This window comes from Mobula hypostoma, chromosome 3, assembly GCF_963921235.1.
Source record: "Mobula hypostoma chromosome 3, sMobHyp1.1, whole genome shotgun sequence".
NCBI classification, from domain to species: Eukaryota; Metazoa; Chordata; class Chondrichthyes; order Myliobatiformes; family Myliobatidae; genus Mobula; species Mobula hypostoma.
The window spans coordinates 62,714,391-62,992,451 of record NC_086099.1 but is presented as its reverse complement, the minus strand read 5'-3'; the positions used below and the strand labels follow the sequence as shown (position 1 = coordinate 62,992,451).

At 40.3% G+C, this 278,061-nt stretch overlaps 2 protein-coding genes across 6 annotated transcripts; both read right to left on the bottom strand.

Annotated features, from left to right (window-relative positions):
* Positions 1-12,535: 12,535 nt before the first annotated feature.
* On the bottom strand, positions 12,536-62,201 carry LOC134344044 (tyrosine-protein kinase TXK-like). Of its 2 annotated transcripts, XM_063043187.1 has the most exons (16): positions 62,108-62,193; positions 41,481-41,634; positions 41,017-41,068; positions 40,806-40,902; positions 39,339-39,544; positions 37,763-37,828; positions 35,458-35,512; positions 31,618-31,697; positions 29,828-29,961; positions 28,434-28,508; positions 25,715-25,886; positions 24,259-24,475; positions 21,404-21,468; positions 18,738-18,856; positions 17,621-17,778; positions 12,536-15,945 (listed from the first exon to the last, which is right to left on the bottom strand). In XM_063043187.1, exons 2-16 carry the CDS (start codon positions 41,494-41,496, stop codon positions 15,871-15,873), a joined length of 1,587 nt encoding a protein of 528 aa, XP_062899257.1. In that variant the 5' UTR covers positions 41,497-41,634; positions 62,108-62,193; the 3' UTR covers positions 12,536-15,870. The 2 variants fall into 2 exon arrangements, with proteins under 2 accessions (XP_062899257.1, XP_062899258.1); XM_063043188.1 differs by lacking the exon at positions 41,481-41,634 and having other exon boundaries at positions 62,108-62,201.
* Positions 62,202-73,896: 11,695 nt separating this feature from the next.
* Positions 73,897-247,650, bottom strand: tec (tec protein tyrosine kinase). 4 transcript variants are annotated; one of them, XM_063043186.1, is made up of 18 exons: positions 247,563-247,650; positions 219,338-219,526; positions 193,470-193,574; positions 151,311-151,392; positions 149,529-149,657; positions 147,100-147,137; positions 142,837-143,054; positions 126,049-126,114; positions 123,953-124,007; positions 120,266-120,345; positions 114,633-114,760; positions 105,351-105,425; positions 103,799-103,970; positions 91,813-92,029; positions 90,782-90,846; positions 88,435-88,553; positions 80,316-80,473; positions 73,898-76,235 (listed from the first exon to the last, which is right to left on the bottom strand). In XM_063043186.1, exons 2-18 carry the CDS (start codon positions 219,473-219,475, stop codon positions 76,164-76,166), a joined length of 1,917 nt encoding a protein of 638 aa, XP_062899256.1. In that variant the 5' UTR covers positions 219,476-219,526; positions 247,563-247,650; the 3' UTR covers positions 73,898-76,163. The 4 variants fall into 4 exon arrangements, with proteins under 4 accessions (XP_062899254.1, XP_062899256.1, XP_062899253.1 ...); XM_063043183.1 differs by lacking the exon at positions 247,563-247,650 and adding an exon at positions 247,262-247,357; XM_063043184.1 differs by lacking the exon at positions 247,563-247,650 and having other exon boundaries at positions 73,897-76,235; positions 151,311-151,351; positions 219,338-219,474.
* Positions 247,651-278,061: the final 30,411 nt, after the last annotated feature.

Below are 278,061 nucleotides of genomic sequence, written 5' to 3'. Positions count from 1 at the left end.
ATCTAAATATTACATGGGTACAATGCAAGAATGTAGAATACTTTCAGAATGTAAACAAGTCTTTAATTATACCAGTGTCTAAGAAGAGTAGTGTGAGCTACCTTAATGACTATTGCCCAGTAACACTCATATCTACAGTGATGAAATGCTTTGAGAGGTTGGTCATGGCTAGGACCTCTGCCTCAGCAAGGACCCAGACCCATTGCAGTTTGCCTTTTGCCACAAAAGGTCAACGGCAGGCGCAATCTCAATGGCTCTTCACATGGCCTTGGATCACCTGAACAATACAAACACCTGTCAGGATGCTGTTCATTGGCTATAGTTCAGCTTTTAGCACCATCATTCCTACAGCCTTGACTGATAAGCTACAGAACCTAAGCCTCTGTACCTCCCTCTCCAACTGGATCTGTGACTTCCTAAACAGAAGACCACAATCTGTACGGATTGATAATAATATCTCCTCCTCGCTGACAATCAACACTGGCGCACCTCAGGGGTGTGTGCTTAGCCCACTGCTCTACTCTCTCTATACCCATGACTGTGTGGCTAGGCATAGCTCAAATACCATCTGTAAATTTGCTGATGATACAACCATTGTTGGTAGAATCTCTGATGGAGATGAGAGGGTGTACAGGCGTGAGATACACCAGCTAGTTGAGGAGCGTCGCAGCAACAACCTGGCACTCAATATCACTAAAACAAAAAAGCTGATTGTGGACTTTGGGAAGGGTAAGTCAAGGGAACAGAAGCCAATCCTCAAAGAGGGATCAGAAGTGGAGAGAGTGAGCAGTTTCAAGTTCCTGGGTGTCAAGATCTGAGGATCTAACCTGGTCCCAGCACATCGATGCAGCTATAAAGAAGGCAAGACAGCCGCTAAATTTCATTAGGAGTTTGAAGAGATTTGGTTTGTCAACTAAAACATTCAAAAACTTCTATAGATATACCGTGGAGAGCATTCTGACAGACTGCATCATTGTCTGGTATGGGTGGGGGGGGGTGGGTTTGTTACTGCACAGGACCGAAAGAAGCTACAGAAAGTTGTAAAGTTAATCGGCTCTATCTTGGGTACTAGCCTCCATAGTATCCAAGACATCTTCAAGGAGCGGTGTTTCGGAAAGACAACATATATCATTAAGGACCGCCCCTGTCACCCAGGGCATACCCTCTTCTCATTGTTGCTGTCAGGAAGGAGATACAGAAGCCTGAAGGCACACACTTAGCAATTCAGGAACAGCTTCATCCCCTCTCCCATACAATTCCTAAATGGGCATTGAACCACTGAACACACCCTCACTTTTTTAAAGTACATATTAATTCTATTTTTGTACCACTTTAATCTATTATGTATATATAAATAATACTTTAATTGATTTACTATTTTTTCTGTATTATCATGTATTGCATTGTACTGCTAAGTTATCAAATTTCAGGACACATGCTGGTGATAATATATCTGATTCTGGGTGTTCCAAGCCAGGTTGTCACGTGGTTGCTGATATTTCAACATCAAATTTGATGAACAGTTGGCAGGTGAGACACTGCACTTACTCAGGACATGCAGGAACTATTTGAGTGAATATCATAAAACAATGTGAAATAACATTTCTAGTCTGTCCTGTTTATTTATGTCTAGTCATTTGGAACGGAGATGACACTCTCAATGGTTATGCCAATGGGTGCGATTCATTTTGCAACACATGTTCACATCATCTTCTGAATGTGGAATGTGTTGGGACATTTACCTGCTGTCCCAAGAAATACAGACTTGTCTTTCATATCTTGGTATAAGCCTTAAGGATGGTTCTCAAGCTGTTGTGATGATGTAACTGACTGTAAATGTTTGGTACTTTAAATATTTTCCATTTCCCTCAGCAAAAATGAACAAAAATAGCTTCAGGTTTTAGAAATAAGAAAAAAAAATTATCTTACAATTTTCTTCAAATGTACTTTTCTTAAAATATGCATGTGGTGTTTCAAAGGTTGGGCTGTGATACATCCGTAGTTTGGTTACAGTAAACCTTTGGCAGAATGGTTGCAGTTATTTTGAAACAGCAAAGTGTCAGTTAGACGATAAATGTACAGTATAACTGAGCATCAAGATTGTATCATTTTTATCAACGATTCCCCTAATTTACTCATCTGAAACAAAATAACAATGGAAATTATCTTTATTTTGTGTAATCTATATATGCCCTATTATCTAAATTGTGAATGTCTTAATATAAATATTCAAGTTTTTTTGATTATCCCTGAGCTATAAGGGGCTCTAAATCAGAGGTTCATGATTTATATTGACTGAAAGCAAAATTGTTATGCATTTCATTTAAAAATTAATTTGAAGACTTCTCTAATTAGATGCAGATAAATTTATTGATGTTAACTGCAATCTGTTAATATACTATGTTAATAGGCTATGTGAGATGCATAACAAATATGGAGTTTTGCTCTCCGTGAAATGAAGTTTTGAAATTTATGATTTATATTATTGGTGTACGTGGTTTTATCACAAACAATTTATAGGACATTGGAGCTGTAGATGGTCAGGAAGGTTGCTATAGGATATATCAGGATATACTGAAGATCGGTTAGAAATTTGGGCAGAGAAATGAAATTGCATACAATTGGGAGCTCAATTGCTATTGCAGACTGAAATTCAGTGGCAAAATTAATAAAATTGATGAGTTCCACATGGGTGCATGAAACAGCATGAATGCAGTAATTGATGTAACAGAGGAAGGGTTGAGGAGTGGTACTGAAGGTTTGGACCAAGGACTGTACACATCACCAATAAAAAGGCAGGCATATTTGGGACCCATGAGGGTGCCCGTGGACTGGACATTACGATGTTCAAGACTGGACATTATGATTGAAGATGTCAGTGGCGGTGGGGGGGTGGGGTGACAGGAAATTGGATGTTGTCAAAATGGTGGAGGGCATGTGAGATATTCCGGATGTGGGTGGGAAGAGACTGAACAAGGGAAGACAGGGTAGAGTTAAGGAATGATGAGCTAAGTTCAGTGGGGCAGTAAGCAGTGATTTTGTGTTTAGTTTTCCATGACATTTTGTATTTCTAGAAAATCAAAAACATCAAAACTCAATAGTAGGGAAAATATCAGACCATTAGCATTAATCATAAGTTCTCAGGCCAGTTTGGATTAGTGCACAAGCAGCAGATCTCTGGAAAGGCAGAGAGATGTTAATGTTGGCCATTCGCCATGGGACAGTCAGATGATTGCTGGCATAAAAATTTTTATCTTTTTAAAGATGATGATCCAGGTTCTCTGCTTCTGTATGAAGCTAAGCAAATGAGTCCCCAACTGTTTGCGACAGAGGATTGAGCAAAGTTAGTGGCTGTCGTTCATTAGATTGATATGGTTGAGGTTCCACTTCCATTCAACGTGGGCATCGAGAACATTTGGAGGACCATTGGGTCCACTATTCCCTACCCCACATCACCACACTGTGCTCATGCAGCTCTATCCATCCTTCTGCATTTTGAGTGTTGTGAATATTAATCAGTTGCCTAGCCTCAGGATATGAGTTGAGTCTAAATTCTTCCCACTAAGAGGCTTAATGTGATTCCAGGGGGATCCTGTTAAGTGTGAAATGGTGCATTTTGGAGCATGGGTGGGGTTGTCAAATAGGGAAAGGACATACAGTATACTGTGAGTCATCCTGGAAATTATTGTAGGAGGGGAGAAAAGGGGACCTTGCTGTATAAGCCCAAAGATTCCTGAAGGTGGCAGCACAGGTAGAAAGAGTGGTGAAGAAAGCATAAAGGAGGCTTGCCTTCATTAGCTGGAGTTCTGAGTACAAAAACAGTAATGATGGCATGGCTGGAATACTGCGTCTAGCTGATTCACTATAGGAATGGTGTGGTTGCACTGGAGAGTGTGTAGAAGAATTCACTGGAATGGCAATGCACACAAAATACTGGAGGAACTCAGCAAGCCAGGAAAGGAATAAACAGTCAATGTTTTGAGCCAAGTTCCTTCATCAGGACTTCTTTATTTATTTCCATGGATGCTGCCTGGCCTGCTGAGTTCCTCCAGCATTTTGTGTGTGTTGCCTTGCATTTCCAGCATCTGCAGATGTTCTCGTTGTTGAAATTCATTGGGGTGTTGTCTGGGATGGAGTGTTTCAGTTATGAGGAGAAAATGGATAGGCAGGGTTTCATTTTCTCGGAGCAGCCTAGGCTGAGGGGGAACCTAATAGAGGTGTACAATATTGTGAGAGGCATAGGCAGGATAAGACAGTAAGGCACTTTTCTCTATGGCAGAGGTGTTTAAGACAAAGCAAGGACTTTAAAGGCATAGTAGACTGCATATTAAGTGCTGGAAAATAGGATTAATTTAAATCATGTTATCCCCAGTTTATGAACAGCTTCCATTTTTATAGACATTTGTAAGTTAATTTTGATCATTGTTCAAAAAATGCAAGATCACTCAACATGGGAACCTCACCTCCACAGTATTGCAATGAAAGGCAGCAAAAACGTATTAGACAGATAATTACCAAAAGTGGATCAAGAGGGGAAATTAGTTCTACCTTTTGTAGGAATGTGCTCTATGTGTGAATGTTGGTCTTTTGAACTGAATAATATTATGGGAGCTCATTTGTATGTGTGGGTATCTATAGGTTGGGTGTCCATGAGCCTGTGGGTATTTTGGCATGTACATGTAGCTGAAAGGCCTCACTCTGTGATGTATAGCTCCATGACTCATTTTTTATCTCTTCCTCAAATTATGCTAACTGTTAATTAATTCCATTATTTTTTTGTTGGACAAAACTATGCAAGTGGGTGCAGTACGAATTTCACAGTAGGATTTCTTCCAGATCCCTTTACATGCAGTCCATTGTGATCAATAATTGTGTGTCCTGGGCCAGAATTTCCTCTTGTATTTAGCAGTGAATAAAACCCTGGCCATAGAGCAAGATAAACTGATAGCTCACAATACCGCCTCCTGAATTTTCAAACAATTTCAGTTGATTGATGGAAACGCAGATACATTCCACTCCATCTGTCTGACCCTCCTGGCCTAGTCAGAATCAGAATTAGGTTTAATATCACTGGCATGAAATCTGTTCTTTTGCAGCAGCAATATGTGATAATAAAAAACTATAAATTACAATAAGATATATATTTTTAAAATTAAATAAGATAAGGAGTTCAAAAAGAGAGCAGAAGACCTGTAGTGTACATGGATTCATTGTCCATTCTGAGATCTGATGGCAGAGGGGAAGATGCTGTTCCTAAAGCATTGAGTGTGTGTCTTCAGACTCCTGTACCTCCTCCTTGATCATAGCACTGAGAAGAGGGCATTTCCTGGGTGACGGGGGTCCTTATTGATGGATGCTGTCTTTTTGAGGCATTGCCTTTTGAAGGTGTCGTCGATGCTGGGGAGGCCAGTGCCCGTGATGGAGCTGGCCGAGTTCGCGTAGCAGATAGTGATGCAACCAGTCTTTTCCTGCTTCACCCAGTCTATTATTTGTGCTGGATAACAGGATGATTAAACCCTGACAAAAAAAAAATTCCTGGATGCCATTAATTTCAGAGAAAACCCCATTTTAATCAATTAATAACTAATTGATTATAAAGAAGTAAAATATTCATTTGACTTTTAAGGATATACTTGTAATCCATTTGTTGCTATTATCCTTGTTCCCTTTCTTCACCTTTGCTCAGCTTCCTCTATTACCTCTCTCCCTTCCCCCTCAGTTTACACATTAACAGGCAGGAAGTATACTTTTTGACCTGAATTGTCGGTGGAAATATGATGTACGTCTATGCAGGAAACCAGAGGTTTACACCCACATGTTTCTCACAGAAGCATAAAGCTGTCTAATATATACATCACATATTTTTCAGTTGCACCACCAAATTTTGCCAATTAACAAATATTGTGGGTTAATTGAAATATTTTATTTCCCTAGATCCAATGACATGGATTATTATATGACCAATGATCTTAATTTATGAAGGTTCATGTTGCTGTGGATATATTTGGGGTTTCTACAAGGATGTTGCCTGGATTGGGGAGCATGCCTTATGAGAATAGGTAGAGTGAGCTCGGCCTTTTCTCCTTGGAGTGATGGAGGATGAGAGGTGACCTGATAGAGGTGTACAAGATAATGAGAGGCATTGATCGTCTGGATAGTCAGAGGTTTTTCCCCAGGGCTGAAATGGCTAGCACAAGAGGGCACAGTTTTAAGGTGCTTGGAAGTAGGTACAGAGGAGATGTCAGGGGTAAGTTTTATACACAGAGAGTGGTGAGTGCACGGAATGGGCTGCTGGTGGCGGTGGTGGAGGCAGAAACAACAGGGTCTTTTAAGAGACTCCTGGATGGCTACATGGAGCTTGGAAATATAGAGGGCTATGGGTAAACCCTAGGTAGTTCTAAGGTAGGGACATGTTCGGCACAGCTTTGTGGGCCAAAGGGCCTATGTCGTGCTGTAGGTTTTCTATGTTTCTTCAGATATTCCTTTTATCAGCTCACTTAGACTGTAAAATTTGATCATCTAAACTAGAAATGTAGGTCGACCTGATTCATAGAGGTGTCTCCAGTCTTTGGTAATTATTTTATTTTCTCTTTCACTATCAAAATATACTAGAACCAGATAAAGAAAAGTGAAATATAGAATATTTTAAATGTACTGTGTGATCCCACTCACTGATCCGATGAACTTCCAATCAGATGCCTATTTAAAGATGTCCATTTTTTTTTGGTGACGATATCTTATTCCCTCCAAAAGGATGATGGTCACCAGACTGTCGAATACAATCTTACTTCATGTCAGCCTTTCGTCGTAGCAGAAAGGAACATTGACATGAACGTAGATTAACTTATGATAATGAAAAGGGTGCCCGCTTTTCCTCAAAAACACTGAACATTCTCAATGATGCTAACTTTTGCATTCCTAGGTTGCACAAAAACTTTATTTTAAAGAATTTTGTTGAACTTTTGTATGTTGAAACTCTATGTTGTTGTTAATTTAATGCTAAATGTTTAATGTGTATTTGTCTAAAGCCTGAAAAAGAGTATATTCAGTGTAGAATTGCTGTTTGTGTGATTTGAAAGGAATGTAAATTGTCAGATGAAGGTCTGAGCTACATTGTTGCAATTCCATACCTTTTGCCCAATTGCCCATCGTATCACCAGCACCAGCCTACCTGCGACCAAGTAACATATATACAGAAAGGTGCCAGAAAAAGGCCTATAATATCACGAAGGATCCCAGCCACCTTACTTACGGACTCCCATCAAGGAAGTAGGGGTACATATTGATACCAATGGCATAGGTAGAAAAAGGGAGGAGGTCCTGAAAAAAGAATAGAGGGAGTTAGGAAGGAAGCTGAGAAGCAGGACCTCAAGGGTGGTAATCTTGAGATTGCTACCTGTGTCACGCGACAGTGAGGATAGAAATACAATGAAGTGGCGGATAAATATATGGCTGTAAAGCCAGTAGCTTTATACTGTTTGCTTTTTAAATTGTTACATAAATGCACCTTATTATTTATTAATTTATTTGTGGTAATATTACTTTGTGATTTGTGTAAATTACATGTACAACATTGTGCTCTTTGATCCAAAGGAACATTATTTTGTTTGGCAGAGTACATGTATACGGTTGAAGTGACAATAAACTTGAATGTGCACTTCTGATGCCTTTGGTAGAACAGCAATCCAAAAACCCAGAACACCAGACAGAAAAACTTCCATTTTATTCCTGTCTTGTATAGGGGATCCTTTGCTATTCTAAATTTCTATCATGATCCCACTCGCTCTTTTAAAATTCAGTCTATGAAGTTGCCCAAACTTTCTTCACAAGACAACCCATCCATTCCAGGTACTAACCTAATAAACTTTCTCTAAATTATTTCCAACATATTATCATCCATAAATGGTACAACTCCTGGACAATGTAGTCCAAAATCGGTCTCACTAAGCAAAAAGTTGATGGCCTATGCTCACTCCTGAGTTTAAAAGGCAATTTCCTTATTTTTTAGACTAACCTCAGTGGTTGGGAAAGTATTGGAGTCTATTATTAAGGATGAGGTTTCGGTGTACTTGGAGACTAATGATAAAATAAGTCAAAATCAGTGTGGTTTCCGTAAAGCTAAATCTTGCCTGACAAATCTGTTACGAGTTCTTTGAGGAAGTAACAAGCAGGGTGGACAAAGAAGAGGCAGTGGATGCCATTTACTTAGATTCTTAGAAGGCGTTTGATAAAGAGCCACACATAAGGCTGCTTAACAAGATAAAATCCTTTGGCATTACAGGAAGGATACTGTCATGGATAGATGAATGGCTGACAGGCAGAAGGCAGTGAATGGGAATTAAAGGGGCCTTTTCTGGTTGGCTGCCAGTGACTGATGGTGTTCCTTGGGTCAGTATTGGGATCATTGTTTTTTTACATTGTTTGTCAATGATTTATATAATAGAATTGATGGCTTTGTGATGATATGAAGATAGGTGTTGGGGTAGATAGTGCTGAGGAAGCAATGTGATTGCAGCAGGACTTAGATAAATTGAAAGAATGGGCAAAAAAGTGGCAGATGGAATACAGTGTTGGGAAATGTATGATAACACAGTTTTGGTAAAAGGAACGATAGTGCAGACCATTATCTAAATGAAGAGAAGGTTCAAACATCAGAGGTGCAAAGGGGCTTGGGTGTCCTTGTGCAAGACTCCCAGAAAGTTAATTCACAGGTTGAGTCTGTGGTAAAGAAGGCAAATGAAATATTGGCATTTATTTCAAGAGGAATAGAATATAAAGGCAAGAAGATGATGCTGAGCCTTTATAAGACACGAGTCAGGTCACACTTGGAGTATTGTCAACAGTTTTGGGCCCCATATCTCAGCAAGAATGTGTTGTCATTGGAGGGAGTTCAGAGGAGGTTCACAAGGATGATCCCAGGATTGAAGGGGTTAACATATCAGGACCGTTTAGCAGCTTTGGGCCTGTACTGACTGGAATTTAGAAGAATGCGTGGGGATCTCATTAGAACCTAGCAAATGTTGAAAGGACTAAATAGGGTGGGTGTGGAGAGGAGTTTCCTATGGTGGGGTTATCCAGAACTAGAGGGCACAGTCTCACCGTTGAGGTGCTACCCTTTGGAACAGAGTTAAGGAGGAACCTTTTTAGCCAGAAAGTAGTAAATGTTCTGCCACAGACAGCGGTGAAGGCCAAGTCCATGTGTATGTTTAAGGCAGTAGTTGATAGTTTCCTGATTGGTCAGGACATCACAGGATATGGCCAGAAGGCAGGTGTATGGGGTTGAGTGGGATCTGGGATCAGCCATGATGGAATGGTGGAGCAGACTCGATGGGCTGAATGGCCTAAATCTGCTCCTATGTCTTATGGTCTTCCACTGTACTGTAAATGAGGCTTATCCAGTGATTTACAAAGTGCTGGCATTGTCAAAAATTACAGGCAATATATTTTTATACATATTATTAAAGAATTAGACTTACAAATTTTGTTTATACCATGTTATTTGAAAAATATTTGCCTTGATAGATTTGGCAGGTAAATACCTGTAAATATGTAACTCATTTTACAACAAAGGATTACTCTTACATTGATTAAGTGAATGAAACCATAGAAAACCATAGAAACTACAGCACAGAAACAGGCCTTTTGGCCCTTCTTGGCTGTGCCGAACCATTTTCTGCCTAGTCCCACTGACCTGCACACGGACCATATCCCTCCATACACCTCCCATCCATGTATCTGTCCAATTTATTCTTAAATGTTACAAAAGAACCCGCATTTACCACCTCATCTGGCAGCTCATTCCATACTCCCACCACTCTCTGTGTGAAGAAGCCCCCCCTAATGTTCCCTTTAAACTTTTCCTCCCTCACTCTTAACCCATGTCCTCTGGTTTTTTTCTCCCCTTGCCTCAGTGGAAAAAGCCTGCTTGCATTCACTCTATCTATAACCATCATAATTTTATATACCTCCATCAAATCTCCCGTCATGCTTCTACGCTCCAGGGAATAAAGTCCTAACCTATTCAACCTTTCTCTGTAACTGAGTTTCTCAAGTCCCAGCAACATCCTTGTAAACCTTCTCTGTACTCTTTCAACCTTATTTATATCCTTCCTGTAATTTGGTGACCAAAACTGAACACAATACTCCAGATTCGGCTTCACCAATTCCTTATACAACCTCATCATAACATTCCAGCTCTTATACTCAATACTTCGATTAATAAAGGCCAATGTACCAAAAGCTCTCTTTACGACCCTATCTACCTGTGACGACACTTTTAGGGAATTTTGTATCTGTATTCCCAGATCCCTCTGTTCCACTGCACTCCTCAGTGCCTTACCATTAACCCTGTATGTTCTACCTTGGTTTGTCCTTCCAACGTGCAATACCTCACACTTGTCAGTATTAAACTCCATCTGCCATTTTTCAGCCTATTTTTCCAGCTGGTCCAAGTCCCTCTGCAGGCTCTGAAAACCTTCCTCACTGTCTACTACACCTCCAATCTTTGTATCATCAGCAAACTTGCTGATCCAATTTACCACATTATCATCCAGATCATTGATATAGATGACAAATAACAATGGACCCAGCACTGATCCCTGTGGCACACCTCTAGTCACAGGCCTCCACTCAGAGAAGCAATTCTCTACCACCACTCTCTGGCTTCTTCCATCGAGCCAATGTCTAATCCAATTTACCACCGCTCCATGTATGCCTAGCGACTGAATTTTCCTAACTAACCTCCCATGCGGGACCTTGTCAAAGGCCTTACTGAAGTCTATGTAGACAATATCCACTGCCTTCCCTTCATCCACTTTCCTGGTAACCTCCTCGAAAAACTCCAACGGATTGGTCAAACATGACCTACCATGCACAAAGCCATGTTGACTCTCCCTAATAAGCCCCTGTCTATTGTAGATTCTGTCTCTTAGTACTCCCTCCAATAATTTACCTACTACTGACGTTAAACTCACCGGCCTATAATTTCCCGGATTACGTTTCGATCCTATTTTAAACAACGGAACAACATGAGCCACTCTCCAATCCTCCGGCACTTCACCCGTAGACAGCGACATTTTAAATATTTCTGCCAGGGCCCCCGCAATTTCAACACCAGAATGACAGCACTGTTGCACGCTAATATTAATTGGAATGACATTTTATATTCCATGTTTTCCTAATCTCCAAAAATACAGAGAAAATATTTGTTTCATCAGCAAATTTATTTGAACAAATAGGAATTTTAGGACCAGCCTTCATTACCTATGCAATTAATTGAACAGAATAAACAACTTCAGAGAAATTTTTGCAGTTTTGCTGTTTTCACCACTACAAAAAAAACTTAGAAATATTTCACTGGAAGCATGCTTCAGGCAATGTTTTATATACAGAAGTACTAAAACTTTATAACATTATAAAATGACCATGATCGAACATTGGTAACGTTATTTCACTGTTTTAGGAGACAAAATTTAAACTGCATAGCCTTCAGACAATGTTATAAAACAGATGGACATGATGCCACCTCAGATCTGTGGTCAGCAGCAAGTGCCTGCAATCACCCTGATTTGCAGGAAAAGATTGCATTGACCTTGTCCAGTTACCTAGCAGAATTTACTGCAAAATGCTGCATCAAAAGTCAGCTGCAAGGCCTTGTGTTGCCTCAGGGCTTCCATTCATAAACCCTGTCACATGGAGATCACAATCAGCCCTGCTTGCAAAACTGCTGGAAAAACTTAGTCACTAACCAACTCACACACTCTGGTTTTAGCTTCTTGTTAAAGTTATCAAGTCTAGAAATTCTGGAGCATTGGGATCACTGTGATTTCGAGTGGAGAAGTAGACGCTGAAGTCAAGCATTTGGGAGTAAACAAAGGCATCTGGACTTGATGCATTGTCTGGAAGACATTTCACTACTCATTCAAGAGTCATCTTCAGTTGTAATCCACAGTGGGTATACTTCAGTTTATAAACTCTTTGAGTTGTTTAACGCTATAGCAATCACATGATGGTTGTTAAGAGTCACAGAGGTAATAAGAGAGTCATTTGTCTTATCCTTGCATGAATGGAGGTGTGAACTGTTGTGGAGATGCTGGGGTAGAGATGTTAGGACTACGTTGTAAATAGCTGATAGGTGGTGTCGTACCTCACCCCCTCTGTTCAGGGATGGGTTTTCCATATAACAACGATGGCTTCTTTAACACCACTTTCAAACCACCTGTCCTCGTTGTCCAAAATGTGCTCACTGGAACCATCAATGCCCTTCAGGTGTAGATATACAGCCGACTCTTGACCTGAGGAGTCAGGCCTCCAATGTTGATCATCGCTGAACAGAGAGGGTGGTGTATGACATCACCTATCAGCTACTACCCGGTATCTCCACAACAGTTCACACCTTCATTCATGCAAAGATGAGACTAGTGATACTCTCATTATCTCTACGACTCTTAATGACTATCATGTGATGGCTATACCTTTAAACAACTCACAGAGTTTATAAATGGGAAAACTACCCACCATGGATCAGAACTGAAGAAGTCTCTCGGATGAGTGGTGAAATGTTTTCTAGACAACACAGCAAGTCCAATTGCCTTGATTTACTACTGCTTTATATACAGTGACCTGGATGACTATGAGCCTTCATAGACATACAAGCATTTGGTAGTGTGTGCCTCAAGATGGGGCTGGCTAGCATTGTTTAAGGAAGTAGAATCTTACTCTGAATGATTGATATTCAAAGTGATCTGGGTGCTCTTCTGCAAAAGTCCCTGAAAATTTAGTAAGCAATCAGGAGGGCAAATGTTGTCCTGATCAGTCCTGATGAAGGGTTTTGGCCCAAACTGTTCACTGTTCACTCTTTTCCATAGATGCTGTATGGCCTGCTGGGATCCCCAGCATTTTGTGTGTGTTGCCTGGGCAAATGTTGTGTTACTTTTCATTGCAAGACAACTTGAATACAAACAGCCTTACAGAAGTTAGATTGGGTCCAAATGAGACCACATTGTGTCTAGTTTGGTTCTCTCACACAAAAGACGATAGATTTGCCATAAAGGGATTATGGTGAAACCTCACAGGCCTGGTTCCAGTGATAGTGGGTCACCATACAAAGAGGGATTGAATAGACCAGGCCTGTATTCGGTAGAATATTTCCAGAATAAGCGGTAATCTCAGTGAACACTACAGAAGGGCTCAACAGGCTCGGAAGCAAGAAGGATGTTTAGCATCATAGATCGCAGTCTCAGTATAGATGATGGTCAATTAGGACCAATTTGGAGTTTCTCCACTTAGAAAGTGGTGAATTGTTTGAGTTGTAGAAGGGCTGTGGAGTCTCAGTTATGGAATTGTTCAAACCAGGGATCTATACAATTCTGGATGTTAAGGGGATCAAGGGAACTGGGAAAAGTAGTATTTGATCAGATATGAAATTGACAAGTGGTAGACTGGGTTTAAAGGGCTGAATGTCTCATATCTGCTGTTGTTTCTAACGCTGCTATAATGCACCCTTATCAGGAATGGCATCAGAAAGGAAATGAAGACTAGGGAAGTTCACATTTTGGTCTGCATTTTGTGAGGAAATGCAAGGCAGGTTGGAGATCAGGAGTGTCGAAATCAGGATGGGTGTGGGATTAAGTGTGGCCCCCAGTATAAGGGAAGAGGGCAATAGGAGAGGCAACAAAGATTCGGGTGTCAAAAAGCATACAGGAAATTCGAGGATGCCGTTCAGATGAGAAGGCATGATGCTTTAGGGAAGGAGTAGGTCACCTGTCTCACCATTCAATATGATAATTGCTGGTCTATACTGGCCTCAACTCCTCTTTTGTGCTAGTTCCTCATTGCCCTCAATCCTCTGAACTATATTTACTCTCTTTAAATACTTTGAATGATCTAATCTCCCCAGCTCAATGGGGTAGTGAATTCTAGAGATTCCAGCACCCTCTGTAAGAGTGGAGGAATATGCTCATGCCCTGCTGGGGATGCCCTGTGACAGACACCTTAAGATAACATGGTCGACAGTAACCTCTGCCTTATGAGTGTCCCTGACATGGAAGACCCTTGTACCACCTCCCCTCCCCCATCTTAGTCTGCTTCTGCCCCCTTCCTTTCCAGTCCTGTTGAAGGGTCTTGACCAAAAAGATTGATTGTTTATTCCCCTCTGTAGATGCTGCCTGACTTGTTGAGTTCCTCCAGAACCTTGTATGTTTTGCTCAAGATTTCCAGCATCTGCAAACTCTCTTGTGCCTAAGAAGTGCTTGGATGCCATCAAGCCCAGAAATGGTTACAACTACCAGACTGGTGATTTCAATCATACTGCCCAGTAGCTAACATTGCTATGTGCATTGGATTTAAAAGGATATAAATGTTTCTGAATAATTCTGAAAATGAGAAAATATTCATCAAGCTATTAAATGTAACTGTCATAAACATTCTAAAAGGACCGAATGCTTGGAAGTGTCTTTAAAAATATAATTGAAACTTATCAAAATTTTACCACCTCAGCCTCTCTGGCCTCCATTTCTTCAAGTGGATTTCTTAGTAATAGTGCTGGGGAATTGCTGCAAGTTCAAGCTGCCTTGCTGGATATTGCTGCAAGTCCAGTTTCAGATCATTGTTGGGGAGGTGATAGCATTTGTCTTGTAGCAAACTTCAGTCATCTGGATTTATGAACACATGTGGAAAACCTAAGCTTACTGGCATTTATACAGATAAATGCCACCATTTCCTTGTAAGGTCCAGACCATAAGTTTACGACTTGAGAGACATTAGATGCTGGAATCAGGAGCAACAAGCAAACTACTGGAGAAACTCAGTGGGCCATGCAGCAAACATATATGGAAAGGCCAGAAATGTTAATGCTTTGGGTTGAAGTACTACATCAGGATCCAAAATGTCAACAATTCCTTTTCCCCCACAGATGCTGCTCGACCCATTGAGTTCCTTCAGCAGATGGTTTGTTGCTTCATAAACTTATGCTACAGTTATGACCCTATCAGTGAAACAAGTTCATTTCAGTCCTAAAATGCTCACTAATCACCAAAAGGATATCAAAATCATTGTGCACAGACCCAAATTAATCTATCTTAATATAACCATGTTTTTATTTGTTTTATCTGAAAAATTTCCCTTTTAACTAATGAATGTTTTAAAGCTTTTCTTTGATTGGATGCGGTGAACATATTTCGGTTGTTCCTTATTAATATTAATGATTACACCACTTTACTGGTGTTAGCTGGAAGGAACAGCGCAAACTCGAATTTTTCCAAATGAGGCTTCCTGCACTATTAATTTTCATGTACCTTCCTCATGTCTGTTTCTTCATGATTTTAAGTTATCACGGTAATTATATCTAAAAATAATTTTATTAAATTCAGTAAAGTCCAGCTTTATCTACATAAACTCTTTGGCAACTATGTGACCCCAATAGTAACTGAGTTATTTTTAAAAAGTCACTCTGGTGCGCATTTCAAAACTTAGTTAAGTAAACATAACAGCACAACATAATATAACCATGCAAATGTGAACATAAATATAACTTACAAAGAGCATTTATACCATATGTCTGATGCATCCCTTAGGCATACTGTATGTTTCTAAAAAAATATAGTATTATAAACAAAAATAACACACTTAATACAGTTCAACTTGGGATTTTCTTGTAACTTATTCTGAAACTTTTGTTAATATTGCACTTGAATGCTGGTTGATCTGACAGGAAAATCAAAAATAATCTTCTGAGATTCAAAGCACTTGATTTTTGTTGCAGAATGTTGCCGATAAAACACCAACAGATGCAGCACTTGCTTGGACAATTTCCTGAGGATTTTCAGTATCTTATCATTCAAATCCAGCATTTTGAGCATGTGCGAAGGCTATTTACTTATGATCGTTCAATGCAACTTCTTTGATTAAGTCCAATAACTCATGAAAGCTTGGTCGCCCATCTGGTTTCTGAAAAATAGTTTGAAAAAATTTTAGAGTTATCATCTGTGCAGAGACCTCTCACCAGTTTTTAAAATCGATGCGGACTCCATTTAAAACCCAATTTCCATTTTTAGTTCTTGAATGACTCTGCCATTTTGTTTTACAAACGGGAAGGCAACAAATGTACTGGAGAAGCAGGATACTGGGGAAGAATTTAGTCTCTGAGAAATGCACATCCTAATCTTTGCAGACCCTGTGCTGGTTGTGTTGTTAATACTCACACGAAGTTAAAGGAGACATGAATACAGAAAGAATTCTTCTTAAGTAACTGCTACAGATAGAGTGTTTCAAATATAGTAAAACCTAATGTTAAGAATCCTACAGTTGTACAAATTTTCATAAGAAATATGGCTTAAGTATGGGTGAAAACTAAAATCATTATTCCCTAATAATTTTTCAATACACTTGTCTATTGTATCAAAACACTTTCCTTAAGTAGATTGAACATTTTCATTGTGTATCATAATTTAAATTAAGCAAATAGTTAAGACTAGCATTGGACTCTCAGTAGATTTCTCATTGTTTGAAGTATAAGCATGCTTTATATTTCAAATTCATAAAATCATTTAATATAGCAAATACTTAAACCCCAAATTCTAAGGCCCCAAAATCCATTAGCATAAATTCAGAACTTCTAAAAGTTCCCCCACCTTCAAGCTGTGAAGAAAAGGCTGGGGTAGTGGAATTATTCTGCAAGGTTACTTCTTCAATGCCACTACATTAACCGCACACCTAACCCCACTCTTTATCAAATGGTCTTCCAGAGCAGCACCATGCATTACCAGAAGGAAACTTTAGAAGGCCTGACAATTTGTTTTGCTTTTCAATCTTAATGGAAAACTTTAGGCTTCCTCTAGAAAACAGTAGGTGATCTTTTGGATTGATAAACTTTTTTTGTTCCCCCCCCCCACACACACACTTTTCTTTCTCCCTAGGCCTCCTGTCCCATGATCCTCTCATATCCCTTTTGCCAATCACCTGTCCAGCTCTTGGCTCCATCCCTCCCCCTCCTGTCTTCTCCTATCATTTCGGATCTCCCCCTCCTCCTCCCACTTTTAAATCTCTTACTAGCTCTTCTTCCGGTTAGTCCTGATGAAGGGTCTTGGCCCAAAACGTCGACTGTACCTCTTCCTAGAGATGCTGCCTGGCCTGCTGCGTTCACCAGCAACTTTGATGTGTGTTGCTTGAAATTCCAGCATCTGCAGAATTCCTCGTGTTTGAGCTTTTTTTGTTAATGTTTTGGTTTTACATACCGACACTGGGGAACTCATGAGCTCTTAACTGATCCCCCTAGGACACTTAAATATAGAATGAAAGGTTCCAGTATTCTCCAGAAATGTCCCATTAACAGTGACAACTGTTACCTGTTATCTACCTGTATTACTTTCAAGAGGATTTTGGTTTGAGTGAAGTTCAAGAGAAACTGAGTGGTCCCTTCAACTTCAAGATTTTTTTTTTGTGGAATTTCTTTATTCGCCTCATCTAAGCTCAAGAAGTTACTGAACGTTTATATATATATAATTAATTAATTACGATGTCACTGCTTAAAAGGAAAGCAGGTGAAACTATACTGATTCAAATGAAGACAGCTTGATGTTGCCAAGGTGAAAATAGTGCAGGTAGGGATGCAATTGGAACAAACCTCATGCCAGCAGCTGTACATGATCTGATACACAATAGTTGATGCAAGGGATGGCCGGTAAAGCCGTTGTCCTCGTGAAATCTCATTAACGACCTCAGTGTTTGATTTATTCTCAAAGGGTATTCTACCTTCAGTATAAACTTCCCACATAAAAACACCTAAAGAGAAAAGGAGCAAAAATAACACAGGGTTAACAGGGAAATATCCAAGAAGTCTCTTAAACTCATCCCAATAGAGGCAAGATAATGGAGAAGTGCACTTGTTTTGTCCTTTTGCCACATCCTAAGCAACAAGGCTGAGGCCAGTTCTGGAATAGAACCGGCAAAGAATGTTTCTCTCACATTAGTAGCAAATCAATCCTTGTTTACTGTAAGTAAATCCTGCTTCCTATTATTGGTTTTAATTAACTTGGAAAATTATTTTAGGTTCACATTTTCTTCTGTGTCATTTAACATAATCTAGATTTATCATATCCACCAAAGTTGCCTTTTTCTTGAGGTTAAGTAAAAAAAATCTCCAATCTGCCCTGTGATATTGACAAAGACAATGCATTATGAATACCTATGCAACATTTTTCAGATTCTGTCAATCATAAATGAAGACCTGGGCAACATTTTTCAGATACTGTCAACCTAAATACAAATAGAAAATGCAGGAAACCATCTCTGGACAGGTAACGCAATACCTGTCTAGAGAAAGAGAGTTGGCAGTCTAGTCTGCACAGTTGATTCCAGTCCCAGTGAGTATTTCTAGCATCATAAGAATAACTAAGCAGGCTCCAAGGATTAAATACTTGTTGTATCTTAATAATCAGAACTGCTCAGTGTGAAGACTTGCTACCTTAGAATGTTATAATGGATGCATAACATTGATCAGAAAATTTGGCCACTTAGATTAGAATTGTACTCTTTTTCTAATTGCCACACTACCCTGATATATTGAGTGCCACGTGCTATCACTACCAGCTTTCCTTCAACCTCACTCTCAGCTCTTTTGACGTCACTCAGGGAGAACATAACAAGTCACCCATTCTTTAGAGGTGTGATTTTTTTTTCCCTTTTATACATTTCAGTTTTCTTCAGCAGCTAGTTCATTGAATAAGAAGAAAACATCTTACCAAATGACCAGACATCTGATTTACTGCTGAATTTAGAAAAGTGGAAGACCTCAGGTGGTGACCATTTCACAGGAAACTTGCAGCCTGTGGAGCTGGTGTATTCATCATCAAGGACATACCTAGAAAATAATCATTGTGGATTTTAAACACTTTTAGTAGAACACTAATCACATCACAGTTCAGGTAATGAACTCAGAATTTTTTTCCAAATTGTATATTTATTTAATTGCAGCACCTTTAAGTTCACTGTACATAAATTAGCCAACGTTTAACAGTGATGTCATTAAAATGCTAAAAAAAAATCATTAATCTTTTTTTTAAACCCTGTTTTTTTATGCAATTGCTAAGGTTACACCAGACAAGAAAGAGAATTGGCAGGTAATTTTCTTTCCCCAAAGTGGCCTATTACATTTCTACTCAGAACAAGTAACAAACCAAATGGATTAAATAGATCTAAGAGACAATCCTGTGCCTTCTTAAGGAGAGAAGGTTAAAAGTACAGGCAGTTTCTGGATTTTGTAAAGGTTTCATTTCAGAGAACTGTCCATATGTTGATTCCTCCATAAGTCAGAAATAATTATTTGTTATAATGATCCATAATGTCTCACTCTACGTACATTTTCTATGGTTCTTTCACGTCATTGAATAATAACCCATAATTAAACTAATGGAATATATACTACATCTCGTTATTAATGAATACCATGAATCAATATATTGTCATTTTGATGTATTTGAAAAATGCTTCAAAAATATATGGAAGAATTTGCATAAAATCGATTTCCATCGTAACTTGGGGAACCTGGGGCAGTTCTGTATACTGGTGGGGTTATCTTGCTTACCAAAATGTATCTATTTCTGGCTTAAAATATTCAAACGTTGCTTTTACCACAATTTTAGGAAGAAAGCTCAAAAGATCTTATGAGAGCAAAAAAATATAGCCTCATCTCTGGACTAGTTTGCTCATCCTTTATTTTTAAACATTTACTGGGTTCTCCACATGCACCCTGTCATCATCAACATCTTCTGTTTCATTCAAGTTCCCTCTCATTTTTCCAAATACCAGAAGGTAAAAAATCATCTGTCCAATTTTTTCTCCCGAGATTACCCATCCATTCCAGGCATTCATCCAATAAATCTTCCCTGAACTGCTTCTAACAGATTAACACTTTTCCTTAGATCAATGCAATGGAGCACTCCAGATGTGGTCACCAATATCCTATGTCACTGAAGAATAATTTAGCTAATTTGGAATTCAATTTCCCTTGTGGGAAATTAGAACATTCTGTTCATTTTCCTAATTACATACTGTAGTTGCATATCAGCCTCATGTGCTATTGAATCTCAGAGCTCTGTGATCTCTGAACTTTTAGATTATATTTCTTTATTTTAACTTTCCTTTGAAAAATGGACTATTTCACATTTTTCCACAACACACTGCACATGTTAAATCTTTGCTCACTTACCTAACCCATCCACTGTATCTCCCTTTTCAGTCCTGTAACCTCTTTTGATATCTGGTACAGAAGTCCTTATTTTGCCAAAATTAGCAGTTACACATTCATTACTTTCTACTAATCTCTTGTGTATCTTTGTTGATCTGTTTTTTCTCCCTTAAAAGTGACATTATCTCCAAACTTAATAACTTTACTCTGTAGCAGTATATGGAATAGCAGTTTGCAGTTGACAGTGGTATTTAAAGTTCATAATAACTAACATTTACACAAAAATGAATAACTATTTCCTTTTAGTGTTGAGTGCTTCTTAGGAAATGATTTTTTTAAAATAACATCCGGCCTTTACTTTTCTGCATCTACATCTACATTTACAAACAGACACCACATCAGAGACATTATCAAGTTGTAAACTGGTGTTAAACTCTCCACATTGAGGAAATGTGCGTTACTGTGGATAAAGAGCTGCACCAGGGTCTGTTTATACAGCATCTTAAGAGTAGTGAATTATCCTAAAATACTTCACAGAAACACTTTTGAATAAAATAGACAAGTACCTAATGAACATCATGCTTGTGTCACTCTAATAAGCTTCCAGCACAAAAGACTTCCTGTGACCATGTAATTAAGCACATTCACATGTGCTCTGACCTCAAGACCGCACATTTTTGGTGTGCTTAAATTTCTGGGTAAATATTTTACCAAGTGCTTCCAACCAAAGTTTATTTAGTGATATCAATAGCTACAAAGCATTTGAGAGACCTAAAGGGTTACAAACTGATATGAAAGGCAAAGTACTTGATTTGCTTTCAATGGTGTACTTTTAATGTGTTGATAATTTCCTAAATCAAGAATTATTTCCAACCTTATTGCTAGATAAATATCTCATGGTTCTATCCCATTTGCCACATTTTTAAAGGATAAAATGGCCCATGGAAATTGTTGCTCAGAGACATTGGCAAGAAGGCAAAAACTAGTCTGTATCATATTTTGTTACTGGTATACTACACATTATTCATTAAATGACACATGAAAGATAACAATGACCACATCTTATATTTCTGATTACTTTAATGTCTACAATTTGTGGTAACCTTGTTACATTATTCCCTTCAAAGACTCCAGCAATGCCATCATTTAATAAGAGGTTTGTAAATAATTTGATGAAAATGTAGACTTAAGTTGACATTCCAGATGTGATAAATAACTTACCTGGCCATTCCAAAATCAGATACCTTGACCACATTCTTGTCACTGACCAAGCAGTTTCTGGCAGCCTAGTTAAAAGAAGAAATTAAAAGATGAATTTCATAGTTATTAACAGGTTTACTCTTGGTTATGAATTTTATTAATCTAATTTATTGGACTCACAAGGAGTATCCTGGAGGATGGCTTGAAGCTGAAACCTCCGGCAATTTTAAAGGGCATGAAAAGGGAAGTCTGATGTGCCAGAAATGAGGAGGCTGATGATAAGAGATGTTATGAAGAGTTGTGTAGTGACTGAAGAGAGTGAACTCTGACTAATTTCGGAGTTAGGAAGGGAAGATTATAAGACCTTAAAACATCTGAGCAGAATTAGGCCACTTTTGGCCCACTGACTCCACCATCTATTGCAGCTGATTTATTTTCACACCCAACCCTATTCTCCTGCCTTCTTCCCGTAACCTTTGACACCCTACTAATCAAGAATCTATCAACCTCCACTTTAAATATGCCCAATAATTTGGCCTCCACAGCAGAATGTGGCAATGAATGACACAGATTAACCACCTTCTGACTAAAGAAATTCCTCCTCATCTCTGTTCTAAAGGGACATCTATCTATTCTAAAATTATTCTCTGGTCCTAGACTCTTCTACTATTGGAAACATTCTCTCCACATTCAATCTATCTAGGTCTTTTAATATTCGGTAGGTTTCAATGAGATATCCCCTCATTCTTCTAAACACCAGTGAGCACAGGCCCAGAGCTATTAAATGCTCCTCATATGTTAATCTTTTCATTCCTGGAATCATTCTTGTCAACCTCTTCTGGACCCTCTCCATGCCAGTGCATCTTTTCTTAGATAAGTGCCCAACACTGTTCACAATACTCCAGGTGCAATCTGACCAATGCCTTATAAAGCCTCAGAATTACATCCTTACCTTTATATTCTAGTCTTCTCGAAATGAATGCTAACATTGCATTTGCCTTCCTTACCACCAGTGCAACCTGCCCTTTAGGGAATCCTGCACAAGGACAACCAAGTCCTTTGCACCTTTGATTTTTGAATTTTCTCCATGTTTAGAAAACAGTCTGCCTTTATTCCTTCTACCAAGCTGCATGATCATACACTTTCCAACACTATATTCTATCTGCCACTCTTTGCCTATTCTCTCAATCTGTCTAAGCTCTTCCTTATTCCTCAGCCCTATTTGCCCCGCTGCCTATCTTTGTACCATCCACAAACTTGGCCAGAAAGCCGACTATTTCATCATCTAAATCATTCACATTTAATGTGAACAGAAGCGGTCCCAAGACTAACCCCTGCAGAGCACCACAGGTCACTGGCAGGCAAACGGAATAGACCCCCTTTATTTCCAATCTTTGCTTCCTGCTGGTCAGCCAATCTTCTACCTTCAGACCTTTCATCTTCCCAAGCACTTTCTCCTTAGAAATAGCAACAACACTCACTTCTACCCCCTAACACTGTCAAAATTCTTGCACACCACCGATGTCTTCCATAGTGAAAACTGATGCAAAATACTTAAGTTCCTTCACCATTTCTTTATCCTACATTATTGCCGCCTCAGTAGTCCAATATCCACTTTTTTCCTCTTCATATATTTGATAAACATTTGGTATCCTCTTTTATATTATTCCCTTCATATTTAAACTTTTCTCTCCTTGTGACCTTTTGTTGCCTTCTGTTGATTTTTAAAAGCTTCCCAATCTTCTAACATCCCACTGATTTTGTTATATTATATCCCCTCCTCTTTGCTTTTAAGCTGTCTTTGACTTCCCTTGTCAGCCACGGTCATCTCATCCTCCCTTTAGAATACTTCTTCATCTTTGGAATACGGTATATCTATCTTCCGAATTGTCCCCAGAAACTCCAGCCATTATCATTCTGCCGTCATCCCTACTTGTGTCCCCTTCCAATCAACCCTGGCCAAATTTAAAGATCATCTTGGATAATCCCCTATGTACCATAAGGTTCTAGACAAAGGGAAGGAAATGGGACCATATTGGATAGACAGGTGGGGTTTGTGCAGACTGATCACCTTCCGTGCCAATATTTCCCTATGATTTTGTGATTTTAAAATCCAATATATTATATTGACTGCTGAAGGGTCTCAACCTGAAACGTTGACTGTACTCTCTTCCATAGATGCTGCCTGGCCTGCTGAGATCCTCCAACATTTTGTGTGCGTTGCTAACAGTTTTGAAGTGCAGGTTCTTTATTTACCCAAGAGTCACTCTTTTCTTTCTCGCAGGTAGACAGCTTTCCCAGTTCCTGTCAAGAACTTAATGCTACAAAATCTTAACAGAAAGCTGAGGCTTGTCTTTAGCCTAAAAGTAATGTCATTGCTGTATCCATATATATTCACTGGTAGCAGGATATTAAAGTGTTAATACCAAAAGAAATATTCCAGGTAATTTCAATCTGTTGTTGAATTATGTTGTGGCTCACTGCAGGGTGATAATGGGTGTCCAAAATGGAATGTGTATTCACTGAACAGAACTGGTTTTCCTCATATTCTTCCTTCCAACACATTGAGGTAAGGAATATAATATATATAAACATCAATTTCTAAAATGTAGATTTTTAATTAATGAAGGAAATACAGAATATATGCTTTACCATAAGCATTAACTACACGTGATCTTGATTATTTGTACTAACAGTTCTGATCCTGAATATATGTAACAATAGCTACATAGGTCAAACCTGGTCAAAACTAGAAATGGTAGAATTAATGAATGTACTCAAATTCTCCAACAAGCGTTTATACTTCTTCATATTATCCCAGACAACTACTAGTCTAAACCCTTATATCAAGTTTTCAAACTTCTGGGATAACTTACCAGGTCTCGGTGAATGAAATGGTTCCTCTCAAGATATGCCATCCCTTCACACACATCCTCACAAATACCTAGTAAGGCATCTTTGTTCAGCCGGCCTTGTCTCTGTCTCATATAATTGAGTAGGCAGCCATTTTCCATGAACTCAGTAACTATACAAATTGGCTTTTGTTGTGTGCAGACCCCATAAAGTTGAACCAGATTTGGGTGAGATAATCTCCTGTGGAAAGAAAAGAGTACATGAGCAGTATGATGACATTATTAGATTAGGACACCAAGATGTAGAATTCATATAATCCTTCTGACATGCGGAATTAAGTTTAATTCAAATATCCAAGAATTTTAACAAAGATTTCAGCAAACATTTAGTGAGTTAGGCAGCATCAGTAGAGACAGAAACAAAATTAATGTTCTGTATATATCCTACTGCTATTTAACTGCATAAAATACATCACCTTGATTTACAGAAATTAAATTTCATCTGCTAATACTGTCCTCAGCTTTCTTTCTGACCTATATCCTGCAGGCTTGGACAACAGTCCTTGTCATCCACAACAGTGCCAAATTTGGTGTAGTTTACAAACCTACTCTTCATAGCTTCTGCATTCACATTGAAGTCTTTAATATACATTCAAAAAGCAAAGATGCCATCATTAAGGGACTGGTCACATACACATATGTAATGTGTATACTTCAAAAATACTTGAGTATTGGATCATACTGGATGCAAACCAGCGATCTGCTCAAGGAGGTGGAGAGGGATCAAGCAGGACTCAGGCCTCCTAAAAGTCATCCAAACAAAATAAGTTATTGGTGCATATATGCACAATTATGACACACATATATGCCTCCTTCCCCAAAAAACAGCCAACCCCATCCGAATGGAAACCAAGTACATTCTCTACTGCTCACTATTAGCTTCACTCTTGTGTGCAGATTCTGCAACTCCTTCACAGTCCCCATAATTTCTCTTTTACCATTCTGCTTTAATGTGCACAGTACCGTTGCATTAATGGACAAGTATGATGGTGGATGTTCGACAGGACTGCCTTCCTAACAACTACCTCTGCTTCCAGATTTTCCCTTGGAAGTGACAACAAATATTGAGAATGCCAGTCACAGTATGATGGGTGGCGATGTGTATATGGGTGTATTTAAGATTAGTGGCAATGATGGAATATCACCTTATTGTTATAATCATTCCTCAAAAAGTAACCCAAATCGGCATACTCCTTGAAGGGCAGAAAATCAATCTCCTCTGCTTTGCTATTTTCATACATACAAGTGTTCCCCCTCCTCTAGAGACTTGAAGCAGCTAAATAATTTAAATGCAGCCTGTCACAACAGGGAATTACATTGGAAAGGAATGCCTGTCAATTAGGCAGATCTCAGGATGTTTTTCAGGGTCAGTTTCATTATGTAGGTCGGTCTCTATGTCTATATGAGCAGTGGCACTTACATCATAACCTTAGCTTCCTCAATGAAATCCTCTTCTGACATGGCACCTTCAAAAATGGTTTTGATTGCTACTTTATGCGTAGCTCTCCATTTTCCTAGACGCACCATCCCAAATTGTCCACTGCCCAGTTCCTTCATAAAAGTCAGCTCTGATGTGTTGATCTCCCATTTTTCTGTGGGAAAAAAAGTCATCCTTAAGTCATTAATTTCTTTACATCAACCTGCTCATTATATAGTTATCAGTATGAAAATATTATGCATCTTTCTCAGTCTTCTATTTAAAAATTCAGATTTTAAAGATTTATATATTTGTCACATACACATCGAATTATACTGTGAAATGGGATGTTTACATCAAATCAAATCAGCAAGGATTGTGTTGGCAAGAATTGCCTGCTTCCGGTGCCAACATAGCATGCCCACAACTCGCTAACCCTATCTGTACGTCTTTGGAATGTGGGAGGAAACCGGAGCACCCGGAGGAAATCACAGGCAGTCACAGGGAGAAAGTACAAACTCCTCAAAGATAGCGTTGGGAATCGAACTCTGATCTGTGATCACTGGTGCTAAAATAGCATTATGCTAACTGCTAGACTACCGTTCCACCCTCACCCGGGACTTCATCTATGACTCCTCCGCTAAAGCTACTGCAGATGTGCCAAAGAATCCAAATGGATTTTCATCCTGCAACATTTATTTGTTTATTTTCATTTGGAGATATGGTATGGAAACAAGCCCTACTGGTCTAATGAGCCCTTGCTGACCAATTACCACCCATTTGACCAATTAACCTGCCAAGCGGTACGTCTTTGGAATCTGGGAGGAAATTGGAGCACCTGGAGTAAACCCAAGAGGTCATGGCAAGAATGTACAAACTCCTTAGGACAGTGGCGGAAATTGAACCCGGGTCGCTGGCACTTTAAAGCATTATGCGAACCACTACACTACCATGCCACCCAAAGTCTTTAATATGTCTTCAAGAAAAACATTGAATGGTCTTCATGAGCATTGAAGGGGGAGATTGCATGGTAGGTCATCTCTAATCAATCTTATAAAGTTTTTTGAGCAGGTTACCAGGAAAGTTGATCGAAGAAAGGCAGTGGACATTGTCTACATGGACTTTAGCAAGCCCTTTGACAAAGTGCTGCATGGGAGGCTGGTCCAGAAGGTTGAGTTACTTGGCATTCAGGATGAAGTAGTAAATTGGATTCAGCACTGGCTTTGAAGGAGAAGCCAAAGAGTGGTAGTAAATGGTTGCTGCTCTGAATGGAGGACTGTAACTAATGGTATGCTGCAGGGATCGGTGCTGGGTCTGTTGTTGTTCTTTAATGTTAGTGACTTGGATGATTATGTGGTGAACTGGATCAGCAAATTTGAGGATGGCACAAAAATTGGGGTATAATAGACAGCAAGCCAGGCTATCAAAGCTTGCATCTAGACTACCTGGAAAAATGGGCTTAAAAATAGAAGATGGAACTTAATGCAGCTGAGTGAGGTGTTGCACTTCGGGGGGACAAACCAGTATAGGACATACACAGTGAAAGGCCAGGCACTGAGGGGTGCAGCAGAACAAAGGATCTGGAAATACATACTTGCTTGAAAGTGGCATCACAGGTCGATAGGGCTTTTGAAAAATTGGTCTTCAAAATCAAAGTATTATACAGGAGTGGGATGTTATGTTGAAGTTGTATAAGACAGTGGTGAGGCCAAATTTTGAGTATGTGTACAGTTCTAATCACCAACCTACAGGAATGATATCGATGAGACTGAAAGAACACAGAGAAAATTTACAAGCACGTTGCTGAGCCTTGAGGATATGAGTTATAGGGAAAAGTTGAATAGCAAGGACTTTATTCCCTGGAGCAATGAAGAATGAGAGGAGATTTGATAGAGCCATATAGTCTATATGAGCTGTATAGATGGGGTAAATGCAAGCAGCTTTTTCTGATCCTGTGCAGTGACAGCTCCATGTCAATGTGTTGGGCCCAGGATAGATCTCCAGCACATCATCATCCACATAGACCTTGATGAAGCCAGTGGCATATTCATTTAGTCTTGAAGATGAATCCCTGAATATTGTCCAATCCACTGACTCAAAGCAGTCCTATAAGCACTCTTCCACTTCTCTTGACATACCTTCTTGGTCCTCACCACTAGTGCTGCAGTCCTTCGTCTCTGCCTATACACTGGGAGTGGAAATACAGCCAGGTGATCGGACTTTCCAAAGTGCAGGAGTGAGTTGACACGGTACATGTTCTTGATGGTCCTGTAACAGTGGCCAAGTGTGTTGGCACCTCTGGTTCCACAAGTGATATATTGGTGACAGCTTCTTCAAGCTGGCCTGACTGAAATCCCCCGCAATAATAGGGAAGGCATCAGGGTATGCTGTTTCGTGAGTGCCAATCACGGTGCTCAGCTCCTCCAGTGCCTACTTAACGCTGGCCAAGGATCTCAGCAGAAAACTCACAGATAAAATGGACAACACTTGGACTGCTAGGTATTTCATTTCGGGTGAGCAGAACTGTGACAGACATCTCCTATCCCCATTCAAGCAAAGTCCAGACTATCTGAAAGTAGCATCACTGAAAGTGGTACATAGCTAACTCTTAATTACTCAAGTTTCACTTTTTGCATTTAGTGTTTTATTATCAAGAGGAATGAGCTGTTGGATATTGGTATATAGACTAGGATACAGAGGTATATAGAATAGAATATAGTACCATAGCTGAAGCCAGCTGTAGCAGGAATGCACATTCCCATTAATCCAACAGGATATCGGAATCTTGTGATGAGGCCTAAGCAAAGATATAAAGTGGAATATTATTGCCTTAAGAACATTTATTTCTGTTCATTATGATACTGACACTTAATAAATGAAGATAGTACATTTGTAAAAAGCAATTGAAAATAGTAAGTCTGTTTGTCCTAGTCAAAATGTCACAGCAAGTTCTTATCTTGATTTCAAATCCCTGGACATCACTGAATGGATATAGCACATTCTCTTCAATAAGAATGTGGCACCTGGTATGGGCAGATGAGAGGGCCAGTGGTCTTGTATAAACAGCCACAGAGCAGAAAGGTTGAATCAGGTGAGCGGATGAAGTGCAGGGAAGTGGTGAAAGATGTCCATTGGAGGCTAGGTTGAAATCTTTGAGAAATTAGGTTGGTTGGTAAATCTGTAAGTGTGGGGGGGGGGAGGAGCTGGGGCCTTGACTTATTTGGGGATCTCAGGGAGAGATCACACATGCGGAGATGGCACACATAGAAATGGTTCTATGTCAGGGGTGAGGACAATAGGAGTAAAGGCAAGAAAAGGACTTTGATTAGGGGTCCAGACCAGTGCTGTTGCAAGATGAACCCATAGTTGTCCTGGGAGTCACCAAAATTTCCCCTAAGTGCCAAAAGGAATGGCATATGCTGATACACAACTATCACAATTTATTCCGGGAGTTGTCCAATTTATGTCCACAGTGACATGAAACAAAGGTGGATGTCATGTTTTACCTGTTGCAGCCTTTCATTGCATAACAGATGTTCAATTGTGCATCAATGTGACATCTGAACTCTAAGAGAATCCTCTGTTAGTTCACTATGGAAAATTATGCAAAACCAGTGACATCCAATCCTTCAAGGGCCAAATGTCTTGGGATAGAAGTAGGAAAAAAGCTTGTGCCAACACTCTGCTAGTTGTGCTCAAAATGTTTCACACGTTAGTTACTTTGAATTGCAGAGATAGTTGGAATATAGAAAGATCAAATGATCATTCTGAATGTGTAAGTCACAGCAGACAATAATGAGCTAAACTGGCAGGAATGAGGTATCACTGGGTGAAAGAGGAATGTTGCCTAGAGAATTACTTCTTGTTCTTTATTGAACAGCCAAATTGTCTATAATATCCAGTGGACAAGTAAACCAAGTAAACATAGTCTAAATTTAGTGCTTCATGCAAAAAAGCACCTCCAGCATTGTTACAGCCTGCTCACATTCCTAGCACTGAGTTTCCAGTGTGAGCTGAACCAGAATTAGGTATGCTATCTAGGTGATGGATGAGAAAGTACATGGAGATCACATTAACTAAATGTTTAAATGGAATTATGTTTACACTTCACCATACCTGCTGCATTGTGTTCATGATATTCAATGAGCTCAGGAATTGTATCAAACAGGTGTTTCTCCGCCACATAGTACTGCCTATGTGATGTTTGTGTCTGTTTAATGTGGTAATGTCTGACTGATCCATTTTGATCTCTGTTGGAACATACGAAAATGATCAGTAAATTTTAGTCATTCAAGTACTCTTGATTCCATATTAGATCACATAGAACATTCTCAATGGAAGGATTGGATACAAAAGGAAAAGTCCACTTTAACTTACAATAATATCAGTACTATCCACTGATCTCACCATATCAACAATACTTTAATACCCAATAGAAAAGTCAATAAGATAATCTTTTAGAAAGAAATGCCCTGTGCTTTCAAAGGAGTTAATGATTTTGCAAATACTGCTTCAATACCAAGAGTCAAATCACCATTAAGGTTACAATGTTACTCAACTTTTGATAAGAATATGAAGCTGCCTTGGGCCCCTAGCTTCACAATGTCTGAGCTTTGCACAAATGACAATACAAATAACATGCCTGAAGTTGGAAAGTCTTCAGTACTTGAAGGGAAACTGAACATAAACTGACATGTAACTAGCTTATTAACATTACAGAAATAAAAGAGGAGTCAATATGTCATTGCAAATGGAAATATTAATGTAGACCATAAGATACAGGAGCAGAATTAGGCCATTCAGCCCATCAAGTCTGCTCCACCATTCCATCATGGGTTATCTATTATCCTCTGATATTAGGCTCCCACTTAATGTACAGTATATGGTTTTGCAGTCATACAAAACCACAAAGGAAACAGCGTCAGGTCAAACAGTAATGGAAATAGACAACTTGAGAGGGTGCAAATATGAGGTCTTCAAGTGAAAAAACTAGGGCTCTGATATTTCTGCATTGTCTTTGATCAGTAAATTCCAGGTGGAGATAGAACTTCAAGCATAAAGAAATAGAGAATTTTTTTTTTAATACAAGGGGGTAGCCATTGATATGGGTCAGTGAGGGGATGTCCAATTAAACTGTAAGTGCTGATGTGCAAGAATTAAACATTTGCTGGGCTGAGCTCTAATTGACTTGGAACAAGTAGCATGTGTGATTCCCACATGTACAGTACATTTTTGCAGCTTGAGATCTCCGAGCAGAGTGATCGGTGATTGAAAACTAGGCCATAAGCTATGTTCTGCGACCCCTCCCAGAGCACCTCAGTGAAGTCCCAAGGGTCTTCACAACTGATTCTAAATGTCTCTGATTATTCTGTGTAAAAACATATTTATCTGGCATAAATTAACGAGGAATAGCATTATTAGTTATGATAAATATAATAAAAGCAAATCAGTTACATTTACCAATCTCTTCTCTGCGGGTCAGCGGCAGCTTTGAAATGAGTGGGAACACTCAATATGCCAGCTCTGGCTACATCTAGCCCAATGTGTCTGACCCATCAGCTCAGTACAATGGAGCTCAGCCCCTAGACGTGATGCTAAATTCAGCAATGGACCACGATATCAAATGTGAATCATCTAAATGTACACATGTTCTGTGCTTCCAGGCCTCAACACATACTGTAGGTATGGAATTTCAGCGCTTTCAGGAATTTCAACAGTGACCCACTCCCTGTGGTTGACAGCAGTTCTCTATTGGACTGCCAGCTTTACAATAAATTCTGGGCTTTGCTTTTGAATGCACTTTGAAACCTAAGCAAGAACAGTGAGACTCCAGAAAATATTTCTTATTTTTATACTTCCATAACTGAATTGATAAGAGTACACTGTTTTGTCAAATCATTGCTTACCCTCCAGCTTTGGTGAAAACAGATACAGTATAAATTCCAGGCTGGCTGGAGTCTCTGACAATAAAGGCCCCTTCCTTACCCTGAAGAAAATATACATGAAAAGATAGTAAATTGCTTTAAAAACCTGTGAACAGAAGATTTGGGTGATAAAATTGGATTAAGCACACTTAGTGAAAAGAAACATGAAAAAAAAGGAGTGGACCATTCAGCCCTTTGAGACTTCACCTATCAATACATTCATCTGATCCTCTAACCCAATATCACGTTCCTTCCCACTCTCTCCTCATCAACACTTCATGACTTTTGTGTTTAGAAATCCATCTAGCTCCTTCTTAAATACATTCAGAAACTTGACCTCTAATTTCTGTGGTAATGAATGCCTTGGGTTAACTGCCCTTTGAGTGAAGAAATTCTAAATGACTCACTTTATTTCCTGAGACTATGACACTTATTTCAGACCACCCTTCCAAGGAAAACATTTCTCTTACCAAAGCCTCCAGCTTGTCAAGGCTTATCAGGGTTTTGTAAGATCCATGTGACTTTGTCTAATTTTTTGGAAGCCTGGGAGTGCAGGCCCTGAAGAACTCAATCCCTCCTCACCAACACAGGAATCATTCTGGTTAATTTCAATGGCCCTCCCTCCATTACAAGTGGTTGCCTTCCTAAATTAGCAGAGCAAAACTGCAGTTAACATTCTATGGGTGCTCTCACCTAGACTTGGTATAATTGTAGTAAGATTCCTTGTTCATGCAATCAAAATGTCTTCCAATGAACGCCGATGAATTGTTTGTCTACTTAACTGCTTGTTGTACTTGACTGTAACAGAACATCCATATCCCCTTGTACATAATATTTCCTAATAGTTCACCATTTAACCAACATTTCGCCTTGCCCTACCAAGGTGAATAACTTCCACCTTGAGGGATGGACTAGGTTCTGCTTTGATTCCACCACTTAAGTTATATTCTGTCTTCTCCTACCAAAGTGAATAACTTCCACACTACTTCCCCTACCAAGGTGGATAACTTCACATGTTTATCCATGTTATTCTGCTTAACATTTGCCTGCTCACTCAACTTGAGCAAACTGTTTTGACTCCTTTTTGCTTTCTCCTCAGAACTTACAATCCTGACCAAATTCATGTCATCGACAAATTTTAAAAATTTGAAATGTGGTTCTCTCATCCAATTATGGAATAGCAGGCCTGCAAACATTACTCCAGTGGTACCCCACTTATTCCTACTCTCACATTCCTATTAATCAATTTCAATCCATGCCAAGTCATTGTCCCAAATCCCATGAATTTTCATTGAGTGATTGTGTAGGACTTCATCAAAGGTCCCTGAAGCTTCAAAATCACACATAATCAGCACATCACACAAACCAATCTTCCATCCTTGGACTCACTTTACACCGCACGCTGTCGGAGCAGTGCTGCCGGGATATTCAAGGACACGACCCACCCAACCATCACACTTTTCATCCCTCTTCCCTCCGGGAGAAGGCTCAGGAGCTTGAAGACTCGTACGGCCAGATTTGGGAACAGCTTCTTTCCAACTGTGATAAGACTTCTGAACGGATCCTGACCCGGATCTCGGCCATACCCTCCAAATATTCGGACCTGCCTTTCGGTTTTTTTGCACTACCTTACTTTCCCTTTTCTATTTTCTATTTATGATTTATAATTTAAATTTTTAATATTTACTATCAATTTGTACTCCAGGGGAGCGTGAAGCGCAGAATCAAATATCGCTGTGATGATTGTACACTCTAGTATCAATTGTTTGGCGACAATAAAGTATAAAGTATCAATGCACCATATTGTTGTTCGCGTTTTAAAATGCACCATATTCTTCTTTATCTAATCTACCAGTTACATCCTGAAAAATACTTCACCATATTTGTCAAGCATGAGTTCCTCACATAATTTGTCTAATCTTGTTAATGTTTCCCAAGTACCCTTTGTAAGAGGTTCTAGCATTTTACCTGCTACTGTTGGTAGGCTAACCAGCCAATAGGTCAGTCTCTTGTCTCATTTTTAAAAGATGAGTTTGAATTTGCTCTTCCCCAATCTACACAAATCATGTCATAGTCCATGCAGTTTGGAAAACAATTCATCCACTATTTCATCTTTTAGCAGTCCAGAATGCAAATTACCAAGTGATGGGAATATATTGTATTTCTGTCCAAGTAATTTCTCCAGCATATTATTTATTTACTGTTACTAATTTTCTAATCACAGAATGTGATCATCTCTGCATTGGAGAAATAAAATGCAGATGGGGTGACCATGTTGCAGAACACCTATGTTGCGTTACAGGGGAGACCCTGAGCTTCCCATTACCTGCCACTTTAATTCCACGTCCCAGTCCTGCTCTGAACTATCATCTGTGGTCTCTTCTACTGTTACAACAAGTCCAACACAAGCTTGAGGAGCAACACTTTGTCTTCCATCTGGGCCAATTGCTGCATTTGGGACTCAATTTTGAATTCTACAACTTCCAGTAACTTTGTTTCTGTCTAACAGTCACCTATTTATGATATTGACTCAACTAGTTAATTTTTTCCACTTTTATTGTCTTTAGCCTCTGGCACTGGAGAATATGCTCAGCCTGACCTATCCAGCTGGTCCTCCTGCTCTGCATTGTGCAATCCCTACATTATTCTAGCCCTGTTCTCCCTCTCTAACTGCTCCCATTCACTCACTGACCGGATAGCTTTACTCACAGCTTAACCGCATGATCAACCTGGTTTCACCCATTCAGGGAATCCCCCTTTGCTATCCTCACTGCAGCTTAACAAGCTTCATTTCTCTCCTTCCCTTTTCCACTGAAGGGTCATTGACCTAAAACATTAACTCTATCTCTCTTCCCACAGATATGATCTGCTGAGTAGTTCAAGCATTTTCAGTTTTCGTTTTAGTTCTCCAGCACCTGCAGTTTTTTTGATTTTCACTAATATTTTAATTAATTGTATTTCCTGTATTAGTTTGATTGACTGATTTATTTACTTCCTATTGCAAATAAAGGGGCTACGTCTATATTCACTAATCCTTTTTCTCCTTACAGACTTGCAGAGGTTTTCACAATCCATTTTACATTCCTTGCCAGTTTCACTTCAAATTCCATTTTTAGTTGCTTATGATCAATCACTTGATCCCTTTTGTTCTGAATTCTAAATGTTTTTTCAGAGTAGCCATATAAAGGTAATATTTCTGGTGACTTTACATGGCTATTCTTTCAACCTAATCCCGACCTTAATCTCAAACACAAAATGCTGGAGGAATTCAGCAGGCCAGGCAGCATCAATGGAAAAAAGTACAGTCAACATTTTGGGCCAAGACCCTTTGGCAGGACACTTCTCCATGAATGCTGCCTGGCCTGCTGAGTTCCTCCAGCATTTTGTGTCTGTTGCTTGGATTTCCAGTGTCTGCAGAACCTCTCTTGTTCCTGACCTTAATCTCTTTTATGAGGCATGTTTGGGTCACTTTTCATCAACTTGCTTTCATTAAACAAAAAGAAAAAAATATGAGTGGCTGCTGATTCACTAAGAATATATATTGCGTGATTGATGGAAATCAATTTCTTTCACTTCCTCTTGAAATTATTAACAATGCTTAAAATATAAAATTAGTCTCATAAGTGATGAAGCACAAATATATTTGCTTTTAAAATTGTAGTCCTATGTAATACACCGCACAACTGTCATGCCTTTTGCTTAACTATTTAAATTCCAAATTGAAAATAGTAGTTAAAACAATACTTTTAAAAAAATGTAACATGTAATTTCAATTTAAATACGCATCCAACATGTAATAGTTGGAAGTTTTATATACTTTACCTCTTGCCGAAGAAGCTGCTCTGCTTTGCTTCTTGTGATATTTTTACAATACCACCTGGGAGAAAGAGAAAATGCTATCATCATTATTTATATGTGTGATGTTTGGCATAGCAATATTGCATTTATATTGAAAATGACCAATACTTCTTTATTCAGCAGTTCCTCAAGTTACGAAAGGATGAATCAAAAAAGCTGAGCGAAAAGTATCATAGGCATTTCAGTACAGTGTATTCCTATGCATGTAGAATGGCATACTATTTCTTATGGTATTCCTTATAGTGGAAATCTGTTGCTTAAAACTGACAAAGTATGGAAGTATTTAGCCACACAGATTGAAACAACACTTAAGAGTCAAGTCAAGTCACTTTTTATTGTCATTTGGACCATTACTGCTGGTACAGTACACACTAAAAACAAGACAACATTTTTCAGGACCATGGTGCTACATGAAACAATACAAAAAACTTATACTGAACTACGTAAAACAACACAAAACTACACTAGACTACAGACCTATCCAGGACTGCATAAAGTGCACAAAACAGTGCAGGCATTACAATAAATAATAAACAAGACAATAGGCACAGTGGAGGGCAGTAGGTTGGTGTCAGTCCAGGCTCTGGGTATTGAGGAGTCTGATGGCTTGGAGGAAGAAACTCTTACATAGTCTGATCGTGAGAGCCCGAATGCTTCAATGCCTTTTGCCAGATGGCAGGAGGGAAAAGGGTTTATATGAGGGGTGCATGGGGTCCTTTATAATGCTGTTTGCTTTGCAGATGCAACGTGTGGTGTAAATGTCTGTAACGGCGGGAAGAGAGACCCCAATGATCTTCTCAGCTGACCTTACTATCCACTGCAGGGTCTTGCGATCCGAGACGGTGCAATTTCCGAACCAGTCAGTGATGCAGCTGCTCAGGATGCTCTCGATACATCCTCAGTAGAATGTGGTGAGGATGGGGGTTGGGAGATAGACTTCTCCCAGCCTTCGCAGAAAGTAGAGACGCTGCTGGGCTTTCTTTGCTATGGAGCTGGTGTTGAGGGACCAGGTGAGATTCTCACCTAGAAGAAATTTGGTGCTTTTAACGATCTCTACGGAGGAGTTGTCAATGTTCAGCGGAGAGTGGTCGCTCCATGTCCTCCTGAAGTCAACAACCATCTCTTTTGTTTTGTTCACATTCAGAGACAGGTTGTTGGCTCTGCACCAGTCCATTAGCAGCAGCACCTCCTCTCTGTATGCTGACTCATCGTTCTTGCTGATGAGACCCACCATGGTCGTGTCATCGGCGAACTTGATGATATGGTTTCTGTGTGTTGCCACACAGTCGAGCCACTTTCAGTCAAAGCTATATGAATAAAAATGGGGTGATGTACTGAAGATGGATGCGTAATGGTTGGTATGGACTGGGTGGCCAAATATGTGTTTCCATGATGGGTGCTCCATACTAACCCTTTAAGGGCCAAGACGTCAGCCTTCTTAACATCATAAAATGCAGTGAACTATACCCCAGGCTCTATTTTAACTATTTCAGGCGAGGCTCTTCACACAGTGGTGAAGATAACTATGTCATAGAAAATCTTGAGGTGCTTCATGTGTAACTGAGTTGACAGAGATTGGGCTCCTTTTTTTAATGAAATATTGCCTTCATTGGTCGTGTGTACAGTGAAATGCATCATTTAGCATTTCTAACGAGGATTGTACTAGGCAGCCCACAGATGTTGCCGTGCTTTTGGCACCATAATAGTATGCCTACAACCCTACCCGTACACCTTTGGAATATGAGAGGAAACCAGAGCACCCAGAAGAAATCTATGGAGTAATGCGGAGCACGTACTGACTCCTTACAGACGACAATGGGAATTGAACTCTGATTAAACTACACTACCCCACTGCCCATTCAATTCTTTGTACCACTATGCAACCGCAGTTGCGAGTCTCATAGTACATTTCAGAAGTATTTCAGATGTCTTTGCCACCCTCTGCTTGACGGGACAACTTCCACACAGTTTTCCAATGTTGACGGATGACCTGCTCAACAATTGGTTCAGCATCATAAAATGCAATTAATTGAAGTTCACATTATTCCCTTATTGCAAATCACCACAGGAACTTCTGCACCACAAGGCAGTTTTTGTACCACATAAATGTATCATCGGATTGACTACCACAACAGTTTATACTGCACATGACAGCACAAGGATATTGTTTAATTAAAGGCACATACTGATTTTTAAAGTACTACATCTTAATAACACAACAATATTCTTCTTAATATTGAAACGGCAATTGGTTACAGGGTGAACTTACTCAAATGCCTCTATATTATTAGCTTTCTTCTCAGTCACATAGTTGCTTGGAATGAATCCTTCGTTTCTGAAATAACACATTAATTGTTCTCTGTTCAGATTCATGAAGCATTGTAAACATGATGTAAACAATCTGCAGCCTGATTTTAAAGTTTGGGAAATGTACTTATTCTTCTCAAAGTTAAACTGTGGCATTAAGCCAGCAAATTCACTCAATTTGTCCAATCTCAAGGTAGTATATGTCGATGTTTACACACTTTGATAATAAATTGACAGTAACTTTGAAAGGCAGAGATGAGATGGGGGAGAAGGTAATAAGATCCCTTCACAAGTGAGGGCAGGTTGAGGACACAATACCATATCAGTGCCATGTTACCTGGATGGTGAAGCCAAGGAGCCAGTTTATTCAAGCTGAAAGCTATATGAAGTGATAGAAATTATTAAATATTTAACTCATAGATTGTTTTAAATATTTATTTCCCTCAGAGAAAAAAAGTTCCTTCTTAAAATGTTAAAGTATACACTTCAAAGATGTTTTTTAATGCTTTATTTGTCAGGTGTACATTGAAACATACCATGAAGTGAGTTGTTTGTGTCCCTTTTCCCTTTCCTCCATTTTGGCCTGCAGGCGTTAGACCTGGATCATTTTAAGAGCATCTCGAGAAGTCTAGCAGGATACACCTTCAGGTAAGAATTTAAGCTAAAATATGCTATACCTATTCACCTGGATGATAATGATATCTTAATGATGTTTGAAGAAGCATAGAAGATATCTCTGCTTCCCAGTCTTACATAATAATCCCATAAAAATAAATCACATGACTACTTAAGTTGCTGCTGTTCATGAAACAATGTTGATAAAACTTGTTTGCCATATAATTCAAATCAGCATGATCAGAAATCTACAGGATGATAATGATGATGATGTTTCAATCATAGAGGTCTTTAGGTGTTTGTAATAGATCTGGTGTTCTGTAATGTAATTTAGAGATGAATGGATTCTCTCTGGACAAGGCGGAAGCGATTGTAAAAGTAAATGTCAGTTTGTCCCAAGTTCCCTGCTACTCTTATATATACATGTGAGGACAGGAGAAGTGAATAGGGGAACTGTCCGTGATGGATGTGTGAGCAGATTAACATTTTACTTCTAAGAATAGACCAGGGAAACACCAAAGGACTTCAGGGCAAATTCAATAATTAAAGAAACATAGAAGCATAGAAAACCTACAGCACAATGCAGGCCTTTCGGCCCACAAAGCTGTGCCAAACCTTAGAAATTACCTAGGGAATTATTATCATTCTTGAATGAAGCATAGGTGATAAGAACTTTCAGGGTGAATAGTTTACTCCCTTATTTAAGATTTTAACGAGAGCAAAGGTTTAATGGCAAAGGCATTCAGTTTCACATAGACATGAACAACGTATCTCACTGGACTGCAGCCTCACATGCTGTCCTACAGCTGTGATTTATGTTCGCTAGAGAAGCAACCTTGCCAAGTCCAATTGAGGTCTCCAATTTAACTCAAAAAATATATTTTTGTATGTTATCAAATGTGCAAAAAATAATTAATTCTTACCCATTCTTGTCTCTTGCCTTCCACCAATGAGGGTCATGTTTCTGAAGTATAGTGTATTCTTCGTACCTCCTGACACTCAGATCAGTGGGCTCCTGGGCACAGAAGTCATAGAGAGCGATCACAGTGGTCTCCCCGCCATCCTCATCATCAGCAGGAGGAGGTGGCGGTGGCTTCCTTCTTGATGGGACCCCTACCGTCCTGTTTACCTGAGCAGTGACACAGATCATAAAATTATAAGTAAAATTCACCCTACTAAAATACTGCCAATCAGTGCAAAATATATACCGTCAAAATAGTGACAGATACACGGATAGGAAACGTTTGGAAGGTTATGGGCCAAGCACTGGCAAATGGGAATAGATTGGATGGGCACCTTCGTTGGCATGGATCAGTTGGCCTGAAAGACCTTTCCACGCTGTATAACTTTATCTACAAGAAGTTGGGAGCTATGGTTGTAGAACAAAGAGAACCTCAGATGACTGAAATCTTTTGACAAAGTTATTGTGGAGGAGTGACATAGTCCTGAAAAATTCTCCACTATTTTTAGGTAAATAGCATCTAATATTTTGCCAGCACTACACAGCGTATAAAAAAAAATCATAGCCAACTGTTTTAAGAGGCCTTTGTAATCTTAAGAGGCTTTTGCAAACACTTCTTCATTAAAATATTCCCATAATATCATTGTATTTCCAAGGTGCTATCTGAACATAGAATTAGCATGAGAATGTTACTCTGCCTTCTAATATATTTATTAAAAAAACAATGATGACTCTGTGCCTGTGTCAGAAGACAATTCTCATAACGTTTTTAATCTCAGTACCTGCTGAGGTTCTGTGCAAAATACATTCTGATCTGCACCAGTGTTGCAATTAGTTAAGAGGAACCTCTAAAAGTAAATGAAGTGTTTCACCAACAAACCCATAATATTCAAAGAAAACCTTTGCTTTGTTAGCTGTGCAGGTGAAGTTATTTCCCCCACCAAGTATGTGGAGTCAACCATATCTGATGAAAACCGCATTTTTGACAGGCTAATCAGCTCAAATGTTATATGAAGGTTAAGTGCTTATCCTTAAATTCTAAGTTATATTTAATGGAAATAAATAAATGATAAATGGATGTAGCTAAGTATTTAAAATTAATTTACAGCACCCCATGATACATTTTAATGTTAATATTAGTAATGCCATTATCGGTAACGCTGCAACATCCTTTCACAGTGCGGATTCTCCCAGTGATCAGGACCCTCCAGCAACATTCATGGTTGCCACTTTCCTAAAAAATTTTCCTAACTGTCACCTCAAGTAAAGTTGTTCCTTGTTCTTTATCAGTGCAAAAAAAAAATCTTTAATGAGATGATCAACGTGAATTGAAAACTTCCTCTCCATGACATTGTGAAAAATTTTCTCTCAATGTACGTATAGACTCACATAACGTGTGGCATATGTCATGAAAACATGTTTCACCTACTCGGTAAACGTTTGAAGGATACGATGGCTGGCGATCATTCAGGGGATATTCATCCATGAGATCATTGTCCTCCAAGCTCATCTGAGTTGTGACTGCACTAAAATTCAATAGAAATAAAAGGTGACATTAATTATATCACTGCAGGCCATAGATGATCAATAAAAAGCATAGAAAGATGCCTTCAGCTGGAAGGTAAAAAAGCGCAGCTTACCGCTTTTGAACAGAACAGCAGCAGCAGCAAAACACAGATTGGATGGTATGGTCTGTGAAAACAGGAAATTTCAGCAACAACTCTACATTAACTGGGGAGACAAAAGCAAAACTGCAGCAAGTAACAGAAATCTGAAATTAAAGCTATCTTAAAATGGAGTGGAGGACGTATTAAACATACACAAATGCAATTATTTGGGGTGTTTTATTTTGGAATTTAACCATGAACTTGGTTAATATATACTTAACACTCCACATCCCTCAGCCCAAGAATTGAGCTGCCTTCATTAAATTCAGGTTTTAAAGTAATGAAATTGTAACCTCTGACTATATTATGAAAATAAATAGAATAAAAGATTGAAGCATTAAGTAAATTATTCCCACATTATTTTGCACCGAATTATCTGAGATCATGTTGATTTTACACTCTATTCACCAAATCAATATACCCAGAAAAATACCCACCCACAATATCATCCATGTCCCAGAATGGAATGGATCCGTTTGTCACATTGTGCCTTGTAATCTTGGGTGAACGGGCACTTGTGATCACATTAGTCCAAATTGTCAATGATCTGCGGGTGCAGTGACCGACAGTCTGTTGAAGCCTCACTCGCGTCTGTTTCACAATGAATGTTACAATTACTTTAAATACAGCTTTATTGAGTTAAAATTATATTAGTTGATCTGGATTTGGTTGCTAAACGCCATAGCTAGCACCAGTACGCTCTCATTTGCCTCTGCGTTCAGCTGCAGGAATTACATGCGTAAACTTTCTACTTAAATTCTGGCTTTTTGGGGTCCATATAGTTACGCAATGGGCATTAGTTGACTAAATTATGATCAATTAATGCTGATCAATTGGAGATTTTCTGTTTGAATGTATGCTAATGAACTTGCTGGGAAATTTGAGGAATATTGCACTCTGGCAAATCCACTTCAAGTTACAGAACATTGCCGGTGCAATTTCCCGGGTATGGAAACTTTTTACAGTGACTTCCATTCACCTTCAGCAAGTGCCATTAGATCTCCCATTCATATCATCCCCACCAGATCAGAGCTGAAGCAATTTTATGGGAGAGAGCACCCTGCTCAAGTCCTAGTTTCAAACATCCACACTCTCCACTGACAAAGATGGTAGGCATAGACTTACAGTACCTCAGGGATCCATTATTGTGGCCAGAACCTACCCTGATTTTCATCAGTGAATCTCCAAGCAATGCCAAAGCTTTACACAACAAATGCCAACACATTAGGTGAGGCAAGAATGGAGGCAGTTGTGGTGGCCAGCTAAAGCAAGTCCTACCCACAATATAATTGTGAAATACTTTGACAGCTTGTAAAACTACACCCCCAGACCGAGGCAAAAGCCAAACTATCTTAACGATTAAAAATTTAAAATAAATGTCAAAACACTATTAAATATTTCAAAACACATTCAAAAATTGATCAAAACAAATATATATGATATTCTTCCTCTGGAGCCTGGCAGCCATTCCTTTCCATTCAAGTGAATGGACTCACTCTCCCTGCACCTCATATGTTCAGAAGCAGATCGAAGAGCAGCTTCTCCAAGTGCAGCTCTGGGGATTTGCAACAGGGTCACAGATAAGAAATTTCTCCCTGAGCTCATCTAATAACTTCAGTACTACATGCTTGTGTGGGAAGCCGAACTCCTTGGCATTTTCATGCTGAAGGTGAAACGATCCCATCGCTGAGTTTTACTCTTGTACTGGTCGACCGGAGCATCAACATTTCAGCCACAAAAAGTTTATATCATTTAGCATAAGCAAGAAATTTTGATTTTCAGATTTACTTATAAGTCAGTATATTTCCTCTGAATGAAATAATACAATTAGTTTACGGAAGAATTGAGTACTAACTTCCTTCGAACAATGTGAATAGCATATAAACAAATGATATGAACACTATTCCTTATTCCTTTTACTTGTACCATTTATTTTTCTAATTTATTGTACTGCTGCTGCAAAACAACAAAATTCACATCATCTGTCAGTGATAATAAACGTGAGTCTGATTCTGATATTAAACTGGCCTCTAATTTTCGCTCTATTCCTAGTCAACTAACTCTCCCATGCTTACGTCTGATCACTCATGAGCATGCGTTCCTGGTTCGTAAACCTTCAAAATGATCCATCTGCTTTTGTCCCAGGTAAATTTTCAGCGATGTACTGAACAAGTTAGCAGCTGATCCTATCTGGTAACTGAGTTTAAGCTACAAGAATGATTATATTTCACCATCATTCTGTATCCAAGTCTTCTCTGTGTCAGGATTATTGTCACACAGATACCATTTTATTTATTTATTTATTTGTATATGTATTTATTTATTGAGATACACCAAGGAGTAGGCCCCTTGGCCCGCACCACCCAACAACCCCCGACTTAACTCCAGCCTAGTCACTGTACAGTTGACAATGACCAATTAACCTACCAGCCAGTACGTTTTTGGACTGTGGGAGGAAACCAGAGCACACAAAGGAAAGACACAGGGAGAACGTACAAGCTCTTTACGGGGAGTGAAAGGAAATCAACCCGGTTCACTGGTACTGTAAACCATTGCGCTAACCACTGCACTACTGTGCCGCCTCATGAATATCAGTCAAATTTTAGCCTTGCTACAGTTTTATACATTTATATCAGCTTTCTAACTGACATTTCAAATGAAGATTTGGGGTAGAACCTTTAACCTCTACAGAGATGCAAACAGACCACATGCCAATACATATGAACTAACCATCTAACAGAAAATGCTGGAAATATTCAACAAATGAGATAACATGTGTGGGAAGAGAAACAGTGTCAATATTTGTTTAAATGAACATTGGCCTGAAATGTTAACTCTTTTCCTTCCCAAGGATGCAACCTGACGTGTTGAGCATTTACAGAATTTAGATTTCCTGCATACTTTAGCGTTTTTGATTTTCAACCACCCATCTAATCTTCAGACGTAAAATATAACTGATCGACAAACATTACTTTCACACCGTAACAACATACACACACTTTTATCCACAGCTAAATTTATTTTATTTCAGGCATTCTCAATTACACCATAGGTTAAGTAGCTTCTATCATCCCCTACCTTCAACATTGTGATGTTTGTCAAAATCATTTCCTTTCCCTGGCTCACAATTGAACGTTCAGTGATAGATGGAACAGTTTGATATTCATTTCAAACTCAGAAGATGAAAATACTTTCCTACAATTCCTTTACTTCTAGCCCTTCCTTTCCTGCAGTTATTCTTTTCCTTGTCTACCTTATAAATGATGGAGTGAAATTTACTTAAGCAGTTCTAAAGAAAACTTACAAAATTTTTTTTTTAGGAATCTCCATTTTTCTTTTCACTTCTTTTGTTCAGCAATCCTCAGACTGGAACTATCAATTCAGACGCAGCCTATCTTTGTTATATCATTTCTTATCCTATATATTATCACCCTATATTATAAGTACCTGCAATATACATGAAGAACTGCAACTTGATCAAAATCATATTTTGCAGTTTCCCCAAAGTGCATTGAAAAGCTGGCATGTATCTTATCCTGACTCCCTGAGGTTCATGCATTACAGTGTGTGTGTATATATAGGGAATATATATATATAGAATGAACATGAGCTTTTTTAAAAGAAACCAAAATATTATCATAAAGTTCACCCAATAAACAATACAACCAAGCTCACAATACATTTCCAACAGAGGGTTACAGTTTTAGAGTGCAGAGGCAGTAGTTAAGTAACCCTTAATGACAGATTCTGATGAACTAATATAACAATCTGACAGCATGTTTAAATAATCAGTCACCCTTGTTTATAACTTATCTTTAATTAACTGGATAATTTAATACCGGTGAGACATCACTTAGAGTAGCGTGAGCAGTTTTGGGCTCCTTGTTTGAGAAAGGATGTGCTGACATTGGAGAGGGTTCAAAGGAGGTTCACGAAAAGGAACGTTTGATGGTTTTGGGCCTGTACTCACTGGAATTCAGAAGAATGAGGCGTGACCTCATAGAAAGCTACTGAATGTTGAAAGCCCGCTATAGAGTGGATATGGAGGATATGTTCCATATTGTGAGAGAGTCTCTAAGACCAAAGGACACAGCCTCAGAATAGAGGGGCTTCATTTTAGAACAGAGGTGAGAAGGAATTTCTTTAGGCGGAGAGTAGTGAACTGTGTAATTTATTGCCACAGGTGGTTGTGGAGGCCAAGTCATTGGGTATATTTAAGGAAGAGTTTGATAGATTGTTTTATTAGTCAGGGCATGAAGGAATATAGGGGAGAAGGCAGGAAATTGGAGCTGAGAGGGAAAATAGATCAGTCATAATGAAATGGCAGAGCAGACTCAATGGGCCAAATGGCCTAATTCTGCTCCTATATCTTATGATCTAGTAGTGATGATCACAATAATAAAGCAAACGGAATAGAGTCATAGATTTGCGCGTAATAGAAAAAGGATTTTCGGCCCATCATGTCTATACTGACCATCATGTCTATCCATTCCAAACCTACTTATCTCAATTAATACCATATCCCTCTATGTCTTGCTCATTCAAGTATCTGTCTTGATGCCTCTTAAATGTTGTTGATGTTCCTGCCTCCTCCACATGCTTCTGGCACCTTATTCCAGACATCAACTACAGGCTACAAAAGACTAACTAACACACACATTGAGAATTGATTGAGCTCCCAACATAATATTAAATATAAATGTCTGCCGTGTGTACTGTAAATATGTTCCTTCCTATGAGTTGCAGGACAAACTTTTTTCCCTCTCTCCACTTATTTTCATTGTTCTTTTTATCAGGCTTTGATGCCACTCATTACAATACTGTGGAGGTATGGTTACCATGAGTGAAATTTCTGCTTTTTCCAACTTGCTGACAAAATTGACTGAAGGACATCTATAAAAACAGAAGCAATTTCCTATTACCTGGAATTGACCTTTTACTCATTGTGTGAAAATTTTTCCCTGAGCATGTAGTGTTGGAAAAACAGAAAAGAGCTGGAGAGAGAAGATGGGAACAAAAATAATATTTTGTGAATATTTCTGAAAGCAATGAAGTGAACAGAAGTGGTAGGGGGAGAGACAGAAGTAAAATAAAATTTCCCATTTCACAGTAAAATCAGTTAAAATTTCTTAGATTAGAAAATGGTAAGTTTTAGAATATCTGCTATTTTAAGCAAAGAGTGAATATTCACCATAAACAAGGCTTACAAATAGTTTCAGAATGTCTATGCTGTGAGAACATATACAGGACGTGATAAATTTCACACTGTTAGAAATTACTTTCAAGTGTGCGATGCTTTTGATGGATTGGGCAGTGATTTTGGAGAAACTTTGCAAATAAAGGAAGTACTAGCAGCACCGAGAAGGCTCCTTATCTCAACTTCCTGTCAATAACCAGGCAGATGGCATTGATCAGACAGTCATTTCACTTGCTGGCCCATTCACCTGTCAATAACCAGGCAGATGGCATTGATCAGACAGTCACTTCGCTTGCTGGCCCATTCACCTGTCAATAACCAGGCAGATGGCGTTGATCAGACAGTCACTTCGCTTGCTGGCCCATTCACCTGCAGCGTATGCCAGATGTTACTATGTTGGAAGCAGGAGACGTGTTTGTCCCTCCTGCACACCAATGGGGAAATGCACACCTCAAAAAAAATTATGTCTGCAGATAATAGACAATATTACAGGCTGATCATAAGCATTCTAATGAGGATTCGTAATTAGTTACGTCAGTCTTTATTGTTCATTCATAATTGTCATGCAAACTGAGGTGATAGTCAACAGTTAGTCACATGAGTCATATATCAACTAGATCAAACGTGGATGATACATTTCCTTTTGCATAAACAAATCAGTGGATCAAAGGGTTTATGGAGCAGCCAGCAGTACAGAAATTATTCTCTCCCTTCACACTCTTTACACATAACTGAATTCTCCAACTCTCCTGGTGTGACTCAGTAACCCACCATTGTAACATGAAGGGCACTTTCCAAAATAAACATTCACTTGCATTATAACGAAGACAAAATTGTTCATGTTATTTGATTTACAAATATAAAGCACAAATAAAAATGCTAATCTATAAAACTTTGCTGAATCCTGAACTGGCCTTCATATTAACATCACAGACTCTTCAGTTTCTAACTTTAAAATGTTTCCTTGCTTTAACTTCCCCATATAAAAATAATAAAAGATGAAAATAAAAATAAAACTTTTAATCATAGAATTACTTGAAAATGTGATATTTATTACTGAATGATGTAGTTCTCTCACTGCCAGCTTTTAACACTTATTAAAAGAGTTCAATGAATGTTCTAAGCTTTGTTAATAACATTGCCATTTCAATCATGTACATTAATTCACAAAACTAAAAACAAAATTATTCCATTATGTGAAGGAATATCATTAAGGACATGTAAGGAACTCTGGTTATCTCATCTACAGGCTGAATTTAAAATTTATATTGAACTACCATCACATTTTGAGATTACCTTTAGAAAGAGTCAATCTCTCAGGTTTTATTAAATTTGATACACACACAGTATATCATATAATACCACAGCTATATGAACTCTACTGCACAGCACATTTTAAATTGTCCCTTTCAGGCCTAAAGATTTAATCTTATGGATAATGTGTTTCCTGATCCTGTGGGTGGGGGTTACGATCACTCTGCTTTGCAATAGAGACTTGTGGCTATGAAATAATCTCAGGTTCTGGGACTGTGGTAAACCATATATATATATATATGTTGTAACTGGGTTAACTGTCTGGACACGCCCCTCTGCTGACTGCCCCTGTGGCTCCTCCCACAGAGTCCTGTATAAAGGTGTTTCGCCTTGCCCCTCCCCCTCAGTCCGGGGGCAGACACTCACCGTGGAGGCCGTATTGTACAGCAAATAAAAGCCTTTCAGTATTTTACCAAACCTCAGTCTTTTGGAGTTATTGAAGGTGCTTCAGGGACCTCCTCTGTGGTGGTTGTACAATAGGAATTGACTCTGGAACTGCAGGAAGTGGTTCTGACGGCTCAGAACACATTTCTTCTCTAACAATTGATTCTGCTCTCCTCATCTGATCAATGTGTCATCTCCAGATGACATCAGACACTGTCTCCACTGTGTCGGAGAGTGGTCCACTTCTGTCCTTAAACTTTTCGAGTATCTACTTTTGATCATCTCTGTGGTCCCTCACCAGGAGTGCTTGTCCAGGAGTGAGTGGAACATGAACCATCTTGTTTGAGGAGTGCTCAATCTCTGTTTGTCCTGCAAACTCCTTCTGAGATTACGTTTGAGCAGATCCAAATGTGAATGCAAGGGCTGACCCCGGAGCAGTACAGCTGGTGAGTTGTTGGTTGTGCACTGTGCTGCATTATAGTATACAAGGAGGAAGTGGGCAAGCTTCTTATTCAGTGTCAGTGTAGTGTATTTTGCTGACATCGCTCACAGTGCATTCTTTAGACTCTGAACAAACCTTTCAGCCAAGCCGTTTGTAGCTGAGTGCTTAAGTGCGAATCTAATGTCATTTAGAGGAATGACTGAAACTGTTCCAAATCAAACTGTGGTCCATTGTCACCGACAAGGTGTTCAGGAACACCAGTCCTTGAGAAGAGGCTTCTCGACACATGAGCAGTCTGTGAGGCTTTAGTAGAGGCTTTTGGAAACACTTCTGGTCACTTTGTAGCTGCATCCACTACTACCAGAAAATTTGTGCCCATGTTCAGTAAAATTCACATGAATCCTCTGCCAGGGTAATGCAGGCCATTCTCAGAGATGGAGAGGTGTTGTTCTTGGAAGCTTCTGGATGTATTGGCATCCCGAACTGTGCCTGGCAAGCTGTTTGCTCTGGTGATCTATCCCAGGCCTTCAGACAATGTTTCAAGCCAACATTTTCATTTTGACCATACCTAGATAACCAGCATGTAGTATTATGTCTTGTAACTCCAAAACATAAAAACTAAATGAAAGGAAAACAGTGCGGGGAAAAACTCGTGAACATTCCTAGTTTTACTATTAGCAAGGTGCACTTGTATGACGTGGTGGTGTAATGATGCATGCCACGCACATATGTTTACATATAACCTGAAATGAATTATTTAAACAACAAAGAATGCTGAATCAAACCATATATTTACAATAATACTCAAATATTACTGAAATATTAAAAACTATGTAGCTCCTCCAACACTTTGGATGGTGCAATTGCTCATAAGGCAACCTCTGTCAAGAGCAAGTTTATTCTGGCACTGGTAAAAATGGGGGAGCTGGGATTTCTGCAGCACATTCCAGCCATTTTGTGTGGCCATGTAGACCTGAGACATGTGTGGGGCTGATTCTGGTTTCTCTTTGAATCATCTTTGCTGTAATAGTGAGACATTCAATTTGCATTAGGGAGAGTGTGCCAAGATGAGTGTCCTCTTTTGTAAATGTTTTAGTTATTTCCTTTTCCAAGGGCAAACAGGACAATTCATTAGCATTTCCATGGTTTGTTCTCCCCTTGAATTCGACCTTGTCCTCCAGGAAACAGGGCCCACCTCTGCATTCGTGCTACTGCTGTTAGTGGGACACCCTTCTGTGGATTGAAATCGAACACCAGGAGTTGATGATCAGTAAGGAGGGTAAACTCTCTCACATACAAGTTGAAACGTTTTACACCCCAAACCAGACTCAAGGACTGTGTGTCAATCTCTGCATAATTTTTCTGTGAGGTGGTAAGGGAGCATGATATTTCCTTCCATCACTCATAGCATGAGACATGATTGCACCTATACAGTAAGGCAAAGTGTCGTAGACAAAGCTTCACAGGCAAGCTTCACTGGATGATCTAGACATTACGAATTCCCTTACCTTTTGGAAAGCACTTATTTGTCCATTGCCAATTCTTCCTGATCTGTAGTAATGAGTTCAAGGGGTGGAGCACAGTAGTAGGTTTGGCAGGAAATTGTTATTGTAATTGATAAATCCTAAAAAGTACAGCAAGTGTTCTTTGGCCCTGTGGCATCCACCACTGCTGGAATTTTCTCAGCACTGTTGTGCAATTCTTGTACTTCAATGATGTGACCACAGTAAGTGATGCTTGGTTTAAGAATTCACATTTGACATGTTGTGCTCTGGGACCACAGTCTTTTAATCTTTTTAAAAGAGTCTTGAGATTTTGGAGGTGTTTCTTCCCTTCCTTACTGTTAACAATGATGTCTCCAGGTAACTCTGTGTGCCTGGGCAGTCTTGTAGCACTTGGTCCATGGCTTTCTGCCAGAGTGCAGGTGCAGTTGCTGCTCCAAAAATAAGCCTGTTATAGTGATAAAGCCCTTTGTAAGTACTTATGGGGTGAGAAATACTTTGGACTCTTCCTCCATTTCCATCCGTAAGTAGGTCTCAGCTAAGTCTACTTGGCTGAAGTGACTCCTGCAGAAAGGTTTACACAAATATCCTCTATTCTGGACAGAGGGTATTGATCAACTTTCAGTACTGGGTTGATGGTAACCTTAAAATCACCACAGAGGCTGGAAAAATCATCCTTCTTGGTTACTGCGATGACTGGTGTTGTCCATGAGCTCCACTCAGCTTTGGAAGGAATTCCTTTAGCTTCCATGCAATCTCACTCAGTGGTCACTTTATCCCGATGGTATAATGAACTGGATGGGCTTTGTAAAACTTGGGTGTGACGTTTTCACTTACCATTATTATACTCTTGATATATTTGAGCTTTCCAATGTCATCCTTGAACACTGCTGTGGCATCATTCAGTACCATTCTTAATTTGCTTTTAGTTGATTCTATTGCAGGGATTTTGGCATGAAAATGGTAGATGGATCTCCAATCCAGTTGTAGTTGTCTCAGCTAATCATTGTCACACCAGTAACACAATTTGCTTGGCCAGGCAGATTTCAATTTAGACATTGCAATTTTATTCATGATCACTTTCATCTCTGGCTGCTCTTTCCATTAATACAATGATTTTAGCTGCTCTTTTAAATGTAAGTTGTGCTCCAGTTAGGAGCCATTTTTGGACTAAATGGTATCTCAGTGCATCATTTAGCCCATTACTGAACTGACAGCTGAAATGGAATCCCCTGCTTTTGGTACTGCTTATGAAACCTAAAGCATTCTGCAATCAACAGTGCTTTTGTTTTAAATGTTCCTGCATTATTTTCACAGTATGGGCAAAGCTCATTTCAGCTGGTTTGGTTGGAACATTTAAACATCAAATCAAATTGTGTGCTCTTCCACCTATTACACCCAACAAAACTGGCACTCGTTTCTCATTGGCTATTCCGTTTGCTTTAAAATGCTGCTTAACTCACTCAGTGTACATTAGCCAGTTATCTTTTGTGCAACTGAATACGTCTGTCTTTTCCATGTAGCCAGATATATCTGCTAAGCAATGCTAAGAAGTAAATGTTTTTATTTATGATTATTATCACATTGGTACTCTCTGTTTATGAACCTGTGATTTTCATCCATTTCCTGCCTTTTGTAAAAAACTGGATCATCTCTGTCTCCTCCCAAAGAAGCATGTGTTGCACTATTTTTTTAAAAACTTGAATGTCTCACAGTGCTTTTTTAAAAACTTGAACATCTTGCTATGCTTCAACAGGTAGGTAGTTATCTCAGGTTCATTCAATACTTCCATATTGACACTGCTATGCTTTTTAACTCCAAAACTAATTGAAGGAAGAACATGGGAATGGGGATAAACATGTTTTAACTTTCTGTGAGGCACGCACTTATGATGTGGTGGCATAATGACATATGCTATTCACATACTTTGTACGTATAACCCGTAATGATTTATGTAAACAACAAACAATGCTTAATCTTACAATTTAATCAAATGTTATTGAATATTAAAAACACAGCATTAGAGTGTGAGTAAGTAATCCTTGATCCCAAGGGAACTGCTTGTACGGAAATGTAACAAGATGTTTTTTTTTACCAGAATTTGCTGATGAATGCCCATCTCTCTTTTAAAATGCACACACTTCTACTACATCATACTCCAACAAAAGTTCCTGAGAATTATCAAGTTACTGAGTTAGAGTCATAGTCATAGAGCACAAAAATTCTGTCCCATGGCTTAAGATACAAAAGCCTGAAAGCATGTACCAGCTCAAGGACAGCTTCTGCCGTGCTCTTATTTGATGACTAAGTAGTTCCCTGGTGCAATAAGATGGACTCTTGATGTCTGAGTTTACCTCATTATGAGCCTGCACCTTATCATCTGCCCGGAGTTTACTTTCTCCAGAGAAGTTGCATTTTATTCTGCATTCTATTATTGTTTTAACTTGTACTAAATTGATCTGTATAAACAGAATGCAAGACAAGCTTTTCACTCTACCTCAGTAAATGTGACATGGATAAACCAATTCCACTTCCAATTCTAAATAGGCTTTTGGCCAACCAAGTCCATGCTAAACATCAATATACACCATCCTACACTAATCCCAATTTTCATTCCATCAGCTCGCCACACATTTTACCACTTACTAACACACACATGAGGCTATTTACTGTGGCCAATTATTCCAGTAGACTGGACAACTTTGGGATGGGGTCAGACCTAGACTGCCTGGAGAAATCTATGCTGTTATGGGGAGAATGTGCAGGCTTCACACGGTCAGTACCCAAGGTCAGGATTCAACCCAGGTCTCTGGCACTGTGAAGCAATGTCACAGCTGGTTTTGCTGCTGTGTCACTACAAATTTCAGCTTGATTTTTTTCCCTTATTCTCCAGTCTAATCTAATAAATGGTATTGCCCCTAAGAGGTATATGACACTGGACTCCAGTTTTTTAAAAATATATTTTACATATTATCAAACGTCAATACACCACTTAAGCCTTCTTATCCGTTCTTGAATGTGTTATATTGTAGCTTGTAAACTTAGTTTTAACAGCTTTATGAATGGTTATGCTAGTTTTTAACGAGGTATTCTGTAAAGTGGATGTTATGTTTTAAGAAACAAAACTGTAAAGATGCTATTCAGATTAATATGATACCTCAGCACTACCAGTCAGGACATGGATTGCTAAATTTAGCATAATTAGTCGGAGCTGTAGTTTTGTGCTCTTAATGTTCCACTGATTCATAAAGTGAGCAGAAAGAATCAGAGAAACTTCCAAAGGGCTGGCAGTTACATAATTTTGATAGATCATTTGATGGAAAACTTTGTTAATGTAGTTAAATGAAAACATTACTTATGATTATTTCTCCTTGATTAAATGTAATATTGTCTCGAAATCTCAAGAATTCCTTCCAATATATGTTTCCTTGGAAGAAGTTCCAGTAAGCTTATTATGAAACTAATCTAAAATTAGCTGTCAGTTTGACCAGTTTTATTTATTCACTTATTAAAATCAGAACATAGCAAGCAAGGCTCAAAATCAGATTTATTCTCACTGATATATGTCCATGAAATTTGTTGTTCTGGGCCAGCAGTACAGTGTAAGACATAGAAAATGACTATAAATTACAATAAAACATAAAAATAAACAAATAATGCAGAAGAGTAATAGTAAGGCAGCACTCATGGATTCATGGACAGTTTAGAAATTTGATGGCAGAGGAGATAAAGCTGTTCCTAAAATTTTGAGTATGCATCTTCAGACTCCTGTACCTCCTCAATGATGGTAACAATGAAAAGGGGGCATGTCCCGGACAGTGAGGGTCCTTAACGATGGATGCTACCTTCCTGATTCACTGTCATTTGAAGATGTCCTTTATGGCAGGGCAGGTTGTGACTGTCAAGGAACCCAAGTCTACAACCTTGGTGTGCAGCCTCCTTTGATCCTGTACAATGGAGTCTCCATACCAGATGGCGATGCAACCACTGAGATCTGCAAGAGTCTTTGGTGCCACACCAAATTCCCTCAGACTCCTAATGAAGTACAGTCAGCGGTGCGCCTTCTTCATGATTCCATCAATATGTTGGGCCAAGGAACCGTAGTCTGCTCGCCTTATCCACTGCTGAGCCCTTTAGAAGGTCTGGTGTGTGTTCTCTAAACTCCCCCTCCTTGAAGCCCACAATCAATTTCTTGGTCTTGCTGATAGAATACAGAACTTAGAATGAAGAACACTACAGCAAATACATGCCCTTCGGCCCATAATGTTGTGCTGTCCTTTTAGCCTACTCTAAGATCTAGCTAACCCTTCTGTCCTACGTAGACCTCCATTTTTTTATAATCCATGTGATTTTTTTTTAAATGCCCCTAATGCATCTATCTTTACCACCAACCTGACAGAGCATTCCACACACTCACAATTCTCTGAATAAAAAAATTACCTCAGGCATCTAGAAGCACCCAGAGGAAACCAATGTGATCACAGGGAGAACATACTGTAAAGCGTGACACTAACCACTACTCCATGTGCAGCCTTTCCTACAGAAATTTTCCCTTAGCTTGACTGTCCAGAACCATCGTTCACAATCTCAAAATGAAGGCCTGGCCATTCAAGATGGAGATGAGAAGAAGTTACATCATTCAGATGTAACTTCACCACGAGGACGGTGGTTGCTCAGTTACTGAGTATTGTAAATAGATATCAGTAGATTTTTAGATACTGACAGAATCATGGGGTTAAAGCAGGAATGTGGCACTGATGTACAAGTAAGTGATCATTATCATCTCATTGAAAGAAATAGATACCATCAATTGGCTTTTACTTGTTATATTCTTATAATAACAGACAGTGTGCCAGACTCCTCCATCATGAACTCTGATGACAGTCATAAGACATACAGTGGCCTCAGTGGCCCTGGAGAACATCAACATTATTGCAAGGTACTTGGCATCAGATCAGACCTGGACAAGGAGACCTGCTACATTAGCTATTTCATTACTGACTCTTTGTTCACTCGATGACCTGTAATTATGCTTTTCTTCTTGATTAAATTCCCCTTTTCATATTGTTAAAGTAGTTTAATCAGGGCCATTAGCATCAGAAACATTCAGAGCTGATTTTTTTGTTAATCCTGTAAATTTGAGAAGTGTAAGCCAGTGGGAGTGTCATTCTCAAATGCAGTACAACAATCCAAATCAGACTGGAAATGAGATCCTTTGGTCCCAATACTGTGTCGTCATTATAAGCAGAAACATAAGCAAAGACAGCAATTATTGGGAATTCTAAATGTTTTTTAAAGCTTAAGTGGACTATTTTCTTAAAGATTCTTCAGCTTTCAGAAGGACTTCCAGCGCTTTATTAAATTAACCTTTACCCTTTTCAAATAGTCTACTCTTGCTCTTTCATTCTATTCCTTTCCTGCTCTCAGCTGCTATAAATGTGACTATTAATATTAATAATATGCCATCAGTAGCTTGAGTTTTAAATAAAGAAACACAAAATCGGCCCTCTGTGAGGTGCAGAGAACTTGGCCGTGCAGAGGGGAAAGGCAACGCACAGGTGCAGGATAAAGAACACAGAAGTTTCTGCCTCTCCCAGGGCCCCAGCACCAACTTTAAAGTGTTTTCATTTTCTGCACGGCAGCAGGTGCACAGAGAAATTCATCTTATCACGCTGTCTGACTGTTATTTCCTGTGGAAGTGGTTTATCATCATTTGGCAACTCCTCCCATTGGCCAACTCTTGAGATTAGAAACTCACCGCTTAAGCGTATGACTCTGGGCCTTAACTTATAATTTACCAGACTGTTGCGCAAATGTATGTTTCACTCTGTTCTCCTTTTATGGCTTTTCTATGATTTTTTAAATATATTGGAATCAAAATTTTTCCCATTTCAGTTTAATTTAAATATGGGAGCTTGTTCGTAGGTTAACTACCCAAAAGAAAGTAATTTCAGAATATGTATAGTTTCTTCCTCTATAGACACAGACAAACCTATTTTATTTTGAAAATATTCCACCTCTTATTTGCAGCTTCTGTTTAATTTTTTCAGCTATTTCTTTGTCTGTCACTTTCCTCTACTTCCTTCTTTCCAGTTCTAAAAATGCAAGTTTAAAATAAGCATTCTTCCCTTGGGTATATTACTAATGTAACCATTACTCATGTGTGAGCCTTGTCAGTCTGGATAATGTAAGCTTTGATTCTCTAGAGATATTGTATTGAGTCTAGTTCTGTCCATACCTGATATTCACACGAGCACATTGTTGGCAGTATGTGCTGACAGCAACCAGGAGCTGAAGCAAGAGGTACACCTGACGTCTTATGCTTAACTAAACCTTTTGCATTTCAACGCATTTTCCAGGAGCAATTTCAAACAACGTTTGGTACTGACCTGAAGTATAGATCTTAGGAGGGGTGACTAAATGTTAGCTAAAGGGATAGATTTTAAAAAGAAATTTACAGAAGAGAAAGGTTCATATACAGATGGGGGAATTAGTAGCTGAAGTCTGGATGCACTTCTTTTTCCAGAGTGTGGAACATTAAGAGCAGTCAGCAAGAAAACCACACAGGGACTTTAACAGCGGGTGAACTAACATAAGGCAGAGACATGTGAAGTTGTTCGGGGTTTCATATGCAACACCTTATCCATATCCTTCAACCCATAGAATTCATCGGGGACAGGAAGCACAGTAACATTCCAGCCAATTAGGAATATATGGAACATTTCTCCATAGTTGTATCAGACAATGAAAATTAGTCCAACTTACTTCATGTTGTTTTGGGGTATTATTGAAAAGTGTAAAAGAAAGAAAAGGAAAATTGTAAAGTACTAACGGCAGATTTACAAGCTTTATATTAAACTGTAGTTCAGAAACAGCAGAGATCAAACCAGAGGGAAACGCAAGGCAAACAGAGAGGTTTGGATGACTTCTGGATAAATGCACGAACTGTGGTAAAGAAAGTTGATGAGCTGCAGATACAATTAAATGCTTGGGATTATAATTGATAGTCAATAAAAATATCTGATTCTAACAAGGAGAGGAATGGACACAAAATATGATAGTTACAATGTATTCAGGAAATATAGCATAGGAAAAAAAAAGTGAAACGGCATTATTGTTTGATAATGTTCCAGCACCAGAAAGCAATGGTGTACTTAGGATTATAAAGACAGAATCCACATGGATAGCGTGAAGAATCATTAGAGCTTTTTTATATATTAATTTGCCTTTGAGAAAGTCAAAAAACAAAGCAACAGCTGAAAATCCTAAACAAAACCTGAAAATACTGTACTCAATGTGAGAATAGAAAAATAGTTGAAGTATCAGAGACCCTGCATTGGAACTAAAAATGAGACAATAGAAGCTTGTAAAACTGCAGGTAAAGTGTAAGAGGAGATGTCTGTCATAAAGGTCCATGGAAATAAGCTGTAAACAAGATTGTATGGTCTGTAAAGTGACAATAAAGTGCTTCAGCCCTGAATTCTTCTCCCTTTGCGTAGGATTCCTCTGGACTTCAGATAAATGGATCCTTGACCACTCACTCCATTATCCACGCTTCTGCTCTTCGCCCACATCTTTTCTCCCTCAAACCAGGATAGCATTCCCTTGTCCTCATCTGTGGCCACTAGCCACAACATTCAACAAACCATCCTCTGCAATTTCTAAAATTTACGAACCAAGGCCATCACTGTGATGTCTTTCTCTTTCAGCATCCCCCTGGGAGCTTATGATCCCCTCACCCATCTTGAAATCTACTCAATCCTCATCCCACTTCAGCTTGCTGTGAAACAGCAGGGAATCCGTTAGCTATCATTTTCCTTCCTCCCATCTGCTACAGACTAAAATACAATCTCCAACTTTAACCCTACCTTTTTCTGCTTCTGTTGAGAGATCATCTGTCTGAACATTAAGTCCCTACCCCTTTTCACAGATGCTATCTGCCATCCTACATATTTCCAATATATTCTGTTTTCTGGCTGTTGGTAGATTAGTGATAATTTCAAAGCTTACGTATTTCACAAAACTTCAAAATATGAAGACCATTTCAGGAGGACAAAAATATGCCAGTGAAATGGCAGGTACATAGTGGATGACATTTGATGCAAAATTACTTATTGTTTTCGGAAGTGTGAAGAGGTGATGTGTAAAGTAAGTCATACATGATCACGCAGTGCCAGCTGCAGTGGCTGGGGCATGTGATAAGGATGCCCCCATGTCGGCTACCCCACAGAGTGTTATACGGCCAGCTACACTATGGTCAACGCTCAGCTGGAGGGTCGAAGAAGCGCTATAAGGATCAGATGAAGAATGCTTTAAGGAAGTGCAAGATTAGACCCGAAGACCTGGAGGACATTGCTGCTGACCGTACCACTTGGCGACAGCTGTGTAGGGACGGGGTTCGTATTCTGGAGATGGAAAGAACAACCAGAAGACAGCAGAAGAGAGCCAGGAGAAATGCAGCCATGGTTGCCACCACTACCACATATACATGTCTCACCTGCAACAGAGCTTGTGGGTCCAGGATAGGACTGTATAGTCATCAAAGATCTCACCGTTAAAGGAGTGGACATCGTCATCTGATTTCAATGGACAACCGAAGAAGTCATATGGATGATAATATGGTAAACTGGAGCAGCGAATTTGCGGATAACATCAAAATTGGGTGTGTGGTGGACAACGAAGAAGACTGTCAAAGCTTGGAGCAGGATATGGACCTGCTGGCAGAATGGGCTGAAAATTGGCAGATAGAATTTAATGCAGTAAAGTGAGAGGCGCTACAGTTTGGGAGGACAAATCAGGATAGGACTTACACAGTGAGAGGTAGGGCATCTGGGCATACAGTCCATAATTCCCAGAAAGGTCCACAAAGGTCGCCGTATACCAAGGGGTCTGTGTCACCACCCTCCTTTATAGCTGTGAAGCTTGGGTAACCTACATCCGTCATATCAAGTCCTCGGAGTGCCTCCACATAAGCTATCTCCAGCGCATCCTGGGAATTACCTGGCATGAGTGGGTGCCTCACACTGAAATATTTGTAAAGACCAACTGCAGAAGTATTGAGGCCATGGTCACTCAGCGTCAGCTGCAGTGGCTGGGGCATGTGATAAGGATGTCCCCATGTCAGCTACCACGCAGAGTGTTATACGGCCAGCTACACTATGGTCAACGTTCAGCTGGAGGGTCGAAGAAGCGCTGTAAGGATCAGATGAAGAATGCTTTAAGGAAGTGCAAGATTAGACCCGAGGACCTGGAGGAGGTTGCTGCTGACCGTACCACTTGGAGACAGCTGTGTAGGGACGGGGTTCGTATTCTGGAGATGGAAAGAACAACCAGAAGACAGCAGAAGAGAGCCAGGAGAAATGCAGCCATGGTTGCCACCACTACCACATATACATGTCCCACCTGCAACAGAGCTTGTGGGTCCAGGATAGGACTGTATAGTCATGAAAGATCTCACCGTTAAAGGAGTGGACATCGTCATCTGATTTCAATGGACAACCGAAGAAGATACAATGTTTGAGCAACACACACAAAATGCTGGAAGAACTCAACAGGCCAGGCAGCATCTATGGAAAAAAGTACAGTTGACATTTCGGGCCAAAACCCTTTGGCAGGACAGAAGGGTTTTGGCCCGAAACGTCAACTGTACTTTTTTCCATAGATGCTGCCTGACCTGCTGAGTTCCTCCAGCATTTTGTGTGTGTTACTCAGATTTCCCGCATTTGCAGATTTTGTCTTGCTTGTTTTTCATACAATGTTTGAGAAGGCGCAGGTACAATGAGAGAGGGATAGGATGTGCATGCATATACTTTTATACAGCAGTTAACTAGTATTAAGTTAGATTTGCACATGGTGCTATAAAGTACAAAAACAAGGAAATTAGATTAATCATAAAGCAATAGTTTGGCCTGTTACAGTACACGTGACCCAATTAGATGAAGGCATTAGTGAAGGTTTTAAATCTTGTGTATTTATTTAAACTAATGTTTATTATCCATCCTTATAATCCCTTTGTACAGGTAAAAGGATTTCAGCTTCCTTAACTACTGCAATCTACATGGTAATCAAGTCTGACACAACTTCTCATTAATGTTAGTAAAAGAATGTGCAAGATGTATAATTTTGAATGAAATTCAGACAAAAGATGTACCAGAGTTGAAATAAGACTATAAGATCAGAATACATCGGAGCAGAATTAGGCCACTCGGCCCATTGAGTCTGCTCTGCCCTTCATGGCTGATATATTATCCCTCTTAACATCTATTCTTCTGCCTTCTCCCTGATGAGCCAAGAACCTATCAACCTCCACTTTAAATACACTCAATGACTTGGCTTCCGCAGCCATCCATGGCAATAAATACCACAGATTCACCACCCTCTGGTTCAAGACATTCCTTCTTATCTCTGATCTAAACGGATGTCCCTCTGTTCTGAGGCTGTGCCCTCTGGTCCTAGATTCACCCACTATATGAAACATCCTCTCCACATCCACTTTGTTTAGGCCTTCCAATATTTAATAGATTTCAATGAGCTCCCCCCACCCCCCGCACCCTTCTTCTAAACTCCCGTGAGTCAAAGCCCAGAGCTATCAAATACTCCTCATACATTAACCCTTTCATTCCCGGAATAATTCTCGTGAACCTGCTTTGGACTCTGTCTGATGCCAGCACATCCTTCCTTAGATAAGTGACCCAAAACTGCTCAGAATACTCCAAATGTGGTCTAACCAATGCTTTATAATGCCTCAGCATCACATCCTTGCTTTTATATTCTAGTGCTCTCCAACTGAATACAATCTTGCATTTGCCCTCTTTACCAGCGACTTAACCTGCAAGTTAAACTTTATGGAATCCTGCACAAGGACTCCCAGGTCCCTTTGTGTCCCTGGTTTATGAACTTTTTCCCTGTTTAGAAAATAGTTTATGCCTTTATTCTTCCTACCAATGTGCGTGACCAGACACTTCCCTACAATATATTCCATCTGCTACTTCTTTACTGCTTCTCCCAGTCTGTCCATGTCCTTCTGCAGACTCCCTGTTTCCTCAACACTACCTGTGCTTCCACCTATCTTTGTATCGTCTGAAAACTTGGCCACAAAGCCATCACTTTCATCATGCAAATTGTTGACGTATAAAGTGAAAAGAAGCGGTCCCAATATTGGACCCTGCAGAACACCACTACTCACCCGCAGCCAACCAGAATAGGGCCTCTTTATTCCCATTCTTTGCATCCTGTCAGTCAACTAATCTTCTATCCATGCTAGAATCTTTCCTGTAATACCATGGACTCTTATTAAGCAGCCTCATGTGTGGCACCTTGTGAAAGGCCTTCTGAAAATCCAAGTAAACAACGTCCGCTAACTCTCCTTTCTTTATCCTGTCTGTTATTTCCAACAGATTTGACAGGCAATATTTCCCTTTAAATGAAACCATGCTGTCTTTGGCCTGCATTATTATGAGTCTCCAAGTAACTCGAAACCTCATCCTTAATAATGTACTCCAACATCTTCCCAGCCACTGAAGTCAAGCTTGCTGGCCTATAATTTCCTCCCACCCTTCCTAAAGAGTGGAGTGACATATGCAATTTTCTAGTCCTTTGTAACCGTTTAAGTCGGTACCATTTAATTTAGTTTTGCAAACTTTAAATTTGGTATTTACATTCATTTCCTAACATAAATAGATCTTATTATTCCAGCTTTGCTTTAATAAAAAAAATGTAAATCCAAAGCATTAGGGATAAGGTATGCAGAATAATGATTTTCACAATTGGACTTTTGCAGCTGAAATTCACCGTTTATCCTCTCAAAATAATTAAAGTAAAAGGCAAACTAATTTCCCTTGATGAAATGTCACTTTTTTTTCACTAGGGTGGAACTTAAACGGTGGAACTTAAACAGTGGAACTAACCACAGTACATACATTCAATTGTTGTAATACAAATTCATTTTTGTAATAATGCACGTATTTTAATTTTTTTGCTGAAATGTTATCTATAACTGCTTTTTCAAGATATGCTCTGACAATAAACGTTATCGAACACAGAACTTATAGCGTGTATTATAGCTATGTTTAAAAGCATTTTGCCAAATACAATTTATCATTTATAGAAATAGTAGAACTACCTCCAAAAATTGACTGATTCAAAAACATTTATTTATTCCCTTACCAAACATTTCCACTTTATTCTGTGCATTCATAAAACGTCTGCAATATGTAGGTTACTCACATGTGGAAAGAATCATTTTGTTGCCTTTACTGCAATTTAAACATCCCCTTGAACGGTGACTGTTTAAGCTTTTGAATTCTTGTCATCCTCAAAGTACTGCTTGAATCACGCACAGCCTTTGAGTTTCTAGCTGATAAAGGTTTCTATGTGGTACACCCAGGATGTGACATAAAGAATTAATTTAACAGGTTTCATTTATAATGCATTATGATTCATATCACATAAGATAGAGCATGTTAAATTAAACTCTACATTAAGTTACAATTAAATAAGAACTGTTTAAGCACACTTTGATGTACTTTAATTCAAGTGAAAATTATAATCAGTGTTGTGAAAACTCTGTTATAAATACCCCCTTTTTGATGCATCTCGCAAACCCCTGACTTCAACCAGAGAAGAGCAGGAAGTGCTTGGGAACATCTCCACCTGCAGGTTCTCCACCAAGTCACGCACCATTCTACTTGGAAATAAATCACTCTCTCTTCAGTGCTGCTGATCAGAATACTGGAACTCAAAACCCAGCAGCATTGGGAGAGCACTTCCACCAAGGGGCTGCCGCAGTTCAAGTAGATTCTCTTAAGGGAGACAGGGATGGAGATAAACCTTTGCTTCACAAACAACATCTGTGCTCAGGGAACACGGGTAACATTTTTTAATGATTATGAATTGAGTATTTGGATTTAAAAGGCAACATTTTAAGAACTGGGGGTGAACCGGCAAGTAGTTATATTGATGCTGGGTGAACATTAGGATCAATTCAGAATGTCAACAGACTCATGATGAGTCAAAAGAGCCTGTTTCCATACTCTACAACATAGTGATTCCCGAAAAGCCTCTGGCAGGTAAAGAACATGAAAAAAGGATAAGTTGAATACATTAATGGAAGACTTTTCAGCTGCGTACATATTGGCTGCTTCATGTTGTGCAGTATTGAGCCATACAACATGGAAACAGGGCCTTTGGCCCAACTAGTCCATTTCAACCAAGATGCCACCTAAGTTTGTTCCGTTTGTCTGCATTTGACCAATATCCCTCTAAACCATAAGACTATAGGACATAGGAGCAGAATTAGGCCATTTGGCCCATCGAGTCTGCTCTGCCATTCAGTCATGGCTGATCCTACTTTCGCCTCCTCAGCCCCTTTCCAAATGTCTTTTAAATGTTGGTAATGTATCAGCCTCACCCACTTCTTCTGGCAGCTTGTCCCATTTGGAAACAACTCACTGGGTGAAAAATCTGGCCCTTTGATCCTATTAAATCTTTCCACACTCACCATAAACCTATGACTTCTAATTCTTAATTCTCCAACCCTGGGAAAGAGACTGTGAGCATTCAACCTCTCAGTGCATCTCATCATTTTTACACACCTCCCATCATCCCTCATTTTCCTATGTTCCAATGAACAAAGTCCTAGCCTGGTCTTTCCTATAGCAGGATGACTAAAACTGCAACATACTAGTCTTTCAGTCTGTCTGTCTTCAACGTCCTGATGATGAAACCCAGCATGCCAAAAGCCTTCAACATTTTTCCTGTATCCCTAGGTCCCTCTGTTCTATAACACTCCTGAAGGCCCCATTATTCACTGTGAAAGTCCTATCCTGATTCCTCTTCCTAAAAAGCAAAACATGCACTTAAACTCAATTGAGTTGAATACCGTTCACCATTCCTCAGTCCACTTACCCAACTGATCAAGATACCTCTATAATTCTTGAAAACCATCTTCACTGTGCATGACACTACCAATTTTAGTGTCATTTTGCAAACTTACTAACCAGGCCTTGCATATATTCTCCTCCAAATTGCCGATATACAGCGGATAACTAATGATAATGAACCTAACAGTGATCCCTGAGCTATGCCGCTAGTCATGGTCTTTCAATCTGAAAAACAACTTTTCACCATCACACTCTGCTTCCTACTATCAAGCCAATTGTGCTTCTAATTAGTCAGCTTTTCCTATGTGATCTAACTCTGCAAAACAGCCTATCATGTGGAACCTTATTAGAAGCCTTACTGAACATAATTTAGACTACATCTACTGCCCTCCCCTCATTGACTTTCTTAGTTACATCTTCAAAAAACTCAAACTTGTGAGACAAGATCTTACTTGCAATCCTTAATCAACTTCTCTCTTTCCATATACCACGGATAGATTGTAATGGACAGCAATTGTTTTTTTTCAGAAAGTGTTGCTTCCTCAGAAATTATTTGTGGTGATGATAGATTGCTTGAGGCTGAACATATAATTTCAGACTACTTGTGTCACATAGGAATTTGGAGAAACAAGAAACTAACTTTTATTGAATATAATACAATAAAATAGCAAAAAATGAGGAAGGTGCAGGACCTGTGTACTCCAAAAATGAAGAAATACTCAAATGGTAAAATAATACAACCATGGCTGACAAGGGGAGACAAAGCCATTGTAAAAACAAAGGAAAGGGCATGCAACAAAACAAAAATTAGTGGGAAGATAGAGGATTGGGAAGTTTTAAAAAACCTAGAGAGCATCTAAATAAATCATTAGAAGCGAAAAGATGAAATATGGAAGCAAGCTATAAGCAAAGTGGATAGTAAAAGTTTTTTTCAAGTATGTTTAAAGTAAAAGAGAAATAAGTGTGGATATAGGACCACTAGAAAATGAGGAAGAATATGTAATAATAGGGGACAAGGAGATGGCTGATGAACTAAATGAGTATTTTGCATCAGTCTTCACCGTGGAGGACACTAGCAGTATGCCTGATATTGTAGTGTGTGGAGGAAGAGAAGTGGGTGCGGTTAGTATTACAAAAGAGAAGGTGCTCAAAAAGCTGAAAGACCTAAAGGTGCATAAGTCACCTGGACCAGATGAACTGCATCCTAGGGTTCTGAAGGAAGCAGCATTAGAGATTGTGGAGGCATTAGAAATGATTTTTCAGAAGTCATTGGACTCTGGCATGGTGCCAGATGACTAGAAAATTGCAAATGTCACTCCACTCTTTAAGAAAGGAAGTAGACAGCAGAAAGGAAATTATAGAGCAGTTAGCCTGACCTCCGTGGTTGGGAATATGTTAGAGTCAATTGTTAAAGATGAGGTGATGGAGTACTTGGTGACACAGGATAAGATAGTACAAAGTCAGCATGGTTTCCTTCAGGGACAATGCTGCCTAATGAACCTGTTGGAATTCTTTGAGGAGATTAAAAGTAGGATAGGTAAAGGGAATGTAGTGGATGTTGTATCTTTGGACATCCAGAAGGCCTTTGACAAGGTGCCACACATGAGGCTGCTTACCAAGTTAAGAGCCCATGGTATTACAGGAAAGTTACTAACATGGTTAGAGCATTGGCTGATTGGTAGGAGGCAGCAAGTGGGAATAAAAGGATCCTTTTCTGATTGGCTGCCAGGGACTAGTGGTGTTCCACAAGCATCGGTGATGGTACCACTTCTTTTTATGCTGTATATAAATGATTTAGATGATGGAATAGATGGCTTTGTTGCCAAGTTTGCAGATGATACGAAGATTGGTGGAGGGGCAGGTAGTATTGAGGAAACAGGTAGGATGCAGAAGGAGTTAGACAGATTAGGATGGGCAAGAAAGTGGCAAGTGAAATACAATGTTGGAAAATGCATGGCCATGCACTTTGGTAGTAGTCAAATCAAGTCACTTTTTATTGTCATTTCAACCATAACTGCTTGTACAGATCATAATAAAAATGAGACAACTTTTTCCAGGACCATGGTGCTACATAAAACAATACAAAAACTACACTGAACTACGTAAGAAAAAAACACAAAAACTACACTAGACTACAGACCTATCCAGGACTGCATAAAGGGCTCAAAACAGTGCAGGCACTACGATAACCATATAACCATATAATAATTACAGCACAGAAACAGGCCATCTCGGCCCTTCTAGTCCATGCCGAACTCTTACTCTCACCTAGTCCCACTGACCTGCACTCAACCCACAACCCTCCATTCCTTTCCTGTCCATATAGCTGTCCAGTTTAACTTTAAATGACAACATCGAAGCTGCCTGAACCACTTCTGTCGGAAGCTCGTTCCACACAGCCACCACTCTCTGAGTAAAGAAGTTCCCCCTCATGTTACCCCTAAACTTTTGCCCTTTAACTCTTAACTCATGTCCTCTTGTTTGAATCTCCCCCACTCTGAATGGAAAAAGCCTATCCACGTCAACTCTATCTATCCCTCTCATAATCTTAAATACCTCTATCAAATCCCCCCTCAACCTTCTACATTCCAAAGAATAAAGACCCAACTTGTTCAACCTTTCTCTGTAACTTAGGTGATGAAACCCAGGTAAAATTCTAGTAAACCTTCTCTGTACTCTCTCTATTTTGTCGACATCTTTCCTATAATTTGGTGACCAAAACTGTACACAATACTCCAAATTTGGCCTCACCAATGCCTTGTACAATTTCAACATTACATCCCAACACCTACACTTAATGCACTGATTTATAAAGGCCAGCATACCAAAAGCTTTCTTCACCACCCTATCCACATGAGATTCTACCTTCAGGGAATTATGCACCATTATTCCTAGATCCCTCTGTTCTACTGCATTCTTCAATGCCCTACCATTTACCATGTATGTCCTATTTTGATTAGTCCTACCAAAGTGTAGCACCTCACATTTATCAACATTGAACTCCATCTGCCATCTTTCAGCCCACTCTTCTAACTGGCCTAAATTCCTCTGCAAGCTTTGAAAACCTACTTCATTATCCACAACTCCACCTATCTTAGTATCATCTGCATACTTACTCAACCAATTTACCACCCCATCATCCAGATCATTAATGCATATGACAAATAACATTGGACCCAGTACAGATCTCTGAGGCACACCACTAGTCACCAGCCTCCAATCTGACAAACAGTTTTCCACCACCACTCTCTGGCGTCTCCCATCCAGCCACTGCTGAATCCATTTTACTAGTTCAATATTAATACCTAACGATTGAACCTTCCTAACCAACCTTTCATGTGGGACCTTGTCAAAGGTCTTACTGAAGTCCATATAGACAACATCCACCGCTTTACCCTTGTCAACATTCCTAGTAACGTCTTCAAAAAATTCAATAAGATTTGTCAAACATGACCTTCCACGCACAAATCCATGTTGACTGTTCCTAATCAAACTATGTCTATCCAGATAATTATATATACCATCTCTAAGAGTACTTTCCATCAATTTACCCACCACTGACGTCAAACTCACAGGCCAATAATTGCTAGGTTTACTCTTAGAACCCTTTTTAAACAATGGAACATCATGAGCAATATGCCAATCCTCTGGCACCATCCCTGTTTCTAATGACATTTGAAATAATTAATAATAAATAATAAACAAGGCAGTAGGTACAGTAGAGGGTAGAGTTGAGGAGTCTGATGGCTTGGGGGAAGAAATTGTAACATAGTCTGGTCGTGAGAGCCCGAATGCTTCGGTGCCTTTTTCCATATGGCAGGAGGGAGAAGAGTTTATATGAGCGGACTAAATGTGCGGACTATTTTCTAAACAGAGAGGAAATCCAGGAATCTGAGGTGCAGAGGGATTTGTAAGTCCTTGTGCAAGAACACCCTAAAGGTTAACTTGCAGGTTGAGTCAGTGGTGAGGAAGACAAATGCCATGTTAGCATTCATTTCAAGAGGTCTAGAATACAAGAGCAAGGATGTGATGCTGAGCTTTATAAGGCACTGGTGAGGCCTCACCTTGACTATTGTGAACAGCTTTGGGCCCCTCATCTTAGAAAAGATGTGCTGGCGTTGGAGAGGGTCCAGAGGAGGTTCACAAGGATGATTCCAGGAATGAAAGGGTTATCATACAAGAAACATTTGATGGCTCTGGGTCTGTACTTGCCGGAATTCAGAAGGATGAGAGGGAATCTCATTGAAACTTTTAGAATGTTGAAAGGCCTGGACAGAGTAGATGTGGAAAGGATGTTTCCCATGGTGGGAGAGTCTATGACAAGAGGGCACAGCCTCAGGATAGAGGGGCACCCTTTCAAACCAAAGGGTGGTGAACTTGTGGAATTTGTTGCCACATGCAGCTGTGGAGGCCAGGTGTATTTAAAGAAGAGGTTGATACGTTGCCACATGCAGCTGTGGAGACCAGGTTGTTGGGTGTATTTAAGGCAGAGATTGATAGGTTCTTGTTTGGACATGGCATCGAAGGTTACGGGGAGAAGGCCTAGAACTGGGGCTGAGGAAGAGAGAGAAAAGAATCAGCCATGATTTAATAATGGAGCAATCTTGATGGGTCAGATGGCCTAATTCTGCTCCTGTGTCTTTATGGTCTAATGTGCTTAATTGCATAATGGTGCTGATGCTTTGCAGTAGTTCAACTAAGCTAAAAATGTTTTTTTGATGGTTTTCGTTTGTATTCAGTGTCTGAGGCTTAAGTTTCCAACAATAATCAGCCAGCATTGATGGATTACAGTTGACTAATACTGTTTCTCCGTGACCACAATATTCTGGTGAAAGGTTTCACCATGCTCATCACTGACAGCACCCAGATTTGCAGGGATGAAGTCTAAATAGGAATACAAGAGTAACTTCAAGAAAATAGTAGGCCAGATTTTGCTGGGTGCTTTGAAGATGAAGAATGGCTGCAGAAACTAGCTTACTTATCAGACATTTTTCATCATATGAACCAGCTGAACACGTCTCTGCAAGGCCCTGTGAAAATGCTTTGACTTCAAGTGACAAGATTCTTGGATTTAAAAGGAAACTGAATCTTTGGAAAAATTATCTTACCAAAGGAAATCTTGAAAGCTTCCACTGCTGCTTGGGCTTGAGAGTGAGAAAGGATATCAGAAAGTCTTGAGTTTTATTGAAAATCACCTGGAAGAACTGCAGAACAAAATTGAACAGTATTTTTCCTCCTTTTCAACACATGTGTATGATTGGGTGAGGGACCCTTTTTTTGAATCTGCTGCTCAGCCTAAGAACTTGACTTTGAGAGAAGAGGAGAAACTTTGTGAGCTGCACTCTGATCATGCACTCAAGATGAGATTTACTGACCTGCCCCTGGACAAGTTGTGGATTTCTGTGAAAGAAGGACTTGCTGCCATTCAAAGGAAGTCAATGAACATGTTGCTGCAGTTTTCAACTTCTTACATGTGTGAGCAAGCATTTTCTTGTTTAACAGGCATCAAGAGCAAAGATAGAAATCATCTTGTTACAGTTGAAGATGAAATCTGTGTGTGCTTATCTCAAGTTCAACCCAGAATTGAGAAAGTTATTATCTTTGCCTTATGAGTTTTAAAAATTTATGTAAGGGAAAATAAGACATTAATTTCAAGAAAGGTAAGCTAAAAATTCATTCTCTAATCAACAGAGCATAGATAATTATTGTTGGATTATTATGTCTACAACTTACTGATCACGCTAATGTATGTGGGGATTCCCTGAGACCTGAAAATTATATCAAGAGTTCCTCCAGGGCAAAATGGTTTAGAAAGGCTGCACTAGAAGTTCTTCAAATTACCTGTCATTTGTGGATCTGTTTGATTTGTGGACCAACAAAAATGCCTTCCTTAATCTTGGCATCAGTTATTCTGGGAAATATTTTTTTCAAATACTGAAATCCTTCACCTTCCTTGTTCATCAATTCCACAAAATTTTTCAGAAGCCCAGTTTCATATGAAGCGGAGGCAAAAATATCTTTGCTGGGACTGCAAGAGACTTATGTGACACACTCTTCTGCTCTGGAGCCAACTGCTAATGAAGTGGCCAATCCTTCTTAATGCAATGAGGATCTTTTAGTACAGCTGTCCCATTCACAAATGAAACAACAGTACTCGGTGTATCCAAGCTGCAATCCTAGTAACAGCACTACTGCTTTCAGATCACCACAGGAGTTCCAGTTGTAGTTGCTGCACTGTGTGTGTTTCAACAGTTCTTTCATGTGTACTGCATAGCTGATTGGTATTGAAGGGTGGACATTGTCATTGCGTAGCAACACAGCTTTCAGGCATAACACTGAAGAATTAATAAGAAGACCCCATACTGGCAACCCAAAGCATGCCCAGGCATGCCTGGATGAGATAGAAAACTTTTAAGCTTACATTGTGTGCAACATTTTAACTGACTTGAATTATGAATAGAAGTAACAAGTATATACAATTCCAAAAAACGGTGCGTAATAGGGAAATATCACAGTGATTTTCATGATTAACAGCCCAAAATGCATAAGGTACACCCAAAAGTAATCAGGACACAAAATCTTTGATGTTCAGTGTAATCCCTCAGAATTCTCGTAGTAACGTACCTACCATAGATGTTAGGCTTACTGCTCTATAAGTCCCATGTTTTTTCTTTGCACTCCTTCTTCAGTAAGAGCACATTAGCCACCTGCAGCTTCTTATTTGTGATAACTGATAATATGATAAAGCATATATCTCAGCCAGGGCTCCTGTCATTTCTTCTCTAGCTTCCCACAGTATTCTTGGCCCTAGAGATTTACAGGGCATAGAATAGAGAACAGAACTGCACAGGAACAGACCCTTCAACTCACAATGCCATGCAAAACTAATTAAGCAAATGACACTTAATAAAACAACCACTTCTACCTGCATACTGTCAATATCCCTTTATTCCCAGCATATTCATGTACCTATCCAAACTTCTCTTAAACATTGAAATTGAGCTTGCATGCACAAATTGTACTGGCAGCTCATTCTAAAGAAAACAACACAAGTTTGTTCAGCCTCCCCTTATAGTATATGCCCCCTAATCCACGGAAATGTCTTCTGCACCCACTCCAAAGTCTCCACATCCTTCCCACAATATGGTAACCAGAAATGAATGCAGTTCTCCAGTTGCAGCCATGCCAGAATTTTATACAGCTACAACATAACCTTATGACTCTTGAACTCAATGCCTCGACTACTGAAGGCAAACATCCCACCTATCTTCTTCAATACTCTATCAATTTTATCATAATTTATCTGTTATTGAAAGGTAGTCAGCCAATATAATAGACCCACTGTCCTAAGTTTGGCAGAATGTCTCATGCTCATATCAGTTTATAAAAAATATCTTTTGAGCAGCCTCCTGCTATAGGCCACACTCTGCTACCAGAACTATTTACGTGAAAAGCTGTCTTCTTAATTCCAAATCTGATCGCTGCTTGTTGTTTACATTTGAACCATTTTTAACTGTTTCCTGTTTGTATTCATGCTTGCTATCCACATAACACCAGAGGAATGCCCTATGTCTAATAATCCTTAATGCAACTGAGATACTTGATTGAGTAACTATGTTGAGGTGCTTCCAGTGCACAATTGTTCTGCCGTCTTCAACAGCCTACAAAAAGGAATGGATATGGAGCAGTCCATTATAGGTAAGGTCCTCCCCACAAATAAGCACATCTACATGGTGCGTTGTCACAGGAAAGCAGCATTGCATGTACAACTGCATCTTCCTGCTCTTCCCCAACTTTTCCCTGTGTTCCAAAGGGATCATTCCCTTCATCCTTCTACCTTCACCAACTACTCTTCTCTCAGGGAGCTTTCCCATACAACAGAGGAGGTGCAACACCAACACATTTTGCCTGTATACAAATAGTCATTTCAGGGTGATGTAGTGACTGTCTTGCACCTCTTCCAACTGAGTGTATTGCATTCAGCTTTCTCAGTGTTAGAGAAACCAAATGCAGTTTGGGTTACTGCGTTGAAAAGCACCTCCATTCTGTCCAACTTAAAATGCCAGTCAAAGATCAAAGTGAATTTATTATCAAAGGATGCATATGTCATAATCCAATCCTGAGATTCATGTTCTTGCAGGCATACTCAATAAATGCAATAACTCTAATAGAATCAATGAAAGACCACACTAACAGGGAAGACGACCAGTGTGCAAAGGACAACAAAATGTGCAAATACAAAAAATAATAATAATAATAAATAAGCAGTTCTCTCTGGTTCATGAGACTGATGGTTGAGGGATAATAATTGTTCCTGAACCTGGTGGTGTGAGTCCTGAGGCTCCTGTACTTTCTTCTGATGGTAGCTGTAAAAAGAGATCATGACCTGGGTGGTGGGTTCTCTGATATGATGGACACTACCTTCCTGTGACAACGCACTGCACTGATGTGCTCATTTGTATGTGGGGGGGGGAGGGCTTTATTTGAATCCACTGCTTTTTGTAGGATTTTCCATTCAAGGGCATTGGTGTGCACATACCAGGAAGTGATGCAGTCAGTCAATATACTCTCCTCTACACATCTATAGAATTTGTCAAACCAACATTTTAGATATTAAGCTGAATCTTCACAAACTCCTAAGGAAGTGGATGTGCTGCTGTGCTTTCTTTGTAATTGCACTTACATGCTGGACCCAGGACAGGTCCACTGAAATGATAACAGTGAGGAATTCAAAATTGCTGCCCCTCTCCACCTCTGATCCCCTGTTGATGACTAGCTCATTGACCTCCCATTTCCTCCTCCTGAAGTAAATAATAAATAATCGGCTCCTTGGTCTTTCTGACATTGAGTAAGAGGTTGTTGTTGTGGCACCACTCAGCCAGATTTTTAGTCTCTCTCCTACATGCTGCTTCTTCACTACCTTTGATTCAGCCTACAACAGTGGTGTCATCAGCAAACTTAAATATAGAATTGGAACTGTGTTTAACCACACAGTCATAAGTGTAAAGTGAGTAGAGCAGGGGGACAAGCACACAGCCTTGTGGTGCATCTGTGTTGATGGAGATTGTGGAGGAGATATTGCTGCCAATTCAAAATGAGTGAGGTCTGCAAGTGAGGAAATCGAGGATCCAATGGATTATGCCACCTTAATTATTAGTCCCATTCCCACTCTGACCTCTCGTGGATCTACATTGCCAGAACAATATCCAATAGAAGCTGAAGAAATAAATCGGACTTATTCTTCTACCAGAGCATGGTACAGCCAGTTTGGACTTCATTGTGAATTTAACAGTTTCCAATTACTGTAGGTATGCCTGAAAAACACTTGTTACTTTGGTAAGGACTCTATTGCAGACATTTATTCTGTTCTCTTGATTTCTTCTCCTGTCTGAAATTTTAACTTTTTTTCACTTCAGCATGTTTGATGAAGAGGCCTTGATCTCGGCTTCTGATCTCCCCTTTCTCTCTATCAAACCTCTTCCAACTCTACAGTCCTCAGAACTTTTGAGTTCTTCATTCTCTGGCCTTTTGTAAATCCATACTCTTTCATCAGCTATTAAGGACTGAATATTTGTAATCCCCTGAGTAACCTCGTTTGGACACTTTCTCCATGGTCCTTTGTAAAACCCATATGTGAATGAAATGTTAGTTATCCTCTTGATAGCTGCCTTATCTTACAGAAGATTTTCCTTTGAAAATATTTTTGTGAAGCACTTTATCCTGCTTTATGTTTTAATGCATGTTGTTATTTCTATTTAAGCAAACATGCTGTGTTCTTATGTTCCTCAATGGAAGTTGCAATGCTCATAAATAGTAGGAATGAAGATGCAAGGAGAGACAAAAGGAGTTGGGTCATTTTTGTATATTCATATATCTTAAAGCATAAAGACTGAGAATTACAATTGCCATCAATAGTGGTTGGTGAAATTCCAGCTATTTGCTCTCAGTAGCTTCCTGCACTTGATGTGAAAATGACTGATATTTGCTCAAGTGGATTATAGGTAATTCCAACCAGAGTTCTGTTCTGAAATACATTTATTGACGCAATAAGTCTAAAATTGATTTAATAGCTTCATGCCTTGTTGAAGCATAGTCTGTAATGGATATTCAACACAATAGTTAGAAGATTTTATATTTTAAAAATTGACTGTACCTTTTATCCATTAGAGAAAATAGTAAACAATTGTCTATATAACATTTAAAATTAATTAATGCTGTGAAATACCTTGATGGACTAAGTAAAGCTGCATGATGTCAAAAACCTGTTGTGCTAGATGGCGATTTCAAAATCATGGTTTCATATTTAAAAGCATTTATTTGTCAATATACAGGAGCAAAGATGAAAAATCTTAGCAAGTTTTCTGTTTACAATTTGTTGTTAAATATTTGAGTGTCATTAGCAGCATTAACAGCAGAAAATTAAAGTCTTTCAATTATCATAAAATTTAAACCACTAATTAGGAAAGTAAAAAAAAAGATTGTTCATGACGCAGTAATTTTCTTAGCATGTAGACTTTCAATTACTGAAAAAGAAAGTTGAACTACATAAAAACAATTGTGTTACAAAATCACATCTCTGTAAGTGTTTAAGTTCTTAAAAGGATAAATCTTTATTACATTACAAAAATTATGATGTTTAAAACAGTATTAACACAATTCTGAACTGAAAAATCTAAACTGAAATCAATCTCCTGCAATAAGATATTTCTAGTGTTGGAAATGTGCACATTTACTCTTTATTAATCAACAAATAACTATTTAGTAAATATTATGGTAACAGTGCAATGTACATATGTATGTTGAAATATTGTAACTTTTCATATAGTTATTTCCCAAAATTGAAGGTTTGCAGCCTTCAGCCAATACAAATGATAGTTCTCAACTATGATGTCCAAGACAGTTTTGTAAGAACATGTCAGATGACTCACTTCCAACTTTTCCCTCATCAGGAGGAAATAGTTATTTGCTTGCCTTGGCTGAATACGTACCTTTTACAGAAAGACCAAGCACACAAATGTAACTTTTTATTCCAATATCAACTCGCTCCAGCTACCTAAGTGCCATTTTATGTTTTACAAATTGTTTTCTGAATCAGTGGAGCTATTTTATAGTAGATGTGCAAATTCTGCTGTAAAATGACATAAGTTCATGAAACTCATTTTACTGACCTAGAAAAAAATCTACTTGACTGCAACACATTCAACCTTGATATTCTTCTGCTTGCTTTGTGCAAAAGAACTGGAATCCCAAACTGCCCTTAATCTGAATTCCTGGTGTTGCTGGTATTTGTGACATCTAGGAGGAACTTGCCTTACTTAAATACATGTGAAGGATAGTCCGATCAGTAAAGATAATTAGATTAAAATGTGCTGATTCACGTCATGTATTAAAATATTCTCAAACACCACTGAACATTTGACTGATGTACTCAGGTTAAATACTCAATACTTTCAGGCAACTAAATTTTCCATCAAAAAGTCCATCACAACCAGTTATGCAAAAAAATTCCCAAGGTGTTGAGGAAAGTTGACATTTCTGAAACTAGATTAATTTTTTCATGCAAATAGATCAATATTACTCTTTTCCATAGATGCTGCCCGACCTGCTGAGTTCCTCCAGCATTTTGTGAGTGTTGCTTGGATTTCCAACATCTGCAGATTTTCTCTTGTTTGCAATATTATTTACTTTTAGATTATTTACTTGCAGATTTTCTCTTGTTTGCCATATTTCTTACAGTTATATTGCCACTTCTATGGAAAGATAAATATCAATTTTTCAATAATTACTTTCACATCAGTAATTGCAAGAGTACCACTTACATAGTATGAAAACACAAAACTTCAACATGAAAGGGAAAGATTATGTTAGTTTTCAGTAATTCAGCAGGATTGTGTGGCATAATGCTGTAGATTTATGCTATTGCACTCATAGAATATTTGACTCAGGCAGAGGCAGTAAAGGTTTAAAGTTGATCAAATTAGTTCAGCAATTATTTTTGATGTATAGTGTCAAGAACAGTAGGATGTGGTTAAAAGTTGCTCTTATGATTTGGAATTGTCAATAAAAGAAGTACTCAAAAAGTCAGAATTCAAGATCAGCTTCAACAAAAGGCGTCAGTATTGAGTTGTGTTCTCTAGGTGGGATCAGCTGAGATTTTATCACAGAAAATGGATCTATTACTCAATAAGTATGTACCCTTATGGCTGATATTACATATGCCTCATAATCATGCTTTAACAGATGGTTTCTTGTTCTTAATCGCCATAAGAAGTTTCAGATATACACAAAGAATTCAACTGATTGTTTGAACTTTTGACAAACATCAAAAATAACTTGTCATAATCCAATAAAGAATATGCAGATTTTTGACGTAATTCCAAAAGAGCAATCTGAAAGTCTCTTTAATAGTCAGGTTCCATCACTTCATTAATCATCAGAAGCAAATCTGAGAAACATGGTCTTCCCTCAGCTTTCTAGAAAGAAAAATAAAGACACATAAGCATTTTTATTGAAAATTAGTGAATTAAAATTATATTTATTCAGAAACTGCTCTAACAAAATTTATTTCCTCCATAGTCCATTTTAATAGAGCTTTTGCAAAATAGGATGTACAATAACACAATTTTAGTAGTATAAATACAATCAACCTTAGTTTGTATATTGACTTAATTATTAAATAAAGCCTTAGCCTTGATCTACCTTTTCAGTCTAAATCTTTGAGACTTTCAAAACCATACTCATTTACCCCAAATCTCATGACACATTCTCTGCAATTGCTATGTTCTTACCACATAAGTTACAAATTACACTGAGTTTTTAAAAGTATATATTTGCTTGTAGAAGTAGATGCCATTAGAAAAAGCAAAATTTAGTGTCCTTCACCAATAATCCCTACCTGACTGTCCATTTAATTGGGGAGGTAACAGTCAACTACATTGATGAGTTTAAATTTGTACAAGAGACCAGCGCGGCCAAATATGTCATATTTCCTTCCATGAGGATCAGTGCACAGATGAGTTTTAGTGACAGCTCAACAGTTTCAATACAGGTGCCAGCTTTTTTCTACAGGATTATATTTAAATCTGCAAACTACCTCATACTCCTGGCTCTCAACCAAATAATTTTAATGCCAGCTTCACACATCAAAGTTACTGGTGAATGCAGCAGGCCAGGCAGCATCTCTAGGAAGAGGTACAGTCGACATTTCAGGCCGAGACCCTTCGTCAGGACCAATGTGCCTGACGAAGGGTCTCGGCCTGAAACGTGAGTGTACCTCTTCCCAGAGTTGCTGCTTGGCCTGCTGCGTTCACCAGCAATTTTGATGTGTGTTGCTTGAATTTCCAGCATCTGCAGAATTCCTGTTGTTAATGCCAGCTTCATTGTGGTCAGATTCATTATTCTCCTCTAAAGCTTCTTCCCAGCTCTATCCCAATCATAGCCAGGGTATATTCAATAGTGGCTTATCTTTCCAACCTATTGCCTTCGATAATGGCTCTAAACAGGAAGAAGTGCAAGAGATCAGACTTTTAAAAATGGATCTAACTTTGGCTTTCCCTCAGCTACATGCTTCTCCTTGGTGACTATCACTGTTTTTGGAGTCAGTTTCTAATGCGGTTAGTGATGTGACCAGTGATGAACTGCCCCAACTTCACTGTTCTAGGACCATGCTCCCAAATTCTCCCACAAGCCACTCCAATATTTTGTTCTGCACGTATTCTTTTACATTAATCTTAAAACCTTTCACATCCAAGCTGTTAGTCGCCCTTCCTTATCCTCCCATTTGTCCAGATTAGTCTCATTAGACCTCTATGAAGCATCTTGGAACATTTTTTTCCACATTAAATATGTTATATAAATACAGCCATAGTTATTCGAAAGCAAAGGGCAAATCAAGTGAATCAGCAAAATCTGATAATTCCAACGTGACAGAACATGGACAGTTCTTCACCAAACTTGAAGTCACTAGCGTTTATATATTTTGAATGAAATTAACAAAGTCACTTTATAGACATACAGTATACACAATGTATATAGGCTATCTTATGTATTTATATTTATTGATTTTTTATTATTGTGTTCTTTATCTTATGTTTTTTGTGCTACATCAGATCCAGAATAATAATTATTTTGTTCTTTACACCTGTGTACTGGAAATGATATTAATTCAAGATTCAAGATGGTTTAATTTCCTTTGAAGTGCTGTGCTATATTTGATGTAATGTGGATTCCAGTAATTTGGGACACCACATCAGTACATTTTGGCCCAATTAAACAGCTGTCCCAATTAGCCAAATTTCATGGAAATAGTTTAAAAGTTATAAAAAAGACAAATCACAGTTTAACCAAGGAACAAATTATGTATTTAAATGAAATACAGAACAAACTACCAATACTACCACAGTACTACAAAACTGCGTATTAGTTATTAATAGTTGCTGGTGGAGGAATTTATCCAGTGCATACTGCTGTGTTCAATTGACTGTAAATGAACAAAATCAGCACAGACACCTAGTGCAAATAATGGACAGCCTTCATACAATGCTTTTGACAATTGAATCCACCAAATCCTCATTGTCATTGTAACATTCAAGATGATTGTTGATATCTTTAAGTTCTTTGTAGTCCCTAATTTGTTGAAGTGATGAAATAGTTTCATTTTCACTCCTGGCTGTTTATGGCATCTCTAAGTCTGGATGCTTGAAACCACAGTGAGCAAAGCAGTTCTGAATTGCCGTACTGCCTATTTCTCACCAACTGTCCATAATAAAAGTCACTGCTTTTTGAACACAAATGCATACAACTGACTATTTAAAAACTCTAAGCACAACGTAGTGTCCAACAGCCACACATGCAACTGACACTAGTTAGAAACTCTTTGGCAAGTCTCCTATCCTATTAAGCAGCATAGTGTCCCAAAAAAATGAAGCAAATCCCGGCTATTTTATTGATTAGTTTTTTTTTTAAAAGAGTTGTCCCAAATAAATGGCTGCTCTGATTAACCAATGGCCCTATTAATCTGAATCCACTGTTTCCTTGGAAGATAATAAGTTCTTCTCTTTGCAACAGGAGAACACACATCATAGTACAATAGCCTCAGTTTTATTATTTTGAACATTATTATTGTATATTATTGCACATTGGTAAATTATTGGTATATTATTATTCTGTATTTTAGTTAATATTATTATTACATTTATTATTATTGCTAAGTGTGTTTTTAAATGTGCTGCTGTAATGAAATAATTTCCCACTCAGGAACAATAAAGTAATTATTATTATTATTAATAAAAGCAATTTCAGATCAATCATGGAATTAACATGTTTGTCTCATTTTCGTAGTAGACTTTGGACATAGTGTGATCATCATTCTTTACACTGATCACTACATTCAGTGGCCTCTTTCTTAAGTACACCGGTACACCTGTTTATTAATACAAATATCTAATCAGTCAATCCTGTGCATCAGTCACTCATTGCATAAAAGTACGCAGACATGGTTAAGAGGTTCAGCTGTTGTTCAGACCAAACATCAGAAATGGGAAGAAATGTGATCTACTGACTTGGACTATGAAACGATTATTGGTGGTTTGTGTAATCTCAGAAAATGCTGATCTCCTGGGATTTTCACACACAGCAGTCTCTAGAGTTTACAGAGAATGGTATGAACAACAAAACAAAAAAAAATCCAGTGAGTGGCAGCTCTGTGGGTGAAAATGCCTTGTCAATATGAGAGGTCAGAGGAGTATGGTCAGACTGGTTCAAGCTGACGGAAAGGCAACAGTAACTCAAATAATCATGTGTTACAACAGTGGAGGGCTGAAGATCATCCCTTAACGCACAATACGTTGAATCTTTAAGTAAATGAGCTGCAACAGCATGAGCATGGTCACTTTTCGAGGTCAGGAGAAACTTATAAAGTGGGCACTGAGTGTCATTTGCATGAGAAATTTCACATCATGTTATCCTCAGAGCAGAATTAACACTAGATTCAAAAATTTCAAAATACTCCTGACAGATTTTCTTGTTCTGTTCTTCTAAAAGCATCATCAAAAACGCCATAGAAATTTTGTTACATGAACGCTGTAAATTGCTGGAGAATTTTTTGGATGAGTGGAGTATTTTTGCTCTCACTCAAACTGGTGCTCAGTATGCACTGCATCAGAGCCTGAATAAATCAATGTTTCAGAAATCCACCACTGCTGTAGAAGATATTCCTGGTGTGCTGTCTTGATCTGAGTTGTAATTAAGAAAGCCAGATTCAGGATGCAGGCCAAACACACAAATCTCTTGAACACTAAACAAAACCAGAAACTTTGTCAAAGGTTATATGCCCTAAAAACACCTTCTTGAATAATTCTCCTGTGAAGCATCTTGGGATGTGTTGTTATATTAATTTTGTGACATAGGTTTAATGCAATTTTCTAATAAAGACAAGAATTATTCACCACTAACATCACTGAATTTAAAAACAATATGGGTAATTTGGTGAGTAATTTCAAAATATCATAAACATTTTCAACTGAAGAAGCAAAAGAAAATGTAACATCACCAACCTCATGCCAACAATGATTCATGATCTCATAAACAGGTTTTGATGCTTGTTTTGGTCGATATAACCGAAAGCCAGATGAAATAAATTCAACTACCTCTGCATTTGTTTTAGTTTCGAATGGCATTTTTCCGTCATTATAAACTTCCCACATCAGAACACCTGCAAATTAAATTTTTAAAAATGTATTTTAAGTTCCTAAGACCAACTTAACTTCGTATCAAATTATCTCTATGTCATTACAAAGAAATCAGAATGAATTACTCTGTCAATGTCTACCCTGTTGACAGTGTTACCAAATTGGCTAGATAGATATGTTCTGATTCATATTACATGTAATATAACCCAATATTACATATATTTGTTGGAAGAAATACGTGAACCTCTGGGGCAATGCTTTCTACAAAAGCTATTGGAGTCAGGTGCTCCAATTCATGAGATGGGATTGGAGGTGTGAGTTGTAGAAGTGCCCTATAAAAAAGACAGACCAAGTCAGGATCCTGACAGAGCCTGCTCTTCTCAAGAAAGATCTGTTTATGTGCACCATGCCTCGATCAAAACAACTTTTAGAGGACCTTAGAAGAAGAATTGTAGAGATGTATGAAACTGGAAAAGGCAACAAAAGCACTTCTAAAGATCTGAGTGTTCATCTGTCCATAGTAAGAGAAATGGTCTACAAATGGAGGAAATTCAGTACTGTTGTTACTCTCCTTAGGAGTAGGCATCCTGCAAAGATCACACCAAGAACACAATGTGCAATGCTGAAGAAGGTGAAAAAGAACCCAAGGGTAACATCAAAAGACCTGCATAAGTCTCTGGAACTTGCTAAAGTCTCTGTTTATGTTTTCACTATAAGAAAAACACTGAAAAAGAATGGTGTTCATGGAAGGACACAATGAAGGAACCCACTGCTCTCCAAACGAAACATTGCTGCACATCTCAAGTGTGCAAAAGACCACCTGGGTATTTTACAACTTTTTTACAACAATATTCTGTGGACAGATGAGATAAAAGTAGAACTTATTGGCAGAAATGCATATTGCTATGTTTGGAGGGAAAAGGGCAGTGCACGCCAACATCAAAATCTCATTCCAATTGTGAAGCATGGTGGAAGGAGCATCATGGTTTTGGGCTGCTTTGCTGCCTCAGGGCCAGGACAGCTTGCAATTACTGAGGGAACAATGAATTCAAAGTGGTATCAAAACATTTTACAGGAGGATGTCAGGATAGCAGTCTGTCACCTGAAGCTTAATAGAAGTTGCATAATGCAACAAGGCAATGATCCAACAACAGGATGGTTTAAAAACAAGAAAATTCATGTTTTGGAATGGACCAAGTCGAAGTCCTGACCTTAACCCTATAGAAATGTTGTGGAAGGACCTGAAGCAAGCAGGTCATGCAAGGAAGTAACCAGTATCCCAGAGTTTTGTAAGGTGGAATGACCTAAAATTCCTCCAAGCCAATGTGCAGGACTGATCAATAGTTACCAGAAACGTCTGGTTGAAGTTATTGCTGTACATGGGGATCACAACAATTACCAAAAGCAGAGGTTCACATATGACATTTTAGGTCATATTTACGTAGAAAAAGTGAAAATTCTACAAGGTTCACAAACTCATTAGTACCATTGTAGGTAACCAGAACTGTGTACAATATCCAAATATGGCTCCACCTACATCTTATACAACTTCAACATAACATTCCAACTCCTGTACTCAATAGTCTCATTTATGAAGGCCAATGTGCCAAAATATGTTTATGAACCTATCTACCTGCAATGTTATTTTCAAGGAGTTATGGATCTGAATTCCCAGATCCCTCTTTTCTTCTGCACTCCTCAGTTACTTACTGTTCACCGTGCAAGTCCTACTCTGGTTTGTCCTCCCAAAGTGCAACACCTCAGACTTCTCTGCATTAAATGCCATCTGCCTTCTTTCAGCCCATTTTCCCAGCTGAGAAAATTTTATCCACGTTATCATCCAGATTATTAACATAGATGACAAACAGTAACAACTGACCCAGCCTGGTCCCTGCAACACACTCGTAGTCACAGGCTTCCAATCAGAGAGGCAACCATCTGCTACCACCCTCTAGCTTCTCCCGCCAAGCCAATGTCTAATCCAATTTACTACTTCATATTGAATGCCAAGTGATTAAACCTACTTGACCAGCCTCCCAAGCGTGACTTTCTCAAAGGCCTTGCTAAACTCTATGTAGCCAATTCCAACTGCCATTCCTTCATCAATTTTCCTGGTAACCTCTTTCAAGAATGTTATAAGATTGGTTAGACACGACCTACCATGCACTAAGCCATGTTGTCTATCTCTAATCAGACACTATCAATTTTTTTATATATCTTGACACTTAGAATACCTTTCCAATCGACTTCATCCTGAATGCCAGTCAAATTAGCTTTCTTAACCAGTCTTGAAATTTCTTGAACAAAATAAGATTAGCTCTGCTCCAGCCCTCCAGCACTGTGGCTAAAGATGTTTTAAATGCAGCTGCCAGGGCACTTGCAACTTCTGCACTAGTTTCCTACAAAGTCCTAGTGCCACCATGTCAGACCTTAGGGTTTTAGTCATCCTAATTTGCATCAAGACAGCAAGCAGCCTCTCTTCTGTAATCCAGATTCAGTCCATGATCTCACTATTGTTTTGCTTTAGTTCTTTACACTGCGTCCATCTCCCGAGTAAATACAAATGAAAAAAAAAATCCATTTACCATCTCCCCCATCTTTTTCAGATTCATACCTAGATGACTTTGCTAATCTTCATGTGGACCAATTTTTTCTCTTTATCTTTTTGCTTCTAATATATCCCTCATCACTTTGTCTGCCAGAGCACCTTTCTTTTAGTTGTCTGGATTTCCCTCTTAAGTGTTCTCCTGCATTTTTTATACTCCTCTGGTACTTCATTTGTTCCTTGCTGCTTATAACTGCACCTCCACCTTCTTCCTAAGCACGGCCTCAATATTCCCCCAAAACCAAGGTTCTCTCATTAATACTTCCAACCAAACAACCACTCAATTATATCTGGACCTCCTCAATATTTCACTTTTGAAGGCCTCACTTAACAAACATCTCTTTGCCAGAAACAACCTATCATAGACTACACCTGCCAAATCCTTTCTGATGCCATCAAAATTGTCTTTCTCCAATTTAGAATATCAACCCAAGGACCAATCCTATCATTCTTCATAAATATCTTGAAATTAATGGTATAATATTCTCTAGATCTAAATTGTTCCCCTACGTACACTTTTGTCAACTGCCCTGTCTCATTCCCCAATAGGAGATCCAGTATTGTACTCTTTCTAACTGGACCTCTATACACTGATACATTGACAAACATGTCCGCTCCTTTTACAGTCTTAGTTAATATGTGGCAGGTTAAAAATCATTTACTATTACAAGCTTATTTTTCATGCAACTATTTCCTATCTCTCTACAAATGTGCTCCTCTAAATTCCTCTGACTATTGGGTGGTCTAAGATATAATTTCATTAACGTGGTCATCCTTTTCTTATTCCTCAGTTCCACCCATAGCAGTAGACAAGACTGTCTGAGCACATTTTCCCTGACACGTAATGCCACCACTTCCCCTTTAATACTTCCCCTCTATCATGTATAAAACAATACATAAACTCGGAATACTGAGTTGCTAGTCCTGTTCCTCCAATCAAGTCTCACTAATGACTACAATATCATAACTCCATGTTCTGATCCATGCTCTAAGCTTATTTCTCTTACCTACAATACACCTGGCATTGAAATAGACTCACCTCAGAACCTTAGTCCCATCATGATCAACCTTTCTTTTCCTGTCTTTGTATGTAGGTTTAACATCTACTTTCCTGCAACCACTCTACTAGCTGCTCTGACACTCTGGTTCCCATCCCCCTGCAAGTCTGCATAGTACGCATGGACCCTTACCCTTATGTAGATAGAGTTCATAAGTAGAGTTAGTTGCTATGGAAACAGGCCCTTTGGCCAAACTGGTCCATATCAATGAAGATGCCCCGCCCCATCCAAGCTTGTCATATTTGCTATCGCTTGGCCCAAAATCTTCCAATCTGTGTACCTATTCAAGAGTCTTTTAGGAGTTATTATTGCTTCAAGCACTTCCCCTGGCAGCTCATTCAAATACACATATCACCTTTGTGTGAAGAAGTTGCCTCTCAAGTTCTTTTTATATCTTTCCCCTCTCATCTTAAAACTATGCTGTCTAGTTGTTAAATTCCACAACCCTGGGAAAAAGACTTGAGTGCATTCACCCTTTCCATACCACAAATGATTTTATATACCTGCTTAAAATCACCTTTCAGTCTCCACACTCCAAGGAATAAAATCTTAGCCTATCTAACCTGCCTCTATAATTCAGTCCCTCGTCCTGCAGCATCGCTGAAAATACTTTCTGGATTCTTTCTAGTTTATTAACATCTTTCCTATAGCAGTGTGACAAAACTAAACACAATACTCCAAGTGGGGCCTCCCAACATTCTGTAGATCTGCACCATGACCTCTCAACTTTTAGACTCAATGCCCTGATTGGCTAAGGCCAGCATGCCAAAATATTTCTTCACCACTATATCTACCTGTAACATGACTTTCAGAGAACCATGTACATGTATTTTATGGTCCTATTGTTTTACAACACCACCCAGGGCCCTGCCGTTCACTGTGAAAACCCTACCTAGATTTGACTTTCCAAAGTGCCACACCTCATACTTATCCGAATTAAAATCCATTTGTCATTCCTCGGTACACTTACTCAGCTGATCAAGAGCTCCCTGTAATTTTTGATAGCTTCCTTCATTTTCCTCTTAACCAGCTATCTTAGTGTTACCTGCAAACTTAATGACCATATCTTATTCATATAGATGCCATACAACAACATGCCTAACACTGACCGCTGAGGCACAGGAACAAGATCCAGACACAACTCTCCACCAACAACACACACAGCTTATGGCAAAGTCTGCACACCATTTCAGACTTTAAGGCTAAATGCAGTGGTGTTTCCAACATTGCTGCTTCTCTCCCAGATGAGCTAAATCCTTTTTTACTCTCAGTTCGATGACGCCAACACTGAGCCCCTGAGGAGAGCTGCCGAAGTGACCTACGCCTAAGTCATCTCTGAGGCTGAAGTACGCAGGTGTTTCCAGTGAGTGGACAGTCGCAAGGCTACAGGATCAGATGGCATCCCAGGGCGGGTACTCAGAGTGTGGACATCACAACTGACAGGTGTGTTTACAGACATTTTTAATCTCTCCCTCTCCCAGTGTAGAGTGCCCTCCTGCTTCAAACCATTCACCATTGTTCCTGTACCTAAATAGACCGAGGTAACATGTCTGAACGACTGGCGTCCTATCATACTCACCTCAAAAATAAGGAAATGCTTTGAGAAGCTGTTCAAGGACTACATCTGCAGCATGCTGCCACCCACACTGGACACCCTACAATTCACCTACCGACACAACTGATTGGCAGATGACGCAATAGCCACAGCTCTACGTACCGTCCTTACACATCTGGAGAAGGATACATATGTGAGAATGCTGTTCTTGGACTACAGTTCAGCATTCAACACCATAACTCTCTCCAGGCTCGACAAGAGGCTCAGAGACTTCGGCCTTCACCCTGCCTTGTGTAGCTGGATCCTGGACTTCCTGTCAGATTGCTGGCAGATGGTAAGAGTGGGCTCCCTTACCTCTGCCCCTCTATACAGGTGCCCCTCACAGTGTCCCAAGCCCCCTCCTTTACTCTCTGTATACCCATGAGCGTGTCACCACCCACAGCTCCAATCTGCTAACTAAATTTGCTGATGATACTACATTGATTGGCCTAATCTCAAATAATAACGAGGCAGCCTACTGAGAAGAAGTCATCACCCTGACATAGTGGTGTCAAGAAAACAACCTCTCCCTCAATGTCACAAAAACAAATAAGCTGGTTGTGGACTACAGGAGAAACGTAGACTGACTAACCCCTATTGACGTCAATGGACCTGGGGTTTAGAGGGTGAACAGCTATAAGTTCCTCGGCATACACATCACTGTGGATCTAATGTGGTCTGTACAATACCGGCTGTGTGGTGAAAAAAGCACAATAGCACTTCTTTCACCTCAGACGGTTGAAGAAGTTTGGTATGGGCCCCCAAATCCTAAGAACTTTCTACAGGGGCACAATTGAGAGCATCCTGACTGGTTGCATCACTGCCTGCTATGGGAACTGTACTTCCCTCAATCACAGGACTCTGCAGAGAGTGGAGCGGACAGCCCAGTGCATCTGTAGATGTGAACTTCCCACTATTTAGAATATTTACAAAGACGGGTGTGTAAAAAGGGCCCGAATGATCATTGGGGACCGAAGTCACCCCAACCACAAACTGTTCCAGCTGTTACCATCTAGGAAATAGTACTGCAGCATAAAAGCCAGGACCAACAGGCTCCAGGACAGCTTCTTCCACCAGACCATCAGACTGATTAATTCATGCTGATACAATTGTATTTCTGTGTTATATTGACTGTCCTGTTGTACATGCTATTCATTACAAATTACTATTAATTGCATATTGTACATTTAGATGGAGATGTAACTTAAAGAATTTTTACTTCTCATGTATATGAAGGATGTAAGTAATAAAGTCAATTCAATACAGTAGTCATGGGCTTCCAATCAAAGGAATAGCCTTCCACTATCACTCTCAGCGTTCTAACATCAAGTCAAGTGTCAGGTCTCTTTGGCTTCTATGCAATCTAACCTTCCTGAGCAGCCTACCATATGGAACCTTATCAAAGGCCCTCCTCTCCCCCTTATAAACCAGGCCTTTATCGGCTTTCTTGACCACATCATCAAAAACTCAAATCAAGTTCTTAAAATATGATCTCTCACACACAAAGACATGCTAACTATCTTTAATCAACCCCAGCCTCTCCAGATGCATGTGTAACTTATTCACAGTATCCTCTCCATTTACTTACGCACCACAGATGCTATTATCTACAGATCCCACATTTTTCTTTGCTGCCTTTCCTAAATAAAGGCAAAAGAGTCACTACCCTCCAGTCTTCTGACTCTTCACCAGTGGCTAACAATGATGCAAGTATCTCAGTCAGGGTGCCAATTTCTTCTCTAGCCTCCAATAGTGTTCTTGGACATACCTGACTTGGCCCTGGGGAATTTTCTCCCTTCATACTTTTTAAGAAATCCAACACTTTCCGCACTGTAATGCAAACTATCTGCAAATTTCCCCATTTACTTTTCCTAATACTGAAGTCTTCTGTCTTTTTCCAGGTTCCAAAATCTTCACATCTTTCTCCATATCCTGACTTGAAAGGCAGGATATTCCAAATTTGTCAACTTGTGCCTCATGAGAAACTCGAGGCAGATAACACTCCTCCAAAATGTAAAAAAAATTGGAAAGCTACCATTAAGTGCAAAAACATACAGTAGCTATAATTGATGGGCAATGCATTTACCTCAATTGTGAAACAATGAAATTTAAAAAAATGATATTGATATCAAGTACCATAAATAACTTATGTCAACTGATAATTCTACTTGCAAAACAGCAGCAATTTTCACACATTGAAAGAACACTGACAGTATGTTGCACGGTGTGTTAAAAAGAGTGTGAGAAAGAACAGAGCTGGGTTGAGAAGTTGTCAATTCTGCTACGAATTGTGGTCAGATTGAAATTGATTTTTTTATGTATTCTTATTTTAACCTCTAGAATGCTGCATAAATATTTTGTTTTTGATTCATTTTTGGGATCTGAGCATTGATGAGTTTGCTGTGTATCCCTAAATGCCATGCAGGAAGAAGTAATGGGCTATCTCGTTGAACAGCTGCAGCTCTTCTGGTAAAGAAACTCCCACAGTGTTGCATGGAGTTTCAAGGTTTAGGCACAGCAACATGAAAGGACCAGTATTAATTTTCTAAATCAGGGTAGTACGCAACTTGAAGGTGAACCTGCAGGTGGTAGTGTTCAATGCACCTGCTGCTCTTTGTGGTGAAAGTTACAAGGTTGGGACAAGGCTCTCAGAGTAAATTTGCATTGTTAGAGATATGACAAATGGAACACGTTTAAGTAGTATCCGTTTAGATTAAATTTTCTTACCAAATGACCAAACATCCGATTTACTGCTGAATTTAGAGTAATGTAGCACCTCAGGTGGAGACCATTTCACTGGAAACTTAGCACCCGAAGAACTAGTGTACTGATCATCCAAGACATATCTGAAGATGATGCAAATGAATAAAATTATATTATTGATTTTATAACAAAAAGAGGTTATTTGATTCATCACATGTAAATTGGTGCTATTGATTTCAATCCATTCTCTCCTTTGCTGCTCCATAATGTTTAGCTATATCCAATTATTAATTATTATTGTTTATTATTACCAATTATTAATTAAAATCATTATCAGCATACCAACAGTGGCTCATATGAATGCTGTATATTGATTGAATGCACAAGAAATATACTAATTTTCCTTTTAATATATTCAGTTTAATTCTAATATTTCTTGTGACATATTGCTTAACCTATGGAAATAAGCTTTCAGCACAACTGCAAAATGTTTTAATCCCAGGTTGATTGCCAACAGATTATGGTTTGAAGCCACCCTCCAGATTTTAAGCCCTAAATGTTCAAGGGCTTAATTTTAAAATTACTCTGACAAAATGAGTAGAAACCATTACATTCTAAAGAAAAAGATTCCTTCAGTTCTGCGCATGTTTAAGAGATCTGGACTAAAAGCAATCAAGATTGTTCTCAGGATCTTAAGTAAAATTTTAATGATTGGATTAAAAGCTACCATGGAAAATAAATAGCATGATGATATATAACGTCTTGATACGTGTAATATTGTATTTTATTACTTGTTATTTCTTCTTATAAATGACATTTTAAAATTGCTGAGGAAAAAGAAGCTTTAAGTAATTTCATTTTGAGCAAAAGTCTACAGATTAAGGAGTAAGACTTTTCATCCATAGTTTCGAGTTTAAAAATTGGTATATGCTGGCATAAGAAGCAATAGTTCAATAATGAATAATGATTTCTGACCCTGAAGTCTCCCCCCTCACCCCCCACAAAAATGGCTTTACAGTTCATTGACAGTAAATATTTGCCATTAGAGGTTAAACTCGATGAAGGAGAATAAGCCAATAATTAATTTAAAAAGCAGGCCTAAGTTAAGAGATTTGACTTTTTGTGCACTACTTAACAGTTACTCAGAGAATTTACTCAATTAGTTTCCTGTGACATAATACTGTCACTGCCTACTGTTTCTCTACTTAAATCTTCAGAAGTCATTGTGCCTTGCACAATGTCAGGGAAAATCATACCTAAATTAGGCAGCTGATATAGAGAAATGGGGCAAAACCAAATGGTAGCAGGTCAGAAGCATTGGGAGTGAGGCCGAAATAAAACTCAGCTCTTCATCTTGCATACACACACAAGAAGAAATAGGTGGGGTTTTTTTGAGTAGCGGCAAACTGTACACACTCAAATACATTTGTGACTGAAATCAGAGAATTAAGTTAAAAGAGCCTACTTGAAGCCTACAAATTGAAGATCGTTTTATTTTTTTAAATCTGAAGTCTCAAACTCCAGGTTACAGCAGGGTTCCATTCTTTTGAACTATTTGTAACCTGAATAGTTTGCAAGTCAGAAATGTGGCTGCAAACTGAGTTCTCACACAGCAGAAGCTCTCTGCAGCACCAAAGCAATGGCAAATCTATCCCTCCATTCTTCCAAATACTTGTTTATATCTAAATGTTGTGCACAAGTCAGGCGTTGTAAGATGAGTGTGCCTGTAATGAGTAAATTTAATTTTTGAGAGCATTTTTTTGAGTAAAATATTTCTTTAGGCATTACATCACTAAGTAACAGTGCATTTTAGTTTTAAAAGTTACTGATTTTCAATTCCTGCCACAGCCTGCAAAGAGTTTGTATGTTCTCCCCATGACCATGCTCCAGGTGCTCCAGCTTCCTCCCATGGTCCAAAGACATACCAGCTGGTAGGTAATTGCTCATTGTAAATTGTCCCGTGATTAGGCTAGGATTAAATCAGGGAATGCTGGACAGTGTAGCTTGAAAGGCCAGAAGGGCCTATTCCATTCTGTATCTCAATAAATAAAAACTTTAAAAAATAATGTGGAGAAGTGAAGTCTTGGCATTCATATAGTTTGCTAATAATTGTGTAGGTTTTCTTTTCCCATTTCCCATTAAGATGTCAATGTACTGATTTTCTATTACATAGACAAAATACTGGAAGGAAAATTAACAGTGTCTGCCATATTAAAGATCTTTGTTATAAATATATATGGATATATACATTTATTTTGTATTAACTTTTAAGATATTGGATGACTTTAGTTATAGGAAGCATTCTTTTGTTGATTTTAATTTCTCATAACAATTAACTAAAAATAATTTTGATACAAAAGCTTTATCCTACCTGGTCATTCCAAAATCAGACACTTTCACCACATGTGATTCACTCACCAAACAGTTCCTTGCAGCCTAATTAAAAACAGCCATATTTCTTAAGATAAATTTTGAGCAGTTTCCATTGCCACCGACAACATCAATAAAGCATTCACAATCACAACCAATATGCTTTACTTTAGACTTCCATATAGTTACGTTAAGGGCAAAGTTCCATGTACTTCTCATTATAATCATATCCATGATTAATCAATTTCTTTGCCACTGATACATCTGAACATTGCAGTTGAATTTACTTGGGTTTTGTTTGACTGTCTACTCTAGGAAAAGACAAATTAAGCTAAACTTTTACCATATAAATTCAGAAATGTGCATAGAATTTTAAAATATAAATTGTAGATTAATTATGTAAGTCATAAAGTTGATAACAAATTAGAACTGTACATCCAAACATTCATTTTCAATGTTCCCATGAATAAATTCCTGTAATTGATCATGGAAAATACCCATATAAAACCATCACTTATTATTACAGCCTTCCATCACTAGAGGACTATACTTGGTCTTATTTACTCTCCTATTAATTCCATGGCCAATATCATGACAGAAATAGACATATTATTATACAGTTTAATTACCAGCAATCCTATAATTGCTTATCTTCAGTCAAAACTTAGTAATGAATCTAAAATTCAGTTATGCATTTTAACTGATAGGAGATACACCATGAGATCTTAGTTAACTGCCAGCTGGGGGAGAAAATTACCAAATATGAACTCTAATCTTTGAATAGTACCAGTTGCTTTGAATTAAAGAGACTAAGGGGTGTAGTTCCTCAAAAGAATTAATTTTAATAGAGAGAGATTCCTTGCTGAGCTACACTTGATTTGGATTGGTGCATTCAATCTGCAGTATTTCCACTTCTTTTCTTTTATCTTAACTGTGCAAGTTTCCTCTCCTTTTAAGAAGCTGTCATTTCAGTCTGCATTGTTTTATTGGTGCAAGTTTGCATTATTTTTCTGAATTAATTAAAAGAATTACCAGATCTCTGTGAATGAACTTCTTTGTTTCCAAATATGACATGCCTTCGCACACATCCTGACAGATGCTCAGTAACATTTCGTTGTTTAGCTGCCCTCTTCTTTGTCTGAGATAGTTCAGTAGACAGCCAAGTTCCATAAATTCAGTCACAATATAAATGGGCTTTTGTTGTGTGCAAACTCCATACAGTTGAACTAATTTAGGATGCGATAACTTCCTGCAGATAAATTCAACATTTTAGTAACTATCTGAATTCAAAGGTGAATTAAATTTTACATTATTATGTTTATAGATTATGAACACTATATTTACAGTATATTAAGAATTCTAAAATTTTACATAAGCAGTGACACAAGATTGTGTTCACTTTTAGCCAGTAGAACCACGGTCCATCTCCTGCCTACTTTTTAGCTCTCCTGTGCATTGAAAGACAGAAATCTGGAGATCAATGCCAGTGTGTCATCCCTCACACTGGATGCCTGTGCTACCCTTTCCTTCCGTGCCCAATGAACAGAGGTACCACACAATTTCATAGCTGTAAAGTGAAAACTCCTAGTCGTGATTTGAGATGTCAAATTTGAAGCTAAAGAGAGAAAGCAGGGAAACACAACTCCCACACATACTGGAGTTTGCTGCATGATCTGCTTATCCTCAATGAAAGCTCTGCCCACCCCAAAATCCCCCTTTATCTTTTGCCCCATTGTAGAATATAAAGCATACAGTATAAGAACAGGTCCTTTGGCCGACTATATTTGCCCCAAACATGATGTCAACTAATCACATCTGCCTGTGCATGTCCATATCCCACAATTCCCTGCTCATTTCACATCAATCTAAGAGAGGATGTGCTGGCATTGGAGAGGGTCCACAGGAGATTCACAAGGATAATTGATGGACTGAATGACCTAATTCTGCTCCTATGTCTTGTGGTCTTATGCTGAGTCAGACCATTCTGGAGTTGACCTCATCAGCCACTACATCTGCCTCGGCACAAATCAGGAGATGGATAAAAGAAAATTTCCAAGTCACTGAATATCCTCTGGAGTACAGTTAAGTTAATCCTCAAGAAATGGAAAGAATATGGCACAGCTGTAAATCTGCCTAGAGCAGGCCGTACTCAAAAACTGAGCGACTGTGCAAGAAGGGGACTAGTGAGTGAGGCCATCAAGAGACCTATGACAACACTTGGTGTTAAAGAGGAATTTTTTTTTAGCCAGGGAGTAGTAAATCTGTGGAATGCTCTGCCATAGACTGTGGTGGAGGTCAAGTCCATGGGTATATTTAAGGTGAAACTTGATTGTTTCCTGATTGGTCAGGGCATCAAAGAATATGGTGAGAAGGCAGGTGTATGGGGTTGAGTGGGATCTGGGATCAGACATGATGGAGTGGTGGAGCAGACTCAATGGGCTGAATGGCCTAATTCAGCTCCTATGTCTTATGATCTAACTCTGGAGGCGTTACAAGCTTCAGTGGCTAAGATGAGGGAGACTGTACATACAACAACTGTTGCCCGGGTGCTTCACCAGTCACAGCGTTATGGGACAGTGGCAAAGAGAAAGCCACTGCTGAAAAAAAACACACAAAATCTTGGCCAGAGTTTGCCAGAAGGCATGTGGGAGATCCTGAAGTCAGCTGGAAGAAGGTGCTATGGTCTGATGAAACCAAAATTGAGTTTTTTGGCCATCAGACTAAATGCTATGTTTGGCGTAAGATGAACACCGCATATCATCAAAAACACATCATCCCTACCGTGAAGCATGGTGGTGTCTGCATCATACTGTGGGGATGCTTCACTGCGGCAGGCCCTGGAAGGCTTGTGAAGGTAGAGGGTAAAATGAATGTAGCAAAGTACAGGGAAATCCTGGAGGAAACCTGATGCAGTCTGCAAGAGAACTGCATTTTGGGAGGGGATTTGTCTCCCAGCAAGACAACCACCCCCAAGCATAACGCAATAGCTACACAGGAATGGCTTAAAAACAGCAAAATTAATGTCCTGGAGTGTCCAAGTCAGAGTCCAGACCTCAATCCAATTGAGAATTTGTGGCTGGACTTAAAAGGACTGTTCACTCACAATCTCCATGCAATCTGACAGAGTTTGAGCAGTTTTCTAAAGAAGAATGAGGAAAAATTGCAGTGTCCAGATGTGCAAAGCTGATAGAGACCTATCCACACAGACTTAAGGCTGCTATAGCTGATAAAGGTGCATCTACTAAATACTGACTTGAAGAGGATGAGTAATTATGCAACAATTATATTAAGTTTAATAATTGTAATAAGTTTAGACCAATTTATAGAAACTTGTTTTCACTTTGATACGAAAGAGTTGATCAGTGTCAAAAAAGCCAAATCAAACCCACCGATTCAATATTGTAAAACGATAAAACATGAAAACTTCTGGGGCAGGGGGTGAATACATTTTATAGGCACTGTACATTAACTTTTAGAAAGCTTTTGTTAACATGCATATTAACTGACTTACTAACAAAAATGAAAAAATTTGGTGACATTAAGTTGGCTAAGTAACAGCAGAAGTTTGTGATGAATAATGGTGTTTTCTGGAGATCTCTGAGGCCATTTACATACTTGTACTGAGCATGAGCCATCCAGTTCTGCAGATGAGCCCATCATTCCCAGCATTTATGTTGGTCTGGATGTTGCCTTATGTTTGCAAATGGCAATGGATATCACTAGCATTTAATCATGAAAGAGACATGTAAATGTGATCTTATGCTAACAGTTGCACTGTTAACATGATGAGGAAAACTGTTATCAGGTTCATCCTTATGAGGAAAACTGTTATCTGGATCACCTCAATAAGGAAAACCGTTATTGGGATAATCCGAATAAGGAAATCCTGGCCAGGGTTTTTGGGCAGCTGCCTCAAGGAATAAACCAGCATAACTTGCTCTTGTTTTATTCAAAACCAGTGAAAGCAGGTCTTTGTATATGACCCTCAATGCTTAGCTTTACTTTCCAGCAGTACACTAATTACTTTTAAAAGTAAAGTAATATTTTCATTGTTATAAAGTATATTTGACACTAATAAGGTCATTGTTATACAACAAAGTAAATGGACCCTTTGGCCTACCTCATCCATGTCAACTAGGCTGTCTACTTGAGTTAGTCTCTTTTCTTTGTGTATGGCCCATATCTCTCCAAATCTGAGTACCTGCCTAGATTTCTTTTAAATGATATAATTGTACCTATCTCTACCACTGCTTCTGTTAAGATATTCTACGCACGTGCGCATGCTTGCTCCCTGTTATATTTGTTCTCTCCTTGTCTTAAAACTACGTCCTACTTGAGGAAGAGGGAAAGACTGACAAATCTCCTTGACTATGTTGCTCAAGATTTTATAAACCTATTCTGTCAACCCTCGGACTCGTACTTTCTGGGGTAAATGTCCTGATCATCTTATAACTCAATCCCTCCAGGCCCAGACAACATACTTGTAAATCTTTTCTCAACCCATCCAGCAGAACGAGGACCATCCCATAGCCAGCATGAACAGAAGATTGGCTGACTGGCAGGAAACAAGGAGTGAGATTAAAGAGTTTTTTTCAGGTTGGCTGCTGGTGATTAGTGGTGCTCTACAGAAGCCAGTGTTGGGACAGTTTCTTTTCACGTTATATGTCAATGATTTGGATGACAGAATTGATGGCTTTGAAGCCAACTTTGCAGGTGATACCAAGATAGGTGGAGGGGCAGGTGGTGTTGAGGAAACAGGGATGTGCAGATGGACAAAAAGTTAGATAAGAAGAATGGGCAAAGAAGTGGCAGATGGAACATAGTGTAGGTAAATGTATGGTCATGTACTTGGGTGGAAGGCATTGACTATATTCTAAGGAGGGAGAAAGTTCAAAAATTAGAGTTGCAAAGTTACTTGGGAGTCCCTGTGCAGGATTCCCTAAAGGTTAACTTGTAGATTGAGTCAGTGGTAAGGAAGGCAAATGCAACGGTAGCATTCATTTGAAGAGGACTAGAATATATGTAAGAGCAAGGATGTGATGCTGAGACTTCATAAAGCATTGGTCATACTGCACTTGGAGTATTGTGAGCAATTTTGGGCCACTTATCTAAGAAAAGATGTGCTGGCATTGGAGAGGGTCCAGAGGAGGTTCATGAGAACGATTCTGGGAATTAAAGTGTTAATGTATGAGGAGCATATGACTGCTCTGGAAGTACTCCTTGGAGTTTAGAAGAATAAGGAAGGAATCTCATTGAAACCTATCAAATATTGAAAAGCTGATATAAAGTGGATGTAGAGAGAATGTTTCCTATAGTGGGGGAGCCTAGAACTAGAAGGCATAATCTCAGAATAGAAGGATGTCCATTCAGAACAGAGATGAGAAGGAATTTCTTTAGCCAGGGGGTGGCGAATCTGTGGAATTCATTAACACAGTTGTGGAGGCCAAGTCACTGTTTATATTTAAAGTGGAGATTGGTAGGTTCTTGACTAGTCAAGGTGCCAAAGATTTGGGGAGAAGACAGAAGAACTGGGTTGAGAGGCATAATTAATCAGCAATGACAGAATGACAGAGCAGATTCAGAGGACCAATTGGCCTAATATACTCCTATGTTTTATGAACTTAAAAGGGTACAAAATGTTCTCACAATACTCCAAGGGGGACTTCCGGTAGAGCTCATAGAGTGAAGTCGTGTTCTTAACTCGCTCTATTACCTCTGAGTTTTTCTTCTTATGATCAGCTATATTTTAATTAACCATTAAGGCATTGACTTTTACAATACTTTGAAACAAATTGGGCTCTTTGATAATCGGATGCTTTTAAGGTCTGCTATGTCTAAGAATGGAAAAAATGGGAAGGACGGCAAACCTCCGGTTAGACCAAAAGGTACCGATTTTCCTCCGACTGATCCACCGGTGACTTTGAAAGCTATATCGGATCTAATTCAAAGGGAAATTTCAACCTCTATTACAGAGCTGATTCGTGCGGAAATTTCAATTAATTTCCAGAAAATTGCCGATTCAATCGATAAAATACAAACATCTATTACGGAACATCAGTCGGCTCTATGTAATCTTCAAAAATCCACGCAACAAAATGAACTCAAGATGGGGAAAATTGAAGAAACAATTAATGTAATGAAGAAGAAACTTGACTTTCTGACCTTTAAAAACTCTGACTTAGAATCCAGAATGCGACAGCAGAATCTTCGAATGATTGGGGTGTGTGAAGCTGCTGAATCTGACAACCCAATGAAGTTTTTTTCTCAACTTTTAAAAGATGCATTTCCTACTGTATTTCCTGACCAACCACCGTTATTGGATCGTGTTCATAGAGTTCCATCATACTCGTCTAAGTCAGATAAACCTCGACATGTCATCTTACGTTTTCATTACTTTCAAGACAAGGAGAAACTGTTTCGATTCGTTCGATCTAAAGGTTACATTGATTTTTTGGATCTTCATTTTCAGTTTGTGGAGGATTTCAGTAAACCAATTCGGGATCAACGGGTTCGTTATAGATCTGTGATGTCGGAACTCTACAAGATGGATTTAAAACCAGCGCTGCTTTACCCAGCACATCTAAGGATTCGTACGTTGGATGGAGCCCTCCGTTTTTTTGAATCTCCATCGGATGCCCAGAGTTATCTGGATCAATTTTCATCTTCAACATCTTAATCGTAATTTTTAACTATCTCCGTTTGATCGGAGGTTGTGAATCTGTCGGCCTTAATTTTTTTTGCCTTATATGGGCAGAAAAGTTTATTTTTGATTAATTAATATGGTTGCTAAACTTTCTTTCTATCTGCGTCATTCCTTTCTTTTTCCTAGGGGATTCTGGGTGGTTATTCCTCAGCGTCATTCTACGTATTTCCTTTGAGGCCTTAAATTTTGTAGTTTTTAAATCTACTTTTTTTTGTAGGTTTTCATAACTAGTTTATGTTAATAATTTCATTTCTTTTTTTGTTTATTCATAGGGTCTGGGGTTTGTTGCGGTTTTTTTTATATTTTCTGGCTTTTTCTCTGTTATATTAAGTGATTGTTTTAATTGATTTACTTTTTTTATTCTTTTACTGTTTTATAACTAGCTGACCTTTTTTATAATTACACTTTTTTTTAGGAAGCGTCTATCGGAAGTCATGGGGGTAGTTTTAGTGCTTGCTTCTTTCTGGCTGGTCTGTTTTAGATTTAGCCTTGGGGTCATGGGATGGGGGGTGGTGGGAGGGGCTTCACGTTTTAGTTTTTTTCTTCTTGGGCTATGTACACTATTGAAGTATTGGTTGCGTTCTCCTTCCCGGTATCTCTTATTTGTTCTGTTCCCTTTCCAGGTTCGTGGGTCGAGCCTATCGTCAATCCTCCTTTTTGCGGGTTGACTTTAGGGTTTATGGAGTCTATTATTAATTTTGTCTCCTGGAATACTAATGGTCTTAACCATCCTATTAAAAGGAAAAAAGTTTTTAAAGTGTTCCGGAGACTTAAAGCACAAATTCTATTTTTACAAGAGACCCATGTGCGGAGGGGGGACAGACTACATTTTTTTAAATTCTGGAAGGAACAACAGTTTCATTTGAACTCTAACGCTAAGATTCGAGGCGTCTCTATTTTTATAGACTCCTCAGTTACTTTTATACAACATGATATTATCTCTGATCCGAATGGTAGATTTCTACTGGTTAGTGGTCTACTATTTAATAAAAAGGTAGTTTTGGTTAACGTTTATGCTCCCAATATGGACTGTCTGGAATTTTATAAATCATTATTCAATCAGTTCCCGAATTTGAATGAGTTTTCATTGATCTGGGGCGGAGATCTTAATACCTGTTTATCTCCAGCTTTGGACCGTTCGGCTCCTCTACGGACCTTACCTAATAAATCTGCAACTTTGATTAATTCACTCCTCTCTGATTCTGGGTCGACGGACATTTGGCGCTTTTTGCATCCTCAGGAAAAAGATTTTTCTTTTTTTTCACATGTTCACCATTCCTATTCAAGAATTGATTATTTCTTTATTGACTCTCGTCTTATTTCTTCAGTGATTAAATGTGATTATGACTCTATAACCATTTCGGATCATGCTCCACTTAGGCTTTCTATTAAAATTCAAGCCAATACGCAAAATAATAGACAATGGCGTTTTAATTTGCTGTTGCTTCAGGACTCGGACTTTGTTAACTTTATGAATGAACAGATTGATCTTTTTTTTTACAATCAACTATACAGAGGATATTTCTGTGAACATTCTTTGGGATACTTTTAAAGCTTATATTCATGGTCAGATTATCTCGTATTCTGCTGCTTTGAGGAAGAAGCTGAAGCAGGAGGAGCTGGTAATTGTGGACAAGATTAAGGAAATTGATAAGAAATATGTTACAGCTCCCTCTGAGGAGTTATATAAACAAAGAACTGAACTCCAAATGGAACACAGTTTATTACTTTCGTCCTCGAATGTAAACCAATTAAAGAAAACAAGAAGTGAATTTTATGTACACAGTGACAAAATTGGCAAACTGTTGGCTAACCGATTGAAGTCTAATTATGCTAAATTTCAAATTAATCAGATTTATAATCAAAATGATCGACTGATACTTGATCATGCGGGGATTAGTCAAACCTTCTTTGATTTTTATTCTTCCTTATATCAATCAGAGTCTCCTCGAGACTCTTAAATATATGAATTATTTTTTAGATAACCTAGACTTCCCTGAGATTTCACAGGATATGTCTTCTATGCTAGATACTCCCATTACCACTGATGAGATTAAGAATGTTATTTCCTCTATGAACCTGGGGAAAGCTCCTGGCCCTGATGGGTTTACCGCAGAATTTTATAAATGTTTTGCACCTTCATTAATCCCTTGGTTCTGTAGGGTTTTCGAGGCTTCATTAAAACTTGGTAAACTTCCCGAATCTTTCAATAGACCGTCAATCTCTCTAATATTAAAGAAGGATAAAGATCCTGTTCAATGTGCATCTTATAGACCAATATCTTTATTAAATGTTGATTCTAAAATTTTTTCTAAGTTATTAGCAAACAGATTAGAAAAAGTACTTCCTTTTATTATTTCGGAAGACCAAACGGGTTTTATTAAAGGTCGTTACTCTTTTTATAACATTCGCACACTGTTAAATATTGTTTATACCCCCTCACAAAATGTTCCTGTGTGTGTTATCTCTTTAGATGCTGAGAAAGCTTTTGATAGAGTAGAATGGCCTTACTTATTTAAGGTGCTTGAAATGTTTAATTTTAGCTCGAAATTTATATCCTGGATCAAACTGTTATATTATTCTCCTGTGGCCTCGGTCCGTACTAACTCTCTAAGCTCACCTTTTTTCACTCTTTTTCGAGGTACTCGACAAGGTTGTCCTCTTAGTCCTTTACTATTTGATATTGCATTAGAACCTTTTGCAATTGCCATTCGAGAATCTCCAAATATTATTGGGATAACTCGGGGCTTAAAGTCCCATAAAATATCACTCTATGCTGATGACTTACTTTTATATATTTCTAATCCTCAAAAATCCATCCCTGCTGTTTTAGAGTTATTAGCACAATTTAGTCTCTTTTCAGGTTATAAATTAAATCTTAGTAAGAGTGAACTTTTCCCGATTAATAAACAACTTCCCTTATATCGTAACTTTCCGTTTAAATTGATTAATAATTATTTTTCATATTTTGGGATTAAAATTACTTGTAAACACAAAGATTTATTTAAGATTAACTTTTTACCCTTAATTGACCATATTATTCAACTTTCATCTAAATGGTTTCCTTTATATTTAACTTTGATTGGTCATATTAATGTAGTTAAGATGTTTTTTCTGCCAAAATTTTTATATATATTTCAGGCATTACCGATTTTTGTTCCAAAATCTGTTTTTGATAAAGGTGACTCAAAAATTTCTTCATTTATTTGGCAAAATAAAAACCCGAGACTGGGTAAAATACATTTACAGAAAGCTAAGAGAGATGGAGGTTTAGCATTACCTAACTTTAGATTCTATTATTGGGCAATTAATATTCGACATATGAAATTTTGGTTACTTGACCAGGATATACTATCCATTCCTAAATGGGTAGCATTGGAATTACAATCTGTTCAGGGCTATACACTTGGCTCTATTTTAGGTTCCTCTCTTCCTTTTGATTTGAAACGCCTCAAACAGGTATCTAACCCGATAGTTAAATATACCTTACGTATTTGGTTTCAATTCAGAAAATTTTTTGATCTTAACCAATTTGGGCTAGCGATTCCTATTTTAGGTAACATATTTTCTCCTCCCTCTTTTATGGATCGTGCTTTTCAAATTTGGAAGACTAAGGGTATTTCACGGTTTTTGAATTTATTTTTAGATGGTTCCCTTATGTCTTTTGAACAATTATCTAATAAATATAATTTATCAAGAATACATTTTTTTAAGATATCTACAAGTTAGAAATTTCCTAAGTACTATACTTTCTTCCTTTCCAATGCTTCCTCCTACATACATTTTAGATACTATAATTAACCTTAATCCATGTCAGAAAGGTGCATCAGCTATGATTTATAATATTATTATGAAACTTAGGAAAGCTCCATTTGATAAGATTAGGGTAGATTGGGAACAGGAATTGGGTTCTATCATTTCCATGGATGACTGGGGGCAGATTTTACAATTAGTCAATACTTCCTCTATCTGTGCTAAACATTCCCTAATTCAATTTAAAGTTGTTCATAGAGCACATATGTCCAAAGATAAATTAGGTCGCTTTTATTCTCATATTAATCCTTTATGTGATAGATGTCCGGGGCAGATAGCCTCTTTAACTCATATGTTTTGGTCTTGTCCTACTCTGGAAACTTTTTGGAGAGACATTTTTAATATTATCTCAAAGGTATTGAATATAGATATCTCTCCTCACCCTATTACTGCTATCTTTGGACTACCTAAAATTTCCAGTAATCTGTCTCCTTCAGCCCGTAGAATGATTGCATTTCTTACTTTAATGGCGAAAAGATGTATCTTACAACATTGGAAAGAGCTTAATGCTCCAACCACCTTTTTTTGGTTCTCTCAGACAATATTATGCTTGAATTTGGAGAAAATTAGAAGCAATCTTTATGATTCCTCACTTAAATTTGAACAGACCTGGAGATCTTTTATTCAATATTTTCATTTAATGTAATTTTTTTTCCTTCTCTTTTTTGCTCCTTCTTATATATCCTTTGTTTTTTTTTACTGTTTTTAATGGAGGTTGGGTTTGAGGACATGATTTTAAGTTCTTTAACTCTACTTGGTTCCAAGTTAGCCCATTGCTTTGCTTTGCTTTTAGTTAGTTGCACGGTGGGTTTTTTTTTGGGGTTTTTTTTTTCCTTTTCTCTATTGATATATATATATATAAAAATTAGTATACTATTATGTTACCTTAGTATGTTATGTTTAAATTACATTGTTTGTATCACTTTTTTTTCTGTATTAATATCTCCTGTAATTTTATTATATTCTAACAGTGTATTAGTGCCTATATGGCTTACCTTTTTGTATACTTATTCAATAAAAAGATTTAAAAAGAAAGAAAGAAAGACAATATTCCAAGTGCAGGCTGACCAATGCCTTATAAAGCCTCGGCATTATATCCTTGTTTCTGTATTCATTTTTTCGAAATGAACACTAACATCGCATTTGCTGCCATTGTTGTTCATAGAGTTGTACAACATAAAACATGACCCTTTAGCCCACCATGTCTTTGCCAACCGTTATGTCTATCTACACTAATCTCACATGCCTGCATTAATTCTGTATCCCTCTCTGCCTTATCATTCAGATACCTATCCAGATATCGACACTGTTTCTGTTTCCACCATCTCCTCTGGCAGCTCTTTCTTGAAAGCAACTGCTCTTCACTTATTTGCTTGAAATATTTTACCCCTCAGAACCTCTTTAAGCCCCCTCCATCTGACCTTAATCCTGTGCCCTCTAATTTTAGACAGCTCTACCATGGGAACCAGACTCTAGCTATCTATTCTATTTATGTTCCTCAATTTTGCTTACCTCTATCATGTTTCCTCTCATCCTCCTCCGCTCCAGGTAAAAGAGTCCTAGCCTATCCAACCTCTCCTTGTATTCTCAAGCCCTCCAACTCAAATAACATCCTGGTGATTCTTTTCTGCCCCCTCTCTTGCTCAATCACAACTTTATCATAGCATGAAGACAAGAACTACACAAAATATTCCAAGTGTGGCCTAACCAACGATTTATACAACTGTAGCATGACAACCCAATCAGTGTCTCAGCTGATGAAGGCAAGTATTCCCCACACCTTCTTCACTAGACTATCTACTTGTGTTGCCACTTTCAGGGAACTATGTATTTGTACCCCAAAGTCCATCTGTTCAACAATACTCCACAAGGTTCTACCATTCACTGTTTATATCCTCCCTGGTTTAACTTCCAAAAATCCAATACTTCTCATTTGTTCAAGTTAAGTTCCATCAGTCATCCCCTTATTCATTTTCCCAATCAATCTACATCCTTTTGTACCCTTAGACAATGTTCTTCACAGTTAACTATGCCACTAATTTTGATGTCATGTGCAAACTTGCCACCTAAATTCTCATACAAATCATTAGCATATATGACAAATCACTTTCTTTTCCTGCTAATAAATTCCCCTCTTAAACACAAGAGATTCTGCAGATACTGGAAATCCAGAGTAGCACACACAAAATGCTGGAGGAACTCTGCAGGTCAGGCAGCATCAATGGAGAGAAATAAACAGTCAATGGTTTGGGAAACACTGCATGTTTATGCCTCTCCATAGATGCTACCTGACCTACTAGGTTCCTCCAGCATTTTGTGCGTGTCCCCTCGTTTCTGGACATCTTTAATCCCTGTTGAGTTCAGCTTAAAGAAAAAACGGTAATGATCTCAAATTATTATATGCTAGAAATACAATATAGGATTTTAATCACACTGAATACTTTTGCCAAACCAGATCCATCAAAACTATCTGAAACCTGCAGTGAATCCGTCAAAACTTACATCATGACCTTAGCTTCTTCTATGAAATCCTCTTCGCACATTGCACCTTCACGGATTGCTTTAATTGCTACTTTGTGTTGAGCTCGCCATTTCCCTAAGCGTACCACTCCAAACTGTCCGCTTCCCAACTCTTTCATAAATGTTAGTTCAGATGGATTTATTTCCCACTTATCTATGTAAACAATAAGCAAATATGTTAAATGTGTTACTGAATGGTAATGTTCAATATTACAGCAGAGAAACGTATCAGCATAATTTTAATTCTATTAGATTTCTTGATCATAGTAAGTGCGGTCACAAAAGTCAAAAGCCTTCTTACCACAGCACACAATTGATAGGAACTCATAGCTGAAGAAATAAAAGCTATCTCTATTACAATGGCACATGGGATTCAGGGAGATGTATATAAATGACTTGGACAAAAATGAGGCAGGACTGATTTGCAAGATTTCAGACAACACAAAAATGATCAGAGTATGCACAGTAAAGCTGTTAGTCAGATGATTCATCGAGATATAGATTAGTTGGAAATGTGCACAGACCTGCACAATCTATTCAGGTGGCGGCGGGGGGGGGGGAAGTTACACTTGGATTATTTTCACAGGAATGCAGAGTTTGAGGGGCAACTTGATGTTAAGTAGATAAAATTGAGGGGCGTAGGTACGATAGCTGGTCAGTGTTTTTTTTTCCCCTCAGAGTGGAAATGTCAAATACTATAGGGTACAGCATAGAGGTGAGAGGGGTAAGGTTTAAAGGAGATTTATGTGGTAAGTTTTTTATATTTATACAGAGAGTAGCAGGTACCTTGGGGCAAGTTAACGCAACAGCAACATTTAAGAGGCATTTAGACATGCACGCAAATGGGTAGGGAATGAAGGATTACAGCTCAGGCGACTGGAACCAAGTTTAAATTGGCACCATGGTAGGAATGGGCATCATGGGCCAAGGGCCTGTCCCTGCACTGCATTGTTCTGTTTTCTATGTCCAAACAAAAGCTGTCTTGTAGACACAAAAAAACCCTGGAAAGATCTATATACAAGTATCATTTTATAAAGCAAAGGCATTTTGCTTTACGAAATGATACTTGAATACAAAGCATGCTCTACGGCTAGATTTCCATGCAATTTCAAACACAGTTTGGAAAAAAAAATAATTTTATACCCAGATTAAATACTTTATAATAATTGCTCAAATGTTTATCAGATCACAAGTAATTAAAATCATTAGAAAAATATATGAAAAATTATGAATGTGTTGACAAAACATCTGCTTACTAAGGAGGCAGATCAAAAGGGTAGCTGCATCTGTCTCGATTAGAAAAAAACCTGGATTTGTCTCCAGAAAATAAATTGGTTCTACTAACAATTCTATTGATTGAACTGGGTTAGATGTTCTAAAATAAGCAACTAAATGTTTAAGCAACAGAAAACAAAATATGGCATTAAATGTATGATCGGGTGGTGTGGAGAGCAAAGAACAAGACACAAATCTAAAACAGAAATCTCAAACCAAAAGTCTACTGAGGAATTAGGCAATTATATGGACATATTACCATAGCTAAAGCCGGCAGTTTTAGGTGCATGTCGTCCTTTGCGGCCCACTGGATATCGTAATCTTGTGACAAGACCTAGGATGAAATCTCATGATGTTAATCAAGGCATTACTTCTACAGATTGCATTTATTTTTATTCAATGAGTTCCAGTCAGCCTTGGGATCCCAAATCACAATCACTGTAACAGGAGATAGGAGACATACTAGAAAACAGGACAATAATCCTCTTTGCTCAATCATCATTCACAGGAATATGCACAACAAGATCATTCTCTGTCCCTTCCAGCAGAGGCTTTAACTTATTTTCTATAATAGGATCCCTGAAGTGATCACAGTAACTTAATATGATTTGAATAAATTTATTACAATGATCAAGCTCCAACTTAAAATCTCAAAACATCACATTACCTTTTAAACCTATACGCAATATATTTTTATCATTAAAGAGCATTGTACTTGTTCTCATAAAACTTACTGTTTCCCTAAACAATTTAATATCTTTCCATTGACAATATCCTCCCAGCAACTCACCACAGACTGAGCTTCTTGTTTCTTTTTATTTCAAAATATGTTACCTTGCAATAATCTGTGTTAATATTTCATTTTCTAGACAATAGGTGCAGGAAAAGGCCATTCAGCCCTTCGAGCCAGAACCGCCATTCACTGTGATCATGGCTGATCATCCGCAATCAGTACCCCATTCCTGCCTTCTCCCCATATCCTTTAACTCCACTACCTTCAAGAGCTCTATCTAACTCTTTCTTGAAAGCATCCAGAGAATTGGCCTCCACTGCCTTCTGAGGCAGAGCATTCCACAGATCCACAACTACCTTGGTGAAAAAAAGTTTCCTCAACTCCCCCAACATCGGGAACATGTTTCCTGCCTCTAGCATGTCCAATCCCTTAATAATCTTATATGTTTCAATCAGATCCCTCTCATCCTTGTAAATTCCAGTGTATACAAGCCCAGTGCACTCCTTCAATAGCAAGAATGTCCTTCCTCAAATTTGGAGACCAAAACTGCACACAATACTCCAGATGTGGTCTCACCAGGGCCCTGTACAACTGCAGAAGGATCTCTTTGCTCCTATACTCACCTCCCCTTGTTATGAAGGCCAACATGCCATTAGTTTTCTTCACTGCCTGCTGTACCTGAATGCTTACTTTCAGTGACTGATGAACAAGGACACCCAGATCTCGTTGTACTTCCCCTTTTCCTAACTTGACACCATTCAGATAGTAATCTGCTTTCTTGTTCTTGCCACCAAAGTGGATAACCTCACGTTTATCCACATTAAACTGCATCTGCCATACACCTGCCCACTCATCCAACCTGTCCAAGTCACCCTGGATTCTCATAACATCCTCCTCACATTTCACACTGCCACCCAGTTTTGTGTCATCTGCAAATTTGCTAATATTACTTTTAATCTCTTCATTTAAATCATTAACGTATATTGTAAATAGCTGTGGTCCCAGCACCGAGCCTTGCGGTACCCCACTAGTCACTGACTGCCACTCTGAAAGGGACCCATTAATCCCTACTCTTTGTTTCCTGTCTGCCAACCAATTTCCTATCCACGTCAGTACCCTACCCCCAAAACTATGTGCTCCAATTTTGCCAACCAATCTCCTATGTGGGACCTTATCAAAGGCTTTCTGAAAGTCCAGGCACATTAACTCCACTGGCTCTCCCTTGTCCATTTTCATAGTTACATCCTCAAAAAATTCCAGAAGATTAATCAAGCATGATTTCCCTTTCATAAATCCATGCTGACTCGGACCGATCCTGTTACTGCTATCCAAATGTGCCGCTATTTCATCTTTTACAATCGACTCCACAGGGCTCGGTATTGGGACCACAGCTGTTTACGATTTACGTCAATGATTTAGAGGAAGGCATTGTGAATAACATCAGCAAGTTTGCTGGTGATACTAAGCTGGGTGGCAGTGTGACATGTGATGAGGATGTTAGGAGAATTCAAGGTGACTTGCTGGGTGAGTGGGCAGAAACTTGGCAAATGGCGTTTAATGTGAATAAGTGTGAGGTTATTCACTTTGGGAACAAGAACAGGAAGGCAGATTATTATCTGAACGGTGTGGAGTTAGGTAAGGGAGAAATACAAAGAGATCTAGGAGTACTTGTTCATCAGTCTCTGAAGGTGAATGAGCAAGTGCAGCAGGCAGTGAAGAAGGCTAATGGAATGTTGGCCTTTATTACAAAGGGAATTGAGTACAAGAGCAACGAAATCCTTTTGCATTTGTACAGGGCCCTGGTGAGACCACACCTGGAGTATTGTGTGCAGTTTTGGTCTCCAGGGTTAAGGAAGGACATCCTGGCTGTGGAGGAGGTGCAGCGTAGGTTCACTAGGTTAATTCCTGGGATGTCCGGACTGTCTTACGCAGAGAGGTTAGAGAGACTGGGCTTGTACACGCTGGAATTAAGGAGATTGAGGGGGGATCTGATTGAGACATATAAGATTATTAAGGGATTGGACAAGATAGAGGCAGGAAATATGTTCCAGATGCTGGGAGAGTCCAGTACCAGAGGGCATGGCTTAAGAATAAGGGGTAGGTCATTTAGGACAGAGTTGAGGAGGAACTTCTTCTCCCAGAGAGTTGTGGAGGTGTGGAATGCGCTGCCTCAGAAGGCAGTGGAGGCTTTCAAGAAGGAGCTAGATAGGTATCTTATGGATAGGGGAATCAAGGGTTATGGGGACAAGGCAGGAACCGGGTATTGATAGTAGATGATCAGCCATGATCTCAGAATGGCGGTGCAGGCTCGAAGGGCTGAATGGTCTACTTCCGCACCTATTGTCTATTGTCTATCTATTATCTCCTCCACCACTGATGTCAGGCTAACTGGTCTATAATTCCCTGTTTTCTTTCTCCCTCCTTTCTTAAAAAGTGTGATAACATTAGCTACCCTCCAAACCACAGGAGCTGATCCTGAATCTATGGAACATTGGAAAATGATTACCAATGCATCCATGATTTCTAGAGCCACCTCCTTAAGTACCCTGGGTACTTTCCTATCTTTAGCTTGCTTGGTATCATGCTCTTTATATCCAAATTAACATGTGGCATGAACAAAAAATGACCTGGCACAAATCCAATTTAGTAAATTACTTCCAATTTCACATTGACAATAAAGAACACATCTGCAGACTTTCTCATGCACTGAGTCTGACCCGGTGGTGCAGAAGCGTGGGACGGAGAAGAGGAGAGCTGTCGTCATTGGAGACTCTATAGCAGGGGAGCAGACAGGAGATTTTGTGGACGTGAGAAGGACACCCACATGGTTTGTTGCCTCCCGGGTGCCAGGGTCCAGGATGTCTCTGACCGGGTGCACGACATCCCGGTACAAGAGGGAAAGCAACCAGAAGTCGTGATACATGTTGGGACCAAAAACGTAGGCAGGAAAAGGGATGAGGTCCTGAAGTGTAAGTTTCGGGAACTAGGCAGAAGGCTGAAGAACAGGACCTCAAGGCTGGCGTTCTCAGGATTGCGGCCAGTGCTACGTGACAGTGATGGTAAGAATTGGAGGAGATGGCAGTTGAATGCGTGGCTGACGAGTTGGTGCAGGGAGCAGGGTTTTAGATTTTTGGATCATTGGGATCTCTTCTGGGGAAGGTGGGACCTGTACAGATTGGATGGGTTGCACCTAAACTCGAGGGGGAGCAATATCCTTGCAGGTAGGTTCGCTGGCATGGTTCGGGAGGGTTTAAACTAATTTGCAAGGGGGATGGGACCCAGAGCGATTGAGCAGTGAAAGAAGTGCATGGAGTAAAGCCAGATCTAACATATAGAGAGGCTTTGAGGAAAGAGAAGCAGAATAAATGGTGTAAAGACAGTAAGGTAGAAGGGCTGAAATGTGTGCACCTCAATGCAAGAAGCATCAGGAACAAAGGTGATGAACTGAGAGCTTGGATACATACATGGAATTATGATGTAGTGCCCATTACAGAGACTTGGCTGGCACCAGGGCAGGAATGGATTCTCAAAGTTCCTGGATTTCAGTGCCTTAAAAGGGGTAGACAGGGCGGAAAAAGGGGAGGGGTGGCATTACTGGTCAGGGATACTATTACAGCTACAGAAAGGGTGGGTAATGTAGCAGGATCCTCTTTTGAGTCAGAATGGGTGGAAGTCAGGAACAGGAAGGGAGCAGTTACTCTATCGGTGGTATTTTGTAGGCCCCCTGGTAGCAGCAGAGATACAGAGCAGCAGATTGGGAGGCAGATTTTGGGAAGGTGCAAAAATAACTGGGTTGTTATCATGGGTGACTTTAACTTCCCTAATATTGATTGGCACCTAATTAGTTCCAAGGGTTTAGATGGGGCAGAGTTTGTTATGTGTGTCCAGGACGGATTCCTGTCACAGTATGTGGACAGGCCGACTAAGGGGAATGCCACACTAGATCTAGTACTAGGTAATAAACCAGGTCAGGTCACAGATCTCTCAGTGGGTGAGCATCTGGGGGACAGTGACCACCGCTCCCTGATTCTATCGTTATCATGGAAAAGGATAGAATCAGAGGGGACAGGAAAATTTTTAATTGGGGAAGGGCAAATTATGAGGCTATAAGGCTAGAACTTGCAGGTGTGAATTGGGATGATGTTTTTGCAGGGAAATGTACTATGGACATGTGGTCGATGTTTAGAGATCTCTTGCAGGATGTTAGGGATAAATTTGTCCCGGTGAGGAAGATAAAGAATGGTAGTTTGAAGGAATCACGGATGACAAGTGAGGTGGAAAATCTAGTCAGGTGGAAGAAGGCAGCATACATGAGGTTTAGGAAGCAAGGATCAGATGGGTCTATTGAGGAATATAGGGGAGCAAGAAAGGAGCTTAAGAAGGGGCTGAGAAGAGCAAGAAAGGTGCATGAGAAGGCCTTGGCCAGTAGGGTAAAGGAAAACCCCAAGGCATTCTTCAATTACGTGAAGAACAAAAGGATGACAGGAGTGAAGGTAGGACCAATTAGAGATAAAGGTGGGAAGATGTGCCTGGAGGCTGTGGAAGTGAGCGAGGTCCTCAATGAATACTTCTCTTCGGTATTCACCAATGAGAGGGAACTTGATGATGGTGAGGACAATATGAGTGAGGTTGATGTTCTGGAGCATGTTGATATTAAGGGAGAGGAGGTGTTGGAGTTCTTAAAATAAATTAGGACGGATAAGTCCCCGGGGAGGGAAGAGATTGCTGAGCCTCTGGCTAGGATCTTTATGTCCTTGTTGTCCACAGGAATGGTACCAGAGGATTAGAGGGAGGTGTATGTTGTCCCCTTGTTCAAAAAAGGTAGTAGGGATAGTCCGGGTAATTATAGACCAGTGAGCCTTACGTCTGCGTTGGGAAAGCTGTTCGAAAAGATTCTTAGAGATAGGATCGCTGAGCATTTAGAGAATCATGGTCCGATCAGGGACGGTCAGCATGGCTTTGTGAAGGGCAGATTGTGTCTAACAAGCCTGATAGAGTTCTTTGAGGAGGTGACCAGGCATATAGATGAGGGTAGTGCAGTGGATGTGATCTATATGGATTTTAGTAAGGCATTTGACGAGGCTCCACATGGTAGGCTTATTTAGAAAGTCAGAAGGCATGGGATCCAGGGAAGTTTGGCCAGGTGGATTCAGAATTGGCTTTCCTGCAGGAGGCAGAGGGTCGTGGTGGAGGGAGCACATTCAGATTGGAGGATTGTGACTAGTGGTGTCCCACAAGGACCTGTTCTGGGACCTCTACTTTTCACGATTTTTATTAACGACCTGGATGTGGGGGTAGAGGGGTGGGTTGGCAAGTTTGCAGATGTCACAAAGATTGGTGGTGTTGTACAGAGTGTAGAGGATTGTCAAAGATTGCAGAGAGACATTGATAGGATGCAGAAGTGCGGTGAGAAGTGGCAGATGGAGTTCAACCCGCAGAAGTGTGAGGTGGTACACTTTGGAAGGACAAATTCCAAGGCAGAGTACAAAGTAAATGGCAGGATACTTGGTAGTGTGTAGGAACAGAGGGATCTGGGGGTACATGCCCACAGATCCCTGAAAGTTGCCACACAGGTGGATAGGGTAGTTAAGAAAGCTTTTGGGGTGTGAGCTTTCATAAGTTGAGGGATAGAGTTTAAGGGTCGCAATGTAATGATACAGCTCTATAAAACTCTGGTTAGGCCACACTTGGAGTACTGTTTTTAAAAACGCAAACACGAGGAATTCTGCAGATGAACGCAGCAGGCCAGGCAGCTGGAAATTTCAGGCCAAGACCCTTCGTCAGGACTAGTCCTGACGAAGGGTCTCGGCCTGAAACGTTGACTGTACCTCTTCCTCGAGATGCTGCCTGGCCTGCTGCGTTCACCAGCAACTTTGATGTGTGTTGCTTGGCGTACTGTGTCCAGTTCTGGTCGCCTCACTATAGGAAGGATGTGGAAGCACTGGAAAGGGTATGGAGGAGATTTACCAGGATGCTGCCTGGTTTAGAGAGTATGCATTATGATCAGAGATTAAAGGAGCTAGGGCTTTACTCTTTGGAGAGAAGGAGGATGAGAGGAGACATGACAGAGGTGTACAAGATAATAAGAGGAATAGATAGAGTGGATAGCCAGCGCCTCTTCCCCAGTGTACCACTGCTCAATACAAGAGGACATGGCTTTAAGGTAAGGGGTGGGAAGTTCAAGGGGGATATTAGAGGAAGGTTTTTTACTGAGAGAGTGGTTGGTGCGTGGAATGCACTGCCTGAGTCAGTGGTGGAGGCAGATACACTAGTGAAGTTTAAGAGACTAATAGACATGTATATGGAGGAATTTAAGGTGGGGGCTTATATGGGAGGCAGGGTTTGAGTGTCGGCACAACAGTGTGGGCCGAAGGGCCTGTACTATGCTGTACTATTTTATGTTCTATGTTTACGTTTACCCATTAACTGTTTTCTCAATTATTTTTCTAGATATACAGCCACATTTTCACACAAGCTAAAACTCAACTTTTCTGATGAGTTTCCTTTCAGATACCTTAGAAAAAACTGACTGCTCATTAATTTGATATGAAATAATAGATTTGGATTCTTCACACAAAAATTGTATTAACTGCCTGTATTCTAGTTGCGTCTCTACTGAACAAAAACATTGTTTATTACTAGTTAATTTGCTTTATTGTCAAATTTAAGGATGAAATGAAACATTTAATAGCTCTTCTAGTGCTCCCTGCAGCTCAAGGTTAATATCATCAGTGAGATTTGTTCCGGTTGTACTTGCACTTTTAGAATCAATGCCTTGCCCACTGCATTCTTAAACAATTGCTGTGTATCCCTGGATAGGTTTCCACTTTCAAGTATGGCTAAAAATACAACTGTAGCAGATTAGTTGATCGCTACAGACAAATCCAATCCTTTATTCCATTAATTTGGAGGGTGTACAACAGGTGGAGAGTCCAACAGAATGATGGTCCCTGTTGCCAGCTTTCACCCTGCCTCTCATTAGTTGTACACACATGGAGTAAGTTGTGTGTGTTTGTGTTCAAAAATCAGTGATTTTTGTCACTGTAAGTCCTTGAGAAATAAGCAGTAAAACAATTGCAAGCTGTTTTGCTCACTGCGGTTTCAAGCATTCAGGCTTGGAATGACAGAAATGGCCAGGAATGAAAACAAAACTATTTCACTACCTCACGTTAGAAACGACAAAGAATTTGAGGATATAAATAGTCATCTTGAATGTTACAATGAAAATGAAGATTTGGAGGAAGTAATCATTGACAGCATTGTGTGAAGGCAATCCATTATCTGCACTAGGTGTCTGTGATTGTCTTCATTGCGTACACTGAATGAATTCCTCCAGCGATAAATATTAGGAATGAATACTCAATTTTTCATACTGTAGTGCTATTGGTAGTGCTCTAGTTTGTTCTCTATTTCATTTAAATACATAATTTATTACTCAGTTGTCTTTTTTTTTATCTTTTTAACTATTTCCTAGAAAATTAAGCTAATTGAGGTAGCCGCTTAACTGAGTCAAAATGTACTGGTCCCAATGTGTCCCAATTAACAGAAATCCACTGTTTTAGTTTGACCTTTATCAAATACTTTTGTTTCAGTGAGATTTAAATCTCTAACCTTTTTGCTCTTTCATCTTATTTTTATTTTGGTAAGTCATAAATCTGTTATCTGAAGGTTTTCCAAGTGGTGATCAATCAATTATCTGGTTCTAACTTGAGCTGGATTGATGCAATATCATACTCAACCTTTTTTCCCCAAACCTTCACACCTATCTCTATTCTGTACTACCTTCATAAACAAATCTCAAGAAAGGCCAATCTAACTTTCCCACACAATTGTTTTGGACTCGATTCTATGTTACTGTACCAGAATTTCTTATTTCCAGTCCAGCCTTTTTATTTCTGTAGCTTTCTATCTCTGAATCACACTGAGTCGTACTTATTTGATATGGTTTATTTTCCAGAATTAAATCAAGCAACACTTCTCTACTCGCTTATAAGATTTTCCAAGTTCAAGCTCTGAATGTTTTTTTTAAACAGGACACATATTGAGATCATGTATTATCACTAGTCCAAGTGATTCTTGCCTAATTTAACCAAAAATTTTATGGAATAGCTATAAAATATCACTATTATTTTCTCTTCACTCTCTCTGCTTTTGGCCAGTCATACACAAAGAATATTGTACAGTTTGCTTCCTGAACTTGATCCAAGTGGCTTCTAATTCCACTTCGTAATCGTCATTGTGCTTTGGTGCTGTGATAAGATACTTTGTTAATACTTTATTTATTTAGAAATACAGCATGGTAACAGGCCCTTCAGAGCCAACGAGCCCACGCTGCCTGTTTACATCCATGTAAACAATTAACCTATTAACCCGCACATCTTTGGAACGTGGGTGAAACTGGAGCACATCTACTCCATTACTTTTTCACTTTTTGCTCATGTCTTGAAAGTGTGGTATGCAAGGTCATTTGGTCATCAGACCTGACTGGTCATCATACATCTTCATTTAGCTAATGAAACTTCCAATTCTGAATTTTGTTATATACATAGTCTGACTCCAATCTTGGATCAATTGACACTGAGATTTTATTTTTTTCTCCTTTTGACCAGGTTTTTATTACTTTATTATTTGCTTCTTTCTCTTTCCTACACCTCCCTGCCACTACTGCTTTTCTTTTTTGTTTCTCAATTCTGTATTCCTTATGTCATGATAATTCAAACAATATCACACAGAACCAATTACTAGTTGCTAATTCAATGAAGTTAAGAATATTACATCATTGCCAACAAGATTTGATGGCCACATTACCTGCTGCATTGTATTGATGATATTCAATTAAATCAGGAATATTATCAAACAAATGCTTTTCTGCGAGATAGTACAGTCTGTGAGGTGTCTCGGATATCTTTATATGGTAATGTCGAATAGATCCCTCTCTGGGAAAAAAAGCATAATGTAAGGTCAACAATTATTCTTTACATTTATTCAAAGAAACACTGGTGATTATGATTTCTCATCACCTTTGATTTTTGCCAATTATTTTAAATACATACAACATAAAAATGATTATTTCATTAAATCTTCCATAATTTTGAGTTTTCCATCAAATTCAGAGAACCAGAGAAAACTGAAGCCAATTTAAAAAATATTTAATTCCAGTTAATCCTTTTTCCCAACATACAGTATTGAAAATGTTTCAGAAAATTTTAGTATAGCTTCCTTCTAAACCTATTCTGTGAACAACGCCCATCCCATGTGCACTTTATAAGTTTTCTTGATTTATTCTTACTTTCAAGGATTTGTATCGATTCACTGAAAGTCTTGGTGTTTTGCTAGCATCCAGTTCACTTTTCCTTTCTACTTTCCTCTTCTGTACCCTTAGCAAATGCTTACATAAGGATTCAAAGAAGGAGTCTGAGAGTCTGAGTGGGAGTGCCGAGAAAGACATTTTTGAAATTTTCGTTATTTTTTTTCTCCAACGGCGTTCTGAGAGGCGGGACTGCGCAGGCGTGTGACGTCGGGCTGTGCAGCGCGGCAAATTTAAAAGGAACAAAGCCTCATAGAGCGGGCAGCGTAGTTTGCGGGCTGCGGAGTGAGCCGGGAGCAGAGTGAAGACCTAAGGGCTTCGGCTCAACGGGCTTAGGCGGAAGCGGGCGAGGAGAGGAAAGTTTGACATTCATTTTCTGTTATTATTTGAGGAGAGGGGCATTATGAGTGTGAGGGCAGTTTGCTGTTCTCGGTGTCGGATGTGGGAGGCCCTGGAGTCCCCAAGCCTCCCGGACGTCTACATCTGCGCCAAGTGCATCGAGATGCAGCTCCTAAGGGACCGCGTTACGGAACTGGAACTGCAGCTCGATGACCTTCGTCTGGTCAGGGAGAGTGAGGAGGTGATAGAGAGGAGTTGCAGGCAGGTGGTCACACCGGGGCCACGGGAGGCAGACAAGTGGGTCACGGTTAGGAGGGGGAAGGGGAAAAGTCAGGTGATAGGGAGTACCCCGGTGGCTGTGCCCCTTAACAACAGGTACTCCTGTTTGAGTACTGTTGGGGGGGACAGCTTACCCGGGGGAAGCGACAGTGGCCGTGCCTCCGGCACAGAGTCTGGCCCTGTAGCTCAGAAGGGTAGGGCAAGGAAGAGGAGGGCAGTTGTGATAGGGGACTCGATAGTAAGGGGGTCAGATAGGCGATTCTGTGGACGCAGTCCAGAGACCCGGATGGTAGTTTGCCTCCCTGGTGCCAGGGTCCGGGATATTTCTGATCGTGTCCAAGATATCCTGAAGTGGGAGGGTGAGGAGCCAGAGGTCGTGGTACATATAGATACCAATGACATAGGTAGGAAAAGGGATGAGGTCCTGAAAGAAGAATATAGGGAGCTAGGAAGGGAGTTGAGAAAAAGGACCGCAAAGGTAGTAATCTCAGGATTACTGCCTGTGCCACGCGACAGTGAGAGTAGGAATGCGATGAGGTGGAGGATAAATGCGTGGCTGAGGGATTGGAGCACGGGGCAGGGATTCAAGTTTTTGGATCATTGGGACCTCTTTTGGCGCAGGCGTGACCTGTACAAAAAGGACGGGTTACACTTGAATCCTAGGGGGACCAATATCCTGGCAGGGAGATTAGCGGGGGCTACTGAGGTGACTTTAAACTAGAATGGTTGGGGGGTGGGAATCAAATTAAAGAGGCTAGGCGTGAGGAGGTTAGTTCACAACAGAGGGATGGGAACCAGTGCAGAGAGACAGAGGGGTGTAAAGTGAGGGTAGAAGCAAAAAGTACAAAGGAGAAAAGTAAAAGTGGCAGGCCGACAAATCCAGAGCAAGAATTAAAAAGGGCCACTTTCCCACATAATTGTATAAGTGCTAAGAGAGTTGTAAAAGAGCGCCTGAAGGCTTTATGTGTCAATGCAAGGAGCATTCGTAATAAGGTGGATGAATTGAAAGTGCAGATTGTTATTAATGATTATGATATAGTTGGGATCACAGAGACATGGCTCCAGGGTGACCAGGGATGGGAGCTCAACGTTCAGGGATATTCAATATTCAGGAGGGATAGACATGAAGGAAGGGGAGGTGGGGTGGTGTTGCTGGTTAAAGAAGAGATTAACACAATAGAAAGGAAGGACATAAGCCGGGAAGATGTGGAATCGATATGGGTAGAGCTACGTAACACTAAGGGGCAGGAGACGCTGGTGGGAGTTGTGTACAGGCCACCTAACAGTAGTAGTGAGGTCAGAGATGGTATTAAACAGGAAATTAGAAATGTGTGCAATAAAGGAACAGCAGTTATAATGGGTGACTTCAATCTACATGTAGATTGGGTGAACCAAATTGGTAAAGGTGTTGAGGAAGAGGATTTCTTGGAATGTATGCAGGATGGTTTTTTGAACCAACATGTCGAGGAACCAACTAGAGAGCAGGCTATTCTGGATTGGGTTTTGAGCAATGAGGAAGGGTTAATTAGCGATCTTGTCGTGAGAGGCCCCTTGGGTAAGAGTGACCATAATATGGTGGAATTCTTCATTAAGATGGAGAGTGACATAATTAATTCAGAAACAAAGGTTCTGAACTTAAAGAGGGGTAACTTTGAAGGTATGAGACGTGAATTAGCTAAGATAGACTGGCAAATGACACTTAAAGGATTGACGGTGGATATGCAATGGCAAGCATTTAAAGGTTGCATGGATGAACTACAACAATTGTTCATCCCAGTTTGGCAAAAAAATAAATCAAGGAAGGTAGTGCACCCGTGGCTGACAAGAGAAATTAGGGATAGTATCAATTCCAAAGAAGAAGCATACAAATCAGCCAGAGAAAGTGGCTCACCTGAGGACTGGGAGAAATTCAGAGTTCAGCAGAGGAGGACAAAGGGCTTAATTAGGAAGGGGAAAAAAGATTATGAGAGAAAACTGGCAGGGAACATAAAAACAGACTGTAAAAGCTTTTATAGATATGTAAAAAGGAAAAGACTGGTAAAGACAAATGTAGGTCCCCTGCAGACAGAAACAGGTGAATTGATTATGGGGAGCAAGGACATGGCAGACCAATTGAATAATTACTTTGGTTCTGTCTTCACTAAGGAGGACATAAATAATCTTCCAGAAATAGTAGGGGACAGAGGGCCCAGTGAGATGGAGGAACTGAGCGAAATACATGTTAGTAGGGAAGTGGTGTTAGGTAAATTGAAGGGATTGAAGGCAGATAAATCCCCAGGGCCAGATGGTCTGTGTCCCAGAGTGCTTAAGGAAGTAGCCCAAGAAATAGTGGATGCATTAGTGATAATTTTTCAAAACTCGTTAGATTCTGGACTAGTTCCTGAGGATTGGAGGGTGGCTAATGTAACTCCACTTTTTAAAAAAGGAGGGAGAGAGAAACCGGAGAATTATAGACCGGTTAGCCTAACGTCGGTGGTGGGGAAACTGCTGGAGTCAGTTATCAAGGATGTGATAACAGCACACTTGGAAAGTGGTGAAATGATCGGACAAAGTCAGCATGGATTTATGAAAGGAAAATCATGTCTGACGAATCTCATAGAATTTTTTGAGGATGTAACTAGTAGAGTGGATAGGGGAGAACCAGTGGATGTGGTATATTTGGATTTTCAAAAGGCTTTTGACAAGGTCCCACACAGGAGATTAGTGTGCAAACTTAAAGCACACGGTATTGGGGGTAAGGAATTGGTGTGGGTGGAGAATTGGTTAGCAGACAGGAAGCAAAGAGTGGGAATAAACGGGACCTTTTCAGAATGGCAGGCGGTGACTAGTGGGGTACCGCAAGGCTCAGTGCTGGGACCCCAGTTGTTTACAATATATATTAATGACTTGGATGAGGGAATTAAATGCAGCATCTCCAAGTTTGCAGATGACACGAAGCTGGATGGCAGTGTTAGCTGTGAGGAGGATGCTAAGAGGATGCAGGGTGACTTGGATAGGTTGGGTGAGTGGGCAAATTCATGGCAGATGCAATTTAATGTGGATAAATGTGAAGTTATCCACTTTGGTGGCAAAAATAGGAAAACAGATTATTATCTGAATGGTGGCCGATTAGGAAAAGGGGAGGTGCAACGAGACCTGGGTGTCATTATACACCAGTCATTGAAAGTGGGCATGCAGGTACAGCAGGCGGTGAAAAAGGCGAATGGTATGCCGGCATTTATAGCGAGAGGATTCGAGTACAGGAGCAGGGAAGTACTACTGCAGTTGTACAAGGCCTTGGTGAGACCACACCTGGAGTATTGTGTGCAGTTTTGGTCCCCTAATCTGAGGAAAGACATCCTTGCCATAGAGGGAGTACAAAGAAGGTTCACCAGATTGATTCCTGGGATGGCAGGACTTTCATATGAAGAAAGACTGGATGAACTGGGCTTGTACTCGTTGGAATTTAGAAGATTGAGGGGGGATCTGATTGAAACGTATAAGATCCTAAAGGGATTGGACAGGCTAGATGCAGGAAGATTGTTCCCGATGTTGGGGAAGTCCAGAATGAGGGGCCACAGTTTGAGGATAGAGGGGAAGCCTTTTAGGACTGAGATTAGGAAAAACTTCTTCACACAGAGAATGGTGAATCCGTGGAATTCTCTGCCACAGGAAACAGTTGAGGCCAGTTCATTGGCTATATTTAAGAGGGAGTTAGATATGGCCCTTGTGGCTACGGGGGTCAGGGGGTATGGAGGGAAGGCTGGGGCGGGGTTCTGAGTTGGAGGATCAGCCATGATCATAATAAATGGCGGTGCAGGCTCGAAGGGCCGAATGGCCTACTCCTGCACCTATTTTCTATGTTTCTATAATTCAGGAAAGACTTCAATCACCACTAGTCTGAACTGATTCTATAATCCAGACTCACTTTCAATTCATGTTCTCAGTGTTAGATTTACTTGCACAGCTTGTATTCTTTCGCACATTGACTGTCTGTTTACATAATTTTTCATAAATTCTGTGTATTTCTTTTTCCCTGTAAATGGTTGGTATACTTCTTGGATTAGACGCCTTCCGTCATGTTCAGTGTAAAAAAATTTAAAATAAATAAGTCTGCTTCAGAGGTCAAAATCCTGCAGTTTTCTCTAACCAACTTCACCTCAGTGTTCCCTCTCACCCCACAGCTCTTTTTGCTAGCTTATTTTACTGCATCAATTAAGTCAAACAATGAACTTGAAACCAAAAGTCAACTGCCAACAGTTCTTTCAAAAACCAAACTGTAGTTGATATACCCAAATAAAAGGCATGCTTAGTTATTGAAACAAGCATTCAAATATTAACAGTTCTATATAGGTGAAAATAATGTGTAGTCATCCAAAATATAATTTACTTAAATAATCCAAAGGTGAGAATCAAATCTATATGTCATAATGCCAGATGCAAGCGGTTCAAAGCCTTCCCAACCACACCAAGTGGGAAAATGAATATTTCTAATATTAAACCAAATAACCCATAAGTAAATAAACTGAACGTTTACCCTCCAAATTTTGTGTAAAGAGAAACTGTGTACATCCCAGACTGGCTGGAATCTCTCACAAGAAATCCTCCCTCTTTATCCTGTAAAATAAATAAAAATTAATATCTCCACAAAGTGATAACATACAAAGTAAATGAACAAGTGCAAAGTTAGTAGTTGATTTCACCTCAAAATCCCCTTGAATTAATATAAATTTAATGAATAAACTGAAGGCATTTTACTTTTATAATCCTGATTGGGATGGCATACCCATAAACAGAAGATTATGAATTTTATTCTTCTCTCCAGGAGTTAAAACATGCAATTTCAACAGGCATTTCAATAAAGTATTTCATGGGTACAAGACAGTCAGAGTGCCATATTTGAATTGAGATACTGATTGACACTCTGCAGGTTAGGCAGCATCTCTGGAAAGGAAACAAAATTAGTTTTTCATCCCAAGGCCACCATCTGTAGCTCAAATCCTTATTGAGTGCTCACTGAGGAGTCAGCGGTGTAAAGGATGAGCAGCTTTAAGTTCTTGCTTGTCAACACCTCAGAGGATCTGTCCTGAGCACAACACATAGATGCAATCACAAAGAAAGCTCTACTTCATTAGGACTTTGAGAAGGTTTTGTATGTTAGAGACTCTTGCAAATTTCTATAGAAGTACGGTGAAGAGCTCCTGGTATGGAGGCTCTAATGTACAAGATCACATGAGGCTGCAGATAGTTGTGGAATCAGCCAGCCACATCATGGGGCAATCCTCCCCACCACTGGGGACATCTTGAAGAGATGATGCCTCAAGAAAGTGCCGTCCACCATTAGGGACTCTCACCATCTGGGACTTGCCCTCTTCACGTCACTACCATCAGGGACCCACACTCAAATGATTCAGAAACAGCTTCTTCCACACCACCGCCCTCAACCCTGCCATCAGATTTATGAACAGTCCACAAACTCATGAACACTACCTATCTTTCTTTTTGCACTGTTTACTTATTTTGTCATTTATAGTAATTTTCTGCCTTTGCATTGTACTGCCACTGCGAAATAACAAATTTCATGCCATATAAGACAGTGATAATAAATCTCAATCTGACCAACATTTAGCTGTCAATGACTGCCTGAAAACAGATAATCTTATTATGCCCTAACTCTTATTGTATCCCCATGTTATAATGATGATTACACTTCAAAGGTTCTTCATCAACTGATGAGGCCAAGATCTTAAGATTGCAAGTTTTCTATTCAAAATACCTTAGAGAGACTACCAATGTGACAAAAGCAACACTGCAGAATTGACAAAAACAATATTTTAAAAGTCATCTAGCACCAATTTCACAAAAGTTGCGGTTAGGTTTTGAGCTTGCATTTTCTTTGGTTGTTACAACAGATACTTTTTGGATAAGGAACGTAAACGACATTGGATCAGGAATGGCCATTTGGTACATTGGCAAAAAGAATCTGATCAACATTAGTCTTGAATAAACTGAACATATTGAGCATTTGGAACCTACTGGCTAAGGAAGTTTAAAGACTCACTTCACTACGTGGAGAAATTTAGACACATCACAGATTTAAATGGTTGATCACTTAACCTGATAATGACACTTTTCTTGGATTCGCCAAGGGAAGCTGTACTTCAACATGCCTTCACAGAATTTTCTGGATTTCAATTAGATTACCTTTTATTCTTCTAAATGCCAGATGACGTAGACCTTGCTAACTCAATCTCTTGTCATTGGAAAATCCATTCTTCCCAGTAATCAATCTCATGAAACTTTGTGGTACCCTGTCAGTTAAGTATACTCAATCACAGAAGGAGATGCATATGTTTGCCATACTCCATCTGGGACTTTGATCAGATTAATTTACTTACAATTTGCAGCTGGCAATAAAGCCTAACATATCAATGACCTTCCTAACATTTTGTTGTCATCCTCAGATAAATAAAAGGACAATTTAAATGCTAGATTTGGGCAAAGAGGATCAGGGTTTTGGACTGAGTTGCAAAGTGAAGAGTCTCAGAGGCAGATAACTCACTGAGATCACAAAATTTAAACAGCAGAGGACTAAAAAGGAGAACGGAAATGTTAAATAGCAATTGAAATCTGCAATCTACCCTTTTTCCTAGCCTTCTTTCGAATGTCAGCCTACAAGTGACTGAGCTCTAGACAATGGTGCTTGGTCACAATGTGGCAGTTGTTAAATGGTGTTGGGAAACAGAATTCTTATCAGACAAGCCCCAAGATAAAAATAAAGAGGAAGTTACTCGTTAGCCAACTTAATTTTGCCTTATTTGGAACAACTAGACAAAATATGAAAACAACTCCCACGTCTATGCTTACCCACTACAACCTAATGGAAGGTATCACAACTGTCAAGCATGTTCAAACTAATACAAACAAAACAGTTGTTCACATTCAAGAACACTTCTAAACTATGATTTAAAAAGCAAATTGAAATTTAAAAAGGTTAAATTTTCTGATGCTCCTTACAACCAGAAAAAAACATTTCGTATTTCTCTAAATTGTACTGCTGTTATGCACATTCTAATTTTGGAAAACAATAAGACAAAGCAAAAAGAAACTACCTGCTCCTGCACTAATCTTTCTATTGGATATGTATGTGCAGCACATGCAGGGAAGAATACTATTTGTGTTGTAGACTGGCACGACAGCTAAGATGGAAAAGATATTGGCTCATGGTACATGAAATGGTAGGCTTGTATCCACCTGAATTTAGAAAAGTTACAGGAGACTTGGAATGAAATATAAAAGATACCATGGAGTGTTGAGAGAGTGGATATGGAAAGAATGTTTCTTTTCATGTGAGAATAAAAACCAAGGAACAACTGTTTAAAAGTAATGGGTCACCCTTTTAAAACTGAGATGAGCTATCTTTTTCCATAAAGAATGCTATAATTTTGAAATTCTTCTTCAAAAGGTAAAGGGAATAAGTTTTTGAATATTTTGAAGGCAGAGGTGGATAAATTCTTGAAAGAGGTTGACAAGTCACTAGAGGTAGACTGAATTCGGCCATGGCTATGGTGAAGCCATGGGGCTATGTTCTAATGTAATGGCACTACATCAACAAGTGACTTTAAAGGGGTTTATTTTCTGTAATGCAGTAACTTTGGGGAGATGCTTAGCTCTTGATCAAGCGAGATGACTTAATCAAGCAAGGAATGGAACAGGGGACAGAAGAAGCATGTATGTGTTAAGAATTGATGCTGTTTCATAAAACTGAAGGAAAATATGTTTCATCTGCATATGCAATGATTATGAAATAGATCAATACAAATAATTCAAGGTGGCCTTGATGAAATTTTGCTGAAATGTCTTCAAACAAGAACAGGGCATATTTTAATTTAATTTGTATGACTTAAGAAAATTTATTTAAATAAAGTATATAACATTTTATAAATGTTATATACTTTTTATAAATGGTTTATACTTCTTATAAATTTTTATAAAAGTTTTAACATTTCGTAATAATACTGAAATCTGTAATATATTAACTACGTATATCTGACATATCAACTACTACATTTGACATTTTGCAAAAAAAGGCAATGTTAAGAAATACTGTAAAGGTAGCCCAGATTTTGTGCTAGTCCTTTTGACTTTATCAGTAATTTATCCAACCGGTTTTTTTAAAAATGTGTAATTTCTTTGTAACTAAAAAAACGTATTTAAGCATTACCTCAGATTTTAGTAAATATTCTGCTTTACTTCTATTAGCATTTTTGCAATACCACCTAGACAAAAAAGGAAAACGGATCAGTGCATTAGGTACTTTCCAGCAAACTGTATCCCCAGCATTATAGTTTGTTTCAATTTTTTATAACCAGTTATTTACACTTTTGCAGCCCAAGGAAATTTGTATGAATTTTGCCTGCTGTAGCTTTGGGATATTCCAAGTTGATAAAAGGACTACACATTTGTAAATTCTTCCTAATATAATATATTATATTTTTAAAAGTCATGCTGGTGTGCCAAAGTCCATTTTGATGTCATCTGCATACTTACTAATCGTGCCACCTGCATCCTCATCCAATGATTAACCTATTTTAGACTGTTGGATGGATTAGAACGATTCTGATTATGATCTTTGAAAAAGCCTCATCTAACAAAGTAGTGTGAATGAGGGGGCTACTATTAATGGAGAAAACCTGTATTTTCAAAAGGTATTATTATTCACATCATTGGCAGCTATGCCTCAGTTTCGATTACACTCTCACCTTCCATTCAGGTTACATAAACCTTGGTTTGACGCTTGGTGCAGTAATGAGAGTATTTGGCACTATAAGAAGTGCTGCCTTTGGGATTAACAATAATTAAACCAAAGCCCTATTAGGTGCCTCAGGTCACAGAAGAAGAGTTATCCCATGTGCTGTTCAATGTTTATCTCTGGTCTCTGGCAGAACAAGTTTAAATTTATTTTAACATCTATTCTAACAAAAACTATCAATGGCCTCTAAAATATTATAATGAATGGAAAAGGCGGCCCCTTTAGATCCCTAGCTGATGGGTTAGTTGGGCCACTCTAAATTGCCTCTAGAGCGTAGATGAATAATCGTTGAAATGAGAATAAAACAAAAATAGGATTAGTATAGGGTTAGCGTAAATGGTTGATTGACAGCCATCATGGACCCTGCAGGTTATCAATCAAGCATTAGCTATGAAGCTGTAGCTATGGCTATGCCACTGATATAGATATCAATGATAATGCCCTTACTGAAGCATAGACACTGTGAACTTGTATTGCCAAGGTTCCGGTTGGAAAACTGCTGTCTGCTCACCCTCCTTCTGAAAGGGCCTTTCAATCTACTAGCACAGTGTTCTGCTCTGCATGCAGCCTCCACTGCTTCCACGGCATTATGTATTGTAAGCACAATACCTTCTGAAGAAGGAAAGATGGGAGAAAGTAGAGAAAAAAATAGGAGGGAACAGATGCAGGGGTTCCCAACCTGGTTAACGGTAGAAGTCCATGGCATAAAAGAAGGATTGGGAACCCCTGACTAGGAAAGAGAAAATAATTGTTGTGGAGGAGGATGGGGATCAGAGACCGAGGTGGAAAAAGAGACCCTATGATATCAAGACAAAGATAAAAAATAGAGAGAAAGGAGCAAAAGGGCAGAGGACAAATATAGAGGTTCTTCAGGAAAGGAGAGAGGATGAGTAGAGATGGAACAAAAGAGAAAGGGATGAGCAGGGACAATAGGGAAGAGAAGGAGTGGAACAAGAATGTTGGGGGAAGGACAGACTTGCTGCCTTATGGCAACTTTCACAACTTCATGGTATTTCAAAGCATTTCAAAACCAATAAATATTTTCAGAGCCACAAACATGAGGAAACCTGCAGATGCTGGAATTTCAAGCAACACACATAAAAGTTGCTGGTGAATGCAGCAGGCCAGGCAGCACCTATAGGAACAGGTACAGTCGATGTTTTCAGAGCATAGTCAATATTGCAAAGTATAGAGATGTAGCAACCAATATGGTTGCATAAGTAGCAAAATAAATAACCTTCTGAGATCCTGGGTGAAAAATACACACTGTGCACAATACCACCAGGCAATATCACATCTGTCTCTGAAAGATGCCATGGGACCAGTTTAGTATCACATCTGACAATAAAGCATTCCTGCAGTATGACATCAAAACATCAGCCTAGATTTTGAACACATCTGTCTGGAGTGGGAATTAAACTCATGCTATCCTAAGTTAAAACTTAGGGTAATTTAACACAAAACAAAATCTATAGTATGACTGCAAAATAGAAAACTGTTTGACTTACTCATATTTTTCTAAATTACTGGATTTCTTCTCAGTAACATAGTTACTTGGTATGTAACCCTCATTTCTGTAAAGAAAAAATCAAAAAATCTGATGATACAAGTACCTTTAACATTTCCTTGTATTTTAGGTCTTGGCTTTATACTGTCTGAGACTGTGCAACAGTACAATTCTAAAGTTGTACATTCTTTCAATGGCTTCATGTTTCTAATGTCAGTTGTCCACTTTCATATATGGGTACAGAGATTTAATGCAAAACTTATAGACCATCTAAAAGCAGTATTTCTCAGTAGCTACCCATTTCAATTCCACTTCCCATTCCCATTCTGACATGACAGTCCATGGCCTCCTCTACTGCTGTGCTGAGGCCATACTCAGGTTGGAGGAGCAACAACATATGTTCTGTCTGGGTAGCATCCAACCTGATGGCATGAGCATTGATTAAGACCATAAGACGTCAGAGCAGAATTAGGCCATTCAGCCCATTGAGTCTGTTCCTTTATTCCATTATGGCTGATCCTGGATCCCACTCAACCCCATACACCTACCTTCTCGCCATATCCTTTGATGCCCTGACCCATCAGGAAACTATCAACTTCCACTTTAAATATATCCAAGGACTTTACCTCCACCGCAGTCTGTGGCAGAGCATTCCACAGATTCACTACTCTCTGGCTACAAAAATCCCTTCTTGCCTTTGTTTTAAAAGGTCATCCCTCAATTTTGAGGCTGTGCCCTCTAGTTCTGGATACCCCCACCACAGGAAACATCCTCCCCACATCCACCTTATCTAATCCTTTCAACATTCAGTAGGTTTCAATGAGCTTCTCCCGCATTCATCTAAATTCCAGTGAATACAGGCCGAAAGGTGCCAAGCACTCCTCATGTGTTAACCCCTTCATTCTGGACCTCCTCGTGAACCTCCTCTGGACTTTCTCCAATGACAACACATCTTTTCTGAGATATGGGGCCCAAAACTGTTGACAATACTCCAAGTGCGACCTGATTAGTGTCTTATAAACTCTCAGCAGTATCTCCTTGCTTTTATACCCTATTCCTAGTAATTTCTAAGGTAGGGTTATGTTCGGCACAACTTTGTGGGCTGAAGGGTCTGCATTGTGCTGTAGGTTTTCTATGTTTTTATGGATACAATAGGGTTTTTTAAGACTTTTGGAGCTTAGTAAAATAGAGGGCTATGTGCTAGGGAAATTCCAGGCAGTCTCTAGAGTAGGTTACATGGTCGGCACAGCATTGTCGGCCGAAAGGTCTGTAGTGTGCTGTAGTAGGCTTATTCAGAAAGTCAGAAGGTATGGGATCCAGGGAAGTTTGGCCAGGTAAATTCAGAATTGGCTTGCCTGCAGAAGGCAGAGAGTCGTGGTGGAGGGAGTACATTCAGATTAAAGGATTGTGACTAGTGGTGTCCCACAAGGATCTGTTCTGGGTCCTCTACCTTTCGTGATTTTTATTAACGACCTGGATGTGGGGGTAGAGGGGTTGGCAAGTTCGCAGACAACATAAAGGTTGGTGGTGTTGTAGACAGTGTAGAGGATTGTTGAAGATTGCAGAGAGACATTGATAGGATGCAGAAGTGGGCTGAGAAGTGACAGATGGAGTTCAACCTGGAGAAATGTGAGGTGGTACACTTTGGAAGGACAAACTCCAAGGCAGAGTACAAAGTAAGTGGCAGGATACTTGGTAGTGTGGAGGAGCAGAGAGATCTGGGGGTGCATGTCCGCAGATCCCTGAAAGTTGCCTCACAGGTAGATAGGGTAGTTAAGAAAGCTTATGGGGTGTTAGCTTTCATAAGTCGAGGGATAGAGCTTAAGAGTCGCGATGTAATGATGCAGCTCTATAAAACTCTGGTTAGGCCACAATTGGAGTACTGTGTCCAGTTCTGGTCGCCTCACTATAGGAAGGATGTGGAAGCATTGGAAAGGGTACAGAGGAGATTTACCAGGCTGCTGCCTGGTTTAGAGAGTATGCATTATGATCAGAGACTAAGGGAGCTAGGGCTTTACTCTTTGGAGAGAAGGAGGATGAGAGGAGTCATGATAGAGATATACGAGATATTAAGAGGAATAGATAGAGTGGATAGCCAGCGCCTCTTCCCCAGAGTACCACTGCTCAATACAAGAGGACATGGCTTTAAGGTAAGGGGTGGGAAGTTCAAGGGGGATATTAGAGGAAGGTTTTTTATTCAGAGAGTGGTTGGTGTGTGGAATGCACTGCCTGAGTCAGTGGTGGAGGCAAATACACTCGTGAAGTTTAAGAGACTACTAGACAGGTATATGGAGGAATTTAAGGTGGGGGGGTTATATGGGAGGCAGGGTTTGAGGGTCGGCACAACATTGTTGGCCGAACAGCCTGTAATGTGCTGTACTATTCTATGTTCTATGTTGACATACTTAGGTATAGAATGTTCTGTCCAGATAGTATGCAAATAATGCTTTCTATTGTATTTCAGTGCTTCTAACAATAATACACCAATAACAAATTAAGGACTATTTTTGGCCCAATGTGTCTTCATTATTCTACTTTATCTCCCTAACCCAAGATTAAAAGTTATCATTTCATGTAAATTCAGGCCCTGAAGTAGTACAGATCAGCAAATCATGGGGAACCTTACAAAAATTTATCAATAATAGCAGATGCACAAAATGATGAGTCCACTTCTGTCAGAAGTGCTATTCTATTCTAACATTTGTTACGGAGAATAGTATTTGTCTAACCAGCAACATGTGTGGTAATATAGTAATGATTTGCAGGATCAGATCGGTTGTGGTTGCAATCTGCTGTTCAAAACCTTACATTAGCAGTTAACTTTAATTTTAAAATTAATTGTCTAAATCCTTTTACCTGTTGGGAATTCAACTAGTTATTTAACATTTTAAAAATATTTCCAATATACTTCCAAAGTGAGGTTAATGGGAATATTTCATCATACTTTGGCAAACCAGTAACCTTCTCACTTCAACATTTCAACACTTCAACACTTCATGTGTCATCACCAGAAGTCGTTACCCAATTTCCAGATAAACAACAATCAGCACAGTTGATTGTCAGTTGATCTGACAGTTATTTCTGTTGAAAAATTTGGCCCCAAAGTTGAGTCTATCATCTTGCAGTATCATCCCATTAAGCATTTTGCTCAGTATTAATTTAAAACGTCAACAGCATTTGCTGTTTCATTGGCCCTTCACTCAGCTCTGGAAAAACCTGGACAATAAAGATGCAAAGGTCTGAATGCTCTTTATTGATGTCCCTTGAGGCTCACTGTTGGTCAGGGTTGACAATGGACGGTGTGTCCCAGCTGGCTATGTGATATGCAGGGCGGTATGATATAGGGAGCAAGCTGGTGCCTATGTAGCACGCTTCCACTCTCCACAGAGCTGATGAATCCAAACCAAAGGCAGACACTGATACAGTTTGCCACCAGTGGTGTCGAAAGAGTTGAACTCGTAGGACTACCTTAGGGACTCCAGCTCCAGATTTTTCCTTGGGGTTTACTCCCAAAGCCTCCCCCATGAGGCCACAAAGCAGCAGTTGTTTGAGATCCCTTTTCCTTCTTTCTGGCAACCACAGCTGACAAGCCTGATCTGCCTGAAACAACTGGTTTTAAGGCACCAGTAACCTGCCTTTTCCCTTCTCCTGTCAATAGACGTAGCTCCGCCACACTTGAAGGCCAGGAGCTGGACTTGGTTGTTGGAAGCTAGTTGAGATGTATGCCATCGGAGCATTTAATTGGAAGTGGAAGCTTATCCTCACTACCACACCTGGCTATAACAACCTTAAGGAACCATTTGACTGCGGCTCAGCATTCAACACCATCATCCCCTTGAAACTCATCCTTTAGCTCCAAGGGATTTGGTACCTCCCAGTGCAACTGGATTCTTGATTTCCTCTCTGGCATATCCCAGTCAGTATGGATTAGCAACATCTTCTCCACAATCATCATCAGCACAGGTGCAACATCAAGATGCGTGCTTAGCCCCCGCTCTATTTACTTACATTCATGACTGTGTGGCTAAGTACAGCTACAATGTTGTATTTATGTTTCCTCATGAGACACCATTGTTTTTAGCCAAATCAAAAATGGTGATAAATTGGAGGGAGATTAGAAATCTGGTACCACAACAACAATTTCGCACTCAGCATTAGCAGAACCAAAGAGATGATTACTGAAGAAGAGGCCAGAGGCCCGTGAACCAGTCCTCATTAGGGAAGAGAGGTAGAGAGGGTCAGCAGCTTTAAATTTCTTGGTGTCTGTCCTCAGACTAGCATATACAGAAAGTGAAATCACAAAGAAGGCTTGGCAGTTTATGTAGATTTGATATGTCACCAAAAGCAATAGATGCACAGTGGAGAGAATCCTAACTGGTTGTTCACAGCCTGATATGGAAATATCAATGGCCAAAAATTGAAAATGCTACAGAAAGTGGTCACTTCAGCCCACGACATTGTATGCAAAGTTCTCCCCACCATTGAGCACATTTATAAGCAGCGCTGCTACAAGAAAGCATCATCTATCAAAGACCCCCACACTCTCCAGTCCATGTCCTCTTCTTGCTACTACCCATTGAGCAGAGATACAGAAGCCTTGGGTCCCACAAAACCACGCTCAGGAACAGTTATTACCCAGGCTCCTGAACCAACATGGAACGCTTCATTCGCCACTACTCTGAACTGATTCTACAACCCACAGGCTCACTTTGAAGCACTCTTTGCAAATCTTGTTTTCAGTATTAACTTTTATTTACACAGTTTGCCTTCTTTTGCACATAGATTGTTTGTCAGTCTTTGTCTGTTTATGTTGTTTTGTAATAAAATTCTATTGTGTTTCTTTTTTTCCTGAAAATCTCTGCAAGAAAATTAGTCACAAGGTAGTATATGGAAATATACACTCAGTGGCCACTTTATTAGGTACACCTGCACATTAATGCAAATATCTAATCAGCCAATCATGTGGCAGCAAGTCAGTGCATAAAAAACATACAGACATGATCACGAAGTTCAGTTGTTATTCAGACCAAACTTCAGAATGGGGAAGAAATGTGATCTAAGTGACTCTGACCATAGAATGATCGTTGATGCCAGGGTGATTTGAGTATCCACTGGGACTGGCACACACAATAGTCTCTAGAGTTTATAGAAAATGGTGCAAAGATCAAGAAAATCCAGTTAGTGGCAGCTCTTTGAGCAAAAATACGTTGTTAATGAGAGAGGTCTGAGAAGAATGGCCAGACTGGTTCAAGTTAACAGGAAGGTGACAGTAACACAAATAACTACACGTTACAAAAATGGTGTGCATAAGAGCATCTCTGAAGGCACATCATGTCAAACCTTGAACTGGACGGGCAACAGCAGCAGCAGACCATAAACGTACACTCATTAGTCACTGAATGTATATGTACTATAATAATACATTTAATTTGAACTTTTGAACTCAAGTACACTGTAGCTTAAGAAATTTCTTTGCATGTTAATTACAGTAAAATGGGATTGGGATAAAAGTGCAAATAGTGTGGAAATTTCAGATCCAAGACTCATGGAACAGAGCTGGCCAGTTTTTATATGTAACACCGCATTGTAACTAACATTCTTAACTCAATGTACACCAATCTCCATTGATGCCCTGCAATTCCTCACAGTCCTCACAATGTAATACAGCAAGGGTGATCTTCCCAGGATACTATTAAAAGGATACACCATTATATAACTATAATTTCCTATTATAATGGAGTGTTTCCAATGAATGGATGCTACAATGAAGGAAGGTGCCAGGAGAGTGGTCTCAAGAAACCAAGACAACCAATACAGGAATCAGAATCAGGTTTATTATCACCGGCATGTGACATGAAATTTATTAACTTAGCAGCAGCAGTTCAATGCAATACCTAATCTAGCAGAGAAAAATATAATAATAGTAATAAAGAAAATAAACTAATACTAATAAATAAGTAAATCAATTACATATATTGAATAGATTTTAAAAACATGCAAAAACAGAAATACTGTATATTAAAATAAAAGTGAGGTAGTGTCCAAAGATTCAATGTCCATCAAGGAATTGGATGGCAGAGGGAAAGAATCTGCACAGATTGTGGTCTTCCAGTTAGAAAGTCGAGGATCCAATTGCAGAGAGAGGTACAGAGGCCCAGGCTCTGCAACTTGTTGATCAGGATTGTAGGAATGATGGCATTAAATGCTGAGCTATAGTCGATGAACAGCATCCTGACAAAGGTGTTTGTGTTGTCCAGGTGGTCTGAAGTCATGTGGAGAGCCGTTGAGATTGTGTCTGCCATTGACCTATTGTGGCAATACGCAAATTGCAATGGGTCCAGGTCCTTGCTGAGGCAGGAGTTCAGTCTAGTCATGACCAACCTCTCAAAGGATTTCATCACTGTCGATGTGAGTGCTACCGGGTGAGTCATTAAGGCAGCCAACGTTATTCTTCTTAGGCACTGGTATAATTGTTGCCTTTTTGAAGCAAATGGGAACTTCCACCCGAAGCAGTGAGAGGTTGAAAATGTCCTTGAGTACTCCCACTAGTAGATTGGCACAGGTTTTCAGAGCCTTACCAGGTATTCCATAGGGACCTTCCACCTTGCGAGGGTTCACTCTCTTTAAAGACAGCCTAACATCAACCTCTGAGACAGAGATCACAGGGTCATCAGGTGCAATGGGGATCTTCACAGCTGTAGTTGTGTTCTCCCTTTCAAAGTGAGCATAGAAGGTGTTGAGTTCATCTGGTAGTGAAGCATCGCTGCCATTCATGCTATTGGGTTTCGCTGTGTAGGAAGTAATGTCTTGCAGACCCTGCCAGAGTTGCCGTGCATCTGATATCACCTCCAATCTCATTCGAAATTGTCTCTTCACCCTTGAAATAGCCTTCCTCAAATCATACCTGGTTTTCTGGTGCAGGCCTGGGTTGCCAGACTTGAATGCCACAGATCTAGCCTTCAGCAGATGATGTACCTCCTGGTTCATCCACGGCTTTTGGTTTGGGAATGTACAGTAAGTCTTTGTGGGCACACATTCATCCACACAGGTTTTAATAATGTCAGTAGCAACTGCAGCATTCAGGTTCAAAGATGAATCCCTGAATACAGTCCAGTCCACCGATTCAAAGCAGTCCTGTAAGCGCTCCTGTGCTTCCCTTGTCCATACCTTCTTAGTCCTTACTGCTGGTGCTGTAGTCTTCAGTCTCTGCCTATACTCAGGGAGTAGAAGTACAGCTAGGTGATCAGACTTCCTGAAGTGAGGGCGTGGAAGAGCACAGTAGGCATTCTTGATGGTGGTATAGCAATGGTCCATCCAGTGTGTTGTTTCCTCTGGTGTTGCAAGTGATCTGTTGACGGTAGTTGCTTAGTGATTTCTTTCAGACTAGCCTGGTTAAAATTTCCCAAAACGATTGTGAAGGCATTAGGGTGCGCTGCTTTGTGCATGTTGATCCCATTGCTCAGATCATCTAAAGCCTGCTTGACATTGGCCTGAGGTGGAATGTAAACTACTACCACAATGGTCCCAGAGAACTCCCATGGTAGGTAAAAAAGACGGCACTTTACTGCTAGATATTTCAGGTCTGGTGAGCAGAATTGTTTGATATGATATGTTTGTGCACCAAGACGAGTTGATCATGAGGCATACTCCTCCACTTCTGCTTTTGAGAGACTCTATAGATCTATCCTGACAGTGTATAGTAAACCCATCAGGTATGTACTTTGACAAAGAGGGTATAAAGGACCTCCAGGATTTAGCCAGATTCTCCTGGCAGGAGATTATCAACAAGATCTTTAAAAGGAGATTAATGTATTTAATGAATATGCCTTGCTTTAGGAAATCCTGCAACTCCCCTGGCTACAGTAAGTGAAGCCTCTGGTACTTTGTCTTTCAAACAGCACCAATTCAGACAAAATGGAGTTTGTTCAACCTGATTGTTCCACAAGTAAACATGATTTTTCAAATCATTGAGGTCCAAATCGGACTACAGATTTGTTTTGTGTGGTATATCACCTTTGACATATGTGACAAAAAAAAAGATGAACTTTGTGTCAAATAAATGAAAGACAAATATCTTGATGAGCATGAAGCCATCCAGAATTGCACACAATATTATTCTACCCATTGTTACCCCAACTTTCAACAGCACAGTGGAATATTTATGAGGAGCTGTATTATCAAACTTCTATCCCAGTTCTCCTTATGAACAGTTGTTCAAGGATTTTTTTTATTTCAGATGCTGTGTACATAGTTTACTGCTATAAAACATTAATTTATAGCAATTTTAAAAGTGCACAATCATGACTAACAGTCCCACATCCTCAAAATCTCTTCAGTACATGAAGAGGAACTAACCCTATATGTGGAATATATTTCTATTGCCTACAAATTTTGTATCCTCTCTAGCCATGGGCAAAGTAGCTAATGTTGTTCTGTTATTCAAGAAAGGAAATTGGAGTACTCCTGGAAACTATGGACCAGTGAAGTTTCACATCAGTGGGAGGAAGTTATTTGGGGAGGATTCTTGGGGATAAGCCTAATTAGGGACAGTCAGCATGGCCAAGTTATCACTGACTTGATAAACAGATTTCCAGGATGTGACAAACGAGCTGTGGATGTTATGTACATGGATTTTGGCAAGGCATTTGACAAGGTACCTCCTGGTAGGCTCACCCACAAGATTAAGATGCATGGGATGCATAGTAACTTGGCCAGTTGTATTCAGAATTGGCTTTGTTTATAGAAGACAGAGGATAACAGTCGATTAAACTTACTGAGGCAAGAGGTCCATGACTTGTAGCAAACCTTCCTTAAAGGGGAAGGAGAAGTATTTTTTTTTTTACACACAGAGAGTGGTGTGTGCTTGAACTGCACTGCCAGGGCTGGTAGTGGAGACATGGAGACAAATATTAAAAAGGCATTTAAGATGTGTTTAGATAGGCGCATGGCTGTGCAGAGATTAGAGAGATAAGGAGAATGAAGTGATGAAGTGTTTTGAGAGGTAGGTGATGAAACATATCAACTCCTGTCTGAAAGGCAAGTTGATTGACTCCAATTTGCCTATGGGCACAACAGGTCTACAGCAGATGCCATTTCATTGGCTCTTCACACAACCCTAGGACATCTGGACAGCAAAGGTGTATACATCAGGATGCTCATTATTGTCTACAGCTCGGCATTCAACAATATCATGCCCTCCAAACTAATCAATAAGATTCAAAACCTTGGCCTCAAAACCTCCATGTGCTACTGGATTCTCGTTTCCTCAACTGCAAACCCCAGTCAGTTCAGATTAGCAACAACATCTCCTCCACAATCTCCATCAGTATGGGTACTCCACAAGGCTGTGTGCTTAGCCCCCTGCTCTACTCACTTTACACTTATGACTGTGTGGCTAAGCACAGCTCCAATACCACATTCAAGTTTGCTGATGACACTACTGTTGTAGGCCGAATCAAAGGTGGTGACAAATCAGCGTATAGAAGGTGTTACGTACCCCGTAACTGGGTTGCCAAACCAGCAGAAATGGATCACTCAGTTGGAGTCTGGAGTACTAGAACTAAGAAAGTTTTATTGAAGAAACAAGCAACACAGTAATCGAAAGGATAATAAATGCAACAATTCAACAATGATAACCACACATGTGCACAGAATTAAGATAACAGCATCAATCAAGCTCTATCGTTGTCTAGGGGTAAATGACCAATTTCAAAATGACTCAAAGTTCAGTCCAGTTTGTAGTTCAGTTCGCAGTAATCGTTGTCATGGCGATGGACAAGGTGGGGAAGAGAGACAGAATAGGAACAACTCATCATTCAGCACAGCTTCACTCACAGACCAGCGAGATGGCTCACAAACAGCATTTGGGCGGGTCCTTGGTGATGTCACCTGAGGTCACCGACTGTGACCCCTCCTCCAGATGCGGTCGATCCTCTGCAGTGAACCCGGCACCCAGGCAAGGGCGGACACACACCGGGTTCCCGCTGATCGTACCTTTCCACCCTGGTCGTTGTCTGGCACTTCTCACCCACTCGTGAGAAGCGTACCGCTTCCAGGGTCTCGTTACCTCGGGTGGCGTGTGTGTCTGTCTTAGCGAACCTGTCCCTTTTTATCCCCCTGCTGGGGTATCGCCTGTCCATCACTTCAAACAGTTCAGGGTTCAAAGGGGGGGAGCCGCTCCAGACAGCTCTTCCTCCCACATCCCTTCATTACACATCTCCAGACGCTGCTCCATTGTTCCTTATCTCTCCTTCCCCTGAGGGCAGGTAGCAGACCAACTGCTGATGCCACTGATGCTAGCCCAGGCCAGCAAACATCTTAATTTTATGTGTATTCTCGTAACACTTCCCTCCTTTAAGGATTTTTACCGGGAGGTAAAAATTACAAACATGACTACATTATCTGATACATACACAATATACATCTTTAACAGTTATTTAGCTAATACAGAGAATTTGAAGCTGTCAACACCTTGACAGACAGTCATCACATTTTCTGTTCCTTTTACACGTGTTATTAATAATCCCTTAGACCAGGCTCCAACTCAGCAAACTTCATAGTGGCCAAAAACACTGATGAATTGCGACCAATGTAACCTCTCATTTGGTTTTGTCCCGGACCACAATAACAAGGGTCGTCCCATTCCGACTCAGTTTTCTCTCGCAAGGGCTTAGTAGGAGGGGGACGGGTATTGACCGCAGAGTTATTGCAAAACTTCCTGCAGTACCCCACCATCTCCAAGAGCCTTCTGAGGGCCCTCTTGTCTGTCGGGGTTGGGAGGTCAGCGATAGCCTGCACTGTAGCTTGCATCACTGCCAGCTGCCCCTGTGTCACCACAATTCCCAGGTAAGTGACATTCGTGTGGCCGAATTCATTTTTTCCACGGTTCACTATCAAGCTGGCTTCAGACAGCCGTGTTAAATTGCCAATACACACCTCTGTGTTCATCAGCCCTTCAGTCACTGAATTACTCAAAAAATATGGGTGTTGTTTACTTGGCCGCCCTATTGTAACCGACATAACCCAACGTCCCAGTTCTTTGCATTTCCTCGGGACAATCAAACACATAGGTGCGAGTCGTTTAATTACTCCTTCTAAAGATTCGCTTTGTTCGGGGATTAAGGGAGAGACCTTATCAGTAGACCTGGCCAAAACAATAGCCTTCTCCCATCTGACCGTTCCCATCCTAGTCTTTTCAAAATGGTTCTTTTCTCTTATCAGGGGGCCCCTAGCTTCATTGATTTCCACGCTAACACCGACTAGGTTTGTTAGCATATCAAAAGCCGGTGACCGTCCCAGTTCGCGTCGGTCATGATCAATAAAATTTTTCCCCCTGGGCAGCCGGTAAATCTCTTTCATGATTCCACCAACTGTTTCCTCCAGCACCGCAAAATGTCCACCGGGGGGTACCTCGTGGGCCATGTTAAAAACCTCATCCCCATAACTCTTTTGCACCACCCCCCACTCCTCATCTGCGGATACTGTCCTTGATTTCCCTTTCTTCCTTAGCACTTCCTCATCCGCACAATAGCCTACTAGTTCCCTTGTCAAGGCTGTGTCAGAGAGAGCTGTCTCTGCAAAACCCATCAGCCCCTTGCCTCGCTCCTGCGTCTGCACAAATTCTTTCCTGGCTACTACTACGTCCGTCCCAGCTCCCTCACTACCTCTTATCTCACTACACCCTGTCTCATACAAGGTTGGCAGAAATGTTTCAGCCAAATTCACCATCGCGGGCGGGGCCTCCATGCTGGCAGGCTGACCCGTCAATCTCACGACTGGGAACACGATTCCTCCGGCGATGTCATTACCGAGCAAGACTTCCACGTCTTTCATCGGTAATTCGAACCTCACCCCGATCGTGACTAGTCCAGAGACCAGGTTGCTCTGTAAATGTATCTGGTGCAAAGGGACTGACTCTGTCCCTTCCCCAACACCTTTGACCTCTACCTCCCCAGTCTGGGTCTCTGAGCTAAACTCTAATACACTCTTCAGTATTAGTGACTGACACGCTCCCGTGTCTCTCCAGATCCGCACTGGAACTGGTTTTAACCTCTTTTTCACTGACACCAGTCCGGCCGAGATAAACCTCTCGCGCCCTTCCTGGACTTTTTCAGACCTGTCCTTCCCTAGCGGTTCACTTAACAGCTCGATACAGCCATTCAAAATTTCCGCTTTTCCTTTCCCCGTCTCCTTCCTTGGGGCAAAGCACCTGGACGCAAAGTGTCCGACTTTCCCACAATTATAACAGACGACCCCAGGAGACTTCCGACCAGACTGCTCCCGGTCTACCTTATCCTTTTCACTAGTCCCCGGCTTACTTTCTGACTTTTCCGGCGGACTCTCCCCGCCGTCCTGACTACCCTTCTGGTAGCCTTTACTCGGGGCAACCTTCATTTTATGCGTCAACGCATACTCATCCGCTAACTTAGCAGTTGCGGCTAACGTGGCTGCCTCTTTCTCATCGAGGTAGGGTCTCATACCCTCAGGGACACAACCTTTAAACTGCTCAATCAGGATCAGCTGTAGCAGTCTGTCATAATCCCCCTCTACCCCTTTCGAGGCGCACCAACGCTCACAATATGTTTGCATCTCACGAGCAAACTCCAAATACGTGCGGTCCCACCGCTTCCTCGCATTCCGGAACCTCTGCCGGTATGCCTCCGGGACCAACTCATAAATCCTGAGGATGGCCTCCTTCACCACCTCATACTTCTGGGCATCTTCCGCGGATAAAGCGGAGTAAGCTTGTTGGGCTTTCCCTTTCAGTACACTCTGAAGTAAGACAACCCACTTATCCCTCGGCCATTCCTGACTTATGGCCACTTTTTCGAAATGGAGAAAGTACCGATCCACATCGGTATCGTCAAAAGGGGGAACCAGCCTAACCTCCTGGGTCGCCCGGAACCCTCCACCTTGGTTCGGCACGAGCCCCTGCTCGGCCCTTATCTTTAACTTCTCCAGCTCAAATTCCCTTTCCCTCTGTTTCTCCTCTCTCTCCAACTGTCTTTCTCTCTCTTGCCTTTCTACCTCTTTCTCTCTCTCCCGCCTTTCTAACTCTTTCTCTCTCTCTTTCTCCCGCCTTTCTAACTCTCTCTCCTGCCTTTCTAACTGCTTCTCTTCGTGTTCTAACTGCCGTACCCGGAACTCGTGCTCGAGTCTCAGTTTTTCAAGCTGTACCTGTACCGCGTCTCCAGCAGGTTTTTCAATAGACACCTCCCCCAGCTCACCTTGGGGAAACACACCTTTAGATACATAGTGCTCTACAATAGCTCTGTGTATCTCCTCTCTCCTCATTGTCGACTTCACCTTAACAAGATTCACCCGTTTGGCCACAGCTATCAATTCCGATTTCCTGGCATCCTCTAATGCCTCCAAGGTCGGCGCCTTTATAAATTCCTCAACCTCCATTTCTGCTGTTTGTCTTTTCTTTCTTTCGGGAATTTTAACCCAATCAATTTACTCCGTCCCAAATTTAGCGTTCAAAATCGCGGACGAGAACCCCACTTATGTTACGTACCCCGTAACTGGGTTGCCAAACCAGCAGAAATGGATCACTCAGTTGGAGTCTGGAGTACTAGAACTAAGAAAGTTTTATTGAAGAAACAAGCAACACAGTAATCGAAAGGATAATAAATGCAACAATTCAACAATGATAACCACACATGTGCACAGAATTAAGATAACAGCATCAATCAAGCTCTATCGTTGTCTAGGGGTAAATGACCAATTTCAAAATGACTCAAAGTTCAGTCCAGTTTGTAGTTCAGTTCGCAGTAATCGTTGTCATGGCGATGGACAAGGTGGGGAAGAGAGACATAGAATAGGAACAACTCATCATTCAGCACAGCTTCACTCACAGACCAGCGAGATGGCTCACAAACAGCATTTGGGCGGGTCCTTGGTGATGTCACCTGAGGTCACCGACTGTGACCCCTCCTCCAGATGCAGTCGATCCTCTGCAGTGAACCCGGCACCCAGGCAAGGGCGGACACACACCGGGTTCCCGCTGATCGTACCTTTCCACCCTGGTCGTTGTCTGGCACTTCTCACCCACTCGTGAGAAGCGTACCGCTTCCAGGGTCTCGTTACCTCGGGTGGCGTGTGTGTCTGTCTTAGCGAACCTGTCCCTTTTTATCCCCCTGCTGGGGTATCGCCTGTCCATCACTTCAAACAGTTCAGGGTTCAAAGGGGGGGAGCCGCTCCAGACAGCTCTTCCTCCCACATCCCTTCATTACACATCTCCAGACGCTGTTCCATTGTTCCTTATCTCTCCTTCCCCTGAGGGCAGGTAGCAGACCAACTGCTGATGCCACTGATGCTAGCCCAGGCCAGCAAACATCTTAATTTTATGTGTATTCTCGTAACAAAGGAAGGTTGAAAATCTGGCTGAGCAGTGAACCAACAACCTCTTATTCAATGTCAGTAAGACCAAGGAGCTGATTATTGACTTCCGGAGGAGAAAACCAGATGTCTATGAGCCAGTCCTCATCAGAGGATCAGAGATTGAGAGGATTAGTAACTTTAAATTCCTTGGTGTTATTTTTTTCTGAGTAACTATCCTGGGCCCAGCCCACAAGTTCCATTATGACGAAAACATGGCAGCACTTCCACCTCCTTTGGAGTTTGTAAAGATTCGTCATGATATCTAATACTTTGACAAACTTCTACAGATATATGGTGGAGAGTATATTAACTGGCTGCATCACAGTCTGGTATGGAAATACCAAAGCCCTTGAACAGAAAATCCTACAAAGAGTAGTGGATATGGCCAGGTCCATCATGGGTAAAGCCCTCCCCACCATTGAACACATCTAAATGGAGCGCTGGCACAGGAAAGCAGTATCTAACATCAGGGGACCCCCCACCACGCAGGTCATGCCCTCTTCTTTCCTACTGCCATCAGGGAGAAGGTAGAGGATCCTCAGGACTCTACCCACCAGGTTAAGGAACAGTTATTTCCCCTCAACCATCAGACTCTTGAACCAGAAGAGATAACTTCACTCAACTTCACTTGCCCCATCATTGAAATGTTGCCACAACCTATGGACTCACTTTCGAAGACTCTTCGTTTCAGGTTCTTGATATTGTATTGTTTATTTATTGCTATTATTTCTTTCTTTTCATATCTGCACCTGCATCTTTATCTGTACCTAACAGCAATTCCTTTGCTTGCATCTTGGGAAACAGCTCTATTTCTATCTTTAGTATCTCTATTTTACCCTTTCAGAGTTCTTTTGAAGACCCTGACCTGGAGTTACACGCTGACTTCAGTTCTTTGCGGGAATGGGACCCACTCTCAGAGTCTCAAAACTGATTACTATTCTATATACCAAGGATGTGGCTTAGAAGACTAGCGCGCCTTCAGGGTCTCGGGATTTTGTGGCTCTGGAGGCGACCAGACTCAAGGCTGGTGCCGCTGCAGGAAACTGGTGTGCCGTGGGAGACAGAATATCGAAAGCAGCAAGCTGGCTTCAGAGACCCAAGTGCTTTGGGCACAGAGCTCAGAAGAAACGATGCAACTGACTTTTACCATCATAAATCAGCGTGCTGTTTTGTTGTGTCTCCCCTCTCACTGTAAAACTGGTACACCTCCTTTTTCCTTGTTAGGGAGAGAAGGAGCCTATGATTATGTTGAATTACTGGGTGAACAAGTAGTCTTTGGAGTACTGCAAATCTGTGTCTTTATTGATACTTTGCTGCACGCTTGAGTGTTTGGTGGGAGGCACCAATGCTTTTTTTTGCTGGTGGGGGGTGTTGCTTTGCTGCTGTTTATGCGTGGGTGGGGGAGCTGGGAAGGGAATTAGGGGTTCTAATATTTAACTGTCATTCATTCTTTGGGGCACTCCTCTGTTTTTGTGGATGTTTGTGAAGAAAAAGAATTTCAGGATGTATATTGTATAGATTTCTCTGATATTAAATGTAACTTAGAAACTTTGCACAATTTGTTGTCTTTTGCACACTGGTTGAACACTTTGTTGTCTTTTGCACACTGGTTGAACACTCAAGTTGGTCTTTGTTAATTTTATTAGTTATTGTGCCTGCAAGAAAACAACTCAAGGTTGTATATGATGGCATATGTGTACTTTGATAATAAATTTACTTTGAACTTTGGGCATGGATATGGACATTGTAGAGGCAGAAGGGATCATTTTGATTAGTCATTTAACTAGTGTAGTGCAACATCACGAGTCGAAGGGCCTACTCCTGTGCAGACCTCTTCTATATTCCATGTTCTTAGAATTAGTATGACTCCAATAATCTTCTGTCCAAGTATTTGGAAATCCTGATGATTTGGCATTGGCTTAGCAGGTCCTGTTTCCCATGTTGTCTTTAAACTAGCCAAGGTCTTGGTTCCTGTATTCCATTTAAACTCATTGGAGCTCTGTTTCACATACTTAATTAAACTCATCTTGGTCCTTTCTCCCATGCTCTTATTAAACTCATTAGGGCCCCATTTCCTGTGCTGTCTTTAAAGACAGCACCTCCATTCCAGAAGATCCCAAAGATACTCAATAATTGGAGTTTTACTATACTTTGTATTTCAAATATTGCATGATGGTAATTTTATTAAAAATAATGCAGGTGATGAAACCTGAACAAACATGCTTGAATGATTCAAGCAGTATTTTTGGAGGGAGAAACAGAGTAAGTGTATATATTGCTAAATAATTTTATTATTCCAAAGGAAACATATAAATTGACATATAATGTATAACTATATTGCATTCAAGTCACATCCAGTGCTCAAGTATATTGGTTTCAAGTTACTAGAGTCAGTAGAATCACTTACCCATCCTTATCTCTTGCTCTCCACCAATGTATATCAGACTTTGTTAACAGTACATATTCTTCACCCTTAATCAGACTTAAATCATGGGGCTCTTGTGCTTCAAAGTCATACATCGCAAGAACGAGCTCAGCTTCTTCCTCTTCTTCTGCCACCTCCTCTTCATTATCTTCTGATAAATATTCAGAAGGCTTCCAGCCTCCTCCTGGGAGATTGTTAAGCTGTTGGTGAATATGAGAGAGTGAAAACTTTTCAATAAAAAGTAACTTGCATAGGTCAGATGCCATGAAAATCTTGCTAAAGTTAAGCTGCATTTTGTATTCAATTGTAAATTCTATTTTTACATTCTGTTTGTACTTGAATACAAAAACAAATTTTAACATGTACGGAAACACTGCTGGTCTGGAAAACTTTTTCCTTACCGAGATTTTAAAAGCAGAAAAATAATTAGTAGTTTTCACTATATACAAGCATGTATACCATTTGAATTTCAACTGAGTTTTGTGTTCTCTTAAGCAGTTAACTCTCAATTTATAACAAGAGAAACTTTTTTAGGCTGTTACTGAGAATGCAATCATCTGAAGAGAACAACCAGAGATTCAAAAGATCAGATTAAGAAAATTCAAGCATTTTTGACATATTACTATTACTACATATTACTACATATGTACATTACTACATATTACTACATATCCCTATATTAATGACAAGATATAATAAATCATTTTGCAAAAATTGTAGAAACAATAAAGTGGCAAGAAGATAAGAATACAGCTCAGAATAAACTAGGAAAAACAGACTACTGTGGAGCACTCACAGAAGGCATACAAGAGTATATAGATAGGTGAAATCAAGGCAAGCCATCTTGAAATTAATCAATATTGATTAACTGTATAACAAATATGAACAAATCTGTCAAAAGCTCTTTCATTGATACCACGTCAGTAGTGCCTTAATATGCCAATATCAAATAGACTGAATGTAATTCTGAAAATGGACTCTACCTTGCATAATCAATCAAGCCAAAACGAAATACAGTAAAACTCTGATAATCCCCTATCTGATCTGATCATTGGGATCATTCATACCAGGTAATGTTTGCTACGTTCTCTTTTGACTTGCCCGTACTCTGTTTCCTGCATTCCTTTTCAATTCACCGGGGTGATTCCCATGCTCCATGTCACTCAGGCCCCAGTTACTCTGCTTCCAGACCTGCAGTTCCAACCCTTTCATTAAGGTAACCAAGATCCTGTTTCTCACCCTCACTTTAAACCTGTCATGTTCACTGGAAAATGAATTACAATAATGCATTATATGTAAAAATATGTTCTAATATATTATGAAACAACGTCCAACAGTGTGGAAAATCTGCAAAACTGGAACTATCAATTTCCCAAATATGCCAGATTGTCTGAATTTTTCTGTTATCACTGAATATTGCCTCACCTGAACCAAACTATGGTTGTATAATGTTTTAAAAATTACAGGAAAATATTCTAAAACTTCTATTGCCCTATGCAAAAACTGCACTTCCTGCTGATCAGGAAAAATACAATGGAATTTAGTTAATTGGGCCTTCGGTTAATTAGGGCAGCCATTTACTTGGAACAACTCTAAAAGAATAAAAACTCATCAAGAAAATAGCTGGGATTCTCCTCATTTATTTGGGACACTATGCTGCTTAGCTGGGGCAGGAGACTTTTGCCGAACAATTTCTAACTAGCATCAGTCACATGTACTTGTGTGGCCATGAAACACTACACCATGCTTAGAGCAAGCAGATTTTAAACAGCATCAGTTGCATGTCTTTGTGTTCAAAAAGCAGTGATTTTTGTCTCTGATAGTTGATGCGAAATAAGCATTAAAATCATTCAGCCTGTTTTGCTCACTGCAGTTTCACGCATTCATGCTTGGAGATGTCAGTAATGGTCAGGACTGAAAATGAAATAATTTCACTACTTCATCAAGTTGTGAACTACGAAGAATTTGAAGGTATCAACAATCATCTTGAATGTTAATGAAAATATACGAAGGCAATCCATTGTTGAACTATGTGTCTGCGCTGCTTTTGTTCATTTACAGTCAATCAAACGAACATGGCAGCATACATTGGATGATTTCCTCTGTCAATAACTATTAGGATCTAAATCACAATTTTATAGGACTGCATAATTATTGGCAGTGTTCTAATTTGTTCAGTATTTCATCTAAATACATCATTTGTTACTCAGTTTGTCTTTTTATTCCCTTTTAACTATTTCCATGACACTTCAGCTAATTGAGCCAAAAGGTACTAGTCCCAACATGTCCCAATTAACCAGGATCCACTGTAATTCCCTTAACAGCCCTCATTCTGGCAAGAACCTTCCATTTTCTGACATCTACTACTCTAAGAGTTCAGTTCATTAGGATTCCTGACTTCTGACTGTTGCGATATTATAGACAATAGACAATAGGTGCAGGAGTAGGCCATTCGGCCCTTCAAGCCAGCACCGCCATTCACTGTGATCATGGCTGATCATCCACAATCAGTACCCTGTTCCTGTCTTCTCCCCATATCCCTCGACTCCGCTAACTTTAAGAGCCCCATCCAACTCTTTCTTGGAAGAAACCAGAGAATTGGCCTCCACTGCCTTCTGAGGCAGAGCATTCCACAGATCCACAACCCTCTGTGTGAAAAAGCTTTTCCTCAACTCCGTTCTAAATGACCTACCCCTTATTCTTAAACTGTGGCCTCTGGTTCTGGACTCCCCCAACATCAGGAACATGTTTCCTGCCTCTAGCGTGTCCAATCCCTTAATAATCTTATATGTTTCAATCAGATCCCCTCTCATCCTTCTAAATTCCAGTGTATTCAAGCCCAGTCGCTCCAATCTTTCAACATATGACATTCCTGCCATTCCTGGAACTAACCCAGTGAACCTACACAGCACTCCCTCCATAGCAAGAATGTCCTTCCTCAAATTTGGAGACCAAAACTGCGCACAATACTCCAGGTGGGGTCTCACCAGGACCTTGTACAACTGCAGAAGGACCTCTTTGCTCCTATACTCAACCCCCCTTGTTATGAAGGCCAACATGCCATTAGCTTTCTTCACTACCTGCTGTACCTGTATGCTTACTTTCAGTGACTGATGAACAAGGACACCCAGATCTCGTTGTACTTCCCCTCTTCCTAACTTGACACCATTCAGATAGTAATCTGCCTTCCTGTTCTTGCCACCAACGTGGATAACCTCACATTTATCCACATTAAACTGCATCTGCCATGCATCTGCCTACTCACCCAACCTGTCCAAGTCACCCTGCATTCTCATAACATCCTCCTCACATTTCACACTGTCACACAGATTTGTGTCATCTGCAAATTTGCTAATGTTACTTTTAATCCCTTCATTTAAATCATTAATGTATATTGTAAATAGCTGCGGTCCCAGCACCAAGCCTTGCGGTTCCCCACTAGTCACTGCCTGCCATTCTGAAAAGGACCCGTTAATCCCTAATCTTTGTTTCCACAGTACCCTACCCCCAATACCATGTGCTCTAGTTTTGCCCGTTAACCTCCTATGTGGGACCTTATCAAAGGCTTTCTGAAAGTCCAGGTACACTACATCCACTGGCTTTCCCTTATCCATTTTCATAGTTACATCCTCAAAAAATTCCAGAAGATTAGTCAAGCATGACTTCCCCTTCGTAAATCCATGCTGACTCGGACCTATCCTGCTACTGCTATCCAAATATGCCGCTATTTCATCTTTTATAATTGACTCCAGCATCTTCCCCACCACTGATGTCAGTCCTTATTAAGCTTATCATATTGGATATCATATTATCAAGCTAGATGAAAATTCTCATAAAATGGAAACTTGGAAACAATTAAAATATTAAATAAAAAATAAGAGTAGCAAAACCTGAAACATAAATAAGTTTTTGGTAGAAAGCTAAATATTGTAACTTTGAAAATAAATTTGCTTATATGAAGAGGATTTGTATTGATCATTTTGAATAGCTGAGCAGGCACAAAATGATTACTTTTATCCTTGTTTTTCTATGCCACTTTTGTGAGGCAATACCATAATAACTAAAATATTAGCTGGCCTGCAAAAGATGCTCAAACCACAACAGCAAAAGATTCAACATTCTAGAATTCCTTTTATTACTATCAGTTACATTTAGCTTGTATTACACTACAATAAGGGAACAGTCTAAAATAAGGCATGCAATAGTGAATTAAAATATAGACATGTCTTTTTTGTAATTTCTTACCATATCATCTGGTGTTGGTGGAAGTGGTTTACGACTAACTAAAAAGAAAATATATTGTTTTCAGAAGTATTAAAGCAGCTTCCAACAAAGTCAACAAAGAACGTACTTATCAATAGTCAGAATAATTCTGTTCATAAATTGATCAAACTTTCTAATGTTGCTGCACCTATTATCAATGAAATTCCCATTCAACTTAACCAATTCAAACATTCATGCAAAAGATTTATAATTATAATTATAATTGGCTCACAATTAGAATTTTAAAAAGTCTGGGAACATCACAAGAAGAACATTTGACTGATTGCATGATACAGTATTTACTTGGGTATGTGATGATCAACACCAACAAATGAATTTATATATAAATGGTGGTGATTAAATTTCAAAAGCATTCAGAAATATCCTTATATTAAAAGTAATAAGTATTCGTGGAGAAGATGGCGGCGCGATGACAGCCGGTGATGAATATCTGTTATCTGTCAAGTAGGGGACCGTGCACAATTCTGATTTGATGGAGACGGACGTGAGTGCATAGCGGAACATCTGGAAAACTTCTGAAATGTCTGCTTTGCTACCGCTGCTACTGTGTGGTATCCAGAATCTCTGGAGCTGTAGGCCTCGAAATCCTCGGCTTTGCGTGTTTCAGCGGCTGGGGAGAGGTCGAAGACGCTCGGCAGAGGATGGCGCTCGGGAGGCTGTATCGGGGAGGCTGGTCGGAAGCTCGGAGTTTTCGGACAGATGGACTCAGGGTCGGCTGGGGTCAGCTGCCTCCAAGGTATCGGCAAGTTGACAGTGCCTGGAGGTTTATGGCAGGGAGTTTCTCCCTTTTGCTGCCGCTATCGAGGACTCGGGAGTCGATCGACTCGAGGACTTTGAGACTATTTTTTTTTACTGTGCCTATGGACTGTTCTTCATCAAATTATGGTATTGCTTGCACTGCTGTAACTATATGTTATAGTTATGTGGTTCTGTCAGTGTTAGTCTTTGGTCTGTCTTGTTTTCTGTGATATCACGCTGGAGAAACATTGTATCATTTCTTAATGCATGTATGCATTTCTAAATGACAATAATCTAAAAAACATACAATAGTAAAGAAATAGAAAATTAATGTAACAAAGTCCAATTTTCCCCCAAAGAATCACAATAACAATCAGTCCTGAAACTATCCTGGACCCAATACACTAACACTATCACAAATAAGACACACTTGTGACACTACTTCATTAGACTCTTGAGCAGATTTGGTATGTCACCAAAGACTCTTGCAAATTTCCACAGATGTAAAGTTGCAGCTATAGAGGACCCTGGTCAGACCCCACTTGGAATACTGTGCTCATTTCTGGTCGCCTCACTACAGGAAGGATATGGACACCATAGAAAAGGTGCAAAGGAGGTTTACAAGGATGTTGCCTGGATTGGGAAGCATACCTTATGAGAATAGGTTGAGTGAACTTGGCCTTTTTTCCTTGGAGTGACGGAGGATGAGAGGTGACCTGATAGAGGTGTATAAGATGATGAGAGGCATTGATTGTGTGGATAGTCAAGAGGCTTTTTCCCAGGGCTGAAATGGCTAGTATGAGAGGGCACAGTTTTAAGGTGCTTGGAAGTAGATACAGAGGAGATGTCAGGGGTAAGTTTTTTTTACGCAGAGAGTAGAGCATGCGTGGAACGGGCTGCTGGCGACAGTAGTGGAGGCGGATACAATAGGGTCTTTTAAGAGACTTCCGGGCAGGTACATGGAGCTCAGAAAAATAGAGGGCTATGGGTAACCCTAGGTAATTTCTAAGGTAAGGACATGTTGGGCACAGCTTTATGGGTCAAAGGGCCTGAATTGTGCTGTAGGTTTTCTATGTTTCTATGTACAGTGGAGCATTCTGACTGATTGCATTACAGCCTGGTATGGAGCCTCCAATGCATAGGATCTCAAAAGGCTGCAAAGGGTTGTATATTCAGCCAGTTTTATCTCAAGTACAATCGTTTCTACCATCAAAGACTTGATAAGGCAGTGCCTTGTTAAACACCCTCACTAACCAAGACATTCCCTCTTCTCATTACTACTATCAGGAAAGAGTTACAGGAGCCTGAAGACCAAACTCAATGATTTAGAAACAGCTGCTTCTCCTCCACCATCAGATTTTCTTGTTATTCCTTTCTTTTGCACCCCCTCAATTACATCATTTCAATTTTCCAGCAATATTACAAAAAAGTACATATCAATTTTCCAAGAGTGATATTGTTGAATGTAATCCCAAAACATAACTCTTGTGCCCTATACACTTAGACCTATAGTATTAGGTGTACACAGATGGTAACAAACATAATTAATACCAGAATAAGAAGATTCAGCAACAACAATGACAGTTTCTCAATTTTAAATATCCCAATATTCAAACAGCCTTGTTGTCAGGCATGAGCAACACAATACTTACTATCACTAAACAGGTTATACTCCTCACAGCCTGGAGCAAGTTTGTCTGCTTGCCTGCAGCACTGCCACGATCCTTCTGTCCATAACTTTGGGTGATATTTTGGCATTATAAATTCATTATTTCTTATTTCTATTTAAACAAAATCAAAGTAGGTATAAATTCATGTCAAAGAATGACAGATGTTCACTTGAGCATATCTTTGATTACTGAAAATGTGACCACAATCCACGCTAATTTTCTAACTTTGGTTTAATGCAATAGTTCCTGATGTAGACTGAATATGTTCTTGTATGTCAGTTTTTAGCATTTGAAACTGAAACCTTCAGGTTTTAAATTAAACTACAAAGCCATACCAAAATTTAACATCATTACATATCCAATTAAAATGTATTTAATGTATATATATTTTCATTGTTTTCTTCAAATATACACCACTTTTTAAATGTGATAGAATAAGTTCAGGAATTAGCTAAATCAACTACTTTGGTTCCACCACAGTATGCAATTTTTTAACTCATCAGGTTTTGCTCTATGAAATTAATAACAGTTCCTAAAGTACAGTTCATACATAGCTTAAGGCAAATCAGAACTAAACATGCTAGAACTTCTTTAGGCTCGTGACATAACAGCAAAGAGATTGGATTTTACAAAGCTCCTGACTTATAAAACTCAAGTAAATCTATTCTTAGATTCCAACTGGCTACCTCAGAGCTGTTCATTAAATATCAAAGCAACTGTTGAAATGTTGTAATGATATAAATTTTCACTAATGAAAGCATTCTAAGGTTATTGCCTGGGGGAAAAAATGAGACTCATCGCCCACTCTCCATCCTGTGTTTCAACATCAAAATAGAGTGCATTTAACCACTGAGTGACTTGAAGAGGATTTTTTCACCTTTAACCATAAGAGGACTCCACTTAACCATGTAACCTCTGAAAAAGTCTGACAACATTTTCACAAGCCAATTTTTAAAATTAATTCAAAAAATGAAAATGTCTTCCCCAAATCACTCAGTGGTTAACTGTTCTATTCTGATGCTGAAACACTGGGATGAGATAGGTTAGAGATTCCTACCCTGGTTTAGGTTAGTTTTGAATTCACATACTGATGCTAGCTATTCAACCGTAGTCAAGAGATAAAAGGATTGTAATCAAGGTCCAAATTTTTCACCATCTACTCTTAACCACTTCTAAATGTTCTTCTGGAAAAGTCATATGGAACAAGCACCAATTTTTCTCTCTTTTTTCTCCTTCCATTATTTTATTTGCCCTCTCTCCAGTATCACAGGCTGGCCCAAGCCCAACAAGCCTGAATTTACTAATTCCATAGCTAATCTGCTGTTATTAGAAAATATGAATGAACAGTGCAATATACAATTTTTTCTGTCCTTCAAAATTAATTACTAAGATATAATTAGCTACTTTTGTCTGATTAGCACACTTTCGAAATATACATCTGCCATATAGAATTTATTCCTTAGCAAATGGGCTGAATAATTTTACTTTCCGAATTTTGTTCATTACTGTACACTATAAAACTCTTATTAGGATGCGTACAACTACTAAGTTCATCAAAGCTGCTGACAATTTAGGAGAAATAAATAGCAAAAAGAAGCTATACAGTATACACAATGGGTACCTGCACCTGCAGTTATAAAGAATTATTAAATTTATTCAGATTAATTTAAAATATCAAATATGTTTATTGTTTTCCATCAGTTTTATGTTGTTTCAAAACACCAAATGAATTATTGGGAAACAATTATTACCAATAAAGGTTACCTTCTTTGAGCTTTTTCACCCACATGTTTCTGCTGTCAGCACTTGGAGCAAAAATGTACAGGGTATTACAATCATATATAATCTAAAACAAAACACAAAATTAATTAATTACCATACAGTATGAACATTTGAACCTTATAAAAGGGAAAGGAGACGATATCCTATCCTAGCCTTAACCCTAACGATGGCAAAGGAATTAGTCAACTGTGTTTAGTTCTCCAGGTGCAATGATATCCTGATGAACAATTACTCACTATTAAACTGTTTAATTTTTGTGTCATGTGCCACTTTTTTCCTACATTGTATTAGCTGTAAGTAAGTGGTGCTTCAGGACCTCTGATGTGAGTATTGTATTTGGAGTCTGTGACTCTATTTTCATATTGGTGAATAGGATATCCATCATTATTTTCACCATTAAAAACTTGCAGTAGAAAAAACATAAGAATTCCAAACCTTTTAAAAAGGGACAATAATATGGCAGAAAAAAAAAAGGAGAAAAGATTTTAAGAAAGATGCCCTAATGAGATATACCGGTGTGGTCAAGCCTGCAAACAGGCATATATGTAACACCTTAAAGGAACCAAATAACTGTAGGGCAAGAACAGTCTTGTGGTCAACACATACAAAAATTGAGCAAGTTTACAATTCAGAGTACTCTCCAATGAGTTTTTAACGGCAGTGAGCTAAAGAAAATATGAGAGGGTTGACATGTATTTGTGAAGATTAACTATCTCTGAAATCCTGTGAGTCACGAGATTCTGAAATTTACAATTAAGTAACATCATTGGCTCTTACGAATTAGGATTCAATCACACAAGCCTATGGAAATATTATAACTCCAATCATTACTGGAATGGTCCCAATTCAACAGCTCATAAAAATCCGAATAAATCTAACCCTCATTGGTCGAAACAACTGCTCATGAAAAAGGTCAAATGTTAAACAGAATAACATAGTCTTCTGGTTAATTTATGGAAATACTATATATAGAATTAAAAGTAATGTATTTAAATGTGGTAGTGGAAAAGCTGTAAAATTATTTTTATGCATAGAGATATGCAGATTCATGCACTATATTTCCACACAAATAATGCAACTTTAAGATAGATCAGTGAACCATTCAACTGTGATTAGGCAAGTATTAGGCTGGTTCATATTAAATGATAGACAAAGATGAGGAAGTTCTGACCAATGCATCATAAAACCGCAGCATTATACCCTTGCTTTATATTTCAGTCCTCTCAAAATGAATGCAAATATTGCATTTGCCTTCCTTACCATTGACTCAACCTGCAAGTTGACCTTTAAGGAATCCTGCAGGAGGACGCCTAAGTCCCTTTGTACCTCAGATTTCTGAATTTTCCCCTCCATTTAGAAAATAGACTATGCCTGCATTCCAGTCAATACAGTCCTCTTGCAACCATTCCTTCCAGTCAATAAAGTTCTAATGTTCCCACATATTCCAGTTAATACAGTCCCAACGCACCCGCACATAACAGTCAAATCAGTCCCAGTGTTCCCGCATTCCAGTCAATACAGACCCAATGCACCCACATAGTCCAGTCAATACAGTCCCAGTGTTCCCGCATTCCAGTCAATACAGACCCAATGCACCCACATAGTCCAGTCAATACAGTCCCAATGTTCCCGCATTCCAGTCAATACAGACCCAATGCACCCACATAATCCAGTCAATACAGTCCCAATGCACCCGCACATTCAAGTCAATACAGTCCCAATGTTCCCATGTATTCCAGTTAATACAGTCCTAATGCAATACAATCCTACAGAGGGATCTAGGAATAATGGTGCATAGTTCCCTGAAGATGGAATCTCACGTGGATAGGGTGGTGAAGAAAGCTTTTGGTTTGTTGACCTTCATTAATCACAGCATTGAGTATAGGAGTTGGGATGTAATGTTGAATTTGTATAAGGCATTGGTAAGGCCAAATCTGGAGTATTGTGTACGGTTCTGGTCACTGAATTATAGGAAAGATGTCAATAAAATTGAGAGAGTACAGAGGAGGTTTACTAAAATGTTGCCTGGGTTTCATCTCCTAAGTTACAGAGAAAGGTTGAACAAGTTAGGTCTTTATTCTTTGGAGTGTAGAAGGTTGAGGGGGGACTTGACAGAGGTGTTTAAAATTATGAGGGTGATTGATAGAGTTGACGTGGTTAGACTTTTTCCATTGAGAGTGGGGAAGATTCAAACAAGAGGACATGGGTTGAGAATTAGAGGACAAAAGTTTAGGGGTAACATGAGGGGGAACTTCTTTACTCAGAGGGTGATAGCTGTGTGGAATGAGCTTCCAGCAGAAGTAGTTAAGGCAGGTTCTATGTTGTCGTTTAAAGTTAAATTGGATAGATATATGGACAGGAAAGGAATGGAGGGTTATGGGCTGAGTGCAGGTCGGTGGGACTAGGATAGGGTAAGAGTTCAGCACGGACTAGAAGGACTGAGATGGCCTGTTTCCGTGCTGTAATTGTTATATGGTTATATGGTAATGCACCCACATATTCCAGTCAATACAGTCCCAATGTTCCCGCACATTCCAGTCAATACAGTCCCAATGTTCCCGCACATTCCAGTTAATACAGTCCAAATGTTCCCATGTATTCCAGTCAATACAGTCCTAATGCACCCACCTATTCCAGTCAATACGGTCCCAATGTTCCCGTGCATTCCAGTCAATGCAGTCCCAATGTTCCCGCACATTCAAGTCAATACAGTCCCAATGTTTCCGCACATTCCAGTTAATACAGTCCAAATGTTCCCACGTATTCCAGTCAATACAGTCCTAATGCACCCACCTATTCCAGTTAATACAGTCCCAATGTTCCCGCACATTCCAGTCAATACAGTCCCAATGTTCCCGCACATTCAAGTCAATACAGTCCCAATGTTCCCACGTATTCCAGTTAATACAGTCCCAATGTTCCCGCGCATTCCAGTCAATGCAGTCCCAATGTTCCCGCACATTCAAGTCAATACAGTCCCAGTGTTCCCGCATATTCAAGTCAATATAGTCCCAATGTTCCCACACATTCCAGTCAATACAGTCCCAATGCACCTGCATAACTTAAATAGCCAAAAAAACTAAATGAAATTTCAAAAATAAGTCAAGTAGCATCTGTGAAAAAGCAGAATTAATGTTTCAGTTTGAAGGCTCATAGTCTTCAAAATGAATCATTTATTGTCTCTTCTTTTCATAAATACATACTAACTTGTTAAGACCTTCTTGGATATACCCTCTTCCCATTATTATTATTGGGGAGGAGGTATAGTATCCTGAAGGCTTAGCATCAACATTTTAGGAACAGCTTCTTCCCCATCTGTCATCACATTCTGAATGGTTAATGAACCCATGAACACTACTCTTCTACACAATTTATTTTTCATGTTTTAACTTACAGCAATTTTTTTATGTCTTGCACTGTGATGCTGCCACAAAATAACAACCTATTTCAGTGATAATAAACCCGATTCTGATTCTGACTTTGGACCTTTTTGCATCTACACAAGGATAACTGAGGTTCATTAACCATTCTAGAAAATGTATGTGTAAAATGCTGGAACTTTCTCATGTGGGTATGGGCTGTGGGAAGGTCATGTTTACAACAGAGAACATGCAGAGGAAGTTCACCAGGATGTTGCCAAATATGAAGTATTTTCATCTCAAGAGAAATGGGATAGGCTGGGTCAGTTTTCTTTGGAGCAGAGGAGGCTGAGGAGGCACTTGTTACAGTTATGCAAAATGATGAGGTGCAGAAGGGGGTGGATGTCAGAATAAACTTCCCCATTGCAGAGGTATTTATAAATAGAAAAGCTTACAAAAAGTTGTGGATACAGCCTAGTCCATCACGGGTAAAGCCCTGTCCACCATTAAACACATCTACACGGAGTGCTATCGCAGGAAAGCAGCATTCATCATCAAAGATCCCCACCACCCAGGCCATGCTATCTTCTCTCTACTGCATCAGGAAGAAGGTGCAGGAGCCTCACAATGCACACCACCAGATTCAGGAACAGTTATTACTCCTCAACAATCATGCTCTTGAACCAGAGGGGATAATTTCGCTCAACTTGACTCACCCTGAAGGGTAACGTAATTGGGAGAAATGTATATTATTTAGAACAACCAATACTGAGTTGGGGTTAGCTTTAAGAGGCTGGTCTGACGTGACGATGTTATAATGAATGAGGGGTTTAGCATGCTTTTGTTATGTAAGTTTGAGAATTCAATGAAACGTGTTACACGTTTCATTCAACATAAATGTCCTCACTTCGTTTATTTGTGGAAACCTACAGCCCCATCACCGAGGTGTTCCCAAAACCTATGGACTTACTTTCAAAGACTCTTCTTCTCATGTTGTCAATATTTATTTCTTATTTATTTATTATTATTTCTTCCTTTTTTTCCTTTTTGTATTTGCACAGTTTGTTGTCTTTTGCACATTGATTGTCTGTCTATCTTGATTGTTTGTTGATTCTATTGTGTTTCTTGTACTTACTGTGAATGCTCACAAGAAAATGAATCTCAGGATTGTGTATGGTAGCATATATGTACTTTTTTAATTTATTTTTTTTTAAATTATATAATTTTTATTGAGTTTTCAAGTGATACATGAGAAAAAAAAATCTACCCTCCCCCCTCCCCTTAACTGTTCCCCCCGATATATACGCCTACCTAAAAAGAAAAGAAAAAAAGAAAAAAAAAGGAACCGCCTGAATATTGGAAGGTTTGCACATGCTCCATGGGATAAAAATAAATTTAATATATATTTGTTACTTTCCCCAAGGAACCCAGATCTTCATCATCGGAGCTATGAATAAGGGCTCCAAATATTCAAAAATGTTACATATTTATCTCTCAAAATCTAAAACCTTATTTAGCTTCGCAACTCTCATAGTTCCCTGGGGAATCTCTTTGAACTTCACCATGTTGCTATGTGTTTCCCTCCCAATTATCCAGGCAGAAAGGAAAAAAAAAGGTAGATAAGATACAAAAAAAGAAAAAACAAAATACCCCCCCACTAATGTTGTGAATGAAAAGATACACAACACTACCCCCCTCCATTATGCGGGTCGTGGCTATTGCCATGCTTGCACACATGAATAACGTAGCGATTGGACAGTGTTTCTTCCAGCTCCCCCGTAACAAAAAGTTATATATATATAGAAAAAAATTAATGTTATTATTCCCAGCTAATATTCCTCAAATTTTAACCTTTCTTCCCCTCCCTCATATAATTAATAATATATTTATATATTCATTCGCCTAAAAATTCAACAGGCCTAATCCTTGATCCAGTCTTCACCTTCAATCCATCTCGCTCCCTAAGTTTGTTCTTGTATCTGGTGAATATTCAAAGAATCTCGCACAAACTCCTCCACTTTCCGGTAATCGTCAAAAAATCTTTTTTCTCCACCAGCCAAGAAAATCTTCAAGGTTGCAGGAGAACGCAATATAAATTGATAACCGTGATCCCATAGGGCTTTTTTCACTGGATTAAACTTCTTCCTTCTTTTCAAAAGTTCATAACTTATGTCAGGATAGAAAAAAATTTTCTTCCCTGCTATCATCAGTGGCCCTTTTCTCTTCTTGGCAGCTTGGGCAGCCGCCCGTAGAGAATCCTTTCTTTGTCTTGAAATCTTAAGAATTTTATTAAAATTGATCGTGGATATTGGTCATCTTGTGGTTTTGGTCTCAGAGCTCTATGTACCCGCTCAAATTCAATTGATCGGTCTTCCTCTTTCATTTGCAAGGTTTTCAGGATCCATCTTTGAAAAAATTCTATTGGATTATCTCCCTCTATACCTTCTTTGAGACCAACAATTTTAATGTTATTACGTCTACTAAAATTTTCCAACACGCCCACTTTCTCCAAGAGTCGATTTCTTTCCGTGTTCCAGACAAGCACATCATTTTCTGTTTTTTCCACTCTATCGTTAATATGCTCGATTATTCTTTCCATTTTCTGAAGTTTCTTAACCATTTTATCCTGTCTTTTCATAGCTTTATCATAGCACATCTTCACGTCTCTAAGCTCTGTTCTTAATTTTCTTAATTCAGCCGTTAACTGCAACAAAGCCTCTCTTATGTCTCCATCATCTCCTTTACTTCCAATCTCTTCCAGTTCTTCCTCCTCTTCTTCATCTGTATTCTCTGCGATATCCAATTCTGACTCTGAGTCACTTTCACTTGCAGTGGCCGTCAGTTCTTGTAGTTTAAATTGTGTCGATTTGCACATGCGATTTGCACAGACTTCTTCTGTTGCAGTTTACGAGGCATATCGTAGAGTAGTCTTACGAAGTTTATAAGTAGTTTTCGGAAAGTATTTATTAACTTTACTTTGTTTAAATGGTACTTTGCTGATTTTTTTATGGGAGAGCTGGATTTACACGTCTCAATCCTACGTCATCAAGTGACCCCCCCCCAGCATATATGTACTTTGATAATAAATTTACTTTGAACTTTGAACCTTAGAGTACAAGGTTTAGCACAAGGAGTAAGTGGTGTAGAGGTAATCTGTGGAAGAACTTTATCACACAGTGGTTAGAACCCACTGCCCGAGTGGGTGCTGAAGGCATGTGCTCTCACAACACAACACTTCAGTGTTATTTAGACAAACACTTAAATCACTAACACATAGGAGGTATGGATCAAGTGTTGCTAAATGGCGGTAGTATAGACAGGCACATGAAAGTTGACATTGACTTGGGTTTCTATGCTTATGACTCAAGATTCAAGATTATCAAATATACACCGAAACATACAGTGAAAAGTGTCATTTCGTGACAACCAACACACCTAAGGATATGCATGCCTAAGGCAGCCCACAAGTGTCACCACATATTCTGGCCAACGTAGCATGCCCACAGTGCCTGGTAGAAGAACATAGAATACAACATGCAGCAAAACAAGCCCCATTCTTCCCTCCCGCCCATGCACATATACATTCCTCTAACACCAAGACAGTCCGTATTCTTTGACCTCCAGCAGACTTGGATTTGGACATGGGCATGCTGACATTAGGCCTTTGACTGCCCCAGTGGACTCGCAGAGATTCGCAAACCCAGGGCTCCCAATGCCAATAAATCCTACCTCGGACAGCTGACAACCACCCCTTTTTCCATAAGCTTGCCTCCCTTGGCCCTCTGTTCTCCTCTGCCATTAGCTGACTCCAGTCTTTAAATGACAAAATTAACTTTATAAGAAATATGACTGACTTTATGACCCTAAGTTACAGTTTACATCATAGACATATCAGCGAGTAATCTTGAATGCTTCTAGAAACTTTACACCGATTCTGCTCAATGACATGAACAGTGCAAGCACTCTTCCAAGAAAGTGAAGCAAGAAATCAGGAGTAGCTGTCTTTTACTTCTCTCTTTTTAATGATTCATAGGATATAGATATCATCTGGAAAATTGTCCATCCCAATGTGATCTGTGTAGGAAGGTTCTATACTGGATAAAAATCAAAATAAAATTTCACATCACATAATAAGCAACCAGATCAAAGTAACTGAATAAATTCTTCACATTAAAAACTGACACCTACCATAGGTTGTTTTATACAATGAACCACAGGATGTATTTTATAGGAAGCTTAAAATAAACAAGCATGCTTCAGTAAGTTGTGGAGCTACCACTTCCTCCCAAAGAAAATGTATGGGCTGCTACTTAATTTAGTACTATGCAGAATGTACAAAGGGGGAAAAAAGGTGTAAACCACAACTGTTCAATTTGGAAAGATGATTTTTTTACAGCAAGTTGGGTGTCATGCATTTATTTTATAAAATCTCAAGTCAAGTTGATGAGGTACATGTACAATGTCCAATAGTCCTGACGAAGGGTCTCGGCATGAAACGTCGACTGTGCTTCTTCCTATGGATGCTGTCTGGCCTGCTGCATTCCACCAGCATTTTGTGTGTGTTGCTTGAATTTCCAGCATCTGCAGATTTCCTCATGCTTATGTGTACAATGAAGAGTTTGCTTGTCACAGGCACATGCATTCAATCAACACACAAGACAAACTATCCATAGATTATACATAGATTATAGAAGAGAGAAAGATACTGTGCAAAACAAGATATCTGTGCAAATAAAACACAAATTGGAGACAAGTCTATAGTAGGTGTTGCCCAATGAGGTCTGCTGAGGTAAAGATGGCTTCATGCCAGTCAGTTTAACATCATAATGATTGTACGAAAGTCTCTGTTCCTGAACCTAAAGGTTTCAGACTTCGGGCTTCTGTACTTCCTGCCTGATGGTAGCAGCAAGAAGAGTGAATGACCAAAATGGTGGGGATCCTTGATGGTAGGTACTGCCTTCTTGAGGTAGTGGCCTCCTGTAGATGTCAATGGTGGGGAGGGCTGTACCTGTGTTAGATTCTCTACAGCTCTTATATTCCTGTGCATTGGAATTGTAACCAGTCAGAATACCTTTGCCAGTGCATCAGTGGAAGTTGATGACATGTGAAATCTCCTTCAGCTTCCAAGAAAGTAGAGGCACTGGTGTGCCTTTGTGATTACATCTATGTGCTAGGCCCAGGACAGATCATCTGAGATGTCAGCACCAAGGAATTTGAAATTGTATACTCTCACCACCTCTGGCCAACCAATAAGAATTGGTCTGTGGTCTCCCAACTTCCCCTTTCTGATGTCAATGATCAGCTCCTTGGTTTTGATGACATTAAACACAAGTTGTTATTGTTGCACCACTCAACTAGATGCTCTATCTCACTCCTGCGCTCTAATTCATCACTTCCTGTGATTCAGCCAAAACAGTGTGTCATTGTTGAATTTATAGATGGTATTGGAACTGTACATAGCCACACAGTCATGGGAGTAAAGTAAGTACAACAGGAGGCTAGGCACACATCCTTGAGGTGTACCTGTGTTGATGGTCAGCAAGGAGAAGTTGTTACCAATCCATAATGAGTGAGATCTGCTGATGAGGATATCAATGTCATGATCCCAAATGAACAGTGGCAGACATCTGAGTATTGGCACTCCATTTCCCTGGAATATGGTTAGCTGCCACTGTCCATTTAAGACTCAGAGTTCCAATTATTGTCTGCCATCTTCCTTAATGTAAAATCTGTACTTAAAGGCCTCATGCCGAGCACCTGGTGGTCAATCATAGGAGTTTCATTTCTCGTACTACTCTTGGTGATTTCATGGTGGATTTCATTTGTGTTGCCTTGTTTACTTTGAGTCTGAGTCTGAGTCTTGAGTTAATTCTAGACCTTACTCTGCACTTGGGTTCACCACCATCCACAGTTCTCTTGTTACAGTATAACTGAGTCAACACGAACCCAGCAGAGTATGAACGTCTGTTAGCCACACTGGCTCACCATGGAGAAACTGTAGGCAGATGTGACAACATGCTTCAGGAGATCCTCGCCACTCTCCAGAAACACTCTGACTCCAGTAGGCAGGATCTGAGTTCAGCTGGAGTGGCTACCAGTTCTGGCCATGTTCAAGCTGGAGACTCTGTCAATACTTGTGAGGCATTGCTACACCTATTGGCTCCTGAGTGGTACAACAGTAACTTCGAGGCATGAGGAGGATTCCTGGAATAATGATCCTTGGCCTTTGAATTACAGCTATCCAAGTTCCCATTGGAATGCAGGAAGGTAGCCTATATCATCTCACTCCTTACTGGAAGAGCCTTTGCCTGGGCCACTGCGCTCTGGGAGAAGGATTCACTGGTCTGTGCCTGTGCAGACCTCTTTCCAGAGACTTTGAGGAGGGCGTTGTATCACCCCGGAGGACACGGGTCTGGGATAAAGCTCTTCAATTTGTGCCAGGGGAATTGGTCTGTGGCCAATTATTCCATAGAATTTTGTACCCTGCAGTTGGAATATGGAAGTATTGACTGCTCTGTTCCATCAGGGATTGAGTGACAAGCTAAAGGATGCCCTTGCAGCCCGAGAACTAGCTGAGGATCTAGAGAGTCTTATGCACTGGGCAATTTGACTCGATAACCGATTACGGGAATGGAGAGGAGAGAGATGAAAGTGATTATTCCTAAGAACCTCTCCCCCTGACTGTCCTCTATCCTCTCTCCTCTCCTGTTCCCCAGGCTAGAACTCCTCTTTGACCACTGCCGATTCTAGCTTCTGAGGAGCCTTTGTAAATAAGCCAGACAAGGCTCTCTCAAGCCAAAAGAGAGAGAAGGAAGGAGAAGTGCTGCATTTACTGTGGAGAGGCCGGACATTATCGGACTTTCTGTTCCAAGCTGCCAGGAAACTCCCTGGACCATCCAGCGAATGGAAGGCTGTGGCAGTTGTTATCCTCACTCCCAGTTCAGCTCCTTCTGGAGTGCTGTTCTCCATGTTGCTTTCAAGGGGAAACCAGAAACATTCCTTAGATGCTTTTATTGACTCTGGTGCAGCAGGAAATTCTTTGGACCTCAGACCTCAAACTAATCCCCATTTTGTGTCTCAACCAGTGGCTCATTGCAATGGCCCTGGATGGGAGACTTTTAGTGTCAGGGCAGATTAGCCATCTAACATCCCTGCTCAAGCTCAAGACTGGCCAGCCTGTGGAATCAATCAGCTCCAGCTCATTCACTCACCAGAAATACCACTCATTCTGGGTCATCCCTGGCTGTCATCCCACAACACAAAAGTCAATTGGACTATTGCTGTCCTTCTGAATTGGTCAAATCAGTGCAAAAAGGAACTCCTCCAAAAGGGACTTGAGATTACCTCCTGAATTACCTGTTGAATCTCTAACCCCAATGCATCTGATTTGTCTAGAATACCTTCAGAATATTCAGAGCTCCTGGAGGTCTTCAACAAGAAAAAGGCCATCACCCTACCACCTTACCAGGACTATGACCGCATCATTGATCTGCTACCAGCTATTTGTCCTGCTCAGAGACCGCCAAGCTCATGTTATAGCACATCTTCAAAACTCACATTTTCCCCCAGGACATCGTATCCAATCGCGACCCCCAGATTGACAGTAGGTTTTGGAAGGTCTTTTGTGAGCTCATTGGAGCCTCTGCGAACCTGTTGTCTGGGTTCCATCTGCAGACCGATGGCCAAATGGTGAGGGTCAACCAGGACCTAGAGAGAACACTCAGATGTCTAGCCTCAGAGCTTTACCACCTGGAGTGACAAACCTCCACATTCGTCTATCAAGATGCCCCCTTTCGAGTGCGAATTTAGGTTCTGTCCTCCGTAGTTCCATCAGCGGACCAACTGGTCCCGAGTTATTGACAGAAGTGAGTTAAGGCAAGAGTGATGTTGTGAGTCAATACATGGCAACAAGACCAGGCCAATTGCTGGAGAACAAAGGAACCAGCACTCATTTCTGGTCTGCAAGTCTGGCTCTCAACTAGAAATCTCCCCATGCAAGTTGAACCAGAAAATTGGTCCCTTGTTACACCGATCACTTCAAAATCCTTTGATGCATCAATCCAGTTACCTATCATCTCCAACTCCTGAACACCCCACATTCCACAAACCCCAACTCAAGCCCTTGAGTGCCAGCCTCTTGGCTCCAGTTCCCAAACCACCTCACCCTCCCAGAATCGTTGAGGGATAACCGGCCAGTGCAGCAACTTTTGGACACCCGCATTATTCAAGGTAAAAGGCAGTACCTTGTGGATTGGGAAGGAGATGGTCCAGAAAAATTCCTTCACAAGACATCTCGGACCCTACATCGATACAGGGCTTTGACCAGCACCAGTCTCAACTGAACAGCAGCAGAGATCCAAGTTTTGATGCTCTAACTCCCTGGAGTATGGTTAGACTCAGACTGCTAATTATTGTCTGCCACATTTCTTCATGGAAAGTTTTTACTTAAAGATCTCCTGCTGAACACTCAGTGGTCAATTGTAAGAGTTCCATTTCTAGTACTACTGTTGTTGATTTTGTCTTTAGATTTTATTTGTGTCACCTTGTTTATTTTGAGACTGAGTTAATTCTAGACCTTACCCTGAACTTGGGTTCACCACCATCCACTGCTCTCCTGTTACAATCAAGGATCCCATTACAAAGGGAAGTACAGAGGCCAAGGATTAGAGCTTGGTAATAAGTTTGCACAGGATGACTGTGTTGAATGCCAAGTTGTAGTTGATGAACAGCAAACTCAGATATGCATTATTTTTCACAAGATGATCTAGGACATGGAGAGCCAGTAAAATGGACCTGTTGTGGGAATAGGCAAATTGAAGGGAATCCAAATAATTTCTGATATTAGAGTTGATTTGTTTCGTAACCAACCTCTCGAAACACTTTAGTTCAGTGGACATACTATAAGTGCTACCAGGTGGTTGTTACTGAGGCACTTCACTGCTCTTCTTGAGCAATAGTACTGTAGATTTTCTTTTGAAGCAGATAGAAGCGCAAGGCCGCAGAAGTAAGTGGTTGAAGCTGTCTTTCAATACACAAGCCAGTTGGCTTGATGGTCTTCAGCACTTAGCCGCATATGCAACCTGGTTCCTTTCAGTGGATTCACTCTGTACTGATGTTGGGTTCAGAGTCTAAAAGCCAGGGTTGTCAGCTGTGGAAGCTCATACACAAGTGTCAATATTCTCCATTTCGAAGCATCTACAGTGCCTATATTTAAAAAAAAGTATTCTCCCTCCCCTCCCCCTCCCCCTCCCCCGTAAGTTTTCACATTTTATTGTTTTACAACATTGAATCATAGTTGATTTAATTTGGCTTTTTTGACACTGATCAACAAAAAAATGCACTTGTATCTTGAAGGTCCAACTGCTGCTCAGTCAGCGTCCTGGCAAAAACTACACTATGAAAACAAAAGAACACTCCAAGCAACTCCACAAAAATGTTATTGAAAAGCACAAGTCAGGAGATGGATACAAGAAAATATCCAAGCCATTGAATATCCCCTGGAGTATAGTCAATCAAGAAATAGAAAAAAACATAGAAAACCATAGAAAAACTACAGCACAGAAACAGGCCTTTTGGCCCTTCTTGGCTGTGCCGAACCATTTTCTGTCCAGTCCCACTGACCTGCACACGGACCATATCCCTCCATACACCTCCCATCCATGTATCTGTCCAATTTATTCTTAAATGTTAAAAAAAAAACACATTTACCACCTCGCCTGGCAGCTCATTCCATACTCCCACCACTCTCTATGTGAAGAAGCCCCCCCTAATGTTCCCTTTAAACTTTTCCCCCCTCACCCTTAACCCATGTCCTCTGGTTTTTTTCTCCCCTTGCCTCAGTGGAAAAAGCCTGCTTGCATTCACTCTATCTATACCCATCATAATTTTATATACCTCTATCAAAACTCCCCTCATTCTTCTACGCTCCAGAGAATAAAGTCCTAACCTATTCAACCTTTCTCTGTAACTGAGTTTCTCAAGTACCAGCAACATCCTTGTAAACCTTCTCTGCACTCTTTCAACCTTATTTATATCCTTCCTGTTATTTGGTGACCAAAACTGAACACAGTACTCCAGATTCGGCCTCACCAATGCCTTATACAACCTCATCATAACATTCCAGCTCTTATACTCAATACTTTGATTAATAAAGGCCAATGTACCAAAAGCTCTCTTTACGACCCTATCTACCTGTGACGCCACTTTTAGGGAATTTGTATCTGTTTTCCCAGATCCCTCTGTTCCACTGCACTCCTCAGTGACTTACCATTAACCCTGTATATTCTATCTTGGTTTGTCCTTCCAACGTGCAATACCTCACTTGTCTGTATTAAACTCCATCTGCCATTTTTCAGCCCATTTTTCCAGCTGGTCCAAGTCCCTCTGCAGGCTCTGAAAACCTTCCTCACTGTCTACTGCACCTCCAATCTTTGTATCATCAGCAAATTTCCTGATCCAATTTACCATATTATCATCCAGATCATTGATATAGATGACAAATAACAATGGACCCAGCACTGATCTCTGTGGCACACCACTAGTCACAGGCCTCCACTCAGACAAGCAATTCTCTACTACCACTCTTTGGCTTCTTCCATTGAGCCAATGTCTAATCCAATTTACCACCTCTCCATGTATACCTAGCGACTGAATTTTCCTAACTAACCTCCCATGCGGGACCTTGTCAAAGGCCTTACTGAAGTCCATGTAGACAATATCCACTGCCTTCCCTTCATCCACTTTCCTGGTAACCTCCTTGAAAAACTCCAATAGATTGGTCAAACATGACCTACCACGCACAAAGCCATGTTGACTCTCCCTAATAAGTCCCTGTCTATCCAAATGCTTGTAGATTCTGTCTCTTAGTACTCCCTCCAATAACTTAGCTACTGCCGACGTTAAACTTACTGGCCTATAATTTCCCAGATTACTTTTCGATCCTTTTTTAAACAACGGAACAACATGAGCCACTCTCCAATCCTCCGGCACCTCACCTGTAGACAGCGACATTTTAAATATTTCTGCCAGGGCCCCTGCAATTTCAACACTAGTCTCCTTCAAGGTCCGAGGGAACACCCTGTCAGGTCCCGGGGATTTATCCACTTTAATTTTCCTCAAGACAGCAAGCACCTCTTCCTTTTCAATCTGTACAGTTTCCATGATCTCACTACTTGTTTCCCTTAATTCCATAGACTTCATGCCAGTTTCCTTAGTAAATGGAAAGGATATGGCACAGCTGTAAATCTGCCTAGAGCAGGCCTTCCTTAAAAACTGAGTGTGCAACAAAGGGACTAGTTGGGGGAGGAGAGGAGGCCATCAAGAGATCTATGACAACTCTGGAAGAGTTACAAGCTTCAGTGGCTGAGATGGAGAGACTGCACATACAACAACTGTTGCCTGGGTGCTTCATCAGTCACAGCTTTATGGGAGTGGCAAAGAGAAAGCCATGCTTGAAAGAAACTCACATGAAATCTCAGCTAAAGTTTGCCAGAAGACATGTGGGAGACTCTGAAGTTAGCTGGAAGAAGGTTCCATGGTCTGATGAAACCAAAATTGAGGTTTTTTTGGCCATCAGACTAAACACCGTGTTAGTCTTAAGCCACACACTTCACATCATCAAAAACACACCACTACTGTGAAGCATGGTGGTGGCTTCAGCATACTGTGAGGATGCTTCAATGCAGCAGGCCCTGGAAGGCTTGAGAAAGTAGAGGGTAAAATGAATGCAGCAAAATATAAGGAAATCCTGATGGAAAGCCTGATGCAGTCTGCAACAGAACTAAGACTTGTTTTCCAGCAAGACAATGACCCCAAGCATAAAGCCAAAGCTACACAGGAATGACTTAAAAACAACAAAGTTAATGTCCTGGCGTGGCCAAGTCAGAGTCCAGACATCAATGTAACTGAGAATTTGTGGCTGGACTTGAAGAGGACTGTTCATTCACAATCCCCATTCTACTTGACAGAGCTTAAGCAGTTTTGTAAAGAAGAATGGGGAAAATTGCAGTGTCCAGATGTGCAAAGCTGATAGAGACCTATCCACACAGACTCAAGGTTGTAGTTGCTGCCAAAGACGCATCTACTAAATACTAACTTGAAGGGGTTGATGAATACTTATGCAATCAATTATTTTGTGTTTTATATTATGCTTTATATTGTGTTTTGTGTTTTAATTAATTTAGATCACTTTGTCGAGATCTGTTTTCACTTTGACACAAAAGACTTTTTCTTTTGTTCAGTGTCAAGAAAAGCCAAATTAAATCCACTGTGATTCAATTATAAAACAATAAAACATGAAAACTTCCAATGGGGGGGGTGAATACTTTTTAAATAGGCACTGTATAAGGCATTGAGCTGATCCAGAATGATGCATTATTGTTTCATCCTCTAGGAGATAATAGCATATAAGCTCTGCCATAGTTGTTGAGCACCTACCTATGATTCTAATTTAGCCCAAAATTGTTTTTTCATGCTTATGATGGCCATCAGAGGTCATATCTGGACCTCCTGCATGACTTTGGATCACCAGTCCTCAACACCACATATCTGACCTTCAGCAGATTACGAATCTCCTGGTTCAGCCAGGGCTTCTGGTTGGGGAAGACTCCAAATTTATTTTTTTTGTGTGGGTACACATTTCTTGCAGTTCTGGTGATATCTGTGGCATATTCATTCCTGTTCAATGATGAATCGTTGAATGTGGCACAGTCCGCTGATCCAAAGCAGACTTCCATTTGCTCCACTGCCTCTCTTGACCAATTCCTGATGGTCATCTTGGCTGGTGCCATGCTCCTCAGTTTCAGCCTGTATACCGGAAGGAGCATAGGTCAAATTAATGAAAGTGCAGCCAAGGGATGAAGTGGTAGGCATTCCTGATGGAGGTATTGCAGTGATTGAGAGTGCCTGATTCACTGGTTTTGAATGTGGCACGCTGATGGCAGTTTGGAAGAGATTTCTTCAAGCTTCGCCAAGTCCCCAGCAATGATGAGAAAAGCATTGGGGGTCCTTTATTTCATGCTTGTTGATCACAGCACTCAATTCCCCAAGTGCTAGCTTGACCCCTAACCGTGGCAAGTTATAGACTGCAGTAAGGATCACAGCAGAGGTAAAACAGTTGGCACTTAACAACCAGACACTTCAGGTCGGGGGAACAGGAGTGGGACAAGACTATCATGTCTAAGTATCAAATTGAACTTATTATGAAACAGATGCTGCCTCCTCCTCCTTGTCCTGATACCACCTCAGTCCACGTGGTGGATTAGATTAGATTATTAGATTATGAGAAAACTCAGTCCTCTTTTATTGTCATTTAGAAATGCATACATGCATTAAGAAATGATACAATGTTTCTCTGGAGTGATATCACAGAAAACAAGACAGACCAAAGACTAACACTGACAGAACCACATAATTATAACATATACTTACAGCAGTGCAAAGCAATACCATAATTTGATAAAAAAACAGACCATGGGCACAGTAAAAAAATGTCTCAAAGTCCCAAGTCAATCGACTCCCAAGTCCCCGATAGCAGGCGACAAAAGGGAGAAACTCCCTGCCATAAACCTCCAGGCACCGTCAACTTGCCGATACATTGGAAGCAGCCGACCCCAGCCGACCCTGAGACCATCCGTCCAAAAACTCCGAGCTTCCGACCAGCCTCTCCGATACAGCCTCCCCAGCGCCATCCTCTGCCGAGCGCCTTCGACCTCTCCCCGGCCGCTGAAACACACAAAGCTGAGGATTTCGGGGCCTTTAGCTCCGGAGATTTTTAGTTACCACACAGTAGCAACGGCAGCAAAGCAGGCATTTCAGAAGTTTTCCGCTGTGCTCTCACGTCTGTCTCCATCAAATCAGGATTGTGCACGGTCCCCTACTTGACAGATAACAGATATTCATCACCGAAGTGGCCACGCACACTGTTGTCGCACCACCATCTTCTCCCCACTCCCGGGATGGAGAAACCTTGGTGATAAAGCATTTTGTCTGGAGAGCTGGGGGTAAGCAATTTTTCTGAAATAATGTACACAGCAGTTCCTCATATCACTGGTACAGTAGTTTTGCCAATAGGTCTGGATAGTTGTCAAAAACAGAGACGTGAACTACATTCAAATTCGATGTAATTCTTCCATAGGATAAAATTTGAGAAAATAATAATTGTTCTTAAAAATACAACAACAACAGCATTCTGCAAGCATGAGCAAACAGCCACCAGTTAGCTAATGGTTTAATGGTCCTTCTGCAAGACTAACAGTCTAGTTTTCTAACGGTCAAGAATCTGGAACAAGTCTTGAAGTTGCAGCTGTCTGATACACAAGCTACTCTCTAAACCAGAGGTAAATATATATAAATAAATATGATCTCTCCTCCCCCCACCCCAGTGCACCTGATAGGAAACTATGAGTTGTATTATAGAAAGTGTAACCCTCAGGCTCGCCCAGCTCATGTTCATCTAGGGGAAACAGCCTTTGGCCCTGCCAAAAAGGGTCCAATTCAAGGAAAAGTCCAAAATTCACGTTGGAGCTCACTCAGTATTCATTCTTCCACCATCGGTCTCCTCCGAGCGTCAACGATCTTCGGACCCTCAGATCCCAGTTCACTCCGTCCGTGGTCTACCAGCCCTCTCCACACGTGTCTTCCCTCTTCATCTCTCCTCAATAAAAGACCGTGAAAAAATATCCTTCCAGATTCACAAGACAAAGCAACAATCTCCAATTGGCTAACATGCATACTGTGGTGATATTACGTGCAATGATGTGCCAGTACATAATTGGACAGCACTGAGCATGTGCGGGGTTTGCCAGAATGTTTCAGCACGTGGCGGAGTTAAGACATGTTTGTTTATTACTGTAAATAAAAGTTCTCTAATTTTTCCAGAACATGATTCTTTGTTGTTAACCCACGGTATGTTTAAATAGAAGAAATATAACATGGTTTAAGAAGTGCTTCTGGAAGAATAATATGGGAGAATCGAGAATCGAATATAATCAATGAAAAAGAAGAGGAAAAAAGTTCGAACTGCAAACGGTAATATGGAAGGTTTACTACCCCCACCAAAACTTCAGCTGACTGGGAATGTAGCGGAGAACAGGAGGATCTTCAAGCAACAGTTTGAACTGTGCTTATCAGTGATCAATTATGAAGACAAATCAGAACAAACCAAAGCTACGTTTCTGCTCCATATAATTGGGACTGATTTTGCCTTTGAAAATGGAGATAATTTCAATTTAAAGTCGATAATGGACAGATTTAAAGTATTTTGTATACCTAAACGGAACTTAACGTATGAACAATATAAATTCCTCACATGTGTGCAAAAGGCTGCTAAATCGATTGATCAGTATGTTACTGAGTTAAGAAAGCGTAGTAGAACATGCGAGTTTGGATTGCTCACGGACTGTCTGATTAAAAATAGAATAGTTTGTGGCATTCGTAATAATGCTGTAAGAGAAAGGCTGTTGAGCGAGCAAGATTTAAATTTTGAAAAAACTTTCGCGCTCTGCAAAGCTTCTGAGACTGTAATGTCGCAGGCTGAAGAGCTTTTTGTTGAAAACTGTAATGTAAACGCTGTAAAAAAAAGTGCAAATATATCAAGAAATATAACAATACGTCAACAAAACCAATGGAGAGCAAGATGGCATTTGAAAAAAAGTCATGTGATCGCTGTGCGTGGGAACACCGTCCAAATCAGTGTTTCGCATATGGCAAAATTTGCTACAATTGCGGTAAGATTAATCATTTTTCACGCTATTATAGAAGTAGAAAGAAGGAAAATGAAATTAAACAAGTAAATGCAGTGATCGAACATAAAACATAGAATAGTACAGCACAGTACAGGCCCTTCGGCCCACAATGTTGTGCCGACCCTCAAACCCTGCCTCCCATACAAGCCCCCACCTTAAATTCCTCCATATACCTGTCTAGTAGTCTCTTAAACTTCACGAGTGTATCTGCCTCCACCACTGACTCAGGCAGTGCATTCCACGCACCAACCACACTCTGAGTAAAAAACCTTCCTCTAATATCCCCCTTGAACTTCCCACCCCTTACCTTAAAGCCATGTCCTCTTGTATTGAGCAGTGGTGCCCTGGGGAAGAGGCGCTGGCTATCCACTCTATCTATTCCTCTTATTATCTTGTACACCTCTATCATGTCTCCTCTCGTCCTCCTTCTCTCCAAAGAGTAAAGCCCTAGCTCCCTTAATCCCTGATCATAATGCATACTCTCTAAACCAGGCAGCATCCTGGTAAATCTCCTCTGTACCCTTTCCAATGCTTCCACATCCTTTCTATAGTGAGGTGACCAGAACTGGACACAGTACTCCAAGTGTGGCCTAACCAGAGTTTTATAGAGCTGCATCATTACATCGCGACTCTTAAACTCTATCCCTCGACTTATGAAAGCTAACACCCCATAAGCTTTCTTAACTACCCTATCCACCTGTGAGGCAACTTTCAGGGATCTGTGGACATGTACCCCCAGATCCCTCTGCTCCTCCACACTACCAAGTATCCTGCCATTTACTTTGTACTCTGCCTTGGAGTTTGTCCTTCCAAAGTGTACCACCTCACACTTCTGCGGGTTGAACTCCATCTGCCACTTCTCAGCCCACTTCTGCATCCTATCAATGTCTCTCTGCAATTTTTGACAATCCTCTACACTATCTACAACACCACCAACCTTTGTGTCATCTGCAAACTTGCCAACCCACCCTTCTACCCCCACATCCAGGTCGTTAATAAAAATCACGAAAAGTAGAGGTTCCAGAACAGATCCTTGTGGGACACCACTAGTCACAATCCTCCAATCTGAATGTACTCCCTCCACCATGACCCTCTGCCTTCTGCAGGCAAGCCAATTCTGAATCCACCTGGCCAAACCTCCCTGGATCCCATGCCTTCTGACTCTCTGAATAAGCCTACCATGTGGAACCTTGTCAAATGCCTTACTAAAATCCATATAGATCACATCCACTACACTACCCTCATCTATATGCCTGGTCACCTCCTCAAAGAACTCTATCAGGCTTGTTAGACATGATCTGCCCTTCACAAAGCCATGCTGACTGTCCCTGATCAGACCATGATTCTCTAAATGCCCAGATATCCTATCTCTAAGAATCTTTTCCAACAGTTTTCCCACCACAGACGTAAGGCTCACTGGCCTATAATCACCCAGACTATCCCTACTACCTTTTTTGAACAAGCGGACAACATTTGCCTCCCTCCAATCCTCTGGTACCACTCCCTTGGACAAAAAGGACATAAAGAGGGAGGTTGCTCAGCAATCTCTTCCCTCGCCTCATGGAGCAGCCTGGGGAATATTCCGTCAGGCCCCAGGGACTTAGAAACATAGAAAATAGATGCAGGAGTAGGTCATTTGGCCCTTCGAGCCTGCACCGCCATTCAGTATGATCATGTCCGTCCTAATGTATTTTAACAACTCCAACACCTCCTCTCCCCTAATATCAACATGCTCCAGAACATCAACCTCACTCATATTGTTCTCACCATCATCAAGTTCCCTCTCATTGGTGAATACCGAAGAGAAGTATTCATTGAGGACCTCGCTCACTTCCACAGCCTCCAGGCACATCTTCCCACCTTTATCTCTAATCGCTCCTACCTTCACTCATGTCATCCTTTTTTTCTTCACATAATTGAAGAATGCCTTGGGGTTTTCCTTTACCCTACTAGACAAGGCCTTCTCATGCCCCCTTCTTGCTCTTCTCAGCCCCTTCTTAAGCTCCTTTCTTGCTTCCCTATATTCCTCAATAGACCCATCTGATCCTTGCTTCCTAAACTTCATGTATGCTGCCTTCTTCCACCTGACTAGATTTTCCACCTCACTTGTCACCCATGGTTCCTTCACCCTACCATTCTTTATTTTTCTCATCAGGACAAATTTATCCCTAACATCCTGCACGAGATCACTGAACATCGACCACATGACCATAGTACATTTCCCTGCAAAAACATCATCCCAATTCACACCTGCAAGTTCTAGCCTTATAGCCTCATAATTTGCCCTTCCCCAATTAAAAATTTTCCTGTCCTCTCTGATTCTATCCTTTTCCATGATAATGCTAAAGGCCAGGGAGCAGTGGTCACTGTCCCCGAGATCCTCACCCACTGAGAGATCTGTGACCTGACCCGGTTCATTACCTAGTACTAGATCTAGTGTGGCATTCCCCCTAGTCGGCCTGTCCACATACTGTGACAGGAATCCGTCCTGGACACACATAACAAACTCTGCCCCATCTAAACCCTTGGAACTAATTAGGTGCCAATCAATATTAGGGAAGTTAAAGTCACCCATGATAACAACCCAGTTATTTTTGCACCTTTCCAAAATCTGCCTCCCAATCTGCTGCTCTGTATCTCTACTGCTACCAGGGGGCCTACAGAATACCACCAATAGAGTAACTGTTCCCTTCCTGTTCCTGACTTCCACCCGTACTGACTCAAAAGAGGATCCTGCTACATTACCCACCCTTTCTGTAGCTGTAATAGTATCCCTGACCAGTAATGCCACCTCTCCTCCCCTTTTTCCGCCCTCTCTATCCCTTTTAAAGCACTGAAATCCAGTAATATTGAGAATCCATTCCTGCCCTGGTGCCAGCCAAGTCTCTGCAATGGCCACTACATCATAATTCCATGTATGTATCCAAGCTCTCAGTTCATCACCTTTATTCCTGATGCTTCTTGCATTGAGGTATACACATTTCAGCCCTTCTACCTTACTACCTTTACACCCTTTATTCTGCTTCTCTTTCCTCAAAGCCTCTCTATTTGTTAGATCTGGCTTTACTCCATGCATTTCTTTCACTGCTCTATTGCTCTGGGTCCCATCCCCCTTGCAAATTAGTTTAAACCCTCCCGAACCATGCTAGCAAACCTACTTGCAAGGATATTGCACCCCCCTCGAGTTTAGGTGCAACCCATCCAATCTGTACAGGTCCCACCTTCCCCAGAAGAGATCCCAATGATCTAAAAATCTAAAACCCTGCTCCCTGCACCAACTCCTCAGCCACGCATTCAACTGCCATTTCCTCCAATTCTTACCATCACTGTCACGTAGCGCTGGCAGCAATCCTGAGAATGCCACCCTTGAGGTCCTGTTCTTCAGCCTTCTGCCTAGTTCCCGAAACTCACACTTCAGGACCTCATCCCTCTTCCTGCCTATGTCGTTGGTCCCAACATGGATCATGACTTCTGGTTGCTTTCCCTCTCGTACCAGGATGTCGTGCACCCGGTCAGAGACATTGAAGATGAACGTGAGGAATTTTATATAGATGCGCTTTATGAAAATGCTGACATGGAGAATATAAAAGCAGTAGCTGCAGTGTTTGAGATGACCAAACAGGAGGTAATTGATGATATGAAAAGGCAATGGCAGAAAGAGGTTGCTTCAATGCAAGCGATAATGAAAGAGACACTGAAAGAATATGAGATTCAGTCTGATCACTGTCTAGAGCAAGAACGCTCACAGTAGGCACAGTATAAGCAAGAAGTGAAAGCACAAGTAATGGAATTGAGAAGTTTTATTGAAATGATGAAGTCTCAGCATAAAAAAAGATAACACAGTTACTGAATGAATTAGATGAAGAAACGAAGATTCATATTTCATTACAAATGGAAGTAGAAGGAATTAGGAAAGATACAGTCCAAACAGAAGCCGGGAAGCAGATTGCTGAGGAGGATAGCGTGAACTGTTTACCTGAAATTCTAGATTCTAACCAGGAGGCATGTGAGAGTATACCATAAAGTTTAGTTGAGATACATAAAGAAAAGCTTAAAGCAGAGAAGAAGAAGAAAAAGAAGAAGCACAAGAAGAGTCATGGCCCAGATAGCAAAGAGCCAACTTCAGAGTTTCAGTTAGCTGATATAGATTTGTTTATTGGTTAATGTTGTTATTTGTTTTTTCTTTTTAAGGATAAGAAGATGTGATCCTTCAGAGATTCAGTTAACTGATGCAGCCGAGCCAAAACATGTAATTAATAACAAGGAAACACAAGATCTGTGAGTACCACTTAGGAGGTCTACTCGTGTTTGTAAACCCACAGAGAGACTGATAGAGACTTGCTGAATTATGTCTTTGCTTTGATTAATGTTGTTAATTGCTTTTCTTTTTAAGGAAGGGAAGATTTGGTGATATCACGTGCAATGATGTGCCAGTACATGATTGGACAGCACTGAGCATGCATGGGGTTTGCCAGAATGCTTCAGCACGTGGCGGGGTTAAGACATGTTTGTTTATTACTGTAAATAAAAGTTTTTTAATTCTTCCAGAATATGATTCTTTACTGTTAACCCACGGTTCGTTTAAATAGAAGAAATATAACACATACCAGAGTCCTGTTATCTCCAGCCATAACCCAAACATTGCTGCTACAGAGAAACCATTACTTCAGCAGTGAACATTACAGAAAAGCCATTACATTAGCCTTAACAGTGAAACATTACAAATAATCCATTACATTAGCAGTAAATCCTAACAGCGCGTTACAAGAGTAAAATACTAATGAATAAATTTAAAATTCAGAGTTTAGCAAACTGTACCACAGACTTGTTCAGGTGTCACAGTTCCATAGTGGTTAGCATAACCCTACTACAGCTCAAGGCATCGGAGTTTGGGGTTCAATTCCAGTGCCATCGCTAAGGAGTTTATACATTATCCCCGTCACCCTGTGAGGTTCCTCCAAGTGTTCTGGTTTCCTCCCACAAACCAAAGACATACCAGTTAGTAGGTCATTGTGATTAGGCTAAAATTAAACTGGTGAGTTGCTGGGTGGTGTGGTTAATTGGGCCATAAGGGCCTATTCTGTGCTGTATCTCTAAGTAAATAAATCGAAGTATCAGATACAAGGAAAGAAATTGGGTTGAGTTGAAGGTTTACATTGAAACATTAAGTGATAATAATTGATAAGATTATTGCTAGAACTTGAAATTGGGGACAACCTCTGGTAGTCATGTATCCCTACAGATAAACTCAATACCTTCTATGCCTTTTTTTGAGGAGGCAAATAAGATACCACTAAGACATGCCTCCCCCTGCCCCTACTCCCCAACCCCACCAGCTCTGTCAATTATATCTCTGCAGCCGAAGTCTGGTCTGCTTTCATGAAGCTAAACGCTTGGTAAGCAGCTGACCCAAATAGAGTCCCAAGTCAGATTCTGAAATCATTCACCATTAACTGGCCACCATTTTCGCCAACACCTTCAACTTCTAACTTCAACAGTCCACTGTCCCCATCTGCTTTAAGGAAACCTCCATCATTCCAGTGCCCAAGAAAAGTAAAATGCCTTCTCTCAATGACTACTGACCAGTGGCTCTAACTTCAACCATAATAAAATACTTTAACAGAGTGGTAATAGCCCATATCAATACTAGTATCCCAAACAGTCCAAAGCTGTTCAATCTGCATTTAGGAAAAACAGGTTTACAGAGGATGCCATCTCCCTTGCGCTACATTCAACTCTGAATTACCCTGACAATAAGAATACTTATGTCAAGATGTTACTCATTATTCGCCCTTCATCAGCATAATACCTAATAAATGCATCACTAAACTCTTAGACCTTGACCTTGGGTCCTCCAACTATACTTTCTGATTGATAACCTTAGTCAGTTGAAATTGGCTATAACATTTCATTTACCCTGGCCCTCAAAACTGGAGCTTCTCAGGGTTATATGTACAGTCCTCTGCTCCAGTTATACCCTGGACTGTGTGGCCATATACAGCATCAATTCAACCTTAAAGTTTGCCAATGACATCACAGACTGGATCAACAACAATGTTGAGAGGTGTATAGGAAAGAGATAGTGAACCTAAAGTCATGGTGTTAGAACAGCAACCTAGACTTGAAGGTCAGCAAGATGAACAACACCTAGGGAAGCAGGATGGTAGTGATCACAGCCCTGTCCTTATTAACAGAGCTGCAGTAGAGATGGTCAACAGCTTCACGTTCTTAGACATCCATATCATCAGCAACCTCTCCTGTTTGTCCATACAGATTTTAACAGCTGGGGCAACAGCTTAACCAACTACCAAAGTTTCTTCTCTGTTGTTTCATGGGTGAGGCTTCTTCTCCTTCCTGACCATTTATAAGCACAAGGTATTGATGTTTCACAGGGCCAGACCATTGAGGATTGTGCCAATACCTGGTAGGGAAGTGACAGCAGACAATTTGCTCCTGACAGGAATTTCTGGGCTAATACTTTTCAAAGGCAGATTTAATGCAGACATCACAGTTACATTGGAATTTCCAAGACACATATGTTACAAACACTTAAAGCAATAGCCTGCATTTATACTGCTATAAGATAACATCCCTTCATATTTTGTGATAGAACAGACAATATGTCAGAAGATATATTAAGAATTGCATATAAAATCTTGTCAAATGGTTTTAATCATGAAAAATATTCCAAAAAGCAAGCAGTGAATAAAATGAGAAGCCCAACTCATAGAAGCAGAACGTGGACTAAGATGTTACGCAAATGAAATAGGAAGTATCAAGGTCATGGAACAAGCTGCACATTTTAAATGTTAGGTATGCAGCAATAAGAATCTGATCATCTGGGCAGGGAAAGAGTAAGTATTGATCTTGCAGTATATGATTTAATCAGCAGAGTTCTGGTTGAGCTGATGCTTAGAGAGGGGGTGTGGAAATCACAACTGTCAAGAAATGACCAAAAATTTCCTGGAGCAACAAAATTTTCCAGTGAATCAATCAAAGAAAACAATTTCCTTTCATTCTGCTAACCACTTTGATGACATAGAGATGCATCTTTGTGTCCAATAACTAGTTTCAAACCAATTACAATCTGCTCAAAATTAACACAATTGGAAGCTTTGTTAGTAATATTTCTGAGACACTAAAGCAACAGGTACTGGAATCTGGTGCAACATTCAAAGTGTTGGAGGAACTCAATAGGACAGGCGGTATCTATAGAGAAAAACGGACTGTCGGAAGTTTTGGGTTGAGACTGTTCATCTGGACTGATGAAGGGTATTAATCAAAAACATTGACTGTCCATTTCCCTCCATACATGTTAGTAGTATTGTTGTTGCTTTAAAAGCCAATTGCTTTATACAAAATCATGACTGAATGTTATCACCTTGAAAAACTGTTGATTGTTTGAATGTAGTGAATTTATTTGACAAATTTACTTCTCTGAAAGGTTAAAGTATATCAATCTAAATCTCTTTTTGTGCATTTATATCAACTACAACGTCAATGGAAAAGTTTGCCATTAACTGACACCTTACACATCAGCATAAGTAACTGCCACTAAAAAGGTTTCATTTTTAATCAAACTGAAGTTTATTTTTTTATTATAAATAATCATATAAAAGCTTGGGTAATTCAACATTTGCCTTACCTATCCATCTGAAAATCACAGGTATATGTCTATTTTTTATGCCAATAAAAATAGTACATTCCATATAGTCAAGTCTAGTGGAACATAAACTGTTTTGCCATCTTGTAAACAACTCACAAGTTATAAGCATTGTATTCCAAAACAAAAATGATGAGTAAATTTATTTCTATTTCAGGAATTCCTACAAATACTTTTAGACTCAAAATGGTTTCAAAATAATCCTGAAGAATTGTATCCTAGAGGACCTGTGCAGTTGATACAGAGTGAGTGTGTGGCAACTAGTTGGAAGTAGGCAAGGAATTCTCATGATCTATTTACATAAACAATTGTAACCTTTTCAATATCCATTGGTCGCAGTTACACACCATTTGGGAATATTTGTGTCTATGCACCACTTAATTCACTATATGTTCAGAGTGAAACGAATTAGAGTTTGTATGGCTAAATAAATTGAGAAGCAAAAATATATATTTTTAAAATGGGTTAAAGCAGAATAAATGCAGATGTTAGAAGTTTGAAAAAAAATATGGGAATACAGTAATAGTCAAAGACTCTGGAGGAACTCAGCAGGTCAGGCAGAATCTATGGAAAGAATTAGAATCAGGTTTAATATTACTGGTATATGGCATGAAATTTGTTGTTTTGCAGGCACAGTACATTGCAATACATAATTAAAAAACAATCAGTCAATGTTTTGGGTCAAGACACTTCATTGGGACAGAACTCTATGAATATTCAGTATGTCAGTAATTTGAATATTAACGCTATCACCTCTATTGCAGTTGCTGCCTAATCTCCTGAGCACTTTCAGCAGCTGTCTTCTGTTTGTATGTAAAACATTTTTTTGACTTAACAGTATTTTGGAACTACAGGGATAGAAATGTTTCAATATCCTTTAATAAGGCACCAACTATACGATTTGTAAAGAAAAGAAAATTGGCAGTAAGCATGGTAAACTGGATGGAAGACTGTATGAAGAAGAAAAAGTAAAAGTAGAGATTAAGGAGAGTATTTTTGTACACAGTGGTGAATTGAATAGAAAGCTTGAAGAAATGGGGTTCAAATTGGTATATTAAAAGGGAATAATTAATTTTGAGGAGACAAGGAAAGTATTATAAAATGATTAAAGTGAGAAGCATTACAGTGTCAGAAAATGTAATTTTAGTTTTAAAATTTTACACTGACAACATGGATGATATGCCAGGGTAGAAGGGCTGGAGGACTCAAAACATTAATTTTTTTCAATCTAGGAACTGAGAACTTATAACTTCTTTTAAAAACATGCTTCAATCATCTTTTCTAGTTTTACTTGCAATGTAGATGTCAAAGCTGGTTATGCAATATCATTCCATGATATCAGACTAATTCACAGAAATAATTAGACCACCAAAACTGCTACTGTCAGCAATGAAGTAAAGATGTAATAAGCCTGGACAGAATTTCTGCTTTTTACAAGACACGCAAACAGTACAAGAGCATAAGTTACAATAAAACAAACAATGCAAACAAAGGTAGCAAATCACTTACAATTATGTCTGCAATTACAATTTTCAAGGACAGCATTATATTCAACTATTTTACGGATAATATACGATTTTTTTCATTGTTTTTAGTTTTCCAGCATGCTAGGCCCATATTTACTACTGCAAATTAGTGTGCAAGTTGATTTTTATTAAAGAATGAATTGAAGGGATTGAAAGGATGTTGGAGGTGGAGATATCTTCATAAACTGTGGTCATGAGCCAGAATCAGATTTATTCTGTCACGATGTCTTAGATTGACTCTCATACATAACGCTATACTGACCTTGCCACAATACTACAAATACAACAAATGCTATACTAACCTTGTTACAAGGTGTAATCATTAGCAAGTAGGCCATTAGGTGCTCCCAAGTTTGATATGGCACTTATGAAGAATATGGTTGATTCTGTATCTCATATTTTCTCATCAGGGCTTTGTATTCAAGAGCTCTGAATAGTCAATTTAATCTCCATGAAATTAACTATAAACATTCATTTTCATTCCCTTCTTCCCATTCCCTTTCGTATTGCTTGTCTTCCCCAGTTATGAAGGATCATTGACCAGCCAAAAACATTTCCTGTTCCTGCCATAGATGCTGCCACACCTGCTAACAATCTACAGCATTTTCTTTTTCTAGTTTCAAATTACAAATATTGCTGCACATTCATAATACTAATTTACACTGGTCTCAAGAATGAAAACAAAAGGAGGATAGGACAGTGAATGCTGTCTACATGGACTTTAATAGGGTATTTGTCTCATAGAATGCTAATCCAGAATAAGATGTATGGAAACCATGCTGACTTGATAGAATAGTTTTAAAATGGATTGGACATAGAGCAGATAGGGTAGTGGACAACACAGAAATTGATGTAGTTGTGGTTAGTAAAGGATGTTGTAAAAGGATACAGTAGGATATGGATCAGTGCAGATATGGGCACAGGAATGGCAGATAGCAAGATCCCACAAGGAAAGCTAGTTTGGAAGAACAGATTACAGGGGATCCAGAGAAAGCTAGCTAATTGGATACATAATGGACTCAAAGGATAATGATGGAAGGTTGATATTTGGATTGGAGTACTATGACTAATGGTGTGCCACAGTGGTATAAACATAAAACATAGAAATTTACAGCACATTACAGGCCCTTCGGCCCACAATGTTGTGCCAACCAGGTAACCTACTCTAGAAACTGCCTAGAATTTCCAAAGTGCATAGCCTTCATTTTTCTAAACTCCATGTACCTATCTATGAGGCTCTTAAAAGGCCCTAATGTGTCTACTTCCAATACCTGGCAGTGCATTCCACGCACCCACCACTCTCTGTGTGAAAACTTACCCCTGACGTCCCCTCAGTGCCTATTTCCAAGCATCTTGAAACTATGCCCCCTCGTGTAGGCCACTTCAGCCCTGGGAAAAAGCCTCTGACTATCCACACAATCAATGCCCCTCACCATCTTATACACCTCTATCAGGTCACCTCTCATCCTCTGTCACTCCAAGGAGAAAAGGCCAAGTTCTCATAAGGTACACCCTCCAATCCAGGCAACATCCTTGTAAATCTTCTCTGCACTCTCTCTTTACAGTATCTACATCCTTCCTGTAGTGAGGTGACCAGAACTGAACACAGTACTCCAAGTGGGGCCTGACCGAGGTCAGATATAGCTGTAACATTACTTCATGGCTCTTGAACTCAGTTCCAAGGTTGATGAATGCCAACACACTATACACCTTCTTAACAACACTGTCAACCTGCACAGCAGCTTGTGCTGGGCCTATTATTGTTCATTATTTATAGAAATGGCTTGTAAGAGAATGTACAAGGCATGGTTAGTAAAGTTGCAGAATCACTAAAACAGGTGGTTTAATTGAAGAGAAGAAGGTAATCAGAATTACAGTCGAATTTTGATCAACTGGGTAAATGGAACCAGGAATGGAAAAAGCCATTCAATTCAAATAAGTGTGAGATGTTTATTTTGGGAAGTCAAGCCAGAACTTTCACTGTGAGCAGCAAGGCTCAGGGACGTGTTGCGGAACAGAGTCATCTGGGAGTATTAGTACATAGCTCCCTCAAAGTAGCAGCTTTGGTAGACTGGATGGTGAAGGAGGATCAGTCAGGGTACCCAGTATAAGGACTTTGGGACATTACATTGTTATTGTACAAGGAACTGATGAGGCTGTACTTTGACTATTTTGTGTTACCCTGTAAAAGGAAAGATAACATTGAGCTGGAAAAAGTGCAAAGAAGATTAGTGAGAATATTCCTGGTGAAGCGTCTTGGCCTGAAATGTTGACAGTTTATTTATTTCCATAGACGCTGTGTGACCTGCTGAGTTCCTCCAGCATTTTGTGTGTATTGCTCTGCATTTCCAGCATCTGCAGAATCTCTTGTGTTATTGAGAATATTGCCAGGTCCTGAGGCCTTGGGTTATGGTGAGAGGTCGAGCCAACTATTACTTTATTCTTTGGCATGTAGGAGACTGAGGGGTGATTTATAGAGGTGAATGAATCCATGAGAGACAGGGATGGGGTAAATGCACTGATTTTTCCTCAAGGAGTGGGAATCAGAAACTAGAAGGAGAAGGTGAAACCAGAATGAGCAGAGAAAGATTTAAAAGGGACCAAAGTAGCAACTTGTTCATGCAGAGGGTGGTGCATATTGGGAACGAACTTCCAGAAAAAGTGGTTGAAGCTGGTATTGTTACAATATTTAATAGATGTTTGGACAGGTACTTGAATCACAAAGGTTTGGAGGAACATTGAACAAATGTGAGCAATGTGACTAGTTTAGATGGGCATATTGGCTTGTGTCTGAGCTGTTTGACCCTATGGAATTTAATCCAGACAAGTATGAGGTGTTGTACTTTGGGAGGTCAAATAGTGAAAGTATGCAGTCAATGGCAAGACCCTGAATAGCACTGACATACAGAGGGATTTCAGGATCCAAGTCCATAGCTCCATGAAAGTGGCAACACAAGTAGACAGAATGGTAAAGGAGGCTATTAAGTATGAAAGACATGTTGCAGCTATATAAAACTTTGGTTAGACCACATTTCAAATACTGTGTGCTCTTCTGGTTACCCAGTTACAGAAAGGATGTAGAGACATTGGAGAAGGTGCAGCACAGTGCCTGCATTAGAGTCATACAGTCATAGAAATGTACAGCACAGAAACAGGTACTTCGGCCTATCTAGTCCGCACTGAAACATTTAAGCTACCTACTCCCATCAATCTGCATTGGTACTATAGCCCTCCTTATGCAATGTACCAATCCAAAAGTTGAATTCGAGCTCAGATGAACCACTTGCACTGGCAGCTCATTACACACTCTCCCAACCCTCTGAGTGAAGAAGTTTCCCCTCATGCTCCCCTTAAACCTTTCACCTTTCATCCTTAACCCATGACCTCTAGTTATAGTTCCACCCAACCTTAGTGGAAAAAGCCTGCGTACATTTTCCCTATCTATACCCCTCAATTTTATATACCTCTATTAAATCTCCCTTCAGTCCTCTATATTCCAAGGAATAAATTTCTAACCTATTCAATCTTTCCTCATAACGCAGGTCCTCCAGTCCCAGCAAAATCCTTGTAAATTTTCTCTGCACTCTTTCAATCTTATTTACATTTTTTTCTGTAGGTAGGTGACCAAAAGTGCACACAATACTCCAAATTAGGCCTCAACAACGTCTTATACAACTTCAACATAACATTCTATTTCCTGTACTCAGTGCTTTGATTTATGACGGCTGATGTGCCAGAAGCTTTCTTTGTGACCCTATCTACCTATGATGACACTTTCAATGAATTATGGACCTGTATTCCCAAATTACTTTACCCTACAGCACTCTTCAGTGCCCTACTATGCACTGTGTAAGGTCTACCCTGGTTGGTCCTACCAAAGTGCAACACCTTGCACTTGTTTGCATTAAATTCCATCTGCGATTCTTCAGTCCATTTTTACAGCTAGTCCAGATCTCGCTGCAAGCTCTGATGTTCTTCCTCACTACCCACTACACCCCCAATCTTCATATCATCTGCGAATCTGATGATCCAGTTAAACACATTATCCAGATTGTTGATATAGATGACAAACAACAGAACCCGTACCGATACCTATGGCACTTCTCTAATCACAGGCCTTCAGTCAGAGAAACAACCATCTACTACCACTTACTGCCTTCTCTCACAAAGCCAATGTCTAATCCAATTTACACACATCAAAGTTGCTGGTGAATGCAGCAGGCCAAGCAGCATCTGTAGGAAGAGGTGCAGTCGACGTTTCAGGCTGAGACCCTTCGTCAGGACTTTTTTTTTAATAAAAAAAAAGAAATTCCGCTAGACAGAGCAGAGTGGTGATAGAGGGGAACTGATTAGGTCTGAAATCCAAAAAGCGTAGAGCTTTGAGACCTTCCTGATGGGGGATGGAAGTATATAAGGACTGGACATCCATGGTGAAAATAAAGCGGTGGGGGCCAGGGAACTTAAAATCATCGAAAAGTTTAAGAGCGTGAGAAGTGTCACGAACATAGGTCAGAAGGGATTGAACAAGGGGTGATAAAACAGTGTCGAGGTATGCAGAAATGAGTTCGGTGGGTCAGGAGCAAGCTGAGACAATAGGTCGGCCAGGACAGGCAGGTTTGTGGATCTTGGGTAGGAGGTAGAAACGGGAAGTGCGGGGTGTGGGAACTATAAGGTTGTTTGTCTAATCCAATTTACTAGCTTGAATGCCGAGTGACTGAACCTTTTTGACCAACCTCCCATGCGGGACCTTGTCAAATGCCTTGCGGAAGTCATGCAGACAACATCCACTGCCTGCCTTCATCCACTTTCCTGGTAACTTCCTGAAAAAACTCTAAGATTAGTTAGACATGGCCTACCACACACAAAGCCATGCTGACTATAACTAATCAGTATATGTCTATCCAAATACTCAAATACTCATATATCCAGTCCCTTAGAATACCTTCTATTAACTTTCCTATTACTTATGTCAGGCTCATTGGCCTATATTTCCTGGTTTATTTTTAGAGCCTTTCTTAAATAGTGCAATAATATTAGTTATTCTCCAATCCTCCGGTACCTCACCTGTCGCTAAAGATGACTTAAGCATCTCTGCTAGGGCCTCAGCAATTTCTGCACTTGCCTCCCACAGGGTCTAAGAGAACACCTTGTCAGGCCCTGGGGAATTATTCACCCTAATTTGCATCAAGACAGTGAACACCTCCTCCTCTGCTTCTGTATAGGGTCTATGAAGTCGATGCCGCTGTGCCTGACCTCTGTAGATGCTATGTCCATCTCCTGAGTAAATACAGATGCAAAAGATCAATTTAAGATCTCCCTCATCTCTTTTGATTCCACACATGGATACCATTCAGCCCTTCCAGAGGACCAATTTAGTCCCTTGCAATTCTTTTGCTCCTTAAAATATCTGTGGAATCCCTTAGGATGCTCCTTCACCTTCTCTTCGAGGGCAACCTCGTGTCTTATTTTAGCCTTCTGATTTCTTTCTTAAGTGTTCTCTTGCATTTCTTATATTCCATAAACACCCCACATCCACCCTTGTCATAACCCCAGAGGATTTTCTGTTAAGGCCCCCTTCAGCCTTCTAAGCTTCACCATACAGAACTTTACCCTATGTAACCTCTCATCATACTTTGTGAGTAGTATCAAGTAATCCACTCACTGAACTTCTCCCAACACACCAATTTCTTCCTGAATCAGGGCGACCAATTCTGTAGATAGTAGTCTAGGTCATTTTCTCATCAATATCATACATAATTGAAGCATTGCCTCCCCACTCTCTCCCTAGCAATAAATGATCTTTCGTCACCTTTCCTAATAATTTGCAGTACCTGCCATTTGTAAATCATACACAAGATCATGAGGATAATATTGTTCCGGAAAAATTAACTATTTCACATTTTCGCTCATTATTCTCCTTCCCAGACAACTCCCCACTTTCTTGACTTATCTGTACCTCTTCATGGTTGGCTTATGACTTTTCAGTTAGTTTCCTGCTTATCTTTGTATCAGCAGCAATTTAGTGACCATATCTTTGATGCTTTCATCCAGCATTTATAAAAATTGTTTTGTCACCCACACTTAAACTATACTATTTTTACTGTGAATCTCGATGCTAGATCCAGTCATGATAGCACACCACATATTACATCTGCCAAGCAAGAAGTGACTCATTTATGCCTGTTCTGCTTCCTGATAGCAAGCCAAACTTCTATACATGCTAATATTTTACTTCCCACACTACAAACCATCATATTCTATAATAAATTTTAAAGCAGCACCTTACCAAATGCTTCTGGAAACATAATCAAACAGTTGCCTGTGATCGACAGCACATTCTGCCTTCAAACAACTCCAATAATTTGGTAATTTACCATGGCTCTGTCACAAAACCTGTTGACTTTGCTAAAGTATCTTAAATTTTTTAAGTGTTCTATTACAACAGTTTAATAACCTTAACATTCGTAATATTTCCTTTTGCAGGTATTAAACTAACTAACCTGTAGTTTCCTACGCTCTGCTACCTGCCATTTTTAAGTTTAAAAATGTTGCACTTCTCCACTCTAATGAAAACTTCCCCAAGAACAAAATTGTGCCAGAGGGGGCAACTTTTTGCATGCCGCTCCCAGAGGAAATATTCCCGAAGACAACTACTACCACAGAAATCTGCAGCCACAGCACTACAGTAAGTACTTTTGTTTCAAGCTACTTAAAAGAACTAGCAGTCTTCACAACCAGCAGACTAGGGACTCCAGATCACCAAGGAGTGAGTGCAGGAGCTGTAAGTTCAGGGACTGCCTCCATTGTCTCAGGGAGGACTGCAGACACAACTGAAGTTCAGAGTGCTAAGGTACGTCACCACCACCCTCCTGGCTAATATACAATCTCTGGAAAATAAAATTAAAGACCAAAGGGATTGGAGACTGGAGTACCAAAGAGACATTAGGAACAGTTGTATACTCTGCTTCACAAAGAAATGGCTCACCCCCAGCATTCAAGGGAATTTTAACTGGACTAGCTTGAAAAAGTCTCTGACTACCAAGTCTCTGACAAACATGTCACCTGTAGAATCAGAGGAGCCCACACACCACCATCAAGAATGCTTATGGTACAATCCCAAGCTCAGCTCAACATTCAATACTATCAGCCCCTCAGAACTAATCAGCAAATTCAATATTTGGGCCTCCCTCTGCAAATGGATCCTTAACTTCCTTATTGGGGGACCACAGTCAGAGTGTATCAGTATTAACATCTCCCCTTTGCTGGCATTCAACCCAAGTGCTTCTCAAGGATACAAAGTTAGCTCACTCATCTACTGCATTTGACTATATGGCTAATCTCAAACATCATCTATAAGCTCCCCAATGAGACCACTGATATTGGCAGAAACTCAGAGAGCAATGAGGAGCTGTACAGAATTGAGATCAGCTAGTTGAGGGACGTTGCAATAAAAATCTCATGCTCAACATCAGCAAGACCAAGGAATTAATTGTGAATTCCAGGAAGCAAAAAGTCAGGTTACACACATCAGTCCTCATTGAGGGGTTAATAGTAGAAGGGATGTGCAGCTTCAAGTTCCTGAGTGTCGATATTTCGGAGGACTACATGGTACGGAGGTTCCAATTTGCAGGATTGAAAGAGGCTGCAGAGGGTTGTAGTTTTCAGTGAGCTCCATCACAGGTGCAAGCCTCCCCACCATCGAGGACATCTTCATAAAAGGATGCCTCAAGAAGGCGGCATCTACCATTGAGGCCCTCGCCATCTGGGCCATACCCTCTTCTCATCACTACCATCAAGGAGAAGGTATAGAAGCCAGCTAGTTTATCATAATGCAATTTAATTTTACATTCAGTTTGAGGGAGAGAAAGATGAGTCCAAGTCTAGTATTTAAACAAGTATGAGCAATTAAACAGGCACTTTAAGCCAAAATATTTGTGAGTCTATTGTAGCCTTTACGCTGTGTCTTCCTCTTCCTCTCTCTACAACTTAAAGCTTGTTTTACTTTGTGTTCCCAATTCTGATGAAAAGCCATTAACCTGAAATGTTAATTCTGTTTTCACTCATCCATACCTGCTGATATTTATAGCACATTGTTTTTATTTCTGATTTCCAGGCCCACGTTATATGTTGCTCTTGAAATCTATTTGTTTCTTTATATTTAATGATATTTTTGCTTTGTGCATGAAGGAATAAGACTTCACCTATCACATGGAAGGTTAAAAAGCCTGAAAACGTGTACCACGAGGCTGGAGGAAAGTTTCTATCCCACTGTAATCAGGCTCTTGCATGATGTGATAGAATCCTGACCTCCTAATCTACCTCATTATAATCTTGCACTTTATTGTTTACTTGCACTGGACTTTCTGTAGACTTTAACTGTATTCTGCATTGTTACAGTTTTACCTTTTTCTACCTTATTTGATCTGATTGAACAGTATGCAAGACAAGCTTTTCACTATACGTATCTTGCTATATGTGACAATAATATACCAATAAGACTAATAAACATATCACCATCATCATCATCAGGTGCCATGCCCAGTTTGAGCTTTGACATAGCCCACACACTCCTGTTTTGGGACAAGTGGATCAACTCATTGGTATTCATTTCCAGTTCTCTGGCTGCTGTCTCCATCATCATTTGTCTTTGCCTTCCTCTTGCTTTCTTCCCTTCAATCTTTCCCATAATTATCGTGCATTCTAACTCTTCTTTCCTAATCACATGTCCAATGAAGTTACGTTGCCTTTTCATGATCTCATACATTATTTCTCTTTTTGTGTTTGCTCTGTTCATGACATCCTCGTCAGATATTCGTTTCGTCCAAGATATTCTTTGCATCCTCCTCAAAAACCACATCTCTGCTGCTACAATTCGTTTTCTCACGTTACTAGATATTGTCCAACATTCTGAGCCATATAACATAACTGGACAAACGTAACATTTCAGTACCCTGAGAGATTATTGATGTTTTCACTGTCAACTTTAATTCCCAAGATTAAACATATATAAACTCGAAAACACTTAGATTAAAACTACCCAAGACAGAAGAGGGAAGGGGAAAAACAGACATTAAAAATCTACACAAGTCAGATAAAACTTCAAAGGATACATTTTCATCAATGAAAACAGGATTCAGCACTCCACGCAGGCATATGCAATTCTGATAAGTACACACCACTAAACTTAAATGAGAACAGAACCCAGAAAATTGAAGAAAAAGTTAACCAATAGAAGAGCATGGCCGTCCATGGAAAACATCCCCAAGATCTGAACAGACTAGATGTCAACAAGGAAGTGTGAAACACCTGGCTCAGAGTTGGAGACCCCCTCCCAGAAACAGAAGGATTCCTTGTGGCAATACAGGACCAGGTGGTTAACACAAAAAAATATCAAATATACATAATAAAAGACCAACAAATTCAAGATGATAATTGTAGAAATGCCAAGAGAAACCAGAAACCATCCAACGCATTATAGGATCCTACAGCAGTTTAACTCAATCTGATTACTTACTCAGGCAGAATAAAGTGGCAAACATCATTCACCAAAATTTTGCTTTAAAATACAGACTCATAAAAGAAACCATATGTTACTATAAACACAAGCCTGATCCTGTTTTAGATTCAGAATCCCACAATTTATATTATGACCGATCCATTATTACAGATTGGACAATCATAATAGCCATTTGGATATAATAACCCAGGATAAACAAGCAAGAACAACTTACTTAATAGATATAGCCATTCCAAACACACATACTGTAACTTAGAGAAATCAACAAGTGAAAAACACCAGAAATATGCTGAATTAAAAGAGGGAATTGAAAGACCTTGGAACATAAACAAGGCATACATTGTTCGAACAGTAATATTTACGACTGGTATCATTCCAAAGGCCCTACACTATAGCATTAAACAATTAGGGCTACACAGCAATATCTATGTAAATCTTCAGAAAGCCACAATACTAAACACCACTATAATAGTCTTAAAGTTCCTAGCAATTGAGAAATGAACCTGCTTGGCTATGCCTGTAACTCAGGTTTTACCAGCTTGAGCTGAGAAATAATAATAATAATAATAATAATAATAATGATAATAATAACAAGTGCAGTAGAGCAATCATTCAGAAGTGAAAAGAAAGAGGATCATTCATGAAATATGAATTCCTAAACCAAAAGGTTAAGCAAATTAAAGAAAGGAACAAGAAAAAAGTAGTTTTCAAGTTAATGAAAAGCATCTACAAAACAATTAATGTTCCTCCCTGCATAATTTCTTTATATAACTGACACATATGATGTCAGCAAAATTGCAGATATACAGTATCCTAGAGTCTTTCAGAAACAGATGGAGAGAATTAGAAGTGACTGAAAACGTACAAAAAAGGTAACTTTAAAAATCATTGCAAAAGATATGGAACCGATATATTACTGACTTTTTTTTTAGCTTGAGAGAACAATGAGACATCTGAGCTCTATTCGCAATGGTGTATAGAAGGCTAAAGACAAAGGTTACAAATTTGGACAAGAGACCCATAATGGTTACAAAAGATAGGACAAGGTAATAACAAGGTTTATAAACAACAATGTGTTAGAGCTAGTACGTTGAGAAAAGTGAAGCAATAAGAATTCTGTTGGAGAAAGAGATGAAAGGTGAATAGAATCAGACATGATTGCATTTTGACTAAGTTGGAGTTTATTTACCATGGCATTTGAGAATCCCAACATGAAGAGTGATACTAGCCATGCAAAGCTAGTATGAAAGCAATGAGTGTGAGGTAAATAGGTATAAATATAGAGGTTAGACTAGCTTGATTATGGCTAGGTAATGGAAAAACAGTTCAACTTTAAATAAGCTACTATGATCATATAACACTGGGTTCCATCACCTGCAGATATCTGGGAAGTCTGATGGAGCAGTGGTTATGATGGAATTTCTGGGGCCATTTCTACCATAACAAGAGAAATGGTGAAATGGACGGAGAGTAAATTTGTTTGGAACCATTGCATCAGGTTTGGTGCGAAGTAAAGGATTCAGGAAAGAATAAAATCTGGATATTCCTACATGCCCAAAATGATCAGTCTGGATGTCAGCGTCAGTGAGAATTTCCATCTGATTTGCAGCCAAGCAGATCATGGGTAGATTAAGCCAAGTGAAACAGCAATAGCAGATTGTTACATATGGCTTTGGGGATCCAGGAGATGATCTATGGATTTTGAACTTTTATTATATATAACCCAGCCAATTCAAATTGGCTGCGCCATGATTTCTCTCCAGCAGGATTGATTGGGGGCCAAAGTGGTTCTTATGTTTTATTTTGACCTATGCCACAGGATGAATTTTGAATCTTCCGCAGAATCACTATAATGGGCCTACAACCATGAAGAAGGTGTGCTTGATAACTGTTTAAGGAGATTTGGCATGTCATCAAAGGTTCTGACTAACTATTACATATTGTATATTGGAAAGCATTATGACCTGTTACATCACAGCCTTTAATGGAAACTCAAAAGGATACAGAGAGTGGTGGAGTCAGCCAGTCCATCATATGTACAACTCTCCCCACCAGTGAGAAGACTTACAAGAGGTGATGTCTCAGGAAAGCGATAAAGGATACCCACATTCTGAGCCATGCCCACTTCTCATTGCTGCTATCAGGCAGGAGAAAGAGCAGCCTGAAGACCCACACCTCAAGGTTCAGAAACAGTTTCTTCCCCTCAGTCGTCAGGTTCTTGAAACAACTTAAGTAATCTTAATTCTATCTAAATCTATATTTTACTTGACTTGCATTAATGTCATTATATTTATTTTTGTTTATTTTGTTATGCAAGTTATGAAAAGTTTAATATGAGTGTATGTAACTTATATGTAGCATATTTGTAATGTACTATTCTGTTGCTCCAAAAGCAAGAGACCAGAGTTGGGGTCGACCATGAATGTTGTGTCCTAGCTGTCTAGATTCGATATGCAACCCAGGGCAGTACAATGTGGAGAGCAAGCTGTTGCCAATGCAGCAGACTTCCCTCTCCATGCAGCTAATGAATCCAAAGGAATGCAAAAAACAATACAGTTGGGCACCAGTGTTGTCACAGGAGTTGCCAGTTAGCATTGAACTCCATGTATGACTGCTTCATGGATTCAAGGTAGCAGAGGATTTAGATCAGAGTTTTCCTTCTCCTAGATGAACCCTGTCTGCCAGGATTCCAGCATCAATGAGGATTTTCGTGTACACACAAAATAATCTGCAGATGCTGGGGTCAAAGCAACAATCACAACACGCTGGAGGAACTCAGCAAGTGAGACAGCATCCTTGGAAAAGATCGGTCAACGTTTCGAGCTGGAACCCTTTGTCAGGACTGAAGAGGGAAGGGGCAGGGGCCCTATAAAGAAGGTGGGGGGAGGGTGGGAAGGAGAAAGCTGGTAGGTTCCAGGTGAAAAACCAGTAAGGAGAAAGATAAAGGGGTGGGGGAGGGGAGGCAGGGAGGTGATAGGCAGGAAAGGTGAAGAAGGAATAGGGGAAAACACAATGGGTAGTAGAAGGAGGCAGAACCCATGAGGGAGGTGATAGGCAGCTGGGGGAGGGGGCAGAGTGACATAGGGATAGGGGAAGGGAGGGGGAGGGAATTAATATCTTTCCCTCTTCACTCCTCTCCGCTTTCCACAGGGATTGGTCCCTCCATGACTCCCTGGTCCACACGTCCCTCCCCACGGATCTCCCACCTGGCACTTATCCCTGTTAGCGCAAGTGCTACATCTGTCCCTACACCTCCTCTCTTGCCACTATTCAGGGCCCCTAACAGTCCTTCCAAGTGAGGTAACACTTCACTTGTGAGTCTATTGGGGTCATCTATTGCATCCGGTGCTCCTGGTGCGGCCTCCTCTACATCGGTGAATCCCGATGCAGATTGGGGGACCGCTTCGTTGAGCACCTCCACACCATCTGCCAAAACAGACAGGATCTCCCAGTAGCCAGCCACTTCAACTCTGCTTCCCACTCCATTCAGATATGTCCATACATGGCCTCCTCTACTGCCATGATGAGGCTAAACTCAGGCTGGAGGAGCAACACCTCATATAGCATCTAGGTAGTCTCCAGCCCCTTGGTATGAACATAGAATTCTCCAACTTCCGGTAATTCCTTCCCCCACCCTTCCCCTATCCCTACGTCACTCTGCCCCCTCCCCCAGCTGCCTATCACCTCCCTCATGGTTCCGCCTCCTTCTACTACCCATTGTGTTTTCCCCTATTCCTTCTTCACCTTTCCTGCCTATCACCTCCCTGCCTCCCCTCCCCCACCCCTTTATCTTTCCCCTTACTGGTTTTTCACCTGGAACCTACCAGCCTTCTCCTTCCCACCCTCCCCCCACCTTCTTTATAGGGCCTCTGCCCCTTCCCTCTACAGTCCTGACAAAGGGTTCCGGCCCGAAACGTCGACCGATCTTTTCCACGGATGCTGCCCAACCTGCTGAGTTCCTCCCGCGTGTTGTGAGTGAGGATTTTCATGTAAATTTGTCAAAAACTAATTTTCACGGTATTTATACCCTAGATATAAATGCCTTTGACAACGAACATGAACTTGTAGAATGCTCTGCAAAGGTATTCAAGAAGCATTTCACTTCCCTCTGTAAGTACCTTTGGAACAATACATCTGCAATTTACTGAGTGCAAATCTCCTCCCAGCCATATTCAATGCGATTTGATCATCAGTTACCCTTGATAAAGATTCTAGAAACTGTTCCCACCTTAATCACCCAGCCAAAATAAGGAAAGGCTCTTCTAAACTGCATCACACCCAAAGAACAAAAAAAATTACACTAGAAGGATGAAATAAATAACGATCAACATACCTGAAAAGGATACTTGTTTTGACAAGGAATAGGACTACTGTCATGCTTCACAATTTCTGCACACTTGATTTTTTGTAAGTCAATGGAGCCCTTTTTGTGCTTTTTCTGGAGAAAGATTTAAAAACAAATTTGTAAGTTCTGCTACTAGTACATCAGGAATATTCTACATATTAATTTTCACTAAACCAAATGCTGTAGGAAGTAATAATTTAGTACTGTACATACATTCAGGCAAATCATGCATACCTTCGAATACTGTGTCTTGGATAGCTACACAAGATACTGTAAAATGCTGTTAATCTGCTCATGAGTTTCTGTAGAAGCAGATTTCCCAGACTATCAGAAGTTATTATACTAATAGTTTAATGCACTTTTAATATAATATTTGTTTCAAGCTATTACACGACAGAATCCAGTGTGTGGGAAGTGAGCACAAGATACAGCACCCCAGTGAATTGGAAGGGAGCATGGGGTTTCAGGGTCCATTTTTGTTAGTCCAGGAACCAGCACCCATTGAAACAGATATCAAAATATCGAGATCTCCAAATTGATTTTGATTAGCATTTACTTATTCAATCTTATAATTAGAGCAGCATAAGCCATATTAAAATTGTTTTCACAGCCAAATTATCTTTTCTTGTAAACTTTCTCCCAAAATTTATGATGACAAATGTAATTCTCTCTCCATCTCCATCTTTTTGTTTGATGAAAATCAGTTTGTGCAATTGAATATTACTTCTGCACCTTCTTCTATTAACTGGGACACAATACTTACCTAGAAACACTATGATTTCTTATTATAATTCTGGCCCTTACCACACCGGCAACTCTAAATTCCTGGGTGTTACCATTTCACAGGACCAATCAACCCAGCATGCAAGTGCAATTACGCAAAAAACATGGCAGGCCCACTACTTTCTGAGAAGTTTGTGAAGATTCACCACCTAAAATTTTAAAAAATGTTTGTGCCATAAAAAAATAAATGTGTGGTTGAGAGTATATTGAGTGATTGCATCAAGGCCGGGTATGGAAACCTCAATGCCTTTGCACAGAAAAGCCTATAAAAATTAGCCCAGTCATCACTGGTAAAGCCCTCCCCATTATTTGGCACATTTACACAGAGCGTTGTTGCAGGGCATCGGCATCCATCATCAGGAACCCCCATCACCAATGTCATGCTCTCTTCTCAATTCTGCCATCAGGAAGGTGGTACAGAAGCCTCAGGATTCATACCACCAGCTTCGGGAACAGTTATTACCACTGAACCATCAGCCTCTTGAACCAAGGGGGATAACTTCACTCTAATTCAATTACACCATCACTGAAATGTTCCCACAACCCATGGACTTTTCATGTCATGTTCATGATATTTGTTGCTTATTTATGTATTATTATTATTTCTTGATTTTTTGTATTTGCACATTGGTTGAACACCCAAGTTGGTTTTATTGGGTCTATTACGGTTGCTATTCAATTTTAGATTTATTGAGTATGCCCGCAAGAAAACGAATCTCCAGGTTGTATGTAGTGACATATATGTATTTTGACAATAAATTTACTTTGAACTTCTACTTACACACCAAATCAAATTTCACACACAATATACAAAAGTGCAACAGCAATGTGTTCTTTAATCAATTCCTGGCCAAGTGCTACAAAAGTCAAAGAACCATTGCAGATAGGAATTGAACAGTACTGATATTTTCTTAATTAGATGAGTTTTATATCTGTATCCAACAAAAAGCAAATCATTTTAATTTGAAGATTTTAATGTTATACATTTTCTGTCATGATGTAACTGAAGGAGGTTTCACTGCTGAGTTAGAGTAATGTCTAGTACCCAAGGGCATGGTTAAAACTTTAAATGAATTGCAATATTAATTAAGAAAAATATGATCAATATAAAAAGAACATCAGCCCTCAATTATTTTAACTTTCAGAAGGTTGAGCTGACCAATCAGAAGAAAGGTATTTTGGGCCCAAAATGGCTGAGGTTTCCAACAGCTATAGCAGCTACTCAGGAAGAACTCACAGGAACACAAAATGAGAGGAAAAACAAAGAAATATTAAGAAATTGCACAAAGCTAATTAGTGACTTGAAATATTTTCAGGGAATAAAATGAAACATTATTTCCTCATCATTTATATAGCACAGTACCACACACTGCAAGATCTTGCAAATACCTGCAGCATTAGCTTGCAAGTAGCCAAATGAATCAAAGTTCAATGAAACAGACAGCAGGAGTTGTGGCTGTGGTTATACAGAACATTAGTCATTTATTTGTTTGCACTGCCTAGACAGTAATGTACTGTTCAGCTACTCAAACCCCCTCAGCTTAACTGAGTTCTTCTACTTCTATATAAATGTTCCTCCTCATTTCCCTATCCATTCAGCTGTGCATCTTTTGCAACAGGGAATTAAGTGAAATGATCACCTTGTATCTTAGTAATCTCCCTAATACAGCAGTTGCTGCAAAATGCTAGAGGTTTCAAAAGCCTGGAAGATACCACAGTTGCATTGCCAGCCATTTAGCAGTCTGGTGCTTTGACATATTTCAGTCACAGCTACTCATCATCACTATAAATAGTATTAGGCCATGAGACATGGGAGCAGGATTAGGCCATATGGACCATTGGGTCTGCTCCGCCATTCAATGATGGCTGATTCTTTTATCCCCTCCTCAACCCCACTTCCCGGTCTTCTCCCTGTAACCTTTGGTGCCATGTCCAATCAAGAACCTATCAAACTCTGCCTCAGATACACCCAGCAATCTGGCCTCCACGGCCGCCTGCGACAACAAATTCCACAAATTCACCACCCTCTGGCTAAAGAAATTTCTCCAGATCTCGGTTTTAAATGAACGCCCCTCTATCCTGAGGCTGTTCCCTCTTGTCCCTCCCCCACCATGGGAATTATCCTTTCCACGTCTACTCTGTGTAGCCCCCCGGCCACCCTCAGGGTCGCTTGGCTCGCTGCCATCTAGGGAAACAGCCCTCGGCCCTGCCAAACTGGGTAATTAGTTTGTGTGGATGCTGTGTGATGTACCCCACTTCGCCCAATTAACAGACAATACACCAGATACAATTAAATAATTTACAGTTTATAGATATTAGACCATAAGACAAAGGAGCAGAAGTCGGCCATTCGGCCCATCGAGTCCGTTCCGCCATTTTATCATGAGCTGAACCATTCTCCCATTTAGTCCCACTCCCCCGTCTTCTCACCATAACCTTTGATGCCCTGGCTACTCAGATACCTATCAATCTCTGCCTTAAATACACCCAATGACTTGGCCTCCACTGCTGCCCGTGGCAACAAATTCCATAGATTCAACACCCTCTGACTAAAAAAATTTCTTCGTATTTCTGTTCTGAATGGGCGCTCTTCAATCCTTAAGTCATGCCCTCTCGTACTAGACTCCCCCGTCATGGGAAACAACTTTGCCACATCCACTCTGTCCATGCCTTTCAACATTTGAAATGTTTCTATGAGGTCTCCCCTCATTCTTCTAAACTCCAAGGAATACAGTCCAAGAGCAGACAAACATTCCTCATATGTTAACCCTCTCATTCCCGGAATCATTCTAGTGAATCTTCTCTGTACCCTCTCCAATGTCAGCACATCCTTTCTTAAATAAGGAGACCAAAACTGCCCACAGTACTCCAAGTGAGGTCTCACCAGCGCCTTATAGAGCCTCAACATCACATCCCTGCTCCTATACTCTATTCCTCTAGAAATGAATGCCAACATTGCATTCGCCTTCTTCACTACTGACTCAACCTGGAGGATAACTTTAAGGGTATCCTGTACGAGGACTCCCAAGTCCCGTTGCATCTCCGAACTTTGAATTCTTTCCTCATTTAAATAATAGTCTGCCCATTTATTTTTTCTGGCAAAGTGCATAACCATACACTTTCCAACATTGTACTTCATTTGCCACTTCTCTGCCCATTCTTCCAATCTATCCAGGTCTCTCTGCAGACTCTCCGTGTCCTCAGCACTACCGGCCCCTCCACCTATCTTCGTATCGTCAGCAATCTTAGCCACAAAGCCATCTATTCCATAATCCAAATTGTTGATATACAATGTAAAAAGAAGCGGCCCCAACACAGACCCCTGTGGAACACCACTGGTAACCGACAGCCAATCTGAATAGGATCCCTTTATTCCCACTCTCTGTTTCCTGCCAATCAGCCAACGCTCTATCCACGTATGTAACCTTCCCGTAATTCCATGGGCTCTTATCTTGTTAAGTAGCCTCATGTGTGGCACCTTGTCAAAGGCCTTCTGAAAATCCAAATATACAACATCCACTGCATCTCCCTTGTCTAGCCTACTGGTAATTTCCTCAAAAAATTGTAATAGGTTTATCAGGCAGGATTTTCCTTTAAGGAATCCATGCTGAGTTCTGCCTATCTTGTCATATGCCTCCAGGTACTCTGTAACTTCATCCTTGACAATCGACTCCAACAACTTCCCAACCACCGATGTCAAGCTAACAAGTCTATAATTTCCTTTTTGCTTCCTTGCCCCCTTCTTAACTAGTGGAGTGACATTTGCAATCTTCCAGTCCTCCGGAACCATGCCAGAACCTATCGACTTTTGAAAGATCATCACTAATGCCTCCGCAATCTCCACAGCTACTTCCTTCAGAACACACCGGTGCATTCCATCTGGTCCAGGAGATTTATCTACCTTTAGACTATTCAGCTTCCTGAGTACTTTCTCTGTCGTAATTGTGACTGCGCACACTTCTCTTCCCTGCCATCCTTGAGTGTCCGGTATACTGCTGATGTCTTCCTCAGTGAAGACTAATGCAAAATACTCATTCAGTTCCTCTGCCATCTCCTTATCTCCCATTACAATTTCTCCAGCATCATTTTCTATTGGTCCTATATCTACTCTCACCTGTCTTTTACTCTTTATATACTTGAAAAAGTTTTTAGTATCCTCTTTGATATTATTTGCTAGCTTCCTTTCATAGTTAATCTTTTCCCTCTTAATGACCTTCTTGATTTCCTTTTGTAAGGTTTTAAAAACTTCCCAATCCTCTGTCTTCCCACTAATTTTTGCTTCCTTGTATGCCCTCTCCTTTGCTTTAACTTTGGCTTTGACTTCTCTTGTCAACCACGGTTGCATCCTTTTTCTGCTCGAAAATTTCTTCTTTTTTGGAATATACCTGTCTTGCACCTTCCTCACTTCTCGCATAAACTCCAGCCACTGCTGCTCTGCTGTCTTTCCCGCCAGTGTCCCTTTCCAGTCAACTTTGGCCAGTTCCTCTCTCATGCCACTGTAATTTCCTTTACTCCACTGAAATACCGACACATCAGATTTCGGCTTCCCTTTTTCAAATTTCACAGTGAACTCAATCATGTTATGACCACTGCCTCCTAGGGGTTCCTTCACCTCAATCTCTCTAATCACCTCCGGTTCATTACACAATACCCAATCCAGTACAGCTGATCCCCTAGTGGGCTCAACAACAAGCTGTTCTGAAAAGCCATCTCGCAGACATTCTACAAATTCTCTCTCTTGAGATCCAGTGCCGACCTGATTTTCCCAATCCACTCGCATGTTAAAATCCCCCACAATTATCATAACACTGCCCTTCTGACAAGCCTTTTCTATTTCCAGTTGTAATTTGTAGTCCACATCCCTGCAGCTGTTTGGAGGCCTATAAATAACTGCCATCAGGGTCCTTTTACCCCTGTTATTTCTTAGCTCAACCCATAAAGATCCTGCACCTTCCGATCCTATATCACCTCTTTCTAATGATTTAATATGATTTCTTACCGATAAAGCCACGCCTCCCCCTCTGCGTACCTTCCTATCCTTCCGATACACCATGTATCCTTGGACATTCAGCTCCCAGAGACATGCATCCTTTAGCCAGGTCTCAGTGATGGCCACAATATCATACCTGCCAATCTGCAGCTGTACGACAAGATCATACACCTTATTCCTTATGCTGCATGCATTTAAGTATAACACCTTAAGACCAGTATTTGATACTTTTCGCTTTGATTTCACTGCAACTTTATTGCACTGCAACTCATCCCAATGACTACAAATTTGCCCCATCATCTGCCTGTCTTTCCTGACAGCTTTACTGCTCACTATCTTAGACTTATTTCTGTTTTCCCCTTCCTCCGCTCTGTCATTCCGGTTCCCGTCCCCCTGCCAAATTAGTTTAAACCCTCCCTAACAGCTCTATTAAACTTTCCCGCCAGGATATTGGTCCCCTTCGGGTTCAGGTGTAACCTGCCCTTTTTGAACAGGTCATACTTCCCCCAGAAGAGATCCCAATTATCCAAGAATCTGAAGCCCTTCCCCCTACACCAGCTCTCAGCCACGCATTCATCTGCCTGATCCTACTATTCTTGCCCTCGCTAGCACGTGGCACAGGTAGCAATCCTGAGATTACTACCCTGGAGGTCCTGCTTCTCTGCTTCCTTCCTAACTCCTGGAAATTTCTCTTCAGGACCTCCTCCTTTGTCCTATCTATGTCATTGGTACCAACATGTACCAAGACAACTGGCTGCTCACCCTCCCCCTTCAGAATATTTAGGACCCGATCCAAGACATCCCGTACCCCAGCACCTGGGAGGCAACACACCATGCAGGTATCTCTATTAGGCTCACAGAATCTCCTGTCCATTCCCCTGACTATGGAATCCCCTACGACTACCGCATTTCTCTTCTCCCTCCTTCTCTCCTGCACAACAACGGGTCTCTAGCTCAGTGCTAGAGACCCGTTCACCGTAGGCGTCCCCTGTCAGGTCATCCCCCTCAACAGCATCCAGAACAAGATATTTGTTGCTGAGGGGGACAGCCACAGGTGTGCTCTCCACCATCCGGGCATTTCCCTTCCCTCTCTTGACAATGACCCAGTTTTCTGACCCCTGTAGCCTAGGGATGACTACCTCCCTGTAGCTCCTATCTATCACCTCTTCACTTTCCCTGATAAGCAGTAGGTCATCAAGCTGCAGCTCCAGATCCCTGACACGGTCTCTGAGGAGCTGCATCTCGGTGCACCTGGTGCAGATGTGGCCATCACGAAGGCTGGAGGTCTCCTAGGATTCCCACATCTGACACCCTGAACAAAGCACTAACCCTGCAGGCATGCTATCTAATTCTACAGGAATGAAACAGGAAAAATAAGTCTACTCACCCACTTACCCCGCCAAACAAACAAACTTTTTAAAACCATTAGCTCGTACCGTTAGCTGTGTGAGACCTGTTGTTCCTGTCTGTCCGGGCCAATTAGCGAAAGGGGGGGGGGGTAGGAGAAAAAAAAGAGTTGGTGCTTCGCTCTCGCCTCTTCCCGTTTACCGCCAAAGCCCGTTGAAGCCAAAGCCCCACACTCTGCTCCCACTCACTCCGCTGCCCGCTCCGACAACTGTCCGCTGTATAGGGTGGTCTTCTTTTTAAACTCTCCGCGCTGTCCTGTTGACGTCACGCGCCTGCGCAGTCTCATCCTTCTTGCACTCGAAGAAGTTTTTATAAAAACTGCCTTCCTTCAGAATTCAGCTCCCATGACGCGCTGTAGTCCCAATTCAAAAGAGAGCCATTGGCAGCAACCTGCCTTTTTAAACTCTCCGTGCTGTCCTGTCGACGTCACACGCCTGTGCAGTCTCGTCCTTCTTGCACTCGAAGAAGTTTTTTAAAAAACTGCCTTCCTTCAGAATTCTGCTCCCACGACGCTCTGTAGTCCTGATCCAAATGGGAACTACATAAATTAATATTACGGGAACTACATAAATTAATAGAGAATAAAATATAAAAGGAAAATAACGGGTGCCACACTTATCAAAGTTCAATCTCTTCGTGCACAAACAGTTGGAGCTCTGGACCCTTCTTTTTCACCCTGCAACCCCTCGGACCACCTCGACCAGCCGCCTGGGACCAACCACAGTGGTCAACCAGACGCTCCACACAAGTCCGTCTCCTCTCCTCTCCTCGCCAAACGCCCTCCTCGGGGTCCGACCCCGTTAGTGGACATCACAGCACCTGGTTCATCCTCTGTCACTCTCTCCTGCCTTCTGCCCCAAAACCCCGCGCATACAATATCTTCAGACACACCAGAAGCATAACAACTATCGCAATTGGTTCATTCGTCCTCATAATACAAAACAAACTGCTAGCGGGAAGGACTTTCTCAGCGTTTAACATAACAAAGAATCATTCCCAAGTATAACATAACAAGGAAACCATTTTAAATTTAACATACAAAAAAAACCTCGTACATCTGTTTAAGCCTTTCAACATTCAAAAGGTTTCAATGAGATCCCCCTTCATCCTTCTGAATTCCAGCAAGTACAGACCCAGAGCCATCGTATGATAACCTTTTCATTTCCGGAATTATCCTTGTGAACCTTCTCTGAATCCTCTCTAATGCCAGCACATCTTTTCTAAGATGAGAAGCCCAAAACTGATCATGATATCAAGGTGAGGCCTCACTAGGGCCTCATAAAGCTTCAGCATCATATCCCTGCTCTTGTATTCGAGACCTCGCGAATACTGTTGGGCGAGAAGGTGAACGTGTTAAACAGTGGAAACGTGTAAAGCCATTGGCTACAGGACATTTGTAAATGGCATTGAATCAGCTGTCCGCTTTTATTGCTATCTCAATCACTTTCCTCTGAGTTTTGCTGCTCGTTATCAGAACGTGGATACCAGATGGCATTCACCATACTTCTTTTTGGGATCAGAAACAAGTTTAATGTTTTAAGTAAACAAGCTTTTAAGACAGTATTTTGGTGGATGGTCAATAATCCGAGACATTAAGTTGGTTTGTCTTTTCTGTGGAAATTTCCAGCAATTTCTGGTTTTGCATTGTTTACTTACAGCTGTAGGAACTGAGAATAGCAAATAGGCAAAAATCCCTTAAGTGCACAGTCAGCATTGAGTTACACAGCACAGAAACTCGTCTTTCGGCACAACATGCCCATGCCTACCAAGATGATTTCTGGAGCTAGTCCCAAATGCCTGCATTTGGATCATATCCCCCTAAACTTCTACTGTTCGGCAGGACTTGCTGAAGGGTCTCAGCCCAAAAACGTTGACTGTACTTTTTTCCATAGATGCAACCTGGCCTGCTGAGTTGCTCCAGCATTTTGTGTGTGTCACCTTTACCTCTTCCTTGAACAGCTCATTCCATATTTCCCTCACGCTATGTATGGAAAAACTTGCCACTCAAATCTCCTTTGAATCTTCCCCCTCCCACTGTAAACCTATGCCCCCTAGTTTTAAACTCACCCAGCCTAGCAAAATGACTGTGTCCATCCACCTTATCAATGACCCTAATGATTTAATAAACCTTTATAAGGTCATTCCTCAGCTTCCTTCACTCCAGGTAAAACAGTCTCAGTCTGCTTCTGAGAGTTCTGAAATTATCACAAGGGCTTAAAAGGTATCAGTGGCTTAAGAGAAAACATAGTTATCCTATTCCAATATATAATTACTGGTTGGCAAGTGTAACACACTTCCAGTTTGCTGAACCTGATCAATATTGATGATCACAATAAACAGACCTAGATAGCTCTCAAGGTCTTTTCTTAAAACTACAAAATCTTTACTTGAATCTCTGACTTCATCTATAGTGCTGGAAATTGAAATAAATAGATATCTGTTCTTCTTCTGCTGTGCAACCTACTTACATAAATAGTAGCAAGCATGTACAAATTGCTTTTCACATCAAAATTCTGTCATACTATTTAAGAAATGCTTTATCTCTTCTAGAAAATAAAATAGCAAATTATGCATTTTATGTTTTATTTAAAATGTCCAACACAATTTGGTGAAATTATTTTGAATATCTTTTTTTGACTATCTGTCAGGATTTCAATAGACAATAGTGTTAAGTGATAACATGTTGTGGTCAAAAAAGATGCGTCATACAAAGCAAAGGAAAAAGTTATCTGGTCGCCTTCACTCGGAGACATCTGGCACGCCAGCGTACTTTCTTATTTTAATTAGGAAATAAAATGCTGATTACTGAGTATATTGTAGTTCTGACACAAATTAATTTGCGATCCTCCTCAACAATAATTTACTTGTACCTGTATTTTTAACAGAAGTCCCACGCCACAAAAGATTTAATGAGCAATAAAGTGATGATATTAGAGTTATTTTGCAAAAAAGTTAGGTATTAAGGAACAACTTCAAAGAAGATATGAAAGATGGCACACAGGATGCTTTAGAGGGGGAATTCAAAAGGTTGGTAACCAATGATCCCTCTAAGTTGTAATGACCAGTGTGCACAAAAATCTTGTGTTTTTTGCCCAGTGCACACTGAATAATTTCTTCAATAAAACAGTATAAATAAGCCAGTTCTACAATCAGCAGACAAATCGTTGCAAACTCCACGTTGTCAATGCCAGCCGCATCAGAAACCAGAAAAGGAAATGTGATTGTGTATAATCGTGAAATATACTTAACATGCCAATGAGGTAGAGGGTGATAACCCTTTGTGTACGGTTTGAATTCCTTTGTGCGCTAGTAGCAAAAGTAGTAGGTGTGTGTGCACTCACCTTACAGGGAACATTGTTGGTAACTACTCAGATGAAGGCAAAGCCACCAGAAGCAGAGACAATTGAAATCAGCGCCAGAAATCCCAGAGGCCAGAAATGGTGACAAACAAACTTGTTATCTCACTTTCCTGGAATGACGAAGGGTCAACCTGAAACATTAACTAGCTTCCCACCGTGTGACTTGCTGAGTGTTTCCAAAATGTCCTGTAATTATTTCAAAAAGCAGTTGTACCCGTCCTTAAAATTTTTCAAACCCAAGGGCCAGTCTCATAAGGCATCAATATGTATACTAAATTTTAAACAATGCCTGTATTTATGACATGACATTATGACTTTAAAAATATTAAACACCAAATTCCAATTTTAAATCAAATAATTATTATCTACTAAACAATTACATCTGCTGATCAAACTACCATTGTACCAAGTTTGTGGAGCTGCAGTCTGGCAAATTACTTCGCTCAGTAACAAATTAACTAATTCTATTTACAATTTCACTGCAAGTGAATTGTTTTCACATGAAATTTCAAATTTGGTTTATAAATATAAGGTAGAAATACTTGACAAATGATTATGATTCAAAAGTAAGTTATGCTAGTTCAAGTTACTTATACAATTATATCAAACCACATTCTTACAGTTGGCCCCTGTAATTGACAAAAAGTACAAGGTGCTCATGAAGAAAAGCTTCAGAATTTTTTTTCTAACCAGGAATCTCCGGTAATAAGGTTCCTCATCTAAAAAAAAATATGGGATGCAAGGAGAATCATTCTAAAACCTATTGTTGATATTTTTGTTAATTGTGTAATTAATCATATAAAAGAAAATCAATATATTGCTAATGATTTGACAATATATTATCACAGCCTTGAATGTTTTCTTGAGCTATTGGAATGCATTTGCAGTGCATTGCGATTAATTAGGCCATCAGTTAATCAGGGCATCTGCTTATTTGGGAAAATGCTTAAAGAGCAAAAACTAATTGAGTAAATAGCTGGGATTCTCTTCATTTATTTGGGACACGATGTCACTTAATTGGGACAGATTACTGTTGTTGAAGAGCTTCTAACTAGCGTCAGATGCATGCACTTGAGTAGCCATTAGACACGATGCTATGCTTAAACAAAACCATTTTTCAAAGTAGCGCCAGGTGCATGTGTTGGTGTTCAAAAAGCAGTGATTTTTGTCACTGATAGTTGCTGAGAAATAAGCAGTAAGATCATTCAGAACTGTTTCATCGAACATAGAATAGTACAGCACATTACAGGCCGTTCGGCCTACCATGTTGTGCCGACCCTCAAACCCTGCCTCCCATATAACCCCCCACCTTAAATTCCTCCATTTACCTGTCTAGTAGTCTCTTAAAATTCACTAGTGTATCTGCCTCCACCACTGACTCAGGCAGTGCATTCCACGCACTAACCACTCTCTGAGTAAAAAACCTTCCTCTAATATCCCCCTTGAACTTCCCACCCCTTACCTTAAAGCCATGTCCCCCTGTATTGAGCAGTGGTGCCCTGGGGAAGAGGCGCTGGCTGTCCACTCTATCTATTCCTCTTATTATCTTGTATACCTGTATCATGTCTCCTCTCATCCTCCTTCTCTCCAAAGAGTAAAGCCCTAACTCACCGCGGTTTCAAGCATTCAACCTTGGAGATGCCAGAAACGGCCAAAAATAAACATGAAATTATTTCACTACTTCAACAAGTTACATACTACAAAGAATTTGAAGGTATCATCAACCATCTTAAATGTTACAATGAAAACGAAGAGTTAGAGGATGCAACCATCAAAAGCATTGAAAGAAGGCAGTACATTATCTGCACTAGGCGACTGTGCTGATTTTTTTCATTATGTACACTGGATTATTTCCTCCATTGATAACTATCGGGAACAAATACACAAATTTTATATTACTGTAGTAGTATTGACAGTGTACTAATTTATTCTGTATTTCATTTAAACACATCACTTGTTACTCAGTTAAATTGTAACTTGCCTTTTTTTTTTATCCCTTTTTAACCATTTCCATGAAACATCAGCTAATTGAGGAGCTGCTTAATTGGGCCAAAATGTATTGGGCCCGATGTGGCTCAATTAACTGGAATCCACTGTACTTGCTGTTTTTGATCCACAATATGTAATCAAAGATTTTAAGTTAAGTAGGAATACATAAAATGTCAACGAGCTCTGAGAAAGGGTTCAGTTTCTTTTAATGAATAATATTTTTTGTTTTTCAAACTACCAGGTCATGCCAAAAGTCCATCCATACATCTAAACCTCTTGAAAAAACTAAACATTTGAATAATCTGAGTTTAAGGAAAGGCATAATATAAATGGAAACTTGCTTTCCTCTTTCAGTGATCTTTTCCACGAGACTATAAAGTACAAAGTAAATTTATTATCAAAGTACATTACAGTGCCTTGGAAGTTTTCATGTTTTATTATTTGACAACATTGAATCACAGTGGATTTAATTTGGCTTTTTTGACACTGATCAAAAGAAAAAGACTATTTCATGTCAAAGTAAAACCAGATCTCTATAATGTGATCTAAGTTAATTACAAATATAAGTCACAAAATAATTAATTGCATAAGTATTCACCCCCTTTAATATGATACATCAAATTATCACTGGTACAGCCAATTGGTTTTAGAAGTCACATAATTAGTTGAAAGGAAATCTATTTTTGGAGACCTGGGTTCAGTCAAAGTGTTTCAATTGATTGTAGTAAAAATACACCTGTATCTGGAAGGTCCAACTGCTGGTGGGTCAATATCCTGGCAAAAACTACACCACAAAGGCAAATGAACACTCAAAGCAACTCCGCAAAAAGGTTATTGAAAAGCACATCAGGAGATGGATACAAGAAAATTTCCAAGTCACTGAATATCCCTTGGAGTACAGTTAAGTCAATCATCAAGAAATGGAAAGAATATGACAGCTGTAAATCTGCCTAGAGCAGGCTGTCCTCAAAAACTGAGTGACCATGCAAGAAGGGGACAAGTGAGGGAAGCCAACAAGAGACGTATGACAACTCTGGAGGAGTTGCAAGCTTCAGTGGCTGAGATGAGAGAGACTCTGCATACAACTGTTGCCTGGGTGCTTCACCAGTCACAGCTTCATGGAAGAGTGACAAAGAGATTTTGCAAGAAGGCAAATTAATTTAGATCACTGTAGAAATCTGCTTTCATTTTGACACAAAAGAGTCTTTTTCTGTTGATCAGTATCAAAAAAAGCCAAATTAAATCCACTGTGATTCAATATCGTAAAACAATAACACGTGAAAACTTCCGGGGTGGGGGGGTGAATACATTTTATAGGCATTGTAAGTTCACCATATACAATGCTGAGATTGTTTTCTTGTGGGAATACTCAGTAAATCCAAGACACATAATAGAATCAATGAAAGACCGCACCTAAAAGGATGGACGAGCAATGAATATACAAAGTGTGCAAATACAAAATAAAAAATAAATATCAAGAACATCAGATGAAGAGTCCTTGAAAGTGAGTCCATAAATTGTGGAAACAGTTCAATAATGGGAAAAGTAAAATTGAATGAAGTTATCCCCACAGGTTCAAGAGTCTGATGTTTGAGGGAAATAACTGTTCCTGGATCTGGTGGTGAGAGTCCTGAGGCTTCTGTACTTTTTTCCTGGTGGCAACAGCAAGACATGAATTTGACCAGGGTTGTGGGGGCTCCTAATGATAGATGTTGCTTTCCATGTAGATGTACTCAATGGTTGGGAGGGCTTTAGCTGTGATGCCCTGCTTTTTGTAGTATTTTACATTCAAGGGCATTTGTGTTTCTGACATCTACAGAAGTTTGTCAAAGTTTTAGATGTCATGCCAAATCTTTGCAAATTCCTAAGGAAGTAGAGGCATTGCCGTCCTTTCTTCATAATTGCATTGTGTGCTGGGCCCAGGGCAGGTCCTCTGACATGATAACATGGAGGAATTTAAAGTTGCTGATCCTCTTCACCTCTGATCCTACGATGAGGACTGGCTCATAGACCTCCAGTTTCCTCCTCCTGAAGTTATCAATCAGTGCCTTGGTCTTGTTGACATTAAGTGGGAGGTTATTGTTGTGGCACCACTCAGACAGATTTTCAATCTCTCTCCTATGTGCTGATTCATCACCACCTTTGATTTGGCTAACAACAGTGGTGTCATCAGCAAACTTAAATATGGCATTGGAGCTGTGCTTAGCCACACAGTCATAGGTGTAAAGCAAGTAGAGCAGGAGGCTAAGCACACACACTTGTAGTGCACCTCTGCTGATGGAAATTGTGGAGACGATGTTGTTGGTAATATGAACTGACTGGGGTTTTCAAGAATGAGGAAATTGAGGATCCAACTGCACAAAGAGGTATTGCAGTTAAGGTCTTTGAAGCTTATTGATTAGATTTGAGGAGAGGGTAGTATTGAATGCTGAGCTTTACCCAATAAAGAGCGTCCTGGTGTATATTCTTTGCTCTCCAGGTGTTCTGGGATTCAGTTCAGAGCCAATAAAATGGCATCTCCTATGGACCTGTTGCGCCAGGAGGCAAACTGGAGCAGATCCTTGTTGCTTCTCAGAGAGGAATTAATATATTACCTCATCAACCTCTCAAAACACTTCATCACTATGGATGTAAGTGCTACTGGACATTAGTCGCAGAAGCAGATTACCACATTTTTCTTAGGCACCAGCATAATTGAAGCCTGCTTGAAGCAGGTACGTACCTAAGACTGCCAAAGCGAGAAGTTAAAGATGTCAGTGAATACTCCAGCCTGTTATTCAGAGCACATCTTTAGTACTTGACCAGATACCCCATCTGGGCCGGATATTTTTCATGCAGTCTCCCTCCTGAAGGCTGCTCTCATATCAGCCTCAGAGACTGAAAACACAGGGTCATTGGGGGTTTTGGGAATTTGGGAAGGCTCTTCCATGTTTTGATGGTGGAAGTGAGCATAGAAGGCATTGAGCTCATCTGGAAATGAAGCTTTGTTGTCATTTGTGTCTTTCAATTTCTCTTTGTAACAGGTGATCACATTCAACCTCCTCCACACCTGTTGAGTATCCTTTAGTGATTCAAGTTTAGTCTGGATTTGCCTCTTTGCGCATGAGATAGCTCTATGAAAGGAAACTTGCCTTTATGTGACTGCAGAGCCGCAACAATTTACTGGTTCTTAGCTGCCCAATGAAATGCCTTAGTAAGCCAATTTGTATCAGATTTTTACAAAATAAATGCAGAATATATACACTATCTAGCTCTAAGTTGGTATAGGATCTATAGAAAGCAGAGGCACATGAAACTTAGCACATATGATTTTAAAAATCCAAAAAATAATGAAGGAGCTTCAGAGATTTAATGGCTCTTAACGGCAACTCCTTTGCTTGCATCTTCGAAAACAGATCTATTTCCGTCTTTAATATCTCTATATTTCCCTTTCAGGGTTTTTTTGAAGATCCTGACCCGGAGTTACACGCTGACTACAGTGCTTTGTGGGAATGGGACCCGCTCTTGGGGTTTCACGAATGGCTGTTATTCGGCACGCCAAGGGCTCGGCCTAAGAGCTTCACTTGCCTTCGGAGGACCAAGATTTCGTGGCTCTGGAGACAGGGGGAATCTGAGGTCGGTGCCTCTGCAGGAGATCGGTGTGTCATTGGAGGTGGAAGATCTCTGGCTGCGTACTCAGAGACCTGAGATCTTTGGGCACAGAGCCCAGAAAAAGTGACACAATGGACTTATAACGTTGTAAGCCAGCAAGTTGTTTGTTATGTCTCCCCTCTTGCTGTGAAATGGAGACACCTCTTTCTCCCTTATTACGGAGAGAGAGAGCCTGTGGTATGTCAAATACCGGGTGAAAAAGTAGTCCTTTTGGGTACCGCAAGTCTGTGTCTTTGCTGTTGCTTTGCTCACACTTGAGTGCTCGGTTACGGGTGCCACTGCTTTTTTTTTGCTGGTGGGGGAAGGGGGAATTGTTGCTTGCTGCCACTTACACGCGGGAGGAGGGAGCTGGGGGGAACTTTGGGGTTCTAACATTTAACTGTCATTCATTCTTTGGGGCACTCCCCTGTTTTCATGGATGGTTGCGAAGAAAAAGCATTTCAGGATGTATTTTGTATACATTTCTCTAACATTAAATAATTTGAACCTTTGAATAATCTGCATACAAGATAACCGACATGTCTGTCCTTTGAGCAGCTTAAATATATCACACATAGCAACACAAAGTCTCTCCTACTTTGAGGATGCATAACTCTAATTCCAGATTCCAACAGGTAGATAACCTCCCCCTCCCTTTGATTATTACCTCACCAAAAGAGTTGGCAAAAGGTAATTTCCTCTCTTTTTTTAAAATCAACCATCATTAAAAAAAAAGTGCTTTGGTGTATTAGATTTGCTTTTTTCCCCCGCTCAAAAAAGGTAGTGTTGCAACTTAAGTCATGAAAATTCAATTCCACTGTTGTTAATTTTCCTCCTAATGTTCCAGCACTTCAGTTTTCATGAAGAATCTGAACTGCATAACAGTATCTGGAAACAGTCCTAAATTCCATTTCATAAAGATGAATCACCATAACATATAACCTTGTCAAGTGGCTTTATTCATTCTGGTCTCTAAATAGTTAGTATTCTTAAGGGACCTGTTAGAAGCAATTGAGCAATTGTTAAACTTAGATCGTTAAAAATGTTAGTAAGTTGTCATCCATTTATTTAACTATTTTTGATTAATATTTTTCCATTAAAAAAGAACTTGTAATTTCCCAAACTAACTCCCATTTAAGTTTTTTCTTTCTCATATACTTCACTTGTGTATTCTAGAATTTCCAAAAGTAGTTCAAAACACAATGTAAATCTTTGTATATTTGATTATAAATGTGCACGATACAGAAATTGAAACAAGTTTCCAGTTTGCTATTTTATAAAGCAAAAAAGTGTCCACAAATGTTAACAGTGCATCTGAAAATCTTATTGTTACCTGTAGCATTTCATGGAGAGTGTGGAAGGAAATTATTGGACTGCTATTTCAAAAATCTCTTCAATCGATATCATTATAACTTTAAAAATCAACACCAAATTTTGTTTAATTATTTGCTCTCATTATCTTTAAAAGTACATAAGTTCAAAATCTATTTGAAAATTATAGAACATTAAATAAAAAAATCAAAGATTTCTTATTATCATCTGACTAGTGAATAGTTGGCTAGATTTAAGTACTCCTCTTCCTCCTTTGGGACAGCTGAAGCTTCACTCAATAGGAAGGGTAGTGTCCCTTTAAGGATTTGTCACCACATAGTCATGTGGTCATCTCCACCCCTTCTGTCTCACTTGTCATCCGTACAGGATATGAAGTATTCTTTAAATCATCAACAGAAACAACTGCTTAACTGGGTTAATGCAATGAGGAAGTTAAATGTTAAAAAAGGAAGCCTCCATAATTTGTGGTTGTTGGAATAGGAAAAAGGTTACTGTGTTTCTAATACATCAAAAATTAAAAATTGGTATGCTATTCAGCAGTAAGGATGAATTGAGGGCAATGATGAGTCTTATCATCAGAGCTAACACCATTCCCTTAATTAATGTAGAGAACTGAGAATGAAATAGAATGCCTGAGATAGTGTAGGTTAGTGTGAAAAAATAGTGTCAGTAACTGGCTTGGGGGAGAATGAATTACTTACATTGGATTTAAAAATACAATTAGAATTAAAGAAAAAACAAAGAGCAGATTTAAAGAGAAAGAAACAGCAGGTGGTTAAAGGTAAATAATTACTTCTAATTTAATACTTTCTGGGTTCTGTAAAACAATTCACAAAATATGGACATAAAAAGTAAGTTTTTGAACCCTTTTAGCCTGCTCCTATCTTAGTGCTACTTTCTTGTTCTAATCTCATATTCTTTTAGTTTCCTTAATGTCTGAAACCTACTTTGAATGTAGACACAAGAGTTTGTAGACGCTGGAGCACAAGAAAATCTGTGTGGAAGAAAATACATTAAAGAGATAAAGAAAATAAAGAGGAGTTAGGAATAATAAAGTGCTCTCTGGGTGCTGGCTTAAACCTGAAGGGACAAGTAGTCTCCTGTGTTATTATAAGCATGTACTTAAGAGTGCAAGATTAGAACTGTTCAGAAAGATGGGAAGAAGTTCGAAGAAAGTTGTGAGTTGCTTGGAGAGGGGAGACCTTTTTTTAACCAATGCTCCTCCTGTGAAGTTATTGAATGTCTTTTGTCATTGAAAACAGGTTCTGCAGGTGAATGATCTAATTCAGTCACTTCTGTTTAGCCTACATCATCCTGACCATTTGCTGTGCTTTGAGGTAAAGCTGTCTTTTCCTGCTCCTTATTTCCTCCATCGAAGTTAAATTATTAACCTCTGGCTGACTTTTTGGCTCTTTTAGGCCGAGGGATGATTTGGTAGAGGTCAATAAGATTATGAGAGGCATAGATAGAGTAGGCAGACAATATTTATTTCCTGGGGTTGAAATATCTAATACTGTAAGGAATAAGAGAGAGTAATTTTAAAGGAGATGTGAGAAACAAGTTTTTTTTTACATACAGGGAGTGGTGGGTGCCTGGAATATGCTGCCTGGAGTGCTGGTGAAGGCAGGTATCTTCGGGACCTTTAAGAAACATTTAGATAGGCACATGAATGTGAGAAAAATGGAGGGATGTGGACACTGTGTAGGTAATTAGGAATAGTTTAGTTGATCATTTGATTAATAACTTATTTGCTTTGGCACAACATTGTGGGGCAATGGGCCTGTCCCTGTGCTGTACTGTTCTGTATGTTCCAATTGGAAATGCACCAGGCAATACTACGTTGCATCAAGAGATGCATTTCTACTATAAGCTGAATACAGATGATGGAAACTGCACAGGATAAAGCAGAGTACAGCCTACTCCTTAAATCTTGTAAAACATCCCATCCATCAAATTTAAAAGACTGTTCAGTGTTGATATGGCAAGAGTCTCACGTCAAGGCTATTTACCCAAAACTCACTCCAGGGCTCGGGTATCAGCATTAAAATATGGATTGTGCAAATCTGATTACTATGGTTGTAAAAGCACTAATTCATATCTTGCACAAACACTGTCCAAGTGTCTAAATACAATATCTTTTAGAAAAGTTTTCATTTGGAATGAGATGTTTCCATGCAGAACATCAAAAAAAAGAAACAGAGAAAAGTAATTTCTATCCACCACCTTTGACCCCTCACCTCCTCTTGCATACACCCACAGGATTAGGCAATACTTCAAGGAAACACAGAAAGTAGCAAGAGCACAGAATGCACTCTGGGTGAGGGACCTCAATATCCATCACAAAGAGTGGTTTAGTAGCACCACCACTGACTGAGCTTCCAAAGACCTGAAGGATTTAAATGCCAGAGTCAGGTGGTAAGTGAATCAACAAAGGACAACTCTACTTAACTTCATCTTCACCACTCTACCAGTGCAAACTTATCAATCCATAAGTGACCACCACAAAATCCTTGTGGACAAAGTCCTATTGAAGGAAGGCATTCTTCATTGCATTGCATGGAGCTAAATGGGATAAACTCTTAACAGATCTGACAGCTCAAAGTGTAGATAATCAGCAGCAACAGCAAGAATGTACACCACCACAATTTGTAATCTAATGGCTTAATATATCCGTTGTTTAACCAGCACTATCAAGTCAAGGCATCAATTGTGGTTCACTAAGTGCAAAAGGACTTGCTAGGAACAGCAAGAGGCTTTGCTGAAAATCATTTGCCACTGGAAGTTATCATGCATGTTAAACAGCAAAAACAGCTTGCAATACACAGAGCTAAATTATCTTACAACCAATAGATGAGAACAGAGTTCTTTAACACTGCCACATACTTTTAGCAACATCTAAAAATGGCATGCCTTTGTCTGCATTTGAATCTTACTCCTGATGGGATTCAAAGTACAACAGATTAGTACTTTGACTGACTCTTGATTTAAAGAGCTCCATCATGTAATTTGTGATAAAGTTTTGGTGATCCAACAACCATGACTCCAAGTGATGATTTGCCTGCAACAGCAGTGTTTACAAAATAAATAGGGCATCTAATATGGCTAATTACAATCCAGACATTCTACTCACAACCATCAACTAAACAACACAAGTTCTGCAGTGCTATTATGTGGCAATTACTCACTAATAACCTACGGGGTTTTACTAGATCTCTTCACAAACATGGGCGAAGAAGCTGAATTCCAGATACAAAGTGAGAGGGGACGTGACAAAATATTCTCCAATTGTCTGTGTAAGTGCAGTTCCATCTAACTTAATGTAGTTGTATTGACAGATACCACATTCACCACACTTAACTGTCATTTCCCCCAACACCGTCATAGCCACAAAATGCACTTCAGTTCCTCAGCGGCCAGCTCAATTTCTTATGTCACCAAAGCCTCCTGCAATTTTCTACAGATGTGCAGTGGACAGCACGCTGACTGATTGCATCACAGCCTGGTGTCAAGGTTCCAGTGCACAGAATCAAAAGAGGCTGGAGTGGGTTGTCAACTCAATCCACCGAAGAGGCCTTCAAGAGGTGGTACCTCAAGAAGGCAGCTTCTGTCCCTAAGGACCCTCACCGTTTGGGACATGCCTGCTTCTCCGCAACACACACAAAATGCTAGAGGAACTCAGGACCTAATGAAGGGTCTCGGCTCGAAACACCGACAGTTTTCCACAGATACAGCCTGGCCTGCTGAGTTCCTCCAGCATCTTGTGTATGTTGCTTGGATTTCCAGCATCTGCAGATTTTCTCTTGTTCATGCCCTCTTCTAATTCCTACCAGGAGCCTGAAGACCCAAACTCAACAATTCAGAACAGACTCTTTCCCTCAGCCATCAGATGTCTGAAGGTCCATGAAACAATTTTATTCCATTTTTTGCACTATTATGTAATTTATAGTAATATTATGTCTTAACCACTGTATTGCTGCCACAAAACAAGAGGGCTTTCATGTCATTTAAAATACTAATAATAAAGCTGATTCTAATTATGAAACTAGCCTGTGCTTCTGCATACCATCTCCCAAGCGTGTAACCTCCATCACCAAGAAATACATAAAGTCCAGACATATGGAAACACCATCTCCAGTCGTTCTCAGTCACACACTATCCTTTCTTCGAGCATAGTGCCAGTCATTTGTAAATTATTCTGTTTAACAATGTGTATAAAAGAGGTTTACAGCATTGCCTCAATCATGAGGGAACAGAACAAGATCAAGAATAAATAGCTTATGACTGTACTCAACAAACTTGAAAAATCAGTCTTAGGATGAGTCAATACACTTCAGTACGCGTCAGGGTTAGAATTGTGAATGCCCAGATACCAAAAATTGATTTTTGAAAAAACTGCAACCACCCAACAAGAGAACAGTTGGAACTTAAGTTTTAACTGTTCGCATCTGACAGTGAAGCCTCATCTCAGTATGGTACTGAAGCTTCAGCATCAGTTTTTAAGGGTCAAATCTCTAATGAAAGAAATGGAGATAACCCATCCAGCCATTTCTTACTATGGACATATACCTCTATTGACCATTCTGATTCTGATGATTCTACATAGATTAGGACATCATTGCACATTGGCCCTTGACAAGCAGTACAAATTGTACTAACAATTTAGATAAAACTGAATGTTTTCTACTTCAGGAAGAATTCTGGGATAAAAGGAAATAAATATCTTCTGTTAAAGTGTACCCTCGCCGCAAGTAAGCTTTGTTAAAATTGTTTGTGGCAGCACTGAAACAAGTGTTAAATCGGATGAATCTTATCAGACAATGCAAATTTTTGCTACTAACTTTAACAGTGTTCAACCTTATGGCCTGTTCAGTTGAAAAAATAGCAAGTAGTTAACAATGTTAACTCAAAACCACAGGAAAAGAGTAGGGTCAAGAATGAATTGCTTCTGACTGTAAGTAGAGTTAAGAAAGTGCAAGACCTTGATGGGAGTTATGTATAGCCCTCCAAACAGCAGCCAGGATATGGGATACAAGTTAGAATGGGAGAAAAAGGGCAATGTTACTATAGTCTTGGGGGATTTCAATATGCAGGTAGATTAGAAAAATCAAGTTGTTGCTGAATCTCAAGAGAGGGAATTGATAGCATGCCTATGAGATAGCTTTTTAAAGGAGCTTATTTTTGAAACCCACTAGGGAAAAGATAACTCTGGATTAGGGTTTGTGCAATGAAACAGATTTGATTCCAGATCTTCAGCTAAATGAACCTTTAGGAGAAAGGAAGCATAATATGATAGAATTCACCCTGAGTTAGAGAGGAAAAAGCTAAAGTCAAATGTATCAGTATTACAGTAGAGTAAAGGGAACTGCAGAGGCATGAGAAAGGAGGTGGCCAAAGTTGATTGGAAGGAGACACTTGCAGGATGACAGCAGAGCAGCAATGTCTGGAGTTTCTGGGGGCAATTTGGAAGGCGCAAATTAGATACATCCCAAAGAAGTAGTATTCTAAAATGAAGATGAGGCAACTGTGGCTCACAAGGGAAGTCAAAGACAGTGTAAAAGCTACGGAAGGCATATAATATAGCAAAAATTAGTGGGAAATTAGATGATAGGGAAGCTTTTAAAAAACAACAGAAGGTAACTAAAATAGCCATAAGGAGAGAAAAGATGAAACATGAAGGTAAGCTAGCCAATAATATAAAAGAGGATACAAAAAGTTTTTTTTCAGCTATATAAAGAATAGAAGAGAGGTGAGGTTGGATATCAGAAATGCCGAAAAATGACACTGGGCAGGTAGTAACGGGGATGAAGAAATGGCAGATAAACTCTTTTCAGGCCTCCAGCCAGATACAGATATTGATTTTAACCGGCATTTCAATGACAAACTCTGCCATCTTCATCATGGAAGATGCCTGAGTATGTCTAGTCCAGCGGTATTTATATCCTCATCGTCTATCCCTCCTGATTGGATGAGGACTAACCAATCAGGTTTCTGCTGTCTCATCTTGTTTACAATCAAATTCCAGTTCTTACTTAGAGTGAGACCTTCATCTTCGTTAAAATTCTTTTCCTCTAGTCTTACTTCAATGTCTTCCTTCATTAAGTAGTTCCAAAAGCCACTGGCATGCTACAGTTGTTTTGCACTGTCAAAGTCAATCCTATAGCCATTGCGAATGCAGTATTCTGCTACAACTAATTTCTCCGGGTAACCCAAATGGATACACCTCCTGTGCTCCTTGATGCGGGTTTCCACTGTGCATACCGTTTGGCCAATATACACTGCTCCGCATTCACCAGGAATCCTGTAAACACCAGCCATCCTGATCCCCAGATCATCCTTGACACACATAAGCTGTGATTTGAGCTTCCTTGTAGGTTTGTAGATTATATTAATCCAGTATTTCTTCAGGATCCTGGCGATCCTTCCAAATTTACTGTGCCACACCAATGGCTTTTGGGATCACTTGATGGAAGCCATTGGAATAAAACTAGAGGAAAAGAATTTTAACAAAGATGAAGGTCTCACTCTAAGTAAGAAATGGAATTTGATTATAAACAAGGTGGGGCAGCGGAAACCTGATTGGATGAAGACAAACCAAATCCGGAGGGACAGACAATGGGAGTATAAATACCACCGGATTAGACATACCCAGGCATCATCTCCAATGAAGATCGAAGAGTTTATCATCGAAACGTTGGTTAAAAGCAATACCTGTACCCAGCTGGAAGCCCGAGAAGAGTTTATTTGTCATATACGCTGGGAAAGCACTAGATCCTTTTTTAAACTTTTTGCATCAGTCTTCACTGTGGAAGACACTTGTGGTATGCCAAAAATTCAAGGGCGTCAGGGGGCAGAAGTGAGTGTAGTTGTTGTTACTAAGGAGAAAGTGCTTGGGAAGCTGGAAGGTCTAAAGTTAGATAAGTCACCTGGACCACATGGACCATATGCACCGCACTCTAGCATTTTGAGAGGTAGTTGAAGAGACTGTGGGGGTATTACTGTACTAGTGAGCTTTCAAGAATCACTATATTCTGGAATGGTTCAAAAGAACTGGAAAACTGCAGATGTCACTCCACACTTTAAGAACTGAAGGAGGCAGAAGAAAGGAAATTCTAGGCCAGATAGCCTGACTTTAATGCCGGGGAAGACACTGGTGTCCATTATTAACAATAAGATTTTGGAGTACTTGGAGGCACATGAGAAAATAGGAGAATCAGGCTTGAAGGGAAGTCTTGCCTGACAAATGGAATGTTCCGCAGAGATCAGTATTGGGACCACTTCTGTTCACGTTATATGTCAATGATTTGGAAGATGGAATTGAAGGCTTTGCAGCCAGGTTTGCAGACAGTATGAAGTTAGGTAGAGGGGCAGGTTGTTATAAGGAAGCGAGGTAGGGGGGTGGTCTGCAGAAGGACCTAGACAGATTAGAAGAATGGGCATGGTCATGCACTTTGGTAGAAGGAATAACTGCATAGGCTATTTTCTATACAGGAAGAAACTTCAAAATTCAGAGGTGCAAAGGGACTCGGGAGTCCTCGTGCAAGATTTCCTAAACGTTAACTTGCAGGATGAGTCAGTGGTAAGAAAGGCATATGCAATATTAGCATTCATTTCGAGAGGACTAGAATATAAAAGCAAGGATGTAATGCTGAGGCTTTACAAAGCATTGGTCAGAATGCACTTGAAGTACATGAGCAGTTTTGGGCCCCTTATCTAAGAAAGAATGTGCTGGCATTGGAAATGGTCCAGAAGAGCTTTACGAAAATGATTCCAGGAATGAAAGGGTTAATGTATGAGTAGCATTTGATCACTCTGAGTCTATACTCGCTGGAGTTTTGAAGAACGAGGCTGGGGAGGGATCTCATAGAAACCTATTTAATATTGAAAATTCTAAATAGAGTGGATGTGGAGTACATGTTTTCAATAGTGGGGGAGCCGAGGACAGCTTCAGAACAGAGCAAGGGTTCAGTCTTTTTTATACCATTAACCAGTCCTGAAGAAGGATTTTGGCCCAAAACATCAAATGTATACTCTTTTTCATAGACACTGCCTGACTTGCTGAGTTCCTCCAGCATTTTGTGTGTGTTGCATTATATCCAACCTTGGCCAAACATTTGAAACTAGTAATATATGTATATAATGTGTATGAAATAGGCTGACAGATGGAATAAAGAAAGTTAAACATCAACTCATTATAGCTTTTAAACTTTTACATTCCATGCATCTATTCAACATACAAAAGCTGAACTAAATATTAAAACAAACCTGAAACAAGGGGTAATTTTCTTGAGTTAAAAAAAATACACAAACTTACAAACAAAATATTCAGTAAGGCAAGGCAAAATTTAAGTTATTTATAATGACCTCACCTCAGAACGACCTTCATAATATGTTAATCTGGACTTTGTTAAGACAAAGAGCCTTTCTTTATAGTTGAGTGGAGAAATCCGTTTTTTTTGCTGCGATCTTTTAATTAAGGTCTCTTGAAGTATAGGATCTGCATTCATCTCTTCCCAGATCCTGGCTACGTTCTTCCAGTGAGCAGAATGCCCATTACACTAAGAACCAAATTAATTTTGGAAAAAGAATCATCAGAATGGATTTTATAATAAAAATACAAATTTCTGTATAATTTATTACTTGTAATCTTGCTCATCCGAAAATAAATTAGGTAATTAGAATCATTTTTAACTTTCAACAATTTAGATTATGAAGACACGCAGTCCTCTTTTATTGCCATTTAGTAATGCATGCATTAAGAAATGATACTATATTTCCTCCGGTGTGATATCACAAAACACAGGACAGACCAAGACTGAAAAAACTAACAAAACCACATAATTATAACATATAGTTACAACAGTGCCACAATACAATAACTTGATGAAGAACAGTCCATGGCACAGTAAAAAGTTCAAAAACAATTTACTTTGTAATAACTTACAAAGCTGGAAAAAATACAATTTATAATATAATTAATACTTATCTGACCTATAATTAAAATCAAATAATTTACAAGTTAAATTAAATCTCTGTTAAACCTTCCTGACACAAGCATATAAAGTAAAAACAGAAAATATTGTTCAAATTATTTTTGCATTGTTTCAGAAATTTGAATTCAAGTCTATAGTCTGATGAAACTCTATTTCACAATTTCAATTCTTGTAAAATTTTGTTTTCACTCAATTGGCCATAGAGTTTAGAGGACAGTGGTTGATGGGGCTTATTGTGGTTGGAAGTCTGAGGCTAGTGATATTCTGCAGGGATCCATACTGACACCACTGTTGCTTGAGATTACATATAAATTACCTGAATGAAAATATAGATAGATGTGTTAGTAAGTTTACAGACAATGGGAAGACCGGTGGTGCTGTGGATAGTGTAGAAGACTGGCAAACCATACAACAAGATACAAATCAGTTGCAGGTATTGGCAAAGAAATGGCAGGTGAACTTTTACCCGACCAAATATTAAGTGTTACACTTTGGGAGATCGAATGTAAAGTGACAGTAATTTGTTAATAACAAGAGCCTGAAGTGTTGATTTGCAGAGGAATCTTTGGATCCAAGTCCATAGCTCCCTGACAATAATATTTGAGTAATATAGTAAATGCAATGTTTGATTAAGCATTCTTTGTTGTTTACATAATGCATTATGGTTTATATGTAAAAGAACATAAATGGCGTAAATCATCACGCTTCCACATCGTATGTGCTTAAAGTAAAAATAAAGTTAGATATGTTATTCATATATTACATATATGTTATATGTACTGTTTTTTATTTTGATTCATTTTATGTTTTGAGTTAGTTTTAAACAAACCTGAGACGACTACCTACCTGTTGAAGTGCAACAAGTCACACAAATTTAATAAAAAAGCGCAGTGAGAAACTATTGAGTAACAAAGCAGTGCCACACCTTCTTCTTTGGGAAGGGATAGAGATGGTCGAGTTTAAGAAAGGTAGAAAATGGACAGATTCATGGGTTCATAAGCAGTGAGAACAGTGAGTACCAGGTCATAATAGTCATTAAAAAAATGCAGAAATTGCTGGCTACATTGGAAAGATAGACGGGTTAGAATGCACAAAGAGGTAATTGGATATTGTATACTGAGCAAATTGAGCCGTATTTAATAACAAATATAACAGCCGATGAGAAGCAAGTGCGAGGTTTGCTGAATGCATTGGGTGGGAGAACATACAGATTGCTTATAGATTGATATTCGTAACAGTGAAATACAACAATCAACAAGCCACATTGGACTTGTATGTGGTAAAAACAGGAGGGCCAGCATTGTGGGGTCGAGATTTGCTGAAACAACAACAACTTGAATAGAGATCCATCCATTATAAGCGAATTAAGTTAATTGATGATGCCACAGCTGTGCTCCAGGATGGCACTGGAAAAACCAAACATAGCAAGGATAAAATAGTGTTAAATTAAATTGCCACACCCAAGCTTTGCAAAGCCCACCTGCTTCCTTATACCATCCATGATAAAGTAGCCAGTGAGTTAGGTCACATGGAGGCTGAAGGAATTCTTTTCAAAGTTAAATGGAGTGCATGGGCAACACCTGCGGTCCCAGTTATTGAGAAGAATGGGCCTGTCGGGATCTGTGGTGACTTTAAGGTCACCATCAACCCGGTAGACCAATATCCTCTGCCCAGCATAAAGGATATCTTCGCAAACCTTTCTGAAGGGAAACAGTTCAGCAAAGTATTTCTCACCAAGTGTTCCTCATAAAGGGCTTTATCACTATAATAGGCTTATTTTGGGGGTAGCATCTGCACCTGCATTTGGCAGAGAGCTATGGACCAGGTGCTGCAAGGCTCCCCAGGCTCTCAGTGTTACCTGGCTAACATCATTGTTACTGGTGAGGATGCCAAAGAACATCTCCAAAATCTCAAGACAGTGTCAAAAACACAAGAAGATTATGGGTTCAGAGCACGATGCAAAAAGTATGAATTATTTAAACCAAGCATCACCTTTGGTGGTCACACCACTGATGCACAATGATTGCACAAGTGTGCTGAGAAATTTCAAGTAGTGGTGAACTCCCCCAGGCCAAAGAATGTGCCACAGTTGTGGTCCGTTCTAGGATCTGTCAACTACTAAAACAGGTTCCTGTCAAACCTGCCTACTGTGCTCCACCTCTTGAACTCATTACTACAGATCAAGAAGAAATGGTAATGGACAAAGCAATGTGAACTGGCTTTCTAAAAGGTAAAGGAAATGGTGACTGTTGACACTGTCTCACATTACATGATCCATATTGTCCAGTGTCGCTTATCTATGACACTTCACCTTATGGTATAGGTGCAGTTATGTCATGTTTTCAGTGATAGAAATGATTGCCCCATAGCCTTTTCATCATGTTCCTTTACTGTTGCAGAGAAAATTTATGCACAGACTGAAAAATTGGCCTTGATTCTGGTTTAGGGTGTAAAACATTTAACCAGTACTTGTATGGGAGAAAGTTTTCCCTCATTACTGATCATCAGCTACTAGTGTCTATTTTCAATCCACAGAAGAGTATTCCACTAACACAGGGGTCCCCAACCTTTTTTGCACTGCGGACCGGTTTAATATCGACAATATTCTTGCGGACCGGCCGACCCGGTGGGGGGGAGGGGGTAGGGTTGCCAACGGACAAGAGTAGCAGTCAAATACGTTGTGTTTACCCAGAGAAAAACTACAATGACCATGAAGCCTTGCACGGGCACCAGTGTGCATGCGTGACCCACGCATGTGTGTACCTGCCGATTTTTTTTTCTGCAAATTGTTTTTGGCAATTCTGTTCGGGCGGGAGGGAGTGTTAATGACGACCGGAATATCGGTGATAAGTGGCTAACACACTCAATTTCGTTTCTTAAAGGGTTTATCTAACGAATTTAATATTAAACACACAGCACATATTTTCCTCGCGTGAGTATAGTGATAAGTCAATTATCAGGGGAGCGTGAAGTAAGTGCTGAACGAACTTCCAGTAGAAGTGGTAGAGGCGGGTTTGATATTATCATTTAAAGAAAAATTGGATAGGAATATAGACAGGAAAGGAATGAAGGGTTATCGGCTGAGTGCAGATCGGTGGGACTAGGTGAGAGTAGCGTTCGGCACGGACTAGAAGGGCAGAGATCGCCTGTTTCCGTGCTATAATTGTTATATGGTTATATAAGTAAGTCAATAGCATCATAACATTTTAAGTAACGTTTGGATATTAAACACACAGCACATACTTTCCCCGTATGAACATATAAAATCATTGCAACACACCAATATCGCTGAATCAGTGGGAGCCCTGGGCTTGTTTCCCTGCAACAAGATGGTCCCATCGAGGGGTGGTGGGAGACAGCGATACTCGAATGGGGTTCCTTATGTCCAGTCTATTCCGCAATTTAGTTTTCATTGCATTCATTGCAGAAAACTCCAATTCACAGAAAAATGTTGGAAATGGAAGCAACGTTTTCCGTGCTTTTGTGGCTATCTCAGGATATTCAGCCTTGACTTTGATCCAGAATGCCGGCGGAGATGTTATGTCAAACATACTTTTCAGCTCGCCGTCATTTGCAAGCTGGAGGAGTTGATCTCCTTCCCGCGCTGACATGGATGACGCGTGGGTAATGACCTCGCGTGCGTTCAAGCTCAACAGTGGGTGTGACAGGGAGTGAGGAAAGGTGCAGCTGACTCTTATCGCTTCCTCGCAGCCCGGTAGCACATGCTTTGCGGTCCGGTGGTTGGGGACCGCTGCACTAACAGCAGCAGCACGAATGCAGAGATGGGATCTGTTTCTTGGAGGACAGACTTACAAGATCAAATTCAAGAGGATGACTAGTCATGGAAATGTTGATGGATTGTCCCATTTATCCTTGGAAAAGGAAATAACTGAAAAATTTACAAAAGAGGATCCTCCTTTTTACGTATTCTCCCTAATGCAAATCTAGAGTCTCCCTATTGCGGCAGAAATGATCCAAAGGGAAACCTGAAAAGACCCCACCCAGTCTCAGGTCTACATGATCCACCCAAGCTAGCTGGAATAGGCAGCAGAAACTCCAATTCTCCCTTTTCACCAGTGCCAGGATGAACTGGCACAAGAAGGGGGTTGCCTTATGTAGGGATTCAGAATTGCTGTACCATCCAAACTGAGAGCTAAAGTGTAGGAGGAACAACATACAGGTCTTCTAGTTGTGGTCAAAATGAATGCTTTGGCTCAGTGCTTTGTCTGGAGGCCTGGGATTGATCAACAAATTAAGCAGTTTGCCATATACTATTCAGTATGCCAACATATCCAGAAGAAAGGTGTCCAGAGCTGTCAGATCCACTTCCTGCAGCCCCAAAGTTAACTCCCACAACCACCATGGAGGGGGCCACAGAACCAGAGATTATTTCACAGCGACAAGTCTCATCTGTCAACCAGAGTGATCCCCCTTGTCAGGAAAGGCATTATCCCACAAGAGTAAGAAATCCTCCACAGTGATTAAGTCTTTAGACATGAATGAGACGATTTAAAATTTACTATGCTGTGGGTGTGTGTATGGTAGTTGTATTATATAGTATAGTGAATATATATTTGAGATACATTCTATATTGTTTGACTTGATTATTTAATATTTCAGAAATATTTGAGTAATATTGTAAATTTATTCGCAAACAACAGGAATTCTGCAGATGCTGGAAATTCAAGCAACACACATCAAAGTTGCTGGTGAATGCAGCAGGCCAGGCAGCATCTGTAGGAAGAGGTGCAGTCGACGTTTCAGGCCGAGACCCTTCGTCAGGACTAACTGAAGGAAGGCTTCAGTTAGTCCTGGCGAAGGGTCTCGGCCTGAAACGTCGACTGCACCTCTTCCTACAGATGCTGCCTGGCCTGCTGCATTCACCAGCAACTTTGATGTGTGTTGCTTGTAAATTTATTGTTTAAGCACTTTTTTACTCATGTAATGCATTGCAGGTTATATGCAAAAGTATGTGAATGGTATACGGTATCACACCACTACGTCATAAGTTCACACCTCATTAAAAGCACAAACAAACTTAGACATGTTATTCCCAGTTCTGTGTTTTTATTTTGATTAGTTCTATGTTTTAGAGTTACAAAACATAACAGCTACATAGGTTAGTAAGGTGGTAAAGAAAGCGTATGGCATGTTTGCATTTATTAGTCAAGGCATTGAGTTCAAGAGTCAGGAAGTTACGTTGCAGACTTATAAAACCCTTGTTAGACCACATCTGGAGTATTGCATTCAGTCTGGTTGCCCTTTTATAGAAAGGATGTTAAGGCTTTAGAGAGGGTGCAGAAGAGATTTTCCAGGATTCTGTCTGGATGAGAGGACATGCATCATAAGGAATAGTTGCATAAAATTGAATTTTTTTCTCTGGAGTGGCAGAGACTGAGGGGAAATCCAATAGAGATCTATAAGATTATGAGAGGCATACAGAGAGTGGACAGTCAGTACTTTTCCCTGGGATTGAAATACCTAATACCTGCATCATGCACTAAATGTCAAAGGAATTACGTTCAAAGGAGATGAGTCGGGCAAGATTTTTTTTAAACATAGAGAATGGTACGTGCCTGCTGGGGAGGTGGAGGCAAACATGATTGTTATGAGTTTTGCACCAAATGTCGTAGCATACTAAACAGCAATACAACATACTCAATAAGGAAAAATAGATTTGCCAAATGACTTCCTAGACCACAAATAGCAAATATTTTATTAGTTCACAATTTACAAGATTAAATTCAACTTGATAGGCATGCCAAATTCATGGTGATTAGAAAGCCTGTAAGTGTTAAAAAAGTAAAGCAGAATCAATTTCTCATCTACCACTAATTCTGACCCTTAGTCTCCTCCCTGGCAACAGCCTGAAGAGGAGCCTGTAAAGACACCAAGATCACAAACAATCCACAGAGCTGGCATTCCAATCTCATAAAAAGGGATTCCTCAATTCTTTGGTGATAGCTACAAAAGGAAGTATGAAATGCATTATGGTCAGAAAAAGCACCATTTTCATTATAGCAGAAAAACAGCTTGTAAATCAAGACCATGTACCCAAACTATCAATGGCATTATTGTGAAAATCTATATGTCAAATAGTTATAAATTGTAGAATCACTGTGCTTTCCATCAGCAAACACTTCCTTTACTGAAAAATTATCCTCTTAGTACCTTCTTCAGACCATATACAGAATATTTGTCATCTCCACACCTTCCTTAGTCAACCTACTGCTGAAATTCCATTTTCCATCATTGCAACATTTTTCTAGTTGAGCTTGCATCTTCTGCTCTCCACAAGTTCTCCCTAAAGCACAGCTAACCACTGCTTTAACATCACTGATTAGCTAACTTACAGCATGTCCATGTGTAGTAATGTTGGGAAAAATAAAACTCTCATTTTACCTATCCACATCATGGCCTTCGCGCCACTCAAATTAACTTTGTTGAGCACAACCACGGTTCAAAAGCTGAGGACTGAACAGTTCTGGTGTCTTGATCATCCTAGTTCTCTGTATTCTTTTCAAGGTTACAGCATCTGCACCCAAAACATTTGAATAGCCTCCCAAAATACCTTTAACTCAATATCTTCCTTACAAGCTATCCTTTTGACTACCTAACAAGTAAACAGAAAATACTCAGCAGGTCATATACTATCAGTACAGATAGAAGCAGAATTAATGTTCATGTCAATGACTTTTCATCAGACAAGGCAAAACTCAAAAACATTGTGTTGCAAGCAGAGGACATAGGGACTTTTTGTGATTATAATATGAAGTAGGATGGGGAGAGAAACAAAATTAATGCTGGACCTGTGAGAAGCAAAACACTGCAGTTTCTAAATCCTTATCACATACAGTTTCTTTCTCACCACCTCTCATCCTTCTCTGCAACATGCCTGATTCTGACTTTTAGATTAGATTAGATTAGATTCAACTTCATTGTCATTGTGCTGACTACAGATACAAAGCCAATGAAATGCATTTAGCATCTGACCAGAAATGCAAAGAATAGTGTTATTTACAAAATAACTGTGAATAAAAAAAGTGCTACAGCACATAAATATAAAAGTACTGAGACAGTACAATACGGATGCAATACTGCTTAGCGCTGTGATGTGAGGTTCAGCAGTGTCACAGCCTCAGGGAAGAAGGTCTTCCTGTGCCTACTGGTGTGGGAGCAGAGGCTCCTGTAGCGCCTACCGGTTGGGAAGAGAGTAAAAAGTCCACGGTTAGGAAAGATGCAACCCTCATAATGCTTTTCACCCTGCTCAAGCAGCGTTTATGATAGATGTTCTCAATGGTGGGCAATTGGGTGCTGATAATCCACTGGGCAGTTTTCACCACACGCTGCAGTGCTTTGCAGTCCGATATGGGACAATTGCCATACCACACTGAGATGCAGTTAGTGAGTGTGCTCTCAATGGTACAGTGATAAAAGTCCATCAGTATCCTGGGACGGAGCTGAGCTTTCTTCATGCTCCGCAGGAAATAAAGGTGTTGTTGCGACTTTTTGATCAGGATGGAGGAGTTCAGGGATGTATAAGTCACCAATATGAAAGATTAATTCTGCTTCTCGCTCCACAGATGCTTCCTGACATGCTTAATTTCCATTATTTTCTTTCTATTTCAGAGTTTTAACAATTGCAGTTTTGTTTTACCTTGTGCCTACTTATTCAAATACCCTTTTTTGGATTTGGAGTCAAATTCTGCTGGTGAGGCATCTTTGGACATCTCACTACAATGTTTTTTTTTAAATGCAATACCTATTGCACTTCAATTTTAAAAGTAACCTGCATACCAACTGGCATAGACTGAGGGTCATCATATAATATGTTCCAATAATAAAAAAAGAAAACAAGTATGTACATCTATATTGCCTCATCTGTAATGTTAGTTTTGCAGATTCAGACTCTCCTACAGCCAAATAGCAAATGCTTCATGGGATGTATCTGGAGAATATCAAATGGCCAGAGTATCTTATTCCCAATATACTAATCAATAATGTTGACCTCTTTAAAATACTATTAAAGATTTTCAGATGTCAGGAATCTCTTTGAAATTCAGAAGTAATAAACAGTATGAAAATGTATGTTTTAGTTTCATATCTGTTCATTAACATTATTAAAATAAAATGAACTGAAATCTTTAAATATTTTTAATATCAATACAAATAATTAAGAGAAAATTTATCCTGTTCTTTCTCACAGCAGGGAAATCTTCATTCAAGTAAATGGACTTGCTGATCCAGTGCCATGTCTACACTGTGCAGTATCTGATTCCAGATTCTTCACCATGAATGTTGGGATTCCCAGCAAATGCCCAGGAGCCCTAACCTTGCTAGCACTTATGAGGGCAATGCCAGCAGCAACATGTGAAACTATTAACAAACCCTAACATAATACCAGTCATCAATGTGCCTGCTGTCAACTGGTACCAGAAAGTGTATTTATGAAAGTAAAACATGTTAATAGAAGGCAGTGGAAAACAAACTGTTGGAGGAACTCAGTAGGTCAAGTAGCATCTGTGGAAGGAAAGTGTTTGTCTATGTCTTAGGTCAGATCCCTGCACCTGGTCCTGATTCTTGGTTTTGACCCAAAATGTTAACAATTCCTTTCCACCAACAAATGCTACTTCTCTTACTGAGTTCCTCCTGCAGATTGTTTGTTGTTCTACATTCAATTCTCTCTCTCTCTCTCTTTATAACGTTGATGCAGGTTCACAGGTCTGGTGAATAAGATAGACAACACTGACTACAAATAAGTATATTAATCATTTATCTAGTGAAAATTCAACCAAACATTCATGTTCCCCAAGTTACAAAACTTATAAGGCTGAATGTTCAAAAAGCATACTTCAACAAACATACATACAACAAACATCCTTAACTAAAAGCACATGCAGGGCATACCTTCCCAATCGATATATGCACTGCTTGCCTTAAACAAAGGAAGAGAGACCAAGTCTCTTCCATGTGCTATTTTATATCTGGGATATTTGAAACTAGACACTAGGTGGCTAACCAATGGGAAAAGCAGCTGCCGTTTCTAAACTAACCAATCACAAAGGAAGCAGCTTTCACCCGAGCAGAATAAGCCACGTCCCCAACAGTAAGTTCTGATAGAAGGTAATGTCTGGTGACCTCTTGGTTGGTACTGCAAAAGCCACAATACTTTATAGAACTATTTAGTTCCACTTCTATTGCACACCTTGGTAAGCAAATGTGCTAAATGTGCTAAGTTTTTACGAACTGCCTGTTCAAATCTGATAGAAGGTGGCATGATAGTTCCCTGAAGATGGAATCTCACGTGGATAGGGTGGTGAAGAAAGCTTTTGGTTTGCTGGCCTTTATTAATCAGAGCATTGAGTATAGGAGTTGGGATGTAATGTTGAATTTGTATAAGGCATTGGTTAAGGCCAAATCTGGAGTATTGTGTACAGTTCCGGTCACCGAATTACAGGAAATATGTCAATAAAATTGAGAGAGTGCAGAGGAGGTTTACTAAAATGTTGCCTGGGTTTCATCTCCTAAGTTACAGAGAAAGGTTGAACAAGTTAGGTCTTTATTCTTTGGAGCGTAGAAGGTTGAGAGGGGACTTGATAGAGGTGTTTAAAATTATGAGGGGGATTGATAGAGTTGACGTGGTTAGACTTTTTCCATTGAGAGTGGGGAAGATTCAAACAAGAGGACATGAGTTGAGAGAGGACAAAAGTTTAGGGGTAACATGAGGGGGAACTTCTTTACTCAGAGAGTGGTAGCTGTGTGGAATGAGCTTCCAGCAGAAGTGGTTGAAGCAGGTTCGATGATGTTGTTTAAGGTTAAATTAGATAGATATACAGACAGGAAAGGAATGGAGGGTTATGGGCTGAGTGCAGGTCAGTGGGACTAGGAGAGGGTAAGAGTTCGGCACAGACTAGAAGGGCCGGGATGGCCTATTTCCGTGCTGTAAATGTTATATGGTTATATGATAGTGTAGTGGTTAATGTATCACTTTGCAGTGCCAGACGTTCACTGATCAGGGTTCCATTCCTGTACTGCCTGCAAGGGGTTTGCATGTGACCATGTGGGATTCCTCCGGTGCTCTGGTATATTCCAATGTTCCAAAGACATATGGTTAGGATTAGTGAGTTGAGAACATGCTATGTTGGCATGAGAAGCATGGGGACACTTGGAGTCTGCCCAGCATATTGCTGGCTGATTTGATCTGATGTAAAGTGATGCATTCCTCTGTATGTTTCGATGTATGTGGGACTTCTTATAATTTTCATTTCTGTGAAGCACCTGCATTCAGTTTCCAGAGGTGACCCTCAGCTTCTGGTTACAAGACACTTTAATTCAGCGCCCCACTTAGATTTTTCTATTTGTGGCTTCCTGCAGTGTTACATGAAGGAACAATGCAATCTTGAAGGACAGTGCCTCATCTTCTACCTGGTCACATTGCAACCTTCAAGACTCAATACGGAATACTGAATTCTCCAAAAGTAGGTAACACACTTTCAGTCCCTGCTAGAACTGGCCATTTCTATTTGTCATCATTTCAGCTCAGTTTCTCTTCTTTCCATACTTGTATTCTGGTCTTCTGGCATATCTCTGAGCCTGCTATTGGTAGCACATTACACAGAGAAAGAAGCTTAATCATGTCCTAGCTACTAAATGCTAAAACTGTCATCTTTCTTTCCCAGTCCTGATGAAAGGTCCTGGAACTGAAATATTAAATACTTCCAGTATTTTCTATTTTAGTTCAAATTAACATTATCCTTGATGCTTGGTCTTTATAGCCTTTTCTCAAATATGAACAAAGATTCAGTTCTTCAAGTGTTTCCAGATTGTCTCATTATCTTGGACATTTTAAATTATCATGAGTGAAGATTGTTAATTAAGGAACCATAAGAAGCAATCAGTTAAAGAATGGGCACAACTCAATCAACTAGGGAATGCAAATATTCTTGAGAACCATTTTTAATTCCAGCATTGAAGGAGCCAATAACTAGCAACAATGAACAAACAAACAATATGCATCCTCTAAACAGACAGGTACAGAATAATAGGGAAACAAGTAGGGAGATTGTTGGGTTTTGGTGATGATTTTTGTATCTTCATTAGCCACAGGTAAAATACTAGAAGAATACATGTCGGCTAACGTTGCTCCTTTATTTAAGAAGGGCTACAAGGATAGTCAAAGAACTAAAGGTAGGTGACACTTACAGTGGTAGGAAAGTTACTGGAAGGAATTCTAAGGAATAGGATTTATTTGCATTTTGAAAGCAAGGACTAATTAGTATGGCTTCATTCATGGGACAGCATGTTTCACAAACTTAATTGGGTGTTTTAAGGACCTGGAAGGGCAGGGCAATGGGTGTTGTCTACCTGAAATTCAGCGAGCCTTTGACAAGGTCCCACATGATAGGCTGGTCCAGAAGATAAGAATAAATAAGATCCAGGACAGAATGGCAAACTGGATACTGGAGAGGAGGACTTCAAGCCAGACTAAAGCATCAGGGTGTAAAACTTCCTCTACACAGCACCTTGTTAGCAAATGTTTAGTCACTGGAGAGCAAGATAGAGACCTAATGGAAAGATTGTTTTATTGGATAGAAATGAGAGGTTGCTGCATTCTCTATTTTACAGAGACATGGTTGACTTCAGACAAGCCAGATATGGCGGTCCCACCTGAGGACTTCATGGTCCACTGGATAGACCGAACTGTTGATTCAGGGAAGGCAAGAGGTGGGGGGTCTGTGTTTCAATTAGGCTGTTCGTGGTGGACAGACATAGTGGTCAGTCAAAATCTTGATCCCTGTCTTGGAACATCAAATGATTAAGTGCTGACTGCTTCACTAACTGAACGAGTTCTCCTCCATGTTCCTGACCACAGTTTACATACTGCTGAAGGCAGATGTTAAGCAAGCACTTGATGTATTGAATGCCATGATAAGCAAGCAAGAAAAACCCAAGGCATTCAATAAGGCTTGCTTGAAGAAATCTCTGCCCAATTTACATCAACAAATCACCTGCCTCATGAGGAGTCCCATAGCACTCAACCATTGTAACACTACAATCAGGAATGCCTACTGTTCTATCCCTAGACCACATTTCGGGAAATCCGGTCTGCTGGCTGTCCTCCTCCTACCAGCATACAGGGAAAGGCTAAAGAGCAAGGCATCACAGATAAGGACAACAATGAGGTAGTTGAAGGAGACTATGGGATTACTTTGAATCAATGGACTAGGCCATGGTCCGAGACTTATCAGAGGAGTTTTTTTGAGCAGAATTAGGCCATTTGGCCCATTGAGTCTGCTCGGCACATTTCATCATGGCTGATCCATTTTTCCTCTTCCGCCTTCCCATACTGCCCCCCCACCACCACCCTCTATCCGTTCATGCCCTGACCAATCTCTGCCTTAAATATATATAAGGTCTTGGCCTCCATTGCTGCCTGTGGCAATGAATTCCACAGATTCACCAATCCCTGGCTAAAAAAATTTCTCCTCATCGCCATTGCAAAAGGATGCCCCTATATTTTGAGGCTGTGTCCTCTAATCTTAGATTCCCCCACCATAGGAACCATCCTCTCCACATCCACTCAATCAAGGCCTTTCACCATTTGATAGGTTTCAATTAGGTCAACACTTATTCTTCTGAATTCTAGTGAATATAGGCCCAGAGCCATCAAACACTTTTCATGACAAGCTGTTTATCCCCAGAACCATTTTTTGTGAATCTTCTTTGAACCTTCTCCAGTTTCAGCAGAACTTTTCTAAGGGGCCCAGAATTGCTCACAAAACTCCAAGTGAGGCCTCACCAGTGTTTTAACATTACATCCTTATCAGGATTTGCCACAGTTGAGTATGCCACATTGTCGTGGATTTTATAAAGACACTCGTGGATGAGTGTGTCACCACAAAATCAACCAGAAGCAAAGATGGACCAAGAGAATGAAATCTGCTGTAGGCTATATCAGTGGTGTTCATGTCTGGTGACCAAGTACAAGAGGTCCAGGTACAACCTCCAAAAAGCCATCTCACATAAAAGGTGGTAATTCCAGACCAAATTTGAATCACAGAAAGATGCTCATCAGCTGTAGCAGGACTTGAATGCTATCACATTCTACAAAGTAAAGTGACATATAGAAACATAGAAAACCTACAGCACAATACAGGCCATTCGGCCCACAAAGCTGTGCCGAACATGTCCATACCATAAAACTACCTAGGCTTACCCAGAGCCCTCTGTTTTTCTAAGCTCCATATATCCATCCAGGAGTCTCTTAAAATACCTTATCGTTTCTGCCTCCACCACTGTTGCCAGCAGCCCATTCCGCGCACACACCTCTCTCTGCGTAAAAAATTTACCCCGACATCTCCTCTGTACTTATTTCCAAGCACCTTAAAACTATGCCCTCTCATGCTGGCCATTTCAGCCCTAGGAAAAAGCCTCTGACTATCCACACAATCAATGCCTCTCATTATCTTGTACACCTCTATCAGGTCACCACTCATCCTCTGTCACTCCAAGTAGAAAAGGCCAAATTCACTCAACCTATTCTTATAAGGCATGCTCTCCAATCCAGGCAACATCCTTGTAAACCTCCTCTGCACCCTTTCTTTGCTTTCCACATCTTTCCTGTAGTGAGGTGACCAGAATTGAGCGCAGTACTCCAAGTGGGGTCTGACTAGGGTCCTATATAGCTGTAACATTACCTCTCAGCTCTTGAACTCAATCCTATGGTTGATGAAGGCCAATGCACCGTATGCCTTCTTAACCACAGAGTCAACCTGCGCAGCAGCTTTGAGTGTCCTATGGACTCGTACCCCAAGATCCCTCTGATCCTCCACACTACCATAGAGTCTTGCCATTAATGCTATATTCTGCCATCATATTTGACTTACCAAACTGAACCATCTCACACTTATCCGGGTTGAACTCCATCTGCCACTTCTCAGCCCACTTTGTATCCTATCAATGTCCCGTAGTAACCTCTGACAGCCTTCCACACTATCCACAACACCCTCAACCTTTGTGTCATCAGCAAATTTACTAACCCATCCCTCCACTTCCTCACCCAGGTCATTAATAAAAATCACAAAGACTAGGGGTCCCAGAACAGATCCCTGAGGCACACCACTGGTCACCAGCCTCCATGCAGAATATGACCCATCTACAACCACTCTTTGCCTTCTGTGGGCAAGCCAGTTCTGGATCCACAAAGCAAGGTCCCCTTGGATCCCATGCCTCCTTACTTTCTCAATAAGCCTTGCATGGGGTACCTTATCAAATGCCTTGCTAAAATTCATATACACTACATCAACAGCTCTACCTTCATCAATGTGTTTAGTCATATCACAAAAAAATTCAATCAGGCTTGTAAGGCACAACCTGCCCTTGACAAAGCCATGCTGACTATTCCTAATCATATTATGCCTCTCCAAATGTTCATAAATCCTGCCTCTCAGGATCTTCTCCATCAACCTACCAACCACTGAAGTAAGACTCACTGGTCTATAATTTCTTGGTCTCTCCCTACTCCCTTTCTTGAATAGGGGAACAACATCTGGAACCCTCCAATCCTCCAGAACCTCTTACATCCTCATTGATGATGCAAAGATCATTGGAAGAGGCTCAGCAATCTCCTCCCTCACCTCCTGCAGTAGCCTGGGATATATCCCATCCGGTCCCCGTGACTTATCCAACTTGATGCTTTCCAAAAGCTCCAGCACATCCCCTTCCTTAATATTTACATGCTCAAGCTTTTCAGTCCACTGAAAGTTATCCCTACAATCACCAAGATCCTTTTCAGTAGTGAATACTGAAGCAAAGGATTCATTAAGTACCTCTGCCATCTCATCCGGTTCCATACACACTTTTCCACTGTCACACTTGAATGGTCCTATTCTCTCACGTCTTATCCTCTTGCTCTTCACATACTTGTAGAATGCCTTGGGGTTTTCCTTAATACTGTCTGCCAAGGCCTTCTCATGGCCCCTTCTGGCTCTCCAAATTTCATTCTTAAGCTCCTTCCTGTTAACCTTATAATCTTCTAGATCTCTATCATTACCTAGTTTTTTGAACCTTTCGTAAGCTCTTCTTTTCTTGACTAGATTTTTAATGAGGTTTAGCTCCCAGGTGAGCTCAATGCCTTTTATGCTTGCTTTGGCCAACAGAACGTAAAGGCAACTTCACAAACTCGCTCAGCCCCACCAATCCTGTGACTTAAGCTCTAAAACCCACATGAGATCATCCTTCAGGAGTGTGAACCCACTGAAAGCATCTGGCCCAGACAGTGTAGCTGGCTGAGTACTGAAGATCTGTGCTAATCAACTGGCTGGTGTGTTTACTGATTTCTTTAACTTCTCGCTTCAGCAGTCTAAGGTACCCATCTGCTTGAAGCAGGCTTCAATTATACTGGCGCCCAGGAAGAACGTGGTAACTTGCCTCAATGACTATCATCCATTAGCACTCACATCCATTGTGATGGACTGCTTTGAGAAGTTGGTTTTGAGCCATATCAACTCCTACCTGAGGAGTGACTTGGATATGCTCCAATTTCCCTCCCGTCACAACGGGTCTACAGCAGATGCCATTATGTCGGTTCTTCACTCAACCCTGGACATCTGAACAGTGAAGATACATACATCATGATGCCCTTCCTTGACTACAGCTTTGCATTCAACATTCCCCTCCAAGCTAATAATCTCCAAGACCTAGGCCTCAATTCCTTCTTGTGCAATTGGATCCTGGATTTCCTCACTTGCAGACGCCAGTCAGTTTGGATTGGCAGCAACATCTCCCCCACAATCACAACAGGTGCATTCACAAGCCGATGTGCTTAGCCCCATGCTCTACTTGCTTTGTGCTTATGACTGGAACTAACATGCAGCTCCAGTTTGCTGACAACATCACTGTGATTGGTGCCAATTCAGCATATAGGAGGGAGATTGAAAATCTGGCTGAATGGTGCCACACCAACAACCTCTCACACAATGTCAGCAAGACCAAGGAGCTGATTATTGATTTCAGGAGAAGAAACTAAAGGTCCATGAGCCAGTCCTCATTATGGGATCAGAAGTGGAGGGGATCAGTAACTTTAAAATCCTCAGCATTATAAGAAACATAGAAACATAGAAAACATACAGCACAATACAGGCCCTTCCGGCCACCGAGTTGAGCCAAATATGTCCCTACCTTAGAACTACCTAGGCTTTACCCATTGCCCTCTATTTTCCTAAGCTCCATGTAGCCATCCAGGAGTCTCTTAAAAGACCCTATCGTTTCCGCCTCCGCCGGCAGCCCGTTCCACACATAATAAGATATAGGAGCAGAATTAAGCCATTTGGCCCGTAGAGACTGCTCCGCCATTTCATCATGGCTGATCCCATTTTCCTCTCAGCCCCAATCTCCTGTCTTCTCTATGTCTCCCTTCATGCCCTGACCAATCAAGAACTTATCAACCTCTGCCTTAAATTTACATAAAGACTAGGCCTCCACAGCTGCCTATGGCAAAGAATCCACAGATTCACCACTCTGGTGTCAGAAATTCTGCCTCATCTGCATTTTAAAAGGATGCCCAGTGGCCTCTAGTCTTGGAGTCTCCCATCACAGGAAACTCTCTCACCATATCTACTTGATCAAGGCCTTCCACCATTCAATAGGTTTCAATGAGGGCACCCCTCATTCTTCTGAATTCCAATGAATACAGTCCCAGAGCTATTAAATGCTCTTCATGTGACAAGCCGTTGAAACCTGGAATAATTTTTGTGAACCTCCTTTGAACACCCTCCAGTTTCAGCACATCCTTCTGAAGGGGCCCAAAACTGCTCGCAATACTCCAAGTGAGGCCTCACCAGTGCTTTATAAAGTGTCAACATTACATCCTTGCTTTTAAATTCTAGTCCTCTTGAAATAAATACTAACACTGCATTTGCTTCCTCACCACAGTCTCAACCTGCAAATGACCTTTTAAGGAATCCTGCTCAAGGCCTCTGAAGTCTAGCACATCAGTTTTTTTTGTATTTTCTCCCCATTTAGAAAATAGTTAAGCCTTTCATTTCTTCTACCAAAGTGTATGACCAATATCATTTTAGAGGATTTGCCCTGGGTCCAGCACTAAAGTGTCGTTACAAAGAAAGTACTGCAGTGCCTTTACTCTCTTAAAAGATTTTGAAGATTTAGCATGTCATCTGAAACTGTGGCTTGATGCACGATGGAGAGTATACTGACTGGTTGCATCAAAGCCTTTTAGGTGACATCAATGCCTTTGAAAAGAAAAGCTGACAAAAAGTAGTGGATACAGCGCTATCCATCACAGTAAAAGCCCTCCCTATCATTGAGCATGTCTATAAGGTACACTGTCACAAGAAAGCAACATCCATCATCGAGGATCCCCACCATCCAGGTCATGCTCACTTCCCATTGCTGTTATCAGGAAGGAGAAAGAAGCCTTAGGTCTCATACCAGCAGGTTCAGGAACAGTTATTACCCCTCAACCATCAGGCACCTGACAGAGTAAATAACTTCACTCACCCCAACACTGAACTGATACCACAGCCTATGGACTCACTTTTATTATGATTATTCTGCAGTTATTTTGTATTTGCAATTTTTGCATATTGGTTGTTTGTCCGTCTTTGTGTTAAGCTTTTTATTTACTCTATTGTGTTTCTTTGTGTTTATTGTGAATGCCCACAAGAAAATGATATGGTGGTGTATACACTCAATGGCCACTTTATTAACTATACAGCTGTTTGTTAATGCAAATATCTCATCAGTCAATCATGTGGCATCGGCTCAATGCATTAAAGCATGCAGACATGGTCAAGAGGTTCAGTTATTCTTCAGACCAAACATCAGAATGGGGAGGAAAGGTGATCTAAGTGACTTTGATTGTGGAATGATTGTTGGTGCCAGATGGGGTGGTTTGAGTATCTCAGAAACTGCTGCTCTCCTGGCATTTTCATGCACAACAGTCTCTATAGTTTACAGAGGATGGCACAAAAAACAAAAAAAAAGACATCCAATAAGAGGGAGTACTGTGTTGGGCAAAAACACCTTGTTAATGAGAGAGGTCAGAGGAGAGTGGCCAAACAGGTTTAAGCTGACAATAACTCAAATAACAATGCATTACAACAATGGTGTGCAGAAAAGCATCTCTGAATGCACAACATATAAACCTTGAAGTGAATGGACTACAGCAGGAGAAGACCATGAAAATACACGAAATGGCCACTTTATTAGGTAGGTATAGGAGATACCTAATAAATTGACCACTGAGTGTATGTACATAGACAATAAATTTTCTTAGAACAAAATTTCTTTGCTTATAGGTGGCAAAGAGTAATAATGAAGGGCTCCTTTTTAGATAACTATTGGTATGCCACAGCAATCAGTGCTGCGTCCTTTTTCAAGACAATTTAAGTGGCATGATTTATGGATGACACCAAAATTGGTAATATAGTGGACATTTAAGAAGATTACACCAGGCTACAGATCAGTTGGCAAAGTGGAAAAGGAATGTCTGATGGAATTTAACTCCAACAAGTATAAAGAGACAGGTGAGGCATTGCAAGAATTTAAACCAGTTCAGTACATACAAAGTGAATGGCAAGCCCTTGGAGGGAATTAGAGAACAGAGACCTTGGGATACATCAGTGTAGTCCTCGGAGCATGGTGGGGGGAGGGGCCTGTGATCGCCACAAGTGTTACATATTTTTAGAGTAGATTTAGAACATCCTTGAAACATTTCAACTGCTCCTCGTTCTCTGTTCTCCTTGTAATCTCTGGCTGTGAAAGAGTTGAAGAAGAGCACCTTCTTTGGAAGACTAGCATCAGGAATGTGAATGATGTGGTCTGTCAATCAATGTTGACTGAGTATACCATGATCTTAGTGCCAGATTTGATGTCTTGATCTTTAACTGTGTTTCCTTAGATGGCCAATAGCTATGACAGCATGCCAGAGTCTGAAACATTAACAGTTTCTCTATCCAGAGATACCATCAAACCTATCACTCACCAAACCTATCATTCCTAACAGTCAACATTATCTTTCTGTGTCTTCAACAACTGTCTTAATTCTTAAGTGTGTTTGGGTACTTTCAGTGTTTTAGCATTTGAATTCAATGCTAATGGAATGTTCTTCTGTCAGCCTCCAAGACAGAGATAACAGGGTCACCAGATTCTGCAGGGATCCATGCAGGTGTAGTTTTATAATCCCTTTCAAAGCATTCAGAATTGGTTTTTCACCCTTAAAATAGTCTTATGCAGGCCATACCTGGACTTCTTGTATAGTTCTGAATTATTGGCCTTGAATGCCACAGATCCAGTCCTCAGCAGACTACGAAGCTCCTGGTTTATCCAGGACTTTTGGTTTGGGTAGGTCTGGTATATTGTTGAAGGCACACACTCATCCATACAGGTATTGATAAAGTCGGTGACAACTGTGGCATATTCATTCAGACTCAAAGATGAATCCCTGAATATTGTCATTCTTCCTCTTCCACATCTCTTGTCAAACATGAGTTCATACACCCTACATTTCCTTCGCCACCTCAAAAGGCCAAACCTATACTTTATACTTTATTGTCGCCAAACAATTGATACTAGAATGTACAATCATCACAGCGATATTTGATTCTGCGCTTCCTGCTCCCTGGAGTACAAATCGATAGTAAAGATTAAAAGTTTAAATTATAAATAATAAATAGAAAATAGAAAATGGAAAGTAAGGTAGTGCAAAAAAAAAACCGAGGCAGTACCGGATATTTAGAAAGCATACTCCTCCTCCTCTGCCTTTAAAAGATTGAGCTGTACTGTCTTTGCTGAGAATGGTGACGCTATCATGCTGCAGTAGTGCATCTAAAATGACAGCAGTGAACTATGCTTCTGTAAAGCAGAGTACACAGCAGTCCCTGATTGTGTAATCTATTACAGCAATCCTGCTCTGACATCTGACATTGTATTTTCTAGCGACTGTATATTTGCCAACAGGACAGTCAGGAGTGAAAATCTAAAGCCTGTGTTCCAATCATACATGTAGACCAATGTGGCACTACCCACCCCACCTCCCGCTTCCCTTTTCTTAAAAGGGGACTGCACTCACGAATCAAGTCTGCTGTTCAAGTTTCATCGATTTTGTTTCGATAGATTTTTTAGATGTTTTGAAATTATACTGCTTACTGAAATACCCATGGCTGTGACTGTGGACTTCAGCTGTAGTGGTCCTAACCGGGAATGTTTGATGATTCCCAACAGAGTTGCACGCAAAAAGTTGCCACTTAATGTCACTCTCTTACCGATGGGATGGAATGTGTTTGGTGTGTCCAGGAAGATTCCTGATATGAAATGTAGACAGGGTGACTAAGGAGAGCCCATATTGTTCCTGGTGCTAGACACTGAACTAGGTCAGGTATCAGGTCTCTCAGTGAGTGAGAATTTCAGACAGTGACCACAACTCCTTGATGTTTATCATACTCTTGAAGAGGGATAAAACATTTACTGCCTGGAGGTGGGTGTCCAGTGGTGCTCTGCAAGGATCTGTTCTTTTTGTGATTTCTATAAATGACTTGAGGAAGTGGAAGGGTAGATTAGTAAGTTTGCAGATACCACAAAGTTTGTCATAGGGTACAATGTGACGTTTACAAGATATAGAGCTGTGCTAAGAAGTGGCAGATAAGAGTTCAACCCAGAAAAGAGTGAAGTGATTAACTCTGGAAGGTAAAATGCAGGGCTAATGGCAGGATTCTTAGCAGTGTGGGGAACAGAGGGATTCACAAATTCCCTCAAAGTTGCTGTGCAAATTGATAGAATAGTTAAGAAGGCAAGAGGTGTGTTGGCTTTCATTAGTCGGGAGACTGAGTTCATGAGTTATGAGATAATGTTGCAGCTGTATAAAACCCTAGTTAAGCCACACTTGGAATATTGAGTTCACTTCTGGTTGCCTCATTATAGGAATGATGTGGAAGCTTTAGAGAGAGTGCAGAGGAGATTTACCAAGAGATTGCCTAGACTTGAGAGCATGTCATTTGGCAATAAGTTAAGTGAGCTAGGGCTTTTTACTTTGGAACAAAGGAGGATGAGAGGTGATTTGATAGAGATGTACAATATGATAAGAAGTATAGTTTGAGTGGATAGTTCAAGACTTTATCACAGGGCAGAAATGGCTAATATCGAGGGGGGATAATTTTGAGGTGATTGGAAGAAAGTATGGGGGGGGGATGTCAGAGGTTATTTTACATGGCGAGTGATGGATGTATAGAAAGCTGTGCCAGAGGTGGTGATAGAGGCAGATACATCAGGGGCATATAAGAAAATCTTCAATAGGCACATGGTTCCTTAAAGTTGTTACAGCCAGGGTTGGTAGTGGAAATAAGCTCCCACTACCTATTAAATACTCCCAATGGCAGGCCTCTCAGTGTGACTTAGCTACCAAACATGACAGAACAGTTACTACCGACAGGAGAAGGGGCAAACGCAAATTATTGGCATCTTAAAACTAGTCATTTTTGGCAGATGGGGCTCATCAGCCATGGTTGACAGCTCATTTAGGAGAAAGAAAACTCTGATTTCAAATCTCTGCTATCTTGCAGCAGCTATATCCACTAATGGGGAAGGTGTCGGGTGTAAACCCCGAGGAAAAATATGGAGCTGGAGACTATATGGCAGTCCTACGTTGAGGTTAATGCTGACTGGCAACTCCTGCGATATCGCTGGTGCCATACTGCATCAGTCTCTGATGTTTCTTTGGATTCATCAGCTGCATGGAGAGGGGAGCCTGCTGTATGGGTAACAGCTAGATCTCCATATCGTACTGCCCTGGCTTACTTATCACGTCGACAGCTGGGATACAACATCCATGGTCAACCTTGACCAATGGAGGACCTCAAGATAGGCACATAGATGATAGCAAAGTTGAAAGCTATGTAGGAGTGAAAGGTTAGATTGATCTTAGAGTAGGTTAAAGGAGCAGGGGCACAACATTGTGATTTAAAGGGCCTGTACTATGCCGTTATGCTCTATGTTCTATGCTTTAATGTTCAATGCCCTCCTCACCATTGAGCACATCTACACACAGCACTTCTGCAGGAAAGCAGCATCCATCATCAAGGACCCCCACCACCCAGGCCATGCTCTCTTCTCACTGCTGCCATCAGGAAGAAGGTACAAGAGCCTAATAACAAAATGCAGAATAAAGTGCAACAGCTACAAAGAAACTACAGTGCAAATAGATAATGAGGTGTAAGATTATACTGAAGTAGATTGTGAGTCAAAAGTCCACCTTAACGTAACAGAGAACCATCCTATAGTCTTCTAATAGCAGGATGGAAGCCATCCCTAAGCCTGGCAGTACATGTTCGCAGGCTTTTGTATCTTCTGCCCAGCAGGAGAGGGAAAAAGAGAAAATGTCCGGGGTGGGTGGGGTCTTTGATTATGCTGGATAGTTTACTAAAACAGCAAGAAATACAGACAAAGGCATGAAGATTCATGACGTGCTGAGCTGCATCTACCACTTTCTGCAGTTCCTTGCAGCCACAGGCAGAGCAATTGCCATATCAAGCTTGATATGGCAGATGTTAGGATGATGGTGCCTGACGGAAACAACTCTATTTCTATCTTTAATAGCTCTTTTTTTTCCCTTTTCAGGGCTCTTTTGAAGACCCTGACCTGGAGTTACACGCTGACCGGTTCTTTGAGGGAATGGGACCCCCACTCAGGGCCTCACAACCAGCTTTATTCGAAGTGCTAAGGATGCAGCCTAGAAGACTCGCGCGCGCCTTCAAGGTGCCAGGTTTTCATGGCTCTGGAGGCAGACAGACTCGAGGTCAGTGCTCCTGCAGAAAACTGGTGTGTTGTGGGAGACGGAAGATCGTAAGCAGCGAGCTGGCTGCTGGCTGTGTACCCAGAGACCCGAGTTCTTTGGGCACAGAGCTTGGAAAAAGTGACACAACAGACTTTTAACACCATAAATCATCAAGTTGATTTCTTACATTTCTCCTCTCGCTGTGAAATGGGGACACCTCTTTTTCCCTTATTAGGGAGAGAGAGCGCCTGTGGTATGTCGAATTACCAGGTGAATAAGTAGTCTTTGTGGTACTGCAAATCTGAGTCTTTATTGATGCTTTGCTGCATGCTTGAGTGCTTAGTGGCGGGTGCAGATGCTCTTTTGCTGGGGGGGGCGGGTTTGTTGCTTTTCTGCTGCTTATGCATGGGGGGAGCTGGGGGGGGCTTCGGGGTTCTAACATTTAACTGTCATTCACTCATTCTTTCTTTGGGGCACTCCTCTGTTTTTGTGGATGTTTACGAAGAAAAGGAATTTCAGAATGTATATTGTATACATTTCTCTGACATTGAATCTAGCTATTGATGTATCGATAAAAATTGGCCAACAGGGACATGCCAAATTTCTTGAGCCTCCTGAGGAACTGGAGGCACAGGTGAGCTTTCTTGACCATCCGGTGTCTATGTGGCTGGACTAGTACAGTCTACTTGTGATGTTCACTCCCTGGAACCTGAAGCTCTCAACCTCTGTGCCATTGATGAAGACAGGAGTACAAGAGTATGTGCACTACAACACCCCGCCCCCCCCCCCAAGACAACGACCAGCTCTTTTGATATAATAACTTTAATGGAAAGGTTGTTGTCATGACACCATGCTACTAGGCTCGCCATTTCTTCTCTGTACTGGCATCGTTATGTGAGCAATGACCCACCAAATATAGGCCTATTTCCTCATTGTATTACTGTAAGTACAGATATCTTTCCAGGTATGATCTCATATTTGCATGAAATATCATCTGCCATTATCACCCTGCACTTTGGAGACTCCTAGGATCCCACTGGTAAAGTTCCAAGCTTTCTTTACATTGCATCTTTCACCTGTTTAGAACATGTCAAAGTAATTTGAAACCAATTAATTGGTGCTAATCTATGCAGTCTTTGGTGAATGGCAAACGTAGCAGTTAGCACCACAATAAGATTGGAATTGGAATATTATTGTCACATGTACTAAGATATAGTAAAAAAGACTTGACTTGCATATTGCTGTTCATACAGTTCAAATCATTGCACGGTGCACTGAGATAGTACGAGGTAAAATAATTACAATGTAGAATAAAATGTAACAGCTAAAGAGAAAGAGCAGTGCAGGTAATCAACAAGGTGCAAGATCGTAATGAGGTAGATTGTGTCATCAGCCCTGCAGCTTGCTGTAGAGCATGGAACTTCTGGGGTTTTTGAGCACCTGTATTTGCTAATTACTACCTTAACTAGAGTTGATAAGCCCTTATGTTTTTTTTAAGTTTGACTTTATCAAGTTAGTTGTGGCTGGAATGCATTTCCCTCAGTCTGTGACTACTTAAAAGAGGACTCTCAGTTGGTGCCTTAGTGAGGTTATTGTATCAGCAAGGATGAATTACGTCGTGGTGTGGTGTGCTTTGGTTTGGTCAATCCTCCGAGGCTCTGATTCTAGTGTCTAACCTCTTGTATCCATCGCTTCCTGGGGATCCTGCCATTCCTACATACCTGGGCCCAGTCCTCAGAGGGCGCACCATGGCAGATTGTGAGGTCAATGTCCATCTTAACCTACTAGGGAATAATTTAATAGCCTTATAACAGAAGCTTAGAAGCTGTTCTTGAGTCCAGTGATAAGTGCTTTCATGTTTTTGTATCTTCTGCCCAATAGAAGAGGGAAGAATAGAAAAAGTCTGGGATGGATGGGGTCTTTGATTATGCTGACTGCTTTACTGAGGCAGTGACAAGTACAAAGAGAGTCCATAGAGGTGAGGCTGATTTCCATGTTGTGCTGAGCATAACTCTGCAGTTTCTTATGGTCATGTACAGAGTAGTCGCCATACCAAGCCATTACACATCCAGGTAAGATGTTTTCTGTGATGTACTGATAAAAATTGATATTAAGAGTCAATGGAGACATGCCAAATTTCTATAGCCTCCTGAGGAAGTAGAGGGATTGGTGAGCTTTCTTGGCGATGAAGTCTATATGTTTGGAGACTATTGACATTCACTCCTAGGAATTTGAAACTTGCAGCCCTCCAAACCTCAACATTGCTGATGTAGACAGGAGCACATGCACCTCTCCCCTTCCCAAAGTCTTCGGTTTTGCTGATATTGAAGGAAAAGTTCTTGCAATCTCACATGTTACTAGGCTCTCTTACACCTTTCTATATGCTGAATCACCGTTATTTAAGATATGGCCCACTAAGCAAGGGCCTGTTTCCTCATTGTATTAACCTATGACTAAATATATATGTCTGCCCATACATGATCTGATATTTGCATCCTTAGCCACCATTTTAAATATTTGCATGTCTTCTATAAGGTTCCACAAGCAGCAGCTGTTTTTGAATCTGTTATCATTTCTGGAATCTCTTCTGCAACATGACAACATTTCTGTGGAGCAAATGGTGCTGTTTCCTTTCTTTCAGACAATTATGTTTCTTTTTTACATTTGTCACCTTGAAATCCCACTACTAAATCACTTTTCATAAGGAATCTGGTCAAAGCTTTCCTCAAAGTCTGATTACTCAATGTCATAAGACTTTCTATTTTAAATTACACTTCCTTAAAAGCTTTAATAATCACGGGGGCAGCAGCCAGCATGTGCTGTACATAGCCCAGAAGCTGAAAGATTTCTAAACAGTAAATTTCATCATTGCTGATTTTTACAACTTGTTAGCATTTTTTCAGCTCAAGGTCATTGTTTGGTGTTGGTTTTCCCAATGTTCCCATATTTCTGCTATACTAACCCCATAATACTCACGTGACAAAAACTTAATGTTAATATTTGCAAGTAAAAGGCCACAAAAGTTAAAAGAAAATATTTTGATTCTGAGAACCTTCAATATTTCAGTGGTACAGTCACTTTAACCACCACCCCCTACGCCCAGTTTCTGATGCTCTAGTTCAAGGAAGAAAAAATGATCTAATTGGAGAAAAAAATACTGAATTGGCACTAGGGCAAAACGTTTATTTTCAATGGGAAAATTTGGGACATTTTGAAGATTAACAGAAAATCTCCATGTTCAAGTAGTATGGATTACAAAACTATTTACAGATTTTGTTTCATAAACAGATTCCGAATTCTAACCTCAAAAAAAGGAAGAGAAACTGGTAACTGGGATTAATGATTTTGACATCATATGTGGTAAAGTTGCTGAAATTGCAGGATCTGAGCACTTGATCATACAAAATTTAATGGAGTCAACATGGATCTATTAATTTTACGAATGAACCTGGATGAATTTTTCAGATTACTAACAATGGATTCTGTGATGTCCTCACATACGAGAGTGATTAATAAGTTCGTGGCCTAAAGTAGAAAGAGTCAATTTTAGAAAACCTAGCACATTTATTTTTCAATATAGTCCCCTCCTACATTACACACTTAGTCCTGCGGTCGTAGAGCAGACGGATCCCTTCTTTGTAGAAGTCGGCGTTCTGGACCTCCAGGTGTGGTCCACAGCAGGGGTGATTGATAACTTCCTGGCCTCGGGTAGACAAAGATGAGTTATACAGCTCTTGTTACATGCACGTGCAGTTCAACTCTGAGTGATTATGCAGAAAGTTTGAAGTTAATAACTCATCTCCTTATACCTTAGGCCACGAACTTATCAATCACTCCTGGTACATTAGCACGCGTATACTAACTTGGGTTAGTTGTTTGTAAGAATTATGCGTGCATTATTAAATATATTCCTTTGTGAGGCCCTGTGAATGTTTCGAACTGAAACAGAAAATACTGGACAGAATCCGTGAACAGAGCGAAAGTACAGGCAGTATGATTGGTCTTTCAAGTTCCACCAACTCCAAATGCCTTCGTTACGCTGGAGCGGTTATTCCTGACCGTTGCATGCACAACTCTACAGATTCCCTCTCATTCCCATGCAAAATAAGATCACTTGTTCCCTATTTGTGGGAAGGAATTCTCTAACAAAGAAAATGAAACAAAGTCAAAACATTCAAAAAGCTCCGACACTATTATCAGCGCTCCTTTAACTAAACGCTGTACCTCCTTGTCAGTTCAGAGTTGAACTTTTCCTGTAAGGGACGGCAAGGACAGACTCTTAAGAGTTGAAACACCCCAGGAGAGTAGCCGCCAGTCCTGTCCCCCCCCCCCAGAAAAATCATGTCGTATCTCATCAAAGAACTCTTAGAACGAGACGAAGTTCAGTTCACTTCCTGCGTTTTAGCAAGCACTAATTCTTTGTCCACGATTTATCTTAACATACTTCAATTTCTCATATTACACTTAACTTCTATCAATAATATATTGTTTACAAATGTTTTAAGAGTACGCACTTGGTTTTCCTCAGACTGCCTTCGCTTCAGAGTGACCACTCGGACTCGGGCTCATAGACCTCTCTGTCCGTCCCTCGAGCACCGAGTCGCTGCGCGCTGCTCTGGTGCACGAGAACGCCTGCACGCGCCTGTTTCACACGTTTTCCAAACAACCCGCGCGCGCTTCACCAGCCCACGGTGCGAGCCTTCTGAACCGCGGGTGCGTTGCAGGTGTTCTGGAATTCCTGTGTGCGCGGGAGCGCGCTCCTCTCGGGTACGCGAGAAATTCCACAAGCGTATCCTTGCGGTTGGCTTCCCCTACCTTGCAGTTATCCGCCACTCGTTGCAGATTTGACTGCTGAAGCTCGACTTTCCGCCTTAGGTGATCGGATACTTGACTCCCCAAGTCTATTACCGCGCCTTTCAATGCATTACAAATAAAACCGCAAATACACGATAAACAAAGCACGCTGGGATAGGCTATTCTTGGAAGTTTCAGAAGTGAGTACTGAAATTCGACCATTTTAAGTTAAAAATCGAATTCTCTCGAAGGAGCCAGTTCAAGTCAATATGTAGAACAAGAGGATATTCTTAGGATGCTGGAAATGAACGAAGATGAGTGATAGTATCGCTCAGATTTCCTCACGTAAGGGTGATGGGATCAAGTCATGCCCCATGAGACGATTCAAATCAAGTATTGCCTTTTAGGCTGGCGATCCTCAAGCCCTTCAGTGACGACGGTTATTCCAAATACTGAAACAATCTTGTGAATAGTTAATGATGAATTTACTCATGCTCTGTGAAGGGGCAGGGATAGAACTATTTTGAGTTATTGCTGTATAAACCCCGGCAATTTTGTTTCATTTTGAGAATACTTCTTTCACATTTTTTTAAATTGTCCAACATATCTAAGGGGAAAGAATCATCTTTGTCTTTTTCTTCCCTCCCTTTGTATCTTAAACGGTATTATGTTTGTTTTTCCCTCGGTGGAATGAGTGGATGCCTTTGAACTGGATTACAAATCCAAAAGGTGATGAATGGTTTGGGGATATATTCCTAGAAGACTGGGAACCGAAATGGCCTGGTTCCCACAGAGCGTTGTGGGTGCGTGGAATGCACTGCTGGCGGCAGCGGTGGAAGCGGATATAATAGGGTTTTTTCCAGAGACTTAGATAGGTACAAGGAGCTTAGAAAAATAGAGGGCCATAAACTAGAAAAATTCAAGGCAGTTTCTTTGTCACAAGGTGGGGCGTTGGTGGCGGACCCAAATGCAAGACACAGACACTGAAGTACTAGGAACAGGACTAGGATGCAGGACTTGGGCTAGGACATGGACAAGAAACAGGGAACCCGGACAGGGAACTATGAACTAGGAGTCTTGGCTTGGACTCCGAGCCAGAGACTGGACAAGGACCCAGAACCTGGGTCTTGCCTCAGGCTCAGACCCCAGAACTAGGCAAAGACATGACATGGCTACAGAACTGGACGCTGCAGGCTTGGGGTCTTGAGGCTTGAGGCTGATAACTCGGAGGCTGGAGCTCACAGACAGACTGGGAACTGTACATCAACATAGAGCTGGGACTTATCCTTCAAAAAGCCGGGACTCATCTTTATCATGACACTAACATGAGACTGGACAGTACATAGACATAGAGCCAGGACTTATCCTTAGACAGGCCGGGACTCAACTTTATCTCCACACCGAGGTGGGACAGGTCCATCTGTCGGGTAATGGAAGAATGGCCAGACTTACCCAACAGAGGCAAATACAAGACAAGACAGGTCCCCCCGCAGGGCAACAGCAGAATGGCCTGACTTACCCCACAGAGGCGACAGCAAGACAAGACAGATTCCCCCGCAGGGCAATGGCAGAACAACCTGACTTACTCCACGGAGGCAAGGACAAGAAGAGGCAAACACCAAAAAATGACAGACAGTTCCATCTCTGCATCAGGGTTGCTCCGAGTCGCAGTTACAGCCAGCAACCCCAGCTGGCTACAGAAACAGCCGGATCCCTACCTAGCTCGGAGTGGATAATGGCCACTCAGCCGGCCCAGGAAACAGCTGAATCCATACTGCAAAGACAGCTCCAACTACCAACAGCAAGGCTCCATGTAGCGACGGTTCTCCAACATGGCCTAAAGATGGCAAGAGGCCACTCTAGCCTTCCACTGGCAGGTTGCTCCCAGGGGATCTTGACAAGACAAACCAGCAGCCCACACTCGACCCCCAAGGCTACTTATATTCCAAGCCCCAAGATGGGAATCAGGTGCCTATGATTAACCCAATCGAAACAAAGCACAGCTAGAAGACCCGGAGTCCTGAGTCCATGGACCAGACCATGAACCGGAATGCGGACTTCACGGACTGGACCATGACATTCTAGAGTAGGTCAGCACAACATTGTGGGCCGAAGGGCCTGTAATGTGCTGTAGATTTCTATGTTCTATATTCTATGTTTCCCACTCCCCAATGACTTCAGCTTTTTGGTGCTGAAAGATATCAGAAAAACTGAAAGTACTCTCAGATTCTATAAACAGCTAAAATAATAATGAGTTTAAATATAAATATGACATTTTAAAATCATCTGAACAATACCTTCTTTATTTTTATCTAATATTGTCGTCTACAGGAGACTGATGTAAAGTTAAAAGTGTGGTGATAAAGTTTGTAATATGAATTTTTTCCACTTATGTACTGCTGCTCTGCCTTCCATTTTTCTAATATTTTCCAAATGCAGGGAAATAAATAATTTCATTAATGAGCCTTCAACTGTGGGGAGCATCAGAGCTCAGCTTTATCCTGTTCTCATGCAATTCTTTCAAAGGGCTTTTTTCCATGTTGTATTACTCTAGCACACCACATTCCTCTGATTATTGGTGAGCCTATAGTAGAAATTGATTGCACCTTCTTATTTCCCAGATCCCCACATAGCTTTACTGTATCATCCCCTGTATTCTCTCTAACCACTGTTGTGATGTCCTGTCTAATCAAAAGCACAATTTTCACCCCCCCCCTTCCATTTTGTCCACATCTACTCTTCCCATGGCATCTATAACCCAGATAGTTTGTAGGTAGTGTAGAAGATTGCCGTAGGTTAGACTATTAAGACCATAAAACATAGGAGCAGAATTAAGCAATTCAGAGCATCAAGTCTCTTCGCCATTCCATCATGGCTGATCCCGGATCCCACTTACTCCATACACCTGCCTTCTTGCCGTATCCTTAGATGCCCTGACCAATCAGGAAACTATCAACTTCCACCTTAAAGATACCCACAGATTTGGCCTTCACTGCAGTCTGTGGCAGAGCATTCCAAAGATTCACATCTCACTGACTAAAACAATTCTTCCTTACCTCTCTTCTAAAAGATCACCCCTCAATTTTGAGGCTGTGTCCTCCAGTTCTGGATACCCCCACAATAGAAATCATCCTCTCCACATCCACCCTATTTAGTAGTTTTAACTTTTCATAGGTTTTAATGAGACCCCCCCCCCTGCCGCATTCTTCTAAATTCCAGTGAGTTCAAGCCCAAAGCTGCCAAATGCTCTTCATCTGTTAATCTCTTCATTCCTGGAATCATCCTTATGAACCTCCTGCCGACTATCTCCAATAACAACACATCCTTTCTGAGATATGGGGCCCAAAACCGTTGACCATACTCCGTGAGGCCTGACTAGTGTCTAATAAAGCCTCAACATTATGTCCTTGTGTTTATATTCCATCCCCCTTGAAATAAATGCCAACTTTGCACTTGCCTTCTTTATCGCAGACTCAACCTGTAAATTAACCTTCTGGAAGGCTTACACGAGGACTCCTAAGTCCTTCTGCACCTCTGATGTTTGAATTTTCTCCCCATTTAGACAATAGTCTGCTCTATTGTTCTTTTTACCAAAGTGCATTATTATACATTTGGCAACACTGTATTCCACCTGTCACTTTTTAAATCATTCTTCCAATGTGTGTAAGTCCTGCTGCAATTGTGTTGCTTCCTCAGCACTACCTACCCCTCCACCTATCTTCATATCACCTGCAAACTTAGTCACAAAGCCATCAATTCCATTATCCAAATCATTGACAAACAATGTGAAAATTAGTGGTCCCAATACTGACCCCTGAGGAACAACATTAGTCACTGGCAGCCAACCAGAAAAGGGCCCCTTTATTCCCACTCATTGCCTTCTGCCTGTCAGTCATTCCTCTATCCATGCCAGTATCTTTCCGGTATCGCCACAGGATTTTATTTTGTTAAGCCACGTCACATGTGGCACCTTATCAAATGCCTTCTGAAAATCCAAGTAAATGACATCCACTTGCCTCTCCTTTGTCCACCCTGCTTGTTACTTCCTCAAAGAACTCTAACAGATTTGTCAGGTAAGATTTCCCATCACAGAAACCATGCTGACTTTGATTTATTTTATCATTAGTCTCCAAGAATCCCAAAACCTATTCCTTAATATTAGGCTCCAACACTTTCCCAATCACAGAGGTTAGGCTAACTGGCCTATAATTTCCCTTCTTTTGCCTTCCTCCCTTCTTAAAGAGTGGAGTGACATTTGCAATCTTCCATTTCTCTGGGACCATGCCAGAATCAGGTGATTCTTGAAAGACCATGACCAATGCATTCATTATCTCTTCAGCAACCTCTCTCGGGACTCAGGGATATCGTCCATCTGGTTCAGGTGACTTATCTACCTTAAGACCTTTCAGTCTGCACAGCACTTTTTCCTTTGTAATAGCAATGGCACTCACTACTGCTCTCAGACGCTCTCGGACACTCACAGACCTCTGGCACACTGCTAGTGTCTTCCACAGTGAAGACTGATGCAAAATACTTATTTAGTTCATCTGCCATTTCTTTGTCCCCCATTACTACCTCACCAGCATCATTTTCCAATGGCCCTATATAAACTCTCACCTCCCTTTTACTCTTTATATAACTGAAAAAAACTTTTAGTACCCTGCTTTATGTTATTGGCTAGTTTGCCCTCATATTTCATCTTTTCCCTCCTTATAGCTTTTTACGTTGCCTTTTGTTGGATTTTAAAAGCTTCCCAATCATCCAGCTTCTCACTCACTTTTGCTACCTTATTTGCCCTTTCCTTAGCTTAATGCAGTCGTTAACTTCCCTTCTCAGCCGTGGTTGCCTGCCCCTTCCATTTGAGAACTTGTTCTTCTGTGGAACATTTCTATCCTGTGCCTTGTGGACTATTCCCAGAAACTTCAGTCATCTCTGTGGTGCCATCATCCCCACTAGTATCCCCCTCCAATCCACCTGGGCAAGCTCCTCTCTCATGCCTCTGTAATTCCCTTTATTCCATTATGATACCAATAAATGTGACCTATGCGTCTGCTTCCCAAACTGCAGTATGAATTCAATCATATTATGATCACTGTCTCCTAAGGGTTCCTTTACATTAAGCTCCCTAATAAGTTCTGGGTTATTGCACAACACCCAATCTAGGATAGCCTTTCCCCAAGTAGGCTCAAGCACAAGCTGCTCAAAAAAGCTATCTTGCAGGCATTCAACAAATTCCCTCTCTTGCAATCTGACACCAACCTAACTTTCCCAATTCGCTTGCATATTGAAGTGCCCCGTTTCAATTGTGACATTACCCTTATTACATGCCTTTTCCACTCCTTTTACAATCTCAACCCCACATCCTTTCTACTATTCGGAGGCCTATAAATGTTTCCCACAATGTTTTTTTTTCACCCTTGCAGTTTCTTAACTCCACCCACAAAGATACAACATTCTCTGACCCTATGTCACCTCTTTCTAAATGTAATCCATCTCTTACCAACAGAGCCACAACACTGCCTATGCCTTCCTGCCTGTCCTTTTAATACAAAGTATATCCTTTGATGTTAAGCTTCCAACTATAGCCTTCTTTCAGCCACATTGTCATACCAACCAATCTCTAATGCCTACCCCTGCCATCTGAGAACTTGTTCTTCTGTGGGACAGAGCTAACCAGCGCCTTGTGGAATATTCCCAGAAACTTCAGCTATATCTGCTCTGCCATCTTCTCTGCCAGTGTCATCCTCCAATCCGCCTGGGCAAGCTCCTCTCTCACGCCTTATTCCGAATGCTATGTGCATTTAAATACAGCACCTTCAGTCCTGCATTCTTCGCCCTTTTGAATTTTGCCTCTGTGGTACAACTTAACTCTTTGTTCTGTCTGCATTTGTACCCAATCATTGATTTGTCCTACCTTACGTTCATGTTACATCCATCATCTACGTGTAAACCTGCTGGCTCATCCTCAGCTCTATCATACTGGTTCCCATCCCCCTACTATATTAGTTTAAACCACTTCCAACAGTTCTAGTAAACCTGCCCACAAGAATATTGGTTCTCCTAGGAAGGTTACAATGGGACAGGATGCAGAGCTGGGCTGAAAAGTGAAGTTCAATCAAATGTAAACGTGAAGTAGTACTCTTCGGAAGGTTGAACTTTGAAGGTAGAGTACAAGGTTAATGGCAGGATTATTAGCAGTGTAGAAGAACAGAGGTCCACAGATCTCTCAAAGTTGCCACACAAGTTGATAGGATAGTTAAGAAGGCATATGGTGTTTTAGCCTTCCTTAGTCAGGGGATTGAGTGCAAGAGGCAAAAGGTAATGATGCAGCTCTATAAAATTCTGGTTAGACCACACTTGGAGTGTCGTGTACTGTTCTGGTTGCTTCATTACAGGAATGACGTGGAAGGTTTAGAGATGATGCATGGGGGATTTACCGGGATGCTGCCTGGGTTAGAGAACATGTCTTATGAGGAAAGGTTGCACAAGCTAGGGATTTCTCTTTGGAGTGAATGAAGATGAGATTAGAAGAGGCATAGACAGAATGGACAGCAGGCACCTTTCCCCAGGGTAGCAATAGCTGATACTAGAGGACATCTTTGTAAGGTGAGTGGAAGAAAGTTTAGGGGAGATGTCAGAGGCAACTTTTTTTTTTACACAGTGAGTACCAAGTGCCGAATTGCACTGCCAGGGAGGATAGTGGGAGCTGATGCACTGGGGACGTTTAAGAGACACTTGGATGAAAGAAAAATGGGGGGGCATGAGCTGTTATAGGAGCGAAGGCTTAGATTGATCCTGGAGTAGGTTAAAATGTCTTTTCAACATCATGGGCCAATGGATGTGTACTATGCTGTACTCTTCTCTGCTCTATGATCTAACATTGAGCTGCCAGTCTTGCCCACTCCCTCTGTAATAGTTATAGTATATTCCATGTACACATCCATTCCTTGAGGTCATCTGTCTTACCTTTCAGGCCTCCTATGTTGAAATAAATACAGTTTAATTCATCAGACTTCCTGAGCTCTTGCTTGTATTCTCTATTCAACTCTCTTTTTAATTTCTATATTTGCCCAACCTCCTGATCCATGAGAATGGAATCAAAGTCCTTTGGAAAATGAGAAGGGGAAATTAATATCGCTAATGTAGAAGTGGCTGAGGCCATTTTGTGTTGGTCTTCACAGTGGAGGACACATCTAACATGTCAAAAATTGATATTACATATGCGATGGTAGGGAGGACCTCAATACAATCACTGTCACTAAAAAGGTAATGATGAGCAAACTGGTGGGCCTAAGGTAAGAGAAGTCTGTCTGGTCCTGATGGGATGCATCTCAGGGTAGTGAAGGAAATGGAGGAAGTTATATTAGATGCATTTGCAATAATTTACCAAAATTCTCTGGACTCTGGACATATCTCAACAGAGAGGAAGACGGAGAATGTCATACCATTGTTTACAAAAGGATGTAGGCAAATGACGGGTAACTTTAGGCCAATTGGTTTAATACCTGTCATTGGGAAAATGCTTGAAGCTCTGATTAAGGAAGGAATACTGAGACATCTGGATTACAGTGGTTCCATCAGGAAGACACAGTATGGATTCATGAAGTGCAGGTCCTGTTTGAGTTCTTTATAATGATCACATGGATAGAGAGAATACTTGAATTTTAATAAAGTGCCACATAAAAGATTTATCTGTAAGATAAGGTTGCATGGAGGTGGGATAATGTATTTAGCAGGTATTTTGTGCATGGTGCTCAGCAGGTAGGGGTTTGTTTAACTAGTAGAAGGTAGAAAGTTAGGATAAATGGGTGTTTCTCAGGTTAGCAGTCGGTGGTTAGCGAAGTGCCACTGGAGATGGTGCTGAGCCTGCAATTGTTACTCTATATACTGTATTAACAATTTGGAAGAGGGGGAAGAGTATTGCATTTCTAAATTTGCTGATGACACTAAGTTGGGTAGAAAAGCAAATACTGCAGAGAATGCAGAGAGGCTGCAGAGAGATATTGCTAAGTTAAGTGAATGGGCAAGGGTCTGGCAGATGGGAGTACAATGCTGATAAATGTGAGGTCACCTACTTTGGAAGTAAAGAAACTTAACTTTTGATGCTTAGATAGAGTTTTCTTTGCATTAGATTCTTTTGTTGTGGTATCAACTTGGTTTCCAAAACCAACTGATAAATCTAACTCCCCACTATTGCCACCAAACTTATAGTTCTATTACCCCAAGATCCACAAACAGGACTGTCCGGGCAGGCCTATTATCACTGCCTGCTTCTGCTTTACTGAACTCATATCCTTATATCTCGATTCCATTCTATCCCCCTTGATTCAGTCCCTTCCCAGCTACATCCACGACACTTCTCATGCCCTTGATCTTCTCAGTAACTTTCAATTCCCTGGCCCTGATTGCCTCATTTTCATCATGGATGTTCAGTCCCTATACACTTCTATTCCCCACCAGGAAGGCCTCAAAACCCTCTGCTTTTTTCTTGACAGAAGAACCAACCAATCACCCTCCAGCACCACCCTCCTCTGTCTGGCAGAACTAGTCGTCACACTGAACAAATTTTTCCTTTGGCTTCTCCCACTTTCTCCAAACCCAAAGGGTTTGCCATGGGTACTCACATGGGCAGAAATTATGCCTAACTCTTCGTTGCCTATGTAGAACTGTCTATGTTTGAAGCCTTTTCCAGTTATGCTCTCCAACACTTCCTCCACTGCATTGGCGCTGCTTCATGACCCATGCTGAGCTCATCAATTTCATCAGTTTTGCCTCTAACTTCCACTTTGCCCTTAAATTCACTTGGGCTATCTCTGACACACCCTTCCCCTTTCTTGATCTCTCTTTCTCCACCTCTGGAGACAAACTGTCAACCAACATCGTTTATAAACCTATTGATTTCCATAATTATCTGGACTACACCTCCTCCTACCCTATCTCCTGTAAAAATACTATTCCCCATTTGCTCGTTACTATCATTTGAGTTAATTGATAGATTTCCTCCATGATCTAATTGTGAATTTTTGGTACATTTTTTTTCTTGCTGGTGGCTTGATGTTTATCTTTAGAAGCTTTTTGTATGACGCATGGCTCCAGGGTTGAACACCTAATAGGTTTTTTTTCTCACTTTTCCTTGCTTAGTAGGGTTTTTTTTCTCTTTTTTTTGTCGCCAAAATTTTTTCAATCTTTAAAACAATGTTTTTTTTTCTTGAGACATTGTAAGTGTTGCCCACTTCAATGTACTCTTGTTAATTTTGGATAATAATAATAAAAAGGTTTGAAAAGAAAGAGAAATACTATTCCCTTTTCTCAGTTTCTTTTCCTCCACTGCATTTGTTCTCAGGATATGGCTTTCCATCCCAGAACATCAGAGGTGTCCTCCTTCTTAAAAGAATGGGGTTTTCCTCCCTTTACTATTGATGCTGCCTCCACCAATATCTCCTCCATTTCCTGTACATCTGTGCTCATCCCATCTTTCTGCCATCATAACAGTGATAGAGTTCCCTTTACCCTTACCTACCTCCCCATCAACCTCTGCATCCAACACATTATCCTCTGCAACTTCTGCCAGGTCCGAAAGGACCCTACCACTAAATATATCTTTACCACCTCCTCCTTCTTCCACTTTACTTAGGGATCACTTCCTCTGTGATGATTTCCTTGTCCATTCGTCCCTCCCCACTAATCTCCCTCTAAGCATTTATCCTTGCACGTGGCCTATGTGCTACACATGCCATACACTTCCTACATCACCTCCATTCAGGGGCCCAAACAGTCCTTCCAAGTGAGCCAAAACTTTGCCTGTGTATCTGCAGGGGTTGTCTATTTTGTCTAGTGCTCACAGTGCAGTCTCCTCTACATTGGTGAGACCTGTCATAAACTGGGGAATTGCTTCATAAACATCTCTACCCAAGCAGGACTTTTCGGTGGCCAAACATTTTAATTCCAATTCCCATTCTATTACGCCGTGTTGATCCATGGCCTCCTCCTGTGCCAATAGGAGGCCACCCTCAGGCTGGAGTAGCAACACCTTATATTCCATCTGGATACCTTCCAATCTGATGGTATGAATATCAAATTTCTCCTTCCAGTGAACAAAATTTCCACTCCACCCCTCTATTCCCCACTTTGGCCTTTCACTTCGTTTCATGTGCCTGTTAACTTCCCCCTGAGTCCCCTACTCCTTTCCCTTCTCCTATTGGTCACTCTCCTATCCTATCAGATTCTTTCTTCTCCAGCCCTCTGCCTTTCCCAACCACCTGGCTTCACTTATCATCTTCAAGCCAGCCTCTTTCCCCTCCCCTCACCATTTAATTCAGACATTCTCCCCTTCCCTCTCAGTCCTGAAGAAGGATCTAGGCTCAAAACATTGACTGTTTACTGTTTTCCATAGACACTGCCCGACTTGCTGAGTTCCTCTAGCATTCTGTTTGTGTTACTTTGGATTTCCAACATCTGCAGATTTTCTTGTGTTTATGATAAATCTCATATATTGCACTTATTCAATATATCTAAATTCTTATGGGGCTAGTGATACAGAAATTGTAGTCCAAAAATGTTTTTTCTCATAAATGCCAATTTGATAATTCAGCATTTAGTTAGGACGTGGGGGGAGGGGGGTAAGTCCCTGCCTTCAATAACTTTCAGTGAACACTAGCAAAGCAGAAAGTTTTAGACTCTGGGGGTCAAACTAGGCTATGCACCTCTTCTTTATTTCAGGCACTGTATGACAAAATAGTAGTCTAATGGGGTTTTAAGTGCATTTGAAGGCCAATCCTGGTAAAAAAAAAAGTGCAACGAATGGCCTTAGGATGATGCAAACATTAGTTAATGCTGATTGGGAGCCTCTATTGCCAAATCCTAATGAAATCTATAACCAATGTTAAATAGAATGAAGGATGGCCCATAAGCATCATTTAAGTGAATTGAATTTATTCCCAAGTTTTTCTGGCTGCTAGTGCAATTGTATAATTTTTTTCAAGATTTCCCATGCTTGGCTGAAATTTGAATATTCCAGAGGAATAAGTAGTCTTGGTGGTTGGTGGTTAGTTGGATATGTAATTGTCATTTAAAATACTTCGCTGAAAGAAGATTTTTTTTCCTGGAGAGGTGGACTGGAGTGATGAAATTACACTATCCAGAACAGTATAAATTGTCAGGAGAGGGAGGATGAGGAAGAGATGCAAGATAAATGAACCGTAACATGGTTTTAAACAGGCAAGATATTTTATAAGACATTTGTGGTTTATAAAAGAGGTCATGATTGAAATAGCGAGATTGAAATCCATGGTTTAGGGATTCATGGACCATTCGAAATCTGATGGCAGTAGGGAATAAGCAGTTCCTAAAATATTGAGTGTGGGTCTTCAGGCTCCTGTACTTCCTCCACGAGGACATGTCACAGGTGGTCAGGATACTTAATGATGAACGCCGCCATCTTGAAGCACCCCCTCTTGAGGACGTTGTTGATGAGGGCCGTGCCCGAGATGGAGTTGGCTTGGTCCAACAACCTACTGGATGGCTTGGTCCAACAACCTACTGCAGCCTCTTGCAATCCTGTGATTTGGAGTCTCTATAACAGGTGAAAATAAATTAATCAGAATGTTCTTCACAGTACCTTTGCAGAAATTTGCTAGAGTCTTTGGTGGTATAACAAATCTCCTCAAACTCCTTATGAGGTATAGCCGCTGGCATGCTTCCTTCAAGATTGCATCAATATGTTTGGCCCAGGTAGATCCTCTAAGATATTGATGCCCCGGAACTTGAAGCTGCTCACCATTTCTATGGCTGACCACTCAATAAGGACTAGTGTGTGTTCTGCCGACTTTCAGCTCCTGAAGACCACAGTCAGTTCCTTGGTCTTGTTGATGCTGAGTGCAAGGCTGTTGTTGCAGCACCACTCGAGCAGCTGATCCATTTCACTCCTGTACACTTCCTTGTTGCCACCTGAGATTCCGCCAACAACAGTGGTGTCATCTGCAAATTTATAGAAGGCATTTGAGCTGTACCTAACCACACAGTCATGAATGTGGAGAGAGTAGAGCACACATCGTTGAAGTATGCTGTTTTGATTGTCAGCCATCCACACTGGCTACGAACTCCTGATGAGGAAATCGAGGATCCAGTTGCAGAGGGAGGTACCAATGCCCAAGTTCTGAAGCTTGGTGATTAGAACTGAGAGGATGATGGTGTTGAATACCAAGCTGTAATCCATAGACAGCAGCCTGGCAAATGTATTGATGATGTCCATGCTGATAGGCACAGATATTCAGTATCCTGACAGGTTTGTCATCAGGGCCTGACACCTTGCAAGGGTTCAATCTCCTGAAGGTTCTTCTAACATTGGCCTCTGAGAAAGAGATCACTGCCAGATGCTGTGGGGATTTTTCCTTTCAAAGCATGCATAGAAAGGTGTTGAGTTCTTTGGACAGTCCAGTATTTCATCCATTTGTGCTGTTAGGTTTGGATTTTATCTCACTTATTGTGAGGAAAGAGGTTAGAGATTGGATCTGAGATTCAAGGCATTTCACAGATTCTAAATATCTTTTTGGTTTGATTTGAATCTAGAAGATTTTCTGATTATGATATTCATATAACAAATGTATCTCAGTTAAATAGATAGGTAGATACGGTAGTTAAGAAAGCTTATGGGGTGCTAGCTTTCATAAGTCAAGGGATAGAGTTTAAGAGTCGCGAGGTAATGATGCAGCTCTATAAACTCTGATTAGGCCACACTTGGAGTACTGTGCCCAGTTCTGGTCGCCTCACTATAGGAAGGATGTAGGAGCATTGGAAAGGGTACAGAGGAGATTTACCAGGATGCTGCCTGGTTTAGAGAGTATGCATTATGATCAGAGATTAAGGGAGCTAGGGCTTTACTCTTTGGAGAAGGAGGATGAGGGGCGACATGATAGAGGTATACAAGATATTAAGAGAAATAGATAGAGTGGACAGCCAGCGCCTCTTCCCCAGGGCACCACTGCTCAATACAAGAGGACATAGCTTTAAGGTAAGGGGTGGGAAGTTCAAGGTGAATATTAGAGGAAGGTTTTTTACTCAGAGAGTGGTTGGTGCATGGAATGCACTGCCTGAGTCAGTGGTGGAGGCAGATACACTAGTGAAAGTTAAGAGACTACTAGACAGGTAAATGGAGGAATTTAAGGTGGGGGGTTATATGGGAGGCAGGGTTTAAGGGTCAGTATAACATTGTGGGTCAAAGGGCCTGTACTGTGCTGTACTATTCTACGTTCTAAGTTCTATATGTTTAAGTGATAGAGGAACAAAGGGATCTTGGAAAGTATGTCCACAGGCATGCAGATAAGGTGGTTAAGAAAGTACACAAAATACTTCTTTTTATCTGTTGAGGCAAAGAATGTAAATGCAAAGAAATCATAGGCCTGTACAGAATACCAGTCAGGTCACACTTGAGACATTATATGTAATTCCAGTCATTGTGACTAGGAAGGATGTACTAATATGGTAAGAGTGAACAAGAATTTAAATGAGAATGTTGTCAAGGATGATGAATTGCAGTTCCAAGAATAAACTCACCATTTTCTCAGCGGCAAAAGAGAAATACACTCAGAATGAACAGGAAGAGCCTGTTTACCTTAGCAGACGTATCAAAATCAGGAAACTTAGATTTAAGTTAATAGCAGTAACATCAGATGAGGTTGAGGAAAAACCTTTTCACCCAAGCAATAGTGAGGCAGTGACCCTCGACACACTTAAACTGTATCTGGTTGAGCAAAGACTTTCTTTACATTCTCTTCTCACTTCTCCTTTTCATCTGTACTGTAAATCTTTTTTTCTAATTATTCACAATTCTGAGAGAAGCTGATTGATGGAATGCAGTCCCTGTTTCTCTCTACAGGTGCAATCTGACCCATTGTTAGTGCACACAGTAATTATACACAGTAATGCAGCAGTTAAACAAATTCCCAGATAAACTGTTTTAATAAAGGTACTTGACAAAAAAAACAGCAACACGTACCAAAGCAAGCCTCCTTTTCCTTCAAATAGTGCATCTTGAGAAAGTAGATTCACGAGAGTTCGATACTGCATCCAAAAGCAGCTCTTCTAACAAAGCAGTCCGAACTGAAGTTTTGACTGAGGCAAGATTGTTCAATTTCATGAATGTTTCTTTAACCTCTGGCCACTATGTCAAAGAACCAGAGAACACAGAATTAAACAATGGTAAAGTTCGGTATTGTATGCATCCTCAGGCTCAGAGCTGTAGTCAAGTTGCTTGACTGTGACAGAAATACTGCACTGCAGCAAGGAGCACCATCTACTGGTCAGGCTGAGGCTACTGAAAAAGTTACCTTTGAAAAACAAAAGTGAACGGCTGCAAAGTAGAAATCGGATTCAGATGGAACAGGCACACCATATGGTTGATTTGTAATATACCATGAGCAATTAATTTGAGGTACCACATTATAAACTTCAATAATATCCAAGGGAGTAAGATCTCATGCACAAATAAATGCAGTAAGCTTTGTATTTTATTTTTAAGAAAAATGAGTCATCTGGGTTGAAGACGGCATTTGAGATTCAGGCATTTCACAGATTTCAAATGTTTTCTTTCTCTAACTTCTTTCTATTATCAATAGAGGGTTTATGCAATGGTAACCCTAGCCTCACCCAATCAGAGATGTTCCTTTTGTGCAATCTATAAGTCAATCACCTGCTCTGCAACTAAAACTAATTTGTTTTATCTCTCTTTCAGTTCTGACAAAAGATCTCTGACCTGAAAAAAAGCAGTTTGTCTTTCCAAAGTTGGTATGTTTACTATTGAATGTTTTCTGTCTGTGTATGTACCTCATTAAACACAAGAATTTACAGTCACCAAAGGCAACTATCTGTCATCTTCAGAGCGAAAATGACAGTCAGTTTGGATTGGCAACAATAGCACCTCCTCAATCTCCATCAGCACAGATGTACCCTAGGACTGTGTGCTTAGCCTCATATTCCTCTTGCTTTACACCTATGACTGTGTGGCTAAACACAGCTCCAATACCGTATTCATGTTTGCTGATAATACCGCTGTTGTGTGCTGAATGAAAGCTGTTGATAAATCAGCATACAGGAGGGAGATTGAAAATTTGACTGAGTGGTGTCATAACAATCTCTCACTCAATGACAGCAAGACCAAAGAACTGATTGTAGACTGCAGGAGAGGGAAACCAGGGGTCCATGAGCCAGTCCTCATCGGAAGATCAGAGATGGAGAGGTTTAGCAACTTTAAATTCCTGGGTGTCACTATTTCAGAGGACATGGCCTGGACCCAACAAGTAAGCACAATTGCAAAGATTTCACAGCAGTTTCTGTACTTCCTTTGGAGACTACAGACATTCAGCATGCCCGTAGGAAAATGAATCTCAGGGGTGTATATGGCGGCATATATAGAGTACACTTAGATAATAAATTTACTTTGAACTTTAATCTAGTAGGAGTAACAATTTTTTTCAGTTTATTTATTTTCGCGGATCTGGGTATCAGTGGCATACCCGTTTATTACCCACCCCTTTGATTCAGCACACAGCAGTGGTGTTATCAGCAAACATGAATATGGTATTGGAGCTGTGTTTAGCCACACAGTCATAGGTGCAAAGCAAGTAGATCCCAACCAACAGAGAGCCTCGAATGGGTGTCAATCAAATAGGCTGTTTTGTCATGAGTGGTATTTAGGTTCCAAAGGTTTGTTGGCACTACACTTTTCCAGGCAAGTGAAAAGTATTCTATTAGTTCCTGACATGCCTAATAGAATTTATTTTGACTTTAGTATAAATCTGATACCAAATGACTTTATCAGGTAAGGGAGAGGGGAACAAGTCTCTGACCAGATAAAAAGTTGGGAAGGGGGAAGGTAAGGAGCTCCATTGCGTGGAGACCTGAGCTCCATTGGGTACCCTGGCATGTCACTGTACCACTAACTTAATGGATTGAAGGTCTTGAGAGATGAGAGTTTCTGGAAGGGAAGTCATTTGGTTTGGCTGAGGGCCATCAATAGCATCTAAGTGAAGGTTTGAAGAACAGAAAGGAGATATTGAATTTAACATCGTGCACAACAGTTGCTCACTGCACCATAAAAACAGTTGACTTGAAAATAATCAGCAGTATAGTTCAATTGCTCAGGCAATACTACATTGCATAAGACTTTATGTACTCAATATACTTCTGATAAAAATGCTAAAATTGTGTCAGATGCACTTGTGCCGAGAAAGAAGTTCTCCTGTTCTGGACATGGCATTGATAGACCAATAATGAGCCAGTCAAGCACAATGATAACTTCCTAGTTTAACCTGTCAAAATGGAGCTTCACTGCTAGATTTCAAAGATCCAAATGCCTGTCTTTTGAATCTGTTTGCTTCCATGTTTATGAAAAACAGTTTGCACTTAGTCACAAACAAGAGAAAATCTGCAGATGCTGGAAATCTGAGCAACACACACAAAATGCTCGAGGAACTCAACAGGCCAGGCAGCATTTATCGTTGCTTCAGGTGTGATAGAATCGGAGGGACAAGAGGGGGAGGTGTTGCATTGCTTGCAGAGCAAATATTGCAGTGGTGCTCTGGCAGGATAGATTAGAGGGCTCATCTAGGGAGGCTATTTGGGTGGAATTCAGGAATGGGAAAGGTGTAGTAACACATAGGGGTGTATTATAGACTACCTAATGGGGAGCCAGAAGTGGAGGAGCAAATTTGTAAGGAGATAGCAGTTATTTGTAGTAAGCACAAGGTTGTGTTTGTGGGAGATTTTAATTTTCCACACATTGACTGGGAAGCCCATAAGGTAAAAGGGCTGGATGGTTTGGACTTTGTAAAATGTGTGCAGGATAGTTTTTTGCAGCAATACATAGAGGTACCAACTAGAGAAGGGGCAGTGTTGGATCTCCTGTTTGGGAATGAGATAGGTCAGGTGACAGAGGTATGTGTTGGGGAGCACTTCGGGTCCAGTGATCACAATGCCATTAGTTTCAATATAATTATGGAGAAGGATAGGTCTGGACCCAGGGTTGAGATTTTTGATTGGATAAAGGCTAACTTTGAGGAGATGTGAAAGGATTTAGAAGGAGTGGATCGAGACAAATTGTTTTATGGGAAGGATGTAATAGAGAAATGGAGGTCTTTTAAAGGTGAAATTTTGAGAGTGCAGGAACTTTATGTTCCTGTTAGGTTGAAAGGAAAGGTTAAAAGTTTGAGAGAGCCATGGTTTTCAAGGGATATTGGAAACTTGGTTTGGTAAAAGAGAGGGATCTACAATAAATATAGGCAGCATGGAGTAAATGAGGTGCTCAAGGAATATAAAGAATGTAAAAAGAATCTTAAGAAAGAAATTAGAAAAGCTAAAAGAAGATATGAGGTTGCTTTGGCAAGTAAGGTGAAAATAAATCCAAAGGGTTTCTATAGTTATATTAATAGCAAAAGCATAGTGAGAGATACAATTTGACCCTTGGAGAATCAGAGTGGATAGCTATGTGTGGAACCAAAAGAGATAGGGGAGATTTTGAACAATTTCTTTTCTTCGGTATTCACTAAGGAGAAGGATATTGAATTGTGTAAGGTAAGTGAAACAGGTAGGGAAGTTATGGAAACTATGATGACTAAAGAAGAGGAAGTACTGGCCCTTTTAAGGAATATAAAAGTGGATAAGTCTCCGGGTCCTGACAGGATATTCCCTCGGACCTTGAGGGAAGTTAGTGTGGAAATAGCAGGGGCTCTGACAGAAATATTTCAAATGTGGTTAGAAACGGGGACGGTGCTGGAGGATTGGCGTATTGCTCATGTTGTTCCATTGTTTAAAAAGGGTTCTAAGAATAAACCTAGCAATTATCGGCCTGTGAGTTTGACGTCAGTGGTGGGTAAATTGATGGAAAGTATTCTTAGAGATGGTATATATAATCATCTGGATAGACAGGGTCTTATTAGGAACAGTCAACATGGATTTATGCGTGGAAGGTCATGTTTGACAAACCTTATTGAATTTTTTGAAGACGTTACTAGGAAAGTTGACAAGAGTAAAGCAGTGGATGTTGTCTATATGGACTTCAGTAAGGCCTTTGACAAGGTTCCACATGGAAGGTTAGTTAGGAAGGTTCAATCGTTAGGTACTAATATTGAAGTAGTAAAATGGATTCAGTAGTGGCTGGATGGGAGACGCCAGAGAGTGGTGGTGGATAACTGTTTGTCAGATTGGAGGCCAGTGACTAGTGGTGTGCCTCAGGTATCTGTACTGGGTCCAGTGTTATTTGTCATATACATTAATGATCTGGATGATAGGGTGGTAAATTGGATTAGTAAGTATGCAGATGATACTAAGATAGGTGGCGTTGTGGATAATGAAGTAGGTTTTCTTTTTTCTTTTTAAATCTTTTTATTGAGTAAGTATACAAAAAAGGTAAGCCATATAAACATTAATACAATGTTAAAGTATAATAAAATTCCAAAAGGTATCAATACCAAAAAAATACTACAAACAATGTAATTTAAACATAAGAAACCAAAATAACATAATAGTATACTAAATTTTATATATATCAATGGAAAAAAAAGAAAAAAAAAACCCCCCCAAAAAAAACCCACCGTGCAACTAACTAAAAGCAAAGCAAAGCAATGGGCTAACTTGAAACCAAACAGAGTTAAACTTAAAATCACGTCCTCAATCCCGACCTCCATTAAAAACAGTGAAAAAAAAACAAGAAGGGTAAATATTACATTAAATGAAAATATCGAATAAAAGGTCCCCAAATCTGTTCAAATTTAAATGAAGAATCATAAAGGTTACTTCTAATTTTCTCCAAATTCAAACATAAAATCGTCTGAGAAAACCAAAAAAAGGTAGTTGGAGCGTTAAGCTCTTTCCAATGTTGTAAAATACATCTTTTCGCCATTAAAGTAAGAAATGCAATCATTCTACGGGCTGAAGGGGAAAGATTACTAGAAATTTTTGGTAGTCCAAAGATAGCAGTAATAGGGTGAGGGGAGATATCTATATTTAACACCTTAGAAATAATATGCAGATGATACTAAGATAGGTGGCGTTGTGGATAATGAAGTAGGTTTTCAAAGCTTGCAGAGAGATTTAGGCCAGTTAGAAGAGTGGGCTGAAAGATGGCAGATGGAGTTTAATGCTGATAAATGTGAGGTGCTACATTTTGGTAGGACTAGTCAAAACAGGACATACATGGTAAATGGTAGGGCATTGAAGAATGCAGTAGAACAGAGGGATCTAGGAATAATGGTTCATAGTTCCCTTAAGGTGGAATCTCATGTGGATAGGGTGGTGAAGAAAGCTTTTGGTATGCTGGCCTTTATTAATCAGAGCATTGAGTAAAGGAGTTGGGATGTAATGTTGAAATTGTACAAGGCATTGATAAGGCCAAATTTGCACAGTTGTGTACAGTTCTGGTCACCGAATTATGGGAAAGATGTCAACAAAATAGAGAGAGTACAGAGAAGATTTACTAGAATGTTACCTGGATTTCAGCACCTAAGTTACAGAGAAAGGTTGAACAAGTTGGGTCTTTATTCTTTGGAGTGTAGAAGGTTGAGGGGGAACTTAATAGTGGTATTCAAAATTATGAGGGGGATAGATAGAGTTGACGTGGATAGGCTTTTTTCCATTCAGAGTGGGGGAGATTCAAACAAGAGGACATGAGTTGAGAGTTAGGGGGCAAAAGTTTAGGGGTAACATGACGGGGAACTTCTTTACTCAGAGAGTGGTATCTGTGTGGAACGAGCTTCCAGCAGAAGTGGTAGAGACAGGTTCGATATTGTCATTTAAAGTAAAATTGGATAGCTATATGGACAGGAAAGGAATGGAGGGTTATGGGCTGAGTGCAGGTCAGTGGGACTAGGTGAGAGTAAGCGTTCAGCATGGACTAGAAGGGCCGAGATGGCCTGTTTCCGTGCTGTAATTGTTATATGGTTATATGAAAGAGTACAGTCAATGTTTCGGACAGAAACCCACCAATGCATCTGCATTTGCAAGGACAATCACAATACTTAAGAACCCCAATATACATAACTAAGAAGCTAGACAAACCTGAAATAGTAACTATCACCTTGTCTACCAACTCTCAATCATCTATAGTGTGATGCTGCAATAAATGCCAGCCTTTAAAAAATTTACCTATAAGTGCTCACAATACTGTTATAAGTTTAATATGCTTTCTTCACCGAGACTTAAATTACTTGGAAATTCCTGGGCAAAATGGCATTGGAAAGACTGCATTTGGGGTATCACGAGCAGTTTTGGGTCCCTTATCTAAGAAAAGATGTTCTGGCATTGGAGAGGGTCCAGAGCAGGTTTATGAGTATGATCCCTAAAATGAAAGGGTTACCATAGGAGGAGCATTTGACGGTTCTGGGCCTGTACTCACTGGAGTGTAGAAGAATGAGGGGGTATCTCTTTGTAACCTATTGAATATTGAAAGGCCTCGACAGAGTAAACGTGGAGAAGATGTTTCCAATAGTGGGAGAATCGATGACCAGAGAATACAGCCTCAGAAACAAGTACATACCTTTAGAACAGAGATGAGGAATTTCCTTAGCCAAAGGATGGTGAATTTATGGAATTTGTTGTCACAAACGGTTGTGGAAGCAAAATCATTAGGCATATTTAAGGCGGTGGTTGATAGGTTCTTGTTTAGTAAGGGTGTCAAAGGCTATGGGACGAAAGCAGGAGAATGAGGTTGAAAGGATAATGTGGAGCAGACTCAATGGACCAAGTGGCCTAATTCTGCTCCTGTGCCTTATGGTCTAAAACCTATTAAGCAAGGCTCAATAAACTTCTTTATTGCCTGAAAATTGGCACTTGCACTTTAGGGAAAATGGGGAGAGCCCCAAAAGCAGGGCTTTAAAGTGAAGATTGAATTGCCTTGCGGAGCCATGTCAAGCCCCCTCGATACTACCACTACCTTTAAATGGCTTACGGAATGCAGAAAAAGTAGGGCCTATCTTTAATTGCAGAATTAGAATGAAGGTTCCAGATGTTATGTTTGTAACTCCAGAAACTAATTGAAAGGAAAAATACAGGAGCCAGGAGATGCATGTCTACTCGGTTTCTTTTTAGTGAGGTGCGCACATATGATGTGGCGTAATGACGTATGCCATTCACATACTTTTACATATAACACATAATGAATTATGTAAGCAAACAAAGAATGCTTAATCAAACAATATATTTACAATATTACTCAAATATTACAGAAATATTAAATATATTACACTCCTCCCTGCTTAGCAATAAACTCCAACTCAATATAGAATGCATCTCAACGCAAATATGCTCTCTAGTTATATACACACAGTTACTATATAATACAAATACTACAAAGACATCCAGAGCATAGTAAATTTTAAATTGTTGCCATTCAGGCCTAAATATTTAATCGCTGTGGAGGATTGGAGGATTTCTTACACTTGTGGGATAATGTCTTTCCTGACAAGGGGGATCACTCTACTGTGGCTGTGAAACAATCTCAGGTTCTGGGGCCTCCTCCGTGGTGGTTGTAGGGGTTGACTCTGGGACTGCAGGAAATTGTTCTCACAGCTTTCGACACCTTTCATTGCTAACAATTGACTCTGCCCTCCTCAAATGATCAATGTGTTGTGGTCAGGTAACGTCAGATGCAATCTTCACTGTGAAGGAAAATGCTCCAGTTCTGTCCTTAATCTTTACAAGTACCCAGTTTTGATCACCTCTGTAGTCTCTCACCTGGAATGCTTATCCAGGACTGAAATATCGAACTTCCTTGTTTGAGGAGCCCTCAATTGTTTCAGCTGTTGGTCCTGCATACCCCTTCTGAGATTTGGTTTGAGGAGTTTTTAGTGTTAGCAGAAGGGATGACACAGGAAGAGCATGACTAGTGAGTTGTTGGTTGTATAGGGTGCTGCATTGTGATATACAAGGAGGAAATAGGCGAGATCCTGATTCAGTGTCAGAGTAGTGTGCTCTGCTGACACGGCTCTCAGTGTATTCTTTAGATTGCACAAATTTTTCCCATTTGTAGCTGGATCGTACAGTGCAAGGGATGACCCAGGAAAGAGCATGGTTGGTGAGTTGTTGGTTGTGGAATGTGCTGCACTTGGCATTTTCTAGTTGTGTCACCAACCCAGGCCACCAGACAAAGCTTTGAGCCAATGTTTCCATTCTGACCACACCAAGATGACCTGCAGAGGAAGTGATAGATAGGAGCTACAGGGAGGTAGTCACCCCTAGGTTGCAAGAGGCAGGGAACTGGGTGACTGTCAGGAGAAGGAAGTGAAATGGACAGCCAATGAAGAGCATTCCTTTCAATACTGGGAGGAGCCACAACAACTTTGGATATTGTTGAGGGGAAGGACCTAATGGGGGGAGCCGCAGCAACCAGGTCCCTAGCAATGAGTCTGGTGCTGTGGCTCAGAAGAGAAGAAAGATGAAGAGGACTAGAGTAGTGATAGTAGATTGCATAGTTAGAGGAAATAGAGATGAGATTCTGTGCGTATGATATAGACACCTGGGTGGTATATTGCCTCCTAGGTTCCAAGGTCAGGGACAGATCAGGTCTAAAGGAGGAGGCTGAGCAGCCCGGAGTCTTGATACTGTTACAAGATTCACCCCTTGTAACAATGATCAGTGAGGTACAGATAATCTGTATTTACCAACAAGTAACTTTTATTGTTTCAACTAAAAAGTACGTGGGTTCACAAACTATCTCCTTATGTGCACCCTACTAGAATTCCTGACCCTCCTTGAACAGTCAATGAAGAGAAAAGGTATTACTCAGGAAAGGAATCTACGTTGGTCAGGCGTTCTTCGTGATCCTGATCTCCACGTGTCCGTGGGGTCCTCCTTATCCACAATGGTTGGTCGCTGGCTGCTGGGGAGTTATCGCCCCTGCGTATTTGGAGCTCCTGAGTCTTATACTGTTCCTCATCAATTGAACCGTTAGATCTCCATCCCATTGGCTCAAGGTCACCTCTCCTACCTGGGTCATCTTCTTATTGGTCATTGTACAGAGCTACAACCAACATTGTCTCATGGCTCTGCCCACTCCAGCCTTGTGTATTTGTGTCTTTACACTCTGACTGGTCCAAACCAGTTAAATGGGGCAACTCCGACAGAGTCTAACGAGATTACAGGTTGCTTCTTTGTTAGGTCTGGCATTTTACATAACAAGTAGCTGCTCCTCTGAGAATGGTCTTAATTTCAGCGGTCATCACCTGAAATTCCTTGTGTCCACATTCAATTGCTCTGATTAGATTGTCCCACAGTCAAGTACCAGTTCAGAGTTCATTCCCTTTACATAACAAATAGCTATTTGTTTCAGAATGGTCTCAGGTTTATCAGATCAATACCTGAAGGTTCCTGTGTCCACTTTCAGTGCCTTTATTAGATTATCCAAGAGCAAGAATCAGTTCAGAGTCCAAAATTGGGGGGGGGGGAGGGGAATAAAGACAACTGATTTGTCTGCTTCCCCTGTCCTTGATTAGACTGCCGTTTCTTCTGGCCAACAGCACATATTGGCACCAATGACATAGGTAGGAAATGTGAGGGGGGTCCCCAAGGGAAATTTTAGGGAGCTAGGTTGAAAACTGAAAAGTAGAACTTGCAGCATAGTAATCTCACATGCCAGTGAGGGTAAGAATGAGATGATTTGGCAGATGAGCTTGTGGTTGAGGACATAGTGCAGGGGGCAGGGGTTCATTTTCTGGATCATGAGAATCTCTTCTGGGAAGGTACAACCCGTACAAAAGGGACGGGTTACTCCCGAACCCGAGGAGGACCAATGTCCTTGTGGTCAGGCTTGCTAGAGTTGTTCAGGAGGGTTTAAGCTAATTTGGCAGGGGTTGGGACCCAGAACGATAGAGCTGAGAATTGGGTAGTGGGTTTGCAAACAGAGGTACTGTGTTGTTAGACTGCTAGCAAGGACAGGCTGATTATAGGACAAATCGCAGTCAATGGAATGAGTTGCAATATAAAAAGGGGACAAAATCGAAAAAGGTGATGAATACAGGACTGCAATCTTACATATGAGTGCACACAGTATATGGAATAACGTAGATAAACTTCTAGCACAGCTACAGATTGGCATGTGTGATATTGTGGGCATCACTGAATCATGGCTGAAAGAAGATTATAGCTGGAAACTTAACGTCCAAGGATACACCTTGTATCGAAAGGACAGGCAGGTAGGCAGAGAGGCTGGGGTGGCTCTTTTTTGACTCTGTTGGCAAAAAATGAAATCAAATTGGTGACATAGATATAGAATCATTGTGGGTAGAGCTAAGAAATGGAAAGGGTAAAAAGACCCTGATGGAAGTTAAATACAGATCTCTGGACAGCAGCAAAAACGTATTCTACATATTACAATGGTAGATAGAAAATGGATGACAAAAGATAGAACATAGAAAACCTGCAGCGCAATACAGGCAATTCGCTCCACAATGCTGTGCCAACCATGTACTTATTTAGAAATTACTAGGCTTACCTATACCCCTCTATTTTTCTAAGCTCCATCTACCTATCCAGGAGTCTCTGAAAAGACCCTTTTGTATCTGCCTCCTCCACCGTCGCCGGCAGCCCATTCCACACACTCACCACTCTCTGCGTAAAAAAACTTAACCCTGATATCTCCCCTGTACCTACTTCCAAGCACATTAAAACTGTGCCCTCTTGTGTTAGCCATTTCAGCCCTAGGAAAAAGGCTCTGACTATCCACATGATCAATGCTTCTCATCATCTTATACACCTCTATCAGGTCACCTCTCATCCTCCGCTGCTCCAAGAAGGAAAGGCCGGGTTCACTCAACCTATTCTCATTAGGCATGCTCCCCAATCCAGGCAACATCCTTGTGAATCTCCTCTGCACCCTTTCTATAGTTTCCACATCCTTTCTGTAGTGAGGTGACCAGAACTGAGCACAGTACTTCAAGTGGGGTCTGACCAATGTCCTATATAGTTGTGACATTACCTCTTAGCTCTTAAACTCAATCCCATGGTTGATGAAGGCCAATGAACCGTATGCTTTCTTAATCACAGAGTCAACCTGCGCAGTAGCTTTGAGTGTCCTTTGGACTCGGACCCCAAGATCCCTCTGATCCTCCACACCGCCAAGAGTCTTATCATTAATACTATATTCTGCCATCATATTTGACCTACCAAAATGAACCACCTCACACTTATCTGGGTTGAACTTCATCTGCCACTTCTCAGCCCAGTTTTGAATTCTATCAATGTCCCGCTGTAACCTCTGACAGCCCTCCACACTATCCACAACACTCCCAACCTTTTGTGTCATCAGCAAGTTTACTAACCCATCCCTGCATTTCCTCATCCAGGTCACTTATTAAAATTATGAAGAGAAGGGGTCCCAGAACCGATCCCTGAGGCACACCACTGGTCACCAAACTCCATGCAGAATATGACCCGTTTACAACCACTCTTTGCCTTCTGTGAGCAAGCCAATTCTGGATCTACAAAGCAAGTTCCGCTTGGATCCCATTCTTCCTTACTTTCTGAATAAGCCTTGCATGGGGTACCTTGTTAAATGCCTTGCTGAAATCCATATACACTACATCTACTGTTCTACCTTCATCAATGTGTTTAGTCACATCCTCAAAAAATATTCAATCAGGCTCGTAAGACACGACTTGCCTTTGACAAAGCCATGCTGACTTGGCTATTCCTAATCATATTATGCCTTCCCAAATGTTCATAAATCCTGCTTCTCAGGAACTTACCAACAACTGACGTAAGACTCACTAGTCTATAATTTCCTGGGCTATCTCTACTCCCTTTCCTGAATAAGGGAACAACATCTGCAACCCTCCAATCCTCCCAACCTCTCCTGTCCTCATTGATGATGCAAAGATCATTGCCAGCGGCTCAGCAATCTCCTCCCTAGCCTCTGATAGTAGCCTGGGGTACATCTCATCCGGTCCCAGAGACTTGTTCAACTTGTTGCTTTCCAAAAGCTCCAGCACATCCTTTTTCTTAATGTCTATATGCTCAAACTTTTCAGTCTGCTGTAAGTCATCTCTACATTTGCCGAGATCCTTTTCCGTCGCGAATACTAAAGCACAATATTCATTAAGTATCTCTCCTATCTCCTCTGATTCCATACACACCTTTTCACTGTCACACTTGACTGATCCTATTCTCTCACGTCTTATCCTCTTGCTCTTCACATACTTGTAGAACATCTTGGGGTTTTCCTTAATCCTGCTCACCAAGGCCTTCTCATGGCACCTTCTGGCTCTCCTAATTTCATTCTTAAGCTTCTTCCTGCTAGCCTTATAATCTTCTAGATCTCTATCATTACCTGGTTTTTGAACCTTTCGTAAGCGTTTCTTTTCTTCTTGACTAGATTTTCAACAACCTTTCTACACCATGGTTCCTGTACCCTACCATCCTTTCCCTGTCTCATTGGAATGTACCTGTGCAGAACGCCACACAAATATCCCCTGAATATTTGCCACATTTCTGCCATACATTTCTCTGAGAACATCTGTTCCCAATTTATGCTTCCAAGTTCCTGCCTGATAGCTTCATATTTCCCCTACTCCAATTAAACACGTTCCTAACTTGTCTGTTCCTATCCCTCTCCAATGCTATGGTAAAGGAGATAATATTGTGATCACTATCTCCACAAAGCTCTCCCACTGAGAGACCTAACACCTGACTAGGTTCATTTCCCAATACCAGATCAAATACGGCTTCTCCTCCTGTAAGCTTATCTACATATTGTGTCAGGAAACCCTGAACACACCTAACAAACTCAACCCCATCTAAACCCCTCATTCTAGCAAGATGCCAATCCATATTTGAGAAATTAAAATCTTCCACCATGACAACCCTGTTATTATTACACCTTTCCAGAATCTGTCTCCCTCTCTACTCCTCGATGTCCCTGTTACTATTGGGTCATATATAAAAAATACTCAGTGGAGTTATTAACCACTTCCTGTTCCTAACCTCCACCCACAGAGACTCCGTAGACAATCCCTCCATGACTTCCTCCTTTTCTATAGCCGTGACACTATCTCTGATCAGCACCGCCACGCCCCCACCTCTTTTGCCTCCCCCCCCCCACCATCCTTTCTGAAACATCTAAAGCTTGGCACTCTAAGTAACCATTCCTGCCCCTGAGCCATCCAAGTCCCTGTAATGGCCACAACATCATAGGTCCAAGTACTGATCCACGTTCTAAGCTCATCTGCTTTGTTCATGATGCTTCTTGCATTAAAATAGACACATCTCAAACCATCAGTCTGAGCACGTCCCTCCTCTATCACCTGCCTATCCTCCAAGCTTTCTCTGTTTGTGAGCCAACAGCCCCTTCCTCCATCTCTTCAGTTTGGTCCCTACCCCCCAGCAATTTTAGTTGAAACTCGCCCCAATAGCCTTTGCAAACCTCCCTCCCAGGATATTGGTCCCTCTTCGATTCAAGTGCAACCCGTCCTTTTTGTACTGGTCCCGCCTGCTCCAAAAGAGGTCCCAATGATCCAAAAATCTGAATCCCTGTCCCCTGCTCCAATCCCTCAGCCACGCAATTATCCTCCATCTCACTCTATTCCTATACTCACTGTCACATGGCACAGGCAGTAATCCTGAGATTACTACTGTACCTTTGAGGTCCTGCTTCTCAACTTCCTTCCTAACTCCCTGTAGTCTGTTTTCAGGACCTCCTCCCTTTTCCTACCTATGTTGTTGGTACCAATATGTATCATGACCCCTGGCTGTTCACCTTCCCACTTCAGGATATCGTGGATGTAGTCAGAGGCATCCTAGACCCTGGGTCCTGGGAGGCAAACAACCATCCATGTTTCTTTCCTGCATCCACAGAATTGCCTGTCTGACCCCAGAGGCGTGGCCACTGTTGTTTCCCACAGGTGGGCTGTTCCCCCGCCCCCAACAGTACTCAAACAGGAGTACTTTTTGTTAAGGGGGACAGCTACAGCGGTATGCTCTAGTATCTGACCCCTGCCCTTCACTCTCCTGATTGTTACCCACTTATCTGTCTCCTGAGGCCCCCCTGTGACTACTTGCCTCTAGCTCCTCTCTATCACCTCCTCACTTTCTCTGACCCAACGAAGGTCATCATCGAGCTGCAGCTCCAGTTCCCTAACCCGGTCCCTAAGAAGCTGCAGCTCAATGCATCTGGCGCAGATGTGACCTTCCGGGAGCAGCTCAATGGGTAATGCTATGATGGTCACAGGGGATTTCAATAGGCAGGTAGAATGGGAAAATCAGGTTGGCGCTGGATCCTGAGAGAATTTTTAGAATGCCTACAAGGTGGCTTTTTAGAGCAGCTCAAGGTTGAGCCCACTTGGGGATCAGCTATTCTGGATTGGGTGTTATGCAATGAGACAGAATTGATTATAGAGCTTAAGGTAAAGGAACCCTTAGCGGAAAAAAGGATCATAATATGATAGAATTCACCCTGAAGTTTGAGAAGGTGAAACTTAAGTCAGATATATCAGTATTACAGTGGAGGAAAGGGAATTACTTAGGTATGAGAGAGAAGCTGTCCATAATTGATTGGAAGGGAACAATTGCAGGAATGACAGCAGAGCAACAGCTTGAATTTCTGGGAGCAATTCAGAAGGCACAAATCCCAAAGAAGAAATAGTATTTTAAAGGCAGGATGGCACAATGATGGCTAACTAGAGAAGTCAAAGCCAACATAAAATTCAAAGGGAGGGTATATAATAGAGCAAAATTTAGTAGGAAGTGAGCGGATTGGGAAGCTTTTAAAAACCAACAGAAGACAACTAAGAAAGTGACCAAGAAGAAAAAAATGTCAAAAGGTAAGCTAGCCAAAAATGTCAGAGAAGATACCAAAAGTTTCTTCAAATATATAAATCGTAAAAGACAGGCGAGAATATATATCAGACTGCTAGAAAACAATGCTGCAGAGGTAGTAATGGGAGACAAGGAAAGGCAGATGAACTAAATAAGTATTTTGCATCAGTCTTCACTCTGAGAGACACTAGCAGCATGCCAGAAGTTGAACGATGTTGGGGGCAAATGTGAGTGAAGTTGCCATTAGTAGGGAGAAGGTATTTGAGAATCTGAAAGCTTTGAAGGTAGATAAGTCATCTGAACCAGATGGTCTATAGCCCCAGGCTCCCCAGGCTCTGAAAGATGTGGTTGAAGAGATCTGGAGGCATAAGTAATGATCTTTCAAGAATTAATTGACTTTGGCATGGTTCCAGAGGAATGGAAAATCTCTTCAAGATGGAAGAGAGAGATAGAAGAAAGGAAATTATAGGCCAGTCAGTCTGACCTCAGTGACTGGAAGATGTTGGAGCCGATTGCTAAGGATGTGGTTTCAGGGTACTTAGAGGCGCGTGTTAAAATAAGCTGAAGTCAGCAGAGTTTCCTTAAAGGAATTGTTTGAAGAAATAATAAGCAAGATAGACAAAGGAGAATCAGTGGATATAGTGTACTTGAATTTTCAGGAGCCCTTTGACAAGGTGCCACACATGAGGCTGCTCAACAAGTTAAAAACCCATGGTATTACAGAAAAGATATGAACATGGATAGAGCATTGGCTGATTGGCAAGAGCCAAAGAGTGGAAATAAAGGCAGCCTTTTCTGGTTGGCTGACTGTAACTAGTGGTGTCCCACAGGGGTCTGTGTTGGGACCACTTCTTTTTACGCTATGTGTCGATGATCTGGATGATGGAATTGATGGCTTTGAGACCAAGTTTTTATAGACAATATGAACATAGGTGAGGAGAAGATAGCGTTGAGGAAGTAGAGAGTCTATAGAAGGACTTAGATTAGAAGAATAAGCAAAGAAGTTGCAGACAGAATACAATGTCAGGAAGTATTTGGTAGAAGAAATAAAAGTGTAGTCTATGTTCTAAATGGAGAGAAAATTCAAAAATCTGAGGTGCAAAGGGACTTGGGAGTCCTCGTGCAGGATTTCCTCAAGGTTAATTTGCAGGATGAGTCAATGGTAAGGAAGGCAAATGCAATGTTAGCATTCATTTCAGAGGACTAGAACAGAAAACGAATAATGTAATGTTGAGGTTTTATAAGGCATTGGTGAACCCTCACTTGGAGTATTGCGAGCAGTTTTGCACCCCTTATCTAAGACAGGATGTGCTGACATTGGAGAGGGTTCAGAGGAGATTCACAAAAATGATTCTGCGGTTGAAAAGCTTATCATATGAGGAGTGTTTGATAGCTCTGGGCCTCTACTCACTGGAATTCAGAAGAATGAGGGGAGATCTCATTGAAACCTATCGAATAGAGTAGATGTGGAAAGGATGTTTCCTGTGTGGGGGAGTCTAAGACCAGACAGAGCAGCTTCAGAATAGAGGGATATCTATTTAGAATGGAGATGAGGATGAATTTCTTTAGCCAGAGAGTGGAGAATCTGTGGAATTCATTGCTACAGACAGCGTTGGAGGCCAAGTCATTGGGCATATTTAAGGCAGAGGTTGATAGATTCTTGATTAGTCAGGGCATGAAGGGATAAGGGGAGAAAGCAGGAGATTAGGACTGAGAGGGAGATGGATTG

Excerpts from the sequence above, each read along its gene's own strand:
- LOC134344044 (XM_063043188.1), bottom strand. Across the intron at positions 40,903-41,016 it reads TGCTGTTCTGTTCAAAAGCG|TGCAGTCACAACTCAGATGA; the intron begins GTAAGCTGCGCT and ends ATTGAATTTTAG. Across the intron at positions 15,946-17,620 it reads TGTACAGCTGCTGGCATGAG|AAACCAGATGGGCGACCAAG; the intron begins GTTTGTTCCAAT and ends ACTATTTTTCAG.
- tec (XM_063043186.1), bottom strand. The coding sequence starts at position 219,475 with ATGAATGCAGATCCTATACTTCAAGAGACCTTAATTAAAAGATCGCAG. Across the intron at positions 124,008-126,048 it reads AGTAATTTAGAAAAATATGA|GTGGTATTGCAAAAATGCTA; the intron begins GTAAGTCAAACA and ends TTTTTTGTCTAG. Across the intron at positions 114,761-120,265 it reads CTTTACACAAAATTTGGAGG|AGAGGGATCTATTCGACATT; the intron begins GTAAACGTTCAG and ends TTTTTTTCCCAG.